The 275,000-nt window shown below is 45.7% G+C and overlaps 2 protein-coding genes across 2 annotated transcripts in view; one reads left to right on the top strand and one right to left on the bottom strand.

The window, feature by feature from the left end:
* The window catches only part of GPA33 (glycoprotein A33), a 78,825-nt gene extending 21,563 nt beyond the window's left edge, over positions 1-57,262 (top strand). The window contains exons 2-7 of the mRNA XM_082244604.1: positions 19,823-19,974; positions 32,718-32,934; positions 35,907-36,071; positions 41,133-41,249; positions 53,202-53,328; positions 57,079-57,262. Coding sequence (XP_082100730.1) covers positions 19,823-19,974; positions 32,718-32,934; positions 35,907-36,071; positions 41,133-41,249; positions 53,202-53,328; positions 57,079-57,256 — 956 coding nt within the window. The 3' untranslated portion in view covers positions 57,257-57,262. The remainder of the gene's footprint in view (positions 1-19,822; positions 19,975-32,717; positions 32,935-35,906; positions 36,072-41,132; positions 41,250-53,201; positions 53,329-57,078) is intronic.
* A 38,961-nt stretch (positions 57,263-96,223) lies between these two features.
* On the bottom strand, positions 96,224-208,504 carry MAEL (maelstrom spermatogenic transposon silencer; the record flags this gene model as incomplete). The annotated part of the gene is made up of 13 exons (XM_082248410.1): positions 96,224-96,360; positions 102,526-102,583; positions 102,794-102,926; positions 127,811-127,873; positions 128,085-128,226; positions 132,848-132,902; positions 150,273-150,400; positions 150,503-150,544; positions 151,156-151,311; positions 174,381-174,456; positions 178,520-178,555; positions 201,116-201,244; positions 208,373-208,504. The coding sequence occupies 13 exons, from the start codon at positions 208,502-208,504 to the stop codon at positions 96,245-96,247; spliced, it is 1,266 nt and encodes a 421-aa protein (XP_082104536.1). The 3' UTR covers positions 96,224-96,244.
* Between the last annotated feature and the right edge of the window lie 66,496 nt (positions 208,505-275,000).

Here is a 275,000-nt window from a genome sequence, read left to right as displayed (position 1 = left end):
AGGGGGTATGCTCCGGAGCCTCTCACCTCGTTCGCTCAGGGGAGCTGAAACCCATCGGAGGATCCGGTCCGGGCGTCAGAGGTCCGCGCTTCGGCCGGTCGGCGGGCGGGGAGCCGCTTTTGGCATTCGAATCTCCCGCACTTTCGGACTCTGATCCCGGGGACGCGCGGCGTCACTTCCGGTGGACGGGACTTCCGGTGGGGGCGTGGCGGCGTTTGCTCCAACCGCAATACACGCAGGGGTCAGAGGCAGGTCACGAGGTCGGCGCTTCCGCTTCCGGTCCACAGAGGAGGACGCGGGAAGCGGTATTTAAATGGAGAGATCTGCCAGCAAGCTGCGCTTTTCTACAACATGGAGGAAAAGTCTGCAGCGACGGTGGAAGCAGGCACCGCCAGCGCCGGCCAAGCTCAGGTAGGAGAGGTGCAGTGGTGCCTCTTTTTTCTTTACTGTGTGAGCTTTTATTGTGGGGTTTCTTCCTTCCTCCTTTGGAGCCTGCCCTGTAGACTGAGTAACTGTTCCCAGTCTAACAGGATATATATGCATCTGGGAGTCTTTTCTTCTGATCCTTTTTGGTGTGGGTCACGATTTTCTCCCTTGCAAGAAATCACTAGGTGGTGGTTTTCTTTTATAGTGGTTATTGGGCTTTCATGATGGCTTTTTCTTTACTAGGTTAAAGCCACAGTGAAGACAAGAGCCCCAGCATCAAGGAAATGCCCTTCATGCAAGAATCCACTCAGAGATTCCTGGGTGAAGCCACTTTGTAAAGCATGTATTGCTGACCTTGTGAAGGAAGAGTCTAGTCAGCAGAATAATGAATTCATATCTTCATTTAAAAAACTCACGGACACCTTGTCCTCAGTTCGTTCCCTGTTATCCAGGACGCCACAAGTTCTATCAGATTCCCAACAAACGGGTGGTACATCTTCCCAGCCGTCTACTTCTAAGTCTGCAGTGTCAAGCGATTCAGAAGATGAGGGGGAGAGTGCTCTCTGTTCCATCAGGGATTCAGAGGAGGAAGAGAAGGAAGAGGTGGCTAGTTCTTCCAGATACAAATTATCCTTGGAAGAGGTTGATGAGTTGCTGAAAGTGATTTACACCACGTTGGAAATCGCAGAAGAAAAGGTGCAAGTTTCACTTCATGACAGAATGTACCAGGGCCTTGAACAGACAAAGCGCAGGGTTTTTCCTGTTCATAAAGTCCTTACGGAATCTATTGAAAAAGAGTGGAAGGACCCAGAGAGGGCCCCTTTTTTCTCTAAATCCCTAAGAAGGAGATTTCCGTTTGAAGAGGATACGGCGCACCTATGGAACAAGAAGCCCAGAGTGGATGCTGCTTTTTCTCAGGTGTCTCGCCGCACGGATTTGGCGTTCGAGGACATGGGTGTTCTGAAAGACGCCATGGATAAAAGGGCAGATTCTCTCCTTAAAAAGGCTTGGGATTCCTCTACGTCCAGCCTTAAGCCGGCCATGGCCTCCACGGTGGTAGCCAGAAATCTTGAGTGCTGGCTCGAACAACTTAAAGGGCATGTGGAGGCTGGAACAGCAAGGAAAGATCTCCTGGATTCATTTCCGCTGCTCCTAAAGGCAGTAAAATATATGGCCGATGCTTCTGCTGAGTCTATCAAAATGTCTGCCAGGTCAGCAGCCCTCGTCAACTCTGCCAGGAGGGCGGTCTGGTTGAAAACCTGGACAGGTGATTCAGCTTCTAAGGTGAAACTCTGTGGTTTACCTTTTGCCGGTGACTTGCTTTTCGGGCCTGAATTGGAAGCAATTCTTGACAGAACGGCGGATAAGAAGAAGGCCTTTCCGTCAAAAAAGAAATCGCCTCCTAAGAAGAGATTTCGTTCTGTTCAACAAACCAACAGAGGTTGTGAACAAGATCAGAGATCAAGATGGACCTCCCATAAAGGCAAAGGGAAAGGTGGAGTCCTCTTTAGACCACCTGACCAGGCCAATAAAAGCAAGTGACAACAGTCTTCCAGTGGGAGGAAGGCTGTTATGGTTCCTCCCACGTTGGGAAGAGGTATCCGCAAGCCCCTTTGTAAAGAATATAGTGGCTCAAGGATACAAACTGGAGTTTTCGGAGACACCTCCAAGCAGATTCCATGTTACTCCCCTTCCAAGGGATCCGGAAGAGGCTTCCTCAATGATGTCTCTTTTACAAGAGCTGATTCAACAGGAAGTGATTATCCAAGTCCCCGAGGGGCAACAAGGCCGTGGGTTTTATTCTCAGATCTTTCTAGTGAAAAAACCCTCAGGCAAGTACCGAATGATCCTAAATTTGAAAATCCTAAACAGATCAATTCGGTACAAGCACTTCAGGATGGACACCATTTATTCAGTGACCAAACTGTTGTCCCCAAACTGTTTCATGGCATCCTTGGATCTGAGGGACGCTTACCTGCACATCCCAATAAATCAGGAGTGCCAGAAATTCCTAAGGCTGGCGGTCAATCTCGGGGAATCGGTCTGGCATCTGCAGTTCAGGGCCCTCCCCTTTTGGCCTCTCATCTTCTCCAAGGGTGTTTACCAAGGTAATGGCGGATGCCCTAGAGCCATTAAGGCTGAGGGGTATTTCAATTGTCCCTTACCTGGACGATCTGCTAATTTTTGCAGAGTCCAAGAGCCAGACGTTGGTACACCTTCAGGAGACTCAGGACCACCTAGAGAGTCTGGGGTGGCTCATGAATTTGGAGAAATCCAGCTTGATTCCATCTCAGCAGATAAAATTTCTGGGATACAGAATAGATTCGGTCCTCCAGAAGGTGTTTCTACCTCAAGAAAAGATCGAGAAGACTCAGAACGCAGTTGCTCGATTACAAACCAATCATCAGGTTACTGTCAGGTCGGCCATGGCAGCTTTGGGCTTGCTCACAGCCGCTATCCCTGCAGTGCAGTGGGCAAGACTGCATTCCCGTCTTCTCCAGAGAGACATTCTGCAGAGTTGGTCATACCCGGAACATCTGGAGAAATCCATCAGAATCTCCACGAAAGCAAAGAGATCTCTGTGGTGGTGGAGGAATTCCAGAAATCTGGAAGAAGGTCTGCAATGGACTTTCCAGACGAACAAACGTCTGACGACGGATGCCAGTTCGTGGGGTTGGGGAGCCCACCTGGAAGGCCGGACGATGCAAGGGACATGGTCCAAAGCAGAGTCCAGGAAATCATCCAACTGGCGGGAGTTGAAAGCCATCCTTTTGGGTCTTTGGTCCTTTCAACAGACAGTCAGGGGCCATCATGTGCAAGTTCTGTCGGACAACATGACAGCAGTGGCCTACTTGTCAAAGCAAGGAGGCACAAGAAGCAGACAGCTATCAGATCTGGCAATACAGCTACTCTCCTGGGCGGAGAAAAATCTAGCCTCTCTGACAGCGGTGCATCTGAAGGGGTCACAAAACCTTCTAGCAGATCTGCTGAGCAGGAAAAAGGTGTTGGAATCAGAATGGAGTCTGAATCAAGAAGTATTCATGCAGATCGTGGAAGTCTGGGGTCTTCCCCAAATAGATTTGTTCGCTTGTCAACAGAACAACAAAGTCCAAAGATTCTTTTCCCTACACAGGGAGGATCAGGACTGGGGCTTGGATGCTCTAGCCCATCCATGGGATTTCCGTTTGTCTTACGCGTTCCCTCCATTCCAACTGATTCCGTTGGTTCTCAAAAAGTTCAGGGAAGAAAAGACCAACTTGATTCTGATTACACCTTACTGGCCAAAGAGACCTTGGTTCGCCCTCCTGCCTCAGAACCTCCCTGGAAACTTCCGTACAGGAGAGATCTTTTGACACAGGGGAACCTAGTGTACCCAGAACTGGACCGCTTACAACTGACAGCGTGGTTACTGAAGAAGACATCTTGAGAGCCAGAGGCCTGTCAGAAAAAGTTATCTCCACCCTTCTCTCCAGCAGGAAGAAGGTGACTAGGGATATTTACTTGAAAGTCTGGAGAAAATACAACTTTTGGTGTTCCAGCAAAAATTTTGAATTAAAAAATTTAATTTCAGTGCTTGAGTTCCTCCATGAGGGAATGGAGAAAGGACTAGCAGCAAGTACTTTAAAGACGCAAGTAGCGGCTCTTTCAGTTTTTTTCGAAAAGACTTTGTCCCAAGAGACTCTAATCATTCGTTTTTTCAAGGCATTAGCCCGCAACAGGCCAATAGCCCTTAAAGTATTTCCCAAATGGGATTTGACCATTGTGTTACAAGGTTTGACTAAGTTTCCTTTTGAACCTTTAAAAGAGGCTTCCCTGAAGAATTTAATTTTGAAGACTATCTTTTTGATAGCAATAACCTCGGCCAGGAGGATCAGTGAGATCCAGGCCCTCTCAATTTCAGACCCTTTTTTGACAATTTTTGCAGATCGAGTAGTCCTAAGAACGGACCCAGCCTTTCTTCCAAAGATTGCTTCATCTTTTCATAGATCACAAGAAATTGTCTTACCAACTTTCTCCTCAACTCCTAGTAATACTCGGGAAGAATCCTTTCATACCTTGGATGTGAGGAGATGCTTACTTCAGTTCCTCCTGGTAACTAAGGAATTTAGAAAGACAAATGCATTGTCATCTTCTCAGGGTCCCGTATAGGAGAAAAAGCATCAAAGAGCACTTTAGGCAAATGGCTCAGATGGGCAATTGAACAGGCTTATGCAGCTCAAGGAGAAGAACCTCCAGAAGGCATCTTGGCGCATTCTACAAGGTCTGTGGCAACCTCATGGGCTGAAAGGGCCGGTGCTTCGCCTGATCAAATCTGCAAGGCAGCTACCTGGTCCAGCTATTCAACCTTTATTAGACATTACAGGTTGGACTTGTTGTCAGCTCAGGATCAAGCCTTTGGCAGAAAAGTTCTGCAGGCAGTGGTCCCACCCTAAGTGTAAGTTACTCGCTTATCCTCTCCAGGTGCTGTCCTGAAAGGCGATCTGAGAAAACCTTAGTGACTTACCGGTGACGGTATTTCTAAGAGCCTTTCAGGACAGCAGCAGCTACCCCCCCTTGGTTTTGTTTATAATATAATTTGTAAATGTTTAACCTGTGGTAGTTTATGTTTTCCAGCATGTCGGAGGCTACTATATGACTGAGGCATGGTGGAAGAGGAGGAGTTTTTATTTGCAGTGTTTCCTGTGGATTGGGTGGAGCTGCGCTCTCTCCAGGTGCTGTCCTGAAAGGCTCTTAGAAATACCGTCACCGGTAAGTAACTAAGGTTTTTTTTTCTTCTTTTTTAGAACTTGGATAGGAAAGGGGGATTTAGTGGGATGCTCCAAGAAACAGAACTATTCACAAGTGAGGAGGAGTAGTAGTAGTAGTAGTCCTCAGCATCCAGGACATCCCGCTGATGTCGCAATGGGGGGTGGTGCCGGTGCGTGCATCAGTCACTCACCGTCACCGCCCGGTCACCTTCCCGCCGCCGCAGAGAGGAGTCTCTAGGAGAGGAGAAGCCGGCGCCGCTCACCTTCCCGCCTGTTCCCGCCGCCTGCCGCAGAGAAGAGGAGAGGCCGAGAGGGAGAAGCCGCTCACCTTCCCGCCGCCGCAGAAGAGGACGAAGTATCGAGGAGGGGAGAAGCCGCCGCCGGGAGCCAAACCGCCGCCAGGTAAGTGCATTGGATTGAAGGGAGCACGCACGCTGGTCTCTGCATTGATTGGGGGACAATGCTGTGGCACTCTGCAATCATTGGGGACAATGCTGTGGCACTGTGCAATCATTGGGGGACAATGCTGTGGCACTGTGCAATCATTGGGGGATAATGCTGTGGCACTGTGCAATCATTGGGGGACAATGCTGTGGCACTCTGCAGTGATTGGGGACAATGCTGTGGTGCTCTGCAGTGATTGGGGACAATGCTGTGGTGCTCTGCAGTGATTGGGGACAATGCTGTGGCGCTCTGCAGTGATTGGGGACAATGCTGTGGCGCTCTGCATTGAAAGGGGCTTGCACGCTGAACTCTACATTGATGGGGGCACGGAACAGTGTTCATTGCATTGAAGGGGGCACAGCACAGTGTTTATTGCATTGAAGGGGGCACAGCACAGTGTTTATTGCATTGAAGGGGGCACAGCACAGTGTTTATTGCATTGAAGGGGGCACAGCACAGTGTTTATTGCATTGAAGGGGGCACAGCACAGTGTTTATTGCATTGAAGGGGGCACAGCACAGTGTGTATTGCATTGAAGGGGGCACAGCACAGTGTGTATTGCATTGAAGGGGGCACAGCACAGTGTTTATTGCATTGAAGGGGGCACAGCACAGTGTTCATTGCATTGAAGGGGGCATGCACGCTGAACTCTGCATTGTGGGGGCACAGTGTTTTTTGCTTTGAAGGGGGCACAGCGTTTTTTGCATTGAAAGGGGCCATGTACGCTGGTCTCTGCATTGAAAGGGGCCATGTACCATCTCCTGTACCATGACCTGTGCCATGCCTATACCATATCTGTGCCATGCCTATACCATCTCTTGTACCATCACCTGTACCATCACCTGTGCCATGCCTGTACCATGACTTCAAAGTCACGCAATTTTTTACTGCGTTTTTTGACGCGAAGCAATACCTATTACATTTTTCTTTTTGCGCCCCCCCCCCCCCCCCAAAAAAAATTTGAGCAACAGCCGCTAATGCTTCCTGTATTGAGTATTAGTAGGTAATGGGTTATCTTGACAATTCATCTCCTTTTTAGGTAGTTGGTTTCCATTGGAGACTTTACTGGTTTGGCGTCTTCCATTCCAAATGTTTCAATTTATTTCTTGTATTTTGTGTCTTTGGTTCAGAAGAAAGCTGCCATCTTCCTCTCTCTCGATCTGGATGCCGAGGTAATTCTTTATGTTGCCAAGATCTTTGGCGTTGAAGTTCTGATTAAGTTTTTCTAGGATTTCTGCTTCATCCACTTCTTGCTCAAAGCAAATCAGGACATCATCCACATAAATAAGCATATAGACCCATCTGTCTGCCAATTTCTTTGTGTATAAGCAGGGGTCTGCTTTACTCCTCAGAGTTTTGATGTGTAAGCACTTCATTTATTTTTATATTCCACGCTCTGGCTGCTTGCTTTAGACCATATATACTCCTGCGAAGTTTGAAAACTAGGTCTGGCCTTTGTTCATCTTTGAACCCTGGCGGCTGATCCATGTAAATCTCTTCTGTTAGCTCGCCATGTAGAAAAGCGGTTTTCACATCAAAATGTTTCACTTGCATTTTCCTTGTGATGGCTATAGTCAGTAAAGTCCGTATTGTAGTGTGCTTGACTACTGGTGCAAATGTTTCATCATAGTCCTCTCCGTATTTTTGAGAATAGCCCTTGGCTACTAGCCTTGCTTTGTATCGCTCAATTGTGCCATCTGCATTGTATTTCACTTTAAAAGTCCATTTACAGCCTATGGCTTTCCTTCCGGGTGGTAGTTTGTAAGTGTCCATGTTTTAGTGTCATGCATGGATTTCATCTCTTCATCAGCAGCCTTTTATCCATTTATTTGCTTCTTGTTCTGAAAGCTGAGATATTTCTTCCCAGGTTGCAGGTTCGTTGATGCTGGAAGTACTTGCTTTGTATGAGAGACGTACAGGTGGTTTACCTTTTTTGTTTTCTCTTGTTGAACGTCTCGGTTTTGTGTCTGAGCCTTCTTGTCTGCTCTTCAGTACTGGTGGAGTCTGCACTCACTTCAACTGTTTGTTCAGAAGTTACAGAGATGGCCTGGTCAATGTCAGTTTTCTCTTCTATTTTTGCTTCTACTGTTGTCATTACATGGTCTCTGAAATCTTCAACAAAAGTTATGCTGTTGCTAATGGTAACCTTGTCTGTTTTGGGATTAAGGATTCTGTAACCTTTGACATTGTCACTGTATCCAACAAAGATACCTTCAAATGCTCTGTTTTGGAGTTTGGTGCGTTTTTCTTCAGGTATGTAGATGAATGCTTTGCATCCAAATACTCTTAGGTGTTTTACATTTGACTTCTCATTGTGCCAAAGTTCATATGGAGTTTTCTCTATTGTTCTGGAAATATGTAGCTGTCATAGCTGCTTCACCCCAGTATTTTTGTGGTAGTCCAGAGTCTGTCAGCATACATCTGATCATTTCAGTCAGAGGTCTGTTCTTTCTTTCAGCTACTCCATTTTGTTCTGGTGTATATGGGACTGTCTTTTGATGTTCTATTCCATTCTGTTTTAAGTACTCTTGTATCTTATATCCTGTGAATTCACCTCCATTATCGCTCCGAAGTATGAGAGGCTTCCTCTGAAACTTGTTACTGGTCTTTTATTATGTAGTCTTGTAATTTGTCAAAAGCTTCACTCTTGTGTTGCATTAGGTAGGTGACTGTGTATCTTGAATAGTCGTCTATGAAAGTCACTATGTACATTTTTGCCTCCAGGTGTAGGTGGGTTTAGGGGACCACACACGTCACTGTGAACTAAGTCAAGTGGTCTTGAAGCTCTCTTCTGACTGACTTTGGGAAGTGTTGCTCTTGTAGCTTTGGATTTAATGCAACATTCACACTTAGCAATAACTGGACAAGGGGATATTGTTAGATCCCTTATCAGATTCCTCCTCCGTAGTTCCTGTATGCATTCTGGGTGTCTGTGCTATATATATATATATATATATATATATATATATATATATATATATATATATATATATATATATATATATATATAATATATATATATAATAATGTCATTGTGCTTGTGTGTACATAGTCTCACCTTTTTTCCTTCACTGTGTCGAGGTGATATAGATGATCATCCAGCTTGGCACTTGCTATTACCTGGTTGCCGTTTAGGATTGTACACTTGTCACCTTGGAATTTTACAGTGAGTCCTCTGGCTGTTAGACGCTTCACAGATAGAGTCCTCCTTCTAGATTAGGAACATAGCACATCTTTCACTGGTATGGCTAGATTGTGTCCCGCATATTCATGCCCATATCCTTCTGCATGTATTTTGCTTCCATCTGCAATATAAATAGTTTCTTTGTTGTTCAGATCAAGTTCTGTGAAAAAACTTCTATCACTTGTCATGTGACTGGTTGCCCCTGAATCGATGCACCAGCCTTGACATTTATTGTTGCCTGTCGCTTTAAATGTGGCAGGCCAGTTTCCTTCCCATGGATCATTGATTATAGCTTTGACCTTTTGTTTAGCATAAGAGGGACGCTGTCTTCTTTGCTCTGCTTTCCATATAGTACAGTCTTTCTTTGTGTCCCTGTTTATGGCATCTGAAACACACTCTGGTCTGTTTCCTGTGTAACCTTGCTTCTGTAGCTTTAAGAGCGGTTCTGGTGTCGGTTTCTGTGGAGTCATGCACCAATTCCTTTCTTCTCTGATACTCATCTATGAGCCTGGTGTTTACAAATGCTAGTGTCAGATTTGTCTCAGGTCGTGTCTCCAGTGCATTGATCAGTGCAGTATATGTATCGGGCAAAGTGCATAACAACATGGCTGCTGCGTGGCTGTCTGTTATATTCTCCCCGATTGCTCTGAGTTGCGCAATCACTTCCAGCATTTATATGCGCGTGCATGTCCTGTTCTCCAAGTCTCATTTTGTAGTTTCCGCAGCAGAAACAGCTTGCTGTTTAAACTTGATCTTTCATGCAGTCTTTTCAGAACATTCCACATGCCTTTCGCTGTGTCCTCATGGCGTATATGTATGAGCTGATCATCCTCCACTAGTAAGCTTATGGTGGCCCGTGCCTGTCTGTTTTTCTTGTCCCAGTCCTGATTATTGTCCTGTGGCCTCTCTGTAGTGGTAACCTCCCACAAGTCATCTCTAGATAATAGCATTTCCACTTTAAACTTCCATAGCTGATAATTGTCATTGTTCCACTTGACCACCTGAGAGTTTAAGTTCTGAGTTTCCAGACATTTTTCCCTCCTTTTATATATAAACAGTCTTACTTGTCCATTGGAGATGTCACTGGAAACCTTCCTTATGTCGATCTTTATCCAGATCCTGGGCCCAAAACCTGTTGCAGAGTGCGATCACTAGGTGCAGCGGAGTCTATTCAGATCAGACATTGTGGAGTAACAGGAACTGGCTTCTTTATTGGAACATAACACAGAAAGCAAAGATGTCACCTCATTGTAATAAGAACAGACAGGAAGAGATAACCAACAAGTTCAATACAGTGTACAGGATATTTCAACACATCATAGAAATGCATAGCATATCACTGAACATTAGCGACATCTAGTGTCCTATTTGTGAACTGCAGTTAATCTGCTAATAGGCTAAGCTTTAAAGTTGTATCTCCAACAATATTGCACAGAATGGTTCCTTCCCTCCTCTCTGGCAGTCTCTTTCCTCCCCGGGGGGCCTCCTGAGCAAGCCGGGTGCTACGGGGGCATCCATGCATGCGTGCCCCCAAGCCAGTCTGTGTGTCCATAGATATACACCATGCTGGTAAGCCACACCCTCGGAGGAGGAGTTTGACTGACAGAAGTAGGAGCCTGTGGCTCCTACTGCTACGGGAGTCAGGTAAGTGTTGAGGGGGAGAGGGTATTACAAGTAGCAAAGGATGCATAAAGGTAAAAACACTGACTTTTAAGAACCACTTTAATTTCAGAATTCTGATTTTGAATCTTTTTTTTTTATAATATTTTTTTTTATTATGAATTACTTTTTTTTTTTTTTTTTTTTGTTCAGAATTGCCCTGGGGCTCTTCTGTGCTTCTATGCTATTTCTCCCTATACCCAGGCTGGCTAACATCCCAGTCACAACTAATTACAGTCAGCATATTTCATTGAATACTGCACTACAGGCAGATTAAAGAGAATGCAGTTTGGTATTAAAAAATCATTACAGGTGTGTGTGTTTTTTTTTTTAAGTAACTAAATAGTGTTTATAACAAGATTATGCCTAGCTGATATTCCAGATACAATCCATAGCCTGCAGCTTTCATTTAAAACTGCACTCCTCCGGGCATATTAAAAAAGCAAAAAAAAAAAAACAATGGATGCAATTAAGTACTAATTAAAAAAAAAAAAAAAATACATGACCAAGGCATCCAGTGTTAGAACTAGATGATATCTTGGTATCGGCCTCTTGCAAACCACTGTACAACAGAACTCAGACTGGCAAGGGGAGCAGCAGCACTAGGAGCCAATCAGGCATGCTGCATGCACATGTGCCAGAGAGGAACATGCTGACAAGTAACAGAATGGAGGGATGCCCTTGCTGGTATTCCGATGCTCCTTCACTATCCAATAACGGGCTGCAGGTCTCAAATGTATGGACAGTAGAGCTGCACAATTAATCATTTAAAAAAAAATTGTGATCTCAATTCAACCCCCTTATGATCTTAATCTGGCATTTCCATGGTTCAGTGCAGAGGAGTTCTCTGCTCACAGCTGATGGCTGTATAACTTTGCAGCTGCCTTTTTTTTTTTTTTTTTTCCCCTGCTATAAACAAAAAAAGTGTCAATTCGGGGAAAAAAATCAATATTTTTTTTCGCATTCTGCTATATAACATTCCCAATCGCATTCTGCTACGTATTTTTTATAAAAAATTCCCGATGAGCGTATTTTGATTAGTTTGCGCAAAAGTTATTGCGTCTATAAACTAGGGGAAAGATTTGTCATTTTGTGTGTGTGTGTGTGTATGTATGTGTGTATATATATATATATATATATATATATATATATATATATATATATATATATATATATATATATATATATATATATATATATATATAATATATATAATTTTTTTTTTTTTTTTTTTGTGCTGGACTGCCACATTGCAGCGGACAGATCGGACCCCTAACTGATATTTTGAGACACTTTAGGGGGGACCAGTGACATTACTACAGTAATCGGTGCTAAAAAATATGCACTGTTACTGTAATAATGACACTGGCAGGGAAGAGGTTAACTCTGGGGCAATCAAAGGGTTAAGTGTAAGCCTAGGGGGTGTTTACTAACTGTGAGGGAGGTGGTCTTGTGAAATAAACAGAGACCTGTGATCCTAAATATGAGGATCAAAGGCGCTCTGTGGTCATTCCAGAGAACAATGGTCTGCTGTGTTACAACAGCAGACCGTCTTTCTCCCTCCATGGGGAGCGATCACAATTACCCAGTGGATTGGCTTACCTGCTGCGCCCCCCCCCCAAGCATTTTTCTGACACATATTGCTTAAAAGTTAAAATCAGCATTTCTTGCTAGAAAATGACTTGAACCCCCAAATGTGTGTGTATGTATGTATGTATGTATATGTGTGTGTATATATATATATATATATATATATATATATATATATATATATATATATATAATCTCTTTTTAGCAGAGACCCTAGAGAATAAAATGGCGGTCAATATTTTATGTAACCCTGTATTTGCCCAGCGGTCTTTCAAAAGCAATTTTTTTTGGGGGAAAAAAAAAATGAAACCTTCCTGTCAGTCCAATTTTTTCTTTGTATAATGTGAAAGATGTTACCCCCCCCACCGAGAATCATGGTGAAATTGTTACTCTAACATTGGCGGCGACAGGGGAGGGCTGGCAGCCTTTGGCCTGGGGGGCAAGTCCAGTCAAGTGGCCCATTGAACCACCAAATCAGCTCACCATCCATGCCCACCTGGTTTTAAAATGGATATTGATGTTATATAGCAAGACAAAAATGATACAATGTGGTAACATCATTTAATTTTAATAGTAACAAAGGTGGTTTAACAAAAATAAAATCTACATCATTCTATATTGATTGGTTTGCGCAAAATGTATCACGTCTACAAACTTTGGGATACAATTATTTATATATTTTTTTAATTGTTTTTACTAGTAATGGTGGTGATCAGTGATTTTTAGCGGACTGCGACATTGCGGCAGACAAATCTGATACTATGTGGCACTTTTTAGGGACCAGTGACACCAATACAGTGATCAGTGCTAAAACAAATGCAGTTACTGTATAAATGGCACTGGCAGAGAAGGGGTTAACACCAGGGGTGATCAAGGGGTTAAGTGTGCTCCTAGGGAATGCTTTCTAACTGTATGGGGAGTGGATGTACTAGAAGAAAAGAGAGATCTATGTTTCAGCTTAGCTGAAACACAAGATCTCCATCTTCTTCTGTGACAGAACAGCCGTCTGCCTTGTTTACAAAGGTAGACCGCCGTTCTGTTATTCTCCTGCATGATCGCGGGTGGCTGGCGGACCTCTGATTGGACCTGCTGATTGGCTCCCGCAGTGTCTAATCATAAGGGGAGCGGCGCCCCAGCGGCACCCGTGTGCCCCCAAGAACCCGTGCACAAAATCACCTAACAGTACGTGATTTTGCGCAGCTGGGCCCCCTGCTACAGTATATATGCGGTGGGTGGTCTGAAAGTGGTTAAGTTGGGAGAGTGGGACCTGTAGTCCTTCACTAGTTGGGAGATCAGGCGTGTGTCACACATGCTGTGCTCTGAGGGGCTCATGCTGGGACCTGTAGTCCTTCACTTTTGGGGGGGGGGGGGGTTACATCCCCAAAAGCAAAGGACTACAAGTCCTAGCTTGAACCCTGGCTGAGATTTAATCATGTGATCTCCTCCTCTGCTGCCAGCTCATGATCCCATGACACAAGGGGGAGCCCTATGGGACCTCAGGGACCCAATAACTTTAACTGGACTGTATACAGTCTGTATGTTGATGTCTAGTTGCTCCTGGCACTATATACCTGTCTCATACCTGTAACAGGTATGGGACAGGTATATAGCGCCAGGAGCAGCTAGACATCAACATACAGGTATGGGACAGGTATATAGTGCCAAGGGGTAGCAGGGAAATATTGCAATGCTCCACATGACACATTTGTTGTCACTCACTGTTCTGCTCCCGACCACCTCACCTCAGGCAGCAGGTTGACTCTGGAGAGCAGTGCTAGTACAAGGTCATCCAATGCCCAGGGCAAAAATGGGAAACTGCACCCCCTGTCTATCACCCTCCACCAGCCCCTGCTCCCTGTTGGATGGAGAAGGGGGTGGGGCTGATATGTTGCCATGCGCCAAAATGTTTGTATTGTTTGTGACATGCAACTAAATAGTACCAATATTTAAGGCACACTACTGCAAACCAAAATGTTTAAAATTGGTGCACCTGTATGGGACTAATATTGACAAATTGTCCCTGGGTTGGTGGGTCACTAAAAGGGAAAAAAAAATTGTCTGCATTAGCGGTGTCACTGAAATTAAAAAAATGTACCCCAGTCGATGGTGTCACCGAAATGAAAAAATGTCAGTGGTGAACACCACCACAAAGCTCTACCCCCGTATCCCCCAGTATAAAGCTTTTCACTCAACCCCTCAAACCCCCCTCCCCATACTATAAAGCTCTTTCTTAAAACCCCCACATACATAGCCCTTCCGCCCTCTCCACCCCCAGATACTTACCCAGTCCTCTGTATAGGAGGCACACTGTCACTTGCAAACACAGAAACCGGCAGAGGAAATCTGATTATTTTTTTAGAATAAATGACTGCAGTCAGAACAGTGGCAGTGCTGGAGGTGGTGGTATTGTGTACCACCCCGCTGCAGACAAAAAAAACAAAACCCTGTAGATAGGAGTGATAATGCAGTCACTCTTATAAAATGTTATGTATACAGAGATTCTGTATATAGATCACCTCACTAATATAAGGGATCTGTGAGGTATCAGTGTGGGAACTAAGTGTATGTTCCCACAGAAACAAAATCCTGAATTCATGTATAAACAGGTTGCTTTTGGTGGGCAGTGCTGCCACTGAATGCAAATAATGTAGTTTAATGTGGCCAACCTGCAACCGCCCTGCATGTGACTATTACATGGTAGTATGTAACTATCGGGTTAAACAGCTCTGAAAAGCAATTGAAGCATGGTTCACTTTTCAGAGGAGTAACTTCCACACATGTGAATGAGCACTTTAAAGAAAAATATCCCATTTGGTCTTTATGATTGAAAAATGCCATGATGTCTAGGTGAGGACTGGAATGTTTAGGAGAGGACCTTCTCTCTTTTCATTGAAAGTCTTCATAATGGACTACTTCAGTCCATCAGTCAAGTCCACATAAGAAGGCCAATCAAAAGATCACCAAACAGACAAAGGTACCTAAGTAAAAGCCAAATTATTAAATGGTAGGTGCTTATTATGAACAAAAGCATGAAGCACCAGCCCTGGTTTTAGGAGGTGATCCTTCTCCTCCAGCTTGCATTAACAGAAGCCAACCAAACAAATGCAGGGAAGTAAAGGGTTAACCTCCTCACCTGATAACAGAACCTTTGCTGCACACTCAGGCTCAGCTTTATTTATTGCCAGTGGACAGACTGACAGTATAACTCAGAAACTGGAGATAAGTTAAAGAAGTAGTGCAGGGATAGCTGAAGATAGCAGAGCTCCTCCGTCTCCCTGTAACATCGGAGATCGAGATATGTGTGTCAGCAGGGGCGGACTGGGCCGGGGGGAAGGAGGGCAATTTCCCCCCGGGCCGCTCTGATCCCCCCAGAAAAGGCCACTGCAGCATCAGCTCAGTTTCTTCAGTAAGTTTCACTTACATGGTGAATGGCCGGCGCGGCCCCGAGACCCATTTCTTCCTCCACCCGGCCCTATAATCTGATCTAGACTGGTTGCTAGAATAGCCAGCCGCTTGGCGTCTAGCAACCAGTGACGTCACGGTCCCGAGGAGGAAGAGAGGCTGAGAAGGGACCCAGCATGCAGAGCGGAGAAGGATCTTCTTAGTCCTCCTCCGTGCCTATTACTGGCTCCACCCACTTCCTCCCTCCATCTCCCACTGTGCAGGCCACTGCAGAAGAGAAGAGGAACTGGCGAAATTTTTGCCTGCAGGAATCCAGGACTGAAACTGCAACAAACATCAGAAGCACTTCTCCAGTCCAGCATGGCCGGTACAAGGTAAGGGCAGAAGGGTCACTGTTCTGGGGGGGGGGGGGGGGGTCGGGGGTCGGGGGATTCTGTGTTGATGCAGGGGCACACTTGGAGCTGGAGCAGCTCTTCTACACTAGGCTAGCCACAAACAAATGCAGGGAAGTAAAGGAATAAATTGCCTCACATGATTATGGAGCTCACTGCACATTAGGCTCAGCCTTCCTTACTGCCAGACTGACACACATATCTCGATCTCCGATGTTACAGGGAGACGGAGGAGCTCTGCTATCTTCAGCTATCCCTGCACTACTTCTTTAACTTATCTCCAGTTTCTGAGTTATACTGTCAGTCTGTCCACTGGCAATAAATAAAGCTGAGCCTGAGTGTGCAGCAAAGGTTCTGTTATCAGGTGAGGAGGTTAACCCTTTACTTCCCTGCATTTGTTTGGTTGGCTTCTGTTAATGCAAGCTGGAGGAGAAGGATCACCTCCTAAAACCAGGGCTGGTGCTTCATGCTTTTGTTCATAATAAGCACCTACCATTTAATAATTTGGCTTTTACTTAGGTACCTTTGTCTGTTTGGTGATCTTTTGATTGGCCTTCTTATGTGGACTTGACTGATGGACTGAAGTAGTCCATTATGAAGACTTTCAATGAAAAGAGAGAAGGTCCTCTCCTAAACATTCCAGTCCTCACCTAGACATCATGGCATTTTTCAATCATAAAGACCAAATGGGATATTTTTCTTTAAAGTGCTCATTCACATGTGTGGAAGTTACTCCTCTGAAAAGTGAACCATGCTTCAATTGCTTTTCAGAGCTGTTTAACCCGATAGTTACATACTACCATGTAATAGTCACATGCAGGGCGGTTGCAGGTTGGCCACATTAAACTACATTATTTGCATTCAGTGGCAGCACTGCCCACCAAAAGCAACCTGTTTATACATGAATTCAGGATTTTGTTTCTGTGGGAACATACACTTAGTTCCCACACTGATACCTCACAGATCCCTTATATTAGTGAGGTGATCTATATACAGAATCTCTGTATACATAACATTTTATAAGAGTGACTGCATTATCACTCCTATCTACAGGGTTTTGTTTTTTTTGTCTGCAGCGGGGTGGTACACAATACCACCACCTCCAGCACTGCCACTGTTCTGACTGCAGTCATTTATTCTAAAAAAATAATCAGATTTCCTCTGCCGGTTTCTGTGTTTGCAAGTGACAGTGTGCCTCCTATACAGAGGACTGGGTAAGTATCTGGGGGTGGAGAGGGCGGAAGGGCTATGTATGTGGGGGTTTTAAGAAAGAGCTTTATAGTATGGGGAGGGGGGTTTGAGGGGTTGAGTGAAAAGCTTTATACTGGGGGATACGGGGGTAGAGCTTTGTGGTGGTGTTCACCACTGACATTTTTTCATTTCGGTGACACCATCGACTGGGGTACATTTTTTTAATTTCAGTGACACCGCTAATGCAGACAATTTTTTTTTCCCTTTTAGTGACCCACCAACCCAGGGACAATTTGTCAATATTAGTCCCATACAGGTGCACCAATTTTAAACATTTTGGTTTGCAGTAGTGTGCCTTAAATATTGGTACTATTTAGTTGCATGTCACAAACAATACAAACATTTTGGCGCATGGCAACATATCAGCCCCACCCCCTTCTCCATCCAACAGGGAGCAGGGGCTGGTGGAGGGTGATAGACAGGGGGTGCAGTTTCCCATTTTTGCCCTGGGCATTGGATGACCTTGTACTAGCACTGCTCTCCAGAGTCAACCTGCTGCCTGAGGTGAGGTGGTCGGGAGCAGAACAGTGAGTGACAACAAATGTGTCATGTGGAGCATTGCAATATTTCCCTGCTACCCCTTGGCACTATATACCTGTCCCATACCTGTATGTTGATGTCTAGCTGCTCCTGGCGCTATATACCTGTCCCATACCTGTTACAGGTATGAGACAGGTATATAGTGCCAGGAGCAACTAGACATCAACATACAGACTGTATACAGTCCAGTTAAAGTTATTGGGTCCCTGAGGTCCCATAGGGCTCCCCCTTGTGTCATGGGATCATGAGCTGGCAGCAGAGGAGGAGATCACATGATTAAATCTCAGCCAGGGTTCAAGCTAGGACTTGTAGTCCTTTGCTTTTGGGGATGTAACCCCCCCCCCCCCAAAAGTGAAGGACTACAGGTCCCAGCATGAGCCCCTCAGAGCACAGCATGTGTGACACACGCCTGATCTCCCAACTAGTGAAGGACTACAGGTCCCACTCTCCCAACTTAACCACTTTCAGACCACCCACCGCATATATACTGTAGCAGGGGGCCCAGCTGCGCAAAATCACGTACTGTTAGGTGATTTTGTGCACGGGTTCTTGGGGGCACACGGGTGCCGCTGGGGCGCCGCTCCCCTTATGATTAGACACTGCGGGAGCCAATCAGCAGGTCCAATCAGAGGTCCGCCAGCCACCCGCGATCATGCAGGAGAATAACAGAACGGCGGTCTACCTTTGTAAACAAGGCAGACGGCTGTTCTGTCACAGAAGAAGATGGAGATCTTGTGTTTCAGCTAAGCTGAAACATAGATCTCTCTTTTCTTCTAGTACATCCACTCCCCATACAGTTAGAAAGCATTCCCTAGGAGCACACTTAACCCCTTGATCACCCCTGGTGTTAACCCCTTCTCTGCCAGTGCCATTTATACAGTAACTGCATTTGTTTTAGCACTGATCACTGTATTGGTGTCACTGGTCCCTAAAAAGTGCCACATAGTATCAGATTTGTCTGCCGCAATGTCGCAGTCCGCTAAAAATCACTGATCACCACCATTACTAGTAAAAACAATTAAAAAAATATATAAATAATTGTATCCCAAAGTTTGTAGACGTGATACATTTTGCGCAAACCAATCAATATAGAATGATGTAGATTTTATTTTTGTTAAACCACCTTTGTTACTATTAAAATTAAATGATGTTACCACATTGTATCATTTTTGTCTTGCTATATAACATCAATATCCATTTTAAAACCAGGTGGGCATGGATGGTGAGCTGATTTGGTGGTTCAATGGGCCACTTGACTGGACTTGCCCCCCAGGCCAAAGGCTGCCAGCCCTCCCCTGGAGATATGTGTGTCAGTCTGGCAGTAAGGAAGGCTGAGCCTAATGTGCAGTGAGCTCCATAATCATGTGAGGCAATTTATTCCTTTACTTCCCTGCATTTGTTTGTGGCTAGCCTAGTGTAGAAGAGCTGCTCCAGCTCCAAGTGTGCCCCTGCATCAACACAGAATCCCCCGACCCCCGACCCCCCCCCCCCCCCCCCCCAGAACAGTGACCCTTCTGCCCTTACCTTGTACCGGCCATGCTGGACTGGAGAAGTGCTTCTGATGTTTGTTGCAGTTTCAGTCCTGGATTCCTGCAGGCAAAAATTTCGCCAGTTCCTCTTCTCTTCTGCAGTGGCCTGCACAGTGGGAGATGGAGGGAGGAAGTGGGTGGAGCCAGTAATAGGCACGGAGGAGGACTAAGAAGATCCTTCTCCGCTCTGCATGCTGGGTCCCTTCTCAGCCTCTCTTCCTCCTCGGGACCGTGACGTCACTGGTTGCTAGACGCCAAGCGGCTGGCTATTCTAGCAACCAGTCTAGATCAGATTATAGGGCCGGGTGGAGGAAGAAATGGGTCTCGGGGCCGCGCCGGCCATTCACCATGTAAGTGAAACTTACTGAAGAAACTGAGCTGATGCTGCAGTGGCCTTTTCTGGGGGGATCAGAGCGGCCCGGGGGGAAATTGCCCTCCTTCCCCCCGGCCCAGTCCGCCCCTGTATATATTGAGTACAGACGCGCACAACCATTCATGCATGTGGGCTTCCAAGTTCCCAGACGGGAGAAATTAACTGGAACTTACATTGCAGAGGCTTAGAGTCCTTGCGTGCAAGAGCCCTTGGAGATTCAGCCTAAAAAGTACACAACACCTTCCTTTTTAACTGACTTAGGAATTTGTGGTTTTGTTTTTCAGTTTTGGCTGCAGTTTGTGCTATCAACGTACAGACGCCGAAAAAACTGGTTGAAGCCCCCAGGGGGCAAAGCGCCACATTGCCATGTACCTACCAGACCACAGCAACCAATACCAACGGAGGCAGCGCCATATGGAACAAAGAACCAGATCAGGTAAGTTTCGTGCCTTTCCCTACTGATTGTTGCAATGCATCTTATAACAGACCCTCTATCTCTCTATCTATATTCACCTCTGTTTCCAGTTGAGAGATAGAGAGATGTGTGTGTGTGTGTATATATATATATATATATATTTATTGTGGAAAAGCAAATGCAGCAGGTCAAGCCGTGTAAAAATGCAATTAATCAACACAGTACAGAATATGCAGAGATAACTTGAAAGAGACTAGGCCAGTGAGCAAAACTGACAACTTGATATCATCCGCTTTGCATTTAGTACTACTCAACAGGATAAAGTGAAGTGACCAGACGTTTCCAGGGACAGTGCCCGGACTGAGGACATTGTCCCTGGACCAAATCTGTCCCCGGTTTTGTCCCTGGATTCAGGGTCGGATTATTGTAGACAGGGCATCCCTTGCTGGCTGAGAAACAGCTGGTGGCTTGGATCCCGACTCCCCCCGCTGAACGATCTCAATGCCACTCCTGCTGCTGGTCAGTGGAGGGCTGAGACTGGGAGGTGAGCAGATGCTAAGCTGGCCATAGATGGGCAGAATTTTGTAAGAAAACTGAGGAAAATGTTTCAAGAAAGTTTGATTCTTCTAATCATTAGTGGGGTCAAATCAACGTTTGTTTTCAACTGCATTGACAAGAAAATTTGAAGGGGCAGGATGGAGCTCCACTGTGCCAGGCAGTGAGAATATAGCCCACTAGAGGATCTCAGGACACCCTCATGGAGTCTGTTTCTGATTGTTTGCTCAGACATTCACACCAGTGGCCTGCTGGAGGTCATTTTGTAGGGCTCTGGCAGTGCTCATCCTGTTCCTCCTTGCACAAAGGAGCAGATACCGGTCCTGCTGATGGGTTAAGGACCTTCTATGGTCCTGTCTCCTGGAATCTACTCCATGCTCTTGAGACTGTGCTGAGAGACACAGCAAACCTTCTGGCAGTGGCATATATTGATGTGCACTTCTGGAGGAGTTTTACTGTCTGTGCAACCACTATAGGGTCCAGGTATCGCCTCATGTTACCAGTAGTGACACTGACCCTAGCGAAATGCAAAACTAGTGAAAACAGTCAGAAAAGATGAGTAGGGGGGAAAAAAATCAGTTGCCTCAACCTGTAAAAACCAATTCTGTTTTTGGAGGTTGTCTCATTGTTGCCCATCTAGTGCACCTGTTAATTGAAATAACGGCAAAGCAGCTGAAACAGATAACAACCCCCTCTGCTACTTAACGGGACTAGATCAATATTCCAGGAGTGTAATTGACTTAATATTATACAGTAAAATCTTGGATTGCGAGCATAATTAGTTCTGGAAACATGCTTGTAATCCAAAGCACTCGTATGTCAAAGCAAATTTTCCCATAAGAAATAATAGAAACTCAGATGATTCGTTTTACAGCCATTTATTTAGAAGTCCTTCAGTTTATAGTCCATATAAAAAGATTATAGCAATATGATAAGTTGTGTACCCATAAAATGTCCATCCACAAATGGCGCCTCCACACAGGGATTAGAAGCAAAATCCAGCAGGAGCTACAGAGGATAAGAGAGGCGCCTCTAAGTGTAGCAATATGCAGGGCCGTTTGAAGGAATTTGGGGGCCCCAAGCAAAATGGACATGGAGGACCCCCCGCACACACGCAAAGCCTACAGGAACCACATATATCTATCTATCTAGATTATATATATATATATATATATTTATGATCTAGATAGATAGATATAGATCTAAGAAAGAAAGGAGAGAGAGAGGAGGGGGACAGATAAACAAAAAGAGACATAGGAAGACTAAGATTAGAAGGGAGAAAAAAAAAAAAAAGTTTTCAGACCTGTCGGCACTCAGCAGATGTAGAAGCAGAGGGTCCTAGCAGCTACTCACCCTAATGCTATCTGCTCCTCACTCATCCACAACGGCTGCAGAAATTTTAATTGCATTTAGAGCCCTGCTATCTGTATACAGTAGGAGCTGTCAGTCTGCACTGTCCATGGGATGGTCCATACTCTGTATAAAGTCTAGCTGGTAGGCCAGGGATCTCTCTTGTGTCTGCAGATCTTATCAGACTTTTTACAAATCTGTTGAGGCAGAGAGGGGCCCCCTTGAGGGAAATCCCGATAACAGTGTCATTGCACTTTACTGCATTGACGATCAAAGGGGCGCTTACAGCCTCACACAGTGTCCTTGCATTTATTCTTAACCAGTTGTTGTCTTGGGGCCCCAGGCCAGCTCGGGGCCCCAAGCAATTGCTTGGTTTGCCTGCCTTGTAGCAACTGGCCTGGCAATATGGTTACATTTACTGAAAATAATACAAAGTGCAGTGCTGCACTTCTTTGTATTTGTATTTTTTTATGCTAGTATTCCTGCATATTTGTGCTGGCAGCTAATTCGTATGATTGGCTTGTAACTTAGCACAGCTATTTTTATACATTTAATGAAGGTTCAACATTTAACAACTCACATGGTTGATGATTTAAAGCGGAGTTCCACCCTAAATTTATACTTACCTCCATCTTCATGCCCGGGGTCACCTGAAAAACAAATGGATAATCGCAATTTTTTTTTTTTTTTTTTTTTTAACTTACCTGGTTTAGAAGAAAGTATACTCACCTTACTTCCTCTTCCTCCCCCTCGGCGGCCACGGCGATTCGTCACTTCCTGGCTTGCAATGATTCCTGGGAGCTGAACGTCATCGCTCCCAGGAATCAATGCGCCTGCACCGGCCACGACATCAGTTCCGGTGCAGGCGCCGTCATACCTTGCTAAACAGCTTCTGGGCATGCCCAGAAGCTGTGCAGGGATGACGCTGCGACAACGGAAGTGACGGTGGGGCTGGTGCAGTGCATCGTGGGACTGAAGAGGGCACAGAAGAGGATCGCGCTGGCTTCAAGCTGCCCACACCTGAGATGGCAGCGCTGGACAATACTTTTTCAAGGTAAGTATTTCTTCTAAAAGGTAAGTGCAACCCGGGACAGATCAGAGGCTAGCCATTGTGGAATGCACTAGCCCTGACTGTCCCGGGGGGATTTTTATTAAAAAAAGCTTTTCCAGGGTGGAACTCTGCTTTTAAAGGGGCATATCTAAGTATGCAGGCATCCGGCTAGGACTGGGTCAGGGGGCAGGGGAGCAATTGCCCCCTGGGCCTCTCTGATGCCCTGTAAAAAGGCTGCACTGCTTCTGCCACAGACATGCCTAAAGGATTCCTGGTGAAGAGAATTAAAAAGTCCCCACCGCTGACTTTTTGAGTGCGGGATGAAGACAAGGACAGAGCACAGGCCTCCCCCCAGCATGGATGGTGTAATGTGTCTGAGCAGAGGCCCATTTTATGCCCCACTTGAGACTCGCCAGCCCTGACCGAGCTATCCCAGCTCCCCCCAACCGCCCCCTGCTGGCCAGGTTGGGAACCCGGATTAAGTCGGTGAGTAGAGAGTACCTGGAGTGGAGCTTCAGCCTGGAATGGGGGTCAGGAGGAGAACGGGAAGAGAGAGAGTGGGAGGGGGGCTGAGTCGCTGCACCATGGGCCTCTGGTTTGTACTTGCCCCCTGGGGTGAAAGTTGCCAGACTGCTCCTGGCAGGCATCCAGGTAACGCTGTCCACATAGACCATTCTCCTCACCACTGACTCAGCCTGCAGTCGTGACCAAAGACTACGCAATGTAGCAGGCCTGACCTTGATGGCGGTGCGGAGGACGGTCTATGTGGACAGCTTTACCCTGGATGAATAAAAGATAGGGTGTTGGCGCTGCCTATTTTAAAATACAATAAAAACGTACAAACTGTAAATACTATAAAGTGACGGTTGCTAATAATTAAATATCCTAGCATAAATATTGCATGCTAAAACATAAATAAATGCAAATGAAGTGCTAATCAAATAAAGTGCTTAGCAGATAAAGTGCTTATCAAATACAGTGTTATAGTGTACGTGCAAAAAATTCCCAAATTCCCAACTGTATCATACACAGACTTGTATAAAGTACTCGAAATTTCTACTTGAGTTAAAGTACAAGTGCTCGATCAAAAAGTGACTTGAGTAGAAGTGGAAGTGCTCGCAGAAAAAGTTACTTAAGTAGAAGTACTAAAGTATTCAACATTTTTTTTACTTAAGTATTGCAAGTAGTTTTTTCAAAAAATTTGCTACTTAAGTACTAAAAGTAAAAAGTACCAGTAGTTTGGAAAAAAAAAATTCTACTCAAGTACTGAAAGTAGAAGTACAAGTACTGTGTTATGTAGTTATTAAAGAAAGAAGTCAAAAGTTTGAACATCATATTGTTTTTTATTTCAAATGATTTATTCAAATGATTAACCTGTGTTTGTTAGTAGTTTCTTGATGCACTTTAAGCGCTGTAGCACCATTTATTTGTTTGTTTCATATTTTCTTTTTATTGGAAAGATTTGGTATAGCAGCTTTTATTATACACAGCCTTTATTTTCGTATGCGCTGATTTACAAATGACATTATACACATTTTTTTGAGCTTTATGCAACCTGCCATCTACTGTTCTGGCAGTGGTAATTTTTTTAAAAGTAACGAGTAACTATGCAGCACAAAAAAAAAATACTTGAGTAGAAGTATCGAAATCATTGAAAAAATGTAGTGAAGTAAAAGTAGAAGTAGGAGAAAAAAATTCTACTCTAGGAAAGTACAGATACCGCATTTCGGTACTTAAGTACAGTACTTAAGTAGTTCTACTTCGTTACTATACATCTCTGATCATACAGTATATGGAAAGTGCTGTAAAGAGCTGGAGAAAAAACTAATATGCAAAGGATAAAATTATAAAAATACAAGTAAAATATAATAAGATGAAAACACAGTCCAAATGGTGCTGGTGTACAAATAAAATATACTAAAAAGAAAACACAGTCCAAATGGTGCTGGTGTACAACAAATCTGTGAATAGTCCAAATGGTGGAATTTCTATAATCCAGTGGCTGAGTATATTGTGCAAGATATTCTAAAAATATATATAGAAGTGGGTGAGTGGTAAGTGGCAATCACTGCATTCAAAAGGGTGACCCCGTGCCGTGTGGTAGGGTGCTGCCTGGTCCTTTCTGGTAAAAAGACTCACTTACCAGAAGCACCCACCCCACACAGGGGTATAAGGGGTATAAAATCTCCAAAAACGAAACATTCTGGATATACAGACTTAATACACTACAGCCCAAAGGCCTTAACTTAGACATCGATCTTAATTGTTTTATCCCTAATTTTTAACCTCCATAATCCTCTGAGTCTTATTAGTCGGTTCTATTAGTCGGTTTTTACCCCTCTTTTTTAATATACGTATTAATGTACGTTTTTATTGTATTTTAAATAGGCAGCGCCAACACCCTATCTTTTATTCATTTTATATTTAGTCCCCGGACTAATATTCAGGGAGGCTGCAGCCTACACCTACACTCACTATCTATATACTATATTTTATTTATTCCACACATTTGTCACTGGAATATATTTTCTTTGCACATCTTTTTTGGGCATATCCTATTAGAGTCCTTTTGCGCAGAGTTTACACATCTCAGCTTTACCCTGGATGCCTGCATACTTAGATGTGCCTGTTTTATGTATCAACCATGTGAGGAACTAAATGTTATACCTTCATTAACCGCTTAACGACCGCCCGCTGCAGTTATACTGTGGCAGGCAGTCGCTCCTGCGCGAACCGACATAGGTATACGTCGGTTGTGCGCCTGCAGCTAGGAGACTCCACGATCATTTCCTGCTGAGAGAGGACGGGCAGGTGTTGTAAACACAGCCGACCGTCCTTCTCCCTGGAATGATCACAGAGCGCCTGTGATCCTTCTATATAGGATCACAGGTCTCTGTGATCATTTCACAAGTCACGCCCCCCCACAGTTAGAAACACGCCCCTAGGTACACATTTAACCCCTTGATCACCCAGTGTTAACCCCTTTCCTGCCAGTGTCATTATTACAGTAACAGTGCATATTTTTAGCACTGATTACTGTAGTAATGTCACTGGTCCCCCCAAAAGTGTCAAAAATGTCAGGGGTCCGATCTGTCCACCCCAATGTCGCAGTCCCGCTAAAAATCGCAGATCACCACCATTACTAGTAAAAAATAAATAATCTTTCCTGTAGTTAGTAGACGTGATAACTTTTGCGCAAACCAATCAAAATACGCTTTTCTCTATCGCTCATTGACAGACGTAGTCTTCTTGATTCTCAAGAGCTGGGTTATGTTGTCTCCGCAGGAGTAGGACTAGGCAGAAAGACAAAACGTTCTGGCTCCACCTTGGGGGCAGTCCCTGAGGGTATATCCTCCCTCTCTCTGCTACAGGGAATCAGTTTTTTTCTGTCTAGTCAGGAGTAAGGACCTAAGTTCCTTGCTGGGATCTTTTGGTCCTGGCAAGACTTTTTTCTTTAGAAAAAGACATTTTTTAGGTAGTTTTCTCCAGTGTTTTTTTCCTGTGAGATCTTCAAGCAAAAATGCCGGACTGGGCGACACTTGTGGTCACCCCAGCCGGCCTACGAGCGCGCGCAGACCATGGCATTGCGCTTGGTCGGCCGCGACACATTCAAGTAAGTATGCGGGGCCGGGCGACGGGCTGGATGTTGAGATCCAGTGGTCACCCCGGTTTCTGCCTACGAGTGCGTGCAGACCAGAGCTCCGCGCTGGGTCGGCCGCGACGGAGTCCCAGTGGAGGGACTGACCTTGCGAGTTAAAAGTCTCGCTTGGACGCCAGGAACCAGAGAGTCGAGTGGTCCACAACCCCCCACCCCGGTGGAGAGGGTATTGTGAAGAGAGGGTGCCTGTCGGTTCGGTATGGTGAGTAAACGTTCCCTTTTTTTCTTTCCTCGTTATGAGGCAGTATGAATTATGGGCCCCTCCATATATGGTCAGTATATATCTGATACTAATAAGTCCCCCTTGTAATACAGCATGTGTTTGTGGGAAGTGGACTTGGTTTGAGAGCTAACACTCTACCCAGCAGACTGTAACATTACAGCAGACATAGGAGGTATAATCCTACCTTATTTGTAGTGTATCTCCTGTAGATCCATATATCGCCTCTTAGCAGAGATGCAGGTGGATGTGCTGGGAAAACGATTTCGGCGGTCCGCCGCCATTTTGCCGTAGACCAAGTGCATGTATGTCCTCAGGTCACGCCGGCCGCCATGTTTTTGGAGTCTTATGTCTCTTCCATGTTTCGTGAGCCCAGCTACCTCGTGGAGAGCTGGGAACGCCGGAAGGCGTACACAGGGGGCGGAGCCACGTCCTTCTACCCGGGAAAAAGCTACAGCTCCTTCCAGTCTGTAAAAGACAGAAGCTGACTGCAGTTGGTTGGAAACTTCACTGCATCGGTTGGTGAGCCTTGGGGGTCCCTCTCTCTCTCTCTGTGGGATCGAGAAGCAGGTACTCTGAGGGGCGCTATTGCGCTAGGGGGAGACACACAAAAAAAAAAAAAAAAAGAAAAAGTTTTTTTGTTTTTGCTGGCAAAGGTGTCCTGAATTAACATGGACCCTGCCACTCATGTATCTCCTCCGGATCCCCTCGAGGGGTCTGCAGGATCCTCCAGCACCCCACTGACAATTGAATCATTGTCAGCTATTATGGAAACTTTTGTGTCCCGGGTGGAAGTGGCTTGTCAGGGACAGGGCGCAAGAAACCGACCCCCGCCTAACCCCTTATCTGAAACCTCGGATTCAGACTCTGAGCCTATTTCTGCAGTTGCAGGTACTTCATCTGGTATTGGTGTCTCGGGTCCTGTCTCTTCAGACAGCGAGGAGGATGTTTTGGCATCAGCCATAGCCCGAGAGGAAGCGTTGGTAAACGCACTCATTGTATCTGTTCAAGAAACTTTAAGATTACAGGGTATTCCATCGGAAATAGCTGAAACTGAAATCCCTTTTGGGACTAAAAAACGCATCAAAGTGGCGAAGGTTTTTCCATTGCCCAAATGTTTTGGCAATCCAATCGAAGAAGAATGGCGTCTGCCAAAACGCACTTTTACTATTTCTAAACGCATTAACAGGCGTTATCCGTTTGAGGAAACCCTCATTAAGAAATGGACAGAACCACCTGTGGTGGATTCACCAATTGCTAGATTGAATATAAGCCACGGTTATTCCTCTAGAAGACGCTCCGTCTTTTAAAGATCCAGTGGATCGCAAGATAGAAGCTATGTCTCGCACCATGTTTTCCTTGATTGGATCAGCTTTCAGACCTATAATAGCTATTGGTCTGGTTTCGCAGGCTGTAACTGAATGGACCAAGTGGTTACGCCGGGACTTAGAAGAGGTCCCTCAGGCGGTATCAGATTTGTTGGAACAAATGATACAGGGGTTACAGTTTGTGTGTGATGCGGCGTTAGACGCCACTCCATTATTGGCGCCAGCATCAGTCTCAGCAGTGGTTCTCAGGCGTACACTGTGGCTAAAAGGTTGGTTAGCCGACCAAGGTTCCAAAAAAGCATTGGCTAATATCCCCTTTTTAGGAGAGCGTCTATTTGGAGCCAACTTAGATGAGATCATTAAGGATCTCACGGGTGGAAAGAGCACCTTTTTACCGCAAAATTTTAAAGGTAAAGGAACTCGTCAAAGACGAGGGCCTTCTTTTTCTGCTCACAAGAGGTTTTTTCGTCCCGCGGGTGAAAAAATTAAGTCCTCCAAAGCTCCTGCAGGAGGCGTCAGGGGTCGTTGGTCGGGCAAGCAAAAGCCCGCCCCCTCCAGACCTGAAGATAAACCGTCCAAAGCCTGAAGGTGCGCCCCCACCCATAACTGGGGTGGGGGGACGTCTTCGCCGGTTCCCGGATCCATGGCTTTCCAGAATCCCGGACAAATGGGTTTGCGAAGTCATAAGGTCAGGGTACAAGATCGAGTTTCGATCTCTCCCACCGGCGCGATTCTTCCCTTCCAATATCCGACTATCCCCGGATCGTTTAGAAGATCTGCGGAGAGCAGTCACAGATTTACTACAACAAGGAGTGGTAGTCCACGTTCCTTGGACAGAACGGTTTCAAGGGTTTTATTCAAACCTATTTACAATACCCAGGAAAGGGGGCAAAGTGCGTCCAATTCTGGACTTAAGGGCACTCAATTCTTTTGTCAACATAAGAAGATTCAGAATGGAGTCCATTCGCACAGTAGCAGCCTTCCTGCATCCAGGGGATGTCCTAGCGTCCATAGACATCAAGGATGCATATCTTCACATTCCCATTTTCGCAGGACATCAGCGGTTTCGACGCTTTTCCGTAGAAGAGAACCACTATCAGTTTGTGGCGTTACCTTTCGGTCTCGCCACGGCTCCGCGGGTCTTCACGAAGGTGTTGGCCCCAATGTTGGCACTTCTGCGCCAAAGAGGCATATCGATCCTTGGTTACCTAGACGATCTTCTGCTTCATGCAGAGTCTCCTCAGACCTTGCTACAAAACATAGAAATTACTATGATTTCTTTACAGGAATTCGGGTGGCTGGTGAACCAGCAAAAGTCATTTCTGGTTCCCACCCAGAGGCTCGAATATCTGGGTCTAATTCTAGACACAGTCAGGACAAGAGTTTTTCTTCCGGTAGGGAAACTCCGAAAGATTCAATCAGCAGTCCAGTTGTTACTGTCCAACAGCTGGTCTTCCCTTCGGACTTGCATGAGGGTTCTGGGGTTGATGGTGGCTTCGTTCGAAGCAGTCCCATTTGCCCAGTCCCATACCCGAATTCTTCAGCAAGAGATTCTTCTCAGATGGAATCGGAATCCGGAATCCCTGGACAATCAGATCCGATTGAGCAAACAGACCAGAGAGTCTCTGGTCTGGTGGCTTCGGTCTCCGATGCTCAGCCAGGGAAAGTCATTTCTGCCAATATATTGGACGATAGTGACCACGGATGCCAGTCTATCCGGATGGGGAGGAATTCTCGGTCAGTTATCTGTCCAGGGACTTTGGTCCCCGGAAGTATCCAGGTTACCGATAAATGTATTGGAACTGAGAGCGATCAGACTTTGTCTGATTCACTGGACCGAGCAGCTCCAGGGCAGCCCGGTTCGGATCCAGTCGGACAATGCCACGGCCGTGGCTTATGTCAATCACCAGGGGGGCACCAAGAGTGTCCGAGCGGCCAAAGAAGTGGCTTGCATTCTTCGCTGGGCGGAACGATTTGTTCCAGCAATCTCTGCGGTGTTCATTCCGGGGGTGGAGAATTGGCAGGCAGATTATCTCAGCCGTCAGACCCTGGATCAGGGGGAATGGTCCCTCCATCCAGACGTTTTCCACCAGTTGTGCCTACGGTGGGGCACCCCGGATGTGGATCTGTTGGCATCACGATTCAACAGGAAAGTTCAGAGATTCGTGGCTCGCTCCCGCGATCCTCTAGCAGAAACCGCAGACGCACTGATCGCCCCGTGGGGGCAATACCAGCTAATGTATGCCTTCCCTCCTCTCGCGTTACTGCCAAGACTTCTTCGCAGGATAGAGGAGGAAGGACTGGTGGCGGACGTCCCGTGGAGACTTCCTCTCAGGGAGGACCTACTGTCTCAGGGACCGATCTTCCATCCTGCTTTACGATCGCTGGCTTTAACGGCCTGGCTATTGAGACCCAGGTGCTGAAGGACAAAGGTTTGTCAGCTTCAGTTATTCCTACTCTAGTTGAAGCAAGGAAAGCGACTTCCAGAAAGATTTATCATCGCACATGGAAGTCCTACATTGCATGGTGTGAACCTTTGGGGTTCCGTCCTCGGTCTTATTCGATTAGTCGAATATTAGCTTTTCTGCAACAAGGGGTTGAGCAGAAACTGGCCTTGAGTACTATCAAGGGTCAGGTCTCTGCATTAGCTATCTTCTTTCAGAAGCCTTTGGCTACTCATTCCTTGGTGCGGAATTTCATCCAGGGGGTGCGACATCTGGCTCCGCCAGTGCACGCGCCGTTACCCCCCTGGGATCTTAATTTAGTGTTGTCGGTTCTTCAGAAACCTCCCTTTGAAGATATTAGGGAGATTCCTCTACCTACGTTGTCCCAGAAGGTGGCCTTCTTGGTGGCTATTACTTCTGCACGCAGGGTGTCAGAACTGGCCGCATTATCTTGTCGTTCACCATATCTGGTGGTTCATAGAGATAAGGTGGTTCTTCGTCCGAATCCATCCTTCCTACCAAAAGTGGTTTCAGAATTTCATCTGAATGAAGAAATTGTGTTACCTTCCCTGTGTCCTAAGCCCAGTCATCCTCGGGAGTTTGCTTTACACTCCTTGGATGTGGTCCGGGCGATTAGGGTATACTTGAAAACGACAGACTCGTTTCGCAAGACGGATTCACTTTTTGTGATCCCGGATGGACCCAAAAAGGGGTTGCCTGCATCTGCCGCGACCATTTCCAGATGGATCAGACAGACGGTAGTGCAGGCTTATTCTATTAAGGGTCGGGAGCCCCCGTTCCCTGTTAAGGCGCACTCCACTCGGGCGCTTAGTGCGTCATGGGCCTTTCGCCATCAGGCGTCAGTGGTCCAGGTGTGCAAGGCGGCTACCTGGTCGTCGGTGCATACCTTTACTAAACATTATAAAGTTGATGTAATGGCATCGTCTGATGCCTCGTTTGGCCGCAAGGTTTTGCAGGCCGCAATTTGAGGAGACCAGTGGTCTACCTCGAGGGTTTTTTCCGTTGGAAATTTTTCTTTTAGTCTCATTCTTTGTTTATAATGAGCCTTTAAAACTTCTAGTTTGGCACCGGTTGGGCCTTCTAGATTGGATTTGATTTTGTCAATCCCACCCCTCATTTGTGGCACTGCTTCTGGCTGTCCCAGCTCTTGAGAATCAAGAAGACTACGTCTGTCAATGAGCGATAGAGAAAAATGGATTTTTGTAAGATCTTACCGTAAAATCCTTTTCTCTTAAGCTCATTGACAGACGTAGTACCCGCCCCTCTATCATTGAGTTGGGTTGGGTTAAATTCTCTGTTACTGCTTTAGAACAGAACTGATTCCCTGTAGCAGAGAGAGGGAGGATATACCCTCAGGGACTGCCCCTAAGGTGGAGCCAGAACGTTTTGTCTTTCTGCCTAGTCCTACTTCTGCGGAGACAACATAACCCAGCTCTTGAGAATCAAGAAGACTACGTCTGTCAATGAGCTTAAGAGAAAAGGATTTTACGGTAAGATCTTACAAAAATCCATTTATTGCAATATTTTTTTTTTTTTATCAAAAATATGGAGCTGAAAACAAATTGGCCTAAAATGTTAAATTTTAGATTTTTAAATTTTGTTTTTTGGGAATGTTCTATTGCAGAATGGGAAAAATAGTTTTTTTTTTTTTTTGTTCAGAATTGTGTTTTTGTTTTGTTTTGTTTTTACAGCGCAAAAAAAAAAAAAAAAATCGCACAGGTGATCAAATGCCACCAAAAGAAAGCTCTATTTGTGGGGAAAAAAAGGACATTAATTTTATTTGGGTACAGCATCGCACGACCGCGCAATTGTCCGTTAAAGTGAAGCAGTGCAGAATCGCAAAATATGGCCTGGTCATTAAGGGGGCAAATCCTTCCGGTCGAGAAGTGGTTAAATGTAACTTTCTTGCTACACTTAGAGGCGCCTCTCTTCTCTTTAAATCTCTCTGTTGTGACATGACACTACTTATTTATCAAGTCAAAATTTAGGGAAAAATGTTGCTTGTCTTGCAAAACGCTCTCACTCCCAAGGTTTTACAATACTCTGTTTTAAAAAGTGTTCCTTTTTAATTTTTTTTCAGCAGTGTATTTCATCCTTATGTCATAATTTTTTTTTTTTTTCTTCTTGTGTATTTTAGACTGAAGTCATAGCCACATTTTTTGGAGCTGGTGTCAATCACAGCGATCCCGCCTACGAAGGCCGAGTGGCATTCACTGGAAATGTCTACCAGAACGATGCCACTATCCTCATCAAACAACTTACCATGGAAGACAACGGCACCTACCACTGTGAGATAACTTTTCCCACAGATCGCACCGGGACCCGTCTGGCCAAAATGGATCTCATAGTCTTAGGCAAGTTTAATAATGTTCTCTAATCATCGCGTTCACTGGATAGGGAAAAGTAAAAGGAACAGATCCTATCCTTCTATAGTGTGTACTTTCCGTGATCCAAAGCACCAAGTGTGATTTCTGTCTGCTCCCTCATTCCTCTATCTGCATGAATCACTCCTCAGTCTATGCCGACACCAAACAATCTCAGGAGCTGGCCCTGCCCCCTCAATGTCCCCAGCACACAGCAGGTGATTGACAGCCTCAGTTGTTCATTTTTCCCTATTGAGACTGTGTAGGGAGGAGTGTCCATTCTCTCCACCAGGGCTTTTTTTCTCAGAGAAAAGGTGCAGGAACTCGCCCTCCCTCCCCCCCCAGGTCATGCCTGTCTCTGCACCTTGTCTCCACCCCTACACACCTCCTAGCCCCCCCCTTTTTTTTTTCTTTTCTTTTAGTACAGGTAACCAAGTATAATTTAGGGGCTATACAAGTAATTTTGTATGAAATTTTGTCAAAAAGCAATGTAGTAAAATGCACAAAACCATTACATATCCAACACTTACCAAAGTATGCTCAGAGGAGCTTCTAGACAATTTAACAGAGCGAAGAAACCGATCTCCAATCTAAGTGTAGCAGTATAAATTCTTTAATGGCAAATTAAAACACTGTTACTCACAAAGGTGTGGTAAAAACAGGCATCACAAGTAAGATGGGGGTTCTGGGCATTTGTCATCCAGGGGGTCCCTCTCGATGTCCTGGCGGAGCTGGCGCTGTGGAGGCTGAGCCGGTGATCACCTGTGGGATGGCAGGAGATGTGCTGATCCCTCGGCGGCAGCGGGTGGCATGGATCTGCGGGTAATAGGAGCCGTGACGTCACTTCCTGGAGACAAGGTGCAGAACAAACGGCGACGCGTTGCGGAGCATGCGCTCCTTCTTCAGGCTCCGCAACGCGTCGCCGTTTGTTCTGCACCTGTCTCCAGGAAGTGACGCCACGGCCCTTCTACCCGCGGATCCACGCCACCCACTGCTGCCGAGGGATCAGCACATCTCCTGCCATCCCACAGGTGATCACCGGCTCACCCTCCACAGCGCCAGCTCCGCCAGGAAATCGAGAGGGACCCCCTGGATGACAGGTCATTCCAGTTGGTAAATGAGATAGATGGATACATTTTTTTGGAGTTGCACTTAAACAGAGAGAGAGTTTTCTTATCAAGGCATTTAGTGGAAGAAGTGAGGGGTCACAGATGACCGCAGCTGCACTGTGTGTAGCAATTGGAAGCAAGACATTAAGGCTCCTTTCACACAGCAGTCCGTCAAACGGACTCCGCTTTTCTCAGCGGGGGATCGAGCCGCCGATCCCCCGCTGAGCAGGAGGATGACAGCTGTGTCTCCGCGCTGTGTGCGGAGACACAGCTGACAGTTCCCCATGCATCTCTATGGGGGAAATCGGATGTGAACGGACCTTAAGTCCGTTCTCACCCGATCCCATCCGATCCGCTGGACGGATGGAAAATAGGGTTTCCATCCATCCAGATTTGACGGATCGGGTGTCAGTGGACATGTCTCCGCTGACATCCGATCCCCCATAAAGATGCATGGGGTGACCGTTCAGATCCACCAAAAAAACGGACAGGCGGATCTGAACGGTCCGCCTATGTGAAAGGGGCCTTAGGCCCCTTTCACACATACGGACCGTTTGTCCATTTTTCATCCATCTGTTGACGGATGACAAACGGACATCAATGCATCTTTATGTAAAAACGGATGATCATCCGTTAACATCCGTTTTCATCAGCTTCCGTCAATGTCCGTTTTTTGGAATGAATGAATGCCCTATTTTTCATTCGTCAAAAAAACGGATCGGACAAAAAACGGATATAAACGGACAAACGGTCCTTTTTTTTTTTTTTTTTTTTTTTTTTTTCATCCGTTTTTTGCATTGGTAGTGTATGTAAAAAAAATAAATGCAAAACTGATACATTTTTGACGTGACTGAACTGATGAACTGAGCGGACTGTATGTGTGAAAGGGGCCTTACTTAAACATTCAACTTTCATTGGTGCATCTTAAAAAAAAAAAAAAATTAGGATTCCGAAGACAACTTTTATTGCAGCTTATGAGAACTTTAAGATGAGTGTTCTTCTTCCTCCTTCCTTCCTCCTTCTTTCCTTCTTCTTTCTTTCTTCTTTCTTTCTTTTCTTTCCTTCTTTTCTTTCCTTCTTTTCTTTCCTTCTTTTCTTTCCTTCTTTTCTTTCCTTCTTTCTTCTCCTTCTTTCTTTGCACCAGGTAGAACACTTTCTATCTTGGGTTGACCAGTCTCTGTATAATGCAACAGAACAGAGAGAAGACCCTCACCAAATCCTGATAACCTAAAAGGGTGTGGCATTGTAGTTGATTAAAAAATGGTAATACAGGCAGAGAGCACATCAACAGGCTGACTAGATTTCTGGCAGGACCCACAGGTATAGTTTTGCACTTATACAATATATATATTTAAAATACTTTCAAAAGTATATTTAACCGACCTAAAGGGGCCATATAAGAAATGTCCATTGTTGGGTTCTCAAACATTTATACAGCGGTCATATACAAGTCTGGTAATATGTCAAATATGGACATTTCCTATGATCGCCAGCTCCATCTAGTGGCCTTAATGCTGTATTTTCCGGATTCCAGCATTTCAAGGAAATATTGCATTATGAACATTGGATGGAGCTGACGATCAAAAGAAATACATCAGGCACAGCAAACTTTTTATGAGTACATATATAGTAAGTGTGAGTAATATAAATAATTGTATGTGTGTGTGTGTATGTATGTATGTATGTATGTATGTATATATGTGTATGTGTGTGTGTGTGTGTGTGTATGTATATATATATATATATATATATATATATATATATATATATATATATAATATCTCTACTTCTAATTTCCTGCTGATTTTCAGTTTACAAATCCAACTTTTTTTTTTTTTTCTCTCATCTTGACAGTGACTCCATCAAAACCAGATTGTGCCATTGTTGGGACTGCAGAATATGGGCAGGCCATCCAGCTGACCTGTGCTTCCAAGGAGGGGTCTCCTTCACCCACTTATAGCTGGCAAAGCTTCTCTCCGCAGAATGCCCCCCGACCCTTACCAGCAACTGCAACTTCAGGTAACTATCAAGGCGTCCTATATTGCCACAGAGGGAAAAAAACAAATGTACTTAGGAGGTTCACCTACACACACACACACTACTTAGAATTGCAAATGCAGCCCATGCCGTCAGGAGGGATCAACTCAAATTTTCAGTCCACTACTGTAACCTCATTTGCCTCCTAAATGGCTCTTTCCCATGTGCAAAGATCTCTGAAAGGCAATCCATGTTCGGGTCGCTCTTCAGAGTATTTGACAGGTGGTGTGAGGGTGTTGTATCGCTGCCTCACATCTTGTTTTAACCGTTTGCGACCCTTTTCACTTGAATAGGTCAAGTTTGGCGGGTGCCACACCTTCCTAAAGCAATGGGGGGGCATAATTCCTAATGTGAAGCAAAGCCTTGCGGATGCAGCATGTGTACACCCCTGGCCACTGCATCCACAGCTCAAGAAGGGGGGGTAATAAAACCATGGCTCAGCTGCAATATTTGGCTGGGAATAATGCCAACTGGTAACAGTCAGCACAGGCCAAGGGCAAAGGAAGTTATCAGCTCACAAGATTTCCAGCAGGATCAATGGGTTTACCTTTTTACTTATTGAACAGATCTAATGAAATGCTTTAAATGGTATATTTTATTTATTAGACCAAATAGGAGCAAATAAGTTAATTGTTCGGGTTGATAGACCCTTTCAGCTGGCCATACACAAGGAAATGTGATGGTGATCCAAATGATGGTGTGTGTATGGTGTGTGTTTTTTTTTTTTTTGCAAAATAAAAAACAAAGACCTAAAATGGTTGTTTTGATGGACTACAAGTAGATGAGTTTGGAATTGCTGCAATCCAACCCTGCAGAGAAATGTGATCACTTTTAGGCCCCTTTCACACTCGTGCGACTTGTCCTGTGATTTGGGACTGCAAAGTCGCATGACAAGACATACCCCATGATTTCCAATGAGTACCCTTCATATCTGTGTGACTTCAAGGTAGTCCCTGCCAGTGCTGTATCTTGGCCTAGGCCAACAAGGCCCAGGCCTAGGGCGGCACTTTGCAGGGGGGCAGCAAAAAAGCTGCACCCTGCACAAAAAAAAAATAGCCTCCTCCAGGGTGCGGCAGGAAAAGGGTCCCGCCGGGCTTATGGGAAAAATTGGGCCAGAGGGCAGAGTCCAGGTGGCAAATCAGTCTGGCACCCCCATAAAGCGGTCACACTGCTACCTGGCAGTATCATACTGGCAGGTGAGGACATTCAGACAGACCACAGATCGCTGACCACACTTAATACAACTGGCCCGATGGCCGCCAATGCTAATAAGAGTGCCACTGCAGCCTAATGCTCCGCCTACCCTCCTCCGCCCCCAGGTATGGCAGGCATCATGTCAATTATATAATTTCATCTCTTTAAACATCCTTGTCCTTGAGCGAGCATATTGAATTGCATCATATACAATTAAGACTTTTAATTATATATGATGGCAATAATATTTTGGACCTGCTCACCCCATATGTGCGATCGCAATATGTCACTGGGTTTGTAAGATCACTCCTATCTTATAAGATATTTGGACTTGTGTTTGCTGCCACTTATTATTCCACGTATTTGTATAATGACTCTGGACTTCCTATTTATTATACAAATATGTGAAATAATCCGATGATTACAATCACTGGCAGCAAACACAAGTCCAAATATCTTAAAAGAAATGAGTAATCTTACTTATCCAGTGATATAAGGCGGTACTAATGAGCACTGATTAGCTGGCACTGATAAGCTGCACTGATGGGCACTAATATGCTGCTCTGGTAGCCACTGATGAGGCAGCAATATGCGGTACTGATAAACTGCACTGATGGGCACTATTGAGACTTCACTAATAAGGCAGCACTGATATGCTGCACTAATGGGCACTAATGAGGCTGCACTGATGGGCACAAGGTGCACTGATAAGCTTCACTGATGGGACTGCACTGATATGCTGCCCTGATGAGCACGTATATGTTGCACTGATGGCCACTGATTAGGCTGCGCTGATGGCCACTGATTAGGCTGCGCTGATGGCCACTGATTAGGCTGCGCTGATGGCCACTGATTAGGCTGCGCTGATGGCCACTGATTAGGCTGCGCTGATGGCCACTGATTGGGCTGCGCTGATGGCCACTGATTAGGCTGCGCTGATGGCCACTGATTAGGCTGCGCTGATGGCCACTGATTAGGCTGCGCTGATGGCCACTGATTAGGCTGCGCTGATGGCCACTGATTAGGCTGCGCTGATGGCCACTGATTAGGCTGCGCTGATGGCCACTGATGAGGCTGTGCTGATGGCCACTGATGAGGTGGCACTGATACACTGCACTGATAGGCACTGATATAATGCACTGATAGGCTACAATTATGGGCACTAATGAGGCTGCACTGATTGGCATGATGCACACTGATAGGGCTGCACTGATGGGGCTGCACTGATATGCTGCCCTGATGGGCACAGATATGTTGCACTGATGTCCACTGATGAGGCTTCACTGATGGCCACTGATGAGGCTGCGCTGATGGCCACTGATGAGGCGCTAATAAGCTGCACTGATGGGGCTGCACTGATAAGGCAGCACTGATGGGCACTGCTATGATGCACTGATAGGCTGCACTGGTGGCCATGGATGGGGCTGTACTGATAGCCACTGATGAGGCTGCACTGATGGGCAGTAATGAGGTGGCACTGATAAGGCTGCACAGATGGGCACTGATGAGGGTGAACGTATGGGAACTGATGAGGCTATGCTGATGGGCACTGATAGACTTGTGGTCTGTGGTTCACAGATGACAGGGCAGGTCATAAACAGTAAGGGGTGTGGCCTTTTACAGGAAGGGGTGGGTCATATGTAAATTAGGGGGTGCCCACGTTTAGTCAGGCCTAGGGCAGCACAAAACCTAAATACACCACTGGTCCCTGCACTACTTTGGTCCGACTTTGATGCGTTTTGAGATCCATAGCCCTCAAGATTACACAGGCATTGCTTCAAGTCCAGGCAAAATGGCGTGACTTTTTAGGTCACAAGTGTGAAAGGGGCCTTTAAACACATTGCAGCAGCTTGTTTTTTCTATTTTTGATTCAAGCCTGCAATAAACTATACTGAAGCTGTCATTTTTTTTTTTGTCCAGTTTTCACTTCACAATGGACCGGATTCTGGTCAGTCAAATTTGTGGATGGTCAATGCTTGGCTTCTGGTGGTTACTGGAAAGGAAAAGGGAGAGCGCTTCTGAGTGCAATAGAAATTTTAATACAGAGATTACAAAGTAGTAACTCGCATAGAGGTAACTTGTGTTGCATATGTCCGGGATGTCAGTTTCTCCGTTGGTGGTGGAGCAGTGATCCGCAGAGCCCAGGGTGTGATGAGGGGACAAACAAGCGAGCCGGCTTGCTTTGTTGCTTCCGGCGGGCGGGAGGTGGAAACCGCAAGGCGGAGATGGATTGCATCTGCCGTCAGATCCGGGACGACAAGGCACAAGCAGAAGGGTGGAAGAGCATCACGACGCGTTTCAGAGCATGCGAGAGTACCCAACGGGGCATGCGCACTCCTTTGTCAAGTGTTACCGCTCCACCAACAACGGAGAAACTGACATCCCGGACATATGCAACACAAGTTACCTCTATGTGAGTTACTACTTTGTAATCTCTGTATATTAAAATTTCTTTTGCACTCAGAGGCGCTCTCCCTTTATACACATTATACAGAGTTGACTTCACTCTCATGAGAGCCGGCCCTGAGCAGCACCCTTCCATCCCTGGAACTGTCTTGGACCCTACAGATGGACTCCTGCACAGTTCTTTAATGACCCCATCCCCTTGAGACACGCACATGGACTATTATTCCCCCCTGTGCGCTCCATCCCCAATTTTTTTTTATCTTTTTATTTTTAGATTTGTTCCTATTTTATTACTTCCTGTTGGAATATTTATTGTCCTTATATCCTTAAGCGCTAACACCCCACCGCCTTTATTCTGGTGGTTAATGGAGATCCTTTTTGGGATTCCAAATTTAACTATAGAAGCACTCTTTAGTTGCATTACAAATTAGGAGTATGACTAATGTTGAAGTGCTGTCTGCTCCCACATCAAAGGGTCAAGTCTCTTGCCAAGGATGGATTCCTAGTGGAGATCCCTTTTTTTTTTTTTTTTTTTTTTATGATAATTGGTTAGAGAAAATTCCAGATCCTATGAATTCATAGGATTAAGTCCCGGGTTCGCATTGCAATTCAGTGCTGGTTCCTGCATCGCACCTGAGATGTGCAAACCACTGGGGGTGGCGATGTACAGTTAATGACACCCCCAGATCGGTTCGCAGATCACAGTGCGATCTGATTCCAGTGCGGACCAAAAAAAAAGGGCCACGCACCATTCTGGTGCGAATGCAATGCGATTTCAGCCATACAATTTGTATGGCTGAAATTGCATCGGACAGACATCGCATGTGATCTGCACAGTAATGCGGTGCAAATCACATGTAATGTCTGGCATCGCATTAATGTGAACCACCCATTAAGGCTCTTAATTTATGCCATTTATACAGGTAATTTTTATTGGTTGAATTATTTATTTATTTTTTTCCCCCATTATGGGCGTGAGTGGGGTCTCATTTCGCCTTAAGGCCTCACAAAGCCTAGAGCTGCTGCTGGGATCTGAGGGCCACACCATATATACCAAAGGGGCACATGTGGCCCTCAGGCTGCAGGTTGGGCACCAGAGGATTAGCTTGCAACATTGTAACTTTGTAGAAAGTCACAAGGTGAGAGGATGCAGCAGGGGCTGGTCTGTGTAAGACATTTGTGGAATTGTCATCTTTTACCTGGTATGACACCTTGATGATGCCTGAACGTTGTTCTATGATCCATGTAGGAGTAAATTATACCTGGATGTATAACCGATGAACATTACTAAGCATGCATGTCCTTTTTACATATTAAAGGATTTCTTTTCATGCTACATCTAACATTTTGATAAGTACACATTGACACACTTATACTGCATGGTCTGTGAATTGCAGAATGGTTTGAATTAATTTTGGTATATAAATGTTTTTGTCTCTACAGAAGGAGGCGTTTTGAGCCTCAAGAACATCTCTATGGAGACCTCGGGATTCTTTATTTGCACGTCCCAAAACCGAATCGGACAGGATTCCTGCAACATGACGCTAGCAGTAATGCCACGTAAGGGACCCAACCTTCAACCTCTTAGGACCCACTAACCCTTCTGTGCTTTATAATCTATGCTATTAATAACGGTTTAAAATGTTAAGCGCTAAATACCAAAAACCTACGCAGTGCATCTCTCCAATAAGAGTCTTTTCCTATCTTTTGACTATTTAAAATGATGCAAGTGCAAAAACGTACCTGTTGACCTGCTGTATATCTAATGGGCTCCTAAAGCGTAAACCAACTGGATCTGAGCACCGCAAAATGTAAAGGCTTTTGATTCATTCTCAAAATCCAAGCAAACTTCACCATCATCCACCCTTGTCTCCATTCCTCCACCCTTGTCTCCATTCCTCCACCCTTGTCTCCATTCCTCCACCCTTGTCTCCATTACGGATCGACCGATATAGTTTTTTCATTGCCGATACCGATATTTTGGTCATCGCGTATCTGTATCGCCCGATTTTTTTTATTTTCATACATTTTAAAACATTTTTTTCACTTTACAGGTACTCTTCTGGAGGGATCTGGGTCCTCAACCCCCTCCTCTGCACTTAAAGCATTCAAACGCCAAGTTTGGCTGTTTTGAATGCTGTCATTTTTTTTTAATCTGGCGCCGAGTACCCGGAAGTGATGTCATGACATCACTTCTGGGTTTTTGCATGGAGACCCGATCAGAGCCAAATGCGGCTTTGATCGGGTCTTCGGCGGCTGTGCAGGCTGGTTGCCTGGGTCTCCCGGTGGGACAGGAGACCCGAGCGAGCTTCGGGAGGTGGGGAGGGGGGGACATCCCCTCTCGCTCCTTGTAATGACAGCCGAGTGGCTTCTCAGCCGCATCAGTTGTCATTACAAGACAGCCAACTGTCTGCTATGGCCACCGGTACCGGGTGATGGCGCTAGCTGCAAGCATCATTCAGGTACAGCACTTTACCGAAATATCGGCAATATTCGTAACCTTAGGGGCCGATTCCGATATATCAGGGAAAGTGCATATCGGTTTGCCGATAATCGGTCGATCTCAATGTTCCATGCTTTAGTGTATTGAGAAATCAATTTAAACACCCCCGCCCTCCCTAGCATTTCTAGCTGTAGCCATCTTGAGTAAGGGGAGATGATTCATGTAGCATTTACTTCCTGGAATCCATCTGCCCTTAGCTCACCTATCAGATTCTGCAACCGGAAGGGACGTTTGGACTAGAACAACTTACTGCGCATGCATTCTAACATGGCCGCTATGCGTTCCAATAGGTTTCCTAATGTAACCGAACACGAAGGCAGCAGCAGACATCTTACACCCACACAAGTCTTGAATTTTACATTTATTTTAGCAGTAAACTCACCTTGTATACTAAATAACAGTATTACATTTTATATTATTATTGTAATATAGTAAATGTAGCAAGAATCCTGCAGGCAGAAGGTGGCGACGGCCATCTTGGTACACCCCGCACTGCTCAGCGACAAACTGATTATATAGTGAAATGGACTATTTCACTCGGTCGCAGTGAAATTGTCTATTTCAGTATAGAAGGTGAGTCTGCTAAAATAAATGTAAAATTCAGGACTTGCGTGGGTGTAAGAAGATGTCCGCCGCTGCTTCGTGTTCGGTTACATTAGGAAACCTATTGGCTGTGTTCCATGTTGGAATGCATGCGCAGTAAGTTGTTGTAGTCCATAAGTCACTTCCGGTTGCAGAATCTGATAGGTAGCAATATTCTGATGGAGCACGGGCAGGAGGGTGTGCACAACTGAGAGAGTCCCTCTTCTCTTTCAGATGAAGAGAAAAAAAAAATGCCCATGAAGACTCCTGGGATGTATGACCTCATTTTGAATTGGGAAGCTAAAAAAAAAAAAAAAAAGTAAGAAAAGTAAAAATACATTTTAAAACCAGTAAATAGACCTACCGATCTATGTACTAATCCTAGTAATAGCTAAAGGCAACACGTCGCTATCTGTGTCCCATTGGCATGATTTGCCCTTTACTTCCTTTCCCATAGCCAAAACAGGAAGTGAGAGAAGAAATAACCTTCAAAGTGGGCGTCACCAAGACTAGTGTCTCCATTTTAGAAGATTTCCTCTTGTCGGGTGTCAACCCAAAATTTGGAATTTCTTTTTCTTTTAGTGTAGATTTATACATGCGTCAAAATCTCCCTTTCCTCTGAAGCCCGCTCCTTGTTTGGATCGCACTTCAGAGGCTGACAGGTGGTGAGAGAGCCATATCTCACCACCTGTTTTAACTTCCCTTTTTTTTTTTTTTTGCCGACCATTGCACAGGGAGTTTGCTTCACTTCCCCATTTGCTTGACTGTGTAGCATTCAGCAGCTTGCTGATCGCTACATGTTGGGTGAACTTTGTCGTGGATGTGAAGCATTGAAGCCTCAGCATGTAAACATCCCCATCCACTGCCTATTGCAGCTTAAGAGAGGGGGGGGGGGCAGTTGGCGAGTGGCAAAAACATGGCTCAACTGTGCATTTTTGCCCCCCCCCATCCCGAGTCTAAAGGAGGCCTTACTTTCCTTTTATTGATAATGGTAAACAGGACAAATAGACAGTATAAGTCTCCTTTTAACGGGAGCATAAATGGCAATAAAACCTGAGATGTTTTACTCCCGGTTCACACTAAGGCGACCTGTGAGGCGACCTGGTCGCCTCACAGGTCGCCTCCCATAGGGAAGCTGCGGACCCGTTCTAATAGGAGCGACACAAGTCGCTCCGATTTAGAAAAAGGGTCCGGAGCTTCTTTGGGGCGACCAGGAGGCGACCGCCATAGACTTCAATGTTATGAAGTCCGTGGCGGCCGCTCCGAGGTCGCGGCGCGCTGCTCGAACCGCGACCTCGGAGGTCGTGGTGCGAAGTAGCATCGCCCCTATGTGAACGGGGCCTTAATCCTTCTCCACTCAATAAAACTAAACGTTTTTCAAACAACTGAATGACCCAAGCGCTCACTCCAACGGGAATTTTAGGTGTGCCGCTCTCCTCAGATGGGGAAACTCCCAAGACTGAAAAATGAAAGAAAGGAGGCACAAGCACCTAGTGCATTATCCTTGGACACGTTTTAAAATGTATTTTGAATGTCAAATGCATACTCCCAAACGTGAAGAGTAAAAATCGCATAGAATAAGTCCACATTGATGTGGAAATGGCATATCCCTATGTAGGACTGCTCACGGGTTTCGGGGGACACGCTCCCTTTCTTAAGAGGTGGACTTATTCTATGCGATTTTTACTCTTTATGTTTGTGAGTATGTATTTGACATTCTAAATACATTTTAAAGGTGTCCAAGGGTAATGCACTAGGTGCTTGCGCCTCCTTTCTTTCATGTAAAAGTTTTGGCTTTTAAGCTCCATTCACACTTGTGCAACTTGTCGTGCGACTTTGGACATGACAAGTCACAGCCCATTGTACTCATTCAGAGCGACTTATAAAAGGTGCCTGCACTAATTTGGTGTGATTTTTGATGCGACTTATGTCCAGAGTGTAAATTCCGATAAAAGTCGCATCAAAGTTGCGCTCCAAAGTCGTACTGGAAATCATGCGACTTTTGGAGTCATGCTAGTGTGAATGGAGACTTAGTTGTATTTTAATGATGGTAAAAATGTAATCTCCGCGCTCGGTGTAAATAAGGAAAAAAAGGAACTAGGCAAACCGTGATACCAGTTAGTAAATTATAAAGGGGGGGGGAAGTAGCACTCCAAATAGTGCAACAATATATAACATTCAGTTGTACATAAAGTGTCCAAATGTATAACTCAAATCTTAATAATGCAACACAAAAAATCAAAAACAGTCCATAAGTGCAAAAAAAAACCAATGAAGGAATGATTGGTGCAGAGTGAAAGTAAAGGGATCCATCACCAGCAGCACCCTCACACTCAAGCCCCATACACACTATCAGATTATCGAAAGATCTGTTGTCCGTTTTTTGTGGCATGCTAGTCTGATGTGGAAAGTGAAGAGGTTATTTTCATACGAATTTTCCCGTACGACAGAATTCTACTTCAGAAGTGATGTCATGTGTTGGATTGCTTTGTATGTGTTCTTTCGTCTCTGAGCATGCCTAGTCTTGCTCTTAAGATTTTTTTTTCCGTCTAAATCTGTACTAATGAGACGAAAATCAGACATTGTATTACGGACAACAACAATTTTATAGCCTGCACATCAGGATTTTGTCAGCCGAAAAGTCGGAGTCGGCTGTCGAAAGCACCATACTAACAATCCGAAAATCGGCAGATCGAAATTTCCCTTCAGATTTTCTTATCGTGTGTACGGGCCTTTAGACTTCTCACCAGATGTCCAGGATCATAAATTATAATGGCCAAACAAGCAGCAGAAATGTAATCCAGGAGGGTAACCGTCATATGGATCACAGATCGTATAGGGGAGACTCGCAATGATAAAAAAAGGAAAACTCCCAAAGTGAAGCCCATCATGCTATAAAAAGGATACATTTTTAAAGATGGCTACAATTCTCTTCATACAAAACATAAAAGGCATTTGTTTTGTATAACAGAAGAGCATCAGACAGTTGGCTTTAAACACTACCGCTGGTAAGGGATCGGGTGTATGAGATGTCGTCACTGGTAGGCCACTCCCCGATGCATTTCGTCATTAACAAGACCTTTTTCGGAGGATGGGCCGATGGGCATTTGTACTTTAATGATTGAGAGGCATTAGTTCCACCTTTTCTAAGAAAATGCTCACCCCTCCCAAAAAAAAAAAAAAAAAAAACACCCAACAAAAGGCCCCCACATCCATTATTGTATATAAATATAAAATTTAGAAAATATTATATAGACTGTTATCTCCCCACTGGACCGGTCCACTAAAAACCCACCGTCTGTCCTCAGTCCTCTTGTTACTCGTTTGTCTGCCACACCCACCGCCCTAGAATATCCAGCCGGCCGTGCGTGAGATGTGAGTGGGCTGATGTCTGATGTCATTGCGCACACCACGATCACTTGAGGGCCTGGAGGAAATCCTCATATTCATTCGTTTACACTACGGGCGGCAGTATGGTATGGGGAAATGCCGCACGTAATATGCCGCAAACTGATGACCCACATCGGGGGGGGGGGGGGGGACTCAAGACAAGGAGCAGCCAGTGCAGTGGAGCAGGAAGCTTTGCTGTCCACCCCCTCGATAAAACTTTAATAGCCAGATGTTCTACTCAAGGTAGTCTTTTCACTTGTATTTAAAAAAAACAAAATTTCTGGCCTCATTGATTTTCATCCTTCACATTTTTCACAGTAAATTAATGTATAAAAAGGTTTTATAGTCTTCCACCCCTGGGTTAAATGTATCTCTAATGGGAAATACCGGTCTTTTATGTAAATTTCTATCGATCTACCTGCTTTCCCGATCTATTTTCCTACATAAAAGGCTCAGTCAACTAAGGTAGGGGTGAAAAATGTGCAAAAATTCAAAAAAATATACAGGTTGACTAACAAAAGAACACCAAACTTTCCCTTTTTTAAGAATTTGAAAACGCAGGAGCAGCAATGATCCCCAAACTTTCCTTTTTTTAAGAGTTCACGAATACCACATTTTTCTTTTCAAGAGCTCAGAAGCTTGTGAAAGTCCTCCATGTCTGGTGATTACATAGCAGCTGTAGCACGGCTTACCCATCTACTACCTGAACTCTACACTATTCTATACCTAAACGGAACGGTCTCAAATTGTAGGCCCATCTTGTACCCTGGTCTCCTCCCACACTTTAAAAATATTCTGGCAGGCTAACTAGCTCATATCTATGGTGGCCCCAGTATGTGCATACAAGTTATCCATGGCTATGTCACCTTACTCGACATGCCACTCCCAAACCCAACCAATCGGATTCGCAGTTTTTTGCCCAATCCTCCCTATCTCATAATGGTTAACCAAGAACACGAGCAGCGGCTCTCGGGTCTCTTCTTTTTCATTAGAGATGTGCTCGGGGAAGTTCTCGCGTGCCCCACCAGGAAGCCGACCCTGCACACCGCTAATCAGGCAGTGAGACCTTTCCTGATCTGTGTAGCTGCGGAAATGTCTCCCTGCCTGTGAATAAGGGTGTGCAGTGTCGGCTTCCTGGCTGGATTGGGCACGTGGGATCTCAAACACGCCCGAGCCCATCTCTACTCCTCATTGGCCGAGCCGGCAACTGGAGACATTGGCACCTGCTACTCAATCACAGCAAGTGAGCCAATGAGGAGAGAGCAGGGGTGGAGCCGAGCCACGTTCCAAGTATAAATGAGCATACAGAGCAGTGGCTTGGGAGCGAGCCTGCTTGGGTGCCCCTATAGCAGTGATGACGAACCTTGGCACCCCAGATGTTTTGGAACTACATTTCCCATGATGCTCATGCATTCTGCAGTGTAGTTGAGCATATGTAGTTCCAAAACATCTGGGGTGTCAAGGTTTGCCATCACTGATCTATAGCAAGTTGCTCACTATGGGGGCACTCGGCAGGGAGGAGGGACCAGGAGCACCAGCCGGGTGACCCGAGAAGAGGAGGATTGGGTCCTGTGAATTTGGTTTTTAAAACCTTTGCACGCTCCACCAGTTATTCTGCACTCAAAATCAAACACTCCTTATTTTCTCTCTATTGTTTTCAGATTCTTAAACGTAATCAGGGAATAACTCTTAAAAATACATCATACGGCATCAGCATTATTAGCTGCTCTGTTTTACAATTAGTTCTAACAGAAAATTTCATTACATTCACATATTGCATAAAAATATCAATAAAACACAAATTATGCATGGAGGCTGGAATCTTTGTCTTTATTGATCTCCACCTTGTTCATTCTTAACCACCTAAGTCCCGGAAAATGTTACCCCCTTCCTGACCAGGGGGTTTTTTGCGATCTTTTTTTTTTTTTTTTCTTTTTTTACTGCGTGACTTTGACGGACAATTGCGCGGTCGTGCGACGCTGTACCTAAACGAATTTCACGTCCTTTTTTTCCCACAAACAGAGCTTTCTTTTGGTGGTATTTGATCACCTGTGCGATTTTTTTTTTTTTGATCACGCGCTATAAACAAAAAAAGAGCGTAATTTTTGCAAAAATAACAATATTTTTCACTTTTTTATATGAAATTTCCCCCCAAAAAAATGTAAAAATCTAAATTTTTTAACATTTTCGGCCAAATTGTTTTACGCTACATATGTTTGGTAAAAAAAATCGAAAAAAGCGTATTTTGATTGGTTTGCGCAAAAGTTATCGCGTTTACTAACAAAGGGAAAGATTTTTGGTGTTTTTTTTTTTTTTTTCACGAGTAATGGCGGCGATCTTGCGATTTTTTTTTTTTTTTTTTTTTTTTTTTTGCGGGACTGCGGCGGACAGATCGGACCCTTGACTGACATTTTTGACACTTTTGGGGGTAGCAGTGACATTACTGCAGTAATCAGTGCTATACATATGCACTGTTACTGCAAAAATGACACTGGCAGGGAAGGGGTTAACTGTATTGGACAGGGAGGGGTTAAGTGTGTCCTAGGGGCGTGATTCTAACTGTAGGGGGACAGGTCTCCTAGTGTAAAAACAAAGATCACCGGTTCTACATAGTAGAACCGTCTGATCTTCATTTTTACACAGGGGAGAATGACAGGCGGCTTGTTTACATAAGCCGCTCTGTCTTTCTCCCGCTGTACCGGCGATCGTAGTGTGACCGGCGGACATCAGGTCCGCCGGTCACACGCCCGCACTCCTCTGTGAACGAGGCGGGTGCGTGCCTCAGCGGGCGCGCGCTCGCCCACTATTGGCTCTAAAAGGAGTGATAGGCGAGCGACGTAGACCGACGTCACTCTTCCTGGCCGGGGCTGACTGCCGCAGTAAATATACTGTGCGCAGTCGGCAACCGGTTAACTATACAGAACTTGGAAACTACTTTAACTTTTAGGAACAGATCTGGTTCCTCCTGTATTCACAAGAAAACTTATTTTTCTCTTTAGCTACATTAGAAGCTTAGTTCTAATTTAATCCTAGAATATTACACTTCGTTACCATCACCAATAAGCCCTCATTCACATTGAAGACGGCTTTGCAATCGTGTGACGTCATCTGAAATCGCACAATTTCAAAGCTGCGTTTTAGTGCGGCTTGAAAGACATCTGTGCGGCTTCATGCACCGATGTCTATTGAAGTCGCACCCGAAGTCGCCAAAAGTAGTGCAGGAACTACTTTTGCAAATCGGTGCGGCGTCACACCGATTGGAATGTCGGCAATAGGTTGTGACTTTTCAAATTGCGTGACAAATCACTTCAATGTGAACGAAGGCTAAAGGACACTACAGAGTAGACCTGCAGGTTTTGCTTAATATGTTATATTTGTGACCAAGCTAAGAGAATTTTAACTTAATCACATAAGATGGGACAATGGTGCATGATCACTGTGCTTTGTGCACTGGTGTGCAGTCATGTTGGAACAGGAAGAGGCCATCCCCAAACTGTTCCCACAAAGTTGAGAGCAACCATGGACAACTTGAGCAAGGGGCACAAAATGGGTGCAGGGGCGGTACACCCATTCTACAGCATGTAGTAAGAGAAGAGGGAACGCATTCCTCATCCTTGCCCTCGGCACTGATGGAACCTATCCCAGTACTGTGTACCAGTGACTGCGCTGACCACCGATGCGAGGGGTGCCGATACAAGCACCATGGCCGAAAAGTCTTTTCTGTAACCTGCTACTGAAAAAATGCTGACCTCCACTGCAAGAGAAGAAAAAAAGTCAAACTTGGGTGTCTCCATACTGTAATGGAAAGGCCTTTATAATCACACGTTCATTCAATTCACCTACTGCCCTTGTGGGCGCTTATACTGCCAAACTTTTTATGATTGTGTGGGCGTAGTCCATGTTCTACGACGGTAAAGTGCCACCTCCTTCACCAATCAGAACAAAACCAGTCACTAAATTTTAGTGTCAATATTTTGTTTGCATCTACTGGAAAAATGCCAATTCCCTTCACCAATCCAAGAGAAGAGTGACAAGTCAATTAACTTTTTATGTCAACATACTGTATTGTACGACCTTTATAATTGCATGTTCGGTACTGCCCTAATCAGCATTTTTTTACTACCAGTGTTTTTATGATTGCGTGGGAGTGGATGACACGATTTACTGCCACAGGAATATACCGAAAGATGATAAATCTTTAGACTTTAGATTTTTAGACTTTTAAAGTCTCCTCATAACCCTAAGTAGATCCAAGTGAAAGGTCCTCAGACGTGGCCTGCAAGTACTCCAAATGCAACGCTGACCTCTGTCCCCATTGGTTGGACATCCTATTTCACTAAGAACAACAGAGTCTTTTTCTGGGGTTGGACCTGGTCACTTACTATTAAGCTTTGCCCCTTGACCTCATTGCATCATGGTTGGCACAGGAAAGTGCATCACCACTACACATTAGGGATCGACTGATATTGGTTTTTCGTTGCCGATACCGATATTTTGGCCATCGCATATCGGTATCAGCCCGATATTGGCTAATAGTTTGTACATCCTAGGTCAGGGTCCAAGACTAGTCTTCTCCTCCTCCAACCATTAGGTGGTGATGCTCATGTAAGGGTAAAATGATGTCACATAGCATAATTCCGTTTACAAATGTTAGTGAATATGCCACTCATGTATGTACAAATTAAAGCTATAAGCAATTCCACATTAGCTGCTGGCAGATCGGTATCTCTCACCCACTTGCCGTAAGTGATACCCGGGTGATACCGCTCCGTTCAGCATCCACTCAATACTGCTCTGTCTCTCACCCGCTCCATCTCCCACCCACCCAATACCGATCTGCCTCTCACCCACTTGCCGATTGTGACACCCGGGTGATAGCGCTCCGTCCGGCATACGATCTTGGAGGTCACGCCCGGTGTGACCTCCGAGATCGTCGTCGTATGACGGATGGAGCGGTATCACCCGGGTGTCCCTTACGGCAAGTGGGTGAGAGACTGATCGTCGATCCCTACTACACATACAGGGAAATAGTCAATGGCCTGTAAGTCCCAGCCACAGAGGGATGGAAAGGCAGTTTCTGCAAGAACCAGACTCGGACCTTTTGGGCACTGGAAGGATTTTTCTTCCTAGAAGAGGTCTGGCCAACCCCTCAAGCCTGTAGAACAAGAAATATATTGGACTTATTGGTGGTGCAGAGTGAGAGAAGATAACAGACATTTCGTGCAAAAGTGTCACAAAAATTTAGCAAATTGTAACAAATCTATTATGTCACAATGACAATAGTTTACAAGGAGTTCTGCACCAACTTCTACTTGGCACTGTATGTTATTCTATGAAGCCAAAAAAATATTGAATGTTTTCTAATTATATGTTACACAATTTGCAACATTTATGTGAAATGTCGGAAATGGGTATTTCCTAGTTTTGATGAATATGCATTGTGAATCATTGTTTTTCTCACTAGAAAGAAAAAAAAAAAAAGGTGCAATCTGCATTAGGCTAGGTTCACGTTTTGAGCTACTTAAAGCATTTTTAGAGTAGTTTTTTTTTTTTTCCTTAAAGGCTTAAGCATTTTTGTTTTTTTTTAGCCAGTGGAAAACTAGTTGTTAGGACTCGGAGGAGTAATGAGGAATCATGGGATTTTTCAATTGCTCCCATTGAGGTCTATAGGAAACCAACTTATGACTGCCACAAAAAAAGCTCATGTATTTTCTCGAGCTTCAGGCACCCCAAGTCTAAGGTTGGGAGCAGACACTATTGGATACAATGGGAATCCTCCATGTAGAGTTCTGAAGTGCTTCTTTAGAAAAGCCCTTAATGTGTGAACCAGGGCTGTTGGATCATTTATTGGGCCCATGGGTTCTACCATGATTCTTTTAAAGAGTGAATTTAAGGCTGCATATATTAAAAAAATAAGATATCCAGTATTTTTTTTAATTTATTGAAATTAAGATAATGGAATTGTATCGATAGATCTATTCTACCCACCAGTACAGAGTTTTTTTTTTTTTTTATCTATTTCTGACTTGGTTTCCTCCTGCCTTGGATTTCCAGGAGAGATGGAAAATCTCCTGCTTTATATAGAAAGTGCACCAACCTGCCACATGAAGCTCACTGTAGAATGCATTTGAAGCACCAATGATGACCTATGGACAGTTCAGTTCAGGAACATCAGCAACAATGTAAAAAACACTCTGGATGGGGAATTGGCCTTTATGGGTTCTCTAAAGCAGTGTTTTTCAACTCCGGTCCACAGGGCACACTAACAGGCCAGGTTTGCAAGAAAACTGAAATGCATCACAGGTGATATCATTTGCTGCTCAGTGATTGCGGTATTCTAGTCTGCATCTCCCCAAGGTAATACTTAAAATCTGGCCTGTTAGTGTGCCCTGAGGACCGGAGTTGAAAAACACTGCTCTAAAGAGCTTGAATGGTATGAAATCCTAAACCAGGCCCATTTTTGGCTTTCATTTGCCCTTTGGTTTAAATGTTAGACAAAATTAGCCACCAGCCAGTCATCTTTACTCTGTTTTGCTTTTCTTGATGACTTCACTTTGTGGCATCTTTCTGACCACACTCACATTGAAACTCCTAGTTATGCTTTTTAAGTTAATATTCTATATGAATTCCAGTGACCACTCCATGCCAAAAAGATACTTATGGAGTTCGCACTTTTTCCGTTTTACAGATGGTCCCTCCCCCATCCATCACGAATATCTCTATTGGTCCTTTATTGTCAAGAACAGTCGCACTAACGAATAGGGAGGCTTGAGGGGGCAGGGACAAAGCCTGACTTTTTTTACATCAGTCAAGATTTAATAAAACATCAGAAGCCTACATCTGTTAATCTGCTGATTGTTCGAACGTGCAATTTTTACTGAACATAACCTCTACTTTTATGTAATTTTTTTTTTAGCATATGTTCAGGTTTGTAATTGGTTTAATATTGGGTATAATAAAAATATAGATGCTGGAAATGGGAAAAGGTTGGTCAGTTTAATTTTTTTATCGTTTGTTAATGTTTTGTGCCTGAACAGCGTCCATGAACATCGCCCTTTACGCTGGTGTGATTGGAGGAAGTCTGGCTGGGATCATAGTGATCGGTATCATCGCTTACTGCTGTTGCTGTCGTGATAAAGAAGATAAGGAAGATTATGAGATGGCGTAAGTTTAATATGATGACTTAACTGATAGACGTGTGTGTGTGTCTTGCAGGTTAACCACTGTCTCGAAATATTTTTAGCTCAGACTCGGTTTTATTTAAGCTGTACAGGGATCATGCTGTGCCATAGGGTTTGCAGTCTTTCTTAACTCAAATGCAACAAACCACATCCAAAATCAACTTCTTGGTACTTTTCTGGCAGTTCTGACCCCCTACAAAATGGGCAAATAACTGGCCCAATTCTCATATCTACAGTTGGGATGGGTAAACATTTTTTAAAGTGTTTGTCACCCCAACATTTTTACATTCCTTATATGTGTTGTACCATGTAATTGTGTTTAAAAAGTGTGCTGTTCTCCGTGTTGCTTGCTTTGTGTGAAATACCTGTTGATCCTGCCAGTCCTCCTGCTGTTCTAATTAAAACTGACCATGCTATGCACAAGAGCACAGCTTCCCCAGCATGGTCAGTTTTCTGGCTGTGTTGGGAGCACAGCCTGCCTGTCCTCCAATGGTCAGAGTTGAGCTGATAACCCCCTGCACAGCCATTCAGTGGGATGATCAGTGTGCTGCTCTTTCTCTGCCTCTTGATGACACACTACCCCCCCCCCCCCCCCGCCCCCTGTTATCCACACCCTTCTACAAGCCCTTTATGAGAAAATAGATTATAGAAGAAGGCGAGGAAAAAAAGGAAATTTAGTTTTTTCCTAAAATATTTTCACAAAGTTTTTGCCTTGCATTTATATGTTAAACTGAATGGATTGTTTTACAAGGTAAGGGTTCATAAAAAACTTTAAGTCCCAAGGTGACCCAAAGGTGTTAAGGCCCGTACACACGTACCGATCGTCGGCATACAAACGTCGGTGGACGAAGGATCTGCCGATTGTACGCGTGTTAGTATGGTGCCTCCGACAGATGTCTGCGCACAATCCGCGGACAAAAGTCTTTCGTGCAAACATGAAAATATTTGTATGCCGACACCAGAACGGACGATTGTTCGCCTGTCAGTACACAATTCGGCCGACAGACCGCAGATTTGCAAGACTGGGCATGCTCAGAAAATAGAAAACACAGGGAAAGTTAACCATTACATGACATCACTTCTGCAGTCGGCGGACAAAATTCTTGTGCTGTCCTTGTGCTGTCTTTGCACTTTTCAGCAGACACCGACATCCCGGGGAGAAAAGAGGAACATTTGTAAGCCGACCATCGGTACGTGTGTACGGGGCTTAAGAGTATTATTGCTCCTTTTCCATCACCAGCAGCAGTCCTGATTGTCCAGATACTGTCCAGATACTTTCAAGTCCAACTAAACTCAGGGGAACCAAGAAATTGGCCCTAGCCACTACTACTCCACCAGAACCCTGGAAATAAACCCCTCTAAAATGGTCCTCATTCACAGAATTCCACTTAGATTGTAGCACCCTCCTAGGTAGGTGTTAGAGTATAGTTTTGGGTCTTTCTGCTTACCAGGGAGATTGCCAGGTAAATTTAGAGTGCTCTCTGCCTACCAGGGAACAGGATCTAGTGCTCAGGTTCAGCTTGTCTGAATGTTTCACACTGGTCCAATAGGGAGGCATATTGGACAGTGGGAGGAAACCTGACAAGTAAGGGCACAGGCGTTTTTTACAGCCCTGGCTATTGGCAGAGGAAAGCGCCTTGTTGCATGCTGGGTGACAGTATAAATGCCAGGGGCACATGTGCTCAGGGTCTTCGGCTGGAGAGCTGGGTCCTGAAGGGAGGGGGCGCTGCCCCTCTGTAGAAGCTGCCATGTGGCCTTGAGTAGCCGACCTAAAGGGCCTAAAAGTCAGAGAAGCTGAACCCAGGGGTCCTGTAGAGCTGACTGGGAGACACTAGGAAGGATCGGATTCTGCCTACTGTGGGTACAGATCTGTGTCATGGGGCCTGTTTTGTGAGGGTCATCCCTTCAACTAGAAGATTAAGTGGATGGGTGTCAGTCCAGGGGATTCTAGAGTGTCCTGAAGAGTAGTTGCATCACGTCTGCTGCTAGAGGAAGCAAGAAGACCTAATTCTGCCATACAAGTGGCAGTATAGTAAAAGCAGTGTGTCTGCTTCCACAAGAGAGGCCAAGTGAGGGTTGTCCTTATCTACTGTGAATAGTACAGTTGGAGTATCCCACTATTCCCTTCTTCCATCCAAGTTCCAACAATAAATACAAAACCAAATACCCTGGACTGTTTGAGTAAGAAACAAATGGGAGTAAGGATGGATGTGTAAAAAATCTCCTAGTGACTGTCTGCAAGGTAACCAGAGGGAGGCCCAAGCAGTTATCACACAGTGCTACACCTAGATGGTGTGATGCATAGAGGGAAACCTTTTGATGCAGGTAGACAAAGTGTCTAAAACCGATATCCAGTTTTGGAAAGCCTAGCAAGAGCAATGAGAGGCACTGCAAGTCAAGACGTTCAGTTTAACTTAATCACTAAGCCTTGATAGGCCTTCGACAAATGGCCACCAAGATCTGCAATCTCAAATGTCTACATGGGTCAAAAGTTTTCCCTCTATGCATTATGCCATCTAAATATGTGGGGTGGTAGGCAAAGATATGTAATAAGAGCTATTGCTGGGAACCACTCCGTTTTTGAGGTTCTGGACCTGCCAAAATCCAGGCAAGTGGGACCGCTCCTGGTTACCAAGAACGATCATCTTCTTACACCTTTGGGCAAACATGGGACTTGTTTACACATCCTCAATCACATCAGTATCCTCAATATCACATAAGTCGATATGAGCATTTTGTGAAAACAATACAGGAAGTCCTATTTATGGAATGCTTACTTTTATTCAGAAGGACTGTTTAGACGTCAGACCACCATTTTCCATCTATGAGCAACTTTGGCCCATGCAAACTACTTGTATCTGTACCATTGAACTAAAGTCTAGGAAAAATTGACAGGTCTGTTGCTCTAGAAGGAATTTGCTGTATATATTTTGTACCGTATATATTTTATATATATATATATATATATATATATAATTTCTAATATTAGAATATTTTTTTTTTTTTCTTTAATACTCTTTTTTTTTTTAATTTTTTTTCCCTTGGAAAAACTCCAGTAGCATGGTCATTGCTCATAGTTCCACAATCCACAAGGAAAAGCTGGCACGTCACTATAAATCAGCAAATCGGTTAGCCTGTATTCTACACAGTGGAGCACAACCATAAAAAAAAATGCCAATGCGTTTTTACTGTCCAGGCCTTAATGGCTCATGATTGGGGCCTGAATGGTTGAATCTCGTTGAAATTTTTATGGCTGTGTTCCACTCCGTACAATAAAGGACCACCGCTTTTCTGATTTATACCAACAGTGCTGGCTTTACTTTGCGGACTGTAAATTGATGGGGTCCTGAGACCCTCCAGCCAGAGCACCGGGTTTCAGAGCTGCTTACAAATCGCAGTAGACATTGTAGCGCTGTCCCATATATTTTAAACTCCACCCATGCGGTAATAAATTTGAAGCTTTGAAACCAAGCTTCACCCCTTCTGCTAGTAAGTATTCTCTCTTCATGACTGGTGGAAAGTGATCAAAGCTATAAAATCCGGTTCAGATTTAACAATCTTGAGTACCAGAAGCTAAGTTTGGCCCACCCACCAAAAGGTAAACTGATTTTTGATGAACCGGCCCTTTCAGCAACAGTCTTTGTTTTCAAAATGAAGGTAGCAGCTTAACACACCACCCACACTCCGACCATAAGATTGTTTGATAACACCAGTTTATTGGTTTCTTCTTTAGCGACCGAGAAGAGGAGGAGGAGTCTGATCAGCCCCCAAAGAAGGTTCAAGTAAACCTGCAGCAGGAACAACCATACCACGGGGAGGATGATGATGATGAAGATGACCTAGAGGAACACGACCAGCGAAGACCACCCATGCCACCAGCTAATAAACCCAGATTGGTAGTCGATGCCTGAATAGCGTGTAAAATGAGCACTTAGAGCCCCTGTTTGGTGGCAGTGGAAGAAGGCTAGAAGAATGAGTGCAATTGAATGATAAATGTTGGTTGCTTTAGGCAATATATGACTTGGCCATACTTTTTAAAAGAAGTCTGGTTATTAAAAAAAAAACAAGTTTTTCCTAAAATGTATGATGGGGCAAAATTCTAAGAATTCATACATGGTTCCAGCTTACAATTCCATTTGTATTTTTAAAATCATTTTTATTAACTTGCAATATGCTTCTAATGCATTTTGTTAAAGCCCATTAAGCCTTTAGTAAAAACAAAAGGAGTGCAAAGTCTTGTTTTCTTTCTAAAGCTGCTACAGCCTTAGTAGAAAAGTCTGTCCCCTGCCAGCATGCTGGAGAGAAAGACCTTGATCTCTGCGGGGAAGCAGTGGTCTCTATGCAGAGGCTTGGCATGCCCCTTATTTAGCAGGAGGTGAATTGGTCCTCAGCGGCGACATACTGCTTTCCCACAGAGCAAGGGTCTGTCTTGCTCTGCAACATTTTAGCAGAGGAAGCTTTTTTTTTTTTTTGATTTGGGCTGTGGCATGTTTTTGACGAAAACAAACTAAGCATTTGCACACCTTTTTTTTTGTTTTGATAAACCTGGAATTTTATGTAGCCGATTTTTACCCGAAAGTTCGGTTTTGCCTAAAGTGAAGTAGATCTGGTAGTACTGATTGCAGTGGGTTTTCAGTGTCTTCAGTCATTTTGGATCATAACCAATTTGCTAGAAGATGGCAATGCTGGGGCTAATTAGTGAATTGACGGGCATCCCAAAGCTTTTGGAATGGCTCAATGGCTTTTGTACTGGTGACGAGGGCAGTTTACACCAATATTTTACAAATATATTGCACCAATATGCGTTATGTATGAAATGTTATATTTTTTATTTCGTTTTGGGATAATCTTCTTTAACCCCCCCCCCCCCCTCTCTGTTTCCATATCTGCACACAGCTATAATGACCAAATCGATCTATAAGCTTGCACAGGGCTTTTTTCTCAGAAAATAGGTGCAGGAACTCAATCCCGAACCCAAAACCAACCTCCCCCCAGACGCACACCCTCCAAACCTCATCAAATTGTGGATTTGGTCAAATTTCATTCATTCATTCATTAGTGCATTACATACAGTGTAGAGTGCAGAGTTCAGGGGTGCGCTGCATACAGAGTGCAGAAATTTGGGATGTACTACAGAGTGCAGCCTTCTTCCGCAGCTGCTTATCTCTGTATCCCCCATCTAAATCTAACTTTCACCCCTCTTCAACTCTGACCTCTGCATGCAACCCCCCTTCCACTGCCCCCATCTTCTCTCTTCCTTCTTAAAAGCTCCACCATCTTCCACAACTTACTTGTGTTGCTGTAATAAACTGAAGCATCCAGCCAGTTCTAGTACCACCCCGTACACTGTAGGTGGCTCTGCCTCTCTCAGTTGCGGGGGGGGCGGCGAGTCAGGATCTGCTCTGCACTTGCATCTCCCTTGTCCACTCAGGCGATCAGGTCTGTGAGAGCCATTAGGAGACAGGTCGGAGAACGCCATTGGGAGAAAAGCTGTCACTTGTAAACACAGATGCCAGACTTCTGTGTTTACCATTATAACGGTGAGCAAGGAGCAGAGAACCTGATCCAGAGGTGGAGGAGCTGAGTTCCACCAAGTTCCAGCTGAAAAAAGCCCTGAGCTTGCAATAGCCAAGATTCAAACATTTTTAGAATTGGTTTTCCTTAAAGTGTATCTTCATACAATGTCTGCTTTTAACGGCTACAAAATATGGCACCTCTCCTCCCGAGTGATGGCATATAGGATTTCTTCCACAATCACAGGTGTTTTAGGTCACGCAACCGGAAGTATTATGTAGCTTATGACTTAATGTTATCGAACGCCCTATCTAAACCCAAGAATAAAAATGTAATTTATTGGAGCTCAGTGTGATGGCTGCGTGAGTTTTTTTTTTTTTCCATTTTCACCTGGAATTCTTGCAAATAAGACACTTCTTGTCCCTTTTTGAAGCTATATTTACTTTTCCACTTTATCTTAGGAGGGAGCCATGGTTGTCACACAGGCTGGCATGTCTGCCATTACATGGGGATGGTGGAATATAATTTTTTAGAGTGGTGGTGGTTAAAGCTTTAAAAGAACCCACTATTTTTTATTTTTTATTTTTTTGGTGGGTGGGGTTACACTGCAATCAACCCGTTTTAAATGGAACAAGCTTTTTTTTTTTTTTTTTTTTGTCTTAATGGGGGACAACACGAGGGTAAATGCAAACCAACTTTCTCTTGTTTGGCAGTTGTTTTCTTGATACTGAGCCATTTATAGTATAAATCTTTTTAAAGGTTCAATTCATGAAAGGTTCATAATGCCTTTTAGTCCATATATGTTAGTAGTCCAAAAAGAAATTGAATCCATGTACTGTGGGCTGCAGCAACTTTTTTCTTAATATTATTATTATTTTTTTTATATATATACTGAATAATTTGCCGGAGTGCAATGAAGACACCCAAAGATTTTACAGTGGAGCCTTTGGTGAGCCACTCGCCTTTTTAGGCTTCATGCACGTTTTTCGCACTACAATGTTGAGCAGCCTATTCACTTGAATGGGTTGACCTACGTGTGACAAATGTGCCGAGTAGCTTCTGTACCATTTTGAGGAGCAAAGCTTGGTGCATTTGCCGCACAACAAAATGCGCAACTCCTAACCTCCTTTGAGTTGTCATTTAGAAATAATGGTACCTGGAGTGTGATGCGTGGTAAGGCATTCCAGAACGCCAACGTGTGAATAGGGCCTTACTGATATGGTGTTTGTGTATATATATTCTCTCAAGCTATTAGAACACCATCCGTGTTTTATTAAATGCATATTTTGCAACTTTTAGAGGCAGTTAGGGCACATAAGAGTATCTCTTGTTAGACCACCCCCCTCCCCCAGGGTGGTCTCTCATCCCTGCTCTCTCGTCTCTCAACTGTAGGAGTTCACCCGAAGTACGTTGGATGCTGTCCCTGCCCCCCAAAAGCTAGTATTTGGTCTGGCACTTGGCTGCTCAGGCCTGAACATGCACACAGGGAAGGTCACATGCGCCCCCCCCCCCCCACCATACCCAGAAGTACTGTTTTGCAAGAACAATGCATCCAGGGTTCCAACTGGGCAGAGGAGAAACCCATGCTGGTTGGGAGGCACTGTGATTTTTATCTATTAGTGGCTTTTCTGCTTGAGATGGGGATTCCTTTAAATGGGTACCTGATCTTATTTTTTTTTTTCTATTTATTCATTTACAATTGGACTTTTTACTAGTTAACCTGAAAAAAGAAAATGTTATAACCAGTACAAAGGAATGCTCAGAGCTGTAAGTGTACGTGAGGTTTGTGAAACATGAAACGTATAGTGAGACCAAACGCTATAAATTGGGTTTTAAAATGTAAATTGTATCAGATCTATGTAACTTTTTGAATGTAAGCATTTTTTTTTCATTTTCTAAACTTGTCATTGACCTTTTCAATAAGCTGTATATGTAAATATACTTGTTTTTACAGAATGTTTTTTTTTTTGTTATTTTATGTAGAGGAAAAAATAAAAGTTTTATTCTGATATTTTGTTGTTCTGCTGGCTATTGTATTAATCAGGGGTGTCCAACCCGTGGGCCACAGGCTGCACTCGGCCCCAGAGAGTTTAGCTTGTGGCCTGGGTCCATCTGGAGGGACGCTAAAAATGATGTGCAAACCTAGCAGCTGCTGCAACCTACGTGGACAAGCCAGGCAAATGCACGCAAATTGCACTAACAGCAGAGAATGCGGGGGCACCAGGCAAGTAAATGCTGCATGGTCAGATCTAGAGGGGTGCTGGGGTGGGCTGCGCCCCCCCTCGGATTACAATTGCACCCCTTGCCCACAACCCACACAGCATATACATAGGCTACATTCACACTGGTGATTAGGGTGAATTGTAACAGCAATTCTTCCAGCGGCTCTCAGCAGGTAGCTGTGACTGTCAATGCCATTCACTTTGAGGGTTCACCAGCAGCCTCACCTATTCTCGGCTCTCTACACAGCCAAAGATTACCTGCGGTGATACTACAAGATGCACTTTGTCTGCGTCTACCAGTGATCACTACAGGTAATCGCTGGCTGTGTAGAGTGTGGCTGCTGGTGATCTCTTATAGTGAACAGGCCCAGTGGCCGCACCTACCGTCGAGAGCCGCAGGAGGAACTGCTCATTAATGATCCTTGATGTTAGTGTATTTTATGTGTGGTCCAAGTTCATTCTTCTTCCAATGTGGCCCAGGAAGGTCAAAAGGTTGGACACCCCTCGAATGAATGATCAAGTTATGGGACTTACTCTGAAGGTCTCTCCTTACCATTTTATCAGAACAGCTGTGCAATCTAATAAATTAAATAATGGGCCGAATATAATACATATTCCTCCAAAATGTCTAAGTATATACAGTAGGTACCCTCAATTGCCAAGTTTGGGGACACTTGACCATCACACCTATTTGAGCTTTTCGCACATCCAATTCCAAAACCATAGGAATTATTCGGAGCAATCCCACCTCAGTTGTGCCTATAAAAGCCTCCACTCGAATGGAAATGTTTAATACATTTTGTATTTGTCTTATTTGGCAAAAACAATATTTCTGAGGTCAGACCAGTACAGATGTTAGTTAGATGAGAAGACCTGCCTTACAAATAATACATACATAATTGCAAAGGTGTTCAGTAGGGCTGAAGACAGGACTTTGATGTGGAGGAACTTGAGTGCCCATGTCTTCATGGTTGATCAGTAGGGCTGCGGTCACGGCTCTGTTCAGGCGACTGCAGTTCCTTTACAGAAATCTGCTCAAACCACATCTTCATAGAGGCTAGCTTTGTGCACAGCAAAGGGCCATATGTGCTTCTATCATCCTAAGTGCGTGGTGAGGCCACAGCATTGGGACTCCATGAATGACTGACTGATCAGTAGGGCATTGGAGAAAGACACATATACATTATTTGAGTGTTTTTTTTTTTTTGTTGTTTTTTTTTTTTTTTTTGGGGGGGGGGGGGGGGGGGTCGCACTGAAGTATAACTGCTCTGGGGGGGGGGGGGGGGCAGGAGTTGCATTAAAGAGCAGAATTGCTCTGTACGGTTTTCTCATGCAACAGTTGGGTGGATTGTCGAAGCACACTCTTTTAGGATGTTTGAATAGTAAAGGATAGCTCCACTTTTGCTCCAGCCCCAGGTTTCACCTTTAAAGCATCCCAAAATGGAATTACATCAAATCCAAGAAAACTTCCACCATTTTTACTCGTATATAAAGATGACCCGCCACCACCCCCACACTTTTTTTTTTTTAACTTCTCTTTTATTGAGGTGGTTGAGAGTGTAGTACAAAAGAGATATTCTTGGGGAATACCCCTTGCTTACAGTTCTACAAACACTTATAAAATAACAGCGTACAACCTGACAAACATAACCACTAACAATTGTTGTTCAAGGACTAATCGTAAAGGAACAAACCACAGGACTAATCAGACTTCGCAGCTTTGTGCTCCTCCTGATGTGCCAGAACAATTAACAATAGTATTAATAATTCCCAGCCACTCTCATATCTACTAATGCAAATTAAAGTGTTTAGTGAATATCAACTATAAACCAGGGGTCCGTTTATGATGGGGATAGACCGATTATCAAGGCTGATATGCACTTTCCCCGATATATTGGTATCGGCCCTGGAACTGGCCGATATTTTTGACGTCGTTCTGCCTTCTTAGGCTGCCCCCCTCGCCTTGGACAGCCTCATCTGGAGTCGGGATTAGTCTCGCGGGAGTGTATCACAGCCATACACCCACCCACAGCAGCCCGCCACCCACATCCACAGGCCCTGTACCAGCCAGCCAACCACCACAGAGTGCCAGCCAGCCACCCACAGGCCCTGTACCAGCCAGCCATCTACCACAGGGTGCCAGCCAGCCACCCACCACAGGGTGCCAGCAAGCCAGCCATTAAGCATTAAAGAAAAATTAACATGTTCAGTACCAGATTTGTGTCAACCATTGTCTTTATTTTTCAAAACTTTTGTGACCAAAATATCGGTATCGGCCCTGAAAAAAAAAACCATATCGGTCTATCCCTAATATAACCACTAACAATTGTTGCTCATGGATCAATCGTAAAGGAACAAACCACAGGACTAATGAGACTAGCAGCTTTGCGCTCCTCCTGATGTGCCAGAACAATCAACAATAGTATTATAATTCCCAGCCACTCTCATATCTATTAATGCAAATTATAGTGTTCAGTGAATCCTCTCTAAACCAGGGATCCGTTTATGATCACTGTAAATTAGGGGATTTCAGCCATATGTTTGATCAACAGTAGATTCTGAATTTATCTAGAAGTCCCAAACCACCTCAAATTTTTGGGGGCAGCCCCAGGAAAAGTAGGCTGCCTTATGAAGAGCAACTGAGTTAACTAGATGTTTACAAAAAGATAAGGTAGGGGGCCTGTCTGACTTCCATTTGATCACAATAGCCTTTCTGACATAATATAACAGGATAACCAGTGAGGTGCGGGTGGCCCTGGCATTAGCCAAAGAGTCAACTAACCCTAATAGACATACCCCGACTTTTGATGGGGCTGGGATTCGTTGTCAAAGTGTTTACAAATTGGGTCACCTCTTGCCAGTAGGATTGAAATCTGTGGGCATTCCCAGAACACATGGAGAAAGTCCGCAGGGTCACTGGGGCATCTCCAACAGCAAGAGGGGGTAGTAGAGTAAATGGGATGCAGCCTTTGTGGTGAAAAATAACTTCTATGTACTGTAGAATTTTGAATTTAACTAATCTGTCTCCGGATGCTATGAGATATTGAAACGGGTTACTCCCACATTTCCTCCCAATCTTCGGTGTCTAGTTTCTGATCCTCTGCCCACCATAGGGTTTCAAGGCCTGTATAAATAGAGGGTTGCAACGCTTTGTAAATTGTGGATAACTGTTTACAAAGAGTGTCGTCACTAAGGAGAGATTCTAGAACATCCTGTCCCGAACAGAATATAGGAGATTGAAATTGTATTTGTGATCCATAGGCATGACAGTGCTGCAGGAACCGAAAGAAAAGAGTTTTGGCAATTTAAACCTATTCTTCAGCTTATCAAATGTGAACAGTGCATCCCCATCACTGACCTCTGCCAGATACCTGACATCCCTGGCAGCCCATGAGCAAGAATCGGGTAATGTTTGGGTTTAACCCAAACTTAACAGAATTTCAAAGTGGTGTATGAGGGGACCAGCGACCACTTGTGAGATTGGGTTTATGTATGGTAAAATATCAAGCCTTGATAACCGCTTTCGTTCACAACAAATCCTCCTAAAGCAAAGCCAGACTTTTTTTTGTTTTTTTTACCCTAACAAAGATTGACCAAGCGCAAAATAAGTAACTTCTGGGTTAACAACTTCAATACATGGCGTTTTTTACCCCCTTCCTGCCCAGGCCAATTTTCAGCTTTCAGCGCGGTCAAACTTTCAATGACAATTGTGCGGTCATACAACGCTGTACTCAAATGACATTTTTATCATTTGTTTGAGACAGAGCTTTCTTTTGGTGGTATTCAAGCGCCACTGGGTTTATTTCTTGCAAAAATTAAAAAAGACAAATTTCGAAGAAAAAAAAAATCAATTTTTAATTTTTTTTTTTAGGTTTGTTAGGAAATTCAGAAAAAAATAGATTTTTGTCTAACCGTAAAATCCTATCTCTGATGTTCATTGACGGACACAGCATCATATCTTCTTTGACAGATGGGTTATGCTGCTCTTCCTAGGAGTAGGACACTAGGCGGAAAAGGGTAACAAAGCTCAACTACGCCTATAGGGCAGTTCCAGGGGGGAATACTCCCACTTCCTGCTCTAGGATCTCAGTTTTGTAACAAGACGCGTCAGAAGACTATATAACCCAACTCCACAGAGGGGTGGGTGCTGTGTCCGTCAACATCAGAGAAAAGGATTTTACGATAAGACAAAAATCCAGTTTTCTCTTTCGTTCATTGACTGACACCGCTTCATACCTTCTTTAACAGATGGGGCGTCCCAAAGAAGTGTCAGCATGAGGGGTGGGATAAGCACAGCAAGAAACAAAATTCCCAAAAAGGGTTAAACTTAGCCAAGCAGGTAAACCAGGAGCTCAACCAGGAACAACTGGAGCTCACCTACAAGAAAAAAACACCCTTCAGGAGGCAGAAGTCTCTGCCACAATGGCCTGCAAAACTTTGGGGCCAAATGCAGCATTAGCAGATGCAAAAAATATCTACCTTGTAGTACTTGATGAAAGTGTGTACAGATGACCAGGTGGCCACTTTGCAAACCTGGACCACCGACGCCTGATGCCAGAAGGCTTAGGAGGCACTAAGCACCCTAACAAGGAAAGGAGGAACCTGACCCTTAAATAGGTCTGCACCAACCTCTGCCTGATCCATCTGGAAATGGTCGCAGTAGACGCAGCCTGCCCCTTAAATAAGGACCATCCGTAAGAATAATCATATTTGCAAATCAACTTAGTCACTGTCAAGTACACCCTGATGGCCCGGACCAAATCCAAAAAATGCAAGGCAACTTCTTTTTGATGTTTTGGCTTAGGACACAACAAAGGCAACACAATGTCCTCGTTTAAGTGGAACCCCAAAACGAGCTTGGGAAGGGACGACTGACAGGGACGGAGAACCACTTTGTTCCTGTGAACCAACTAGTAAGGCAATCGACAGGACAATGCAGCCAACTCAGAGATGCTGCGTGCAGAAGTAATAGCTATCAAGAAAGCCACTTTCTGCGACAAGGTATGCAGAGGAATTTCCTGGATACTCTCAAAGGGCGGTTTTGGAAGAACCGACCGCACCAAATTAAGATCCCTCGGAGGGACCGTACTGGAGGAGCTAGTTGGCGAACTCCCTGCACGAAGGTGAGAACCAAGGAATTTGTGGCCAACGGCCTTTGGAAGAAAATTGCCAAGGCTGAAATCTGGCCCCTAATGGTGCCCAGGGCCAAACGCTAATCTACACCTCTTTGTAGAAACTCCAGCAGACGTGATCCCGAAAAAGAATGGAGGAAAAGACCCTCGAGACTCACACCAAGTAATATACGACTTCCAAACTCGATGGTAAATCTTCAGAGAAGTCGATTTCCTAGCTTTTTAACCTGTAAGTTCTCCCCCTCTCTCGCCAACCTTTACATGGGTTGGTGGGAGAGACCCCACATCTTTGGAGGTGGAAATCCCTTCAGAGATCAGATCGCTCTGTTTCTTAGATACATTGACGATCTGATCTTTGTCTGCCATCGGGACGTCAATATAGAGGCATTTCTGAAATACCTTAACAACAACTCTCTGAACCTTAAATTTACGGGACATAGTAGTCCAGATAGAATTGAGTTCCTGGATGTTGCCCTGAGCCACTCTAATGACAAGGTCATTACAAATTTGTACAGAAAACCACTTTCAGGGAACAGTCTTTTACATGCCAAATCCAGCCATCCTATACACACAGTCAAAGGAATACCTGTGGGACAGTTCCTACGATTACGCAGGATATGCAGTAACATCTTAGATTTCAAACTGGAGGCTGTTTCTCTACAAGCTAGGTTTCTTGCCCGGGGATACCCGAGATGGATGATCGATAGAGCTTATATCATAGCCCTTAACAGTGACCGCAATGACCTCTTGGATAATAATAGATCCCCTAATCCCAGAGACTATCGAGTTAATACCCGTAATCCCATGTTCCACAAACATGCCAACTATAAAGCAAATAAAAAATCCAATATATATTCCAAATTTACCAGACCAGTTCCTTCCATCACACTATCCCTTCCCTATAGTTTGGAGTTTCAGAAAGTTAAAGCTATTATTCACAAACATTTACCACTCCTGAGCACTGATGACATCTGTGCCAATATTCTAAACGGAGGGGTTAATATAGTGGCAAAAAGGGCAACAACTCTAGGTAACTCATTATCCCCTAGCCTATATCAATCCAACAAAAAAAATAATAACCAGTCCTTAACTTGGCTACACTGTAGGGGTAATTACAAATGCGGCATGACTGACTGTGTCACCTGTCCCCACATTATCCAAAAGAGTGTTTTCACCTCTTCTGCTAACAAAAAAATCTTCCATATGGATAAGTTTTTTAACTGCAATACACAGTATGTTGTATATCTCATAACCTGTAAAGCCTGTTTAATACAATATGTGGGTAGGACCACCCGCAGATTGAAGGACAGGTTCAGAGAGCATTTAAGTGACATCCGACTATTAAAGTCCACTAATGTGGCACGTCACTTTAATAATCATCATGGAGGGGATTCTTCCTTGATACAGGTCCAAGTTATAGAGCGCATTACCAAACCAACTAGGGGCGGAGACATATTTCATCTGTTGTGTAAGAAAGAAGTCTCTTGGATTTTTAGATTACAAACTCGTATACCGCAGGGACTTAACTTCGAATGGGATGTCACTCATTTTTACGAGTGAGTTTCCCCTTCCTTTCCCTGCTTGTGAAATACTACCTAATTCTAGTTAATATGCATATATATGGTTGATTGTTTCCATTTGCACATTTAATTATATTTATTGAACTTCACTTCAATATTCGGATTATATGCTTGCAGTGTTTGCAATACAACACGATCTTTGGGTGTCTTTGATCCTCCAATAGACCGTCTTGTTTGCCTCCAAATTTGCTGTTCTCTATATATATCTCCTTTTTGCAGGGTTCTCGTAAGTTCATTGATTTTGAACTTTCTTCCTTTTTTATCTTTTGTTTTTTGCTTTTTGTTTTTCCTCTGGTCATAGCTCCATCTTATACTGATACACATTTGACCATTTTGCTGTGTTCCAGTTGATATTTTTGTGGTCGTCGTTGTCTCTAAGGCAATTGGCTATCAATGGGCCATATATATGCATATTCTTATACTTTGGCTGCATATTGTTGTCATTTTTCATTGAGTGTCTGAGTGTCACACTATTGAACTATTGAATTTTTAGGTTTTAATACTCCATGGTTGGGGTTGTTTTCCTACTTTCTTGACACCGATCTCATGTTTTATTTATTTATATATATTTTTCTGCTCTACAGGACTTTACCATGGATGCACTTATATCATGTTTAATCTTGTTCATTTTTATATTTATTTTCATTTTTGATTATTCATCTGTTGTTTCTTGATATGTGCATCAGCTCCTGTATGCTATGAGCACAGTGCAACTATGGGACGCTTCAATTACAATAAACAACATTTTTTATATATGTTTTTTGGTTCCCATGTCCGCGCCTCCTTTTTGCATTATTTATGTGGATGCTAATCAACCACATTATATTACTTTATATCACTTTATATATTAGAGATCGGTGTCAATGTAGACATTATACAATTTATATACGGGCTGTTCTTTGTAGGTGTCTGTCCTCTGGTGTCATTTTTTCCTACATAATAATGTTTATATTATATTTTCAGCTAATCATTATTTGTTTTAATTTTTACATTACTCATTTTTCCTCTTTCGTCATTTTTCATACACACGTATATTTTTTTATATAAATTATATACATTTTCATACTTTTAATTTAATCCTTTTTATCTTTTATCTTCACATTCACTTTGTATGCTAGGTTCCATTTACTATTATTATTATTAATTTTAATTAATATTTCACAAGTGATACTGGGTTCACATTTTTGTTCACAATTTATATTTTATCAACACATCATGTTTTTCATAATGTCATCACATCTTCACGTTATTTTTGCCCACATTATCATATATCGCTCACAATTTTATACATGTGTATCATTGGGTAATTTCATGCTCATACTTCTATACTTATGTTATATTTTTTCTTCATCCATTGATACGCTCAATTATTTATATTTATGTACAATATAAATTTCCTTTTTCACTGCTTCGGCAATGTTTTTCCCTATTTTTCAGTTTCTTACAGGTAACATTTATGGACAGGAGACCCTTTATTTTATATGGATATCTGTGTCTCTTCATTCATATTTTTTATTGCACCGACTCTACATCGCTGCCGATGGATTACTTGGAGAAACTCTTTTTCAAAAATTACTTTTGGATAAAGATAACTTTTATGTAGCTTTTATTGACTACCAGAGGACGGGCCCTATTAGTATACATGTCATGTGTTACTTGTTATATTTCTTTGATTTTTTCAGCCCGCTATATATATATATATATATACACATGTATTTATATGTATTTTTTCTATTAAACTTGTGTTTTTATATTATTTGTATGTACCCTTCTCCCTCCCCCTGCAGGGAGTGAGACATGTTTTGTAATTAAATGTCTTCAGCTTGAGACTGTGGATTGCTAAGTGAACAGCTGTGTGCCTTCTCGTATCAATTAACTCAGGGTGTAAGCAATTACATTCCTATCCACCTTTTACTTGGTTTATCTACAAAAGGTTGCTGGCATCCACAGTCTCAAGGTGTGTGGTTATGAATAAGCGATTTTTATCGTGAAACGCGTCAACCCGACACGTCTGTCCGTGTATTGCACTGTCTGTCTGCTGTCTATTGGATTTATGGAGAATAAAGGAGTCCTAAGGATTTTTATCTAACATCTTTGAGTGCGGTCTCTCTCTTTTGGATGTCTACATGCCTGGATGGCGGATCTGACCTGCACCGAGTGCTGAACTTGCACCTGAGCGGCTTTCTTCTTTGTTTTTGCTTGCATCTCCGCGATATACAGCCAGCCCGGTGAGTTCCTTTGAATATCTCCTAAGTATATATTCTCCGGTTATACAGAGACTGTATATGCAAGACAGACAGGCTGCACCTTTAACAGACATGGAACAACCCCCTCCTAGTCGGACACTCAGACAGCTAAATAATAACCCCCTCAGACACGATGCACAAGCCACTTTAAAAAACACAAAGGATGACATTTCTTGTTCGGTCAAGACTACCTTTCATAAACTGGAAAAATTGATGGTGAAAGAGGTGAAGGCATATTGGGAGAAAACCACCCTAAATGAATATATTGACGTTGCACGAATCCCTAGAGGCCTCCGCATCAAAAAATTTCCAACATTCGAATTATATAATGAAGATCTAAAACAAGAATGGACTGACACTCTTTCAAAATGTTCGTTTGATTTGATGAAACTTATTGTCAGTTCAAAGTCCCTTGAATTGGATAAATTACATGAAGATATCTCTAAATTACAAGCGGATTTGTTACCATTCAAGGATACGACTTCATTCGTTGAGTTTGACCAACATCTAAATGATAAAATAGATAGATTGGAGACCGACACTATAAAAGGCAAACAGGAGAAGCTACTCAGGGATGAAATAGATTACGAGACAAAGAACGTTTACACATGGAAGAAAACCAACACTTGGCATCGCCATTACCCCAAAAAAAGAGTTAGCTTCTCCGATCCGGAGACTGGTGTTACTGACACCTCCATACCTCTTACATCCGATACATCTATGGAGTATCCACAGTCATCACGATCAGGAAATAACACCAATCCCCAATCGGCTCCAAAAAACGAGATTCCCAAGAGAAACAGGAAATTTACCCGAAAAAGAGGCAAAAGGCAACCAGACGGGGAGGAAGGAGACACCACAGGTCATATAGATGGCCAATACCGCCTCAGACCCCATCGGAAATAGATACACGCTCAATTGCATCTGTTAACAATGTTATTAACTTATCCAAGAGACCGCTCACTACAGAAGATATTAGCCTCTTATCTAAGGGTTTAAATTTCTGCCCTCACGCTCACTTTGACCCCTTTGAAACTGTACTTAATATAAATAGGTTTGTTCGCAACCTGACATTGAAGAGACACTTTTTTGACCAGGATGAAATTTCCTCCACTAGTGAAAACCAGACATATGCCCATGACGATATCCCCTCTACTGACCATAACCAGATGCCTGCCAATCATCCCAATACTTCAAATGATTGTTCACCCACATTTCGGGAAATATGTGCCATAATTGAATTGGAGGATCTGGCGGCTGAAAACAACGAACTTATACATGGTGTAGATACAGAAGAATCTAAGAAAATCGTTACATCTACCTCCTCCAATTTCTATCCAATACAATCTAGATCGCCCGTCATGGATTTATTCCAGAAATTGGTAGAGAAAGATCTTTTTGCACTAGCGGCGACCACTCCACCCGCCATCTCTAAATCTGTAGACAATCTTACCATAAAGGAAAGGGAATCCTTGAAATCCCTTAAAGGGGATAAGTCTATTGTCATTAGAAACGCTGACAAAGGGGGAGCAGTGGTCGTATTGGATAGCGAGATATATAAACAAGAAGCTCTTAGACAGCTTGGAGATGTGTCTACATATCTCCTCTTAAAAGGTGATCCCACTAATAGCTTTAAAAAAGAGCTCACAGCTTTGATAGAGGAAGGTGTCTTTTTAGGCATTTTTTCCACCAAGGATGTTGACAAACTTGTTCCAGAGTTCCCCATCACGCCCATTTTCCACCATCTCCCAAAGGTCCACAAGGGTTTAGATCCGGTCCTGGGACGACCCATTGTCTCAGGTATCGGGTCCCTTTGTGAGAAACTTGGGGAATGGTTGGATGGGCAATTACAGTATCTAGCTCAAAATCTTCCAGGTTTTTTGAAAGATACCAAACATTTATTAAATGTCATGGATGATTTTACATGGAAGGAACACTATGTGTGGATTACATGCGATGTAACGAGCCTGTACTCGTCTATACCTCATAGTCTGGCACTACAGGCTATCAAAACCACTTTATCGCAGAATACTAATCTCACCATTGATGTCCAAGCCTATATCCTTGAAGTGCTAAATTTTCTTCTGACACATAATTATTTTTCATTTGATGGGGATTTCTACCTCCAAAGGTGTGGGGCAGCGATGGGAGCTAAGTTCTCCCCCTCTCTCGCCAACCTTTACATGGGTTGGTGGGAGAGACCCCACATCTTTGGAGGTGGAAATCCCTTCAGAGATCAGATCGCTCTGTTTCTTAGATACATTGACGATCTGATCTTTGTCTGCCATCGGGACGTCAATATAGAGGCATTTCTGAAATACCTTAACAACAACTCTCTGAACCTTAAATTTACGGGACATAGTAGTCCAGATAGAATTGAGTTCCTGGATGTTGCCCTGAGCCACTCTAATGACAAGGTCATTACAAATTTGTACAGAAAACCACTTTCAGGGAACAGTCTTTTACATGCCAAATCCAGCCATCCTATACACACAGTCAAAGGAATACCTGTGGGACAGTTCCTACGATTACGCAGGATATGCAGTAACATCTTAGATTTCAAACTGGAGGCTGTTTCTCTACAAGCTAGGTTTCTTGCCCGGGGATACCCGAGATGGATGATCGATAGAGCTTATATCATAGCCCTTAACAGTGACCGCAATGACCTCTTGGATAATAATAGATCCCCTAATCCCAGAGACTATCGAGTTAATACCCGTAATCCCATGTTCCACAAACATGCCAACTATAAAGCAAATAAAAAATCCAATATATATTCCAAATTTACCAGACCAGTTCCTTCCATCACACTATCCCTTCCCTATAGTTTGGAGTTTCAGAAAGTTAAAGCTATTATTCACAAACATTTACCACTCCTGAGCACTGATGACATCTGTGCCAATATTCTAAACGGAGGGGTTAATATAGTGGCAAAAAGGGCAACAACTCTAGGTAACTCATTATCCCCTAGCCTATATCAATCCAACAAAAAAAATAATAACCAGTCCTTAACTTGGCTACACTGTAGGGGTAATTACAAATGCGGCATGACTGACTGTGTCACCTGTCCCCACATTATCCAAAAGAGTGTTTTCACCTCTTCTGCTAACAAAAAAATCTTCCATATGGATAAGTTTTTTAACTGCAATACACAGTATGTTGTATATCTCATAACCTGTAAAGCCTGTTTAATACAATATGTGGGTAGGACCACCCGCAGATTGAAGGACAGGTTCAGAGAGCATTTAAGTGACATCCGACTATTAAAGTCCACTAATGTGGCACGTCACTTTAATAATCATCATGGAGGGGATTCTTCCTTGATACAGGTCCAAGTTATAGAGCGCATTACCAAACCAACTAGGGGCGGAGACATATTTCATCTGTTGTGTAAGAAAGAAGTCTCTTGGATTTTTAGATTACAAACTCGTATACCGCAGGGACTTAACTTCGAATGGGATGTCACTCATTTTTACGAGTGAGTTTCCCCTTCCTTTCCCTGCTTGTGAAATACTACCTAATTCTAGTTAATATGCATATATATGGTTGATTGTTTCCATTTGCACATTTAATTATATTTATTGAACTTCACTTCAATATTCGGATTATATGCTTGCAGTGTTTGCAATACAACACGATCTTTGGGTGTCTTTGATCCTCCAATAGACCGTCTTGTTTGCCTCCAAATTTGCTGTTCTCTATATATATCTCCTTTTTGCAGGGTTCTCGTAAGTTCATTGATTTTGAACTTTCTTCCTTTTTTATCTTTTGTTTTTTGCTTTTTGTTTTTCCTCTGGTCATAGCTCCATCTTATACTGATACACATTTGACCATTTTGCTGTGTTCCAGTTGATATTTTTGTGGTCGTCGTTGTCTCTAAGGCAATTGGCTATCAATGGGCCATATATATGCATATTCTTATACTTTGGCTGCATATTGTTGTCATTTTTCATTGAGTGTCTGAGTGTCACACTATTGAACTATTGAATTTTTAGGTTTTAATACTCCATGGTTGGGGTTGTTTTCCTACTTTCTTGACACCGATCTCATGTTTTATTTATTTATATATATTTTTCTGCTCTACAGGACTTTACCATGGATGCACTTATATCATGTTTAATCTTGTTCATTTTTATATTTATTTTCATTTTTGATTATTCATCTGTTGTTTCTTGATATGTGCATCAGCTCCTGTATGCTATGAGCACAGTGCAACTATGGGACGCTTCAATTACAATAAACAACATTTTTTATATATGTTTTTTGGTTCCCATGTCCGCGCCTCCTTTTTGCATTATTTATGTGGATGCTAATCAACCACATTATATTACTTTATATCACTTTATATATTAGAGATCGGTGTCAATGTAGACATTATACAATTTATATACGGGCTGTTCTTTGTAGGTGTCTGTCCTCTGGTGTCATTTTTTCCTACATAATAATGTTTATATTATATTTTCAGCTAATCATTATTTGTTTTAATTTTTACATTACTCATTTTTCCTCTTTCGTCATTTTTCATACACACGTATATTTTTTTATATAAATTATATACATTTTCATACTTTTAATTTAATCCTTTTTATCTTTTATCTTCACATTCACTTTGTATGCTAGGTTCCATTTACTATTATTATTATTAATTTTAATTAATATTTCACAAGTGATACTGGGTTCACATTTTTGTTCACAATTTATATTTTATCAACACATCATGTTTTTCATAATGTCATCACATCTTCACGTTATTTTTGCCCACATTATCATATATCGCTCACAATTTTATACATGTGTATCATTGGGTAATTTCATGCTCATACTTCTATACTTATGTTATATTTTTTCTTCATCCATTGATACGCTCAATTATTTATATTTATGTACAATATAAATTTCCTTTTTCACTGCTTCGGCAATGTTTTTCCCTATTTTTCAGTTTCTTACAGGTAACATTTATGGACAGGAGACCCTTTATTTTATATGGATATCTGTGTCTCTTCATTCATATTTTTTATTGCACCGACTCTACATCGCTGCCGATGGATTACTTGGAGAAACTCTTTTTCAAAAATTACTTTTGGATAAAGATAACTTTTATGTAGCTTTTATTGACTACCAGAGGACGGGCCCTATTAGTATACATGTCATGTGTTACTTGTTATATTTCTTTGATTTTTTCAGCCCGCTATATATATATATATATATACACACATGTATTTATATGTATTTTTTCTATTAAACTTGTGTTTTTATATTATTTGTATGTACCCTTCTCCCTCCCCCTGCAGGGAGTGAGACATGTTTTGTAATTAAATGTCTTCAGCTTGAGACTGTGGATTGCTAAGTGAACAGCTGTGTGCCTTCTCGTATCAATTAACTCAGGGTGTAAGCAATTACATTCCTATCCACCTTTTACTTGGTTTATCTACAAAAGGTTGCTGGCATCCACAGTCTCAAGGTGTGTGGTTATGAATAAGCGATTTTTATCGTGAAACGCATCAACCCGACACGTCTGTCCGTGTATTGCACTGTCTGTCTGCTGTCTATTGGATTTATGGAGAATAAAGGAGTCCTAAGGATTTTTATCTAACATCTTTGAGTGCGGTCTCTCTCTTTTGGATGTCTACATGCCTGGATGGCGGATCTGACCTGCACCGAGTGCTGAACTTGCACCTGAGCGGCTTTCTTCTTTGTTTTTGTTTGGAAGAAAATTGCCAAGGCTGAAATCTGGCCCCTAATGGTGCCCAGGGCCAAACGCTAATCTACACCTCTTTGTAGAAACTCCAGCAGACGTGATCCCGAAAAAGAATGGAGGAAAAGACCCTCGAGACTCACACCAAGTAATATACGACTTCCAAACTCGATGGTAAATCTTCAGAGAAGTCGATTTCCTAGCTTTTAACAGAGTAGGAATCACCCAACCAGACAACCCCCTATCCTTCAATACCTGGCTTTCAATAGCAGGATGGAAAATCGGTCCAAAAGATATTCTCTGAGAGGAAGCCACTAAGGGGCATTGGATACCAGGCTCGACAGGGCCAGTCTGGGGCCACCAGAATCACTGGAATCCCTTCTGCCTCAATTCTGCACAAACATTTTGGTGTAGTGTAGTGGGGGAAAGGCATAAATCAGACGATACCGGCCCCAAGGGGCCGCCAAGCGTCTGCCAGAGGGTCCAGAGACCTTGCTACAAACCCCAGAACCTTCTGGTTGAGACGAGAGGACAACAGGTCCACATCGGGGGTCCTCCACCTGGGAGACAGTTGTTGAAACACCTACGGCGGAAGGGACCATTCATCTGGCATCATGTGGTTTGATTTGTCTAGATCTGTGAAAGGTTTATATTGAAGCCCAACTTCAACATTTTGTTTATATTTTTGATGGTCCTGGGCCACAAAATTTAAGGCAACTCTGGTTGCAAAAGTCGCCTTCTCTTTCTCACTGTGCTCTGCAGGCTCACCACTCCTAGACCTTGCTCCTCTTTTTATGCTTGAAGTACGTCTGTTTATAGAATAGAGTCTAAAGCCCCGTACACACAATAAGAAATTTGGCCCGGAAATTTGGTCAGACGACCGATCTGCCGATTTTCGGCTTGTTAGTATGGTGTTTTCGGCTGACAAAATCCTGGTGTGCAGGCATTAAAATGTTTGTCCTCCGTCAAAACACGTCTGATTTTCGTCTCATTAGTAGAGATTTCAATGGGGAAAAATCTTATGAGCAAGACTAGGCATGCTCAGAGATGAAAGAACACATAGAAAGCAATCCAACACATGACATCACTTCTGAAGTAGAATTCTGTCGTACGGGAAAATTCGTGTGCAGTCTAGAGCACATTCCAACCAACAGACACCATTCTGGACAAAAGACGGACGACCGGTCGGCGGAAATTCGTTGCGTGTGTACGAGGCTTTAGGTAGGCCAAGGTTTCACATCCCTTATACATGCAGTTTACAAAGTAAGGAAAAAAAGAAGAGGAATTGGGATTTTTAAGGAGCCAACAAAATAAACAGCCTTATAAAAAATATTTATTGAAAATCTAAGCATAAAACCATGATAAAAACACGGTTGATATAAAGCTGGTTGTAAGAAGCGACCACTAATCAATACACTGCATATAATTTACAATTAGATCTTGACCAATTGATATACACTGCTTAAAAAAAAAAATATATTAAAGGAACACTTTTTAATCAGAGTATATCATCAAGTCAAGTAAACTCCTAAGATATTGATCTGGTCAGTTGAGTAAAACAGAGTATAGTATTAAGTCAATTACACTCCTGGAATATTTATCTAGTCCGTTAAGTAGCAGTGGTGGGTTGTTAATCTGTTTTAGCTGCTATGATTATTATTGAAATGAACAGGTGCACTAGATGGGCAACAATGAGACAACCTCCAAAAACAGAATTGGTTTTTACAGGTTGAGGCCACTGATTTTCTTTCACCTACTCATCTTTTCTGACTGTTTTTCACTAGTTTTGCATTTGGCTAGGTCAAGTGTCACTACTGGTAGCATGAGGCCATACCTGGACCCCATAATGGCACATCAATACATGCCATTGCCAGAAGGTTTGCGGTGTCAAAAAAAACAAGGCTGAGGGGTCATTAGCAGCATTCAAGCATTACAAAGAGTGCAATGAGAAATGTAAAGGCAAAATCAAGGCAGCTAAAATAGAACACAAGAGACATATAGCGGAAGAGAGTAAAAAAAAAACCCCAAGAAATTCTTTAAGTATGTAAATAGTAAGAAAGTGAGGCCAGAACACATTTGCCCCATAAAAGATGATGAAGGGAATTTGGCCACAGAGGACAGAGAGAAGGTGAAAGTGTTAAATAATTTCTTCTGTTCAGTCTTCACAAAAGAATTGGGGGGGCCACACTAACTCAGCTTGTAATGTTAAATTAAATAATACACCTCAGGAAGTACCCCCATGGCTAACAGAGGATAGACTTAGAACTAAACTAGAGAAACTTAACATAAATAAATCACCGGGACCGGATGGCTTGCACCGAGGGTTCTTAAATAACTCAGCCAGGTGACAATTATTCTTTAAGGATAGTCTACACACTGGTATGGTGCCAGCTGATTGGAAAAAAGCCAACGTGGTACCAATATTTAGAAAAGGGCCTAGATATATCCCGGGTAACTATAGGCTGGTCAGTCTAAGATCTGCAAGATTTTGCAGATCTTAGGCTGATTTGCAAAATTTTGGAGGGGATGTTAAGAGACTACATACAAGACTTTAGAAATGAAAACGGTATTATTAGTAGTATTCAGCATGGATTCATGAAAAATCGTTCTTGCCAGACCAATCTATTAATGGGTTGCCATCTAGATAAAGGAAGGCCTATGGATGTGGTGTATCTGGACTTTGCAAAGGCATTTGACACAGTTCCCCACAAACGCTTACTGTACAAACTAAGGTACATAGATATGGACCATAGGGTGGTGATAAATGGGGAGTACTCTGATTGGGCGGGTGTGGAAAGTGGGGTCCCCCAAGGTTCTGTCCTGGGACCAATCCTGTTTAATTTATTCATAAATGATCTAGAGGAGGGGATATCCAGCACAATCTCCGTATTTGCGGATGATACTAAACCAAGCAGGCCAATATCTTCTATGCAGGATGTGGAAACCTTACAAGCAGACCTGAACAAAATAATGGGGTGGGCCACTACATGGCAGATGAGGTTTAATGTTGAAAAATGTAAAGTAATCCACGGGCATCAGAAACACAAAAGCAAGCTACTCACTGGGGGGGGGGGGGGGGGGGGTGGAAAGGACCTGGGGGTCCTAGTGCCAAGCCGCTGCAAGCAAAGCCAACAAAATACTGGCATTTATAAAAAGGGGATTCACTCCAGAAATAAAGAGATTATTCTCCCACTCTGGTCCGGCACATCTGGAGTATTCCGTCCAGTTCTGGGTACCGGTCTTCAGAAAGGATGTGCTGGAACTGGAGAGAGTCCAGAGAAGGGCAACAAAAATAATTAGGGGAATGGAGAAATTGAGCTATGAGCTCAAAGAATGGAGCTATGAGAAAAGACTACAAGCATTGAACTTATTCTCTCTGGAGAAGAGACACTTGAGAGGGGATATGATATCAATGTACAAATATTGTACTGGTGATGACCCTAGCATAAGGAACAAACTTTTCAGAGAAAGGGAATACAATAAGACACGTGGCCACTCACTAAAACTAGAGGAAAAATGGTTTAACCTTAAAACACATAAGGGGTTCTTTACTCTCAGAGCAGTAAGGATGTGGAATTCTCTTTCACAAGCAGTAGTATCAGCAGGGAGCGTCGATAGTTTCAAAAAGCTATTAGATGGGCACCTTAAAGACCACAACATAAAGGGGTATACAATGTACAGTTAACAGCAATCACACACTCAGGTTGAACTGGATGGACTGATGTCTTTTTTCAACCTCACAACTTATGTAACTATGTGTCTCCCAGCACAGTATCAAGAGCATTAGGGAGATTCCTGGAGACAGGCCGTTAACTCTAGGAGAGTTGAACAGAGCCTTAGAAGGTCCTTAACCCATCAGCGGGACTGGTATCTGCTCCTTTGGGCAAGGAGGAACAGGAGGAGCACTGCCAGAGCCCTACAAAATTACCTCCAGCAAGTCACTGGTGTGAATGTCTGACCAAACAATCAGAAACAGACTTCATGAGGGTGGCCTGACATCCTCTAGTGGGCCATCTGTTCACTGCCCAGCACTGTGGAGCTTGATTGACATTTGCCATTGAACACCAGAATTGCAGGTCCACCACTGGCATCCTGTGCTTTTCACAGATGAGAGCAGGTTCACCCTGAGCACATGTGACAGACGTGAAAGGGTCTGGAGAAGCTGTGGAGAATGTTATTCTGCCTGTAACATCGTTCAACATGACCAGTTTGGTGGTGGGTTGGTGATGGTCTGGGGAGGCATAGCCATGGAGGGACACACAGACCTCTACAGGCTAGACAATGGCACCCTGACTGCAATTAGGTATTAGGATGAAATCTTTGGACCCATTGTCAGACCCTACACTGGTGAAGTGGGTTCTGGGTTCCTCCTGGTGCTCGACAATGACCAGCCTCATGTGGCGAGAGTATGCAGCCAGTTCCTGGAGGATGAAGAAATTGATACTATTAAATGGCCCCTATGCTTGCCTGACCTAAATCCATAAGAACACCTCTGTGACATTATGTTTCGGTCCATCCGTCGCCGCCAGGTTGCACCTCAGTCTGTTCAGGAGCTCAGTGATGTCCTGGTCCAGATCTGGAAGGAAATACCTCAGGACAAGTGAAGATTGGACGGGAAGAACCGGTCCCCAGGACATCGATTTTTGTATCCAAAACGGATCAATCAGGCGAGGATGCCCCATCATGCAGACGGAGGCTTATCTGCGGGTCCAGATTTACCGCCCTTGGACCTACCAAACCATGGATTCTTGGGCCCTCCGGAAGATCTAAACGGCTTACCTTTTTCTTGAGACGCGGAGGTACGAAAAACTGAATTTTTGTAAAATCTTACCTGTAAAATTCCTTTCTCTGAGTCCTCCGACAGTCGCCGCCCACTTCATATTCATCACCAATGGGGGTTATGTCCTTTATTCCGTAGGAGTAGCTAGGCAATAGAATATGTTAGTACAAAGACTTTTAACATATCCCACCCCCAGGGGGTGGTCCCCTCAGTACATAACCCTCCACTTCCTGTATCCAACTCAGTTTCAGTGGAATAGCAGTAGAGAGTACATCAAAACCCCAAAAGAGGGGCGGGGGCGGCGACTGTCGGAGGACTCAGAGAAAGGAATTTTACAGGTAAGATTTTACAAAAATTCCGTTTTCTCTTACGTCCTCCGACAGTCGCCGCCCACTTCATATTCATCACCAATGGGGATGTCCCAAAGCAGTGTAAATATGAGGGGTGGGAAGAACTCAGCCGCGCCCAAGGCAACGCCGTCTCCCCATCAGAGAAAGGAACCTTACCAAAGGAAGGAAACCAGTTGGGCATAAGAACAAAACACTCGCTCAACAGGAGAAAGAAAACCCAGGGAAAAAACAAAAATCCCAAAAAGCCAAAGAACCCGTAACAAGGGCTCTAGGAAACTGCCGCACTAAGAACCTTGCGGCCAAAGGAAGCATCAGCCGATGCCTGAACATCTACTCTGTAGAATATCGTGAAAGTGTGTACAGTCGACAAGTCGCCGCCTCACACACCTGGGCCACAGAGGCCCCATGACGACAGGCCCAAGACGTACTCAGAGATCTGGTAGAGTGCGCCTTCACAGGTACAGGGGGAACTTTCCCCCTCAAAGCATAGGCCTGATCAATGGTCCGTCAGATCCATTTGGCGATTGTAGAAGCCGACGCCGCCATGCCCTTCCGAGGACCTCCCGGAAGGACAAACAAGGCATCCGACTTGCGAGAAGACTCAGTCGATTTGAGATAGACTCTAATCGCCTGGACAACATCCAAGGAGTGAAGCAACACCTCCGTCGGAAGCTTTGGCTTCGCGCAAAGCGAAGGTTTGACAATGTCCACATTGAGATGAAAGTCCGAAACCCTTTTTGGAAGAAAAGAAGGGTTAGGTCGCAAGACCACCTTGTCCAAATGCACCACCAGACACGGAGACTTGCAGGACAAGGCTGCCAGCCCCGACACTCGACGAGTCGAGGTGATAGCCACCAAAAAGGCGACCTTCTTGGATAACAAAGACAGCGAGATCTCCCTGAACCTTTCAAAAGGAGCACGCTGCAATACTGATAGAACTAGATTCAAGTCCCAAGGGGGAAGAGGGTCCCTCCTAGGAGGGATCAGATGACGTATCCCCCGCACAAAAGTGCCAACCAAAGAATCAGATGCCACAGGCCGTTGAAAAAGAACGGCCAAAGCAGACACCTGACCCTTGATCGTGGCCAGCGCCAGACGCTGGTCAACACCCGTCTGAAGGAAGGGCAACACCCTAGACACCGAATAAGTGTCAGGAGAGAAACCCCTGGATTCGCACCAGGCAAAATACGCCTTCCAAGTACGGTAAGAAACCTTCCCCGAGGAAGACTTCCTCGCATTTATTAAGGTGTGAATGAACTCAGGGGAAAGACCCCTGTTCTTCAGGACCTCGGATTTAACAGCCAGGCCGTCAAGACCAGCGACTGTAAAGCAGGATGGAAGATCGGTCCTTGCGACAGAAGATCTTCTCGAAGAGGCAGACGCCACGGGGCGTCGATTGCCAGATATACGAGGTCTGCGTACCAGGACCGGCGAGGCCAGTCCGGTGCCACAAGAATCACCGTGGTCGGTTCCGCGAAGGAACCTGGACAGCAATTGAATCGGTGGGAACGCATACATCAGTTGGTGCTGATGCCACGGGGCAACCAACGCGTCCGACGCGTCTGCCCGAGGATCGCGTGTCCTTGCCATGAACCGTGGTACTTTGTTGTTCAGACGAGACGCGAACAGGTCTACCTCCGGAAGACCCCACCTCGCGCACAACATCTGGAAGACAGCCGGGTGAAGGGACCATTCCCCCTGGTCCAGGGTCTGGCGGCTCAGATAATCCGCCTGCCAAACTTCCTCCCCCGGAATGTGAACTGCCGATATTGCCGGGACATGCGTCTCGGCCCAAAACAGAATCGCGGCCACGTCTCGAGCCGCCCGGGCACTCCTGGTGCCCCCTTGGTGATTGATGTAAGCCACCGCCGTGGCATTGTCCGTCTGCACCCGAACCGGGTAGCCGTGAAGATTGTCCGTCCAACGACGAAGACAGAGGAGTATCGCTCGCAGTTCCAGAACGTTGATCGGAAGGGAGGATTCCTCCGTCGACCAAACACCCTGGGCGGACAGAACGCCCAGAACACCACCCCAGCCCGACAGGCTGGCGTCCGTGGTGATCACCGTCCACGAAAGGGGACGAAAAGACTCGCCCCCCCGATACAGAGGGGGATTGAAGCCACCACAGAAGAGCCCTTCTGGTCCGAGAACTCAATGACATCTGGAGATCCAGAGACTGCGGACGCCCATCCCACTTGGACAATATCTCCGCTTGGAGATCCCGTGTGTGAAACTGGGCGAAGGGAATCGCCTCGAAAGCCGAGACCATCAATCCCAGACACCGCATGCACGTCCTAATGGACGAAGATGGAACGTCCCTGAGGGACCTGACTGCCTCCTGAAGAGCTGCGAGTTTTTCTTCCGGCAGGAAGACCTTCGCCTGGACAGAGTCCAGAATCATACCCAGGTAAGAAAACCGAACCGATGGGCACAATGTCGACTTTGGAAAATTGATCGTCCAACCAAACTCCTGCAGAGTCTGCAACGTGACGGACAGATCCTTCTCCAGACTCTGGCTGGTCGCAGACCGAACCCGAATATCGTCCAGATACCCCAGAACCGAAATGCCCTGGGCCCTCAACAAAGCCAGAACCGGTGCCAGCACTTTGGTGAACACCCTCGGAGCCGAGGCGAGACCAAAAGGCAACGCCACAAATTGGTAATGATCTTCCGCTATGGTGAATCAAAGGTACCTCTGGTGACCCTCGAAAATCGGGATGTGAAGATACGCATCCTTCAAGTCGATGGAAGCCATGAACTCCCCCGGAACCAGGGCAGCCACCACCGACCGCAGGGATGCCATGCAGAACTTGCGCACCCGCACAAAGCGGTTCAGCGCCTTCAAGTCCAGAATCGGACGCACCTAGCCCTCCTTCCTGGGCACGGTGAGCAGATTGGAATAGAACCCTCGAAATCTGTCCCGATGAGGCACCGGGACCACCACTCCCTGAGCCCTCAGGTCCTGCACCGCTAGATGCAGGTCCCGCAAACGCTCCGGGGATAAGAGAAGACTTGAGGGAAAAAATCTGCTCTCCGGCCGAGAGAGAAACTCGATCTAGTAGCCAGATCGAACGATTTCCTGTGAATTGGGTGAGGGCGCCCCATCAGGCCGCACTGTTGTGGGCCGCAGAACCGGATTGGCCGGACTTTTGCTTACCTGCCCACGGCTTCTTGCGGGAGCCTTGACCCTTGGACGGCTTGCCCCAAAGTGTGACCGAAAGGCACGAAAGGACCCCTGAGGGGGCCGAAAGAAAGCATTCTTTTTTCCCGGAGCCGTCTCAGTCTTGTGGGATTGAGGTAAGAGCGTGCTCTTACCCCCCGTGACCCCTTTAATTAGGGCATCCAGGGATTCGCCAAAAAGGCGAGATCCATCAAAAGGCAGATTGGCCAAGGTCTTACGTGAAGATTGATCCACAGACCAACACTTCAACCAAACCAGGCGGCGAGATAACACCGCCACACTGTGTACACATGCAGCCAACGGAACCATATCCAGGTCCGCATCACACAAATACATGACACCCTGGTGGATTTGATCCACCATATCCAAAGTCGCCTGGGGGGCAGAATCAGCCACCAGGACACGCCTAAGCACCTGCGTCCAGCTCGCGACCGCCTGGGCCGCCATAAGTGAAGCAATTAAAGCTTTTAACATAGAACCCATAATAGAATAGGTACGACGGGCAAGGGACTCCATCCTCTTGTCCGTGGCATCCCGGAACACCGGGGAGTCTTCAGCAGGAATCGCAGTGGACTTGTTCAAAACTGCTAACGCATGGTCCACCGGAGGTGGGACACACCAACGCCCATCAGTAGCGGGCGTAAAAGGATAGCGCAGCTTAAACCTACTTGGTACAGCAAAAGGTTTGCGTATATTACGCCATCGTTCTTTCACAGCGCGCTGAAAATCATCAGTGCATGGAAACATCTGCGATGATTTGCGCCTTTTCTGCGTCCCATAAGCCGCCAAGGCAGCTGGAGGACATGTTTCCTCCTCCAAACGCAGAGTTTGCTTGATAGAAGCAACCAATTCATCCATGAGTGCAAGCTCTTCAGACGAGCCAGGGGGAGAATTATCAACCCCCTCTACCTCAGCCTCCATTTCTGACCCTATAAGGTCCAGGGAGGAACGAGACCCCGATAAGGAGATCTCTGCCACAGCAGCCCCAGTACCATCACCCTCTGAAACAGAGGAAATTGAAAACTCTGGGCCTTTTAGAGGATTGAGCAACCACCAGCATTTGCACCTGAGTCGCAAGGCTAGCCACAATCGCAGCCAAATCACCCCCCGGGGGGGGGAAACCGCAGTCCCCTGGCTTCCCACTAAATTGGCAGGAAACTAGTATTCCTGAGAATCCATGCCCTTGTAGCAGCAAAAATAAAAGGGTGACCGCCCCTTTAAGAGAGCGCTGCGATCGTAGCCCACTCACACTAGGCATCCCACACAAGGGACCCCCACAGGGACAAGTATACCAAGGCAGGATACAGGGAATAAAAAGAAATGAACCTGGAGAGATCGGTGCTGCTGCTGCTGCCTGCGGTGCTCCTGAAGGAAAGGAAATGCTGGCATACAGGGCGCTCTATGAAAGCCTATGGAGGCTACAAGAAAATGGCCGCCATGCATGTAAAACATGCGGCCGGAGCGATCGCAGCCAAAATGGCGCCGTTTGGCGCCGAAAACGCCGCTCCCACACCCCATGAGGGAGAAGTAAAACACACCATCTGCCCAAAAAAGGAACATGGTAAACCGCCGCAGCGGTGCTGTAATGTGCCCCAAGCATGAGAACTCAAGCCCCACAGCACACAGCCGTTCACACAGACAGAAAACTGACACAGAGTGCAGCCAGCCCCCCCTCCTGCAGCCCACAGCATGCAATGTGAGAGATAGGGAAAACGTAATAGTGTGAACACAGGGCAAGGTACACAGTCCCAGACTGACACCCCCCAGACAGACAGGTCCCCACATAAATGCACTTACCTCTTAAATGGCGTGGGGGACCCGCACAGGCGAACAAACCGCTGCACATGAGGCAGGGAGAGTCGCATCCAGGACGCAGCAGAAGGTGGGTTGAGAAACCGCACAGCGACCAGTGAGGTAGCCACCTCACCTAGCATCCCTGCACGGAACAGGGATGGGTCGTTCAGATAACTCAGGAGCGATACCTGACTGAACGCTCGATGGCGGGCTGAGAAGCCACTGACCCACAGCCTGCTACCAGGGGGGTCAGCCCGAGACGCAGCCCGCATGATCCTCTTCTTCCGAAGAACTAACTAACGCTGGTAAAATAACAGCTAACAAGAAAGAGAGAAAAAACTGAAATAAAATCCAAAGAAAGGAAAGAGAGCTGAGACAAGGTGCCCCAGCACAGAAACTTCCAGCTACTCCTGACAGCTAGACAAATGAAACTGAGTTGGATACAGGAAGTGGAGGGTTATGTACTGAGGGGACCACCCCCTGGGGGTGGGATATGTTAAAAGTCTTTGTACTAACATATTCTATTGCCTAGCTACTCCTACGGAATAAAGGACATAACCCCCATTGGTGATGAATATGAAGTGGGCGGCGACTGTCGGAGGACGTAAGAGAAAAGACGTTTATGAGAAGTAAAGGTCGGCCCTTGCTTGGAGCGCGGCATCTTGCCGTTAGACGATTGGGGCAGATTAGTGCTCTTACCCCCATGATACCCTTGATTAACTTGTCCAGAGAGGCTCCAAATAGCTTCGCCCCTGTAAAAGGAAGATCAGTAACAGCTTTCTTAGAAGCATGGTCAGCATTTTAGCCAGATCATGCGCCTAATGGCAACTCCCACTGCTGACATCCTGGCCACCAATAAGGCCAAGTCCAGGGACATATCACATGAATACCAGGGCCTGGACCAACTGATCCTACAACTCCAGAACTTCAGGGGGAAGCTGTGCCATTTCCAAATTACTCTTCAGTAACTTCCCCCATTAAGCAGCAGTCAGTAAGTTAACATGTGACCCGTTAACACATGGACATAACAAGATAAGGATTCCGCCCTTCTATCCAAGGGATCTGAAAAGGTTGGAGACTTTCACCGGCACCAGTCGCTTTATTCAACCTGGCCACCAGGGAATCCACTTTCGGCAGGACAGCCCACCTGTTGGCCGCCTCCACAAAGGGATAGCAGCGTGTAAAACGATTAGATACCACTGTGTGCTGGATGAGTTGCCATTGTTCATCCACAATAGAGTAAAACAATTTAGAACAAGGAAATACTTTCCCGATTTGCGATATTTGCGGGAGCCATAAGACACCTGCGTACATGACGCCGTGGGTTCAACCATTTTTAGAGTTTCCCTTACAGGAACTATCAAATTTTCCACCAAAGCGTGTTCCCACGAGACAGCGGAGGACAGGTCCTCTTCACCGTCAGAAAGCGAAGACACCTGACCCCCTCAGGGTGGTCTGCGTCTGCGGCAACCAGGTCTGTGTCAGAATCCAAAGATCCTGCAGATGGAGGTGAGGATGGGGGCGTTTGCGTCTAGCAGCACCATAACAGACTCCACTTTTGACATCAGGCTTTGCAGAAAAACTGTAATCTCCAGCTGCAGCCATTCCCAGGGGGGTCTGCAGGAGAGATATTTTATCCTGGGATTCCATTTGCAAAAAGAAAAACATTGTTTTTTTGTAATGTCCGAAAAACGCGGTCCCCCGATATCGCTGGGGACTCCCAAACCCTGATCAATAAACAGATTTAGCAGAGCAGGAGAGAAGCCTACAGGGAGGACCCCCTGGAACATTACCAGATCCAGGGAAGATGTGCAGTCTCGATCAAAGCCAAAAAACGAAAGTGACACAGAAAGTGCAGGAAGAGGAAGAAGCTCTGACTCATACACAGAAAAAAAATGTGCCAAATGCTAGGCCCGCCCTCGGACCACAAGAAAATGGCCGCTATTCAGGTCGCAATGGGGAATCCAAGAAAAATAAGATTACCTGCCGACCCAGGTAATCCGCTTGCCAATTCTCCACCCCCAGAATGTGGACTGCGGAAAGCGCCGGGGCATGTTCTGCCCAAAACAGAATCTCGGCCACTTCCTTGGCCGCCAGGACACTTTGTGCCCCCTTGATGATTGATGTAAGCCACGGCCGTGGCATTGTCCCCTTGATGATTGATGTAAGCCACGGCCGTGGCATTGTCCAACTGTATCCGAACCGGAGAGCCGTGTACCCGACCAGTCCCAGTGAAGCAGGCAGAGCTTGATTGCTCTCAGCTCCAGAATATTGATGCGAGGACAGCGACCCCTCAAGAAGGGGAGCATCCAGGGCAACCACATAATCCTCTGAATCAAAGGACACCTCCATAGATGGAGAAGGCAGCGGCTGTTTTTCAGCAATCAACCTTTTTCATGACTAAATCAACTTTTGTTGCCAGGCTTTCTAGAGCTGCTGAAATCGCAGCCAGCGACTGTGATCCAGACTGTCCGGCATTCGCACAGAGTGTGTCTGAGGGTAAATTCACAGTTTGGGACTCCATATTGCAAGTAGCGAAAAATGGAGTACTGTCGCTTTAAGAAGCGCTGATCGCAATTCCCACCACCGATCGCAGCGGTCTGCAGAGATCCCCTTTAAACGAAACAGCAGAGCATGCAGGGATATGTCCACAGGGACCCCAGTACTGTACCACTTCAGAGAAAAGTCCGCCTAATCATTCCAGCAGCATGCAGAAAGACAGGAAATTACCACGGCCAGCAGCAGAAAACAGAGCACAGGAAGTGATCTTGCCCTGAATGAAAGGTCACGCTGCTCAGTGCAGCACAAAGGCTACACAAACATGGTTGCCCATACAGTTGCAATAGGAAGCTCAGAGAAAATGGCTGCCCCATACAAGTCTATGGGGAAAAATCTACATTGCCCACACTTAAGATGGCAGTGCCCACGGCGAGCCATGCAGCCAGGGACAGACGCTTTGAAGGCCTCTGGATCTACAAGAGGAACCAGAAAACCCAAGGTACCGTGCCACCCTCCCCCCCACAGGGCGCCAGGCGCCCCAGACACATAGTCCCCCGCAGGAACAGGGAAGGGGGGGGTAAGACACACAGACCGGCCAGGCCAAGGGGGATCTTTCAGGAGGTACAAATCCCATTATCCCCAGGAGATGACCCACATCCCCCCCCCCCCCCCAAGGCAAGGGGGGCACATTTACTCACCATTTACTCATAGTGCGGGACTATAACCTGCTCACGCGTGTAGGCCAGGCTGGGGGGACCATAAGGATCTAGATTATCCAGTGCGAAGCCCCAGCCTGCATCGTTGCTTGTAGATCACCAGAAAATTCTTCCCTGAACACTAGCTAGCGAGTAAAGAGAAAGAAAAGAAAATATTCTGAAAAAGAATACAAAAACTGAGACCAGAGCCCCAGCAGGAAACCTAGGTCCTACTCCTTCTCTAGGCAGAAACAAACTGATGTGCTGGGCTGTGTCTGTGGGGGGTTATATCTGGAGGGACAGCCCCGTGGGCGTGTATATGTAAAAACTTTGTACTAACGTACTGCCTAGACTACTCCTGCAGATGGCAGCATAACCCACACAGCTCATGAAGATGAGGCTGCTTCGGTCGATGGACGATAGAGAAATGGCTGCCCATACAAACCTAATGGGAACACAGATGTGCGAACCACGGCAAAATGGCAGCCCCCATAGCGCGCCATGCAGTCTCCAGGACCCCCAAAAAGGGGTCATAGAACAAAAGGCAACTAAGGGTCCCCATTTAGGGACCCACCCAGGACAATTCTTACCCCTCAAAAATGAAAATCAAATAGTGTCAGCGCTGCTATAAAGGTGTCCACATAAATAAACTATAATAAAGTGCTACTGTGCCAATAGTATGCAAATGAGTTGACTCAGTGCAATGCTGCTAAAATTAATATCATATGCAGATACAATAATTCAATGAAAAATCAGAATAATATAGTCCATAAAGTGCTGGCAAGAGTTGGTTTATTGCTGTACAAAATAAAAGAGGGTACTCCATGGTGATAGTACGTATGAAAAATGTATTAATAGATAAAATATCCACTTACATAAAGGTAAAAAAGGTTCTTCCTACATGTGTGGCTTGGTGGTTAGCCGGCGTGCGTTCCACCGACCGGAAGCGACGTCTCACGTCGCTTCCGGCCGGTGGAACGCACGCCGGCTAACCAACGGATCCACCGAGCCGCACACATAGGAAGAACCTTTTTTACCTTTATGGAAGTGGATATTTATTAATACATTTTTCATACGTACCATCACCATGGAGTACCCTCTCTTATTTTGTACATGGGGAGCAATAAACCAACTCTTGCCAGGACGATACACCGCACTTTTCCCTGCAAGACCAGACGTAACCAGGAGCCATTTTTATACACAGGCTTAATTCCTAAGTCTTTCCGGTGAGTGGGGACACAAAGGGGAGCACAATCAGCACGTGTGGAGCACTTTATGGACCATAAGCAACACTAAGAGCACTTTTTAGGACTATATTCTAATTTTTCATTGCATTATTGTATCTGCATATGATATTAATTTTAGCAGCATTGCACTGAGTCACCTCATTTGCATACTATTGGCACAGAAGCACTTTATTATAGTTTATTTATATGTGGACACCTTTATAGCAGCGCGGACACCATTTGGTTTTCATGATTTAAAGGCACAGTCACCTTTTTGTTAGCAGCAGCACACTAATATACCTTGATTTTTACACATATTAACACTGATCCATAAGCGCGAGGCCTTTTGTTTAATTCCCCTCAAAAAAGCGCAGAAATGGCTACATTTTTACCACCCCCTCCTCCACGGTGAAAACCTATTAGGGGAGGGAGAAGTAAGGGGTACTGAGACTGTCCACTACGGTGCCAGGGAACCCCTAAGGTCCGACTATTCCAGGGATGGCCCCACGACCTCCAAGGGTGTTGGGGGGGGGGGGGGGGGGGGGACAGCTTACTCACCATACCATGGTACCAGGTAGGCGCCACTCCGAAAACACAGATCACCTCCCACCTGGAATGGGGGTGCTGTTAGCCAAAGGGAAGCTGAGACTCAGGGCGTTTCAGGTCATTTGGGGAGCTAGGTCCTATCTCTGAACACTAGGCAGAACAAACTTAGTATAGCAGAGCCTGAGGGGTAATGCCTTCTGGGACAGCCCCTATAGGCGTGGACACGTTTTTTTCCCACCTAGTGACTATCCCTAGGAGGAGCATAACCCGTATAGTCTATGATTAAGGAGAGCTGCGTCTGTCGATAAACGAAAGAGAAATACCATTTTTTTTTTTTAATATAAACTTTTGAGTTTTAGAGTGAGTCGGTCTGAATACAATTTTTTTCCCCATTATATGTGCTGCAAGAGCAATAAGGAACTGGCTGGAAGAATTTGCTGCAGTGGCTGTGGTTTTCTTTCATGGACATGAGAATGTACGGTGGTTGGAGATGGATTGGATTAAAAGGATAACCATACAAAAAAATAAAAAATACACACACCTTTTCCTTTTTTAAACTTTATTTCAACTTCAAACTTAAAAACGTCTAGCCTTAAACAGTATTGCTCTGTTTATATCTTCTTTATATATTCTTTTGGAATTAGTTCAAATAAGGAACAAACATTTTACAATTTTGTTTTTAACATTATATGCAGTAGATGGACTGCTGTGAGGAGTATGTTGTACACATAACAGCTATCTGGACTTGAAATCCAAAATGGACCATTAAGTGTTCATAGTTCCAACAAAAAAAAATTCAGAGCGTAATCACTCATGGATACGGTGGTTGCTCATCGCAACAACCTGCAGGCCTTGGAAGTTTTGTGTGAAGGCAGATGGAGAATAGTATAGTTATTGTGCATTGGTTTTACAATAAGGGGTATGTTGCTACCTTCTTTTTACCATGAATCACATGGGACCATGTTTCAGCCATATTTAGGGTGTGACCCAAAACATGGTGTTTACACCCCCCCCCCCCTTCCCCCAGGCTTCTGTTTAATTTGGAATATAGATTTAGCCAGGGCTCTTTTTCTCAGAAAATAAGTGAAGGAACTCAACCACACCTACAATTTTCTCAGTGGGGGTGTCGGCAACCACACGGCACCTGCCGCGATTATCCAGTGGGGGAGTCGGCAACCACACGACACCTGCATCCCCCTTGTCCCCATCCTGCACTCAGTAAGAGCTGCTCAGGAGATCGTATCTGTGGAAACCATTGGGAGACAAGCTGTCACTTGTAAACCCAGAAGCTGGACTTCTATGGTTTAAAAGTGATAGTGGTGAGCAGGGAGCAGAGGGTCTGAGCCAAAAGGTGGTGGAGTTCCACCAAGTTCCAGCTGAAAAAAAGCCCTGGAATCAGCACTTCCACCCCCACCCCCACAATTGGATATATTTTTCCCCTCAGGGAGCAGGTACCTGATTTTTGATAGGTACCTGCTCCCACTCCGATATCGGTGATCTAGATCCAAGCAGTTCATCCCACCCTTCTGGCATGTCAAAGGTCCCAGAAGGCTGAAGACCATTCACAAATCACAGTACTGCTTGTGCATGTGCAGTGTGAAGCCACATGGATCACAGCCGAGGTCCCTTAGTAAACATGCCAGGGACCCAAAGACCAGTGAGAATGGCTCTGGATCCTTGGACCGGTAAATGTCCTTTTATTAAAAGTCAGCAGCTACTAACTGTAGCTGCTGACTTAAATTTAGTTTATTTTTTGAATACAGCCTGAAGATGATCCGCGTTAAAAGTGATATTAAAGCTTTGTGTTTTTTTTTGTTTTTTTTAAATGAAATAACACAAACATGTTATACCTAACTGCTCTATGCAATGGTTTTGCACTGACCAACCCCGATTCTCCTTTTCTGGGGTCCCCCACCAGTGCTTCTGGCTCCTCCTCTTTGGCAAGTTCCCCCACAGAAAGATGCGTTCTATGGGGGCACTCATGCAGGCTGGATGCAGACTCTGTCTGCATCTATTGACACACACACACACACACACACACACACACACACGGTGGCTCAGCCCAACCCCCTCCTCACAGGATTTGATTGACATCAGCGTGAGCCAATCGCTCCCACTGCTATCAATTTGCTGAGTGAGGAGGGAGAGCAGCCGAGAAGCTCTGCAGTCATGCATAGCACTGAGGCTGGGTTTACACTGGATTGCAAAGCTGCTTGCAGCAGGAGATCCGAAGGCATCCTGTTCACTGTTTCAGGTAAGACTTCGGTCTGAATTTTTGGCTCAATTCAGACCTGAAATGGACTAAAAGACACACATGAATTTCCTGCAAACCACTCCACAGCTGTCCCCGAGATGTGTGAAGTAGCTCCATTGAGAGCCGGTCACACTCTGACATGCGAATTGGATGTGGGGAATCACGCATCCAATTCACACCAGTGTGAATCCAGCCTAAATCGAGAAAAGGCTTAGGTAACTATAAGCAGGGGGAGAGATCCTGTAACACAAGGTTTTTTTTTTTTTTTACGGTAAAGTAGAACTATAGGTAACATTTTCTTCATTTTGGATAGAGGAAGGATTATAACCCGTCTGATTTTCTTTAGCCATCCATTCCATTGGCTATGGGACAAGAAGTGAAGGGAAATCTCTGCAAACAGGAAGTGAGAGGAAATCCCTGCAAATTAAGGGAATTCCTTGTGGACCCTCAGGTGACCATTGGAACACTTCCCCCTCTATTACTTTTTTGTGGAGAACCCCAAATTTGGGATTTTTTATTTTTAATGATTCTGGTAAACAGGACAAATCGTGTAAAAACTGACAGGTGTTCTAATCTCTCTCCACTCTATGGAAGAAGAAGAAGAAGAAGAAGAAGAAGAAGAAGAAGAAGAAGAAGAAGAAGAAGAAGAAGAAGAAGAAGAAGAAGAAGAGGAAAAAAAAAAAAAAGAAGGTTTTGCCTTTGGTTATACTTTAATGCATAACGGTAAAAAACCTTTAAGGTTTAGAACCTCTATTTCCCAGTATGAACCTGGAGCTGGCCGCAGAGGCTGCGAGAGCCTGTGCATTGCACCTGCAATCCACTGGAATGCTCTGCAGTCTCCAATGCAAAATTGTTAGAAATGCTAATTTTTTTTCTTCATTATTTAGGTGCATGGATTACATTTTTGCAAAAGGTGGAATGTCCCTTTAACATAAATTTAGAATTCAACCCTTGAGAGTTTTACGCCTATGTTAGGCCGATCGGGTCCAACTGTCAGTTTTTTAGGCGAACCCGATCAGGCCATCCATTGCCCTCTATGGAGCAGCAGGTGTCAACAGATATGTGTCCGTTGATACCTGCCGACATCCGATCCAATCAGCTAAAAACAGATGGATGGGGGATCCGTTCCCCATCTATCTGGCAAATCAGATGACAGGCAGTCTGTTTCCATCCGACCACCTACAGAGGAAAGCAGACTGTGTCCTTGTCCGCTTTGCATTAGCGGAGTTGACACAAACCTTTCAGCTCAGCAGACAGATTCTCGCTCCCCCCCCCCCGAGCAGACGGATCTGCTGGTGGAGTCTGCTCATCTGACGGGGGGTTAAGGGCAGAGTGTGTACAAATCTAGTATCTGGGCACAGACAGTGTAATTATAGCAAATATAACTACCCAGTTCTTTCATTACCGTTACATAAAAAGGAGACGCTACAGTAATATTTTTCTGCAAGGAAAAAGGGGTAAGCAGCGATTTGAGGCATGTTATTTAAATGGGAACATATAAAGTAGATATTTTTGCAGTCTGGCTGCCAATGTAGAAATACACTTTAAAAACTCAGTTTTTCCTGCACACTTCTACAGTGAAGACTATACAATTCTTTCAGAGTATAAAGACTTGTTACTATAATTCATTTATGATCACCCACATCAATTTGTCATGAATAATAGGATTATAGAATTTAGCAATGTCTGATTCCTTATAGTGGAAGGCTCAAAGTTTTAAGTTGCAAAAAGGGTTAAAAAGGAAAAAAAAAAAATACGTCTTAGTGGCCATAGTAACAAGGTGGATTCCAAACTGGGAATGTACAGTAAGATGGATGTTGATGATTAGGAAACACTTCCCTAATACTTGTTCCCCCCCCCCCCCACCAAGTTCCTTTTATTGGCCCAACTGATAAAAACGCAATCCTAAAATAATTGCACTGTGCATTAAACAGCTGCTGCACACTACAAACGTAGGGTGGAGATCTAACACATAGCGTATATCACACAATTAAAGATCCTGTCCTCAATGAAAAAAAAAATTGAAGGGAAAAAAAGCACAGAAAAACAAGTATTATAATGCTTACTTTCAGCATTTTCTCTCTATAAAAGTGCTTTTTTTTTTTTTTTAACCGGCAATGTCCTGCTTAAGCTAGGAAATGTGACCACCCCCCCCCCCCCCAAAATCTCCCACCATGTTATAGACCTTTCTTCTGAGTGCCAAATTACTGTCTGCACTAGCACAGCTCCTCCCTTCATAACCTTTTATCTAGCTGCCAGTGAAGGAGTATTATGGAGTGACAGCTGCCATTACATCCTGGATGGCAGCAACCCACAGGGGATCGGGGGTCTCAGGTCTTCTGCAAATCTATACAAAGTGAGATGTACATAGGTGGTAAATGTGCCTAAAATATGTTAAATGCACATAGGATTTCTTTTTGGTAACATTGATGTGGAAATGAATAGTCTGGTACCAGGCTTAAAAAATAAAAAAGTTTGGCAGAGCAAACATTACCGATCTGTATTGAGTGGGAAAGGATTACAACCTTTCAGGTTTTTGGTTAGCAGGTGCTCTGGTAGGATTTTCCCATTACAGGATTTACCAGACAGAAGGCAAAGGAAAATCTGCAACAGCAGAAACCCAACAAGGGCTCCAAACCTTTCTTGTTCCAGCCAAAACACACCAAAATAAAGTCATGAGATGTGAACGGCATTCAAAAGCAAAAATTTACAAGTTGGTTAAAGTGACTGGTAACAGAGCATCAACTTAAGGCACAATGGTAACAAAAAAAAAAAAAAAAAAAGTAGAAGTCGTCCATAGTAACTTGTGCATTCCCGGTAACACGAGAGAAGCTACAGGCCAGGGAAATCAACCAACCAACGACATCCTAAAAGTCATCAGTAACCTGAACATTGCAGCAAATAACAGAACTGTACACATATTGTGTAACCTGGCATAGAAAATCAGTTCAGTTTTACGTGAAGACGCAAACGATACAAGTAGGGTTTTTCTACAATTCCTGACAACTACAGAACATTGGTCAGAACCTTTGGTCAGCTGACCAAAACACAAACATAACTAAACTGATAAAGCAAAGGATGTTTTCAGCTTTGGGAATGGCAAGATTTTGAAAACAAACCCAAATTTTCACTGCAGGGGTACAAGAAACTGGAATTAACCATTTAACATTAAATCACAAAAATGTTTATGCTTCAGTAGGGTTAAAATCTGGCATTTCCTCCAATAGTCTCAGTATGCCTCTGCCTCGCCCTCTCCTAGGCATAAAGGAAGCTGCTCCATTCATCCCCGAAGTACTGGCTCCTGTATGGACAGAAAGTAAAACAAAAAATCAACACCACGTTCCTGTGGAATTTTTGGCTAATTAACGGACTCAATATGGGTGTCAGGTGAAAGTGTAAAAACCAAATTTTTTTTTTGGGATGGGGCAAGAAATCTCAAAATATTAGAATATCAAATAGTTAATTTCAGTAATTCTATTCAAAAAGTGAAACTCAAAATTCTATAGTGACAACCCAAAATTCAGTATCATAGAAAAATTTGATTATAGGACCGATTAAAAAATGATTTTTAATACAGAAATGTTGGCTTACTGAAAAGTATGTCCATGTACAGTATAGTATGCACTCAGTACTTGGTTGGGGCCAAGATAGCTGCCATAAACAGCGGGCGGCCCACTTTAATATAAGGGTGGTCCCAGCCGCGGGAGAACCTTAATGGGCGGCGGGAGAGGTGTCCCTTCTTCACGGTCGTTTTCCCTGCTTACCAGACCCAGAAGTAGCAGTTTAAACTATTCGGACTGCTGTCCCCTCAGGCAGGAAGCTGAATGAGGGCAAGATGGCCCCCACTCCACGGCCTTGGAGGACCAGAGCAATGTCTTATGTCGCTTCCTAGCAAGAGTTTTAAAAAGAGCCCATTTTTTTTCCATCATGGAAAAAAAAAAAAAAAAGACTTTAGTGTAGATGTGAGATCTGAGGTCTTTTAGACCCCAAATCTCACATTAAAGAGGTCCTGTCATGCTTTTTTCTATGAAAGAAGAAAAATGGTCGCACACCACCACGGAATCCATCGAAGAAAAGTTCCTTTAGTCACATAAGTGGTACAGTGTACAGCAGGGTAGGACAGTAGATGTGTTTCACACGACTGCTATGGCTTGTTCACTACAGTAGTGAACATGCACGTAGCAGTCATGTGAAACACGTCTGTCCTACCCTGCTGTACCCTGTACCACTTGTGACTAAAGGAACTTTTCTTCATTGGATTCCGTGATGGTGTGTGATCATTTTCTTCTTTCATGCTTCTCCTGGTGGCGAGCCGAGCACCCACCTTGAATCGTGGACTTTGACTAGCCTGAGCGGTGTTCTCTCTTCATTGTTCATGCTTATTTCTATTACAAGGGATCAAGGTTTTTTTTTTTTTTTTTTTAAAAAGGACAGTGTAAAAAAAAAAAAATGAAAGTGCTCCGTCCCAGTTAGCTCACGCACAGAAGTGAACGCACACCTAAGTTGCTCCCACATATGTAAACAGTGTTCCAACCACACATGTGAGGTATCGCCACGATCGTTAGAGCAAGAGCAATAATTTGAGCCCTAGACCTACTCTAACTCTAAACTGGCAACCTGTAGAAATTTTTAAAATGTCGCCTATAGGGATTTTTAAGTACCAATCTTTGTCGCCATTCTACGAGCGTAAAAAAGGCCCGGTCCAGAAGTGGTTAAAGTGATATTAAAAGTTTGTTGTTTAAAAATAACAAACCTATTCTACTTGCCTGCTCTGTGCAGTAGTGGTTTTGGACAGAGCAGCCCAGGACCTCCCCTTTGGGTCCCTGGGCCGGCGCTCCAGGCCCCTCCCTTCTACAGCCATAGCAAGCAGCTTGCTGTAGGGGCACCCAAGCCATGAGTGTGTTCACAGAGCCATAGCTTGGCCCCGGGCCCCTCTCCACTCATTGGCTCACTGGCTGTGATTGACAGCAGCAGGAGCCATTAAGGAGTAGTAGAGTCTGTCGTGCACATCGCTGGACCGCAATCGGGTTCAAGTATTCGGGGAGGAGGGGCTGCTGTAAAGAGGGTTTTTTTTTTTTACCTCTATGCATGAAGGTAAAAAACCTTGAGCCTTTAGAACCACTTTAAAGCTTGATATCAGCCAGTTTGTAAAAAGTGCAGGCATGCTATAAGTTAAAAGACCAACAGGGTGCATGTAATGAGGTTTGAGTCACATGCAGCTACAGTACCCACCCCTACCATGTAAAAATCACAGAGCACTTTGTATTATATGATCCCCATTCACTGAATTTTAAATGGGTAGTAGAGCTGCTTTGTGTGAGCGAGCACTATCTGTGTGTAGTGCGAGCTAGCATCCTGGAGCCAAGATGTAAACAAATGTAATAAATGGGCCCCCCAGAAGCTTTTAGCTATAATGCGCTAGTATGCACAGTAGGAAGCAATTCCCTCTGGTGTCAGCTCTCCAGTCGGTGGTGGTTCTCCTCCAGGGCCTCCTTCTGGGTTTCAACTCTGGCCACAATCACAATTAAATCACAGAGCCAAGCTGTAAATGTGCGCATGTATAGCTCAGTTCGCTCAATCACCAACAGGCAGCGAGAAGCAGTTATGACAGATTGACCTGTCTGTCCGCTGTTTATTTTTTAAAGTTTAATTTCACTTTAAGGCCTCTTGTTACGACCATGGATTTGGCTCTGATGAAGGGTAAGAGTCCCCAAAAGCACATTCAATTTTTCCATTGTTTTCAGTTGACAGTGCTGGAAGGCGTCACATTTTTTAACCCTTTTTTGCCAGGCTTGCTTTCATATTTTATAAGCAATACATGCACTACTGTGGGTAGTATTTTACATTTTATTTCAATAAATTTGACATTCCTTACATGGCCAGGGTGCTCAGTCTGTTAAAGTGGTTGTACAGTCTGGCATTTTTTTTTTACCCTAATGCATTCCCTGCATTAACGTAAAAAATGTCTCTGTATCTGTAGTAGAGGGCTGCATTGGGTGCGGGATCCCGTGGGACTCGCCGCAAATGTCGGGGGTGCGGGCGGTTTTCCCATTGCTGCGGGCAGTCAGGAACTTCTGCGGGAGACTCGCGGGGAACTCTATGATGTAAGGACTCACTGTACTTGTGCATGCTCTCCCCACAGCTATGGTTCCTTCCTTGCCTAGCGCAACCAATAACCAATGCTGATACAGTGCCAGAACGAACCATTACACAGGAAAAGGAGGGGGGCAAGGAAGAAAAAAGTCTTCCCTGACCTCGCTCCGCCAGCTCTCATTACTCTTCTCGGGTTATGGTACACTGGCAGTCAAGTACCATATCCGAGAAGAGTAACTAGAGCTGGCGGAGCGAGGTCTGGGAAGACTTTTCTTCTTTGCCCCCCTCTTTTTTCTGTGTAATGGTTTGGTATCAGGCGTTGTACGAAGTTATTGGCTGGGGAAGGAAGGAACCATAGCTGCGGGGAGAGCATGTGTGTAATGGTTTGGTCTGGCACTGTATCAGGCAACGTTGTATGATGTGGTTGTTGGCTGGGGAAGGAGAAGGAGGAACCATAGCTGAAGGGAGAGCATGATGAGCCTCTATCCTGAAGACCTCTTTTAAGCATCATTATACAGCATTATAAGATAAGGGCTTTGACTGCAAATAAGGGCCAGCACTGAGATAAAGTTTGCGGGAGTGGACACAAACATTGCGGGTGGGATTGGACAAACATTGCGGGTGCGGAACACATAGGTTGTGGGTGCGGGTTTAAGAAAAACAGGCCCCGGGCAGGGCTCTAATCTGTAGCACCCCCTCATACTTACTGGAGCCTGATCTTAATCCAGGGTTGTGCCCATCTGCAGCAGCTCTTTCTACAATCTCTGTTCACAGAGGCAAAAGAGGGAGCCACTGGCCCCTGCTACTGTCAATCAAATTCTGGGAGCAGGACTGAGCCACACTGGTTCTATGGACACTAGTAGGGGGGCTCAGGATCAAGCCTGAAGATGAGCTACCATAGGCAGCGGCTTCCTATTGGGGGCACTGAGAAGTGGACAGTGCCAGCAGGGGACCAAAAGCTCAGGGCCGCTCTGTGCAAACCAAGTATAACATGTTTGTGTAGCTGATCACGTTCAAAATAAACTTTGGAATACAGAGTAAAATAAAATATCAGCAAACTGTTTTAAATGAGCAAATCTATATTTGAAATCAAACCTTTATTATTTTGTGGCAATAACAGAGTGGGCGGATTTTTGACAGTTACAGGCTGTATCACACCCCTTCGTCGAAGAGGGAGGTAAAGCCACCATTAAGCTACAAGTAAAATCCTGCCCCTATTGTGTTTAGCTGGTTAGTAGGTATGAAGGAGGACTGTCATTTACCACTGTGTATACACCTACATGTGTGACTATAGTCACATGGGCTGCTCAGATGTGATAGGGAGGAAATGATCAGCATAGAAACTCACTGAAAACTGAGCATGTGCAGAGTCGCCAACACTGCTTTGCAAAATCCCTAGCTGAATTGGGGACATGGACAGAGGGTGAAGATAGAGAGCAGCAGGGTCAACCAAGTTTTTTGCAGAATACAGAAAACAAATAGTGACCAAGTATGAAAACCATGTAATACAGCATTTATAATGTTGGTTTAGTATCACTAAGTGTTCATCTGCCCAAGAACAAAGGTTTTATCCAGAGGTCTGTTGTGTCGTGCGAGCCCTCAGAAAATGTAAAGCCCGACATTGGGGTAATTTGTAAATCTTTCCTCAGCAAATCGGAATGCACAGCTAAGGCTAGGGGAGAGGAGCAGAACTTTAAAGTTACCTGATGCCCCGAGCAGATGGTGCTCCCTATTTTCCGCATTAGACTGTCTCTTGGTATCATCACGCTTAATGCAGGGCTTTAGACTCTGCAATGGTCTTGACATCAGAATCTTAGCGCGTCAGAGCATGGGAGAAAAGATGCTGCAGGGACTGGACTGTTTTAGCAGCAACGAGGACCGGGTAAGTAGATCAGCTTTTCTATGTCCCCAGGATGCAAGCAATTGCAGTGTGGGCACAGCCTCACTGCTAGGGATAATTTTTATGCTCCCGAAGTTGGACTTTAAACTAAAGCCATCTTGGTGCAAGGATGAACTGTGATTACTCTTGTGGTAGTTCTATAAAATGTAGCATTGCACTGGTTTCTTGAATAAGCAAAGCGGCATTTCCTGTCAAACCACTTAAAGACCAGACCCATTTCTGAAATTTGTTGCTCACAAATTAAAATCAGTATTTTTTGCTAGAAAATTACTTAGAAACCCCCCCCCAAACATATATATTTTTTTAGCACAGACTTTGGAGAATTGCGGCCGTTGCAATATTTTACATCACACGGTATTTGCACAGTGATCTTCGAAACGCACTTTTGGAAAAAACAACTTCACTAAATTAAAAAAACCCTAAACCGTAAAGTTAGCCCAATTTTTTTGGTATATTGTCAAACATGAGGTTATGCCAAGTAAATTGATACCAAATATGTTACGCTTTAAAATTGCATGCACTCGTGGTATGGCGACAAACTACGGTACTAAAAATCTCCATAGGAGATGATTAAAAATGTTTTAACAGTTACCAGTTTAGAGTTACAGAGGAAGTCTTTTGCTAGAATTATTGCTCGCACTCTAATGATTGCGGCGATACCTCACATGTGTAATTTGAACACGGTATACATTTCCGTAAGCCTTTTCTTTGGCATGCAGGGACGGGGGCACTTTAAAATTTTTAAACCCCTCCTCTGCACTTTAAAGTATTCAAAAATGCCAAAATCTGCTTTTTTGAACACTTTACATTTTTTAAAACTGCCACTGTTGGCTACGGAGGAAAGCAGAAGTGACGTCGCTTCCGGGTCACTTCATCGGAGACCCAAATCAAAGCCAACTCCTGCTTTGTTTGGGTCTTGGGCCAGCCGGCAGACAGGCCTACTGGTCGCTCAGGTCTCCCGCTGCTTGTGATAATATCCGCTAGGCTAATTAGCATTACCATGAAAGTGGACCGTCCGCTAAAAAAAGGCTTGTGAGCCTTTCCATGAGAGTGGATAGGTGTCACAGTCTGGTGAGTTGCCATCTTCTCTGGATTGAGACACTAATTGGTGGAGGAGTGTGAGGTATTCCTTCAAGCTGCACACCTGGGATCTTGATTCTTCTTTCCTGGATTACTTTTACATCTATTTAGCGACCATCAAGGATTATATGGGATTTTGATGGGATTGCAATATTATTTTGCTGGTGGCTGTCTGTTGTGGATGAGCATCCTTTTCGGACCTTGCTGGGTTTGCGCTACTAATGCCTTCTTTTAGCTGTTAAATTGGTATTTGATTGAAGTGGGACAGTTTATTTGCGGATTGATTTTAGGATTAGTTGTGGTACTAGAGTTATTTGCACATTTTAAAAGAATATTTTTAAATCATCTTCTAAAGCAACAACTTAAATAAGTAATTTGAGGAAGAAAACTTACCACAAGCAGCGCCTGCAGAATCCAAATTGTCAGTGAAACGCAGACGATCGCTTGTTGTCTGTAGAAAGTGTGTACAATAATGTGATACGGTTAATCATTTAAAAAAACGACTTTGTAGGCAGAATAAGCCCATCATGAAGAAGCTTTGTGGTAAAACTTGCATGTGCTTTTTAGGTTTTTCCCCACATTTTGTTGCGCTTACTCCAAATCTCTCCTTAGCTCCCCCTAAAACACACAATGCTAACCAACCTTAGCCAAGCTGGCTTACCTGGAATCTTTTAGCATCGAGGATGATGGTTTTATTATCAGATGACCGCTTTGTTTGTAAGTTTAGGCTGGGCAAGTGAGATGATGTAAGCGTCACGTTATAAATGGAGGCCAAAGCTTTGCTGATACAGTAGCTGAAGCAAAATGAACAAGTTAAGTTAATGTAGAAAAAAAAAAAAAGAAAAAAAGGAAGTTTACACAGTTTAGTGATCTCCAGGTACAGGTCCATTTTAACCTCCTGCTGCCTGCGCTATAGCCGAAAGGCGGCTAACAGCACAGGCCTGAAGTGCAGGGAGGGCGTCCATGTGCGTCCTCCGGTGCATGCGATGCCTCCGGCCCCATGTGGGCCATGCAGCTTGCTCTGATCAGCGAGTCCATGAGACTTACCACGTGATCAGCTGACAGCTGATCACGTGATGTAAACAGGGCCGGTAATTGGCTTTCCCCTCACGCTGACAGTGTGAGGAGAAAAAAAAAAAGCCAATTATCGTCTGAAGTAAACAAGATATTGGTCCCGCACACTCCAGACCTACTGCTGCTAAGCAGTGCCCACGAGTGCCACCTACCAGTGCATATCAGCACTGCTAAGCAGTGCACCCTCATCAGCGCACATCAATAAAGGAGAAAAAAAATTGATTTTTGTCTTACCGTAAAATCCTTCTCAGGTTCACTGACAAACACAGCTCCATGTCTTCTTAGACCCTTGAGCTTTTGCTGCTCTCTTCAAGAGTAGGACTGGGCGGAAACCATTTTGGCTACTCCCCCGAGACTGTCCCAGGGGGTAAATCATTACTTCCGGCTATAGGAATTCAGTTTGTAACAAGCAGTGTCAGAAGAATGCATATGTACTAGAAAGGAGGGTGGCGCACAGAGGCGATATAGATGTAAATCACCCCAAAATTTGTACAGTCAGCAGGGGGTAGATCAAAAATAGTTTATTCACATTACCAGAAAAGGATAAAAATGGAGTGTAACTGTCAGGTCCTGTATACCAGTGAGGACATGGGCAAGATCCCGGATGAACCAACAGGGCTGGAAGGCGCTGTTAGAGATACCTCTGGGACCCCTGGGATAGATGGATAAATCCCTGGTCAAGAGAGGAGCTGAGCGGAGCCAGATGGATAATTGGTGTGTCGGCCGTTGCACACAACCGCCGGAGCCCGCACCGCTTCTGGGATGGACGTCACTCAATCACTGGGCAGACACGCCCAGAGCAGGAACCAGTGTGGAACACAAGCTTCTCCTTGTTGCCGTGACTACGTTTCATGCGCCTGCGCTTTGACGGAGGATAAGCGCCAGGACTATTTATCAGAAGGATATATAACCCAACAGAGGGGCAAGGTGCTGTGTCAGTCAGTGAACCTCAGAGAAAAAGGATTTTTACAGTAAGGCAAAAAAACGGAATTTTTGTAAAATCTTACCTGTAAAATTCCTTTCTCTGAGTCCTCCGACAGTCGCCGCCTCTTCATATTCGTCACATATGGGGTATTAGACTTTGCTCCGAAGGAGTAGCTAGGCAACAGAATATGTTAACAATAAAGCTTTTAACATATCCCACCCTCAAGGGGTGGTCCCCTCAGTCAATACCCTCCTACTTCCTGCAACCATATCTCAGTTTTAGTGGAATAGCAGTAGAGTATACAACCAAACCCCAAAAGAGGGGCGGGGGCGGCGACTGTCGGAGGACTCAGAGAAAGGAATTTTACAGGTAAGATTTTACAAAAATTCTGTTTTCTCTTACGTCCTCCGACAGTCGCCGCCTCTTCATATTCGTCACATATGGGGACGTCCCAAAGCAGTGCAAACATGAGGAGTGGGAAACGCATCCGCGCCGAAAGGCAACGCAGTCTCCGCATCAAAGAAAGGAACCTTACCAAAGGAAGGAAACCAGCTGGGCAACAGCAAAAAACAAGTGCTCAACAGGAGCAACAACCCAGGAAAAGACAAAAAACCAGGGGATACAAAACTTATCCCAACAGCCAGGAGTCCCCAACAAGGGACCCTAGGGAACAGCCGCACTAAGAACCTTGCGGCCAAAGGAAGCATCCGCCGATGCCTGAACATCTACTTTGTAGAATTTTGTGAAAGTGTGCACGGTCGACCAAGTCGCCGCCTTACACACCTGGGCTACAGAAGCCCCATGACGACAGGCCCAAGACGTACTCAGAGATCTAGTAGAGTGCGCCTTCACAGGTACAGGGGGAACCTTCCCCTGCAAAGCATAGGCCTGTTCAATGGTCTGCCTGATCCATTTGGCGATGGTAGAGGCCGAAGCCGCCATGCCCTTCCGAGGACCCTCTGGAAGAACAAACAAGGAGTCCGTCTTTCGAAAAGACTCAGTCGAGTTAAGGTAAACCCTTATCGCCCGAACAACATCCAGAGAATGCAATCTCACCTCCTTTGGATGTTTAGGCTTCGCGCACAACGAAGGCAAGACAATATCCTCATTAAGATGGAATTCCGAAACTCGTTTCGGAAGAAACGAAGGATTAGGTCGCAAGACCACCTTATCCAAATGAATAACCAGGTACGGAGACTTGCAGGACAAAGCCGCCAGCTCCGACACTCTGCGAGCCGAAGTGATCGCCACCAAAAAGGCGACCTTTTTGGACAACATAGACAACGAGATCTCCCTGATCTGTTCAAAAGGAGCACGTTGTAACACAGATAGAACGAGATTCAAGTCCCAAGGGGGCAGAGGATCCCGCCTAGGGGGGACCAGATGCCGCACACCCTGAACAAAAGTGCCAACCAAGGAGTTGGAAGCCACGGGACGTTGAAACAGAACGGCCAGTGCAGACACCTGACCCTTTATCGTAGCCAGCGCCAAACGCTGATCAACACCCGTTTGAAGGAAAGACAGCACACGGGAAACCGAGTACGTGCGGGGTGAAAACCCCCTGGACTCACACCAGGCAAAATAGGCCTTCCAAGTACGGTAATAAACCTTCCCTGAGGAAGACTTCCTCGCGTTGATTAAAGTATGAACGACCTCTGGAGAGAGACCCCTCTCCTTCAGGACCTCGGTCTCAACAGCCAGGCCGTCAAAGTCAGCGACTGTAAAGCAGGATGGTATATCGGTCCTTGAGACAGTAGATCGTCTCGAAGAGGCAGACGCCACGGGGCGTCGACCGCCAGATTCACGAGGTCTGCGTACCAGGACCGGCGAGGCCAGTCCGGTGCCACAAGAATCACCGTGCTGCGTACCGAGTGTAACCTGCGAAGGAACCTGGACAGCAACTGAATCGGTGGAAACGCGTACATCAGCCTGTACTGATGCCACGGGGCCACTAACGCGTCCGACGCGTCTGCCCGAGGGTCGCGCGTCCTTGCCACGAACCTCTTCACCTTGTTGTTGAGACGAGACGCGAACAGGTCCACATCTGGAAGACCCCACTTCGCGCACAACATCTGGAAGACAGCCGGGTGGAGAGACCATTCCCCCTGAACCAGGGTCTGGCGACTCAGATAGTCCGCCTGCCAGTTCTCCACCCCCGGAATGTGAACCGCCGTTATCGCCGGGACATGAGTCTCGGCCCAAGACAGAATGTCGGCCACTTCTCGAGCCGCACGGGCACTCCTGGTGCCCCCTTGGTGGTTGATGTAGGCCACCGCCGTGGCATTGTCCGTCTGCACCCGAACCGGGCAGCCCTGCAGCCGGTCCGTCCAGCGATGAAGACAGAGACTTATCGCACGCAATTCCAGAATGTTGATCGGAAGGGAAGACTCCCCCTCCGACCAAGTCCCCTGGGCGGACAGAACGCCCAGAACTCCACCCCAGCCCGACAGGCTGGCATCCGTGGTGATTACCGTCCACGAGATCGGACGAAACGACTTGCCCCCGGACACCAACGGGGACTGGAGCCACCACAGAAGGTTTCCTCTGGTGCGATGACTCAACGAGATTTGAAGATCCAGAGATTGAGTTCGCCCGTCCCACCTGGACAGGATCTCCGCTTGGAGACCCCGCGTGTGAAACTGGGCGAATGGAATCGCCTCGAAGGCCGAGACCATCAATCCCAGACATCTCATACACGTCCGCAGAGACGAGTGCGGAACGTCCCTGAGGGACCCGACTTCCTCCTGGAGAGTCCTGAGTTTGTCTTCCGGCAGGAAGACCTTCGCCTGCACTGAGTCCAGAATCATTCCCAGATAGGGAAGACGAACCGACGGACTCAGTGTCGACTTTGGAAAATTTATCGTCCAACCAAACTCCTGCAGAGTTTGCATCGTGACAGACAGGTCCTTCTCCAGACCCTGGCTGGTCGCAGACCGAACCAGAATGTCGTCCAGATACCCCAGGACAGAAACGCCCTGGGCCCTCAATAATGCCAGAACCGGTGCAAGCACCTTGGTGAAGACCCGCGGAGCCGAGGCGAGACCAAAGGGCAACGCCACGAACTGGTAGTGATCCTCCGCAATGGCAAATCGAAGGTATCTCTGGTGACCCTCGAAAATGGGGATGTGAAGATACGCATCCTTCAAATCGATGGAGGCCATGAATTCCCCCGGAACCAGGGCAGCCACCACCGACCGCAGGGATTCCATGCGGAACTTGCGAACCCGCACAGAGCGGTTCAGAGCCTTCAAGTCCAGAATTGGACGAACCTTGCCCTCCTTTCTGGGCACGGTGAACAGATTGGAATAAAACCCCCGAAACCTGTCCCGATGAGGCACCGGAACCACCACTCCCTGAGCCCTCAGGTCCCGCACCGCCAGGTGCAGGTCCCGCAAGCGCTCTGGAGACAGTTGAAGATTTGAGGGAAAAAATCTGCTCTCCGGCCGAGAGAGAAACTCGATCTTGTAACCAGATCGAACGATTTCCTGAACCCATCTGTCCCGCACACGGGCCAACCAGGGCTGAAGAAAACCGAGCAAGCGTCCCCCCACCCCAAAACTGGGTGAGGGCGCCCCTTCAGGCCCAACTGTTATGGGCTGCAGATCCGGATTGGCCGGACTTCTGTTTACCAGACCAGGGCTTCTTCTGAGAGCCTTGACCTTTGAACGGTTTGCCCTTGTAGTGCGGCCGAAAGGCACGAAAGGACCCCTGAGGGGGCCGAAAATTAGCATGCTTCTTCCCAGAAGCCCCCTTAGCCTTGGGGAAATGGGGCAAGAGAGTGCTCTTACCCCCGGTGATCCCCTTAATCAACACATCCAGGGACTCCCCAAAAAGGCGAGACCCATCATAAGGTAGATTGGCTAAGGTCTTACGTGAAGATTGGTCCACCGACCAACATTTCAACCAAACCAGGCGGCGAGACAACACCGCCACGCTGTGCACACGTGCAGCCAACGGAACCAGGTCCAGGTCCGCATCACACAGATACATGACACCCTGGTGGATTTGATCCACCATATCCAGGGTCGCCGGCGAGGCCGAGTTGGCCACTAGGACGCGCCTAAGCATCTGCGTTCAACTTGCGATCGCCTGGGCCGCCATGAGAGAAGCAAACAGAGCCTTAAGCATAGAACCCGTAACAGAATAAGTATGACGGGCAAGAGACTCCAGTCTCCTATCCGTGGCATCACGGAACACAGGGGAATCCTCTGCAGGAATCGCAGTGGCTTTGTTCAAAACCGCAATTGCGTGATCCACTGGGGGAGGCACACACCACCTTTCATCAGTGGAAGGCGAAAAAGGATAACGCAGCTTGAATCTACTTGGTACCGCAAAAGGTTTGCGCAGATTGCGCCATTGATCCTTAACAGCGCGCTGAAAATCATCATTGCAGGGAAAAACCTGCGGCGTCCTGCGTTTTCTCTGCGTCCCATAAGCCGCCAAGGCAGCGGGGGGACACACTTCGTCCTGCAAACGCAGCGTTTGCTTAATGGAAGCAAGCAACTCATCCATGATTGCAAGCTCTTCAGGCGAGCCAGGGGGAGAATTATCAACCCCCTCAACTTCAGCCTCCACCTCAGACCCCACTAGATCAAGAGAGGAGCGGGACCCCGATAAGGAGGCCCCCGCCATAACAGCCCCATCACCTTCACCCTCAGAATCAGAGGAAAGAGCAACTCTGGGCCTTTTAGTAGATTGAGCAGCCACCAGCATCTGCACCTGAGCAGCAAGGCCAGCCACAATAGTGGCTAAATCCCCCCCTGGGGGGGAAACAGCGGTCCCCTGGCTTTCCACCAATGCTGTAGGAAATTTGCCCTCCTGAGAATCCATTGCCCCTGTAATGCCAGACAACAAAGGGTTAACTGCCCCTTTTAAGCAAGCGCGGCAAGCGCAGCCCACCGCACCACACTCAAGCACAATAAGACCCCCACAGGGAATATGCAAACTGAACACAGGCAATGGATAGCAAGAACAGAAGGATAAAAACCTGAGGAGACCCTCGCCGCTGCCTCGATCGGTGTTCCTGGAAAGAGGAAGTGATGCTGCCAGGGCGCTCTATGTAAGCCTATGGAGGCTACAAGAAAATGGCCGCCATGCATGTAAAACATGCGGCCGGAGCGAGTGTAGGCAAAATGGCGTCGTTTGGCGCCGAAACCGCCGCTCCACAGTGCATTAAAAAACACACATTACATTCCAAAATCAGAATACATGTCAGATCGCCGCAGCGATCGCTGTATATGCCCAAACATGCCAAAAAACATGCCCCACAGCACACAGCTTCTCACACTGACCAGCCTGACACACACAGTGTCATACAGCTCCCCCCCCCCCCCCTTGCAGCCCACAGCATGCAGCCGAGAGATAGGGAGACAAGCAGTGTGAATAGAGGCAGGTTACACAGTCCCAGACTGACACCCCCCCAGACAGACAGGTCCCCACATAAATACACTTACCTCACATGGCGTGGGGGACCCGCACAGGCGAACAAGCCGCTGCACATGAGGCAGGGAGAGTCGCATTCAAGACGCACACAATGGAGGTTAAGAAACCGCACAGCGTCCAGTGAGGTAGCCACCTCACCAATCATCCCTGCACCGAACAGGGATGGGTCGTTCACTGTGCCAGGAGCGTTACCTGGCTGAACGCTCGATGGCAGACTGGGAAGCCACTGACCCACGACCTGCGACCAGGGGGATCAGCCCGAGACCCAGTCCGCATGATCCTCTTCATCCGAAGAACTAACTAACGCTGACAAAATAACAGCTAAGTAAAGGTAGAGAGAAAACTCAAACAAAATTTTAAAAAGAAGAAAGAGCCTGGGGCAGAAAGTCCCAGCACAGAGAGAGCCAGCCACTCCTGACAAGCTAGACATTAAAACTGAGATATGGTTGCAGGAAGTAGGAGGGTATTGACTGAGGGGACCACCCCTTGAGGGTGGGATATGTTAAAAGCTTTATTGTTAACATATTCTGTTGCCTAGCTACTCCTTCGGAGCAAAGTCTAATACCCCATATGTGACGAATATGAAGAGGCGGCGACTGTCGGAGGACGTAAGAGAAAAATGGATTTTTGTAAAATCTTACCGTAAAATCCTTTTCTCTTAGCTCATTGACAGACGTAGTCCTCGGTGATACAGCACCTTCGGGTTATGTTGCCTCCACTGGAGTAGGACTAGACAGGAAATAAAATGCTCTGGCCACACCCTAGGGGCAGTCCCCGAGGGTATATCCTCTCTCTCTCTGCCACAGCAAATCAGTTATGTCACAAAAGCAGTGTCTAGAGAAATTAACCCAACCCAATTCAAAAACAGAGGGGCGGGTACTACGTCTGTCAATGAGCTAAGAGAAAAGGATTTTACGGTAAGATTTTACAAAAATCCATTTTTCTCTATCGCTCATTGACAGACGTAGTCCTCGGTGATACAGCACCTTCGGGAAGTCCCAGAGCAGTATCACAAATGAGGGGTGGGAAAATGGAAATCAAATCCAAATCTAAAAGGCCCAACCGGTGCCAACTAGAAGTTTACAATGCTCATCCTTAATGATGAGACTCAACAAAAAAATTTTCAAACAGAAAAAAACCCTCGAGGTAGACCACCGGTCTCCTCAAATTGCGGCCTGCAAAACCTTGCGGCCAAATGAGGCATCCGCCGATGCCATGACATCAATTTTATAAAATTTTGTAAAGGTATGTACCGACGACCAGGTGGCCGCCTTACATACCTGGACCACTGACGCCTGATGGCGAAAGGCCCAGGAAGTACTGAGCGCTCGAGTGGAGTGCGCCCTAACAGGGAACGGAGGACTCTGACCCTTAATAGAATAAGCCTGTACCACCGTCTGTCTAATCCATTTGGCAATAGTCGCGGCAGATGCAGGCAACCCCTTTCTGGGGCCATCCGTGATCACAAAAAGTGAATCCGTCTTACGGAACGATTCCGTAGCCTTCATGTATACCCTGATTGCCCGAACCACATCCAAGGAATGCAACGCATGTTCCCGATGATGATTGGGCTGAGGACACAAGGAAGGTAGTACAATATCTTCATTCAGATGAAAATCTGAAACCACCTTAGGAAGAAAGGATGGCTTAGGGTGAAGTACTACCTTATCCCTATGAATCACTAAGTATGGGGACTGGCATGATAAAGCAGCCAGTTCTGACACCCTGCGTGCAGAAGTGATAGCCACCAAGAAGGCCACCTTCTGGGATAAAGTAAGCAAGGGAATCTCCCTGATGTTTTCAAAGGGAGGTTTCTGTAGAACCGACAAAACCAAATTAAGATCCCAGGGCGGTAAGGGCGCGCGGACTGGTGGAGCCAGGTGCCGCACCCCCTGGATGAAATTCCGCACCAAGGACTTGGTAGCTAAAGGTTTCTGAAAGAAGATTGCTATTGCTGAAACTTGACCCTTGATGGTGCTCAAGGCTAGTTTCTGCTCAACCCCTTTTTGCAAAAAGGCCAATATTCGAGTCACCGAATAGGTACGTGGAGGAAATCCTAAAGATTCGCACCACGCGATATAAGTCTTCCATGTGTGATAATAGACCTTGCTGGAAGTCGCTTTCCTTGCTTTAATAAGGGTAGGAATGACTGAAGCTGACAACCCTCTGTCCTTCAGTACTTGGGTCTCAATGGCCAGGCCATTAAAACCAGCGACTGTAAAGCACGATGGTAGATTGGTCTTCGAGACCGCAGACACTCCCTGAGACGAAGTTCCCACGGAACGTCTGCGACTAGCATGTCCAAGTCGGCCAGGCCGGCTTGACGAGGCCATCCTAGAATTTCTAGGACCACTGGCGCTGACTGGATCTGAACCAGCCGTCCCTAGAGCTATCTGGCCCCGACCATCCGAGAAAGTCTGGTCGTCTTCTGTTCCCACACATTTATCAGACACCTGATTCCTATCAGGAACGGTGATCTTTCCTGGTTGAACCTCAGGCACCGAAGTCACCCGGCTAGAGGCTTCTTGGTCTGTCTGGTCAACCAGATCCGATTCCTGTGGGGAATTGAGACTAATCTTAGGAAAAGGTAAAGGAAAAGATCTATTCAGGGAACGGTGACTACCGCTCCCTGTAGTACTTAAATGTTGGAAGGGAAGAATTGCACCGGTAGTAGTAGTCGATGCTCGATCTAATGTCCTGAATACCGGTGAAAATGTCCCCCCACCCTCAACCTGGGTGGGGGCGCACCTTCAGGCTGTGTAATCCTTTGCTTCGGGTTTGGCTGAGTTGGTCCTCTGTTTGTCCGACCAGCCTTTCTTGAACCCTCCTGGAGGAGTCTTGCCTTTCCCGCTTGTTCCAGCCGGGCGTGCGAACCCTTTATGGGCGGTAAAGGAAGGTCCTCGCTTGTTGCGAGGTCCCTTAGCTTTAGCAGCCTGTGGCAAGAAAGTGCTCTTGCCCCCAGTGGCATCCTTAATAATTTCATCTAGGGTGGCCCCAAATAGGCGATTCCCCTGAAAAGGGAGATTCGTCAAGGTCTTTTTGGAACCTAGGTCAGCTGACCAGCAATTTAACCACAGCACACGTCTGAGGATTACCGCTGACATAGATGCATGCCCTAATAGGGGGGTAGCATCCAAGGCTGCGTCACAGACAAACTGTAGCCCTTGTATAATCTGTTCCATCAAATCAGATGTTCCCTGGGGGATATCTTTTCCCCTTAGGTCTTGGCGTACCAATCTCGCCCATTCCGTTAGTGTCTGGGAAACTAGACCAATAACAATTACTGGTCTAAATGCTGACCCTATCAGGGAGAAGATAGTGCGGGACTCCGCTTCCATCTTTCGATCCACCGGATCCTTAAAGGACGAAGTGTCCTCCACTGGGATAACCGTGGCTTTATTCAGCCTGGAAATAGGTGGATCCACCACTGGTGGTACCGTCCATTTCTTAATGAGGGATTCCTCAAACGGATAGCGTCTAGCAATACGCTTGGAAATAGTAAAGGTACGCTTAGAATGCTCCCATTCTCCTTTAATTTTATTACCAAAACACTTGGGTACAGGAAAAACCTTCACCGTTTTGATGGGCTTGTTAGTACCAAAGAGAATCTCTGTTTCAGTTGCCTCTGCCGGTAAAACCTCAAGTCTTAAGGTTTCCCGCACCGCCACAACTAGTGCGTCCACCAATGCTTCTTCCTGAATTATGGCGGAAGAATGAACGTCCTCCTCACTGTCTGAGGGAGCTTTACCTGAGATAACAGCCCTTGCAGAGGGACCTGCAGCTGCAGTGACCGTCTCTGAATCTGAGTCAGAGGTGTCAGATAATATAGGGGTAGGCGGGGGTCGCTTTCTTGACCCCCGTCCCTGACAGGCCGCCTCCACCCGAGCCACCATAGACTCCAAAACTGCTGTAAATGCATCCATACTCTGTGCACCGGCGGGTCCCGTGGTCCCCTCGAGGGAAACAGGTGGGGGTATTTGTGTGGCAGGGTCCATGATTATTCCAGTAACTACCCGGAAAATACAATCCAAACTTAAATAAAAAACTTTTTTTTTTTTTTTCAGACCCCCAGCGCCACAAAAGCCCCTCAGTGTTACCTGCTAGGGATCCCTATCGAGAGAGAGAGAGAGAGAGAGAGAGAGAGAGAGAGAGAGAGAGAGAGAGAGAGAGAGAGAGAGAGAGAGAGAGAGAGAGAGAGAGAGAGAGAGAGATAGACCCCCAGGCTCACCACTTGATGCTCAGAGTTCACTGCAACAGGTTACAGCTCTGTCTTCACAAACAGGAAGTCTTTTGGCTGGCTGCCCAGGAAGAAAGGAGGCGGCTCCGCCCCTCTGCACGCCTTCTGGCGCCTCCCCTAGTTCCACGAGGTGTTTGGATCACCTCAAACATGGCCGCCCCCATGCTGGAGACACGAGGCTACGCCAAAATGGCGGCCTCGTGCGATCTAGCAAACAATGGCGCCGGTTTGTACCGAATAGCGGCGTGACTGCAGAGCATCACAACACCTTCTCTACATGGGGATTTAGCTTGGTCGGCGGTACCGGACCCTGGCGGACCGCATGGCCGTTGGAAGGCCTGCTATTGCTGGAGACGACTTGGAAAGCAGTCTACATGTCCGTGGCTTCTGACTGGTAGGATACTTATATTATCACAGTAAGATTCCCATACTGCCACTGATTACAATCTTTTAACATGTTTACAATTAGATTGTCAGCTCCCAAACCAAGCCTCCTGGCTTTTTGCACATAAAAATCACACTCAAAGTAGGGGGATCTGTGCCATGTTAAAGGATAGAGGGGAACTCATCCTTACCATACAGAGAGGGGCCCGCGTTCACCACAAGACCCGTCAGAGGAAAGGGGGAACATACTACTCACCATACCGGAACCAGGCGGGCACCAAATCCTGACAGTACCCCTCTCCACCGGGGCGGGAGGGCTGTCGACCAATACGGACGCCGTGACTCATGGTCCTTGGCGTTTCAGCGAGACGTTTAACTCGCGGGGTCAGTCCCTCCAGTGGGACTATGTCGCGGCCGACCCAGCGCGGAGCTATGGCCTGCACGCGCTCGTAGGCTGAACTGGGGTGACCACCGGATCTCAACATCCAGCCCGTCGCCCAGTTCAGCTTTCTTGCTTGAAGATCTCACAGGAACACTGGAGAAAAAAGCTGTCTAAAAAATCTTAAGAAAAAAATCCTGCCAGGACCGAAGATCCCAGCAAGGTATCTAGGTCCTTACTCCTGACTAGACAGAAAAAAAATGGATTTTTGTAAGAACTTACCGTAAAATCCTTTTCTCTTAAGCTCATTGACAGACGTAGTCTTCTTGATTCTCAAGAGCTGGGTTATGTTGTCTCCGCAGGAGTAGGACTAGGCAGAATGACAAAACGTTCTGGCTCCACCTTAGGGGCAGTCCCTGAGGGTATATCCTCCCTCTCTCTGCTACAGGGAATCAGTTCTGTTTAAAGCAGTACAGAGAATTTAACCCAACCCAACTCAATGATAGAGGGGCGGGTACTACGTCTGTCAATGAGCTTAAGAGAAAAGGATTTTACGGTAAGTTCTTACAAAAATCCATTTTTCTCTATCGCTCATTGACAGACGTAGTCTTCTTGATTCTCAAGAGCTGGGACATCCAGAAGCAGTGCCCCAAATGAGGGGTGGGATTGACAAAATCAAATCCAATCTAGAAGGCCCAACCGGTGCCAAACTAGAAGTTTTAAAGGCTCATTATAAACAAAGAATGAGACTAAAGAAAAATTTTCCAACGGAAAAAACCCTCGAGGTAGACCACTGGTCTCCTCAAATTGCGGCCTGCAAAACCTTGCAGCCAAACGAGGCATCAGATGATGCCATTACATCAACTTGATAATGTTTAGTAAAGGTATGCACCGACGACCAGGTAGCCGCCTTGCACACCTGGACCACTGACGCCTGATGGCGAAAGGCCCATGACGCACTAAGTGCCCGAGTGGAGTGCGCCTTAACAGGGAACGGGGGCTCCCGACCCTTAATAGAATAAGCCTGTACTACCGTCTGTCTGATCCATCTGGAAATGGTCGCGGCAGATGCAGGCAACCCCTTTTTGGGTCCATCTGGGATCACAAAAAGTGAATCCGTCTTGCGAAACGAGTCTGTCGTTTTCAAGTATACCCTGATCGCCCGGACCACATCCAAGGAGTGTAAAGCAAACTCCCGAGGATGACTGGGCTTAGGACACAGGGAAGGTAATACAATTTCTTCATTCAAATGAAATTCTGAAACCACTTTTGGTAGGAAGGATGGATTCGGACGAAGAACCACCTTATCTCTATGAACCACCAGATATGGTGAACGACAAGATAATGCGGCCAGTTCCGACACCCTGCGTGCAGAAGTAATAGCCACCAAGAAGGCCACCTTCTGGGACAACGTGGGTAGAGGAATCTCCCTAATATCTTCAAAGGGAGGTTTCTGAAGAACCGACAACACTAAATTAAGATCCCAGGGGGGTAACGGCGCGTGCACTGGCGGAGCCAGATGTCGCACCCCCTGGATGAAATTCCGCACCAAGGAATGAGTAGCCAAAGGCTTCTGAAAGAAGATGGCTAATGCTGAGACCTGACCCTTGATAGTACTCAAGGCCAGTTTCTGCTCAACCCCTTGTTGCAGAAAAGCCAATATTCGACTAATCGAATAAGACCGAGGACGGAACCCCAAAGGTTCACACCATGCAATGTAGGACTTCCATGTGCGATGATAAATCTTTCTGGAAGTCGCTTTCCTTGCTTCAAATAGAGTAGGAATAACTGAAGCTGACAAACCTTTGTCCTTCAGCACCTGGGTCTCAATAGCCAGGCCGTTAAAGCCAGCGATCGTAAAGCAGGATGGAAGATCGGTCCCTGAGACAGTAGATCCTCCCTGAGAGGAAGTCTCCACGGGACGTCCGCCACCAGTCTGACCATGTCGGCGTACCAAGCTCGACGAGGCCAGTCCGGAGCTACCAGGATTACTGGGATTCCTTCCTCCTCTATTCTGCGAAGAAGTCTTGGCAGTAACGCGAGAGGAGGGAAGGCATATATTAGCTGGTATTGCCCCCACGGGGCGATCAGTGCGTCTGCGGTTTCTGCTAGAGGATCGCGGGAGCGAGCCACGAATCTCTGAACTTTCCTGTTGAATCGTGATGCCAACAGATCCACATCCGGGGTGCCCCACCGTAGGCACAACTGGTGGAAAACGTCTGGATGGAGGGACCATTCCCCCTGATCCAGGGTCTGACGGCTGAGATAATCTGCCTGCCAATTCTCCACCCCCGGAATGAACACCGCAGAGATTGCTGGAACAAATCGTTCCGCCCAGTGAAGAATGCAAGCCACTTCTTTGGCCGCTCGGACACTCTTGGTGCCCCCCTGGTGATTGACATAAGCCACGGCCGTGGCATTGTCCGACTGGATCCGAACCGAGCTGCCCTGGAGCTGCTCGGTCCAGTGAATCAGACAAAGTCTGATCGCTCTCAGTTCCAATACATTTATCGGTAACCTGGATTCTTCCGGGGACCAAAGTCCCTGGACAGATAACTGACCGAGAATTCCTCCCCATCCGGATAGACTGGCATCCGTGGTCACTGTCGTCCAATATATTGGCAGAAATGACTTTCCCTGGCTGAGCATCGGAGACCGAAGCCACCATACCAGAGACTCTCTGGTCTGTTTGCTCAAACGGATCTGATTGTCCAGGGATTCCGGATTCCGATTCCATCTGAGAAGAATCTCTTGCTGAAGAATTCGGGTATGGGACTGGGCAAATGGGACTGCTTCGAACGAAGCCACCATCAACCCCAGAACCCTCATGCAAGTCCGAAGGGAAGACCAGCTGTTGGACAGTAACAACTGGACTGCAGATTGAATCTTTCGGAGTTTCCCTACCGGAAGAAAAACTCTTGTCCTGACTGTGTCTAGAATTAGACCCAGATATTCGAGCCTCTGGGTGGGAACCAGAAAAGACTTTTGCTGGTTCACCAGCCACCCGAATTCCTGTAAAGAAATCATAGTAATTTCTATATTTTATAGCAGGGTCTGAGGAGACTCTGCATGAAGCAGAAGATCGTCTAGGTAACCTAGAATCGATATACCTCCTTGGCGCAGAAGTGCCAACATTGGGGCCAACACCTTTGTGAAGACCCGCGGAGCCGTGGCGAGACCGAAAGGTAACGCCACAAACTGATAGTGGTTCTCCTCTACGGAAAAGCGTAGAAAACGCTGATGTCCTGCGAAAATGGGAATGTGAAGATAGGCGTCCTTGATGTCTATGGACGCTAGAACATCCCCTGGATGCAGGAAGGCTGCTACCGTGCGAATGGACTCCATTCTGAATCTTCTTATGTTGACGAAAGAATTGAGTGCTCTTAAGTCCAGAATTGGACGCACTTTGCCCTCTTTCCTGGGTATTGTAAACAGGTTTGAATAAAACCCTTGAAACCGTTCTGTCCAAGGAACGTGGACTACCACTCCTTGTTGTAGTAAATCTGTAACTGCTCTCCGCAGATCTTCTAAACGATCTGCGGATAGTCGGATATTGGAAGGGAAGAATCGCGCCGGTGGGAGAGATCGAAACTCGATCTTGTACCCTGACCTTATGACTTCGCAAACCCATTTGTCCGGGATTCTGGAAAGCCATGGATCCGGGAACCGGCGAAGACGTCCCCCCACCCCAGTTATGGGTGGGGGCGCACCTTCAGGCTTTGGATGGTTTATCTTCAGGTCTGGAGGGGGCGGGCTTTTGCTTGCCCGACCAACGACCCCTGACGCCTCCTGCAGGAGCTTTGGAGGACTTAGTTTTTTCACCCGCTGGACGAAAAAACCTCTTGTGAGCAGAAAAAGAAGGCCCTCGTCTTTGACGAGTTCCTCTACCTTTAAAATTTTGCGGTAAAAAGGTGCTTTTTCCACCGGTGAGATCCTTAATGATCTCATCTAAGTTGGCTCCAAATAGACGCTCTCCTGAAAAGGGGATATTAGCCAATGCTTTTTTGGAACCTTGGTCGGCTAACCAACCTTTTAGCCACAGTGTACGCCTGAGAACCACTGCTGAGACTGATGCTCGCGCCATTAATGGAGTGGCGTCTAACGCCGCATCACATACAAACTGTAACCCCTGTATCATTTGTTCCAACAAATCTGATACCGCCTGAGGGACTTCTTCTAAGTCCCGGCGTAACCACTTGGTCCATTCAGTTACAGCCTGCGAAACCAGACCAATAGCAATTATTGGTCTGAAAGCTGATCCAATCAAGGAAAACATGGTGCGAGACATAGCTTCTATCTTGCGATCCACTGGATCTTTAAAAGACGGAGCGTCTTCTAAAGGAATAACCGTGGCTTTATTCAATCTAGCAATAGGTGAATCCACCACAGGTGGTTCTGTCCATTTCTTAATAAGGGTTTCCTCAAACGGATAACGCCTGTCAATGCGTTTAGAAATATTAAAAGTGCGTTTTGGCAGACGCCATTCTTCTTCGATTGGATTGCCAAAACATTTGGGCAATGGAAAAACCTTCGCCACTTTGATGCGCTTTTTAGTCCCAAAAGGGATCTCAGTTTCAGCTATTTCTGATGGAATACCCTGTAACCTTAAAGTCTCTTGAACAGATACAATGAGTGCGTTTACCAACGCTTCCTCTCGGGCTATGGCGGATGCCGAAACATCCTCCTCACTGTCTGAAGAGACAGGACCCGAGACACCAATACCAGATGAAGTACCTGCAACTGCAGAAATAGGCTCAGAGTCTGAATCCGAGGTTTCAGATAATAAGGGGTTAGGCGGGGGTCGCTTTCTTGCGCCCTGTCCCTGACAAGCCACTTCCACCCGGGACACAAAAGTTTCCATAATAGCTGACAAATATTCAATTGTCAATGGGGTGCTGGAGGATCCCGCAGACCCCTCGAGGGGATCCGGAGGAGATACATGAGTGGCAGGGTCCATGTTAATACAGGACACCTTTGCCAGCAAAACAAAAAAACTTTTTTTTTTTTTTTTTTGTGTGTCTCCCCCTAGCGCAATAGCGCCCCTCAGAGTATCTGCTTCTCGATCCCAGAGAGAGAGAGAGAGGGACCCCCAAGGCTCACCAACCGATGCAGTGCAGTTTCCAACAAACTGCAGTCAGTGTCTGTCTTACACAGACAGGAAGGAGCTGTTTGCTTTTTCCCGGGCAGAAGGCGTGGCTCCGCCCCCTGTGTACGCCTTCCGGCGTTCCCAGCCCTCCACGAGGTAGCTGGGCTCACAAAACATGGCCGCCCCCATAGAAGAGACATAAGACTCCAAAAACATGGCGGCCGGCGTGACCTGAGGACATACATGCATTCGGTCTACGGCAAAATGGCGGCGGACCGCCGATATCGTCTTCCCAGCACATCCACCTGCACTCTGCTAAGAGGTGACATATGGATCTACAGAGATACACTGCACATAAGGTAGGATTATACCTCCTATGTCTGCTGTAATGTTACAGTCTGCTGGGTAGAGTGTTAGCTCTTGAACCAAGTCCACTTCCCACAAACACATGCTGTATTACAAGGGGGACTTGTAAGTATCAGATATATACTGACCATATATGGAGGGGCCCATAATATATACTGCCTCATAATGAGGAAAAAAGGGAACGTTTACTCACCATACCGAACCGACAGGCACCCTCTCTTCACAATACCCTCTCCACCGGGGTGGGGGTTTGTGGACGCCTCGACTCTCTGGTACCTGGCGTCCAAGCGAGACTTTTAACTCGCAAAGTCAGTCCCTTTACTGGGACTCCGTCGCGGCCGACCCAGCGCACTGGTCTGCACGCGCTCGTAGGCAGAAACCGGGGTGACCACTGGATCTCAACATCCAGCCCGTCGCCCGGCCCCGCATACTTACTTGAATATGTCGCGGCCGACCAAGCGCAATGCCTGGTCTGCGCGCGCTCGTAGGCCGGCTGGGGTGACCACAAGTGTCGCCCAGTCCGGCATTTTTGCTTGAAGATCTCACAGGAAAAAAACACTGGAGAAAACTACCTAAAAAATGTCTTTTTCTTAAAGAAAAAAAGTCTTGCCAGGACCAAAAGATCCCAGCAAGGAACTTAGGTCCTTACTCCTGACTAGACAGAAAAAAACTGATTCCCTGTAGCAGAGAGAGGGAGGATATACCCTCAGGGACTGCCCCTAAGGTGGAGCCAGAACGTTTTGTCATTCTGCCTAGTCCTACTCCTGCGGAGACAACATAACCCAGCTCTTGAGAATCAAGAAGACTACGTCTGTCAATGAGCGATAGAGAAAACTGATTTGCTGTGGCAGAGAGAGAGAGGATATACCCTTGGGGACTGCCCCTAGGGTGTGGCCAGAGCATTTTATTTCCTGTCTAGTCCTACTCCTGTGGAGGCAACATAACCCGAAGGTGCTGTATCACAGAGGACTACGTCTGTCAATGAGCGATAGAGAAAACAGTTCTCTTTCGTTCACTGACAGACACAGCTCCAAGTCTTCTTAGACCCTTGGGATGTCCCAAAGCAGCTTCAACATGAGTGGTGGGAACAACACAGTAATACATAGAATTCCCAACAAGGCGAAAACACAGCCAACCAGGTAAAACAGGAGCTCAACCAGGAACAACTGGAGCTCACCACCAGGAAAAAGAATACACCCTCAAGCAGCCTGCAAAACTTTTGCGGCAAAAAAGTAGCATCTGAAGATGCAAGTACATCCACCTTATAAAAAAAACGTTGTGAATGTGTCTACAGACGACCACATAACCGCCTTGCACACCTCAACCACTGACGCCTGATGACAGAATGCCCAGGAGGCACTAAGCCCGCTTGCAGAATGCGCCTCGACATGGAAAGTAGGAACCTGACCCTTAATAGAATAGGCCTGCACCACCGTCTGCCTGATCCATCTGGAAATGGTCGCAGCAGATGTGTCCTGCCCCTTACGAGGTCCATCCATAAGAACAAAGAACCAGATTTCCAAATCGAATAGTCACCGCCGGGTACACCCGAATTGCCCTGACTACATCCAAAGAATGGAAAGAAATTTCTTTAGGATGTTTCGGCTTAGGACATAAGGACAGCAGCACATTATCTTCATTCAAATGAAACCCCGAGACAACCTTAGGAAGGAACACCTGACAAGGTCGTAACACCAATTTTTCCCTGTGAACCACCAGGTGAGGTGACAGACAGGACAACGCAGCCAACTACCACACCCTACGCGCAGAAGTAATAGCAACCAAAAAGGCCACCTTCTGCGACAGTGAGCAAAGGAAGTTCACAAATTGTTAAAAAAAAGGGGGGGGGGGGGGAAGAACCAGAACTGTAAGACTCCTGTCACAAGGGTACACAGGGTAGAAAGGATTTATTGAAAAAATTAAATAACACCAATAATATAAGAAAATACGACCACCACCTCACAGCTTAAAAACAAACAATGTTGCTATAAATAAAAAGACCAGGATTGGAAAACCACACGTGTTGCCCTCTTCATTCACACGATCATTTAAATTGCATAAAGATGTCTGTTCAGTCTCAGATATAACCACTGAATAAAATATGCTGAAGGTCGTGTATCTTGTAAGGAAAAATCGCAGATTAAAGGCAGCAGCTGTTGTGGCACTGACGGTTTATCCTAGTGCTGATGCAGGTATAGCAAGACAAAATTCCACACTGACAGGTAACCCAATAACAAATGGGCAGGTTCCAAGCGAAGAGCGGCTGTTCCAAAGGATAAACATATAGGAAGTGGGGGAGGTGCACTGTAGTTCAATCCCAAAGCATTGGCTATAAGTGATGTCCACAAAACAGCAAGCAGCTCAACCCCGTTGTCATGAGATATATCTGCAGACTATCCTCACTTTAATCTGGCCAAACAATGAACTGTGAAGTTAAATTGAAAGTCCCGTCGTGTGGTGTAGGACACTGACGGTTCGCCCTACTACTGGTAAAAGTAGAGCAAAGATTTTCCACATTAACAGGTAACCTGGCATAGATGGAAAGTTCCAAGTAGAGAGCAATGATGCAAGAGAGTAGCAAGAAGTAAATGGGGGAGGTGGACTGTAGTTCAGTCCCAAAACATTGGATGTATTTAGTATCCACTGTGTAATAGGCAGCTCAACCCCGTTGCTGGTAAAGTATATTAAAACAACAGCCCTGTATGGGAGGGGGGAGGTGTACAATAGACAGTTTCAGGTGAGCAAAAGCAGAGGTCACCGCAGCTAATGCATGGCTCAATCCCGTCAACCACTGTTCCCTTGGCTCTGGTCAAAGACAGATAAACGGCTCAGTTCAGTTGAAAGTCCCACCGAGTCGGCTTGGTAAACTCCATAGTCAGCTAGATAGGTGTGCAGCCGTCATCCAATCCTATTGGTCAGCATAAGGAATGACGTCACGCCAACATGTTTCGCTGGCCAATCGCCAGCTGTCCAACAATGTGGTTTTGATCCGGTGGAAAATCCCCTCCTGTTTCTTACATTACAAGTTCACAAATTTCACAAGTTTTCAAAAGGAGGCTTTTGAGGTACCGACAGTAGCAAATTGAGATCCTATGGAGGTGCCTGTGATCTCACCGGAGGAGCCAGATGGCGAACTCCCTGCACAAAAGTGTGAACCAAGGACTTGGCCGCCGATGGCCTTGGCAAAATATGGCCAAAGCAGAAATCTGGACCTTGATGGTGCCCAGAGCCAAACTTTGATCTACACCTAGTTGTAGAAACTCCAACAGGTGAGACACAGAAAATGGAATGGGGAGAAACCCCCCTAAGACTTACGCCAAGTAATGTACGCCTTCCAAACTCGATGATAAACCTTCCTAGAAAGAGATTTCCTAGCTTTCGACAGTGTAGGAATCTCAACTTCCTAAGAATGTCTGCTACCAGCCCTACCAGGCCTGGGTACAAAGACCGCCGAGGGCCAGCCTGGCACCACCAGAATGACTGGAAATCCCTTCCACCTCGATTCTGTGTAGCAGTCTCGACAGAAGTCGTATTGAAGGAAAAAAGTGAAAAACCGATGATACTGACCCCAGGGGGCCACCAGGGCAGAGCGTCTGCATCGGCCAGAGGATCCCGAGAACTTGACATGAAACCTCTGCACTTTGATGTTGAGACGGGAGGCCAACAGGTCCACACCAGGAGACAGGAGACCCGACAGGAGACACAGTTGATGAAACACCTGTAGATGGAGCCTGATCGCCCGAATCGCCAGAATGTTAATTGGCACACCAGACTCCTCAAGTCCAAACACCTTGAGCCGAGTATACTCTCAAGACACTCCCCACCCGGACAGACTGGCATCCATGGAAAGCACTGTCAAATACAAGGGAAGAAAGGACTTCCCCCAGGCGAAGCGCTGGAGAGCGGAGCCACCATATCTGAGACCCTCTCGTACCCCAGGTCAACCAGATCAGATTGTCCAGCGACTGCAGATCCTTGTTCCATTTGGCAAGTATCTCTTTGCAGAGGTCTGGTATGGAACTGAGCAAACGGAACTGCCTCGAAGGTGGAGACCATCAGACCCAGCACTTGCATGCAAGTCCTGAGCGACGACCAACTAATGGACAACAGGAGCCGAATAGCATCCTGCAACCTCAATAGTTTCACCTGTAAATTAACACCCGGGCTGATGCTGAATACCATGCAAATGGACTCCATCCAAAATACGGGTGAGGGCGCCCCTTGAGGCTGAGGAAGACTTGTCTGCGGAACCAACAGGGCCCACTTTTGACTTGCCATTCCAGGGTCTGTTGGAACCGCCTGCGAAAGTACGGGTAGATCTCTAACCCTTTTCCTGCGATCCAGACGGACGAAAGGGCTGCTTGTGAGCCGAGAAAAAGGACCACGTTTGCAACGAGGTTCCTTGCCCCTAGAAACCTGCAGAAGTAATGTACGCTTACCTCCTGTAAGGCCCTTAATGATCGCCTCCATAGAGGCACCGAACAAACGGTCACCTACAAAGGTAGATCAGTCAGCACCTTTTTAGAAGCCTGGTCGGCTGATCGGTGCTTCAACTAAATTATGGGGCGAAGAATTACCGCCATCACAGATACCCTGCCAGCCAAGGGGGCCGCATCCATAGATGCATCACAAATGTACTGTAGCCCCTGGATCAACTGATCTGCCAGCTCAGGAGGTGTTGACCACCTTTCCAGATCCTGGCGTAAAATTTTTGCCCATTCTGTTAAAGTCTGGGATACCAATGTGATAGCAAACACCGGCCTCAACATTGAACCTGCCACGGTGAAAAGGTAACGGCCCAGAGCCTTAGCTCTCTTGTCCACAGGATCCTTGCATATCGGGGAACCCCACTGACTAATGAAAATGTTGTCAAAATAGGCAGGAAAGGGGAACACCTTAGTCACCTTGGAAGATCTGCGGGTGCCAAACTGCACCAGCACCGTGGGTGTGCCGAGACTTGTGGTGCTCCAAACTGTTTATGGCCTTAAAAAAGCGTTTTTTCCTTTGTGCACAGTGCGGCTCCGATTTAACCATGGAGCCCCTGAAACGTGTAGCTGCGGGACCCTCTGGGTCTCAGTCTGCCCTGGCAGGCCATGACAACTGCCTTGCAGTCACTTGTGTCAAAGGTTGATATGGCCCTGCAAAGGTGGCCTAGCAAGAAGTGCCCCCCGCCTTTACCTGTATCCTCTGCTTTCTCAGAGTTTGAGGTAGATTTGGCCGCCGCAGAAGTGAGTCAGCCCACTGGGCCACATCAGCCGAGTCCTCCAACTTTAAAGTTTCCCACATTGACACAATTAAAGCCTCCACCAGCGCTCTTTCACGCACGGCTGCAGCGAAGGAGGATTCATCCTCACTGTTAATGCACTCAGGGTGCGTGGACGCAAATCCACCGCAGACTGAGGATACAGGTAAAGGAGGGGGCACTTCATGCTAGGCCACCTTTGCAGGGCCATATCAACCTTTGACACAAGTGACTGCAAGGCCGTCGTCATGGCCGCCAGGGCAGACAGACCCAGAGGTCAGGTGGTGATACACGTTTCAGGGGCTCCATGGTTAAATCGGAGCCGCACTGTGCACAAAAGGAAAAAATGCTTTAAGGCCATGAACGGTTTGGAAAGCCACAAGTCTCAGCACACCCACGGAGCTGTATATAGCAGAGGAAGGATCGTATACCCACAGAGACTCACCACCCCAGATCTGGAGAGTGCAAAACAGCCTGCCACACTGCGATCACACACACACACACACACACACACACACACTGGACCACAAGAAAATGGCAGTCGCTATAGATTACAAAGGGAAACCCAAAACATGGACGCCAGACTGCACAAACATGGCCGCTGAGGCTGATGAAAACCATCCACGGCATAATGGCTGCGCCACGTGGAACCCAGGACCCCAGGGACCCCCACCTCGCAGTGCAAAAAGTGAAGGCACCCCTAAAAGGGGGCTGCCATTGGCACACTCCCACTGCCCTCTAGCCCAGCACCAACTTAGCCCCCCACCCCAAAAAAACACCTGTGCACCCCAAAAGGGGGACTAAGGGAGTGGACAGGGGCAGGTGAGGACATCCAATGCATGGGAAACCCAGCTAGGTAGAGGGGGGGAAACGGCTGCGACCACCCCAGGAATTCCCAGAGAAAAGAGCAGGGACACTACTCACCACACCTTGGCATTAGGCAGGCACCACCCCCGGCGGTCCACCGTAACATTTTGGATATAATGGGGGTGCTGCGGCCTGAGATATGCTGCGACTCTGATCGGGACCAGGGCTATGCGACCTTGCGAGGTGTTCCACTCGCCGGCCAGCCCCTGTCCAGTGGGGCTATGTCACGGCCAACCTAGCAGGGAGCAAATCGTTGGGTCGCGCTCGCAGGCCAGATTAGGAAGACCATAAGGAGCTAGGATATCCAGTGCGTTGCCCAGTCTAGCTGTTGATTGTAGTTCACATAGGAACAGGTTGATTGTAGTACACACAAGAACAGAAAAAAAAAAAAAAAAAAAAAAAAAAAAAAAAAAAAAAAAAAAAAAGAAAATTCCATTTAAAAGGAAAAAATGCCAGGACCGCAAATCCCATCAGGGAGCCAGGTCCTTGCTCCTGACTAGGCAGAAAAAACTGAAGTCTTACAGCAGGAAGTGATGGTATACCCCCTGGGGCTGCCTCAGGGGCATAGCCAAAATGGTTTCCATCTATTCCTACTCCTGAAGAGAGCAGCATAAGCCCAATGGTCTAAGAAGACATGGAGCTGTGTCCGTTAGTGAACAAAAGATAAATTACCCGTTTGCAAAAACTACGAAAAAATTTTTTTTTTCCCAAAATATTTCAGGTTTTTTTTTTTTGTTTGTTTAGCAAAAAATAAAAACCCCAGTAGTAAATAAATACCACCAAAAGAAAGCTCTATTTGTGTGAAAAAGAAATGATAAACGTCATATGGGTACAGTGTAGCCTGACCATTGTCATTCAAAGAGTGACAGCGCTGAAAGCTGGAAATTGGCCTGGGCAGGAAGGGGGTTTAAGTGATCAGTAAGCAAGTGGTTAATAAAACCCTGCTATTAAGAGCCAATGAAAATTGAAAAAAAAATATATAGTCACAAAAATTTAATTTTTACTACTTTAATTGTATCTGACAATTACAACAAGAAATGCACATTGTCAATTTCAGGCTGCAGTGCCATCTGCAGGCTTATTTTGTGAATGAAGCCTCCAGTTTCCATGCGATTACATGATCTGGAACCATTTTAAAAGGTTCTCCAATTGTTAGTGGTCACCTGAATAGTTAGTGATGGCTCGGTGTGACAGATGACAGCAGCAAAGTGTGTCAAATGACACATGTAAATTAAAGTGGTTGTAAACCCTTACAAATACCCAGTGAGGTGAGCAGCCTCAGGTGATACACAGATGAAACTAATCCTCCTACACAAGTTGTACCTGTTTACCTGTCTGGAATTTATAAAGCTTATCTGAACTGTCAGAAAGCGGGTGGAAAGCAGAAAAAGTGTAGAGTTGGCGGTCCCTCCACTGTCACCTTTTTTCTCTTGGTGTCCGGAAAGTATCAGAAGTGACTCATGCTGATAGGAGCAGAACAAGGCAACAAACAGAAATTACACTTTGTGCCCTGGATGGAGACAAGTACACACTATAGAAGGATATGCTTGATTCATAATTAATGTCTGGAGGTTTACAACTACTTGGTTCTCTCAGCACAAGGCATAGTGATGGAAAATGCTAATCTACAGACTTTGGGTGGGAAGGAATAGTTACAGCAATGTTTATACACTTACGTAACTTTTTTGCAGGTAGCAAGAGCACAGTACCACAGGTCATTCTCCTCATGCCATTTGCACCTGTCAAGACACAAAATTGTTGCGCATGGTTTTAGCAAACAGTCAAATGTCTATAGAAAGAATTTTAGGTTATGCTGCCATAGATGAAGCAATACCAATGCAATAAAAAACCTAAATGTCTGGGAGCCAAGGAAGAGTGAAGAAAGTTTGCAAAATATCACAATATTTCCCGTGCATACCTCCAGCTGCTAACTGGGCTTGGACTTTTTACCTGGTGTTGCTGGCATAATCCCAATAAACGACATCCAGTAGCCGATTCACAGTGAATTTTGAAGGCTCTTCGTCAAGTTTGTCTCTAAAGTATTTCAAGAATAAACTTTCTATTTCCAACAATTCAAAACGGTTATCCATTCCTGCAATAGGGAGGATGAAGGATTACATTGGGATTGACAGTGATCCATTAAACTCTAGAAAAGTCAATGTGAACCAGTGATGTTTTAACTAGTGGCCACGTGTCAAAGGCTCTATCAAAAGTCATAAAATAATTTCATTTTCTGTAAGGCAATAGAGAATTAGATTGGAACCTGAACAGGGTTGCACTTTGCACGGATGTTAAAGGGTCAGTGATCACTCTGGAAATTCACTGGCTTACAGGAAATATTTCAGTTGGTGGTGGTTTATGGTTACTGAAAAGATCCCAAAAAGATTGCGTATGAAAAAAAACCCAGACTGCTTGTAGTAGGGGAGGGTCTGATGGCCGAAGGTAACCAAAGACAAGAACTGGAGATTCATGAGGCTTTTTTTCCAAGCAAAAGTAGCAGTGGGGAGATGCCTCCTTGATGATGTATGGCGGGAAATAGCAAAGAGAGCAATAATCTGCGGCAAAACTGGCAGGAGCAGAGAATAAGGTGCCAGGGGACAGGCTGCACATGCTCAGTTTGGTGTTTATTGCTAGTGTTTTGTTTTTTGCTTGGGAGAGTGCATGTGATCAGCACAGGCCCAATCAGCAGTCTCCAGACGGGGGATCAGGGGAGAATGAAAACTCCTCCTGCATCTTAACTAGGAACAGATAGAAGTCACAATACTGCTATATACTGCCGATTAGAGAAACTGTCTTACCGTAAAATCCTTTTCTCCGATGTTCATTGACGGACACAGCTTTAGATCTTCATTGACAGTTGGGTTATGCTGCGCTTCATAGGACACTAGGCAGAAAAGAGTTAAAGCTCGGCTACGCCCCTAGTGAGTCCCAGGGGGTATACCCCCACTTCCTGCTATAGGATCTCAGTTTAGTAACACGCAGTGTCCAGAATACATAACCCAACTCCACAGAAAGGTGGGTGCTGTGTCCGTCAATGAACATCAGAGAAAAGGATTTTACGGTAGGACAAAAATCCAATTCTTTCATTTGACAGACACAGCTTAATATCTTCGTTGACGTCCCAAGGCAGTGTCATCATGAGGGGTGGGGAAACCGTAAAAAAAACAAAAACCCAAAAGGGCTAAACATAGCCAACCAGGTAACCAAAGAGCCCAACCAGGAACAACTGGGACTCGCCTACCAGGAAAAAACAAAAAACACCCTCAAGATGCCGTAGTCTCTGGAACAGCTTCCTGCAAATCTTTGCGGTCAAAAGCAGCACCTGCAGATGCCAGGACATTCACCTTGTAAAACTTGGTGAATGCATGGACAGGCGACCAGGTGGCCGCCTTGCAAACCTGGACCACTGACGCCTGATGACGGAAGGCCCAGGAAGCACTCAGTGCCCTCGTAGAATGCGCCTTAACAGGATAAGGAGGAACCTGACCTCTAATGGAATAGGCCTGCACCACTGTCTGCCTGATCCAACTGGAAATGGTCGCAGCAAATTAAGCCTGCCCCTTACGAGAACCATCCATAAGGAATCCGATTTGCGAATCGACTCAGTCCCCACCGGATACACCCTGATGGCTCGAACCACATCCAGGAATGTAAAGGCAATCTCTTTTGGATGTTTTGGCTTAGGACACAACAAAGGAAAACACAATGTCCTCATTCAAATGGAAGCCAAAGATGACCTTAGGAAGAACGACTGACAGGGATGGAGAACCACCAGGTAAGGCGACTTACCAGCCAACACAGCCAGTTCTGAAATCCTGGGTGCCAAACAGCCACTAAGAAGACCACCTTCTATGAGTCAGTAGAGAAATCTCACAAATATTTTCAAATGGCGGTTTTTGAAGAACCGACAGCACCAGATTAAGATACCACAAAGGCACCGGGGACCTTACTGAAGGAATCAAATGGCGAACCCCCCCTCCATGAAGGTGTGCACCAAAGAATTTGTGGCTAACGGGCGTTGAAAAAAAATTGCCAAGGCTGAAATCTGGCCCTCGATGGTGCCTAGGGTCAAATGCTGATCTACACCACCTTGTAGAAACTCCAGCAGACGTGATACAAGAAAAGGAATGGGGAAAAATCCTCAGACTCACACCAAGTAATGTACGCCTTCCAAACCCGAAGATAAAATCTTCCGGGAAGCAGATTTTCTATCTCTTAACAGAGTAGGAATCACTGAATCTGACAACCCTCTATCTTTTCAGTACCTGGCTATCAATAACCAGACTGTTAAAGCCAGCAACTGTAAAGCAGAAAGAAAGATCTTCTCTGAGAGGGAGCCGCCAAGGAGCATTGGAGACCAGTCTTGCCAACCCGCATACCAGAACAGACGAGGCCAGTCCGGGGCCACCAGAATGACTAAAATCCCTTCTGCCTGGATTCTGTGCAGATGTCTCGGCAGAAGCTGTAACAGAGGAAAGGCATACATTAGACAATACTGGCCCCAAGGGGAAACCAGAGCATCTGATTTGGCCGCAAGGGCACTTTTTGTGCCCCCTTGATGAAGGGACCACTCCCCTTGGTCCAACGTCTGCCGTCAGATAATCTGCCTGCCAGTTTTCCACCTCAGGAATGTGTACGGCTGACAGGGCTGGAACAAACAGTTCTGCCCACCTTAGAATGCCAGCTACCTCCAGAGCTGCCTGGACACTTCTTGTGCCCCCCTGGTGATTGACCTAAGCCACGGCCATGGCATTGTCCTATTGAATGCGCACTGGACATTCCTGAAGACGATCTGTCCAATGGTCCAGGCACAGTCTCATTGCTCAGAGTTCCAAGACATTGATCAGTAGTCTGGACTCTTCCAGCGTCCAGAGTCTCTGAGCAGAATTTTTGCAGAGAACAGGCTGGCATCCGAGGTGACCACTGTCCAATATAAGGGGAGGAAGGACTTGCCCCCAGCCTAAGCACCAGAGAACGAAACCACCATATCAGGGACTTTGATACCGGGCTCAGCCGGATCTGAATGTCCAGGAGACTGCGGAGTATTGTTCTTATTTGGCCAGAATCTCCCTTTGCAGGGACTTCGTATGGAACTGTGCAAACAGGACCGCCTCGAAGGTAGACACCATCAGGCCCAGCACCCGCATGCAAGTCCGGAGGGATGACTATCTGCTGGACAGCAGGAGACCAACTGAAGCCTGAAATTTCTGGAGCTTGTCAAGAGGAAGGAGCACTCTGGCTAAGGCCGAGTCCAGAGTCAGACCCAAATAATCCAGATTTGTGGCAGAACCAGAGCAGACTTCTGAAAATTCTGACTACAGCTAAACTCCCTCAGAGTTCATATGGTGATCTCCAGGTTTTCCCACCAGAGCAGTGGGAGACTCAGCTCGCAGATTGTGGTCATCCAAGTACCGCTATCCCACCACCACCATAGGGATGCCATCACCAGGCGAATGGACTCCATCCTGAACTTCTGCACCCACACAAAGCAGTTCAGCGCCTTGAGGTCCAGGATTGGACGCACATTGCCTTCCTTCCTTGGAACTGTAAACCTGGAGTAAAAACCCTGAAAAAATGTTCCAAAGTCAGAACCGGGACAATCACCTCTTGAAGTAACAGGACTTGTACCGCCCCAAACAGACCCTGTAAGAGGTCCAGGGACAAGTGCAAGTTGGAAGGAAAGAACCTTACCGGGGGACAAGAGCGAAACTCGATCTTGTAGCCAGACTAAATGACTTCAGGGACCCACTTGTCTTGTACCAGGGAAGTCTGCTTGTTTCTGGACCCGTAAATCGTCCTCGCCATCTGTGGATTCCAGTCACGTGGTCGTAGATCCCGCAGGGAGAACCACGTCCTCGGCGGCCGAATCAGATTAAGGATCTGATGAGACAGATGAGGCAGGAGAAGGCATGGGGGGAGCCAGTGCTGATGTCATCACGTCCCTGGACTGAACTGTGGTTTGTGTATCATGCAGTCTTTGGCATATAGAAAATGTGAGCACCTTTTTCAACACTAAACATAACAGCCAGTTTTACACTATGGAGTCTCTTATTTGGGCTTTGCCGGAATCCATTTACATACTGAATGGTGATGCAGACTATTACCAATCCTTGCTGGTGTTCTGTGGTTCCCTATTCTTGTCCCTTCTGGTGGATTGCTGCAGATGGTCCGATCGTATCAACGTGCACTATTAGACCTCCTATGCTTTTTGTAAAAGGCTGGGGGACAGCAATGGTGATAGAACTCACTAAAGGGATTCATGGAAGAAATCATAATTTATGATAGACTTTATAGTTTATGATTTAGCACTATTTGCAATGACTGTATATGATTTATGCATATTTCTATATTTCTTAGTATTTGATTAATAAAAAAAAAAAAAAAAAAAAAGAAGGAGTACAGCGCAACAGTTTTATTAGGTATGGAAGAGTGCCCCAACGTGGAAACCAATCATCAAAAAAGGTCACTTTAAGGCTATTCCACAGGTTCAGCCCTGCAGGAATTGGATGCACTCTCCCTAAAAGCCAGCCTGAGGATAACCATGTCTAAAAGTTGCAACCAAGATGAAGCTTTAGAAGCGGTGTGGAGAAGGGTTTTCATTGAAGAAAGAAAAAAACACATTAAAAAGTTTGTAAAAAAACAGTGCCCCCTGCCCCCCCCCCCCCCCCATTTTTTTTTTAAAAGCCCCTTTAAATAACAGATCAGCGACTTACCAGCTTTACAAGCAAGCCACTGAAGACACCATTTCACTCTGTACATGTCATTACTCTGAAAAACACAAATTAGGTACATTTAAGTATAAATGCAGTATAATTATAGGCAGTAGAACTACAGTCAAAACCTTTTTCTTCATTTTGGATAGCGTAAGGGAGGGTTATAACACGTCAGATTTATTTCCCACCATCTGCCTCATTGCAGAGATTTCCCTTCACCAAACCAGCGGTCCCCATCCAATAGTCTGTGGACCACAGATGGGTCGATGAGAACATTTTGTAATGCAGCAATGTGATGCAGAGTGCCCAATGCGATGCTGTACCTAAATAAAATTAATGTCCTTTTTCCCCCACAAATAGAGCTTTCTTTTGGTGGTATTTAATCACCTCTGCGATTTTAATTTTTTGCGCTATAAAACAAAAAAAGCGACAATTCTGAAAAAAAAAAAAATCTCACTTTCTGCTATATAAAACATTCCTAATTAAAAAAATGTAAAATCTAATTTTTTTTTCATAAATTTTAGGCCAATTTGTATTCCGCTACATATTTTTGGTAAAAAAAAAATCCCAATAAAGGAGTATATTGATTGGGTTGCGCAAAAGTTATCGCGTCTACAAACTAGGGGAAAGATTTATCATTTTATTTTTTTACAAGTACTGGCGGCGATCACTGATTTTTAGTGGGACTGCGACATTGCGGAGGACAGATGTGTGTCCCTAGAGGATGCCTTATAACTGTGTGTGGGGGGGGGGATGGACTCCTGGAATGAACACAGGGCACTGTGTTCCTAAATGTGTGTTAAATGCATCACCCCCTCCTCCCCGGGTAGGTGGTTTAGCAGGAATCTGCCGCAGTATAGGAACGGCGGCTGGTCAGCAAGTGGTTAAGATATGTATTGGGTAGAGAAGAGTCAAATTGCTGCTCAAAGCTTGTTTGAAGCTTTAGACTAGCATTTAGGAGCTTGAGGTGGGTTTTCTTGGTATGCAGATCCACATGTATACCTAGGTATACCTTACTGAAGAAAAAAGGGGGTGGCGGGAGCAGGCATCAGCATTATGGTTCCCCTAAAATGGTTGGGTGCATCTGTAAGACTAAAAATTTAACCAGGGTTTTTTTTTTTTTTTAAAGACTAAGTTTAGGAACCAAAAACCGCAGCAAATGGTGGGTGTGGCCAAATTGCACCTACAGTGGGAGAATCTTAAAGGGGCAATAAATACCAGGAGTTGTGTAGTTACATAGTAAAGGCCCGTACACACAATACGAAAATCAGAAGGAAAATTTCATCTGACGAACGATCTGCCGATTTTCGGATTATTAGTATGGTGCTTTCGACAGCCCATTACGAATTTTGGGAGAATAAAAACTGGATGTGCAGGCTTTAAAATCTTTATCGTACGTCAACACAACGTCCAATTTTCGTTTAATTAGTACAGTTTTTGTCTGAAAAAAATTGTAAGAGCCAGACTAGGCATGCTCAGAAATGAAAGAATACATACAAAACAATTTAACACGACATCACTTCTGAAGTTGAATTCTGTCATATGAGAATTTTCGTATGAAAGTAATCTCTTCACTTTCGACATGAGAATAGCACGCAACAGAAACCGGAAAAACAGATCGTTCGATAATCTGATTGTGTGTAAGAGGCTTTAGTCAGGTTGAAAAAAGACCCAGTCCTTCTGGCTCAACCAATAAAAAAAAAAAAAAAACAGTAATGAAAACCCGACCATACAATCCCATATACACAATCCTATACCTGCAGTTGATCCAGGGGAAGGCAAAAAACCCCAACAAAGCATGATCCAATTTGCTACAGCAGGGGGAAAAAAAATTCCTTCCTGATCCCCCGAGAGGCAATCTGATATTCTCTGGATCAACTTTACCTATAAATATTAGTACCCACTAATATTAGGTACACACAGGAAAGAATACAGGCCTATTTTTTAAAAGCAATCTAGTGAGCTGGCCAGAACCACCTCTGGAGGGAGTCTATTCCACATTTTCACAGCTCTTACTTACATTGAAGAAACCTTTCTGTATTTGGAGACAAAATCGGTTTTCCTCTAGACGTAAAGAGTGCCCCCTTGCTTGTCCTCTGTGTTGACCTTAAAGTGAACAACTCAACACACCAAGTTCACTATATGGGCCCCTTATTTATACATGTTGATCAAATCCCCCCTTAATCTCCTCTTAAGAGAGAATAAATTCAGTTCCTCCAATCTTTTCTCATAGCTGAGCTCCTCCATGCCTCTTATCAGTGCAGAGAAAGGCAACCAAACTTTCTCCAGTTCCCCAATATCCTTTTTAAGGACTGGTGCCCAAAACTGAACTGCATATTCCAGATGAGGTCTTACTAATGATTTGTACAGGGGCAAAATGATCTCTCTGGAGTCCATGCTTCTGTTAATACAAGAAAGAACTTTGCTTGCTTTGGAAACCGCAGCTTGGCATTGCATGATATTATTAAGCTTATGATCTACCAGAACACCCAGATCCTTCTCCGCTATGGATTCCCCCAGTTCTACTCCACCTAGTATGTATGATGCATGCATATTCTTAGCCCCCAAGTGCATAACTTTACATTTATCAACATTAAACCTCATTTGCCACATAGTTGCCCAATGAAACAATGCATTGAGGTCAGCTTGTAAGTTGTAGACATCCTGTAAGGAAGTTATTCCACTGCAAAGCTTGGCATCATCTGCAAAGACTGAAATTGTACTTTTAATCCCAGACCCGATATCATTTATAAAGATATAATAGGTCTATAGTTACCATGGCAAAGAGTTTGACCCCTTTTAAATATAGGCACCACATTGGCCCTACACCAATCCAGTGGTACTATTACAGTCCTTAACGAATCCCTAAAAATTAGAAACAAAGGCTTTGAAATGACAGCGCTCAATTATTTTAGGATGCGTGGGTGGATGCCATCTGGTCCAGGCACTTTATCCACCCTTATCCGGTCTAAATATTTCTGCACCATATCACTTTTGAGCCATTGTGGATCATTTAGGGCTGTGTTAATACCGTCCCGATTATGGTCATGAGCTCCCCCCATGCTCCTTTGTATATACAGAGCTGAAGAAAGTTTTTAATAAAATGTGCCTTCTCTTTGTCCCCAGCCACCCACTCCTGATAATTTTGTAAAGGGCCTACATGCTCAGACCCAACCTTTTTACTATGGATATATTTAAATACATTTTTGGGGTTTGTCCTATCTTTTGCAATCTGTCGTTCATTTTGAATTTTTACGTCCTTGATATCCTTTTTACATATTTGGTTATATTCTTTGTAATAATTAAACAGTGATAGTGTTCCTTCATTTTTATATTTTTTAAAAGCTCTTTTCTTTTTAGTCATAGCTTTTTTTTTTAAACTTTGGCCGTGAGCCACATAGGTTTTAATTTTTAGCCTTTTACACTTATTACCCATGAGAATATATTTTGCCGTGAGTTTGCATAAAGTCTCCCAAAATTTCCCTTTTCTGTTCTGTGCTCATCGATTCAAATATTACCTCCCAGTCTAAATCCTGGAGAGCAGCCCTCATCCTTGGAAAAATTGCTCTTAAAGTTGTGTTTTTGCATTTCCTGTGTTTTTTTGCTTATAGCGAACATTAAATGAAATTATGGTCACTGCTACCCAGATGTTCTTTTATATGAACATTGATAATAAGCTCTGCATGGTTTGAGATTACCAGGTCCAACAGAGCATCATTTCTAGTGTGGGCCTCAAACTGCACCATAAAAGTGTTTTGGAATAGGTTTATACATTTTTGCCCTTTAACTGTTCCAGCAATGCCATTACTCCAGTCAATGTCTGGGTAGTTAAAATCCCCCATTATTAACACTTTCCCAGCCCTTGCAGCCCTTTCTATCTGCGCCAGGAGCTGAGTCTCCACCTCCTCATTAATACTGGGAGTCTATAACAAACTCCAATGATAATCTTTGTATTACGCACACCCATGTACATTTCAACCCATACTGCTTCAGACTCATCACACTCTCCATCAACTAGGTCCTCTTTCACACTCACTTTGAGATCACCTCTCACATAGACACCACCACCCCTCCGTTTTACCCTGTCTTTCCGAAAGAGCATAGCCAGGAATATTAATAGCCCAGTCATGTGAAGAATGAAGCAAAAATTCAGCAATACCAAATAAATCAGTTCTCCTTGTGCACCAGAGCTTCCAACTCACCTATTTTGCTTGGCAGACTGCTAGCATTGGTGAACAAACACTTTAATTCATTGTCACATTTTGCACACTTATTTTGTATATTTTTAATTTTGGTACAAATAGTACCATTTCCAATGGTTGTTGGTTCCTGTTAACATGGGAACCTTCTTATCCTCTGCCATAACTCTCCCATGGGAATATACTTGTGTAGTGTTCAGGGATGCCCTATGTACAGAGTGCAGAGTTCAGGGGTGCGCTAGGCACAGTTCAGCTCTCTCACAGGCTGTCCACACACATCCACCCCTTCTCAGCTCTGACCTCTGCACTACTCTCCTACACCTCTGCACACATCTCCCTCCACAGTCATCTCTCCCCCACCCAAAAGCTTCCTTGCATCTCACCTACTCAGCCCAGTTGAAGTGCCTTCCAGCACTGTAGGCAGCTCAATCTCTCGCTCTCATTCGCAGGGAGATCATGCACCCGGGCACAAATGGTGATCACAATGCAGCTTACCACGTGATGCCCAATTCCACACTGAACCTGCATCTCTTGTCCCCGCAGTGAGTGCAGGTCAGGTAGGCAGGGAATGTGCAAGGATTTTTGACACCCTAGGCGAAACCTAATTTTGCTGCCCTTGGCTCCTCCCCCTTGAAACCGCCCCCCTTGGCTCCACCACCTTTGCTCTGCACATGTATACCCCACCTTTTTAATAACAGCTACCATTTTGAATACAACGCTTTGCTAGACCAGCCAATTTTAAAAATAGTTTAATTTTAATTGTAAACATTTTCTCATATGCAAAACATAACATAGCAGTATTGCACATGTATCAACTGGCAACAAGACTCACAAAAATAAAATAAAGTTATAGAAACATAACATTTATAAAAAACACCATAGGACACGAGAAGACTTTACATTTCAATATTTCTAACGTCTCTCAATAAATTTGGTACAAAGAAAAAAAAAAAAAAATGAGTACAAAATAGCAAATTATAAATTAAATTATAGTGCAAAAGAACTAACAGGGCAAAACTAAAAACCAACAACAATGAAAGTGCCAATCTTTGAACTCTGACTGTTCAAGCATTTTTTCACTAAGGCTATTGGTCTACAAAAAATTGACCTTTCTTGCTTTAGAATTAGCAAACTCCTTCAGCAATATTTCAAAGTCAATCTCTTGCGCAATGGCATTTTCAATAGATAAAGTGGCAAGACCCACCAGCCGTTCTTGCGACATCGAAGAACGCAGGTAATTTTTAATAATTCTCAATTTTGAGAAGCTTCTTTCACCTGAAGCCACTGTGATGGGGAGTGTCAAAAGTATGCGAAGTGCTATAGCTACATTTGGAGCAAAATCATTCCTGACTGCATAGCCCAGAACATCAATTGGTTTCATGCTTGCTGATATGACAGGAGCCAAGACGATTAGCTCTTCAAACAGCTGCATTCCATCAATATCTTCATCCTTGGTCTTCACATCAGTTAACACATGTTGTAGCTCCATACAGCTCTTTAGGAGTTGCTCCCTACTCATATCTTTAAGTTTCCTGATGTCATACAAAAACTCAAAATAGTTGCTATGATCTTTAAGCTGTTCAAATCTGTTGAGGAGAGATTTGATTAGGACATCCAAGATAGTGTAGAAACACAACTTTAAACCATTCTTGGGGATCTTGGATCGGATCATCTTGTCCCTCGTAGGAAAAAAACCTTCTTTTTTCTCTGCACTGTAGAAGGGAACACAGGATCAATTTCCATTTCCAGTGCCATGGTTCGTGCTTCTGCAAGTAACTCCTCAAATCCATTATCAGACCGATAAGTTTCTAAATAGGTCTTGCTGGTTCCTAAAAGCTCCACAACATCTGGCAAGTAAATTGTTTGACTTTGAAGAAGTTTGCTTATTTCATTAATGCTACTTAATATGTTATACCACATTACTGTCAAACACAAAAATGTAAAGCTGTTCAGCTCTTTTGCCAATGAAGCAGCATCATTTCTTGCAATAAGAGTAAATACCGGATCTTCTTCAATTGCCATCAGTGTGTCAAATATTTCAGCTATTTGAAATCTGAAAGGACGAATGGCATCAATTCTACTAGACCGAAGTAGACTTCCTGGCTTTCAACAGTGTAGGAATCACTGAATCAGAAAGACCCCTATCCTTCAACACCTGGCTTTCAACAGCCACCTGGCTTTAAAGCCAGCAACTGTATAGCAGGATGGAAGATCAGTCCTTGAGACAGCAGATCTTCCCTGAGAGAAAGTCTCCAAGGAGCATCAGTGACCAATTACCAGATCTGCATACCAAGACCAGAGAGGCCAGTCTGGAGCCACCAGAATCCCCTCCGCCGGCAGAGAAGTCTTGGCAGGAGTTTCAGCAGTGGAAACGCATAGATCAGCCAATAATGACCCCAAGGAGCCACCAATGCATCTATGGCATTGGCTAGGGGAACCCGTGACCTGGCTTCAAACCTTTGAACCTTCTTGTTCAGCCAAAAGGCTAACAGGTTGACATTGGGTGTCCCCCGAGCACACAGGAGATGAAACACCTCCGGGTGTAGAGACCATTACCTCTGATCCAACACCTGACGGCTCAGGTAGTCCGCCTGCACGTTTTTTCCACACCTGGAATATGTACCGCAGAGCAAGGTGGAACAAAATTAGATCTCGGCCACCTCCCGGGCCGCTAGGACACTCTTGGTGCCCCCTTGATTGATGTAAGCCACAGCCGTGGCGTTGTACGATTGAACCCAGACTGGTAGACGATTTATCCAGTGAAAAAGAAAGCTTTATTGCCCCGAGTTCCAGAACATGGATCGGTAGTCTGGACGCTTCCACTGTCCAAGACCCCTGGGCACACAGTTTCTCCAGCACTACTTCCCAGCCGGACAGGCTGGCGTCCATGGTGACCACGGTCCAATACAAAGGAAGGAAAAAAAACTTGCCCTGGCGCAAAGCCAACGAGCGAAGCCACCATAGAAAAGCAGTCTGTGTTTTGACTCAAACGAATCAGAGTCCAAAGACTTTGGATCTTTATTCCATTTGACCAGAATTTCCCTCTGTAAGGGTCTGGTGTGGAACTGAGCAAATGGGACAGCCTCAAAGGTCAGCACCAATAGGCCTAGGACTCTCATGCAAGTCCGCAGGGGACAGATTGTTGGACAGCAACAAATTAATCACCCCCACAGCACCAAGAGTCAGACCCAGGTAGACCAGATTTGAGGATGGTACCAGGGCTGCTGATTTTGCAAAATTGATAGTCGAACCAAACTCTTGCAGAGTCCTTACGGTGATTGCCAAATTCTCCAACAGAGCCGAATAAGAATCTGCTCTTAACAGAAGATCGTCCAGGTATCCCAGCCCCAGGACCGCAATCCCCCTCTGATGTAGGAGGTGCCAATATCGAAGCCAACACCTTTGTGAAGACCCTGGGAGCAATACCAAAGGGTAACGCCACAAATTGAAAGTGCTCATCTCCCACAGCGAAGCAAAGAAAATGCTGGTGTCCAGCGTAGATAGGGATGTGTAGATATGCGTCCTTGATATCGATAGAAGCCAACAGGTCTCCCTGATGTAAGGATGCCACCACCATGTAAATAGATTCCATTTGAAACTACTGAACCCGCAAAAAGCGGTTCAGCGCTTTGAGATCCAGGATTGGACGCACTTTGCCGCCCTTCCTGGGCACAGTGAACAGGTTTGGATAAAACCCTTGAAAACGTTCCCAAGAGGGAACCAGCACAATCACTCCCTGCGACCGTCTCTCGTGGGTCCGTTAACCAATCTGGAGATAGGCGGAGGATGGACGGAAAGAATCTGTCTGACGGTCGGGACCTGAATTGGGGAGAAAGATGGCCACCAAGTTGGAGGGGCTTTTAAACTAGGAGACGGGGGGGGGGGCTCAGAAGTAGAGTCAGTCAGGAGGGAGCAAAGGACTGAAGGCAGTTGTAGGGTCAGCAGCGACAGTAGGTCCACAACGTCAATTGGCAGGTCTGTGCGGGGAAAACCTCAGACCAAACAGGAATAAACATAACCGCCAATCACGTTTAACTTCCGTAAAACTAAGAGGGGTATATGCTAATGCCAGGAGCCTAGGTAATAAAATGGATGAATTGGAAATGTTAGTACATGAGGAGGACATAGACCTTGGGGGAATAACAGAGACTTGGTTCGACCCCTCACATGACTGGCTGGCCAATATCCAAGGGTATTCGGTGTACCGGAAGGACAGGGTAGGAAAAAGAGGGGGAGGGGTATGTCTCTATGTCAAGAACAATATAAAGGTGATAGAGAGGAGTGACATTACGGATGGAATGAGCATGGATTTAGAATCTGTGTGTGTAGAACTCCATAGGGAAGGAGAAAAGGGAAAAGTAATTGTGGGGGTTTGCTATAGGCCACCTAACCAAGGGGAGGAGGTAGAGCTGGAATTTTTAGCACTAATGGGTAAAGTGGCAAAATTGGGATCAATCATCATATTGGGGGACTTCAATTATCCCGACATTGACTGGGATGAGGGGACTGCATATTCACAGAAGGCCCGTCTATTCACGGAAACCTTACTGGATAATTACATGTCACAGTTGGTGGATTCCCCTACCAGAGAAAACGCAGTTCTGGATCTATTGATCACTAATGACCCAGACATAATCTCAGAGGTGGGAGTCCAGGACTACCTGGGCTCTAGCGATCACAGGATGATCACATTTAGTATAAATAACAATATAACAAGGCAAGTAGGGAACACAAGAACCCTAAACTTCAGAAGGGCAAACTTTCCAAAATTATACTCCTTGATGGAAAGGGTAAACTGGGACCGAACCTTGGGATCACTGACCACAGAGGAAAAATGGGAATGCTTTAGGAACATATTAAGCAAATGCATCTTGCAGTGCATTCCTATGGGAAACAAATTTAGAAGAGAAAGCCAAACCTGGCTGGTTAAACCGTAGTGTTTAAAAAACTTTGTCAGGGGAAAATAATTGGCCTTCAAGAAATATAAATCAGAGGGCACAGTATCGGCTTTCGAGCAATACAAGGAGGCAAATAAGAAAAGTAAAGAAATCAGGATGGCTAAAATCAACTTTGAGAGACAAATAGCGGAGGATAGTAAAAAAAGCCCAAAGAAATTCTTTAAATATATCAACAGCAAATAAACTAGGGCAGAGCATATTACACACATAATTAACAATGATGGGAGGATGGTTACAGAGGACACTGAAAAAGCAACCGTGCTGAATGCTTTTTTCTCGTCAGTCTTTACACAGGAAAATGAGGGGTACACTGACCATGACTGTATGGTTAGTAGTAATACACAGGACTTGCCGCTATGGCTAACAGAGGGTGAAATCAGGGAAAGGCTGGATAAACTTAACACAAACAAATCACCAGGCTCGGATGGCGTACATCCGAGAGTACTCAAGGAACTCAGTAAGGTTATATCTAGACCACTGTTTCTGATCTTTGCTGATAGTATTAGGACAGGAGATGTACCAGGGGATTGGAGGAAGGCCAACGTGATGCCGATATTCAAAAAGGGCCAGAGGCATATCCCGGGAAATTATAGGCCTGTCAGTTTGACATCAATAGTATGTAAACTTCTGGAGGGGATGATAAGGGACTATATCGTAGAGTATGCTAAAGACAACAACATCATCAGCAATAATCAGCGCGGGTTTACAAATGGGCGTTCTTGTCAAACCAATCTCTTAACATTCTACGAGGAGGTGAGCTGTGAGCTAGATAGGGGCAGACCAGTGGATGTGGTGTACTTGGATTTCGCTAAGGCGTTTGATACAGTTCCCCACAAGCGCTTAATTTATAAAATAAGGTCTGCAGGTATCGACAGCAGGGTTTGCTCTTGGATACGGAACTGGCTAAAAGGGCGTGTCCAAAGGGTGGTAATAAACAGCGCATACTCAGACTGGTCTGAGGTAGTAAGCGGGGTGCCCCAGGGCTCAGTCCTGGGACCAACCTTGTTCAATTTATTCCTAAACAGCATTGAGGACGGGATCAGTAGTTCGTTATCAGTTTTTGCAGATGACACAAAATTGGCCAGGGCAATAACTGCACAGCATGAAGCAGATATCCTACAGAATGACCTGGACAAAATAACGGAGTGGGCAACGACATGGCAAATGAGGTTTAACGTGGAGAAGTGTAAGGTTTTACACTTGGGGACTAAAAACATAAAAGCACAATACACGTTAGGCGGGGAACCCTTGGGGGAATCAAAAATGGAGAAGGATCTGGGAGTCTTGGTTGATGATAGATTAGGCAACAGCATGCAATGTCAAGCGGCAGCTGCCAAAGCTAGCAGAATATTAGCATGCATAAAGAAAGGGATGTATTCCAGAGATAAGACTATAATCCTTCCACTTTATAAAACTCTGGTCCGACCGCATCTGGAGTATTCTGTCCAGTTATGGACGCCAGTCCTCAGGAGGGATGTGTTGGAGCTAAAGAGAGCGCAGAGAAGGGCAACTAAACTGATTAGGGGATTGGAGGACCTTAACTATGAAGAGCAGCTGCAATCGCTCAATTTATTCTCCCTGGAGAAGAGACGCCTGAGGGGGGACATGATAGCAATTTATAAATTGTTCAATGGGGATCTCAGCTTAGAAAAAAAGCTGTTCATTCGAAGGGATTGCATGAGGACAAGAGGGCATACCATGCGATTAGAGGAGAAGCGTTTTAACCTCAGGCAACCAGGGGGGTTCTTTACTGTTAGGGCTACAAGATTGTGGAATTCTCTACCACAAGAGGTGGTTTCTGCGGGTAGTATGGTGGCTTTCAAAAGACTCTTAGACTTACATTTAAAGGATCAGGACATTAAGGGCTATGTGAGATGATTACAGCCACACACACCCACTCAGGTTGAACTGGATGGACTATTGTCTTTATTCAACCTCACCTACCATGCAACTATGAATTTGATCTTGTAACCCGATCATATCAGTTCATGAACCCATTTGTCCTGAATCAAGGAAGTCCAAGGTTCCAGAAAGAAGTGAAGACGTCCCACCCACCCCCCAGAAACTGGCGAAGGCGTCCCTTCATGCAGATCCGGATTGGCCTGTTCTCGGCTTCCCCGACCATGTCTTCTTGGAACCCCCAGAAGACATGAATGGCTTAGCTCCTTTCTCCTGCACCCTGGAGGCACCAAAGGTCTGCCTATGAGGAGCAAATGAAGGCCCCCGTCTATTACACGGTGCCTTGCTCTTGGTGGAATGTAAGGCCTTTGATCAGCTCATCCAAGGAGGAACCAAACAGTTTGTCCCCCGTGAAGGGAAGGTCAGAAAGAGCCTTTTTTGGAAGCCAGGTCCGTAAACCAGCTTTTTAGCCACACCATGCATCTAATCACAACCCCCACCGCAGACACTCTGGCCACCAGTGGAGCCACATCACATATACAGAAGGGCTTGGATCATTTGATCTGTTAGCTCTGTCAGTCCTGACGGGAGCTGCTCCGTTTCTAAGTCACCTTTCTGTAACTTTGCCCATTCCGCTATGGTCTGACAGAGTAATCCCAAAAACCGGTTTCAGTATTGAGCCTGGCGATCACATGCATAAGGCGGGACAGAGACTCAGACTATCCACGGGGTCTGTAAATAACAAGGACTCCCCCACCGCAACTACCGTAGACTTGCTTAGTCTGGCAACCGCATAATTCACTTTTGGTGGTATGGTCAATCTAGCGGATAAGGCGTCCGCAAAGGGGTAGCGCCTTTTAAAGCGCTTAGGCACCACTAACGTTTGATGCACCCCCACTGTTATTGTCAAAAAGTTCCAGAGAGAAAAACCTTGCCCGACTTCTGGGATTTGCGGGGGCCAAAAAAAAAAAACACCTGCGTCCCTGACGCTGTAGAATCATCCGCCATTTTTAACGTTTCCCGCACTGACACTAAGTGCCCCCCACCAGCGTGCTTTTCTGCGCGGCTGCTGACGAAGAAACACCTTCCTCGCCATCAGAATGTGAAGACACCGAACCACCAGAGTGGCATGCATCCACGGCGGCCATATCTACCTCAATCTGAGGATAGTAGAGAGGCAGATTAAGGCATAGTGCTCCTTCTACTAGTGGCATTTTTTTAAAACTAAATCTACTTTTGACACCAGGTTTTCCAAAACTGCTGTAAATGCAGACAGAGGCAGCAACCCGGAGGGTCCCGCAACCTTATTGAGGGGGGGGGGGGTCTGTGGGTGAAATTTGGTCCTGGGACTCAATTTACTTAGAAAAAAGGCAGTGTCACTTTAAGAGAAACTGCAAAAAAAAAAAAAAAAAAAGTGATCTGCACCACAAGTCCCAGCCTAGCACAGCCTGCAGCAGGGTGATTGAGAAATACCTACAGGGACCCCAGTAACATACCACCAAAATGATCTGGAGGGATGTAGGAACGTTCTGTGCAGAGAGAAAAAAAAAAAACCGATATGACACAGGGACAGGAAATACCTGGATCATGTGCTAGAGTCACATGAGCTTCTCCCCGTTGTCCAGCAAATGCGGACTCCAGAAAAATGGCCGCCCCATGCATTCCTATGGGGGGGGGCGTTGGAACTACCAAAACATGGCCACTCATGATGCATTTTAATGGGAAAATTTGTTGTTTGCAGAATTAAAACGAACCACTAAACTACAGCAAAATGGCGACCCCCACGGCGCAATACATCTGCCCTGGGGTAGGAATCTGCTTTGGGGGGGGGGGGGGGGGAGCCTGGTATCACCGGCGATAATAAAGATATAATACTGCGCTAAATAAACAAACCCTATATGAACAGAAAAAAGCAACTTGCACCAATCCTGAAATGTGGATATAACTAAGCTTAAAATAACATGAATAGCATAATTTTGATATTAAAATCCACAATTGGGGAGTAAAAGTTCATAAGAAGTCCACACACATGAATGAATGGGGAATCCCAGGAACAGAGTAAAAGTAGTAAGTTGTGAATCCAGAAGCCATGTGTCCAAGCCTCTTACCGGATCTGACAGACCCCCATTATCTGATCTCTGTAATGGGGGTCTGTCAGATCCGGTAAGAGGCTTGGTATCACTGAGCGGCCAGGGGAACGGAGGGATAATCGAGGGTTCAACACTCCCAGGGAGGGGCCCACGTCCACCCCCGAGACCGCCACAGAAATTGGGGGGGTTGAAACGACACACTCACCATACCAACGGCTTTAGGCGGGCACCACTCTGCACAGACTACCTCTCGACCCAGGGTGGGGGTGCTGACGGCCAGGGGGTACGCTGCGACCCAGGTCGTATGCATCCCAGCAAGGTTTTTCATTCACGGGCCAGCCCCCGTCCATTGGGGGTCTATTGTGGCGAGGCCTAGTGCTGGACTATATACCCTGCGCACGCTCGCTGGCAGGGCGGGGGGACCTTAAGGATCTAGCATATCCAGTCCAAAACCCAGCCAGCTGTTGCTTGTAGTTCTCTCAGGAACAAAACTTAAAAAAAAAAAAAAAAAAGGTTCCCAAAAAAATAAAACAAACAACAGCTTAGACCGAAGTCCCAGCAGGGAACTAGGTCCTACTCCTGAACTAGGCAGAAACAAACTGAGGCCTATAGCAGCAGTGTATGGGTGTATGCCTGCTGGGGCGGCCCCATAGGCGCGCTATAGCTTTTTCCTTTCTAGTGTTCTACTCCTGTAGGGGGCAGCATAACCCAATGGTCAAGAAGAATATGGAGCTGCGTCTGTCAATGAACCATAGGGAAACTTATGAGCCGGGAAGGAAGGACTAAGTCTACGATGAGGTTCCTCACCCTTAGTAGCCTGCGGAAGAAAAGTACTCCCCCCCCCCCCCCCCTTTGAGAATCCAGAATAGCTATAGCTCCAAACAGGCGATCTCCTTGAAAAGGATCAGTCAAAACCTTTTTTAAAGTCTGGTACGCAGACTAGCACTTGAGCCAAAGGACCACTGCCAAAACAGATCTGAGCCACTAGGGAAGCCGCATCCAAAGAGGCATCACAGATAAACTGAAGCCCCTGGACCAGCTGGTCTGCCAGCGCGGCAAAGGCAGGGGGGAGCGGTTCTCCCTCTAGGTCACGGTGTAAGAGCTTAGCCCACTTGGTCAGAGCTTGCGACACCAGGGCAATGGGAATACTAGCCTCATTGCAGAACCAGCCAGAGTGTACTTATTGCAAGCCACAGCCTCCACCTACCGGTCAGCTGGATCCTTAAAGGCTGGGGACTTCAACCGGAATCATGGTTGCCTTTTTTAATCTGCAAACTGGAGGGTCCACCACCGGTGGAACAGTCCACTTAAGAAGGGACTCCTCATAGGGGTAACGCCTAGTATAGTGTTTAGGGACCCCACAGGGAATTCTGTCAAAATAAGCAGGCAAAGGAAACCCCTTTGCCGCTCTGGCTGGCTTGTGAGTGCCAAAGGGAACCTGCGCCTCTGTTGCAGCTGGGTCCTCCATCTTCAGTGTCTCATGCAGATACAGTCAGTCCTTTTCATGCACGGTTGCAGACGTGGAGGAATCATCCTGCCTATCAGAGGATTTCAGGAGCGAGGTTGCAGACCCAGCAGGGTGACCCATGTCCGCAGCGGCCAAATCAGATTCAGGATCTGATGAGACCGATGAGGCAGGGGAAGCCAGAGGCACTTTTTGCCAGCCCGTCGCCCTAAAGCCACCTCCAGCCGGGACACTAAGGACTGCAGGACTGCCGTCAGTGCATTGATGGATGGTCGGGGCCCTGCAGCCTCAGAGAGGGGATCGGGTGGGAAGATGTGCTCCAATGACTCATCAGTCACCAGGGGGACCGTACAAAAAGTGTAAAAAAAAAAAAAAGGGACAACCTCCAGCGGGCTGGCAGCAGCACCTGGTTGCCAGGCACAAGCACCAAGTGATCCTCAGCAGATAGGGAGAGGACCCCACCAAAACCAAACTTACCACCCAGCACAAACCGGCACCTGCAGCCACTAGGATAATCTGCACAACACTTGCAGCGATCGGGAAAATGAACGGATCCATGAGTCAACACCAGGGGATGAGGGGCTCCCAAATGGCTCTGCCATTTTCAATGAAAAACCACAGCAAAATGGGTGCCGGACTACACAAACATGGCCTCCGTGGAGCCTGCACCAGGTACAACCCCTCCTCCCCCACATTCGATCAGGGAGGTGGACCAGACCACCCAAACAGCCCCAGCATATGTGAGGGGAGGTAGGATGGGGGACACTGGAAGGGGGTGTGGCTGGACGGGCCGGACGGGAACCCAGGGGCCCGACTGTCCCAAGGAGGGGAACCCAGGGGCCCGACTGTCCCAAGGAGGGGCCCACGTCCACCCCAAAACCCTTCAGGGAGAGAGGGGGGGACAGCTACTCACCATACCAGGAACCAAGCAGGCACTGCTCCAGGCAGAACCCCCCTCCATTGAAATGGGGGGGGGGGGGCTGTAGGTCAGGATGAATGCTGCGACTCGGGCTGAGACCCGGTTGTATGCGACCGCGCGAGATGTTTAACTCGCAGGCCAGCCCGTCAACCGGGGCTATGTTGCGGCCCACCTAACGCGGAGCTGAGGTCTGTGCACGCTCGCTGGCTAGACTGGGGTGACCACTGGTTCTGGATTATCAAGCCCGTCGCCCAGTCTGGCAGTTGATTGTAGATCTCACAGAAAAATTTATCTACAGAAAAAAAAATTAATAAATTTGCTAGGACCAAAGATCCCAGTAGGGATCTAGGTCCTTACTCCTGACAAGGCAGAAAAAAAGCTGAGTGCCTATAGCAGAGAGAGGGCGTATACCCCTTGGGACTGCTCATGGGCATAGCCAGACTTTCTGCCTTGTGTCCTACTCCTGTAGGGGGCAGAATAACCCAATGGTTATGAATTTCAGGAGCTGTGTCCGTCAATTAACAAAAGAGAAATACAGATTTTTATATGTAAACAAAAAGTGTCAGAATAGGCCTGGTCCTCAAGTGGTTAAATAAGGCCAGTGAAAGCTTTTTGTGGGTCTCCAACCGTCACAGGTAACCTGTATGGATAATTCCCAGTGAATATAGTAGCTCATTCATTCGGGCTTTGTAAGGGAGCACAAGAAAAAAAAAAAAAAAAATCGTTTAACCAAATTGGCTTTGGGGGAAACTATCATGGAGAATATACAGAATTTTGGTATAATGCACTATCCAGTGTGTGCGCAACCGGAATCGTGTGTTAATTTTTACGTCAAATTTTGATTTAGTTTTAGCTAGTCTGGACTAAAATGCCATTTGAAGTTTGTCGTATTTTAGTCTACTAAAATCACCAGCAAGTTTTAGTTGACTAAAATCTAATGGGTTTAGGTAAATTGTAATGCATAATTTAAGCTTTTCTCTAGAATTGCAACCGATGACGTCAGCTGAAGACGAAACGCGTAAGTAGGAGCAAACAACGCGTGACGTGTGCACCAGCGGCGGCCACCTTGTTGGTTATCCAACCTATTGCCATTTACTGTCACGGTTTAAAAACGCCTGCTATCTTACCTATGCAAGTTGCCTACTTAAGATTAAATGCAAATCCAAAAACATACTGCACTATGAGGAGTGTCTTTTTGTGCATGTATTCGAGGCTACCATCATCCAGTATACAGAGAAGCGGTCGCAGGTCAGCTGTGGAGGATCTCATGCATAGGTCATCTGTCTATGGGATTTCGTGCATGTATTGATCCTTGTGATGGGGTTCAATTGGGTCTGGTAAGAGGCTTTGCTCGTTTTGGTGCTGGTCCCTTCATCCTCTGAAGTGAACATAAATAACTGGGCACTCTCTGCTTGAATATAGTCTTTCCTTGTTGAACATGGACATTAGTTGCAACTCTATATACATCTAGCGCTACACCTATTCCTACTGCTTTATTTGATACGATATTCAAAGTTCAAAGATTTTGTGTCGGCTGCTTGTGTATCATTTAACTGTGTTGAGGTTGGCGCAGTATATTATAATAATTTCTCTAGAATTGTAAAACTCATTATAAACTCCCGGAGTAAAAATCCAACAAATTTTAGATTTTTAGTCATAGTCTTGACTAAAACGCCATTTTTATTTTAGGCGACTAAAATAGTGTTATTTTCGTTGATGAAATTAACACTGTTGGATTACATAAAATATTTACTCATGGCTTTCACAACTGTAATGTGCCACACACCCAATCTTCGGCTTGTCATGGCTATGTTGGAAGCTTGGGGAAATCTGACAGAAGCGATGAAAAATATTGATGGTCTACAAAAGAAAGGGAGGAACAATAACAAACATACCCTGCAATAAATTTGTACTTTTAGAGAAGGCATTGGACAAACAAAGTCACAGAGCGAGCGGTACAGGTTGTGATGGTTACTGTTTGCAAGCTCAAATCCAGACACCGGAATCTGATGTGTAGTGGCACCTGGAGGAGCAAAAGATCACAAGTCAGCTAAAACAAACTCCACAGTATCCGTTAATTCAATGGCCTGAGGATCGAACACAGAAAAAACAAAAAACATCTTACTTCCAGCCTGACAGTGGTAACGGAAACCAAAGGGCAGCTCTCCTGGAGAAAAGAAAAAAAAAGGAGGTTCAATCCTGTTAATGAGACATTCCAGCGCATGATTATACAGGACATCACTAACCGAACTCTCAGCCAAGTAAAGATGAACTGCAGGCAAACAGTTAAAAAAAATAAAAAAATATTATATATATATATATATATATATATATATATATATATATATATATATATATATATATATATATATATATATATATATATATATATATATATATATATATCACAATCGATTATCTGTAAAAAATTATCTGTATTTCTGTCCATCCAGTTATGAGCTTTGCAAGGCACAGCCGTGGCTGTCAAGGCAGGAGACGTGATTTTTCTCTGCTGGCAGTTAACACTTACAGGTCTTGTTCTTTCCCAAGCCTGAGACTGGACAGTGAAAAGAGAAGCAGCAGATGAATGAGCTCATCTCTCTGCTCTCCACTTACTCTCAGCAAGTTTTTGTGCTACGGTTTTGAAGTCGCACAGATATGAATGGTACTCACTGGAAATCATGGAGTACGACTTAAGACTGCAGAGTCGCACAAGAGTGAAAGGGGCCTTACACAAAAAAAATGTAAAAAAATAATGGAAGAATGCAGTTTTTTTACCTGGGTCTATAAAATCATGGAAAGAATCCATAATTCCTTCTTGCAGTGAGTAGCGCACGCAGCCAATTTCACAGGGAACAAACCTCTGTTCACATATAGCGGGCATGTCTCCATGGCTGAAAATATTTATGATGTAAATCACTTTTCTCTCCAAATCTGGAAATTAAGTTGAAATTGTCATTAAAAACCATGGATAAGTATTGCATATTGCTTTCTGGTACTGATAGAGTTGACAAAACATGCTAACTTGTACAAGAGAATGCAGAGGGAAGGTACAATTTACAGTGCTGTGAGAAACTAATTTGCCCCCTTCCTGATTTCATTTTTTTGCATAGTATTCACACTTAAATAATTCAGATCATTAAATGGTAATATTACACAAAGATAACCTGAATAAATACAAAATGCAGTTTTTAACCGATAATTTCATTTAAGGGAAAACTGGATTTTTGAATTACCGTAAAGTCCTTTTCTCTTAAGTTCATTGACGGAAGCAGTCTCTGATCCATATCAGTAGCGTTATGCTGCCCCTTAAAGGAGTAGGACTAGGCAGAAAAAAAAGTTCAGGCTACGCCTATGGGCAGTCCCAGGGGGTATACCCTCTCTTCCTGCATAGGATGTAAGTTTTGTATCAAATCAGTGTCAGAAATGATACCAACCCAACTCAAAATAGAGGGGTGGGTACTACGTCCGTCAAAAACGAGAAAAGGATTTTACGGCAAGTCAAAAATCCAGTTCTCTATCATTCATTGATGGACGCAGTCTCTGATCAATATCAGTAGGGACGTCCCAAAGCAGTGCCATAAAACGAGGGGTGGGAAAAAGCAGAAAAAATAAGTCCCCAAGGCTAAACATAACCAACCAGGCAACATGGGACTCATCGGAACAGATGAAATCCACCGAAAAAAAAAAAAAAAAAAAAAAAAAAAAAAAAAAACACATTAAAAACACCCTCAAGGGAGACTAAGAACCCCCTAAACGGCAGCCTGCAAAACTTGTGGCCAAAAGAGGCATCTACAGATGCCAGCACATCCAACTTATAACATTTTGTGAAGGTGTGAACAGACGACCAGGTAGCCGCCTTGCAAACCTGAAGCACAGATGCCTGATGGGGAAAAGCCCAGGAAGCACCAAACACCCGGAGTAGAATGCGCCTTAACAGGGAAAGGAGGAACCGGACCCTTAATTGAATAAGCCTGCACCACTGTGTCTGATCCATCTGGAAATTGGAAATAGCCGCAGCAGACTTAGGCAGCCCTTTCTTTGGACCATCAGTGAGTACAAAGAGCAAACCAGGCTTCCGAAAAGACTCAAGTCTCCAAGTACACCCTGACTGCCCGAACTACATCCAGAGTATGCAGTGCAAATTCCTTAGGATGTTTTGGCTTAGGGATACAGAGGGTAACACGATGTCCTCATTCAAGTGAAAACTGGAAGCCGCCTGCGGAAAGAAGGACGAATCCGGACGAAGTACAACTTTATCCCTGTGAACCACCTGATAGGGAGGACAGGACAACGCCGCCAGTTCCGACACCCTGAGCGCAAAGTAAAAGCCACCAAAAAGGCGACCTTCTGGGATAAGGTAAGCAGAGGAATTTCACGAATACTTTCAAAAAAGTTTCTGTGGAACCGACCGCACCAAATTAAGGTCCCCAGGTGGCAACGGAGGGCGCACCGGAGGTACCAAGTGTCGCACCCCCTAGATGAAGTTACACACCAGGGAATGGGTAGCTAATGGCCTTTGGAAAAAAAATTGCCAAGGCCGAGACCTGACCCTTGATGGTACTCAAGGCCAACTTTTGATCAACTCCCGAGTAAAAGCAAGGGGGGAGCCCCAAGAGATTCACACCACGCAATATACGACTTCCACGTACGATGATCCATCTTCCTAGAAGTCGCTTTTCTCGCTTTAAGCAGACAATCCCCTGTCCTTCAGCACCTGGCTTTCAAACAGCCAAGCCCTCAAAACCAGCGACTAAAGCAGGATGGAAGATTGACACTTGAGACAGTAAATCCTCCCTGAGGGGAAGTCTCCAAGGAGCGTCTGCGACTAGCCTGACCAGGTCGGCGTACCAAGCTCAGCGAGGCCAGTCCGGAGCCACAAGAATGACCGGAATGCCTTCCGCCTCGATCCTGAGAAGAATTCTTGGCAGCAACTTGAGGAGGAAAGGCATACATCAGCTGATACTGTCCCCACGGGGCCACCAGAGCGTCTGCCAGAGGGCCCCAGGAGCGAGCCACAAACCTCTGCACTTTTCTGTTGATCCGAGATGCCAACAGAGCTACAACTGGAGTGCCCCAACAAAGGCACAACTGCTGGAATACCTCTGGATGGAGGGACCATTCCCCCGCATCCAAGGCCTGACGACTGAGGTAATCCACCTGCCAATTTTCCACTCCTGGAATGTGAACAGCGGAGAGAGCTGGAACAAAGCGTTCCGCCCAACGAAGGATTCTTGCCACTTCCAGGGCCGCAAGGACACTTTTTGTGCCCCCTTGGTGATTGACCAGCCACGGCACTGGACAACCCTGCAGGCATTCGGTCCAGTGGACTAGGCAAAGCCGGATTGCTCTCAGCTCCAGAACATTGATCAGTAACCTGGATTTCTCCAGGGACCAGACTTCTTGAGCAGACAGAATCTGCCGAGAACCCCTTCCCACCCAGACAGACTTGCATCTGTGGTGACAATTGTCCAATATACAGGGAAGTAGTATTTTCCTTGATTGAGCATCGGGGACCGAAGCCACCAGATCAGGGATTCCCTGCTCACCTGGCTCAGCCGGATCAGATTGTCCAGGGAATTCGGATTCTTGTTCCATTTGAGAAGGATTTCCTTCTGGAGGATTCTTGTGTGGAATTGAGCGAAGGGGACTGCCTCAAGGGACGACACCATCAGTCCCAGAACTCGCATACAAGTCCACAGAGACGACCATTTGCTGGACAGCAACAGCTGAATCGCAGTCTGGAGTTTGAGGGGTTTTTTTTTTTCTAGGAGGAAGAAACCCCCTGGCGGAGGACAAGCCCAGATAGTCCAGTCTCATGGAAGGGACCAGGGACAACTTCTGAAGGTTCAGAATCCACCCGAACTCCTCCAGAGTTCACAGTACAAGGGGAGAAAGGATTTTCCTTGTCAAAGTGCCAGGGAACTAAGCCACCTCTAGAGACCGTGGATTCTAGTCCCATTTCACCAGAATCTTTTTCCAGAGGTCTCATGTCTCGAAGGTAGACACCATCAGGTTTAGCAGTCGCATGCAAGCCCGGAGGGATGACTGTCTGCTGGACAACAGAAGCTGAATTGCCTGCAATGTCTGGAATTTTTCCAGAGGAAGAAAAACTCCAGCTGAGGCAGAGTCCAGAGTCAGACAGTCCAGTTTTGTGGACGGAGCCAGAGCAGACCTTCTGAAGGTTCAGAATCCAACCTAGCTCCATCAGAGTTTGCAGAGTAATCTCAAAGTTGTCCATCAGAACAGTCAGAGGCTCCGCTTGCAGAATGTCTAGGTACCCCAGTACCGCAATCCCTCGCTGATGCAACAAAGCTAGCACCGGGGCCAACACTTTTGTTAAGACCCGAGGAACGGAGGCGAGACCAAAAGGGTAACACCACAAACTGAGAATTCTCCTTGCCCACGGCAAAGCAGAAGAAGTGCTGGTGACTGGCACATATTGGAATGTGAAGGTAGACGTCGATGTCGATAGAAGCGAGAAAATCCCCCTGATGTAGGGACGCCACTACCCTGTGAATGGACTCCATTCGGAACTTCTGTACGCGCAAAAAGCAGTTTAGCGCCTTGAGGTCCAGAATTGGACGTACCTTGCCTTCCTTCCTGGGAACTGTAAACAGATTTGAGTAAAACACCTGAAAACGTTCCAAAGTCAGAACCAGAACAATCACCCCTTGAAGAACCAAGTCTTGCACCGCCCCAAAGAAACCCCATAAGCGATCTGGGGGACAAGAACCTTTCCAGAGGGTAAAAGCGAAACTCGATCTTGTAGCCGGACCGAATGACTCGTGGATCCACTTGTCCTTAGGGAGGTCCACGAATCCGGAAACCAGCAAGGGTAAGGGCGCCTTTTCATGCAGGGGAAGAATTGTTCGCAGGTCTGGAAGAGCCCGCTCATGACTTGCCAGCCCAGGTCCTCCTGGAACCTTCAGTGGAGGCTCTGAAGGACTTAGATCCCGGTCTTGAGACCCTGAGGGACGAAAAGGCCTCTTTAGGAGCCAAGAATGGTCCCAGTCTACGATGGGGCTCCTTGCCCTTGGAAGCCTGCAGAAGAAGAGTACCCCCCCCTGATGCCCTTAATGTCATTCAAGGAAGCTCTAAACAGGCGATCCCCCACAAATGGTAGATCAGCTAAGGCCGTCTTAGAAGTCTGATCCGCAGACCAGCATTTCAGCCAGATAATACGCAGAAGGATTACTGTTTAGACAGTGTCTGGAAATCAAGGGAGCCGCAGCCAAAGGAGGCAGCATACACAAAACTGTAGCCCCTGGACCAATTGATTCACCAGCTTCTCAAGGCAGGGGGAAGCGGTTCCCCCTCCAGGTCCCGGCGTAAAAGTTTAGCCCACTCGGGCAGAGTTTGCGACACTGGGGCAATAGTAAATAGCGGCCTAAGTGCTGAACAAGCCACAATAAACATATGGCGGGCGAGAGCCTCCAACCTCCTATCAGCGGGATCTTTAAAGGTCGGGTACTCTTCACTCGGAATTAAAAGGTTGCTTTATTTAACCCGGAAACCGGCGAGTCCTCTACAAGTGGGGGACCGTCCACTTTCTAAGCAATTAATCTTCCCACGAATACTACATCACAAAAAACAGCAAAAGGTGCGTTTTGGACAACCGGACTGTTCAGATACCATATAATCAAAGTATGTTTTGGAAAAATCCCCTATGGGGTGGGACTTTTAAGGTCACTCAAGATAAATGATGTAAATATAAAGAAAATACTTAATGATGATTTTATTAATATATGCAAAAAAGAAATAGAAAATTGGACACTAACCCACAACCATCACAACATCCCTCAAACTTATCAGTTAACACCTCTTTACCAATCCAACCCCCATCCACCATCTCCAGCACTATTAATTTACAAGATGCTTCTTTTTTAGACATCCTTCACCAACAAGCACGCCAGCTTTCCTCACTTCCCCCCACTCCATCCCAACCCCTATAGACACTCCTTATTCACTTTCCACAGAACCTACTATCATTAATTTGTCACATCACATTCTAACGGAGGATGAATCTATTGCCCTACAGAAGGGACTAAGTTTTTGCCCAAATGCAGGCCTTGACAAATTCGATTTTGTCAAGGACCTGCATTTATTTGCTCGAAAGCTGAATCTCAAAGTTTTATACAATAAAGAGTCCAAAGAAACATCTCTTGATACTCCTCACAACCGTGCCCTTGAAACTTTAATATCACTTTTAGAAGAAAATGAGGACCTCATTGACCGTGTCGATCTTCCATCGCTTTTAGCGAGTGTCGATTCGACACCTAATGAACCTCCATGTCTTCATCTCACTGTAAAGAAAAAAATCAGATAAATGTCCTCCCATACAGAACTCCAACATAAACGCCTTTCTTAAAATGGTTTCCAATGATGTAGACAAATTGAAAACTAAGTCTCCGCCTGTACCTAACATCACACCCCAGCAGAGACAGGCTGTGAATTCCCTTGCCAATAACCAATCATTGATTATTAAACCAGCAGACAAGGGGGGCAATATCGTCCTAATGGACGATACACAGTATATCCATATGTGTCACAAAATCCTTCAAAATCGTGAATGGTATAGACCCATCACAAAGGAGATCATTAATAAATATAACAAGGATTTTTATGAGTTGGTAGATGCAGCCTATCTACACAACATCATTCCCAAAGACACCTGGGAATATATTCGCCCAGCCTTTCCGGTAGTTCCAACTCTATATGCTCTCCCAAAGGTCCACAAAGACCCCAGGGACCCCCCAGGTAGACCCATCATTTCTGGGTGTGGATCAATCACGGATAGTGCAAGTAAAGTCCTTGACAAATTTTTGAAGCCTTTTGTTGCAAGACTTCCATCTTACATACGCGACACCATAGATTTTTTACAAAAAAATCAGCAATTTCACCCTACCTCCTGGGTGTCTTCTGGTGGCGATCGATGTTGAGGCACTATACAGCTCGATCCCTCATTCTAGGGGGGTCGCAGCTGTACGCCACACGATCGCCACCAGTTCCGGCCTGGACGCATATGGTGAATTTATGTTGTCCCTATTGGAATTTATTTTGACACATAATGTGTTTTGTTTTCAAGAATCCCATTTCCTCCAGGTACAAGGCGTAGCGATGGGGACATGCTGTGCCCCATCCTACGCCAATCTGTACCTGGGGGAATGGGAAAAAACCTTTTTGACAGATGAAGATCTCATGATGTATACAGACTGCATACGCACCTGGATGAGATATATCGACGACATATTTGTAATTTGGGACGGCCCCAGAGAACTTCTGGACAAATGTATCGAAAGATTAAATCGAAACGATTTCAATTTGAAATTTACAATGCAAGCCGATGCCACCAGGATAACCTTTTTGGATGTTGAGGTGTTCTGCGATGGGGATGGTGTTCTCCACAGTGGGCTCTATCGTAAGCCCACTGCGGGGAACACCATCCTCCATGCCACAAGTTTTCATCCCCAACCTTTGATTCGTTCAATTCCAACAGGCCAGTACCTGCGTCTGCGTCGGAACTGTTCCAACGTAGACATTTTTAAAACAGCAGCTACCGGCCTAAGAGATAGACTAATGGCAAGAGGATATTCCCATAAATTGCTAAAATCTGCATATAAGAAAGCATTGGCTAGTGACAGAGATGTACTCTTAGTTCCCAAGGTCCGAAAAAACGACAATGCACTGAGAATTATCACCAGTTATTCTCATCAACACCAAGATTTAAGAAACATAATTGCCAAATATTGGCATATCTTAGCGTTGGATCCAACTCTAAGTCGACATCTACCTCAGAGACCATTAATCACATATAGGAGAGCACCAGCCCTTAGGGACAAATTAGTTCGTAGTGAACTTAAAAGCCAGTCCAATGTCGATCCATGTAAGTACAAAGGCACTTTTTCATGTGGGGCATGCCACTATTGTGATTTTATGCATACCACACGTGATCCTATCCTCCCCAATGGCCAAAAGTTTAAGGCCAAACATTTTGCAAATTGTAGAACTATCGGAATTGTATATCTCTTAATCTGCGAATGTAAATGCTTTTACGTTGGCAAAACGAAGCTAGAACTATGGAAACGTATGTATAAACACATCAGGAGTATGCGAAAACGCGATCCCGACTTACCCTTGGGCCGCCATGTATCCATTATGCATGGTGGAAAGTTTCCCAAAATAAAATTTCTGGCTTTGGATCGGGTCCATCCCAGTTCCAGAGGGGGCGACTGGAACAAGCGCCTCCTCCAATTGGAGCTGAGATGGATCCACACTTTGAAGGCAACGGAACCCCCGGGCCTCAATGATATGGTATCTTTCAGGCCCTTTTTGGAAGGTTTTGTATCTGGGGGCATTGAGAAATGACTGTACCATTTATCTCTCACCATTCCATGCGGCGTATAGCATGTCTATGCATCTCTCTTCTTTTCCATTCCTCCATATTGGAACCTATATTTGTCCATTTTACATCATCATATTCCATTTTTTGGTGGATGTCTGTGCATATCTAAGTTTAAATTGTTAAAAAGGCATGGTATTGGTTCCACCCACATTTGCTGATGGCTGTGGATATCCATATAGAATTGACAATATATGGGTACTCATTGGTGACTTCTATAGTTATCATCATTCTCGTTCCTTTTATTGCAGGCCAATATATACAATATGTGTACTCACATTTAAATTACAATGTCTACCTAAATTTTTCAAAAATATAAAATTTTGCCATACATCTCTTTTTAATATATATTCTTTGCTTTATTATAAGAATATATGTACATATTTCCCAGGTCCCATGGTTCTGTGGACCCGTGTGTATATTTGTGCACCTATTTGAGCCCTCTGCCCAACCCAGCACGGGGTCCGGGACCGTTCTCTAGGTCCCGTGGTTTTTTCCGGCAGCTGGGCACCTCCACTGCTGACATCTTCTGATGTCCACCCAGCTTCCGGGATACGCTGCTACCTGCGTAACCACGCGGTGGCGACGTCCCATCCCGTGCTGGTGGGAGACGCTCTGCCGACTGCGCTCCCGCCTCCCTGGTGACGCACTTCCTGTGCGCGTCGGGGCCGGCTCCGAGGGCGGGCCTGGCGAGCACCTCCTGGGGAGCCCATGGCTCCCAACAGGTTGAGAGGCAATCAGAATGATTGCCTCCACCTGACAGTATCCCTTTATAGGCACCACTCCCGGCGTGGATCACTCTGCGCATCCATTGCTGGGAGGAGGTTTGCCACGAGATATCTGTCTAAGGTCAGTGTTCACCTTCACTATTGCTGTGTAATCTCAAATGCCTTATATATATATCTTTTTTATAATCTGGACTTATTTTTTGTCATTTGGGCAACATTTAGTACCTTTGTCTTACCTACACTATATACTTATCATTGACCATGATTCTGATCTCCACCGATCATTTGATTAGTTGGAGTAAACAGGATTACATTCGTGGTCCTATATATGTGGAAAAAATATGTTTGGATTACATAAACCAACTAACAAACATGGTTACTTTTTCTAATGGAAATTGCTATTAAAAAACCCTTTCCCCCTTTGATAAATTTTTAGTAATTATATGTATTTATTATTCACAGCATTTGTTGATTGGCCTTTGCTTGTTGGCTTGAGCCATCACTGGACTCCAGTTGTGGCATTGGGCCCTTTTGGTGCACACCTCACTTCTGAGATAAGTCCACTAATACTACTCTGACTGCCTGCTTGCAATGAATCTCCTTGTCACAGAATAAACTACCATCAGTTTCTGTGGGTGCGATCAAAAATCCATGCTTTTATTTAAAGGACAAAACAATATTGGTGTTCATATCTCTTTCAACCATGTAAGTTCAATTTCAATCTTTATATTTATATATATTATATCTATCTCTAAAATGATTTTGAGCATAACAAACATGTATATATGTTCAAATATTATCTAAATGTAACAAATATGTATATATATTCAAGACGCATTTACTTATATTTTGTTTCTGCTGTCTTTTGTATCAACAAACCATTTGTTACAATATCCCTTTAATACTTACAGATAAATACTATTTCTAATACAGTCCTTGAAGAAGAGGTCTTCACCTCGAAACGTCGGACCACATTGAAATAGTCGGTTGAATCCATATGTTCATCTTTTTTATACACACCAGTTCTGTCCATTTTTAATGATATAATGTTGTATGTCAATTTTCTATTTCTTTTTTGCATATATTAATAAAATCATCATTAAGTATTTTCTTTATATTTACATCATTTATCTTGAGTGACCTTAAAAGTCCCCCCCATAGGGGATTTTTCCAAAACATATTCTTCATACTGGGATGTGGCACTCTCATTTAGGAACACAGCGGGAACACACCCACAATTTGTTCAGTTGGTAGAAAATACCGTTATCCCCGCTCGCTCCCACTGTGTTCCTTCCTTGAAGTTTTTTGTGGACACAGGATATTTTATGTCCTCTGCCCTCCAATACTTCAATATATCTATTTTTGGACAGTCTTTTTCTAGTCCGTTTTTCTATATTATATTTCTGTATTGTATTATTTTGTTTATATTCTTGTACTGCACAGACCTCAACCGAGAGGGTGTTCGTGATGGCAGGTTTTGTAGGAGATGACTGGGAGACCCTTATGTCTCAGTATTCAGATGAGTATAATCAAAAAGAATATATCGATATTGAGATTTTTTCATGTTTTTTCCAACTTACCAAATTATTAGAAAAGAAATCTTCATTTTTCTGGCATGTCAAATCGTTTGGTGATTACCTGAGAGAGAGTATCAATCCATTCGGACTCAGAGTCCAAATTTTTCCTATATTGGATGATATTAGTCCAGCCTTTAAACTTAATTGGGAACAGTCACTCCGTGACTGCTCCGCTTCCTTAATGAGGCACCTGATCGACGAATATACTCTAAGATCAAAAAAATTGGATGTGGAAATTTCTTCACTTTGTGATAAAATCAAAAATTTCAAAACTCATAAAACATTCAAGGATCGTGAATCCAAACTAAAACAACATCTCGATGTATTTAATAAAAACATCATGAGTAAGAAACAGAAAAAACTCAACCGAGATAGAAACATATTTAAATTAGGGAAAGCATATGACTGGACAACACGTAAATTTAACCCCAATATTAATAGGAAAACAGATCCACCTATACCATCAAGTTCCCAACACCCCTATCCCAATCAAAAAGCGACTAACAATGATCGCCCGAAAAGACCCCTTTCGGGCGACCTATCCAACAACCAATCATCCTCAAAAAAACCTAATACTAAGGCCACATCAAAAAATCTTTACCCTCTGTTTAAACCATCAGCCACAAATCAATCACTGGACACTAACCCACAACCATCACAACATCCCTCAAACTTATCAGTTAACACCTCTTTACCAATCCAACCCCCATCCACCATCTCCAGCACTATTAATTTACAAGATGCTTCTTTTTTAGACATCCTTCACCAACAAGCACGCCAGCTTTCCTCACTTCCCCCCACTCCATCCCAACCCCTATAGACACTCCTTATTCACTTTCCACAGAACCTACTATCATTAATTTGTCACATCACATTCTAACGGAGGATGAATCTATTGCCCTACAGAAGGGACTAAGTTTTTGCCCAAATGCAGGCCTTGACAAATTCGATTTTGTCAAGGACCTGCATTTATTTGCTCGAAAGCTGAATCTCAAAGTTTTATACAATAAAGCGGGCATCACTAAATGGCGGCCCGCGGGCCGTCTCCGGCCCGCGCTGCTGCTCCATCAGGACCGCCGCCATCAGCTGCTGGATTTCTTCCCTGTCTCTGCTGCTGTCATTAGCAGAGCAGGGCGGATGGCCGGAGGCGGGACTGAGACTGGGGGCGGGACACCGGCATTGAATGGAGGGAGGCAGCTGCCTGAATTAGCATTTCAGGCTGGAGGTGATTGGCTGCTGGGAGGCGGAAGGTGATTGGCTGCTGGGAGGCGGGAGGTGATTGGCTGCTGGGAAGCGGAAGGTGATTGGCTGCTGGGAGGCGGGAGGTGATTGGCTGGGAGGCACACAGTCGGCTGCCTCTATGCATGCAGCGCTGCTGTTCCTCTGTCTTCCTCGAGATTGTCCCGCCTCCTGCTCTCCGCTCTGTGTAAGGTAGGAGAGTGAAGGGAGGACAGGGCTGTGAAGTTTGATTGGGGAGCAGGGGTCATGTGCAGGGGGGGGGGGTAGTGTGGTGTTTCATGTAAAGGGGAGCAATGCTGTGGGGGTGATATGTTAAGAGGGTAGTGGTCTGTGTTGATGTAAAGGGGGGCAGTGCTATGGGGGTGTGTGTTAACAGGGCAGTGCTGTGTATGTGTGTGAGGGTGATGCAAAGGGGCAGGTCTGTGGGGGTGATATAAGGGGGCAGTGGTGTGTGTGTGTGTGTGGGGGGGGGGTGATGTAAAGAGAGACAGTGCTGTTGGGGGGATATGCAAGAGGGACAGTGCTGATGGGGGGATATATGAAGGGGACAGTTCTGATGGGGGGATATATGAAGGGGACAGTGCTGATGGGGGGATATATGAAGGGGACAGTGCTGATGGGGGGGATATATGAAGGGGACAGTGCTGATGGGGGGGATATATGAAGGGGACAGTGCTGATGGGGGGATATATGAAGGGGACAGTGCTGATGGGGGGATATATGAAGGGGACAGTGCTGATGGGGGGATATATGAAGGGGACAGTGCTGATGGGGGGATATATGAAGGGGACAGTGCTGATGGGGGGGATATATGAAGGGGACAGTGCTGATGGGGGGATATATGAAGGGGACAGTGCTGATGGGGGGATATATGAAGGGGACAGTGCTGATGGGGGGATATATGAAGGGGACAGTGCTGATGGGGGGATATATGAAGGGGACAGTGCTGATGGGGGGATATATGAAGGGGACAGTGCTGATGGGGGGGATATATGAAGGGGACAGTGCTGATGGGGGGATATATGAAGGGGACAGTGCTGATGGGGGGATATATGAAGGGGACAGTGCTGATGGGGGGATATATGAAGGGGACAGTGCTGATGGGGGGATATATGAAGGGGACAGTGCTGATGGGGGGATATATGAAGGGGACAGTGCTGATGGGGGGGATATATGAAGGGGACAGTGCTGATGGGGGGATATATGAAGGGGACAGTGCTGATGGGGGGATATATGAAGGGGACAGTGCTGATGGGGGGGATATATGAAGGGGACAGTGCTGATGGGGGGATATATGAAGGGGACAGTGCTGATGGGGGGATATATGAAGGGGACAGTGCTGATGGGGGGATATATGAAGGGGACAGTGCTGATGGGGGGATATATGAAGGGGACAGTGCTGATGGGGGGGATATATGAAGGGGACAGTGCTGATGGGGGGATATATGAAGGGGACAGTGCTGATGGGGGGATATATGAAGGGGACAGTGCTGATGGGGGAATATATGAAGGGGGCAGTGCTTTGTGTGTGTGTGGGGGGTGGTGATGTGAAGGGGGACAGTGCTGTGTGTGTGTGTGGGGGGGGGGGGACAGTGGTGATGTGAAGGGGGACAGTGCTGTGTGTGTGGGGGGCGGGGGGACAGTGGTGATGTGAAGGGGGACAGTGCTGTGAGTGGTGATGTAAAGGGGGATAAGCAGCTGCACAGAAAACGTGCAGGGTACAATTGACTCTTAAATGCAATGAAATACAAGGTGCGGTTTCCCACACATGGAAATTGCATGGTACATACGCGCCATGCAGTTTCAATGCGACAGCGTTTTTAAAAAGGTGCCAGGGCCTTTTCCCAGCAGAAAACACAGACACAACAGCCCATTCAAATGAATGGGCTGTCGTGCCTGCACACCTGGGCTGTGATGTAAAGAATCCGAGTCATCACGCAAAAATGCAATCTGGACCTCTGCTGGAAGAAAATTTTGCTAATCGGACCTCCATGAATTTTAATTCAATACCCCTGCAATAAAGAGTCCAAAGAAACATCTCTTGATACTCCTCACAACCGTGCCCTTGAAACTTTAATATCACTTTTAGAAGAAAATGAGGACCTCATTGACCGTGTCGATCTTCCATCGCTTTTAGCGAGTGTCGATTCGACACCTAATGAACCTCCATGTCTTCATCTCACTGTAAAGAAAAAATCAGATAAATGTCCTCCCATACAGAACTCCAACATAAACGCCTTTCTTAAAATGGTTTCCAATGATGTAGACAAATTGAAAACTAAGTCTCCGCCTGTACCTAACATCACACCCCAGCAGAGACAGGCTGTGAATTCCCTTGCCAATAACCAATCATTGATTATTAAACCAGCAGACAAGGGGGGCAATATCGTCCTAATGGACGATACACAGTATATCCATATGTGTCACAAAATCCTTCAAAATCGTGAATGGTATAGACCCATCACAAAGGAGATCATTAATAAATATAACAAGGATTTTTATGAGTTGGTAGATGCAGCCTATCTACACAACATCATTCCCAAAGACACCTGGGAATATATTCGCCCAGCCTTTCCGGTAGTTCCAACTCTATATGCTCTCCCAAAGGTCCACAAAGACCCCAGGGACCCCCCAGGTAGACCCATCATTTCTGGGTGTGGATCAATCACGGATAGTGCAAGTAAAGTCCTTGACAAATTTTTGAAGCCTTTTGTTGCAAGACTTCCATCTTACATACGCGACACCATAGATTTTTTACAAAAAAATCAGCAATTTCACCCTACCTCCTGGGTGTCTTCTGGTGGCGATCGATGTTGAGGCACTATACAGCTCGATCCCTCATTCTAGGGGGGGGGTCGCAGCTGTACGCCACACGATCGCCACCAGTTCCGGCCTGGACGCATATGGTGAATTTATGTTGTCCCTATTGGAATTTATTTTGACACATAATGTGTTTTGTTTTCAAGAATCCCATTTCCTCCAGGTACAAGGCGTAGCGATGGGGACATGCTGTGCCCCATCCTACGCCAATCTGTACCTGGGGGAATGGGAAAAAACCTTTTTGACAGATGAAGATCTCATGATGTATACAGACTGCATACGCACCTGGATGAGATATATTGACGACATATTTGTAATTTGGGACGGCCCCAGAGAACTTCTGGACAAATGTATCGAAAGATTAAATCGAAACGATTTCAATTTGAAATTTACAATGCAAGCCGATGCCACCAGGATAACCTTTTTGGATGTTGAGGTGTTCTGCGATGGGGATGGTGTTCTCCACAGTGGGCTCTATCGTAAGCCCACTGCGGGGAACACCATCCTCCATGCCACAAGTTTTCATCCCCAACCTTTGATTCGTTCAATTCCAACAGGCCAGTACCTGCGTCTGCGTCGGAACTGTTCCAACGTAGACATTTTTAAAACAGCAGCTACCGGCCTAAGAGATAGACTAATGGCAAGAGGATATTCCCATAAATTGCTAAAATCTGCATATAAGAAAGCATTGGCTAGTGACAGAGATGTACTCTTAGTTCCCAAGGTCCGAAAAAACGACAATGCACTGAGAATTATCACCAGTTATTCTCATCAACACCAAGATTTAAGAAACATAATTGCCAAATATTGGCATATCTTAGCGTTGGATCCAACTCTAAGTCGACATCTACCTCAGAGACCATTAATCACATATAGGAGAGCACCAGCCCTTAGGGACAAATTAGTTCGTAGTGAACTTAAAAGCCAGTCCAATGTCGATCCATGTAAGTACAAAGGCACTTTTTCATGTGGGGCATGCCACTATTGTGATTTTATGCATACCACACGTGATCCTATCCTCCCCAATGGCCAAAAGTTTAAGGCCAAACATTTTGCAAATTGTAGAACTATCGGAATTGTATATCTCTTAATCTGCGAATGTAAATGCTTTTACGTTGGCAAAACGAAGCTAGAACTATGGAAACGTATGTATAAACACATCAGGAGTATGCGAAAACGCGATCCCGACTTACCCTTGGGCCGCCATGTATCCATTATGCATGGTGGAAAGTTTCCCAAAATAAAATTTCTGGCTTTGGATCGGGTCCATCCCAGTTCCAGAGGGGGCGACTGGAACAAGCGCCTCCTCCAATTGGAGCTGAGATGGATCCACACTTTGAAGGCAACGGAACCCCCGGGCCTCAATGATATGGTATCTTTCAGGCCCTTTTTGGAAGGTTTTGTATCTGGGGGCATTGAGAAATGACTGTACCATTTATCTCTCACCATTCCATGCGGCGTATAGCATGTCTATGCATCTCTCTTCTTTTCCATTCCTCCATATTGGAACCTATATTTGTCCATTTTACATCATCATATTCCATTTTTTGGTGGATGTCTGTGCATATCTAAGTTTAAATTGTTAAAAAGGCATGGTATTGGTTCCACCCACATTTGCTGATGGCTGTGGATATCCATATAGAATTGACAATATATGGGTACTCATTGGTGACTTCTATAGTTATCATTCTCGTTCCTTTTATTGCAGGCCAATATATACAATATGTGTACTCACATTTAAATTTATTACAATGTCTACCTAAATTTTTCAAAAATATAAAATTTTGCCATACATCTCTTTTTAATATATATTCTTTGCTTTATTATAAGAATATATGTACATATTTCCCAGGTCCCATGGTTCTGTGGACCCGTGTGTATATTTGTGCACCTATTTGAGCCCTCTGCCCAACCCAGCACGGGGTCCGGGACCGTTCTCTAGGTCCCGTGGTTTTTTCCGGCAGCTGGGCACCTCCACTGCTGACATCTTCTGATGTCCACCCAGCTTCCGGGATACGCTGCTACCTGCGTAACCACGCGGTGGCGACGTCACATCCCGTGCTGGTGGGAGACGCTCTGCCGACTGCGCTCCCGCCCCCCTGGTGACGCACTTCCTGTGCGCGTCGGGGCCGGCTCCGAGGGCGGGCCTGGCGAGCACCTCCCGGGGAGCCCATGGCTCCCAACAGGTTGAGAGGCAATCAGAATGATTGCCTCCACCTGACAGTATCCCTTTATAGGCACCACTCCCGGCGTGGATCACTCTGCGCATCCATTGCTGGGAGGAGGTTTGCCACGAGATATCTGTCTAAGGTCAGTGTTCACCTTCACTATTGCTGTGTAATCTCAAATGCCTTATATATATATCTTTTTTATAATCTGGACTTATTTTTTGTCATTTGGGCAACATTTAGTACCTTTGTCTTACCTACACTATATACTTATCATTGACCATGATTCTGATCTCCACCGATCATTTGATTAGTTGGAGTAAACAGGATTACATTCGTGGTCCTATATATGTGGAAAAAATATGTTTGGATTACATAAACCAACTAACAAACATGGTTACTTTTTCTAATGGAAATTGCTATTAAAAAACCCTTTCCCCCTTTGATACATTTTTAGTAATTATATGTATTTATTATTCACAGCATTTGTTGATTGGCCTTTGCTTGTTGGCTTGAGCCATCACTGGACTCCAGTTGTGGCATTGGGCCCTTTTGGTGCACACCTCACTTCTGAGATAAGTCCACTAATACTACTCTGACTGCCTGCTTGCAATGAATCTCCTTGTCACAGAATAAACTACCATCAGTTTCTGTGGGTGCGATCAAAAATCCATGCTTTTATTTAAAGGACAAAACAATATTGGTGTTCATATCTCTTTCAACCATGTAAGTTCAATTTCAATCTTTATATTTATATATATTATATCTATCTCTAAAATGATTTTGAGCATAACAAACATGTATATATGTTCAAATATTATCTAAATGTAACAAATATGTATATATATTCAAGACGCATTTACTTATATTTTGTTTCTGCTGTCTTTTGTATCAACAAACCATTTGTTACAATATCCCTTTAATACTTACAGATAAATACTATTTCTAATACAGTCCTTGAAGAAGAGGTCTTCACCTCGAAACGTCGGACCACATTTAAATAGTCGGTTGAATCCATATGTTCATCTTTTTTATACACACCAGTTCTGTCCATTTTTAATGATATAATGTTGTATGTCAATTTTCTATTTCTTTTTTGCATATATTAATAAAATCATCATTAAGTATTTTCTTTATATTTACATCATTTATCTTGAGTGACCTTAAAAGTCCCACCCCATAGGGGATTTTTCCAAAACATATTCTTCATACTGGGATGTGGCACTCTCATTTAGGAACACAGCGGGAACACACCCACAATATAATCAAAGTAGGTGGGAAAGGGAAACCCCCTCGCTGCCTTGGAGGTGGCAAAAATGGATCTGCGCCTTCAACGCAGCATTAGTCGCATCCTCCATCTTTAAAGTTTCATGCAATTACACAAAGGCTTGAAGGCGAAGACCATCAGGCCCACCACTTCCATGCAAGTCCTGAGAGATGACCGCCGGTAGAACAGGAGCAGAATCGCATCCTGCAACTTCTGGAGTTTCACCTCTGGAAGAAACACCTGAGCTGAGGCCGAGTCCATGGTCAGGCACAGGTAGTCCAGTTTGGTGGACAGGACCAGAGCAGATTTTTTTGGAAATTCAGTTTCCATCCGGACTCTTGCAAGGTTCGCACAGAAAGGTCCAGATTGACTTCTAAAGGCATTCAGAGAATTTGCTCGCAGAAGGTCGTCCAGGTACCCCAGTACTGCAATCCCCTTCGGTCGTAGCAATGCTAACACCAGGGCCAAAATGTTCGTAAACACCCGAGGAGCCAAGGCGAGACCAAAGGGTAAAGCCCCGAATTGATAGTGCTCCTCGCCCACGGCAAAGCAAAGGAAATGCTGATGCCCGACATATATTGGGATATGAAGGTAAGCGTCCTTGATATCGATGGAGGCCAGAGAATCCCCTCGATGAAGGGACACCACTACCGTGCGGACTCCCATCCGAGATCTCTGAACCCGCACAAAGCGGTTCAAGGCCTTGAGGTCCAGGATTTGACAGACCTTGCCTCCCTTCCTGGAAACCATAGATGGGTGTGAATAAAACCCCTGAAAGCGTTTAGATTCTGAAACCGGTACAATGACCCCTTGCGAAAGCAGACCTTGTACCGCCCCAAGACGAGGTCTGGGGACAACACGCAGGTAGGAAGGGAAGTACCTTGCCGGAGGACCGAAACGCGATCTAGTAACTGGACCGAATCAACTCGTGGACCCATTTTTTTTGAATCAAGGAGGTCCACAGATCCGGAAAGAAGCGAAAACATCCCCCAACCCCAGATACAGGTGAGGGCGCCCCTTCAGGCAGAAGTGGGCTTGTCTGCGGGTCCGGAGGAACCTGCTCTCACCTTACCAGGCCAAGCCTCTTGAAACCTCCTGCAGGGTTTCGGGCAGATTTCGATCCCTTGTCCTGAGATCCCAAAGGGTTGCTTATGGGCTGAGAAAAAAGGGCCACATTTGTAACAAGACTTTGCTCTTGGTAGCCTGCACAAGCAGTGCTCTTACCTCCTTTAAAAGACCCTTCATGATCTCCTCCATGGAAGCTCCGAACAGGCGATCTCCTACAAAAAGAGGAGATCAGTCAATACCTTCTTGGAAGCCTGGTCCGCAGAACAATATTTCAGCCATATCATGCGGCTAAGGGTCACAGCTGTCTAGAACACCCTGCCAGCTAAGGGGGCCGCATCCAGAGACGCATTACAGATATACTGCAACCCCTGGACCAACTGGTCCGCCAGGTCAGGAGAAGGCTTTCCCCCCTACCAAATCCTGGTGCAGAAGCTGTGCCCAATCCATTAAGGTCTGGGAAACCAAGGTTATGGCAAACACCAGCCTCAGAATGGAACCGGCTATGGTTAAACAAAAAAAAGGCATTGGACCAGAGATTCAGCTGTCTTGTCAAAAGGGTCCTTAAAAAGGACGGAGAGTACTCCACCGGGAGAAGGGTGGCTTCATTTAACCTAGAAATCTGAGAGTCCACCAATGGTGGTACTGTCAGTTTCTTTAACATGGACTCTTCAAAAGGATACCTTCTAGCGAAACGCTTTAGGTACCCCGACAGTACGTTTTGGGGAACCCCACTGACTTGCGACAATATTATTGAAATAGGCAGGAAAGGGGAAAACCTGTGTCGCCTTTAATGCTCTGCGGGTACCAAAATGTACCAGTGTAGCCGACAGCAGTAGCTGTGTCCTCCAATTTCAAAAAGTTTCCCGCACTGATACAATCAGTGCATCCACTAGCGCCTTTTCATGCGCACCTGTAGTTGAAGAGGAATCATCCTCGCCATCAGAGCACAGCACTCAAGGTGAGTGGATGCAGACCCAGTAGGGTGACTCGTGTTTGTGGTGGCCAAATCAACCTCAAAATTTGAGGAGACCGGATGCAGGTGAAGGTGGGGGACGCTTTTTGACTGCAGGACTGCCTTCATCCCAGACAAAGCGGACTGGGACCCATGGGTTAACCTGGGTACCGCCAACAAGAAATATGAAAATTGCTGTTATAGTTCCCCCCCCCCCCCCACTGCTGCACCACAGGTCCCAGTTCACCAAGCTGCCGCTATAGCAAAAAGAGGGAGCAGTTATACACCCACAGGGACTCACCACCAACTACTCAGGTACAGAGTGCCAAGCTGCACGCCGTGCGGCAATCAGAGAGAAGCAGAAAGTTCAGGAACTGACACTAGAGGTCCACCGCCGATTCACTGCTTCATAGGCTTCAAAAACTTGGCCTGCTACTTGATATCAATGGGAAAACTACAAGAAAATGCCCGCTGGACTACACAAACATGGCCGTCAAGATATACAGCAGCCATCGATGGCAAAATGGCGGCACCACGTGGCTCCCGGGACCCCCAGGTACACTTGGGCAGCAAGGAGGGGCCCTGGCAGAAGCCCCCCCATCAGGACCATTCCCCCCATAAAACGTGTTTTGAGCAGCTGGGGGCACGCCCCCCTCCCGGCCCCACCCCCCCGGCACAAAAAAAAGGGACGCTGGCCTTTTAAAATCGGCGATTGCGGTCCGCACCGCGATCCCGCGCTGCTACTGGAGTCCCCCTTAATATAACCAGATAACTGATAAAGCAATGTGTCTAAGGAAAAATGCCCAAAAGACCATAAAACCCCTTACAGTGCCTGAGAGAGAAGACAAACCGCTCTCCATGCTTCTTCTGCAGCAAGTGAAAGATGGCTGGAGGAGGAGACCAAAATCACTAGAGGCCGAAAAGCACCCTGAGCTACACAAACATGGTGCCAAAAGAAATTATAGGGGAAAACAGGGAAAATGGCTGCCGCCCTCACAATGTGGCTTGCCCACATCCAAGATGGTGCCGAAAACGGTGCAAAAAGTACACAGCAATGCAAAAAATGGCTGCTACCCTAACACTGATGCAGCCAGGCTTGCCCTCACCCAAAATGGCGGCCAAAAACAGCGACAACAGGAGGCCACCACGGGAATCCAGGAGAGGAAGCAACCAGGACAAGGTAGGAGCCCATACACCCCCTCCCCCATGCAGTGAATGCCACTAGAGCGCCCCCATAAAAAGCAGGGAGGCAGGATCTGTCCAGACCGGCCAGGGGCAACCTCACCTCTGCCAACCCCAGGAGTGGGCCAAAATCAACAACCCCCCCTCCCAGAGGACTGGGGAAGGGTAGCATTTACCACACCATTGACCGTGGGCACCGCTCCAATACAGCTCGCCTCCCACCCTGAGTGGTGGTGCCGTCAGCCAAGAGGGGACGCTGCAACACAGGGCATTCCAGGTTGATGCATCCCGCTGAAGGAGTTACTCCGCAGGCTCGTCCCCATCTGTTGGGGCACCATCCTGGCGAGACCTGGGCAGACCACAACCTGCGCACGCTCATAGGCCAGGCTGGGGTACCATAAGGATCTAGATTTTCCAGTGTGAAGCCCATCCCAGCTGTCGCTTGTTCTCCAGGAGGATCCCCCTGACTAGCTAGTGATAGTGAGCAAAGAAAATAAAAACAAACATTTTTCAAAGAAAAAACAAAATAAAATGACACCGGAGTCCCAACAGGGTATCCTATGTCCTACTCTGGAGCTAGGCAGCAAGAAACTGATTAGTAAGCTCTACTGAGGGTAATGTCTAGAGGGACAGCCCCTAAAAGGTGTGCCTAGTTAAAGTTTTTTAATGAAGTTTCACTAGCTAGCCTACTCCTGCAGAGGGCACCATTACCCAATAGTGATGAAACTTGGAAGAGGACATAGGAGAAATTTGGTGTATGCTTATCATTGCAACAGCCCCTTACAAGTACTCTTTTGGGATCCGCCGCCAGCGCAGTCTGCTCAATCCCTCCTACCCTGTGCTTGCCACTTGCTATGGGGGTACATATGCAGGCGAACTCCCGAGCCGGCCTATGTGCATCCATAGACATACACAGCATGGCTCAGACACGCACCCCCCCCCCCCCTTCACTCCACAGGGCTTGACAACAGCAGGAGCCAAACGGTCCCACTGCTCTGTCTGCCGTGTGAGAGCAGGAAGAGGCAAACCGCTATTGACACAGCACTGGATTGAGAGAGGGTTAGAAAATCTATGAAAAGAGTCATCCGTTTCCCTATTATGGCGCCATCCCTTAATAGTAGACCACCGCATTAACAATTCTCCCGAGTCCCACTGAATATAGGGGGAAATTGAGAAATGAAAATATTTAGTGGAGCTTTAAAAATGTACCTTAAAGTCATACTAAAGTCTTTTTTGTTTTAAAAATAACAAACATGCTATACTTGCCTGCTCTGTGCAGTTGGTTTTGCACAGAGCAGCCCAGATCCTTTTCTCAGTTCCCTCTTCGGCGCTCCTGGCCCCCTCCTTCCTGCCGATTTCCCCCACAGCAAGCATCTTGCTATGGGGGCACCTAAGCCGATTCACAGCTGTGTGTGTCCATTCAGACATGGAGCCGCCACTCAGCCCCGCCCCCCTCATTTACTCACTGATTGACATCATCTGGAGCCAACGGCACCCGCTGCTGTGTCTCAGCCTATCAGGAGGAAGAGTCCCGGACAGCAGAGTTTCTCGTGCAACATCGCTGATCGAGATGGGGCTCAGGTAAGTATTAGGCATATTAATGCATCGAATACATTTTTTTTCCCCCCCCTAAAAACCTTCTGCCTTTAGTACCACTTTAACAGGGATCACACAACACGAATAAAATATAGAAAAAAAAATTAAATAAAACAGGTCATTAAAATCTTACAAGGAAGAAATGTTATAGACGCCAGATCACTTGGATATAATATACATGTTTCTTCAACTCTAAGAAGGCAAAGTGAATCAACGTTTCAAGATTTCTTGCTTCTTCAGGATCCATAACCTTCTAAAATGGATATTGCTATACAAAATACACAGCATTACAATAATATAACCTAGCACAAACAAAATAAAGGATATCCTTTCTTTTTAATTGTTCACGCTACAAATGACTTTTGCTCAAATTGTTCAAATATATGTATCCATTTTTCCCCATTTCTATTAAAGGGTCTCTAGAAGCTTTCTGATACAAACACAGTAACATATCTATACCCTCCTAAAGTGGAACTGAAGGCATCATGCAAAATATTTGCATTTATGGTAAACAATGCAAACTCCGCTTTCCAAAATAAATGGTTAACAGTTTGTTCATGGTTTAGCAATTGGTGAAGCGATTACTTTACATAGGGTAAGGCAGGTTTGGACAGCTTTTTTCCTTTTCCAGAGCTTTGGAGGCACTCTACATATGCTCAGTTTGGTGTGTATTGTTTTCTTGGGAAGGTGCATGTCTTCAGCACAGGGCAAATCAGCACTCGCTGTCCAGACAGAAAGTCAGGGGTCATGCAGGAAGACTGTCTGTAGAATCAAAACTCCTCCTACAGTGCTCTGCTAGACACTGATAGAAGGCACAAGACTTCTATATATTGCCGATGGGAAAAGGTATTTAGCAGTTTATATTTACTAAAACTATTGCATTTTTGTTTACTGTGGAAGACCAGATACAGTGAATGCAGGCTCCTGGGGTTTAGTAACACTTTAATATATATGCCAACAAATGACACTCTACCTGTCCATTAACGCATAAGCCAAGTACATACCTTCTGATTTCCTATACAGTCTCTCTTGATATCTTGCTTGATCTTGATGTCTAGATTCCTCTTCCTTATGTCGCGCCTTTAAAAAAAACAAATCAAGGACAAAAACACACTTGTTGGCTTTCATAAGAAAAGAAAGAGACCAACAGTCCTAAGACTGTGTACCAATAACACATTGTTGTAACATTTTATGCTTCGACTTCCTTCATCCAATAATGGCAACTCTCAGCAGGACTTGTTTGCTTCGAACAATGTTAATTCATTCAGTAGTAGAAAAAAAAATGTAACCTATAAAAACGCAAGCCAAACTCTGGGCTCTGCAATATGTTATGCTTGTTTTTATACTTGCCCTTTCCAGATGTCTTCAGGCCAGTCAAACAACAAAGGGTCCTTTTAAGCCATGCCATACACTTTCATTCAGCCAGTAAGGTAGATGAAGAAATCTCCTCCCACCCTGCTGGGGGGGGGGGGGGTGCAGAGGTGCCGGAGCATGTTACACTGTACAATTGGGAGTAACATGCTCCAAAAGCACGTTTAACCACTTCCCGCCCGCCCTATTACAAATTGACGGCGGGAATGTGGTTGTGTTATCCTGACCGGACGTCATATGACGGCGGCAGGATAACACTGCTCTGGGCGCGCAGAGCGGCGATCGGTGATGCGGGGTGTCAGTCTGACACCCTGCATCTCCGATCTCGGTAAAGAGCCTCTGACGGAGGCTCTTTACCATGTGATCAGCCGTGTCCAATCACGGCTGGTCACATAGTAAAACAGGAACAGCCGTTGATCGGCTTTCCTTAGTTCGTGCCTGACAGGCACGAGTAAAGGAGCGCCGATCGGCGGCTCCCCTGACAGGGGGGGGGGTCGGCACTGGTAATCAGATCATTGATTACCAGTGCAGACCCTCGGGGGGGGGGGGGGGGGATGCCACTAGATCCACCAGGGATGCCCACCATGACCCCAGGGATGCCCACTATGACCACCAGGGATGGCGATCAGGGCTCAGGGAGCCCCCCATTGCCCTCCCCATCAGTGATGCCCACTAGTGTCCTCCCTATCAGTGCTGCCCACAAGTGCCCATCATTGCCATCCTTTAGTGTCGCCCACCAGTGCCCATTATTGCCCACCAGTGCCGCCTATCAGTGCCCATCAGTGCCGCCCGTCAGTGCCGATCAGTGCCGCCCATCAGTGCCACCTATCAGTGCCCATCAATGCCGCCTATCAGTGCCCAGCAGTGTCGCCTATCAGTGCCCACCAATGCTGCATATCAGTGCTACCTATCAGTGCCACATATCAGTGCCTATCAGTGTCGCCTATCAGTGCCGCCTATCAATGCCACCCCATCAGTGCCACCCCATCATTGCCTCCTCATCAGTGCCTGTCAGTGCAGTCTCATCAGTGCTCATCAGTGCAGGAAAAAAACTTATTTACAAAATTGTATAACAAACAAAAAAAACTTTTTTTTTTTTTTCAAACTTTTCTGTCTTTTTTTTATTTGTTTAGCAAAAAGTAAAAATCGCACAGGTGATCAAATACCACCAAAAGAAATCTCTATTTGTGGGGGGAAAATGATATAAATTTGGTGTAAGTACAGTGTTGCATGACCGCGCAATTGTCATTCAAAATGCAACAGCGCTAAAAGGGGAAAATTGGCCTGGGCGGGAAGGGAGGGAAGTGCCCTGTATTAAAGTGGTTAAGGGCATGGAAAACTCCCACTGTAGCCTGCAGAGCCACTCAAAAAAGAAGGATCTCCTTGAACAGGGCCTCCAAATTTTTATCTATGGCGTCTTCAAAGATCAAGAACTTATCAGATTTCCGAAACTTAACACAAATCCATCCTTACATCCAATGACCGCCTAATTCAGGTAAGAATATTCCATCACAGCCACTTTACCCCCTTTAGAATGCATAAATTGGGTCTACGCCCCACTCCTGACTGCTTTTGGGGTTGTGGGGAACCTGCCGACTTTTTTCACTGTTTTTGGTCCTGTCCACAAGTTTATTTTTTGGTCTGAGATTGACTAATTTCTGTCCTCTGCCCTTGGTATCCCTAATAGTTTACACCCCAAGAATTGCTTGCTGGGTGCGTTTGGGGACCTGATGGTCTCTAGACATACGAAGCAACTGCTTCGCATTCTTTATTTCTATGCCAGAAAGACTATCTTACTCAGTTGGAAGGGGCCAGCGATGCCCGCTGTGGCCACTTGGCTCCAGTTGATTAACAGCTGCCTTCCTCTGTATAAACTAACATTTGAACTGAGGAGTCGTCCTCTCTTGTTTGAAAAGCTATGGGGCGGCTGGATATCTAGTCCCCTTTCTCTGACTCCCTCGGGAGTGAGGGACTGATCCTTCTTCTTAACCTTATTGGTTGAGTGTACTGCCCTCCTCAGCCTAGTTGTGACTGTTCTTGTGTGCATTGCCCTCCATCTTCAGCACCTGTATGCCTATAAATCTTTTTTACTGTATCCACTACTGCTGATCATATTATTGCTCTGTAATGGGGGGGGACCTGGGAGCGCCAGCACCAATTGTTGTATACACTCGATCCAGGGTGATTGAGGGTTTTTTCTTGTCATTTGGTTCTGTTGATTTTTTTTTTTTTAATTGTCCTGTGTGTTTGAAAATTAACAAACATATCGTTAAAAAAAAAAAATCATCAGATCAGGGCATTCATTTAAAAAGGAAGACAGTCCAGGGGTCAACAGTAGTAGAACCCAATATCTTGTAGAATTTCTCCTCCATGGGGTACTGTTGAGCAAACCACTTTAAAAAAGGTAAAAGCATCTTCTCCAGGTCCAAATGGGTAAACCCAAATGACATACATCACTTCCTGCCAGTGAGTGTGCATTAGAAAAGACTTGGGACGTTTTGGTGACTGCCAGAATCCAAACCCAATGATTTTTGGGGAACAGGATTCCAGCAGTGGTAACTTCAGCTTAGTTTGCACCAAATCAGCCAGGAAGCCCATCATCAGTCTCCGACAGCCCAGGACCCGGAGATTCCTCCTGAGAGGACTAGTTTTTGTAGGATTCCCAAACCTTGACATTTTTTCCTCATCTTGAGGATGTTCCCCCCAACGCATCATCCTCCTGAAAAAAGGAGGAGAGAAAGAAAGAAGTACACCCCATGCTTGCGTCTAAGGACTTCTGAGACATTAAGAACTGATATTAAATACCCCTCCCCACCTGAAGGCCATGGGTGGCCAAGGATCTGCAGGCCTTTTATACCCCAAGGGGGAACGGCCACCCAGCTGTCAAGGGTGCAGGCACAAACCAAAACACTTGAGAAGCATCCAGTCCCTCTAGACGCCATGACGAATCGCATAGGGCGGGGCTTGTCTGACGTGTTCATGCAAGTATGAAGATTCGCTTGCAGCCCACATACGGCACTGGAGCAGAGACCTCTTAAGGTTAAAATGCTTTATTTTTGGAATTTCGGGTGCAATACTTTGTTTATGTGGAATGCACATATGTTTTTGTGGGGTTTTATACAATGAGGACTTTTTTTTCATGTTTCCACCCAGATTTTTCTACAACAGAGTCATATTGAGAACGTTTCTTGGAGGGTATACCATTGTCGGGAATTGACTGAGCGAGAGTTTGACCCACTGAATAATTCTAGCAAGTCATTCTGTGCCACTGGTGATAGTTTCACATGGGATGTTTGCACTTCCAGAATGAGATCCTACTGAACAGAGACATTTCTGATATTGAAGATTTAGAACACAGGACACTGTTAGAATAACACTTTTTATTGTGACACAATATTGCACAAGACACTTTTGAAGCACGGGGCACATTGCATTTTTATTGCACAAGCTGTGGATAAAATTGATTAACAGCATTTGGTGTTTTTATTGATAGATACTGCACACACACACACATATATTTTGCACTTTTGATTTTATTGAATTCATTCTTGTACTCGATTCACAAATACATACACACTCACACAGGAGCAGGGAGAAGAAATTTCTAGTAGTTAGCACGGGTATATATTATGGTTTTATAACTGGGAGGCATCAATTGATGCTCCATTAAACAACAGCAGCTACTGTAAAAGGGTTTGGTAATCCATGACTCACACAATTTTTTTATTCTTTGAAAGCTGAAAAAAAAAAATATTAAGCAATAACTACTTACCAATACTTCAGTAACTTGTGCTGCCAAAGAAGCACCCTGGAAATTGGAAATATAAAAAAAAAAAAAAAAAAAGTGTCATTACCCAAATATTTAAATGGTGAAAGAATCAAAGTATGGTAAACTAGAAGCCGACGTGCAACTCTTCTTTACTTGCATGTCCCCACTGCAGAATCGACTCACTTCCAAGGATCTTCCGAGCTTCACAATTTAAAAAGGTAATACCATGGGCAAAACTCCCCCCCCCCCCCCCCCCCCCATTTAGAGCAGAGTAAGGGAGGCCTTTATTTTTTGCCATTTGTGTCCCATTGTTGAGATTTCCCTTCACTTCCAGTCCCGTAGCCAAAACAGGAAGGGAGAGGAAATTCCTTGGGGACCCCCAGGTCACCAGACCTAGTGTCCCCATTGGTAGATTTCCCCTCTTACATTTTTGGGGACAAACCAAAATTTGGGATTTTTTTCCGTTTACTTTCAATGATAATGGTCAACATGACAAAGAGTTTATTCTCTCCAACAGGAACACAGACAGCAATAAAAACTGACAGGTGTTCCAATCCCTCTCACCAAAAAAAAAAAAAAAAAAAAAAAAAAAAGAGGAGATTTTGCCCACAACAAAAAAACGGAATTTTTGTAAAATCTTACCTGTAAAATTCCTTTTTCTGAGTCCTCCGACAGTCGCCGCCTCTTCATATTCGTCACATATGGGGTATTAGACTTTGCTCCGAAGGAGTAGCTAGGCAACAGAATATGTTAACAATAAAGCTTTTAACATATATCCCACCCTCAAGGGGTGGTCCCCTCAGTCAATACCCTCCTACTTCCTGCAACCATATCTCAGTTTTAGTGGAATAGCAGTAGAGTATACAACCAAACCCCAAAAGAGGGGCGGGGGCGGCGACTGTTGGAGGACTCAGAGAAAGGAATTTTACAGGTAAGATTTTACAAAAATTCCGTTTTCTCTTACGTCCTCCGACAGTCGCTGCCTCTTCATATTCGTCACATATGGGGACGTCCCAAAGCAGTGCAAACATGAGTGGTGGGAAACGCATCCGCGCCGAAAAGGCAACGCAGTCTCCGCATCAAAGAAAGGAACCTTACCAAAGGAAGGAAACCAGCTGGGCAACAGTAAAAAACAAGTGCTCAACAGGAGCAACAACCCAGGAAAAGACAAAAAACCAGGGGATACAAAAAACTATCCCAACAGCCAGGAGTCCCCAACAAGGGACCCTATGGAACAGCCGCACTAAGAACCTTGCGGCCAAAGGAAGCATCCGCCGATGCCTGAACATCTACTTTGTGTATTTTGTATTTTGTGAAAGTGTGCACGGTCGACCAGGTCGCCGCCTTACACACCTGGGCTACAGAAGCCCCATGACGACAGGCCCAAGACGTACTCAAAGATCTAGTAGAGTGCGCCTTCACAGGGACAGGAGAAGCCTTACCCTGCAAAGCATAGGCCTGTTCAATGGTCTGCCTGATCCATTTGGCGATGGTAGAGGCCGAAGCCGCCATGCCCTTCCGAGGACCCTCTGGAAGAACAAACAAGGAGTCCGCCTTACGAAAAGACTCAGTCGATTTAAGGTAAACCCTTATCGCCCGAACAACATCCAGAGAATGCAATCTCACCTCCTTTGGATGTTTAGGCTTCGCGCACAGCGAAGGCAAGACAATATACTCATTAAGATGGAATTCCGAAACTCGTTTCGGAAGAAAAGAAGGATTAGGTCGCAAGACCACCTTATCCAAATGAATAACCAGGTACGGAGACTTGCAGGACAAAGCCGCCAGCTCCGACACTCTGCGAGCCGAAGTGATCGCCACCAAAAAGGCGACCTTTTTGGACAACATAGACAACGAGATCTCCCTGATCTGTTCAAAAGGAGCACGTTGTAACACAGATAGAACGAGATTCAAGTCCCAAGGGGGCAAAGGATCCCTCCTAGGAGGAACCAGATGCCGCACACCCTGAATAAAAGTGCCAACCAAGGAGTTGGAAGCCACGGGACGTTGAAACAGAACGGCCAGCGCAGACACCTGACCCTTTATCGTAGCCAGCGCCAAACGCTGATCAACACCCGTCTGAAGAAAAGACAGCACACGGGAAACCGAGTACGTGCGGGGTGAAAACCCCCTGGACTCACACCAGGCAAAATAGGCCTTCCAAGTACGGTAATAAACCTTCCCCGAGGAAGACTTCCTCGCGTTGATCAAAGTATGAACGACCTCTGGAGAGAGACCCTTCTCCTTCAGGACCTCTGTCTCAACAGCCAGGCCGTCAAAGCCAGCGACTGTAAAGCAGGATGGTAAATCGGTCCCTGAGACAGTAGATCGTCTCGAAGAGGTAGACGCCAAGGGGCGTCGACCGCCAGATTCACGAGGTCTGCGTACCAGGACCGGCGAGGCCAGTCCGGTGCCACAAGAATCACCGTGCTGCGTTCCGAGAGTAACCTGCGAAGGAACCTGGACAGCAACTGAATCGGTGGGAACGCGTACATCAGCCTGTACTGATGCCACGGGGCCACTAACGCGTCCGACGCGTCTGCCCGAGGGTCGCGCGTCCTTGCCACGAACCTTGTTGTTGAGACGAGACGCGAACAGGTCCACATCTGGAAGACCCCACTTCGCGCACAACATCTGGAAGACAGCCGGGTGAAGAGACCATTCCCCCTGATCCAGGGTCTGGCGACTCAGATAGTCCGCCTGCCAGTTCTCCACCCCCGGAATGTGAACTGCCGTTATCGCCGGGACATGAGTCTCGGCCCAAGACAGAATGTCGGCCACTTCTCGAGCCGCCCGGGCACTCCTGGTGCCCCCTTGGTGGTTGATGTAGGCCACCGCCGTGGCATTGTCCGTCTGCACCCGAACCGGGCAGCCCTGCAGCCGGTCCGTCCAGCGATGAAGACAGAGATTTATCGCACGTAATTCCAGAATGTTGATCGGAAGGGAAGACTCTCCCTCCGACCAAGTCCCCTGGGCAGACAGAACGCCCAGAACACCACCCCAGCCCGACAGGCTGGCATCCGTGGTGATCACCGTCCACGAGATAGGACGAAACGACTTGCCCCCGGACACCATCGGGGACTGGAGCCACCACAGGAGGTCTCTTCTGGTGCGATGACTCAACGAGATCTGAAGATCCAGAGATTGAGGTCGCCCGTCCCACTTGGACAGGATCTCCGCTTGGAGACCCCGCGTGTGAAACTGGGCGAAGGGAATCGCCTCGAAGGCCGAGACCATCAATCCCAGACATCTCATGCACGTCCTTAAAGACGAGTGCGGAACGTCCCTGAGGGACCTGACTTCCTCCTGAAGAGTTCTGAGTTTGTCTTCCGGCAGGAAGACCTTCGCTTGTACCGAGTCCAGAATCATTCCCAGGTAGGGAAGACGAACCGACGGACTCAGCGTCGACTTTGGAAAATTTATCGTCCAACCAAACTCCTGTAGAGTTTGCATCGTGACAGACAGGTCCTCCACCAGACCCTGGCTGGTCGCAGACCGAACCAGGATGTCGTCTAGATACCCCAGGACAGAAAATGCCCTGGGCCCTCAACAATGCCAGAACCGGTGCAAGCACCTTGGTGAAGACCCGCGGAGCCGAGGCGAGACCAAAAGGCAACGCCACGAACTGGTAGTGATCCTCCGCAATGGCGAATCGAAGGTACCTCTGGTGACCTTCGAAAATGGGGATGTGAAGGTACGCATCCTTCAAATCGATGGAGGCCATGAATTCCCCCGGAACCAGGGCAGCCACCACCGACCGCAGGGATTCCATGCGGAACTTGCGAACCCGCACGAGCGGTTCAGAGCCTTCAAGTCCAGAATTGGACGAACCTTGCCCTCCTTCCTGGGCACGGTGAACAGATTGGAATAAAACCCCCGAAATCTGTCCCGATGAGGCACCAGAACCACCACTCCCTGAGCCCTCAGGTCCCGCACCGCCAGGTGCAGGTCCCGCAAACGCTCTGGAGACAGTTGAAGATTTGAGGGAAAAAAATCTGCTCTCCGGCCGAGAGAGAAACTCGATCTTGTAACCAGATCGAACGATTTCCTGAACCCATCTGTCCCGCACACGGGCCAACCAGGGCTGAAGAAAACCGAGCAAGCGTCCCCCCACCCCAAAACTGGGTGAGGGCGCCCCTTCAGGCCGCACTGTTATGGGCTGCAGATCCGGATTGGCCAGACTTCTGTTTACCAGACCAGGGCTTCTTCTGAGAGCCTTGACCTTTGAACGGCTTGCCCTTGTAGTGCGGCCGAAAGGCACGAAAGGACCCCTGAGGAGGCCGAAAATTAGCATGCTTCTTCCCAGAAGCCCCCTTAGCTTTGGGGAAATGGGGCAAGAGAGTGCTTACCCCCGGTGATCCCCTTAATCAACACATCCAGGGACTCCCCAAAAAGGCGAGACCCATCATAAGGTAGATTGGCTAAGGTCTTACGTGAAGACTGGTCCACCGACCAACATTTTAACCAAATCAGGCGGCGAGACAACACCGCCACACTGTGCACACGTGCAGCCAACGGAACCAGGTCCAGGTCCGCATCACACAGATACATGACACCCTGGTGGATTTGATCCACCATATCCAGGGTCGCCGGTGAGGCCGAATCGGCCACTAGGACGCGCCTAAGCATCTGCGTCCAACTTGCGATCGCCTGGGCCGCCATGAGAGAAGCAAACAGAGCCTTAAGCATAGAACCCGTAACAGAATAAGTATGACGGGTAAGAGACTCCAGTCTCCTATCCGTGGCGTCACGGAACACAGGGGAATCCTCTGCAGGAATCGCAGTGGCTTTGTTTAAAACCGCAATTGCGTGATCCACTGGGGGTGGCACACACCACCTTTCATCAGTGGAAGGTGAAAAAGGATAACGCAGCTTGAATCTACTTGGTACAGCAAAAGGTTTGCGTAGATTGCGCCATTGTTCCTTAACAGCGCGCTGAAAATCATCATTGCAGGGAAAAACCTGCGGCGTCCTGCGTTTTCTCTGCGTCCCATAAGCCGCCAAGGCGGCGGGGGGACACACCTCATCCTGCAAACGCAGCGTTTGCTTTATGGAAGCAATCAACTCATCCATGATTGCAAGCTCTTCAGGCGAGCCAGGGGGAGAATTATCAACCCCCTCAACTTCAGCCTCCACCTCAGACCCTATTAGATCAAGAGAGGAGCGGGACCCCGATAAGGAGGCCCCCGCCATAACAGCCCTATCACCTTCACCCTCAGAATCAGAGGAAAGAGCAACTCTGGGCCTTTTAGTAGATTGAGCAGCCACCAGCATCTGCACCTGAGCAGCAAGGCCAGCCACAATAGTGGCCAAATCCCCCCCTGGGGGGGAGACAGCGGTCCCCTGGCTTTCCACCAAGGCTGTAGGAAATTTTCCCTCCTGAGAATCCATTGCCCCTGTAATGCCAGACAACAAAGGGTTAACTGCCCCTTTTAAGCAAGCGCGGCAAGCGCAGCCCACCGCACCACACTCAAGCACAATAAGACCCCCACAGGGAATATGCAAACTGAACACAGGCAATGGATAGCAAGAACAGAAGGGTAAAACCTGAGGAGACCCTCGCCGCTGCTGCTGCCTCGATCGGTGTTCCTGGAAAGAGGAAGTGATGCTGCCAGGGCGCTCTATGTAAGCCTATGGAGGCTACAAGAAAATGGCCGCCATGCATGTAAAACATGCGGCCGGAGCGGGTGTAGGCAAAATGGCGCCGTTTGGCGCCGAAACCGCCGCTCCACAGTGCAGTAAAAAACACACATTACATTCCAGTATCAGAATACATGTCAGATCGCCGCAGCGATCGCTGTATAGTGCCCAAACATGCCAAAAAACATGCCCCACAGCACACAGCTTCACACACTGATCAGCCTGACACAGACAGTGTCACACATCTCCCCCCCCCCCCCTTGCAGCCCACAGCATGCAGCCGAGAGATAGGGAGACAAGCAGTGTGATTAAAGGCAGGTTACACAGTCCCAGACTGACACCCCCCCAGACAGACAGGTCCCCACATAAATACACTTACCTCACATGGCGTGGGGGACCCGCACAGGCGAACAAGCCGCTGCACATGAGGCAGGGAGAGTCGCATTCAAGACGCACAAAATGGGGGTTAAGAAACCGCACAGCGTCCAGTGAGGTAGCCACCTCACCAATCATCCCTGCACCGAACAGGGATGGGTCGTTCACTGTGCCAGGAGCGTTACCTGGCTGAACGCTCGATGGCAGACTGGGAAGCCACTGACCCACGACCTGCGATCAGGGGGATCAGCCCGAGACTCAGTCTGCATGATCCTCTTCATCCGAAGAACTAACTAATGCTGACAAAAATAACAGCTAAGTAAAGGTAGAGAGAAAACTCAAACAAAATTTTAAAAAGAAGAAAGAGTCTGGGGCAGGAAGCCCCAGCACAGAAAAAGCCAGCCACTCCTGACAAGCTAGACATTAAAACTGAGATATGGTTGCAGGAAGTAGGAGGGTATTGACTGAGGGGACCACCCCTTGAGGGTGGGATATGTTAAAAGCTTTATTGTTAACATATTCTGTTGCCTAGCTACTCCTTCGGAGCAAAGTCTAATACCCCATATGTGACGAATATGAAGAGGCGGCGACTGTCGGAGGACGTAAGAGAAAAGGAGATTTTGCCTTTACTTGTACTTTAAGCAAACCAAACAAAACTCCATAAAGCTCCATAAATATTATAATCTGATTCCACCTCTAGATTTAGCAAAAAACTATGTCATATGAGGACCTATTTTTTTTCTTTTCAATTAGAAAGACCCTTGTACTATAGTCGATGGTGGATCTAAAAGGAGATCATACAGTCCCAATGTGTTGTGCGCTTTATACCAGCAACTCAAAAAAAAAAAAAAATTGTAAAAAGACCTGTCCTCGGCGAATTACAGGCAATGCCTTAGTTTACCACATTTACCCAATAGCTTTACTTTCAGTCAATAACCCTGGCCAGGTATTCAGATCAGAAGACCGAAGTGCTTAACAGGCATACATGTTTGTTTAGGTCACTGACAAAGTATAGCACCAGGGGTCAGCAAAACAGTCAGGACTACCTTTAACCACTTACCGCCCGCCCGCCGTCATATGACGGCGGGACGGTGCGGCTATTATCCTGGGCGGACGTCATATGACGTGACCCAGGAAATGCACGGCAGGCGCGCGATCGCGCCGCCGTGCACTGCCGGTGTGTCCCCGGGACACCCCCCGTCACCGGCAGGGGCGTGGCTGTTTCCCACGTGATCGGCTGTGTTCCAACGACACAGCCGATCACAATGGAGGCGGCCGGGAGATGACCGCGCATGCGCGATCGGGAGCGCGCAGCGCGGTCATGTCGGTGGCACTGTGTTCCGTAGGAACACAACTGTCACCGGCAGTAGTAAACAGTCACTGACAGTGACTGTTTACTATGCGATTGGCTGTGAATCCATTCACAGCCGATCACAAAATGTAAACAAAGAGCAGTAACTCACTGTTACTAGCTCTTCTCCCCTCACACAGCTTCCAGTGTGAGGAGAGCAGAGCTAGAAATAGTGAGTTACTGCTCTGTGTACCTGCAAAAGTAAAATCACACTAATAAAGGTCCCCCCAGACAGTCCCCAGCCCCCCCAATGTCACCTGTCACCCAACAGTCACCTCATCAGTGCCCAGAAATTGACACCCATAACGTTCACATGTGAGCGCAGCGATCGCGGGCAGAATCACTGCGATTCTGCCCGCGATCCGTAAATCATTGCAAATTGCGGGACGCCTGTGCGTTGCCCGTTTTTTGCAATAGCACCCCAAACGCTGTGCGATGTTGCTGCGATTTCCGCCCTGCCGAATCGCGGTAACATCGCGCAAACAACGCATGACGCCTAAAAAAGGTACAAGAGTTTCTTTGGGGCGTCATGCGTTGTTTGCGCGATGTTACCGCGATTCGGCAGGGCGGAAATCGCAGCAACATCGCACAGCGTTTGGGGTGCTATTGCAAATCACGGGCAACGCACAGGCGTCCCGCAATTTGCAATGATTTCTGGATCACGGGCAGAATCGCAGTGATTCTGCCCGCGATCGCTACGCTCACATGTGGACATAGCCTAAAGTTCACCGGTCACCAGAGACTGCCATCAGTACCGCCGTGCACCAACGCCCGTCACCTGTCACCCCGTCAGTCATCGTCACCCCGTCAGTCATCGTCACCCCGTCAGTCATCGTCACCCCGTCAGTCATCGTCACCCCGTCAGTCATCGTCACCCCGTCAGTCATCGTCACCTGTCACCTGTCACCCCATCAGTCATCGTCACCTGTCACCCCATACATGCAATTACTTACTGACCGCCTAACGACTATACGCGTCGGCCATTAAAAGCTAAATACTGGGGTTATGGCAGCAGATGGCCCCCATAACCCCGGTATTTTTTGAAAATGCGGGCGGTCGGCTTTCAGATAAGGGTGGTCCCAGTGGCGGATTCGCCGCGGAATTACCCTTACGGTGCAGGGGAAGAGGTGCCCCCCCCCCTCCTGCCGCATCCCAGACGTTTTCCCAGCTTACCGGACCTGCCGGCAGCGGGGAAAACTATCCGGTCCCGGATCCTCAGAGACAGGAAGTCGAGTGAGGGAAGATGGCCCTCACTCAACTCTATGGTCTTGGAGGACCGGAGCTACGTCAAAAGACGTTGCCTAGCAACCGGTTTAAAGGGCCGCTTTTTTTTTTCTTTTTTTTTTTCCCCCTTTCAACAATTTTTTTTTTCTTTTCTTTTTTAGTGTAGTTGTGAGGTCTTTTTGACCCCAGATCTCACAATAAAGAGGACCTGTCATGCCTATTTCTATTACAAGGGATGTTTACATTCCTTGTAATAGGAATAAAAATGATCAAAACATTTTTTATTTTTTTTTAAACTGTGTAAAAATAAAAAAATAATAAATAAAATAAATAGGAAAAAAAAAAAAAAAAAAATGAAAGCGCCCTGTCCCCGTTAGCTCGCGCGCAGAAGCAAACGCATACGCAAGTCCCTCCCACATATGTAAACGGTGTTCAAACCATACATGTGAGGTATCGCCGCGATCGTTAGAGCGAGAGCAATAATTTGAGCCCTAGACCTCCTCTGTAACTCTAAGCTAGTAACCTGCAGAAATTTTTAAAATGTTGCCTATGGGGATTTTTAAGTACCAATGTTTGGCGCCATTCTGTGAGCATGCGCAATTTTGAAGCATGACACGTTGGGTATCTAATTACTCGGCGTAACATTATCTTTCACATTATGGAAAAAAAAAAAAAAAAAAATCGCATCTGGAAGACTGCTGCGCAAATATGGTGTGATAAAAAATATTGCAACGATCTCCATTTTATTCTCTAGGGTCTCTGCTAAAAAAAAAAAAAATATATGTTTGGGGGTTCCAAGTAATTTTCTAGCAAAAAAAAATGATTTTAGCTTGTAAACACCAAGTGTCAAAAATAGGCCCAGTCTTAAAGTGGATAAATGGACAACTGTGTAAAGCGCTACTTGGATGTTAGGCCTATGTATGTGTGTGGCCAGGCTGTGAAAAAGCGTTACACATGTGGTATCGCCATACTCAGGAGGAATAGCAGAATGTATTTTGGGGTGCAATTTTTGCTATGTACATGCTATGTGTTAGAAATATTGCATAAATGGACAGCTTTGTGTAATAAAAATGTGTTTTCATTTTCTTTCCACATTTTCCAAAAACTTGTGGAAAAAAATGACATATTCAAAAGACTCATTATGCCTCAAAAATTATACGTTGGGCTGTTTGCTTTCCAAAATTGGGTCATTTTATGGGGGTTTCCATTGTCCTGGTGCTCCAGGGCCTTCAAAAGTGCGATAGGTTGTCAGGAAATTATATGTGTAATTTGTGCTCCTAGAATGCCGGACGCTGCTACTTGGATGTTAGGCCTCTGTATGTGGCCAGGCTGTGAAAAAGTCTCACACATGTGGTATCGCCATACTCCGGAGGAGTAGTAAAATGTGTTTTGGGGTGTAGTTGCAAGTATACATGTGCTGTGTGAGAGAAATAACCTGTTAATAAGTCAATTTGTAAAAAAAAAAAAAAAAAAAAAAAAAAAAAAATATTCATTTTGCAAAGAGTTGTGGGAAAAAATGACAACTTCAAAAAACTCACCATGCCCCTTATTAAATACATTGGAATAATGTCTACTCCAAAAAGGGGTCATTTGGGGGGTATTTGTACTTTCCTGACTTTTTAGGGTCTCAAGAAATGAGATAGGCCTTCAGTACATCAGGTGTGAGCAAGTGTGATCAATTTTCAATGATTCGCACCATAGCTTGTGGACTCTATAACTTTCACAAAGACCAAATAATATACACTTACTTAGGTTATTTTTACCAAAGATAAGTAGCAGTATAAATTTTGCCCAAAATTTGTGAAGAAAAATGACTAATTTGCAAAATTTTATGACAGAAACAAAGAAAAATGCGTTTTTTCACGATATTTTCAGTCTTTTTTTATTTATAGCACAAAAAATAAAAAACCCAGTATTGATCAAATACCATCAAAAGAAAGCTCTATTTGTGTGAAAAAATCTGGTGTGCAGACTATAACGTTTTTGTTGGCCGTCAACATAACGGCCGATTTTCGTGCAGTCAGTACAGATTTCGACAGGGAAAAATCTGATGAGCAAGTCTGGGCATGCTCAGTGAAGAAAGAACACACAGAAAGCAAACTAACACATGACATCACTTCTGAAGTAGATTTTTGTTGGGCGAGAAAATTCGTGTGCAGTCTAGGCACATTCCAACCAACAAAACACAACTCTGGACAAAAGACGGACGATCGGTCAGCCGATAATCGTTGCGTGTGTACCGGGCTTTAGTCACTTTAAGGTCATCACAGAGGACAAGGGGCACTCTTTACATCTAGAGGAAGAGAGCTGTGAAAATGTGGAATAGACTTAATGCCAGACTTACAATCCTACTATTTAACGCAGGTGCATGCTTGGTTTTTCCCGGATCTGCAGATCGCAAAGGTCAGGACCCAGGCAGCATTAATGGGGTCATATGAGGCCTTAAATCAATTCACTTTACAGGATTGGCCCGTGTCCACCTGAAGGGGCAGCATTCCTTAAGCCATCATACAAAATACTGCATATGTGCAATAAAAGGCTACAAGGAACATCTCTAAATAACTCCCCTAATGCCCCTTTCGAAAGAACTGTATAAAATGTCAATCACCAACGTTGGATGAAGTTTGACCTCAAATATGCCCATCAGTTAGTCTCCTAACAAGGAGTTTAAAACTTTCTGTTTTCAGAGCTGAACTTGGGGTCCCGTCCTTTTATTTGTTCCATTATATGCAAATTAGACATGCCATGGCAACACAGGTTGGGTTAAGAGCAGTTCATTTATATCCCTCCAGATTAGAGAAGTAGCTAATAAACGGAGACAATACACAACTCCTCGCTAGATACGATTCCCTCCTTCGGTCTAGCTCCTCCCCATGGATGGATAAAATACAGTGGAGGTCCAGCCTGCAGAATTTAGATGACGAGGCCTGGGAAGAGGTGGTTGGGTTCCCGGGTTATAGTGGCAGGAGACAAATTAATCCAATTAAAATATTTACGAAGAATCTATTACACACCTGATAGATTGTATAAAATGGGAAAATCCCAATCTCCAGATTGTCAGCAATGTCAGCCAGCAGTCGTGGATTTCTTTCATATGGTCTGGGGCTACCCTAAAGCCCCGTACACACGTACCGATCGTCGTCATACAAACGTTCGTCTTTTCTCCCCGGGATGTCGATGTCTGTTGAAAAGTGCAAAGACAGCACAAGAATTTGTCCGCCGACTTCAGCTGACTGCAGAAGTGATGTCATGTAATGGTTAACTTTCCCTGTGTTTTTTCTTTTCTGAGCATGCCCAGTCTTGCAAATCTGCGGTCTGTCGGCTGATTTCTGTACTGACAGGCGAACAATCGTCCGTTCTGGTGTCGGCATACAAAAATTTTTATGTTTGCAAGAAAGACTCTTGTCCGCAGAATGTGCGCAGACAGCTGTCGGAGGCACCATACTAACAAGCGTACAATCGGCAGATCTTTCGTCCGCCGACGTTTGTATGACGACGATCGGTACGTGTGTACGGGCCTTAAGGTGCGCAACTTTTGGAGTGAATTGTGTACATTAAAGAGAAGCTGGCTCTTACCAACATTTGCACTCCCGATAGATGTTTATTGGGTAATGTGGATGAGGAGGAGCTTGGAGAGTCCCAAAAGTCTACGCAGAATCCTTTTTTTCGTACGCTAAAAAAAGCCATTGTACTACAGTGGAAAAAGACAGATTGGGGGCTTGGATTGAGTTGATCAATAAAGCCTTACCGATGTACAAATTAATATATCTTGCTAGAGTTTGCCCTCAGAAATTCAACAAATTATGGTGGGGCTGAGTAAATACTTTGTCCGGTGATATCTACATCTGGAGTAGCAGTACTCTCATAAGGGCCTTAGCTCCAATTAGGGACTCTAGTTGGTACCCATTCAAATGGATTTGGTTTATTATATAGGTAAAGTTTGTTCATTTTGCCTAGAACAATTTAATATCTACATTCTACTACAATAGGAGAATCAAATCACCAGCTGGTTATTGGTTAGCCTTTGCTTTGTTCATCTATGAGGAAAAAAACCCGATATGCCTAATACAGTGCATCCGGAAAGTATTCACAGTAGGGATGCACCGAAATGAAAATTCTGGACCGAAACCGAAAATGCAGGAAGCCCTTGGCCGAAAACCGAAACCGAAACCGAAAATGACTTTTTCCCCCCAAATTATTTTAAAATAGATAGAACAGGGGCATACGACAGAAACAGGCAGCGATGTACACCTGTAGCTAGTATGCAGTATATGTACTGTGATGGGTTGGCAAGTGGTTAATTTAATTACCAATGATATTTGTATTATGCCGCATGAGGGGGTTAATGTATTGCCACTGCTGATCACTGATGCATTAGTGACCGACCAGTGGCAGTTAATTAACCCCTTTGTGCTGCATTAGTACAACCAGTATCAGTGTTAATTAACACTGGTTGCAATGATACTGGTTGCACTAATGCAGCACAAAGGGGTTAATTAAGTGCCACTGGTCGGTCACTAATGCATCAGTGACCAGCAGTGACAATACATTAGCCCCCTCATGCTTCATAATACAAATACCATTGGTAACCTCACCTCAGCCCCCCCACCTCAATGATGCAATGTCCTTACTTGTCAGCACCTCTCTGCTCCTCCCGTCCCCTTCCTTTCAAAAATGCCGCCTCCCGGTGATGTCACTACTACGGCTCTGTGTATGTCACCAGGACAGAAAGTCAGGGAAATTTCCCCAACAGTAATAAGGTTTTAAAACAAGGTGTGAATATAGCTCTGAGGTGCATCCTAATCACACTAGCAGCGCTCCAATGAATTCTTAAGGAGAATCGTATACAACCACTACAATACATATATAAAATACATTCAGTATTTTATATATGTATTGTAGTGGTCGTATACGATTCTCCTTAAGAATTCATTGGAGCGCTGTTAGTGTGATTAGGATGCACCTCAGAGCTATATTCACACCTTGTTTTAAATTTATTCTATTTATAGCAGCTGCTATCTTATTTGTCAGCTTTAAGCTAGCGCTGGGTGAGTGGGCAGTTTTTTAATTACTTTTTTTTGTACAAGTAATAAGGTTTTGTTGGAGTAAGGCTTTAACATACAGTGCCTTTTTCACAGATTTGATGTATGTTACAAAGTGTATACAATGTGTATCTGCAGTCAAATCTTAACAAGAGAGAGAGACTGTTACAAAGTGTTTCTGAGAGAGAGAGAGAATGTTACGTTTTGACTGCAGAAACACTTTGTAACATTCCATTTCAGAGAGAGAGAGAGAGAGAGACTGACTCTAGGCTGTGATTTATAATCCGTTCTAACTAGACGCTACAGCAGCAGACATCCACATTACCTTCTTCTACAGCGAACGGCACATGGAAGGGAGGAGGTGGGTGCAACAATTCAGCATTAGGCGCGGAGGAGGATAAGATCCTTTGCATTATAAGTCCCTCTCCCCCGAGCCGTCTAGCGACCACTGTAGCTCACAATGAAGCCCCAGTGTAACCAGCATAGGATCGCAGCAGTCAGCAGCACACATACCCGCAAATGACAGGGAAGTGAAGGACTCGCTTTTAACTGATAGCATACATTTTCGGCATCCTTAACCCCCTATCGGCCGAAATTGGATACTCACATTTTCGGCCGAAATTATCGGTGGCCGAAATTTCGGTGCACCTCTAATTCACAGCGCTTCACTTTCCACATTTAGGAATGATAGAGCTTTATTCCAAAATGGATTACATTCATTATTTTCCTAAAAATTCTACAAAAAACACTACCCTATAATGACAATGTAAAGGAAATGTTTGAAATCTTTGTAAAATTTACTAAAAAAAAAAAAAAACCTTAGTTACTTACCGGTGACGGTATTTCTAAGAGCCTTTCAGGACAGCACCTGGAGAGAGCGCAGCTCCACCCAATCCACAGGAAACACTGCAAATAAAAACTCCTCCTCTTCCACCATGCCTCAGTCATAGAGTAGCCTCTGACATGCTGGAAAACATAAACTACCACAGGTTAAACATTTACAAATTATATTATAAACAAAACCAAGGGGGGGTAGCTGCTGCTGTCCTGAAAGGCTCTTAGAAATACCGTCACCGGTAAGTAACTAAGGTTTTCTCAGATCGCCTTTCAGGACAGCACCTGGAGAGGATAAGCGAGTAACTTACACTTAGGGTGGGACCACTGCCTGCAGAACTTTTCTGCCAAAGGCTTGATCCTGAGCTGACAACAAGTCCAACCTGTAATGTCTAATAAAGGTTGAATAGCTGGACCAGGTAGCTGCCTTGCAGATTTGATCAGGCGAAGCACCGGCCCTTTCAGCCCATGAGGTTGCCACAGACCTTGTAGAATGCGCCAAGATGCCTTCTGGAGGTTCTTCTCCTTGAGCTACATAAGCCTGTTCAATTGCCCATCTGAGCCATTTGCCTAAAGTGCTCTTTGATGCTTTTTCTCCTATACGGGACCCTGAGAAGATGACAAATAATGCATTTGTCTTTCTAAATTCCTTAGTTACCAGGAGGAACTGAAGTAAGCATCTCCTCACATCCAAGGTATGAAAGGATTCTTCCCGAGTATTACTAGGAGTTGAGGAGAAAGTTGGTAAGACAATTTCTTGTGATCTATGAAAAGATGAAACAATCTTTGGGAGAAAGGCTGGGTCCGTTCTTGGGACTACTCGATCTGCAAAAATTGTCAAAAAAGGGTCTGAAATTGAGAGGGCCTGGATCTCACTGATCCTCCTGGCCGAGGTTATTGCTATCAAAAAGATAGTCTTCAAAATTAAATTCTTCAGGGAAGCCTCTTTTAAAGGTTCAAAAGGAAACTTAGTCAAACCTTGTAACACAATGGTCAAATCCCATTTGGGAAATACTTTAAGGGCTATTGGCCTGTTGCGGGCTAATGCCTTGAAAAAACGAATGATTAGAGTCTCTTGGGACAAAGTCTTTTCGAAAAAAACTGAAAGTGCCGCTACTTGCGTCTTTAAAGTACTTGCTGCTAGTCCTTTCTCCATTCCCTCATGGAGGAACTCAAGCACTGAAATTAAATTTTTCAATTCAAAATTTTTGCTGGAACACCAAAAGTTGTATTTTCTCCAGACTTTCAAGTAAATATCCCTAGTCACCTTCTTCCTGCTGGAGAGAAGGGTGGAGATGACTTTTTCTGACAGGCCTCTGGCTCTCAAGATGTCTTCTTCAGTAACCACGCTGTCAGTTGTAAGCGGTCCAGTTCTGGGTACACTAGGTTCCCCTGTGTCAAAAGATCTCTCCTGTACGGAAGTTTCCAGGGAGGTTCTGAGGCAAGATTCAGCAGGAGGGCGAACCAAGGTCTCTTTGGCCAGTAAGGTGTAATCAGAATCAAGTTGGTCTTTTCTTCCCTGAACTTTTTGAGAACCAACGGAATCAGTTGGAATGGAGGGAACGCGTAAGACAAACGGAAGTCCCATGGATGGGCTAGAGCATCCAAGCCCCAGTCCTGATCCTCCCTGTGTAGGGAAAATAATTTTTGGACTTTGTTGTTCTGTTGACAAGCGAACAAATCTATTTGGGGAAGACCCCAGACTTCCACGATCTGCATGAATACTTCTTGATTCAGACTCCATTCTGATTCCAACACCTTTTTCCTGCTCAGCAGATCTGCTAGAAGGTTTTGTGACCCCTTCAGATGCACCGCTGTCAGAGAGGCTAGATTTTTCTCCGCCCAGGAGAGTAGCTGTATTGCCAGATCTGATAGCTGTCTGCTTCTTGTGCCTCCTTGCTTTGACACGTAGGCCACTGCTGTCATGTTGTCCGACAGAACTTGCACATGATGGCCCCTGACTGTCTGTTGAAAGGACCAAAGACCCAAAAGGATGGCTTTCAAATCCCGCCAGTTGGATGATTTCCTGGACTCTGCTTTGGACCATGTCCCTTGCATCGTCCGGCCTTCCAGGTGGGCTCCCCAACCCCACGAACTGGCATCCGTCGTCAGACGTTTGTTCGTCTGGAAAGTCCATTGCAGACCTTCTTCCAGATTTCTGGAATTCCTCCACCACCACAGAGATCTCTTTGCTTTCGTGGAGATTCTGATGGATTTCTCCAGATGTTCCGGGTATGACCAACTCTGCAGAATGTCTCTCTGGAGAAGACGGGAATGCAGTCTTGCCCACTGTACTGCAGGGATAGCGGCTGTGAGCAAGCCCAAAGCTGCCATGGCCGACCTGACAGTAACCTGATGATTGGTTTGTAATCGAGCAACTGCGTTCTGAGTCTTCTCGATCTTTTCTTGAGGTAGAAACACCTTCTGGAGGACCGAATCTATTCTGTATCCCAGAAATTTTATCTGCTGAGATGGAATCAAGTTGGATTTCTCCAAATTCATGAGCCACCCCAGACTCTCTAGGTCGTCCTGAGTCTCCTGAAGGTGTACCAACGCCTGGCTCTTGGACTCTGCAAAAATTAGCAGATCGTCCAGGTAAGGGACAATTGAAATACCCCTCAGCCTTAATGGCTCTAGGGCATCCGCCATTACCTTGGTAAACACCCTTGGAGAAGATGAGAGGCCAAAGGGGAGGGCCCTGAACTGCAGATGCCAGACCGATTCCCCGAGATTGACCGCCAGCCTTAGGAATTTCTGGCACTCCTGATTTATTGGGATGTGCAGGTAGGCGTCCCTCAGATCCAAGGATGCCATGAAACAGTTTGGGGACAACAGTTTGGTCACTGAATAAATGGTGTCCATCCTGAAGTGCTTGTACCGAATTGATCTGTTTAGGATTTTCAAATTTAGGATCATTCAGTACTTGCCTGAGGGTTTTTTCACTAGAAAGATCTGAGAATAAAACCCACGGCCTTGTTGCCCCTCGGGGACTTGGATAATCACTTCCTGTTGAATCAGCTCTTGTAAAAGAGACATCATTGAGGAAGCCTCTTCCGGATCCCTTGGAAGGGGAGTAACATGGAATCTGCTTGGAGGTGTCTCCGAAAACTCCAGTTTGTATCCTTGAGCCACTATATTCTTTACAAAGGGGCTTGCGGATACCTCTTCCCAACGTGGGAGGAACCATAACAGCCTTCCTCCCACTGGAAGACTGTTGTCACTTGCTTTTATTGGCCTGGTCAGGTGGTCTAAAGAGGACTCCACCTTTCCCTTTGCCTTTATGGGAGGTCCATCTTGATCTCTGATCTTGTTCACGACCTCTGTTGGTTTGTTGAACAGAACGAAATCTCTTCTTAGGAGGCGATTTCTTTTTTGACGGAAAGGCCTTCTACTTATCCGCCGTTCTGTCAAGAATTGCTTCCAATTCAGGCCCGAAAAGCAAGTCACCGGCAAAAGGTAAACCACAGAGTTTCACCTTAGAAGCTGAATCACCTGTCCAGGTTTTCAACCAGACCGCCCTCCTGGCAGAGTTGACGAGGGCTGCTGACCTGGCAGACATTTTGATAGACTCAGCAGAAGCATCGGCCATATATTTTACTGCCTTTAGGAGCAGCGGAAATGAATCCAGGAGATCTTTCCTTGCTGTTCCAGCCTCCACATGCCCTTTAAGTTGTTCGAGCCAGCACTCAAGATTTCTGGCTACCACCATGGAGGCCATGGCCGGCTTAAGGCTGGACGTAGAGGAGTCCCAAGCCTTTTTAAGGAGAGAATCTGCCCTTTTATCCATGGCGTCTTTCAGAACACCCATGTCTTCGAACGCCAAATCCGTGCGGTGAGACACCTGAGAAAAAGCAGCATCCACTCTGGGCTTCTTGTTCCATAGGTGCGCCGTATCCTCTTCAAACGGAAATCTCCTTAGGGATTTAGAGAAAAAAGGGGCCCTCTCTGGGTCCTTCCACTCTTTTTCAATAGATTCCGTAAGGACTTTATGAACAGGAAAAACCCTGCGCTTTGTCTGTTCAAGGCCCTGGTACATTCTGTCATGAAGTGAAACTTGCACCTTTTCTTCTGCGATTTCCAACGTGGTGTAAATCGCTTTCAGCAACTCATCAACCTCTTCCAAGGATAATTTGTATCTGGAAGAACTAGCCACCTCTTCCTCCTCTGAATCCCTGATGGAACAGAGAGCACTCTCCCCCTCATCTTCTGAATCGCTTGACACTGCAGACTTAGAAGTAGACGGCTGGGAAGATGTACCACCCGTTTGTTGGGAATCTGATAGAACTTGTGGCGTCCTGGATAACAGGGAACGAACTGAGGACAGGGTGTCTGTGAGTTCTTTAAATGAAGATATGAATTCATTATTCTGCTGACTAGACTGTTCCTTCACAAGGTCAGCAATACATGCTTTACAAAGTGGCTTCACCCAGGAATCTCTGAGTGGATTCTTGCATGAAGGGCATTTCCTTGATGCTGGGGCTCTTGTCTTCACTGTGGCTTTAACCTAGTAAAGAAAAAGCCACCATGAAAGCCCAATAACCACTAATAAAAGAAAACCACCACCTAGTGATTTCTTGCAAGGGAGAAAATCGTGACCCACACCAAAAAGGATCAGAAGAAAAGACTCCCAGATGCATATATATCCTGTTAGACTGGAACAGTTACTCAGTCTACAGGGCAGGCTCCAAAGGAGGAAGGAAGAAACCCCACAATAAAAGCTCACACAGTAAAGAAAAAAGAGGCACCACTGCACCTTTCCTACCTGAGCTTGGCCGGCGCTGGCGGTGCCTGCTTCCACCGTCGCTGCAGACTTTTCCTCCATGTTGTTGAAAAGCGCAGCTTGCTGGCAGATCTCTCCATTTAAATACCGCTTCCCGCGTCCTCCTCTGTGGACCGGAAGCGGAAGCGCCGACCTCGTGACCTGCCTCTGACCCCTGCGTGTATTGCGGTTGGAGCAAACGCCGCCACGCCCCCACCGGAAGTCCCGTCCACCGGAAGTGACGCCGCGCGTCCCCGGGATCAGAGTCCGAAAGTGCGGGAGATTCGAATGCCAAAAGCGGCTCCCCGCCCGCCGACCAGCCGAAGCGCGGACCTCTGACGCCCGGACCGGATCCTCCGATGGGTTTCAGCTCCCCTGAGCGAACGAGGTGAGAGGCTCCGGAGCATACCCCCTTTGACACTCCAGGGAGGGGAGCTGGGATGGTCTCCATGCTGAAACAGCAAACAAAAACTGGGCAACAAATCCTTCTCTCCCCCTGGAGAGAGTGCAGCCCTTCCACATAGCTCCTGCAATGCTTCCACCATGGCGGAGGAAACACAAATGACTGAGGCATGGTGGAAGAGGAGGAGTTTTTATTTGCAGTGTTTCCTGTGGATTGGGTGGAGCTGCGCTCTCTCCAGGTGCTGTCCTGAAAGGCGATCTGAGAAAAACCCCATGTACATAAGTATTCACAGCCTTTGCCATGACACTCAAAATTGAGCTCCGGTGCATCTTGTTTCCACTGATCATCCATGAGATGATTTTACATAGGGTAATGAAGGGTGAATATGGGAGACTCCAAAGGCCAACTGTCTCTGGAACAAGATAGAAAGGGCAGAAAACTTACCCTTGATCATGCTGAGAGACAGAAGATGGTCCAGACAGACCTGCAGCAAGGATTGAATTTGATCCATGGAGAAACTCCTCGGGTGCAAAGGTAAGCGAGCCTTCAATGAATGAAGGAAAGAAAAAAAAAAAAAAATCTGCAGCTCCACCCCCCCCTTCCCGCCAATACCTACCTGAGCCCCATCTCAATCCAGCGATGTGCATGAGAGCCTCAGCTCTCCGGGGACGCTCGGTCCTTATTGGCTTATAATTGGCTGCTGTCAGTCACAGAAAGTGAGCAAATAAAGGAGAGAGGGGGGCAGGGCCAAGCCACTGTAATGTGTGAATGGACATTCAGACCCACAGCTCAGGAGCGAGCCTGCTTAGGTGCCCCAGAGCAAGCCGCTTGCTCTGGAGACAATTGGCAGGAGGGAGGGGCCAGGAGTGCTGACGGGGGACCAAAGAAAAAGAAAGACCCGAGCTGGGCTGCTCTAGGAAAAACCATAACACAGAGTAGGCAAGTCATGACATGTTTGGTTTTTTTTAAACCAAGACTTTATTATCACTTCTTTCAATACTTTCTACCCGAGTTTACCACCGCTTTAATTCCTCCTTTGAACAATGCACATGCTGTGCATACAACCTTATAGCTATACATCTGCAGTGCAAGATCACCCAAGGCTGTCAATAATAATAATAATAATATTCTATCACAGGATTTATATAGCGCCAACAGTTGCTCGTTAGAGCTTGCAATCAAAAAGGGAGGGTCAAGTGATTTTTTTTTTTTGTAATAACTGTGGGAGATGGGCTGATGGATAAAGTAAAAATCATGTATTAGAAGCAGAATAGGCTTCTTATAAAAGAAGGGTTTCAGATATCGTCAAAAGATGGATAGATTAGGAGATAATTGGACAGATTGGGGGTAAGGAGTTGGAAAGGATTTGAGAAGCTCAGGAGAAGTCCTGCAGGCGAGCATGGGAGGAGGTGACAGGAGCTAGAGAACAGGTGGCCTTGGGACGACCAAAGAGAGCGGTATGGTTGATACATTGAGAGCAGGTTAGTGATGTAGCTGGGGGCAGAGTTATGGATGGCTTTGTAAGTTATGTTCGTACTTTGAATTTTATTAGTTGGGTCAGCGGAAGCCAGTTGGAGGGATTGGAAGAGAGGGGTAGCAGACCGTGAGCAGTTGGTAAGCAACATTCACGATGGACTGAAGGGGGGGGGGGGGGGGGACAGCCTATGTAAAGGTTATTCAATGAGGAGGGAGTTGCAGCAGTCAAGGTGAGAGATAACCAGTGAGTGAATCAGAAGCTTTGTGGTGACGTTAGTTAAAAATAGGCGTATTCTGGAGATGTTGAATCAGCATGATTTGGACAGGGATTGGATGCCGGCCTGAAGAGACAGTTTAGAGTCCAGGGTTACCCCTAGCACCCTGCCATGTGGTGACGGACTGATAGTTGATCTTGACAGACAAAATCAGATGAAGAGGCATGGGGTGGAGGAAATATTAGGAGCTCGGTTTTGGATAGATTGGAGTTTGAGAAAGTGGGGTGACATCCAGTAGGATGTCAGTTAGCAAATCAGTGATACGTGAGGAAACTGAAGTGGTGAGCTGAGGGGTAGAAAGATAGATTTGGGTGTCATCCGCGTAGAGATGATATTGAAAGCCATGGGAAGCCATCAGCAGACCCAGGGAGGAGGCGTAAATCAAGAATAGGAGAGGTCCAAGGACAGAACCTTGGGGGACCCCCAAGAGGACTAGGATAGGAGAAAGTAGGAGTTGTGACACTGAAGGTGCAGTGAGATAGGGAGATGGGCAAGATTAGAACCGAGAGCACAGTCAGAGACCAAGGAAACAGAGCTTCTGGATGAGGAGGGGGTGGTCAAACTGTATCAAAGGCAGCAGATGTTGGACAAGAAGTTGCACCAGCTTTAGAAATACATGTTCAGGGTTTGCTCCCCCAATTTTTTGCTTGTTGGACAAGAAGGCCTAGCTCACGGTCTCTGCTCCAATTCATCCCAATGGTGTTCTATTAGGTTGAGGTCAGGACTTTGTGCAGGCCAGTCAAGTTCCTCTACCCCAAACTTGCTCATCCATGTCTTTATGGACCTTGCTTTGCGTGCACTGGTCCAAATCATTGGGGTGGAGGAACTTAACTGGCCTACAGAGCTCTGACCGCAGCCTGACAGAAAACCTTTGGGATAAATTTGCGCGGAGACTGCGAGCCAGGCCTTCCCATCCAACATCAGTGCCTCACCTCACAAATGTGCTTCCGGAAGAACGGTCAAACATTCCCATAGACACACTCCTAAACCTTGTGGAAAGCCTTCCCAGAAGAGTTGAAGCTGCAAAGGGCGGGCCAACTCAATATTGAACCCTACAGACTAAGACTGGGATGCCATTAAAATTCATATGGGTGTAAAGGCAGGCGTCCCAATACTTTTGACAATAAAGCCTATATATGTCTCGCTCTCTCTCACTATAGAACTTTACAGAATAGAACGCTAATATCTGCCTGAAGTTCCCCTTCAAATGACATCCTTACTTTTAATCTGCCGACATCTGTGGAAGACCTTGGAGGACCAGGCATGGAAGACCTTGGAGGACCTGGCTCCTGATTCTTCCACTCCTTCGCTTTTTCAGCATACTTCTCTTTTTCTTCCACCGACAACAACTACAATTTAGAATTAGAGAATAAAAACACCATTATATAGGAATGCAAATGGATCAACTTTTGATCATCGGAGAACATTGGAATTTACAGTGTAAAGGTAACATTCCATAACCAAAACTTTCAAAACCAACCCCCTTCCAGGCTGCAAACAGCCTCCCCCCATCATACACAGCTGCAGCTACAATGGTGTACCCCCTCTTTCTAACTGCCACCATGCACAACCCCCTTCCCCCCTCTCCCTCTCCCCAGGACACCTCTAGATACTCCTCTGGCTGCACAGAGCCCATCTGGCTTTTGCTTCACCTGTTCCGCTTGCCAGGCTCCCTCATTCCCCGATTCGACAGCCGCAGCAGCCCCAGTGAGCTCACACCCGCTGCTTCAGTGAGAGGTAACTCAATGCCAGAGCAAGTCTCCTCCACCCCTCTGCCCGCCCAGCTCTTTCCTTCCCAGATTCGCCAAACCAGCCCCTTCCCTTCCCCAGACTTCTGACCCAGGTCTGCCCAGTACACCACTGGGGAGGAGCAGTTTGGCCTGGGGGGGTCGGCAATGCCTTTTAGAAGAAATACTTACCTTTGTTCTCCAGCGCTGCCATCTCAGGTGTGGGCAGCTGAAGCCAGAGCGTCCTCTTCAGTCCCAGAATGCCCTGCACCGGCCCCGCTCGTGGGCATGCCCGGAAGCTGCTTAGCAGGGAATGCCGTGCCTGCACCGGAAGTGACGAGCGGGGCCGGTGCAGGCGCAGTGATTCCTGGGAGCGATGCCGTTCAGCTCCCAGGAGTCATCGCAAACCGGAAGAGACGGCGCGGGCCGCAGAGGGAGGAAGTGGAAGGAAGGCGAGTATATTTTCTTCTATAACAAGTATAAAAACGGGAACATCCATTTGTTTTTCAGGTGACACTCAGCAAGCGGATAGCCCAAAATCAATTTAGTCGATTTTGAGGCCGGAACTCCGCTTTAAGAGAGAAGCTTTCAGTGGGAGATACTACAAGGGCTGTAACCGAGATCCATTTGTTCTGGTAAGGCCCCATTTAGGAGCACCCTCGCCTCACTGGAGCACCCGTGGAGTGATTTTTTGGCGTGCAGCACTGGGCACCTTGTGAAATTAGCACCTCATCCACGGACTTTATATTCATATGTGGATTTAAATAATTGCACTATCAGCACATTTATGTTTGCATGCAACATTATGTTATCTGCCAATAACAGGTGTATACAATACATTTGATTTAACCGCTTACAGCCCGCCGCAGATTTACTGCGGCAGGCTGGCTCGGCTGTGAGGTCGGCTCACAAGAGCGGTCCTGGGGGCAAGCGTGCGCACCGCCCCCCACTAGGCAGTGGGGATGCCGATGCATGGGACCAGTGAAGCCTGACACCCGCGATCACTCCCAGCTGAGAGAGAAGGATGGTCAGCTGCTGTAAACAAGGCCAACCAATCTCTCTGAAATGATCACAGAGCGCCTGTGATCCTTCTATACAAGAACACAGGTCTCTATGGTCATTTCACAAGTCCCTCCCCCATACAGTTAGAAAAAAACGCTCCCCTAAGCTCACATTTAACCCTTTGATCACCAATAAGTTAACCCCTTCCCTGCCAGTGTCATTATCACAGTAACAGTGCGTATTATTTAGCACTGATTACTGCAGTAATGTCACTGGTCCCCCCAAAAGTGTCAAAATGACAGTTAGGGGTCCGATCTGTCCGTCGCAATGTCTCAGTCCCGGTAAAAATTAGGGATGCACCGAAATGAAATTCTTGGCCGAAGCCGAAGAATAATGAAATGCTTGGCCGAAGGCCGAATACCGAACGCGGTGTTTCGCATTTTTTCCATTTATTTTGCCAATTTTTAGGGGGCACGCTGATGGGCACATTTTATGTTAGAGGGCACGCTGATGGGCAAAACAAAACATTTAAATCAGCGTTGCTCTTAACATAAAATATGCCCATTAGCGTGCCCCTTAACATAAAATATGCTCATCAGCATGTCCCTTAGCATAAAATAAGGGGCACGCTGATGGCCACATTTTATGTCAAGGAAGCACTCTGTTGGGCACATTTTTTTTCTTTTTTTTTTTTTTTTTTAAGGGGCACTTTATAGGGCACTCTAATGTAATGAGTATGGCAAGTGGCAACAACATATGGCAGTCTGCACACTAATGCTTGTGCAGCTACCGTATTCTCCCCCAAATGTGCTCAGCTCCACATACCTGAACTGCAGCCAGGTCGGAGCCAAAAGCGGCGAACAGGGGGGCGGGGCGTGCACATAGTGTCACGCTCGCTGGACCTAGTGTGAAGGAGCCGCAGTCAGGAGCAGGGGGCGGGACGCGCGCATGACGTCACACCCCCCTACTCGCGGCCGGACAGGACACCGGCGGCGTGTGAGAAGGGAGCCGGGAGCCGCAATGAGGAAGGGGAGCGGTCAGGGCGGAAGCTGACATTGTTCGGCACAAAATTATTCGGCCTTTTGACTTATTCGGCCGAACACCGAAAGTGCTATGTTCTCTATTTTCGGCCGCCGAATATTCGGTGCATCCCTAGTAAAAAAAAAAAAAAAAAACAAATCTTTCCCCGTTTGCAGACGTGATACGCAAACCAGTCAAAATGCGCTTATTGGATTTTTTTTACCAAAAATTTGTAGCAGAATACAAATTGGCCTAAAAGGATGAAAAAAAAAAAAAAAAAAAAGAGACTTTAAATTTTTTTTTTTGGGAATGCTATATAGCAGAAAGAAAAAAAAAAAATTATATTATATTATATTATATATATATTTTTTTTATTAAACCCCCTTCCATCGTGGGGGTTACGTTCCGGACCCACCCACAAAGTGAAAATCCGCGAAATAAAGAAACCCTATTAAAATGCATTGTAGGCATGTTTATTTTACTGTCCCTGTACATGTAGAAGCATTTTACGGTCTTTAAACACACTTTTAAAACAATAGAAACTCATTTAAACACATAAAAGATACTTAGAGACAGAGCAAGAGCTATGGAAACACAAAAATATTTCATTTTTAATGATTTATATAGTAAAATAACATTACAGAAAAAAACGCAATATACCGGGACCGCAAAAACTGAACCGCGATGGAGCGGGGGTTTACTGTATATGTATAATATATATATATATATTTTTTTCCAGAATTGCCGCTATTTTTGTTCATAGCGCAAAAAGTAAAAGCTGCAGAAGTGATCAAATACCAGCGAAAGAAAGCTCTATTTGTGGGGAAAAAAAAAAAGACATCAATTTTATTTGGGTACAGCGTCGCACGACTATCTGTGCAATTGTCCATTAACCACTTGCCGACCGCCGCACGACTATCTACGTCGGCGGTCAGCCCCTCACAGGCAAACTAACGTAGGGCTACGTTGCTTGCTTGTGAGGGTCTAGGGAGCGAGCGCGCGCCCCCGGAGGCGCGCTCCCGCGTGGTCACGGACCCCCCCCTGCGCGCGTGACCAGCGGACCCGATGTCCGCCGGCCACTCGGCGATCGGCGGGGGAGAGGGAGAATGTCAGGCAGCTTGTGTAAACAAGCCACCTGTCATTCTCCTCGCTGTAAAGACACTGATCACACGGATCTAGTATGTAGATCCGTTGATCAGTGTCCTTACAGCTGAAGCCACAGCCAATCACAGTAGAAAGCACGCCCCTAGGGACACACACACAGCCCCTCCCTCCCAAATAAAGTTAACCCCTTCACTACCAGTGTATTTTTACAGTAACAGTGCATATATATAGCACTGATTACTGTAGTAATGTCACTGGTAACCCCAAAAGTGTCAAAAAAAAAAAAAAAAAAAAAAAAAAAAAATCGCAGATCGCCGCCATTACGCGTTAAAAAAAAAAAAACAACAAAAAAGACAAAAATCTTTCCCTTTGTTAGTAAACGCGATAACTTTTGCGCAAACCAATCAAAATACACTTTTTGCGATTTTTTTTACCAAACATAGGTAGCATAAAACAAATTGGCTGAAAATGTTAAAAAATTTTGATTTTTACATTTTTTTGGGGGGGAATTTCATATAAAAAAAAATGTGAAAAATATTGTTATTTTTGCAAAATTGACGCTCTTTTTTTGTTTATAGCGCGTGATCAAAAAAATCGCACAGGTGATCAAATACCACCAAAAGAAAGCTCTGTTTGTGGGAAAAAAAGGATGTGAAATTCGTTTAGGTACAGCGTCGCACGACCGCGCAATTGTCCGTTAAAGTCACGCAGTGCCGAATCACAAAATACCCCCTGGTCGGAATGGGGGGTAAAATCTTCCGGGGCTTAAGTGGTTAAAGTAACGCAGTGCTGCATCTCAAAAAATGGCATGTTCGGTGGGGGGGGGGGGGGGGGGGGGGGAGAAGAGAAATCTTCTGGTCCAGAAAGTGTTAAAGCACTTTACTGTTCTATGCACGATTTCATGGGCTTTCCTGGATCTATTACAGGAGTATGATGATAATTGGTTTCCTTTTTTTGTTTGCACGAGCATTCTACCACTTTTCATATGACGGTTGCTCTTTATGACATTTAATTATTTTTGTAATTATTTGTAGGAACAGCGCACCTTTTTGCCCCATTTCTACCCAATCCACATTTCCAGGATTTATAGGCTACAGCAGTTCACGTTTCATAGCTGGCCAGCGCAAAATACAATTTTTTTTATTTTTCAGATGCTCCCCTGGCTGCACAGAAAGAGCCGCCACCCCCCCCAATGCATCTGCACCCAACTTACTAGTGCCTCCCCCCCCCCCAGTGGAAAAATAGAACTCACTCAGGTTGCATGTGCCAATACTCTCAGTACAACCCCCCCTCACTGCACAGCATAGGGCCCCTCCCCCACCCAGGTACTTCTTCAGATACCACCCTAGCTGTACAGCAATACAGCACCCCCTCAGCTGCAAAGCCATAGATCCACCTCACATCTATGGACACCTTGAGATACCACCCTGGCTGTACAATAGAATGCCCTCATCGGCTGAAAAGCCATAGATCCACCCCACAGCTAGGGAAACCTTGAGATATCACCCTGGCTGTACCAACAATAGAATGCCCCCATCGGCTGCAAAGCCATAGATCCACCCCTACAGCTAGGGAAACCTTGAGATACCACCCTGGCTGTACAATAGAATGACCCCATCGGCTGCAAAGCCATAGATCCACCCCACAGCTAGGGAAACCTTGAGATACCATCCTGGCTGTACAATAGAGTGCCCTCATCGGCTGCAAAGCCATAGATCCACCCCTACAGCTAGGGACACCTTGAGATATCACCCTGGCTGTACAATAGAATGCCCTCATCGGCTGCAAAGCCATAGATCCACCCCACAGCTAAGGAAACCTTGAGATACCACCCTGGCTGTACAATAATAGAGTGCCCCCATCGGCTGCAAAGCCATAGATCCACCTCACATCTATGGACACCTTGAGATATCACCCTGGCTGTACCAACAATAGAATGCCCCCATCGGCTGCAAAGCCATAGATCCACCCCACAGCTAGGGACACCTGGAGATACCACCCTGACTGTACAACAATAGAATGACCCCATCGGCTGCAAAGCCATAGATCCACCCCACAGCTATAGGACACCTTGAGATATCACCCTGGCTGTACCAACAATAGAATGCCCCCATCGGCTGCAAAGCCATAGATCCACCCCACATCTATGGACACCTTGAGATACCACCCTGGCTGTACAATAGAGTGCCCTCATCGGCTGCAAAGCCATAGATCCACCCCACAGCTAGGGACACCTGGAGATACCACCCTGACTGTACAACAATAGAATGACCCCATCGGCTGCAAAGCCATAGATCCACCCCACAGCTATAGGACACCTTGAGATATCACCCTGGCTGTACCAACAATAGAATGCCCCCATCGGCTGCAAAGCCATAGATCCACCCCACATCTATGGACACCTTGAGATACCACCCTGGCTGTACAATAGAGTGCCCTCATCGGCTGCAAAGCCATAGATCCACCCCACAGCTAGGGACACCTTGAGATACCACCCTGACTGTACAATAGAGTGCCCCCATCGGCTGCAAAGCCATAGATCCACCCCTACAGCTAGGGACAACTTGAGATACCACCCTGGCTGTTCAACAATAGAATGACCCCATCAGCTGCAAAGCCATAGATCCACCCCACAGCTAGGGACAACTTGAGATACCACCTTGGCTGTACCAACAATAGAATGCCCTCATCGGCTGCAAAGCCATAGATCCACCCGACAGCTAGGGAAACCTTGAGATACCATCCTGGCTGTACAATAGAGTGCCCTCATCGGCTGAAAAGCCATAGATCCACCCTACAGCTAGGGACACCTTGAGATACCACCCTGGCTGTACCAACAATAGAATGCCCCCATCAGCTGCAAAGCCATAGATCCACCCTACAGCTAGGGACACCTTGAGATACCATCCTGGCTGTACCAACAATAGAATGACCCCATCGGCTGCAAAGCCATAGGGCCCCACACAGGTACACTTTCAAATACCCCCAGTGCCCCCTCAACTGTAATGATACTGCCCCTCCCCCACCAGCACCTCCTGGCTGCACAGCAAGAGCACCACCCCCAGTGGCAAAATAGAGTTCACTCACTCAGGTGCCGATACCCCCAGTACACCCCCCCCTTGCTGCACAGCCATAGGGCCCCTCCCCAGGTACACCTTCAGATAGCGCCCCCCTTCCCCTACAGAGCCATAGGGCCCCTCCTCCACCCCGGTACACCTTCAGATAGCGCCCTGGCTGTACAATAGAGGCTTTCAAATAACCTTCTGCCCCCCCCCCCCCAATATAACCTTCTGAGTTCTGACTGCAGCACAGCAATGGGGCACCCCCTGCCCCCCAAGATGCATCTGCACATATCTCACCAATAACCCCCCCCAAGCTACGGCCATGCATGGGATGTGCCCCCCCCCCCCTGTTGTTGCACAGCCATTGGGTAGGCCCCATACCCCCCCCCCCCCATCAATTCCCCAACTAAAGGGTCATTGCACCCCTCCCCCCACCAGTACACTTCCAGATACCCCAACTGCACTGACACAGCCCCCCAATACCCCTAGCTTACTTACAGGCCACCCCCCCAGCCGGCAGACAAGGCCAATGTGCCCCTCCCCCATCTCCCTGCAGACTCACCGCCCAATCCCCGGAGCAGAGCGGGATGGCGTCCTTCACCCCGGACACCGTCATCCCCCGCCGCCTCAGCTCCGGGATCATGTCCAGGGCGAAGAAGAAGTAAGCGTTCCGTCCGGCTTTCTTGTTGGGCATGGCGGAGCCGTCCCTCCTTCTTCTTCTTCTTCTTCTGCTAGGATAATGATGGCGGACACCGAGCTCCGCGCAGGAGTACACCGCTCCGCCCCACGTGACCCCAACTTCTCCCGCCAACGCACGTCAAATCCGTGTCACGTGACCGGCTGCGTCCTGGCCTGCTCGGTGTGAGTGACCCCCAGGGCCTCATTGTGGCCAATGATTGGTGGGGTCATATTATCACACAGCAGACCTCTGTGCTTGTTGATTACAGAAATGTGAATCTTCCATACTGGGCCTATCCCTGCCCTGCCCTCCTCAGAACCCCCAAACACTATATATGATTTATAACAGAGACCCTCGGGCTGGGATCTTCAACCAAGTCATTTTAGGCCAATTTGTTTTCTGCTACATATTTTATGGTAGAAAAAAATACCAGTAAGCGTATTTTGATTGGTTTGCGCAAAAGTTATTGCGTTTACAAACTAGGGGAAAGATTTGCGGTCATTTTTATTTATTTTTTACTAGTAATGGCGGCGATCTGCGATTTCTAGCGGGACTGTGACATTATGGCAGACAGATCGGACCCCTAACTGACATTTTTGGGGGGACCAGTGACATTTCTACAGTAATCAGTGCTAAAAATATTCACTGTTACTGTAATAATCACACTGGCAGGGAAGGGGTTACCCCAGGGGCGATCAAAGGGTTAACCACTTGCTGACCGCTGCAAGTACATATACTGCGGCGGTCAGCCCCTCCTGCGCAAAGTGACGTATCGGTACGTCGCTAGCCTGTGAGCCAATAGGGGGCGAGCGCTCGCCGGAAGGCACATTCCCGCCCCCGCTCGTTCCCCTGCATCCCCGCGCGTGTCACCAGCGGACCCGATGTCCGCCGGTCACTCGCGATCTCCTGCTGGAGAGGGAGAAAGGCAGACGGCTGATGTAGACAAAGCCGCCTGTCATTCTCCCTGGTGTAACTGCAGAGACTATACGATCCTGCTATGTAGGATCGTAGGTCTCTGTGGTTACATCACAAGCCACGCCCCTTTACAGTTAGAAACACGCCCCTAGGGACACACTTAACCCCTTGATCACTAATAAAATTAACCCCTTCCCTGTCAGCAGAGATGTATAGTAACTAAGTAGAACTATTTCACTACTGTACTTAAGTACCGAAAGGCGGTATCTGTACTTTCCTAGAGTAGAATTTTTTTCTCCTACTTCCACTTTTATTTCACTACATTTTTTCAATGATTGCAATACTTCTACTCCAATATTTTTTTTTTGTGCTGCATAGTTACTTGTTACAATTATAAAAATTACCACTGCCAGAACAGTAGATGGCAGGTTTCATAAAGCTCAAAACATGTGTATTATCAGCGCATACAAAAATAAATGATACTGTATGTATAAATAAAAGCTGCATTTGAAATAATAAAAAACAATATGATGTTCAAACTTTTGACTTCTTTCTTTAATAACTACATAACACAGTACTTGTACTTTTACTTTCAGTACTTGAGTAGCAAAATTTTTTAAAAAAACTACTTGCAATACTTAAGTACAAAAAAATGTTGAATACTTTAGTACTTCTACTCAAGTCACTTTTTGATCGAGCACTTGTACTTCTACTCAATTATGGGTTTCGAGTACTTTATACAACTCTGCCTGCCAGTGTCATTTTTACAGTAACAGTGCATATTTTTAGCACTGATTACTGTAGTAATGTCACTGGTACCCCCAAAAGTGCCAAAAATGTCAGTCAGGGGTCCGATCTGTCCGCCGCAATGTCAGAGTCCCGCAAAAATAATTTTAGATCGCCGCCATTACTCGTTAAAAAAATTAAACAATAAAAATGACAAAAATCTTTCCCTTAGTTAGTAAACGCAATAACTTTTGCGCAAACCAATCAAAATGCGCTCATTGCGATTTTTTTTTTTTACCGAAAATATGTAGCAGAAAACAAATTGGCCTAAAATGTTAAAAAATTTTGATTTTTAAATTTTTTTGGGGGAATTTCATATAAAAAATGTGAAAAATATTGTTATTTTTTGAAAATTGTTGCTCTTTTTTTGTTTATAGCGCAAAAAATAAAAATCGCACAGGTGATCAAATACCACCAAAAGAAAGCTCTGTTTGTGGGAAAAAAAGGACGTCAATATTATTTGGGTACAGCGTGGCACGTCCGCGCAATTGTGCGTTAAAGTCACGCAGTGCCGAATAGTACCTAAACGAATTTGGCGCCCTATTTTTCCCACAAACAGAGCTTTCTTTTGGTGGTATTTGATCACCTGTGCTATTTTTTTTTTTTTTTTTTATCATGCGCTATAAACAAAAAGAGCGTCAATTTTGCAAAAATAACAATATTTTTCACATTTTTTTATATGAAATTCCCCCCAAAAAAATGTAAAAATCAAAATTTTTTTAACATTTTCGGCCAATTTTGTTTTATGCTACCTATGTTTGGTAAAAAAAAAATCGCAAAAAGCGTATTTTGATTGGTTTGCGCAAAAGTTATCGCGTTTACTAACAAAGGGAAAGATTTTTGTCATTTTTGTTGTTTTTTTTTTTAACGCGTAATGGCGGCGAGCTGCGATTTTTTTTGCGGTACTGCGACATTGCGGCGGACAGATCGGACTCTTGACTGACATTTTTGACACTTTTGGGGTTACCAGTGACATTTCTACAGTAATCAGTGCTATATATATGCACTGTTACTGTAAAAATACACTGGTAGTGAAGGGGTTAACTTTATTTGGGAGGGAGGGGCTGTGTGTGTCCCTAGGGGCGTGCTTTCTACTGTGATTGGCTGTGGCTTGAGCTGTAAGGACACTGATCAACGGATCTACATACTAGATCCGTGTGATCAGTGTCTTTACAGCGAGGAGAATGACAGGTGGCTTGTTTACACAAGCTGCCTGACATTCTCCCTCTCCCCCGCCAATCGCCGAGTGGCCGGCGGACATCGGGTCCGCTGGTCACACGCGCGGGGGGGGGGTCCGTGACCACGCGGGAGCGGGAGCGCGCCTCCGGGGGCGCGCGCTCGCTCCCTAGACCCTCACAAGCAAGCAACGTAGCCCTACGTTAGTTTGCCTGTGAGGGGCTGACCGCCGACGTAGATAGTCGTGCGGCGGTCGGCAAGTGGTTAAAATCAGCATTTTTTGCTAGAAAATTACTTAGAATCCCTAAACATTATATATATATTGTTAGCAGAAACCCTAGAGAATAAAATGGAGATCGTTGCAATACTTTATGTCACACCGTATTTGCGCAGCGGTCTTACAAATGCAATTTTTTGTTCAAAAATACACTTTTTTTTTTAAATTAAAAAATAAGAAAACAGTAACTTAGCCCAACTTTTTTTCTATAATGTGAAATATAATGTTACGCCGAGTAAATAGATACCCAACATGTCACGCTTTATAATTGCTCACGCTCGTGGAATGGCGACAAACCTTGGTATTTAAAAATCTCCATAGACGATGCTTTAAAAACTTCCACAGGTTACCAGTTTAGAGTTACAGGAGGTGTAGAATTATTGCTCTCGCTCTAACAAATTGCGGCGATACCTCACATGTGTGATTTGAACACCGTTTACATATGTGGGCGCGACTTTCGTATGCGTTCATTTCTGTGCGTGAGCTCGGAGGGACGGGGCAGTTTAAATTTTATTTATTTACTTACTTTTTTCTTATTTATTTTACCTTTTATTTTTTACTTTTACACTGTACCTTTAAAAAAAAAAAATTGATCACTTTTATTCCTATTACAAGGAATGTAAGAGCCCATTCAGACTAGTGCGACACGACTTTGGGGGGCGACCTGTGAAGTTGCGTGCACCGTGACTTTGGCGCGACTTGCAGAGACTTCACATAATGGAAGTCTATGCAGGTCGCTCCGAGGTCGCCCCGAAGTAGTACAGGACCCTTTTTCTAAGTCGGAGCGACTTGTGTCGCTCCTATTAGAACGGCTCCTGTGCTAATCAATGGACCGCAACCGACCGCGACTTGTCAGGCTGACAAGTCGCGCTAATGTGAATGGGCTCTTAACATTCCTTGTTATAGAAATAAGCATGACAGGTCCTCTTTAACCACTTCTGGACCAGCAGGATTTGTCCCCTTAATGACCAGGCCATATTTTGCTATTCGGCACTACGTTACTTTGTTAAGAACGTTACTTTAACAGACAATTGTGCGGTCGTGCGACGCTGTACTTAAATTAAAATTGATGTTCTTTTTTTCCCACAAACAGAGCTTTTTTTTGATGGTATTCGATCACCTGTGCGATTTTAATTTTTTGCGCTATAAACAAAAAAAGAGCGACAATTTTGAAAAAATAACAATATTTTTCACATTTTTTTATATGAAATTCTCAAAAAAAAAAATGTAAAAATCAAAATTTTTTAACATTTTAGGCCAATTTGTTTTCTGCTACATATTTTTGGTAAAAAAAAAATTGCAATAAGCGTATTTTGATTGGTTTGCGCAAAAGTTATTGCGTCTACTAACTATAGGAAAGATTTATGTAATTTTTATTGTTTTTTTTTTTTTTACTAGTAATGGCGGTGATCTGCGATTTTTAGCGGGACTGCGACATTGCGGCAGACAGATCGGACCCCTGACTGACATTTTTGACACTTTTGGGGGTACCAGTGACATTACTACAGTAATCAGTGCTAAAAATATGCACTGTTACTGTAAAAATGACACTGGCAGGGAAGGGGTTTACACAGTAAGTAATCAAGGGATTAAATGTGAGCCTAGGGGAGTGTTTCTAACTGTATGGAGCGTGGCTTGTGAAATGATCATAGAGATATGTGATCCTATATAGAAGGTTCACAGGCGCTCTGTGATCATTCCAGGGAGAACGGTCAGCTGTGTTTACAACAGCCGACTGTTCTTCTCTCTCAGCGGGGAGCGATTGCGGGTGTCAGACGGCAATCGGAGCCGCCTGCCTGCTGTATCGGAGTCCCTGCTGACGAGTGGGGGCGGGAGCGCACCGCCGGCGGCACGCGCTCGCTGCCTAGCTGTAGGCGCATGACCGACGGTCACTCGCCGATCGTCGGTGCAGAGGGAGAAAGTCAGGCGGCTAATGTAAACAAGCCGCCTGTCATTCTCCCCTGTGTAGAAACAGTGATCAGATGGTTCTACTATGTAGGACCGTTGATCATTGTTCCTACACTAGTAGCCACAGCCAATCACAGTAGAAAGCACGCCCCTAGGGACACACACAGCCCCTCCCTCTCAAATAAAGTTAACCCCTTCACTGCCAGTGTATTTTTACAGTAACAGTGCATATGTATAGCACTGATTACTGTAAAAAATGTCACTGGTAACCCCAAAAGTGTCAAAAATGTCAGTCAAGGGTCCGATCTGTCCGCCCCAATGTCGCAGTACCGCAAAAAAAATCGCAGATCGCCGCCATTACGCGTTAAAAAAAAAAACAACAAAAATTACAAAAATCTTTCCCTTAGTTAGTAAACGCGATAACTTTTGCACAAACCAATCAAAATACGCTTTTTGCGATTTTTTTTACCAAACATATGTAGCATAAAACAAATTGGCCGAAAATGTTAAAAAATTTTGATTTTTACATTTTTTTGGGGGGGAATTTCATATAAAAAAAAATGTGAAAAATATTGTTATTTTTGCAAAATTGACGCTCTTTTTTTGTTTATAGCGCATGATCAAAAAATCGCACAGGTGATTAAATACCACCAAAAGAAAGCTCTGTTTGTGGGAAAAAAAGGACGTCAAATTCGTTTAGGTACAGCGTCGCACGACTGCGCAATTGTCCGTTAAAATCACGCAGTGCCGAATCGCAAAATACCCCCTGGTCTTTTAGCAACCAAATCCTCCGGGGCTTAAGTGGTTAATTAACAGTTTAAGGCAAACCATAAGACCCAATATACCACTCAATATTCAGTGATAAAGTAACAGGTGCAAAAGAATATTCCCAGGGCTATCTTTAATGCATGGCAAAAGGGGCAGCTTCCCCGGGCCCAGTCAATGTTAGGGGGCCCAAATCAGCAGCCCCTTCAGCCCATGCTGCCTGCATGATAAGTGTCTGCCTAGTTGATAAGTGTTTCTGTGGGGGCCCCAAGAAAATGTTCGCCCAGGGTCCAATCAATATTAAAGATGGCTCTGAATATTCCTAATACAATATCATTAGTGACTCAGTATAAAAAGTGACTCAGTGCAAAAAAAGTGACCTTCTTGCACCCTGTATAACGACAGTCCTCAAATATGACATGCAGAAGAATCGAGGAATCAAAAAAAATCAAAAACCAAAAAATCAAAAATGTGCTTCCATGAAATATTTGTGTCTGTGTCTTCACTTGTGCTCCCCCTTATGTGCCGCACTCACCGGAAAACTTTCCCCACCAAGGGGGTATTCAGCATTCACAGCACCATAAGCTGTATGTAATCTCCTTTGGCAGTGGATAGCTGACACTCAGTCTCAGGCATATATGGGAAATAAAACATCCATAGCATAATTCTCCATTGGAAAGAAACTGGATCCTTCCCGCCCTCTCCTGCAAGTTTGCTGTGGTTTCTGTCAGTCTCCCTCCTAGTCTCATCTTCCTCCTCCGACCAATGTTCCAGCAGGAGCTCCGCTTCTTCATACACTCAGGGTGGAGAGAAAGCAGAAGAATTTATAGCACATACACACGCGGCACAAGGCCGTGTTCACGCTATGAGACGTTTCTTAAACTGAAGTTCCTCTGGGGGCGTGGCCTGGCGCAGCATGTGAGAGGACGTGTGTGAGAGGAGCTCCGCCGGACCGATATCCTTTACCGCTAATCCTGCAGCCCTCCGGGCACGATAATCCTCCCTTCACCTCCCACACACCCGCGGCACCGACCTCCGCATGTCTCCGCCGAAGAAAGGCTCTGAAGCTGCGGCAAAACTAGCTGCATTCCGGAGGCTGGAGAAGGAGGCCCCGATCCAAGATGGCGCCGGCCCGTCGCTCGTGGTGGAGGAGCCTGAGAGCCCTGCTACATCCAAGGTATTGGAAGCGATTGCCACTTGCCAGACCATGCTGACAACTAAAATCGAGGAGGTGAAGGTAGATATATCATTGATGCGTCAGGATATGCAGAAGCTAAGGGACAGAGTTGGTGAGGCTGAACACAGAATTAGCGAGGTGGAAGACTCCCTCCCCCCATTGCAAAGCTCCTCAGGCTGCAGCAACAAGTACACCTTATCCTTCAAAAACAAGATGACATGGAGAATAGGCTGCGCCGCTGTAACCTGCGGTTCATTGGCCTCCCGGAGGGCTCTGAAGGTGCCGACCCCTCATCCTATTTGGAACAATTGCTCACTCAGACATATGGCAGAGAATCCTTCTCACCCACTTTTGTTGTGGAACGTGCACATCGCCTCTCAGGGCGTCCCCCCCCTCAGGGTGCACCCCCCCCGCACATTCATCGCTAAATTCCTGAACTATCGGGACAGGGATGCCATATTACGCCTGGCCAGAGTTAAGGGGAACATTCCATTTGGAAATCACAAAATAGCGATTTTCCCCGACTTCTCTGCTGAGGTCCAGAGGCGCCGCAAGAGCTTTTTGGAGGTCAAACGCAGGCTGCGTATCAAGAATATCAAATACTCTATGTTGTACCCGGCCCGTCTTAGAGTGGAGGGTGAGGACCGAGCCCACTTCTTTGAGGATCCGGAAGCCGCCATCTCCTGGTTAGAAGGACTGGAAGCTAGGGCCTGACCACCTTGCCCTGGCGACTTCATGATACTTTCTCCCTGATTGCCTATGCCTTTCACTGCTGCAGAGGTGGAGGGGGGTTTTGTAGATCCTGCGGAACTCAAGACTTTGCATCCCCCTTCCCCCCCCTCCCCCTCATTTCCCTGAACTGCTGCTCATGTGTTTGACCGGCGGAGCGTCCTAGCTCCACAGATGGAACTGACTTTTCTGTTCTCTTCCTATGGATTTCCACCTGCCCATAGGCTTTGCTGCCCAGCGATACACCTGTTGGTTTTCGCCCCCTACACCCGCTCAGGCGTGTGTTTGTGCCCAACTCCCCTGTTGCCCCTTGCGACTTCTGTTGGACCTGGGCCCCCGGGCCCCCTTGCTTATCCTAGTTGTATTTTGCTGTATTTTTGCTGACTATCCTGGGGGTCCCTGGCCTCCTGATTTTGCTCTTTACCAGTCGCATGTGGGCCTGTTCTGGTTGAGGCGCTTGTTTGGGAACATGCCCGCACAAGTTGGGGTTGGTGCAGGGCAGGGAGGGGGGATTGGGGTATTACCATTGTTTACAGTTTATATTTGGTACAATCTCTATACTGTTTCTGTTCTATGCACATTGACCTCAAGTAATAACTGCCTGCTCTTTTACTGCCGTTTATTAATGCTAGTGTATGACCGTGGAATTGTTAGTTCTGTGGCCTTATTGCCTGAGATCCTGGGAGCCTCCGCTCCACGCTCTGTATTACCCCTGCCATGGCCGCATTGAAATTGTTGACGTGGAATGTCAGGGGTATGCGCGATAAGATTAAACAGACGGCTGTCTTTAATGTTTTACGCCGTGTCCGGGCTGACATTATAGTACTGGTGGAGACACATTTGGAGGGCCGCGTACAGCAGTCTCTCAAACGGCCCTGGGTTGGCTGGGTGCAGCACTCAGCATATAGCTCGCACTCCAGGGGTGTGGCGCTTCTGGTGGCCAAATCGGTACATTTCCAGCTCCTAGGATCTCAGGTTGACCCAATGGGTAGATATGTCTTTCTCAAAACGTCAGTCTATGGGGAATTGATGCTGCTGATGGCTTTCTATGTGCCCCCCCCTTACTCTACTGTGGTAATAATGGAGGGATTGGCGTTTATGGCACAATGCCCGGGGGCCCTGGTGATCTGGCTGGGCGACTTTAACAATGTGATGGACTCGGGTCTGGATAGATCCGGTGGCGCCTCCCAGGCGCCGCCGGGGTCGTCCCCGACCAGGTTCTCCCGATTGTTGGAGAGCTTTGGTTTGGCCGACTCCTGGCGCAACACAATACCCCGCTCAGCGTGCGTACTCCTGCTTCTCGGCTGCACACCATTCTATGTCACGCATTGATCTGATATTGTTGTCTCGAACCCTGCTCCCCAGGTTACTGGCGGCGGGCTTCGCCCCACGGACTCTGTCTGATCACTGCCCTTTTTGGATACTGTTGTCCTTGCCCTGCAATAGACCTCCCCCGGCCTGGCGCCTGAATCCCGCCTGGCTCCCCTTGGTGTCTGATGGGAACGACATTGAGGGGACCTGGACACAATTCTTCTCTGATAATGAGGGCACTGCCTCCCCGGCTGCGGTGTGGGAGGCATTTAAACTGTTCGCCAGATCCACTATGATTTCCAAAATCAAAGCTGTTAGAGCGCGGGCTGCCGAGGAGATCTCCAGGGCAACGACAAATCTAATTGAAGCTGAACAGGCCTTTATGGCGGACCCGACTCCGACACATGAATCCCAGTATAAATTGACCTCTAAAGTCCTTTCCCAACTTGAATATGAGAAGGCGAAATCTAAGATGTTTTTTCAGAAGCAGAATCTGTTTGCACATGGAGAGCGGGCGGGGAAACTCCTCGCATATTTAGTCCATTGTGAGGATAGGCCCCCGGTAGTTATTACTTTAAAGGATGACCTGGGTAATGAGATCACTGATCCTGCTGCGGTGACACAGTGTTTCCGATCATTTTTTAGTACACTTTACACCTCTAAGGCCCCTGCTGACTGCACTGACATGCATGACTTTCTGGACTCTATTGACTTTCCCACTTTGACATCCGACCAGTTGGCGACCCTCGAGGCACCCATTTCTGTGGAGGAGATTGCAGCAGCCGTGTCCAAGTTCCCTAGATCTAAGGCCCCCGGCCTAGACGGCCTCCCGATTGAGTTCTTCTCCCAATATTCGGAACTCCTTTCTCCTAAATTATTGGCTTTGTTTCAATCCCTGTTCAGAGATGCAGCCCTGCCCCCTTCTATGCGGGAGGCGTTAATTGTGCTCATCCCCAAGCCGGGCAAAGACTTACACGCCCCAGAGTCTTACCGTCCCATCTCTTTGCTCCCAGTAGACACTAAAATCCTTGCGAAAATTTTATCCCTCCGTCTTAACAAGGTGATCCTTTCGCTCATACACTCGGACCAGGCCGGGTTCATGCCTGGGAGGAACACCTCATTTAACCTTCGCCGGTTATTCATGAATCTCCAGGCACAACACGACGGAATGGGTGGCAGGGTGGTGGTCTCCTTGGACACGGCTAAAGCATTCGACTCGGTAGAGTGGCCATTCCTATGGACCTGCCTGGACCGATACGGCTTTGGACCTAATTTTATTAAGTGGGTCAAACTTCTATATAGCGCCCCGGTAGCTAGGGTCCTGGCCAACGGCTGGCAGTCGACCGCCTTCCCTTTATCCCGTGGCACTCGACAGGGGTGCCCCCTCTCCCCCCTGCTGTATGCCCTGGCTACGGAACCCCTGGCGATGGCCATTAGAGCACATCCCGGGATTCGTGGCCTACGTAGGGGACCGCTAGAGGAGAAAATCAGCATGTATGCTGATGACACTTTGTTGTATTTGGAGGACTCTCGAGAATCCCTGCTCACAGCCCTTTCTTTAATTGAACAGTACGGACGATTCTCCGGTTTTCAGATAAACTGGGATAAGTCACAAATTCTTCCACTTGACGAGAGCCCGCAGGCGATCGCCCCCGCAAACCCGGCCCTACAATGTGTATCCCGCATTAAATACTTAGGGATTCAAGTGACAGCTAGCTCAGCAGATTATGTCCCGGATAACGTTCAACCCTTGTTCCCTCTGCTTAAGGCTAAAATTCAAGTATGGTCCAAATTACCTCTGGGAGTGATGGGTAGAGTCAATTTAATTAAAATGATTCTCCTTCCCAAAATTCTCTATGCTGTATGGCACTCTCCTATTTATCTGCCACTCAGGCTGTTTAAGCAGATGGAATCACTCCTCAAGACCTTTGTTTGGGGTGCTAACCGGCACAAGATCTCCTGGTGCAAGTTCAAGAATCCTACAAATCTAGGGGGGTTGGCCCTGCCGGATTTTAATCTGTACTATCTGGCAGCTCAGTTGTCCCAGTTCTTTCACATAGATAAAACGGATAGAGAGCGCTTCTTGACCCTGCTCTGCCCTGGGTGGGCTCATCCCCTCGGGGACCCCCTTCTAGTTATCCTTAGGGGCGTCAGGGGCTCGCCGGAGCCCCTGTGCCCCAGATCTCTTCTATATCACTATTGTCGGATCTGGGAGGTGGTGGCGTCCAGGCTTCGGTGCCCTCCATTCCACACATTTACCCCTCTGTGGCATAATAGTACATTGCGTGAGTTCCTATCCATCCCTGACCTGTCGGTATGGAGTGGGAGGGGTATTCTTCTCCTTAGCCATATCTCCACGACCACTGGTCTACGGTCTTACGAGACCCTGCGATACCAGTTTGCGCTCCAGGGCCCCATGCACTACAGATACTTACAGCTCTCCCATGCCTATAGATCTCAATTCCCTGACGGCCCTCCTGAGATGGAATCGATTACCACCCTTGAGATTGTTAAAAGTACAGAACCCAGTCACCTAATTTCCATGTTCTACTCTGAGCTCCACACACCTTCTTCGACCACTATGGCTCTTGCACTTAAGACCCGCTGGGAGCGCAGTGTGGGGGCCATGGAGGATGAGGAATGGGAGAATGCCCTGGAGACGTGCCGCAGAGTGTCGCCAAAACTGTCGGATCGCCTAACCCAGACCTTTATATTACACCAGGCTTATCTCACCCCACTTAGACTGTCCAAATATCACCCTGACTTGGTCCCCTCTTGCCCTATGTGCGGAGACCCTGATGCTTCCTTCTTTCATCTACTGTGGAGCTGTCCCCAATTACAGACTCTATGGCAACAGGTAGTCACATTTCTGCATGACAAAATGGGGTCGCCTCTACAACTCTCTCCTAAGGAGTGTCTCCTGGGGGTCTATCCGGATGGAGAGATGCCCAAATCCACTGTCATATTTCTCCAGGAAACCTTGTTTATAGCACGTAAATTGATAGCCAGACGGTGGATGAGACCTACTCCTCCTACTTTAGGATTGTGGATTAAGGAAATTAATAGTGTCATCCCATTTCATAAACTTTTATATAAACATAGGGGGTGCCCTCAGAAGTTCAACAAGATTTGGGACAAATGGGTGCAGTGCCCTGATACGGCTCAGTAGTGAAGTAGGTAACTGCTTTATGCTGACCGTCCCTGTTAAACCAATATTGTTTGCTCGAGTGTTGGGCCGAAAGAAAGTAACTGACTACTGCCTTATTTTTTTTACTATGTCTGTTATGTTTCTAAGTGTTAATCACTGTGAATATTTGTATTCTTGTACCCCTGTGTATTATGAATATGATCGAAGTTTCAATGCACGGTTTATTTTTGTATTGTACCAAAAATTTCAATAAACCTCACTGTTTTGAAAAAAAAAAAAAACTGAAGTTCCTCTGAGCTCCACAAGGTGGATCAATGGTTGTTATGGTACAAGAGGCAGCAGCGGCCTAGGAACCAATGATGCTGTGCGACTACGTTACTGGTTGCTAGGACACAGGCAGCCATTGGCTGCTAGGACCCAGGTGGCTGGGCTGCACATCATCATTGGTTGTTATGGTGCAGGAGGCAGCAGAAACTTAGGAATCAATAATGCTGTTCGACTGTCACTGGTTTCTAGTACACAGGCAGCTGTACATTATCGGTTGCTAGGACACACGCAGCTCTACATCATTAATTGCTAGGGCACAGGCAGCTGTGCGTCATTGGTTTTTAGGACATAGGCAGCTGTACAGTATTGGGTGCACCCTGTTAGAGGATGGCTGCATTCATTCTCCATAGTGCACTGTCAATAGGGACACAGCCACTCTCTCTTGCTCTCTCCCGAGATGGACTATGGGATTCGTAGTGTGCATAGAGCAGTGCACATGACATACCTGCCAACTGTCACGTTTTTCCCGGGACAATCCCGGCAAATCGGAGCCTGTCCCAGGTAATTTACACTGTCCCTGTTAATCGGGGACAATGTAAATCATTTAAAAAAAAAAAGAAAAAATTTTTTTTTTTTTTTAATTTTGTTCCACACAGTGTCGCTCTGACCCCAGCTATGTGTTGTTGTTCTGGCAGCAGGTTGTTTCACTCTCTTGGTGCCCGCTCACTCTTCCCGTCTGTCGCAAATTTAACATGTCACCGGAGCCAGGGTGTCAGCATGGTGCACTTTCTGAAATCCGCCAGTAGGGGGAGGCAGAGCACCTTCCGACAAGCTGACACTTTAGAATTGCAGGGAATTGTGATGAGAATTTTAAACTTTAGGCAGAAGTAGTGCAGCTGAATGGGAGAATTATTCCAACTCTGCTACTTTGGCCTCAAGTTTTCAATTCCCTTTTCAATTTCCTGTAATTCTCTCTTCATGAAGTAGACCCTATAATCTGATAAGTAGGTGGAGATTAATTATGCAGAGTGGGCGGAGCTTCAGGGAAGTGGGTGTGGTAAGTAATTGATAGCTGTGCTGCAAAGTGTCCCTGGAAATTTTTTCAAATGTTGGCAACTATGACATGACCACAACTAACATGCACTGCTCCTTCCAAACAGAAGTGAGGGGGGGAAAAAGAGAAGTTCAGGAGTTCACAGAGGATGTTACAAGGATGCAAAAACATGAAATGATTTAATGAAAAATAAATGATAGGGCCTTTAAGTAGTGGATGTGTATAGATTATACTTAACAATACGGATACTGTTTAGTGCCACTTTAACCACTTGCCGACCGGTCATGTTGACTGTACTTCGGCAAAGTGGCTCGATTCCGTCCAGCGACGTAGACCTACGTCGCTGGACCCCTCCCCTTGTGGGCGGCGCTCGCGCGCCGCCGGAGGCTCACTCCCGCTGTTTTCAGTCACAGCGGGAGTCGGGCCAGGGGAGGAGCGGCGGTGATCACCGCCACTCTTCCCTGATCGTCGGGGAATCGAGTGTGGAGATCCGCCCGCTTGTGTAAACAGAGCGGGCGGATCTCCTAAGTGACAAACAGTGACAGATTGCAGGGTTCAGCATAGCTGAACCTACAATCTGTTCCTGTGTCACTCAGTCACCTCCCCCCCCACACGTCAGTAAGCACCAGGCATACATTAACCCCTCCCTCTCCAATAAAATTAACCCCTTCCCTGCCAGTGTCATTTTTACAGTAACAGTGCGTATGTATAGCACTGATTACTGTAGAAATTTCACTGGTACCCCCAAAAGTGTCAAAAATGTCAGTCAAGGGGCCGATCTGTCCGCAGTCCCGCAAAAAAAATCGCAGATCGCCACCATTACGCGTTAAAAAAAAAAATGACAAAAATCTTTCCCTTAGTTAGTAAACGCAATAACTTTTGCGCAAACCAATCAAAATACGCTTATTGCGATTTTTTTTTTACCAAACATAGGTAGCAGAAAACAAATTGGCCAAAAATTTAAAACAATTTTGATTTTTACATTTTTTTGGGGGGGAATTTCATATAAAAAAATGTGAAAAATATTGTTATTTTTTCAAAATTGTCACTCTTTTTTTGTTTATAGCGCAAAAAGTAAAAATCGCACAGGTGATCAAATACCACCAAAAGAAAGCTCTGTTTGTGGGGAAAAAAGGACGTAAATTTAGTTTGGATACGGTGTTGCAAGACCGCGCAATTTTCAGTTAAAGTCGCACAGTGCTGAATCGCAAAAAGTGGCCTGGACGTAAGACAGCAAAATCCTCCGGTGGTAAAGTGGTTAATAAGTCAGCTCTCTGTCTCCCCTCTGATTTCTTATAACTTTTTGTCTATTTGATGTCTGTCAGAACAGGAAGACAGAAGAGGAAACCTGACGGAGATTCCAACTTTTTCCCACTCAATCCAAAACTAGAAAAAAAAAACTTGATTGGAATTGTGCTTTAGTGTGGGATTTATTGCTCAAGATTTATATTTTGGCCTTTGTTAAAGCAGTTTAAGCAATATCACATTTCACCACTGGATGGCAGTGCAGGAATATACATTTTGTGCTTGGGAAGTTTTTTAGGTGTATCTTTGTAGGTACATTTTTAAATGTTGCAGGCATTGATATAGCACAGGCAATTAACTCAGCATATTATGTGGTGTAATTTCACATCACCCCCTGTCCTCAGAGCTTACAATGTACTGTAAGGTACCTATATCACATGCTACAACCCACATACTGAGGCCAATTTAGAGAGGAGCCAATTAAGATACTACCATGTCTTTGGAGTGTGAAAGCAAACCAGAATACCTAGAGAAGGAAAACTTTGCAAGCACAGGAAGAACATGCAAATTCCTTGCAGATATTGTAGTCCTGGGCAGGATTTGAACGAAGGGCCCCAGCGCTGCAAGGCATAAGTGAGAAAATGATGAAGTCTGGATGGCTGCACCCCATCCAAACATTTTCTCACGCTATGCATGCTGAGCCAGCACTCTTTCTCTCTGCAAGATAAGGTGCGTCAGGGGATAGTTTACCTTGAGCGGTATTTCTTTATTTGTAAACTTCAAAAGAACCGGTCAGCCCTCCTAGTCTGATCGATCTCTTGACAAACCGCACTTATTGGTACATATTAAAGTGAATTCCGTGTGTAGGTGCCAATAAATATACAAAAATTCATAAAAATTACAGTGCATTCAGTGTAAATGTACCAAAAAGTTATTTGTAATATAAACCAATTACAATAAGTGCATATGGTGCTATAAATATTGTGGCATAATGTCCTTAGGCCCCTTTCACACAGTCCGCTGCATCGGCGGACTCCGTTTATCTCAGCGGGGGATCGATCCGCTGATCCCCTTGCTGAGTAGGAGGATGACAGCTGTTCTCTGCGCTGTGTGCGGAGACACAGCTGTCAGGTCCCCATGCATCTTTATGGGGGAATCGGATGGGAACGGACTGTCTGTCCTTTCTCATCCGATCCAATCCGATCCGCTGGACGGATGGAAAATAGGGTTTCCATCCGTCCAGATTTGACGGATCGGATGTCAGTGGACATGTCTCCGCTGACAACCGCTGCCCCATAGGAATGCATGGGGGGACCGTTCAGATCCGCCAAAAAAACGAACAGGCGGATCTGAACGGTCCACCTGTGTGAAAGGGGCCTTAATCACCAGTGTGATTCACACGTGCAATATATTTTGGATCGCTCTTCAAAATCCTCCACCGGATGTGTTAAGATATTGTGCTTAAATCCACCACCGATAAGGATTGCCTACTCACCAGAGGTAAGTATGTGTCTCACATAATAAGATAGGGAGACCCTAAAACTGGGCACATATTCTCCAACGGGACCACAACGACAAGCCCACATCAGAGGTAGGTGTGTGTCTGACACAGAAGGGGGACCCTCAAATTAAGCACATTAAAATACTTTATTTAAAATACAAATGGTTAAAAAACATACAATCTTGCAAGTAGATAAAAGCTCTGTACAACAAGCAGAAACGCTGATTACGACTTCTTTTTTGCTTTCCATTATCCTAGTCACCTCTATTGGATCATCCCCTGCAGGTATTACCTTTTGCACCACCTCCTCCTCCCTTTAGATTGTAAGCTCCATGAGCAGGGCCTTTCTATTCATTCTGTATTGAACTGTATTGTAATCGTATTGTCCCCCTTTATATTTTAAAACACTGTGTAAACTGTTGGTGCTATATAAATTCTGTATAATAAGGCCCCATGCACACGGGGCGTTAGAAAAAACGTATGTCAAAGTTAGTTCTGCCCCCGGAAAAAGCAGCTGTAAAAACGTGCTTTCAGCAGATTTTTTCATTGGCGTTATTGCACGTTTTGCCACGTTGCTTTTAGCAGCGTTTTTTTTCTGCCTCCATTCAAAATCAATGGTTCCCTATGGGAGCCTATTGATTTGAATGGAGGTCGCACCGCAACACCGCAAGTCGGATCCGACTTGCGGGGCGAGTTGCGCTGTGAGAATCTTGAGGGGGAACTCCACGACAAAATGCTCTTTTGCTGTCCACTCTTCTTGTCCGCTCTTCTTGTGTTCTTCTCTCCGGGGTCTTCTGATGACGTCTTCTGTGACACGAGGGGGCGGGGCCTCCCGATGATGTCATCGGGGCCACGCCCCTAATGGCTATATAATAAGCTGCAGAGACCGGAGACCGGCATAATCACCGGAGACATCGTCGGAGGAGGACCGGAGGAAGAAGAGCCGACAGCCGACAGCAAAAGAGCAGAAGACCGGAGAGGAGAAGAAAAGAAGAGAGGACAGCAGAAGAGCAGAAGACCCCGGAGAGAAGAACACAAGAAGAGCGGACAGCAAAAGAGCAGAAGACCCCGGAGAGGAGAAGACAAGAAGAGCGGACAGCAAAAGAGCAGAAGACCCCGGAGAGCAGAAGACCCCGGAGAGAAGAAGACAAAAAGAGCCGGATGAAGATTTTTAATAAACTTTCCAAAACGTCTCCTGTCGTTATTTCCATACACTGCCTTTTATGTGGTGAATGAGTAGGGGTACAGTGTACCCCATACCCATTCACATAGGGAGGGGGTCCGGGATCTGGGGGGCCCCCTTGTTAAAGGGGGCTTCCAGGTTCCGATGAGCCCCCTGCCCGCAGACCCCCACAACCACCGGCCAGGGTTGTGAGGATGAGGCCCTTGTCCTCATCAACATGGGGGCAAGGTGCTTTGAGGTGGGGGGTGCAGAGCTCCCCCTGCCCCAAAGCACCAACACCCCCCCATGTTGAGGGCATGTGGCCTGGTGTGGTCCAGGGGGGGTGGGGCCGCTGGCTCGTCCCCTCCCCTTTCCTGGCCTGCCGGGCTGCATGCTCGGATAAGGGTCTGGTATGGATTTTGGGGGGAACCCCACGCCATTTTTTCGGCATGGGGCTACCCCCAAATTCCATACCAGACTCGAAGGGCCTGGTTTGGAACCTTGGGGGGACCCCCACGCCGTTTTTTTCCCATTTTGGCGTGGAGTTCCCCCTCAAGATTCTCACATTTTTTTGGATTCAGTGTCTGGGGGGTCCAAAAAGTGTACCTGTGAAGTTTCATCTCTGTAGTATGTCCAGAACCAGAAAAAAAAGAGCATTTTTCTTATAATTATTAATACAGCAGTGTGGGTTCAGTGTGGGTTCTGGACATGCTACAGAGATGAAACTTCACAGTTACACTTTTTTGACACCCCAGACACTAAATCCAAAAAAGTCATGCCTGCCACCAGAGGCGCCAAAAAAATGCCTGATAAATGCCTGCAAGAAAAAATGCCAGGTGGAGAGGAGCCGTATTCCTGTTCTAATAAAAATTATAAGAAAAATGCTTTTTTTTTTCTGGTTCTGGACATGCTACAGTGATGAAAATTCACAGGGACACTTTTTGGACCCCCCAGACACTGAATCCAAAAAAAGTCATGCCTGCCTCCAAAAATGCCCGATAAATGCCTGAAAAAAAAACGGCCAGGTGGAGAGGAGCCATATTCATGTTCTTATAAAAATTATAAGAAAAATGCTTTTTTTTTTTTCTTGTTCAGGACCATTTTTATGGAAAGTCGAAACACAAGTCGCTTCAATTAAGACAAGGAGGCGACTCCCATTGAAGTATATGGGACAAGTCGGATCACAGGTCGCCTCAAAGTAGTACAGGACCCTTTTCTGAAGTCGGAGCGACTTCAGTAGTGCCAATTAAGACGGCACTCATTCATTAACATTGCTTTTGTTATGTCAAGCGACCTGGGGCGACACAAGTCGCCTCATAAGTCGCGCTAGTGTGAATGGGCTCTGAGAGAGAAGGACGGTCAGCTGTTGTAAACACCGCTGACCGTTCTTCTCCCTGGGATGATCATAGAGCGCCTGTGATCCTTCTATATAGGAACACAGGTCTCTATGGTCATTTCACAAGCCATGCCCCCCCCCCCCCCACAGTTAGAATCACTCCCCTAGGCTCACATTTAACCCCTTGATCACCCACAGTGTTAACCCTTTCCCTGCCAGTGTCATTATTACAGTAACAGTGCATATTTTTAGCACTAATTACTGTAGTAATGTCACTGGTCCCCCCAAAAGTGTCAAAAATGTCAGTCAGGGGTCCGATCTGTCTGCCGCAATGTTGCAGTCCCGCAAAAAAATCGCAGATCATTGCCATTACTAGTAAAAAAAAAAAAACACAATAAAAATGACAAATCTGTCCTGTAGTTAGTAGACGCAATAACTTTTGCGCAAACCAATTTAAAATACGCTTATTGCGTTTTTTTTTACTAAAAATATGTAGCAGAAAACAAATTGGCCTAAAATGTTAAAAAATTTTGATTTTTTAATTTTTTTTTTGAAATGTTATATAGCAGAATGTGAAAAATATTTTTTTTTTTTTTCAGAATTATCGCTCTTTTTTGTTTATAGCGCAAAAAATAAAAATCGCACAGGTGATCAAATACCACCAAAAGAAATCTCTATTTGTGGACATCAATTTTATTTGTGTACAGCGTCGCACGACTGTGCAATTGTCTGTTAAAGTAACGCAGTGCCGAATCGCAAAAAGAGAGCCTGGTCAGGAAGGGGGCAAATCCTTCCGGTCTTAAAGTGGTTAAACCATTTGTATTTGCAGACCTTTGTGTAGATTTGGCAAGGGTATATTGCAGAGTGACTTGTGCCTCCAAGCTGGAATTTCAGGGCTTTTCTCCTCCATGCTTCATGTTTTAAAATATTTCTATAAATCAGTAAAAGGAAATTGCCCTTTTAGACATCCTCAATCTTTTACTATCTCAAGAAGTGATCATTATGGTTCCGGGGAGATGAAAGATTCAGCGACTGAACCTCTTCACAGTCCCAAAGCCAAATGACGATATTCACCCCATTTGGGATCTTAAAGCGGAGTTCAACCCTGGGAAAGTTTTTTTTAATAAAAATCCCCCCGGGACAGTCAGGGCTAGTACATTCCACAATGGATAGCCTCTGTACTGTCCCGGGTCGCACTTACCTTTTAGAAGAAATACTTACCTTGAAAATGTATTGTCCAGCACTGCCATCTCAGGTGTGGGCAGCTGAAGCCAGCGCGATCCTCTTCTGCGTCCTCTTCTTCGGTCCCACGATGCACTGCACCGGCCCCGCCATCACTTCCGGTGCCGCAGCGTCATCCCTGCACAGCTTCTGGGCATGCCCAGAAGCTGTTTAGCAAGGTATGACGGCGCCTGCACCGGAAATGACGTCGGGGCCGGTGCAGGCGTATTGATTCCTGGGAGCGATGACGTTCAGCTCCCAGGAATCATTGCAAGCCAGGAAGTGACGAATCGCCGTTGCCGCCGAGGGGGGGAAGAGGAAGTAAGGTGAGTATATTTTCTTCTAAACAAGGTAAGTAAAAAAAATCAGTGGGGGGGGGGGGATATGGTGTGGTCTGTCTGCTGCCCCCCCCCCCCCCCCCTCAACTTTCTTTTCTTTTTCTTTTTTATTATACAGTCGCTTTCAAGTTGATCTTAACATAGATCGTTCTTCCCATCCTGTGTAATTGTGTAATAATGCCTTGATATCTGCAAGTGGGAAAATGACACATTTCACAGAAACCTAACTGCCCCCTCATCACCTCTTATATAAGTTGTTTCAATAACACTGCAAGCCTTGAGCGCAGAGAAACTGACATCCTGACTCTCTCTGTGTGTCTCCTCTGCTGTGCCAATGATTAAAAAGTCATCAAATGTTAAACGCTTGTTTATATAAAATGCGGAACTTTACTCATCACAGTTTGATAACAATTTATGTTCTTTAACAAAGGACCATACACTATATTATCAGAAGTATTGGGACGCCTGCCTTTACACGCACATGAACTTTAACCTCCCTGGCGGTCTGATTATGTCCAGATTTCTGTGCTAAAAGCGGTGCATTCTTTTGCATGGAAATCTGTTGTTTTACATTTTAAAACTCACCTTCCCCTGCGATCCCTCGCCGTCCTCCCGCTCTGTGCTCGGCCGATGCCGCCACCTGTCTTCCAGTTCCCTTCCTGCAAGCGTTGCGACGCAGGGGGGTGGAACCGGCGGCAATTTAACCGCTTGCCGACCGCCGCAAGTAAATTTACTGCGGCGGTCAGCCCCTCACAGGCAGAGTGACGTTAATTAACGTCACTAGCCTGGGAGGGTCTGGGGAGCGAGCGCGCGCCGCCGGAGGCGCGCTCCCGCGCGGTCACGGACCCCCCCCCCGCGCGTGTGACCGGCGGACCCGATGCCCGCCGGTCACTCGGCGATCGTCGGGGGAGAGGGAGAAAGTCAGGCAGCTTGTGTAAACAAGCTGCCTGTCATTCTCCTTGGTGTAAAAACACTGATCAGACAGATCTACTATGTAGAACCGTTGATCAGTGTCCTTACACCTCAAGCCACAGCCAATCACAGTAGGAAGCACGCCCCTAGGGACACACACAGCCCCTCCCTCTCAAATAAAGTTAACCCCTTCACTACCAGTGTATTTTTACAGTAACAGTGCATATGTATAGCACTGATTACTGTAGAAATGTCACTGGTAACCCCAAAAGTGTCAAAAATGTCAGTCAAGGGTCCGATCTGTCCGCCCCAATGTCGCAGTACCGCAAAAAAAATCGCAGATCGCCGCCATTAGGCGTTAAAAAAAAAACAACAAAAATGACAAAAATCTTTCCCTTTGTTAGTAAACGCGATAACTTTTGCGCAAACCAATAAAAATACGCTTTTTGCGATTTTTTTTTACCAAACATATGTAGCATAAAACAAATTGGCCGAAAATGTTAAAAAATTTTGATTTTTACATTTTTTGGGGGGAATTTCATATAAAAAAATGTGAAAAATATTGTTATTTTTGCAAAATTTGCGCTCTTTTTTTGTTTATAGCCCAAAAAGTAAAAATCACACAGGTGATCAAATACCACCAAAAGAAAGCTCTGTTTGTGGGAAAAAAAGGACGTCAAATTCATTTAGGTACAGCGTTGCACGACCGCGCAATTGTCCGTTAAAGTCACGCAGTGCCGAATCGCAAAATAACCCCTGGTCGTTTAGCAGCCAAATCCTCCGGGGCTTAAGTGGTTAAAAAACGTAAATACACCAAATGACACAATACAAAGCTGTGATCCTAACGGATTTAACTGTATCAAGCCAATTCACCACAGGATTTCACCTGGTGACTTTTCCAGTGCCCTGCCTGTGCTTTCCCTGTTCTTTGTGCCTGGAAAATAGAGAACGACCAAAGCGTCCAAAAAGCGTTATATTTGCGCAAAAGCGCTTTTAGACGAACTGGAAAACAGCATCAGCAAAACGGAGTTACTTGAAGAACTGAGCGATAGCACCGGCCGGAGACCTGAAAAGAAGAGGATTGGGGCTGCTCTGTGCAAAATCATTACACAGAGCAGGTTAGTGTAACATGTTTGTTATTTAACCACTTTACCACCGGAGGATTTTGCTGTCTTACGTCCAGGACACTTTTTGCGATTCGGCACTGTGCGAATTTAACTGACAATTGCCCGGTCATGCAACGCCGTACCCAAACGAAATTTGTGTCCTTTTTTCCCACAAACAGAGCTTTCTTTTGGTGGTATTTGATCACCTGTGTGATTTTTAGTTTTTGCGCTAAAAACAAAAAAAGAGCGTAAATTTTGAAAATGTAACAATATTTTTCACATTTTTTTTATATGAAATTCCCCCCCAAAAAAATGTAAAAATCAAGATTTTTTTAAATTTTTGACCAATTGGTTTTCTGCTACCTATGTTTGGTAAAAAAATCACAATAAGCGTATTTTGATTGGTTTGTGCAAAAGTTATTGCGTTTACTTACTAAGGGAAAGATTTCTGTCATTTTGGTGTTATGTAATGGCGGCGATCTGCGATTTTTTTTTTGCGGGCCTGCGACATTGCGGCGGACAGATCGGACCCTTGACTGATATTTTTGACACTTTTGGGGGTACCAGTGACATTACTACAGTAATCAGTGCTATAAATATGCACTGTTACTGTAAAAATGACACTGACAGGGAAGGGGTTAATTTTATTGGAGATGGAGGGGTTAATGTATGCCTGGTGCTTACTGACGTGTGGGGGGGGAGGTGACTGAGTGACACAGGGACAGATCGCAGGTTCAACTATGCTGAACCCTGCAACCTGTCACTTAGGAGATCTGCCCACTTTGTTTACACAGGCGGGCGGATCTCCAAACTCGATTCCCCGATGATCGGGGAAGAGCAGCGCCAATCGCCACCGCTCCTCCCCTGGCCCGACTCCCGCTGTGACTGAATACAGTGGGAGCGAGCCTCCGGCGGCGCGCGTGCGCCGCCCACAAGTGGAGGAGTCCAGCGACGTATGTCTACGTCGCTGGACGGGAACTAACCACTTTGCCGCAGTAGAGCTCGAGTGAGCGGTCGGCAAGTGGTTAAAAAAAAACAAACAAAAAAACCCTCCGAACCTTTAGAATCACTTTAAGGTTGGGTTCACATTGGTGCGATAGAAGACATTGCATGTGATTCGCACAGCACTGCTATGCAAATCACATGCGATGTCTGTGCGATGCGAATTCAGAGAAAGAGATGTACACTGCTCAGGCAGTTGGAACTTCACAGCCAGCCATGGGTGCAGGACCACCGCATACCGGATACAAGAGAAATGGCCGCACACCAAGCGATAGCTTGTGTCATCCGGGCCATATGTCCGCATATCAAACCATCAATTTGCGGATGATATACGGACATAATGTAAGTCTATGGGGATTGCGGATGTCAGCGGATGACACCGCTGACATCCGATTTTGCGTCCTTTCCGTTTTTTAAACGGAAGTAAATAGGGTTCTTTTCCTTTCCAAAAAACGGAACAGAACTGAAAGGACGAAAATCGGATGTCAGCGACATGCATTATGTCCGTATATCACCCGCAAACGTATGGGGTGATATACGGACATACGGAACGCCCGTGTGAAAGAGGCCTACGTCTTTTCCCTAACAGAGCCCCCTACCTCCTAATGCATCATAGCCCTCTCATTTTCTTGTCTAATTACTCTCTATACTCTCTATCCGAATTGACAGTATGCACTGCGATATGCAAACCGATCCTGGGGTGTCATTAACATTATATTGACACCCCCAGCGGTTCGCATATGGCAGGGTGAACTGCCTGCGAGTCAGGTGCAATGCGGGAACCCACAGTGGATTTGCAGGGTTTCCCGCATTGCACCAATGTGAACCAAGCCTAAATGCAAATATTTTATTGGAAGATTGTTATTGAAATGAATGGTCTATCAACAGGGTCTCTAGAGTGACTGGGGGTTGGTGACACCAGAATTTGGCTTTATATAGACTTCATTACACTGGGGACCTTGGTGGAGAGATTTTACCTAAGGAGTCCTTGAAAAAGATAAGTTGCTACTATAAGGAGTTCCTAGATTAGCAGATTACACACCAAAGCAATACCTGGAAGAAAAATGAAAGCCTTGAGGTGGTAGATTGGGTTCTCTAGATGCATGGCATACCTTCATTTTCAGTTCTGACTGTAGTGTACTTTAATAGAAATACTTTCATGAAGAGAACGTGTTCATAGATGATCATCATCTCCATATGGAAGCAACCATTCCCCCAATTCCCCCTATGTAAGCAACCATTCCCCCAACTATGGAAGCAACCATTCCCCCAATTAACCACTTAAGCCCCGGAAGATTTTACCCCCATTCCGACCAGGGGGTATTTTGCGATTCGGCACTGCGTGATTTTAACGGACAATTGCGCGGTCGTGCGACGCTGTACCTAAACGAATTTGACGTCCTTTTTTTCCCACAAACTTTCTTTTGGTGGTATTTGATCACCTGTGCGATTTTTTGATCACGCGCTATAAACAAAAAAAGTGTCAATTTTGCAAAAATAGCAATATTTTTCACATTTTTTTATATGAAATTCCCCCCCAAAAAAATGTAAAAATCAAAATTTTTTAACATTTTCGGCCAATTTGTTTTATGCTACCTATGTTTGGTAAAAAAAATCGCAAAAAGCGTATTTTGATTGGTTTGCGCAAAAGTTATCGCGTTTACTAACAAAGGGAAAGATTTTTGTCATTTTTGTTGTTTTTTTTTAACACGTAATGGCGGCGATCTGCGTTTTTTTTTGCGGTACTGCGACATTGCGGCGGACAGATCGGACCTTTGACTGACATTTTTGACACTTTTGGGGTTACCAGTGACATTTCTACAGTAATCAGTGCTATACATATGCACTGTTACTGTAAAAATACACTGGTAGTGAAGGGGTTAACTTTATTTGGGAGGGAGGGGCTGTGTGTGTCCCTAGGGGCGTGCTTTCTACTGTGATTGGCTGTGGGGATTGAGCTGTAAGGACACTGATCAACGGATCTACATAGTAGATCCATGTGATCAGTGTCTTTATAGCGAGGAGAATGACAGGCAGCTTGTTTACACAAGCTGCCTGACATTCTCCCTCTCCCCCGCCGATTGCCGAGTGGCCGGCGGACATCGAGTCCGCTGGTCACACGCGCGGGGGGGTCCGTGACCACGCGGGAGCGCGCCTCCGGGGGCGCGCGCTCGCTCCCTAGACCCTCACAAGCAAGCAACGTAGCCCTACGTTAGTTTGCCTGTGAGGGGCTGACCGCCGACGTAGATAGTCGTGCGGCGGTCGGCAAGTGGCTATGGAAGCAACCATTCCCCCAAATCAGGGGCTGTACTGTATGTTAGTTCTTAGTTTCCTGAAAATTATTGGCTGTTTTTAGAATGGGCCTTCCATTCACCAGACATTTTGGATAAGTGTCTCATTTATTCCTAAAGTTTGTCCAGACTTTAGGAAGGGAGTTTTGGACAGAGTGGGAGAATTATTTGCTTTTGGTTTCCCCAGCTGTGGTTATTCGCCTTCCGCTATTTGTCTTAATTGACTTACTAGAACTGAAAGTGAGTAAGGGTGAGCTTGGTCTTGTTTAGAACAGGGGTCTCCAAACTATGGCCCTCCAGTTGTTCAGGAACTACAATTCCCATCATGCCTAGTTGTGTTTGTGAATGTCAGAGTTTTACAATGCCTCATGGGATGTGTACTGTAGTTTTGCAACAGCTGGAGGGCCGTAGTTTGAAGATCCCTGGTTTAAAACCTGGAAGAAAGCCATATTAGGTCATTGATGTCAAGGCACATGCAGGGGGGGGGGGGGTGTCAGAGGGCGCTTGAGCACCTGCCCCTTTGCTTCTTGATACCCAAGGTGCCCTTTTTTCAGGGCAGACATTCCAAATCTCCTGCAAGGTGCGGGAATCTCCCGCATTTGGGCTGCGGCTCCCTGACACCTGCAAGTGCCGCATGATGTCCTGGCTGCCCGGCTGTCAGTTGTCAGCGTATCCCTAAGTCAGAACGGAGCCAATGCTTCCTGCATAGTTCCAGCTCCGTCCTGTCACAGGTGGAGTGATATCAAATGCACCCCGTCTGTGAGAGGAGAGATACAGGAACATGTGAAGTGAAAGGTACTGCGCTACCCTATGTGTAAACAATATAACACAATAATCTCATTGACAAATAGTAAAGTGCTATTTTAAATAGCGTATATCAGATTAAAAAAAATCAAAAGTGCACGTGCATAGGTGCATAAACAAATGTGACAATATAAAGTGCTTGAATGTCGTAATAACTGGTATAAATAAATATATAAATAGATATAGGACAATATAATAAAGAGTTGGTGACAGTTCGTGGTACTAAGACGAAAAAGTGCAAAAAGTGCTGGAATAGTCTCTTGAGTGAAATTGACAGTAGGTGATATACTTCAGTGACCCTCCGTTTCACCACTCAGTGCCAAAGGTAAGGTAGCTCACTTACCAGAAGTTGTGGATTCTTTTGGCGTACGCAAACAAGAATCTATATGCGCTTATTTTGCTGCTCCGCTGTATGAATGGACGAGCTCCGTAGGATGCTGGTATGCACTCAGAATAGAAGAAAAGAGAGGCTCCTCATGGTGTAAAAAGGTAACGACCTTTATTTGTGCATTTCACACGAACAAATATGTTAAAACGGCAATCTTCATATAAAAGCATCCATTAACCACTTGCCGACTGCCTAACGCCGATCTACGTTGGCAGTCAGCCCCTCACAGGCAAAGTGACGTAGGTCTACGTCACTAGCCTGTGAGGGTCTAGGGAGCGAGCGCGCGCCGCCGGAGGCGCGCTCCCGCTCCCGCGCGGTCACGCACCCCCCCCCCCCCCGCGCGTGTGACCGGCGGACCCGATGTCCACCGGTCACTCTGCGATCGTCGGGGGAGAGGGAGAAAGTCAGGCGGCTTGTGTAAACAAGCTGCCTGTCATTCTCCCCTGTGTATGAAGGATGATCATACGGTTCTACTATGTACTATGTAGAACCGTTGATCACTGTTCATACATCTGAAGCCAAAGCCAATCACAGTAGAAAGCACGCCCCTAGGGACACACATAGCCCCTCCCTTTCAAAAAAAAATTAACCCCTTCACTGCCAGTGTATTTTTACAGTAACAGTGCATATGTATAGCACTGATTACTGTAGTAATGTCACCGGTAACCCCAAAAGTGTCAAAAATGTCAGTCAAGGGTCCGATCTGTCCGCCGCAATGTCGCAGTACCGCAAAAAAATCGCAGATCGCCGCCATTACGCGTTAAAAAAAAACAACAAAAATGACAAAAATCTTTCCCTTTGTTAGTAAATGTGATAACTTTTGCGCAAACCAATCAAAATACGCTTTTTGCGATTTTTTTTTAACCAAACATAGGTAGCATAAAACAAATTGGCCAAAAATGTAAAAAAATTTTGATTTTTACATTTTTTTGGGGGGGAATTTCATATAAATAAATGTGAAAAATATTGCTATTTTTGCAAAATTGACGCATTTTTTTGTTTATAGCGCATGATCAAAAAATCACACAGGTGATCAAATACCACCAAAAGAAAGCTCTGTTTGTGGGAAAAAAAGGACGCCAAATTCGTTTAGATACAGCGTCGTACGACCGCGCAATTGTCCGTTAAAGTCACGCAGTGCCGAATCGCAAAATACCCCCTGGTCAGGAAGGGGGTAAAATCTTCCGGGGCTTAAGTGGTTAAAAAGTCCATAAAAAATCACTGCAGCGTTAAAACTTTCATCACTCCAAATAGAATAAAACGTGGGTATCACAGCAAAAACAAACCGTATTAAGGTCAAAAAGGTATTCCAACCGCTATTGAGCTCCTGTATAGCCTCGCGGTTGATGTAACAGGACGCTGCTGGCTCTCTCCGCAAGCTGCGCCGCACCCGGAAGTGGGAACTCGGCGTGCGGTCCAGCTGTCTGCTCAAAGCGAGGCAACGTGCGTACCAACTTGACGCGGAACTTGACGCCTCCCGTTAGCACGCCGGAGGATCCTCAGACAGCAACAGTGCAGCTCACCCTGCGGTCCAAGCCTCGGTCTTACTCCACACACACCATCTCATTTCCTGCTGGACAGGAACTGGAACGACAGAGAGGACAATTGACCATCAGCGGTGGCCCCATGCCCCATTTACTTACCCAGATGTAAGTTTTTAATGTACCTCGGTCAATAAATGCTGCAGTCTTTATTCAGAGGCGCCTGTCTTTTCTCTTTGTTTCTTAAGAATTCACAAGTTGTTGCTATGGGTAACCCAGGGGAATCCGTTTTCAGCAGCTCCCAAGCTACATGAGCACATTACATGTATATAAGGGAAGATAAGTTTTACATTTGGTAAGGATGAATTGACATCATAAGTGTCATACTAAATAGTAGAAATGTACATCTGCCTGTAGTTCCCCTTTAACTGCACCGCACCTAATTAAAATTATGAATAAATTCAGGCCATCGCTATGAAATGCCTGCCGGGGGACACTAGACAATTGTTAATTAAAGCCAAACTTGTTTTTGCTGCATAATTTGTCCTAAAATGGAGATCCATCAAATGAAGCGAACTTCGCAGGTTACCATTTGAGAGTAAATTGCTTATTATGCAGGATCTCCACAGATAATCATTATGAATAAAAAGATACGTGTGTTTAGCGATTTAAATTGCTGCTTTCCTCTGAATAAAAATAAAAGCTGTTTATTGTGCCTCACATACACATTTTGCTAGGACTATAAAAAGTGTATTCAGCAGGGGATGCTCCACTTACAACATCACATCCTATGATAGCTAGGTATCGCTACAAAATCATTTACAATTCTAGTGCTAAAAAATTAACACATTAGGACCTCATTTATTTGTGTTTGCATATAATTGTAATATATACAGTATCTCACTGAAGAAATGACACTTTGCTACAATGTAAAGTATTGAGTGTACAGCTTGTATAACAGTGTAAATTTGCTGTCCCCTCAAAATAACTCAACACACAGCCATTAATGTCTAAACCGCCGGCAACAAAAGTGAGTACACCTCTAAGTGAAAATGTCCAAATTGGGCCCAGTTAGCCATTTTCCCTCCCCGGTGTCATGTGACTCATTAGTGTTACAAGGTCTCAGGTGTGAATGGGGAGCAGGTGTGTTAAATTTGGTGTTATCGCTCTCACTCTCTCATACTGGTCACTGGAAGTTCAACATGGCACCTCATGGCAAAGAACTCTCTGAGGATCTGAATAAAAGAATGGTTGCTCTACATAAAGATGGCCTAGGCCAGTGATGGCGAACCTTGGCACCCCAGATGTTTTGGAACTACATTTCCCATGATGCTCATGCATTCGGCAGTGTAGTTGAGCATCATGGGAAATGTAGTTCCAAAACATCTGGGGTGCCAAGGTTCGCCATCACTGGCCTAGGCTATAAGAGGATTGCCAAGACCCTGAAACTGGGCTGCAGCATGGTGGCCAAGACCATACAGCGGTTTAACAGGACAGGTTCCAGTGAGAACAGGCCTCGCCATCGTCGACCAAAGAAGTTGAGTGCACATGCTCAGCGTCATTTCCAGAGGTTGTCTTTGGGAAATAGGCGTAAGAGTACTGCCAGCATTGCTTCAGAGGTTGCCTAAGGACATGGATTACTGGAACCATGTCCTGTGGTCTGATGAGACCAAGATAGACTTTTTTGGTTCAGATGGTGTCAAGTGTGTGTGGTGGCAAATAGGTGAGGAGTACAAAGACAAGTGTGTCTTGCCTACAGTCAAGCATGGTGGTGGGAGTGTCATGGTTTGGAGCAGCATGAGTGCTCCCGACACTGGGGAGCTACAGTTCATTGAGGGAACCATGAATGCCAACATGTACTGTGACATACTGAAGCAGAGAATGATCCCCTCCCTTTAGAGACTGAGACGCAGGGCAGGATTCCAACATGATAACGACCCCAAACACACCTCCAAGACGACCACTGCCTTGCTAAAAAAGCTGAGGGTACTTTTAGCAGCGTTTTTCTGCCTCCATTCAAAATCAATGGTTGCCTATGAGCTGTCTTTGATACTGCTTTCAGCCCATTGATTTGAATGGAAGTCGCATCACAAGTCGGATCAGAATGATCCGACTGGTGGTGTGACTTGCAATCTGAGGATCTTCGGGTCTGGTATGAATTTTGAGGGGAGCCCCATGCCCAAAAAATGGCGTGGGGTCCCCCCCAAAATCCATACCAGACCCAGCCGGTGTCCGCTGGCTGGATGGAATCCCGATCAAAGCTGGAAGCCGCTTCGATCGGGTCTCTGATGACGTAACCCGGAGGCGGCGTCCATGACCTCACGTCCGGGTTACTCTGCTGCAAAAGGCGGCAGATTTTAAAAAAACGACTGTATTCAAAAATGCAGTTTTCGGTGTTTTGAATACATGGAAGTGTAGTGGAGGGGTCTAGGGTCTTTTAGACCCTCGATCCCCCCATAAAGAGTACCTGTCACTGCATATTGGTGTCACAAGGTGTGTTTACATTGCTTGTGACAGCAATAAAAGTGATCAGATTTTTATTTTTTTTAAAAACCTGTAATAAAGTTAAAAAAAAAAAAATAAATAAATAGGAAAAAAAAAATGTTTTAGCCGCCCCCGTCACCGTTAGCTCGCGCACGAAAGAAAACTTATACGGAGGTCGAGCCGCAAATGAAATCACTGTTCAAACCACACATGTGAGGTATCGCCACGATCGCCAGAGAGTGAGCAATAATTAAAAAAAAAGAGCTACATTCTAACTCTAAACTGGTAACCGTTAAAAAAATGTAAAACGTCGCCTATTGAGATTTCTATTGACCGTAGTTTCCCGCCATTGTTGGGTATCTATTTACTCGGCGTGACATCATCTTTCACAATATACAAAAAAATGGGCTAACTTTACTGTTTAGTTTTTTTAAATGCAGTGAAATGTGATTTTTCGTAATTTTTCCAAAAAATGGCGTTTTAAAGACCGCTGCGCAAATACCGCATGACAAAAAATATTGCAATGACCGCCATTTTATTCTCCAGAGTCTTTGCTAAAAAAAAAAAATCTATGTAATGATTGGGGGTTCTAAGTAGTTTTCTAGGAAAAAATACTGATTTTAACTTGTAAACAAAAACTGTCCGAAATAGGCCTGGGGCTTAAGTGGTTAAGGGGGTGTGGTAGGGGGTGTGTCCTATGACTACATACTTTTGCTAAAAGGTGTCCCTCGTTCCCATCTCATAAAGTTGGGAGGTATGGTTATGTTCATTACTGCTTGGTTATTATCCCCTGCACTGCCCGATGATCATGGGAGGACTGGGCCAGGGGGCAGGGGGGCAATTGCCCCCTGGGCTTCTCTGATTTCCTGTAAAAAGGCTGCACTGCTTCTGCCACAGACGTGCCTAAAGGATTCCTGGTGGAGAGAAATAAAAAGTCCCCATCACTGACCTACTGAGTGCGGGTTGAAAACATGGATAGAGCGCAGGCCTCCCTCCTCAGCATGGATGGTGTAAACTGTGTCTGAGCAGAGGCCAGTTCCATGCCCCACTGGAGACTCTCCTCTCCTGGCCAGCCCCAACCACCCCCTGCTGGCCAGGTTGGGAACCCGGATTCAGCCGGTGAGTAGAGAGTACCTGGAGCAGGCTGGAATGGGGGTCAGGAGGACAACGGGAAGAGGGAGAGTGGGAGGAGGGCCGATTCACTGCATCATGGGCCTCTGGTTGCCCCCTGGGCCGAAAGTTGCCAGTCTGCCTCTGCCGATGAGCAAGTGCTTCATCATTCAGAGCACTGGGCAGCAAAGGTGATTCTAATGCTACGGGGTGTATTTACTAAAGGAAAATAGACTGTGCACTTTGCAAGTGCAGTTGCACTCATTTTCCCAGAGCCTAGTGAATTCGGTGAAGCTTAATTTTGTAAAGAATACCCAATCAGGTGCTAGAAAAAAAAAAAAAAAAAGCATTTTTGCTTGCACATGATTGCATGATGGAGAACAGGAGAGCTTCACCGCATTATCTATGCTCTGGGGAAAGTAAGTGCAACTGCACTTGCAAAGTGCACAAACTATTTGCCTTTAGTAAATCAACCCCTGTGCCTGTGGCTCTGAAATGCAATAGGTAAAACACAAACATATATTCCTTTTTAAAGGTTAACTAAACCCAAGACTGTTATTTCTATTTCCTGGCGTGTTGAATCACGTGTTGGCTTTTTATATTTTTAGAGGACTCCAGTGGCCAGTTCCTGATTCCTTCCATTTCCATTGCAGGGCCAAATGATTGTGTAACTCCATAATATAGAATAAAGAAATAGCTAGGTTATAATGTCTTTGGCAGTGAAAATGTTGACGATGAAATGGACAGATATAAAAAAAAGTGTTGTGCATCAAATTAATAATTAAATGTATTTTAAATTAAACTGGTATAAGTAGTTGAATCTGACTTGATAATATCCACTGGTAATCCCCTGTAGAACTGACGGTGAGAGGCTAGGTCAATACTCCGAGACAGCCTCTGCTACATGTACTGACAAGTGTATCCAATACAAGGGACATCTATTTAGAATTTTAAAATAGCTCTTTTTTTCCCTTACAACTTAAGTTCCTCAAATGTTACAAAAGCTCAGTTCATCCAAATATTTGAGAATTATGGGAACATTACCCCAAACGATTGCGTTTTGGTGTTTTCAGTGAAGGTTACTTCTAATATTATGTTATGTAAAGACATTTTAGAAAAATATGCTTTTCCAACCCTGTGGTGACAGTTTGGGGAAGACCCAGGGCTGTCTTACCGCATGGGCACGCTGGGCAATCCCGACCCAGCCCCAGCCAAGCATTAGTCCCGACCCCATGTGCATCCCGCTGCCAAATTTAGCAGGTGGCAAGTGCCTGTCGGCCCTGAGCTGCTGTCAGGCTACTTGGGCCGTGGAGAGAGAGCCCACAAGTGCAGGAATGCCTGTCCACCTCCACGGGAACAGGCACATACAGGACAGTGGAGTCTGACTCCTGTCCGTGTGTGTCTTCACAGGACCCAGCTGCCCAACTTGGAAGCTATCATTAGCCTGGCACTGCTATCAGGCTAATCGGCCCATGGAGAGGTGCCCACAGCAGCAGCAGTGCCTGGCCACTTCCAAGGTCCGCTGGGAGACAGGCACCCATCAGGAAGCTGAAGCACAAGCCACAAGGGCGGGGACACTGGTGTAGAAGACAAAGTGGAAGCCAGCATGGCAGAAAGGAAAGAAAGACAGAAAGGGTAAGTCCTAACTTTTTATTATGTGCAGAAATTATTATTGTTTTTGTATGTTCAGAAAGCCAAAACATCTGCATGTTACTTTTATTTTGTGTACAATTGATGCCCAAATAAAAAAGGATATCAGTGCATTTTATTTTTTTGCTTTTTTAAAAATTATTTATTATTTTATTTATTTTTTTAACCTGTTTTTAAGTGATTTATTATTTAATAATTTAATGTTTAAACGCTGATTTTGTTGGAGGTACCAATAAATATAGCCTTATCGATAATTTGCATTTTTATTCTCGTGGGTGATTGTGTAGGCAGGGCCCCAGTGCACTGCATTGCCCGGGGGCCTATAATGCTCTTAAGAGGGCACCGGGAAGACCATTTTACTCTTCCAGCATCACTGAGCCCCCGGTGTACACAGCCAGCTCCATAAAGGCATGGTTTGATGGGTTTCAAATAGAGGAGCTTGAGTGGCCTGTACAGAGCCCTGACCTCAACCCCACTGAACAACGTCCAAACAGACATGGTTTGTTGAGGAGGAACCTGAGTGGCCTTTCCTAAACTCAACTCTACTGAACACCCTCAATAAATGCTTGTTGAGTTTGGCGAGGAGAAACGTGAATGACCTTCCCTGACCTTAACTCTACTGAGCACCCTCTATAAAGACATGGTTTGTTGAGTTTGGTGAGGAAGAACTTGAGTGACCTTCCCTTACCCCAACTCTATGAACATCTTTGGAATAAATTTGAACACCAATTCTCATCAAACATTAATCACTTAATAAGTCTCTAATTATGTGAGATCTAACGTTAAAACCATTTGATCTAACAAAAGCTTCCAAAATAGCTAACTGTTTGGTCATTTTTTTGATAAGGGGGGCTGATGACGGGTTAGCCCCCCCCCCAGCAAATAACTGTTATTATTGCTTCTTCTGTGTGAGATCTAACGCAAACAAAAATTGATCTATCCTAATCTAACAAAGATCTAATGAACTGCATACGTTTTATTCACAAATTTTGATTTGGGGGGATAACCCGGCTGAGGTGATTTTGGTAAGACAAAGAAAACAGAGCGCCTCTAAGTGCAGCAATTTATTAAAAGGTAAAAAACAGTGGTGATAACAACTCACTAGATAGGAGTGGGATGACGGCTGGTATGCTCCAGTGGCATGTCACAAGATGGTTCGAGTTCCAGGGGTCCTGAAGAGTGGAGAGCTCCATGCCGGACGGGTGGACGCTGCTCTTGGAATCCTCCGTCTTCCGAGTTCCAGATTCCGGGTACGGCTAGGGCGCCAAGGACCACGCTGGAACGCAGCGCATGCTGCGTGACGTCACCAGAGATAGGAATGACACGGCGCGTTTCAGAGCTCGCGCACGGCTCCCAATGGGCATGCGCGCTCTTTTTTCAAGTGTGAGATTTGGTGGCTCTAAGAGACTTTGGGTGGGAAAGTGCCTCCAAACTCTGATTACAGGGACCTTGGCCCCAAAATGGTGAACCCACCTAAAGGTAGGTGGAGTGTGGAGTAGTCAACAGCCGGGAGAAAGTGTGGGCTGCCTGGCGATTTTGCTGTGCTCCTGGGGCTTGTCTTTTAGCCCAAAACAGAGGAAAATCCGAAACCCAAGTGTAGGGATGAGATACTGGTGGTGAGCCATATTGTGGTCGTAATTATACCGGGACTAAAGATTGTTTGCCTTTATTTTTGTTGAACAAAGCTTTTTGTGTTTGAGAGACCAATAAAGACTATTTACTCTTTATATTACTAATACTCAGGGCTTTTTTTCAGCAGGAACGCGGGGGAACGCAGTTCCGGCACCTCCAACACTGAATGTATGTAATAGCAAGGGGTGAGGGGTGTTTTTGTAGGTTCTCCTGATGCTGGCTGCTTGGGGATCTATTGTCACTGGTAGGGATCTGTTATTGTGTGAGGGTCTGTTGTTGCTGCTGGGGGGTCTATTGTTGCGGGGGGGGTCTTATGTTGTTGGTAGGGATCTCCTGTTGAGGTAGAGGTCTATTGTTTGCTGATCTATTGATACTGGTTGCTGGGAGAGCTGTTTTTGCTACTGGAGGGGGTCTAATGTTGCTGGGGTGGATTTTTTGTTGCTGGGTGAGGCATTTTGTTGTGCGTGGGAGTTGGGTAGGGGGCGGAACCAAGGGACAGTGCTCAGAGGTGGGTAGTGAGTGGAAACAATGGGTGACTCAGAAGGGGGGGAGTTCCTGCATCTATTCTCCGAGAAAAAAAGCCCTGCTAATACTGTATATACACGCACAGTATACTGCATATATTCTGTATATTTATATACAGCAGATTGCTTGAAGTTCAACTTTAATACAAAAAAAGGTCTTTAGAGCAATGGGAGCTTGAAAGGAAGGCCCTTTTCAGCCTGGCTGCTCCAGGTGCTCATACGTGCTCAAGTCCATTGCTAAACCTTCACTTCTAGTAGGCCTGGAGGCATTTAAATTGGTCCCACCTGAATTCATTGCTGAACCACCAGCACTAATCTAAGTTTTTAAAGCAAAGTTCAAATTCAGTCCATTTTTCTACATTCTACTATCACACGTCTGTGCAGTAGGTATGATAACAAGGTAGAACTTATTCCCCACTTATCAATAAAATATATTCCCGGTCTCTTCACAGCCATGTCCTGGCTCTGTGCAGCATAATCACCTATTCTGTCCCCGTGGAGTGAGATGTGTGTGTGATGTTTAGGGGGCATTCAGAGGACACCGAGGTAAGTGGATTCAGCTACCATCAATGGTTTTTATATCTCTGAAATGTTATGTTATTCTTCTGGCAGGTTTGATGTATTTATCAAATATTTCTGTAGCAGGCTAATAGTTACCTTGAGTGCCTATCTCAGTCTGTGCAGTGCATCCGTAAAGTCAGTTGTGCAGTCTCTGCAGACACGGTTCCTGGTCTTTGTGCATGAAGAAGTGGTGCTGTATGGTCACCGGACATGAAATGCATGCAAATTCCTTATGAAAAAATATATTGTAACTTTTACTATATTTGGAACAACGTTCTTTAACACATTGAGGTTGATTTACTAAAGGCATTGAGCGGCTGGCATGCTTGGAGGCTGCTATAGCGCTTGTATTTGGGATCTGTTTCTTCCTTTTCCCTTCCATATGATATGTTATGGTCTGTGTAAACATTTGGGCATCTGGACATCCGTCTTTTGAAATCTCTATTGAAGGGTGGCTGCCTAGGATAGTTTACACTTACGTCAGTGTATTGGGAATCACTCCTCAGTTATTTTTGTTTTCCTGAGGGATGGTGGCTGCTCACTGGTCCATCTTCATTGGTTGCTCCACCAACCTCGCTCCTGCTAACCCCGGCTTGCTTCAAGGACTCCTCTCCATTTACCTGTCAGTTCTCCTGTGCATGACCCCGCCTCACACTACAGATTTCGCTACCTTCTCCTGCCTAAAGACCTTGGCCAGTTCCTGTTTCTCCTACCAACCATACCCTTGGATTGACTTTCTGTGTTTGACCCTCTGCCTGGACTAACCACTGCACAAGGTTGCCTAGCTCCTCTGGAGCTCTCTAGAGACCTTCACCTTGCTGTGCCTCCAGCTCTTCCAGCACTCTCCTGGTGTCCACCGGCTCTACTCTTCGACATCCTGTTGGCAACCTGTGCTACTTTGGGCGCTACACCTCCTGTACCACCTTCAGGGGTGTGTCGCACTTAGTAGCAAGGGGAGCCCTCTCAGCACCTTGGCCTCAGATCAGGTACCTGACACGTGCTGTGTTGAAGCAGATAGTCGATTGTATTTTTAATGCTGTATGAGTGTATTTATCATCATGTACATGGATTCTGAAGAAGCCCCTAAATCGGACGAAACGTGTTGATGCAGATCATTTTGCACTTGTATATGCACTTGTTTATCCCGTTAATTTGGATCGATTGTATATATTACTGACTATGTCACTGGTATATTGATAATTTGTATGATTTTTAATACTTGATGGATTAATAAATTGATTATGTTTTTATGTATTTGAGAAACATTGTATGATTAATGATTACTATACAACTTATTGGGCACTTTAAAATCCCCCTTTTTTCCTGCCATCTCCTCCAATTGGGGAAAAGGTGGGGGGCTCTCTTTTTTAACTTGGCTCTATTTGGGGATAGTGTCACACTGTATTTTTCAATACAGGGTCTCCCCCCTACCTATTTACTCCAAAGATTTACTAAAGGCAAATCAACTTTGCACTTTGCAAATGCACTTGGTGCAGAGCTTAGTAAATGAGGGGAAGCTCTGCTGACTTCCTTCTTCCAATCATGTGTAAGCAAAAATGTGTTCCTTGCATGTGATTGGGTATTCTTTGCAAAGTGAAGCTTAATCTCATTTACTAAGCTCTGGAGCAACGCCACTCGCAAAGTGCACAGTCTATTTGCCTTTAGTAAATCAACCACTTCAGCTCCGGAAGATTTACCCCCCTTCATGAACATGCCTATTTTTTGCTTTACAGCACTGCGTTATTTTAACTGACAGTTGCGCAGTCTTGCGACGCTGTACCCAAATAAAATGTATGACCTTTTTTTCCTACAAATAGAGCTTTCTTTTGGTGGTATTTGATCACCTCTTCAGTTTTTATTTTTTGCCCTATATACAAAAAAAATAATGACAATTTTCAAAAAAACAAAATTTTTTACTTTCTGCTTTTAAAAGATTCCCAATAAAAAAAATGTAAAAAAAATCTAATTTCTTCATCAATTTAGGCCAAAATGTATTCTGCTACATGATTTTTTGGTAAAAAAAATATCCCAAAAGGCTTATATTGATTGGTTTGCGCAAAAGTTATAGGATCTACAAACTAGGGGCTATTTTTATGTAATATTATTATTATTATTATTATTATACAGGATTTATATAGCGCCAACAGTTTGCGCAGCGCTTTACAATTTGGGGGAAGACAATACAGTTACAATACAGTTCAAAACAGGAGGAACTAGAGGGAATACTTATTTATTCATTTATTTTTTCTAGTAATGGCAGCTATCAGCGACTCATAGCGGGACTGTGACAATACGGTATACAAATCGGAACATTAAGGCTGCATTCACATGTCAGCGTTTGGATCGCGGGCAGAACCGCCGCGGTTCCGTTTGCGATCCGGAGATTATTGCAAATCGCGGGACGCCTAGCGTTGCCCGTTGATTTGCAATAGCCCCCCAAACGCTGAGCGATGTTGCCGCGATTTCCGCCTGCCGAATCGCGGTAACATCGCGCAAACAAAATCGCGGGACGCAATACGCTCCAAAAAAGTACAAGAGCTTCATATATCCCTAATTGCCCACACATAGTTATAACAGATAATATAGACACTGACTTTAAAATTATGGCCAAGTCCATTACTCCTAACACACTTCACTGACTAATATAGCTATAAGGACTCGGATAATATCAACATCTAGGGGTTGATTTACTAAAGGAGTAAAGCATGTTAGCTTTGAAAGGTTTGTTCACTTTGCAAGGTGAATTTTCACTTAATTTCACCCCATTCACTAAGCCAAGTGAAAATTCACTTTTCAAAGAATATTTAACCACTTCCCGACCAGCCACTGTAGTTATACTGCGGCAGCTCGGCTCTGTTACGCGAAATGACGTACCTGTACATCGTTTCGTGTAGCAGTTGCTGGGGGCGCGCGCTGCCAGAGGCGCACGCACGCACCGATTGGCTAGAGGGGGAGCCAATCAGTGAGGCGTTGTCCACCGGGCACCCACGATCGCTCCCCATGGAGACAGAATGGAAGTATGCCAAAGTAAACACAGTAGACCGCTGTTCTGTTAGTAATGAACACAGTGATCCTGTGTTCCTCCTATTTAGGAACACAGGTCTCTGTGTTTATCCAGTAAGTAAATCCCCCCACAGTTAGAAAGCACCCCCTAGGCACACATTTAACCCTTTGATCACCCCTGGTGTTAACCCCTTCCCTGCCAGTTTCATTAGTACAGTATAAGTGCATATATTTAGCACTGATTACTGTAGTAATGTCACTGGTCCCCCCAAAGGTGTCAGTTAGGTGTCCGATCTGTCTGCCGGAATGTCACAGTCCCGCTAAAAATTGCTGATCACCGCCATTACTAGTAAAAAGGAAATTAATAAATAAAAATGACATAAATATTTCCCCTAGTTTGTAGACGCGCAAACCAATCAATATACGCTTGTTGGGATTTTTTTTTTTTTTACCAAAAATATGTAGCAGAATACGTATTGGCCTAAAACGATACAAAAATGTGATTTCCTCCTTCCTACCCAAATCCCCCCCAGCACTAATCCCCCAAACCCTCCTAGCTCAAACATCCCCTCTCATGGCTCAACCCCCCCCCCCAAACCCTCCTCCTAGCACATGTCACCCCCCTCCGCAATTTTTCCTTCTACCACATCTCTCCCCCAATCCCCATTACATTTCCCAACACAGATAGCCCCCCATCCCCCTCACCCAACTTATGGCACTTTTCCACTGCAAGTACCGGCTCGGCTCTACTCGGCCCTGCTTGGCCCTTCTTGGCCCGGTTTGCTTTTCCACTGCTGGTACCGCATGGTATGGTGTTGGAACGGTTCGGTACGGTACGGTATAGGTTTGCTTTTCCACTAAAGTAGTACTAAAGTTAAGTGGGTGGGATAACAACGGGGTGGGTGGGATTCTCTGACCAATCAATGGCTAGACGTGACTGCATGCAAAGGATTGTGGGATATGGTACCAGTTATGGTACCTGTTGGAACCACAATCGAGTAGGTACTGTTTTTTCAGAGCCGTACCGTACCGTTCGGTTCTATGCAGTGGAAAAGCGCCGCCGTACCGTACCGAACCGTTCCGACACTATACCATGCGGTACCAGCAGTGGAAAAGCACAAAAGCGTGCCGAACCGTTCGGTTCCATGCAGTGGAAAAGCGCCATTACAGGGGGAAGCCACTGAAAGCTGGGAGGAGGTGCGCTGTGTTTTGCTCTCCCTCCTGTCAGAAGAGCGTTCTTCTATACAAAACATGGGACAGGATCGCTCTTACTGTAGATCGCACTGTTCACACACACCGCCCCCTATCTCCTTCAAGGGCTGCTCAACTCCCGGCAGCAAGAAATGTGGATAGGGGGCAGCAATAAAACTGTGTGTGTGTGCAGTTGAATGCTATCTACAGTAATCTACAAGATTAGGCAGAAAGAGGCCAAGCAAGTTATAAGAACTTCTAAAGCGCAGGCAGAAGAAAAACTAGCTCAGTCTATGAAAAAGGGGGATAAGACATTCTTCAGATATATAAATGAAAAAAGGAAATTAAAACAAGGAATAACTAAATTAAAAACAAAGGACGGAAGGTATGTAGAAGAGAATAAAGGGCTAGCCGACTGCCTTAATGAATACTTCTGTTCAGTTTTTACAGAAGAAAGAGAAGGAGAAGGACCTCCACTTGAAAGGATGACTAATGAATCATTTGATGCATGTGTCTTTACAGAGGAAGACGTTCTAAGATTGCTGTCTAAAGTGAAGACAAATAAGTCACAGGGTCCTGATGAGATACACCCAAGATTATTAAAAGAACTTAGTGGTGAGCTGGCAAAACCATTAACAGATCTATTTAACCAATCATTAGTAACAGGAGTCGTCCCGGAAGATTGGAAATTGGCAAATGTTGTGCCCATTCACAAGAAAGGTAGTAGGGAGGAATCGAGCAACTATAGACCAGTGAGTCTGACATCAATAGTAGGCAAATTAATGGAAACCCTATTAAAGGATAGGATTGTGGAACATCTTAAATCCCATGGATTGCAAGATGAAAAACAACATGGGTTTACTTCAGGAAGATCATGTCAAACAAATCTTATAGATTTTTTTGACTGGGTGACTAAAATAATAGACGGTGGAGGTGCAGTAGACATTGCATATCTAGATTTTAGTAAGGCTTTTGACACTGTCCCACATAGAAGACTTATCAATAAACTGTAGTCATTGAGCATGGACTCCCATATTGTTGAGTGGATTAGGCAGTGGCTGAGTGACAGACAACAGAGGGTTGTAGTCAATGGAGAACATTCAGAACAATGTTACCAGTGGGGTACCTCAGGGATCTGTACTGGGACCAATTTTGTTTAATATCTTCATAAGTGATATTGCAAAAGGCCTCGATGGTAAGGTTTGTCTTTTTGCTGATGACACAAAGATATGTAACAGGGTTGATGTTCCTGGAGGGAAACGCCAAATGGAAAAGGATTTAGGAAAACTAGAAGAATGGTCAGAACTCTGGCAACTAAAATTTAATGTGGATAAGTGCAAGATAATGCACCTGGGGCGTAAAAACCCAAGGGCAGAATATAGAATATTTGACACAGTCCTGACCTCAGTATCTGAGGAAAGGGATTTAGGAGTAATTATTTCAGAAGACTTAAAGGTGGGAAGACAATGTAATAGAGCAGCACGAAATGCCAGCAGAATGCTTGGATGTATAGGGAGAGGTATAAGCAGTAGAAAGAGAGAAGTGCTTATGCCGCTGTACAGAACACTGGTGAGACCTCACTTGGAGTATTGTGCGCAGTACTGGAGGCCATATCTCCAGAAGGATATAGATACTCTAGAGAGAGTTCAGAGAAGAGCTACTAAACTAGTACATGGATTGCAGGAAAAAACTTACCAGGAAAGGTTAAAGGACCTTAACATGTATAGCTTGGAAGAAAGAAGAGACAGAGGGGATATGATAGAAACTTTTAAATACATAAAGGGAATCAACTCGGTAAAGGAGGAGAGCATATTTAAAAGAAGAAAAACTACCACAAGAGGACACAGTTTTAAATTAGAGGGGCAAAGGTTTAAAAGTAATATGAGGAAGTATTACTTTACTGAGAGAGTAGTGGATGCATGGAATAACCTTCCTGCAGAAGTGGTAGCTGCAAACACAGTGAAGGAGTTTAAGCATGCATGGGATAGGCATAAGGCTATCCTTCATATAAGATAGGGCCAGGGACTATTCATAGGATTCAGATATATTGGGCAGACTAGATGGGCCAAATGGTTCTTATCTGCCGACACATTCTAGGTTTTCTATGTAAGAGCGATCCGGTCTCATGTGTTGTATAGATGAACGCTCTTCTGACAGGAGGGAAAGCACAACACAGCGCACCTCCTCCCAGCTCTTTCCTCTATGCTCCAGCCTCCCGTCTCCTTGTCCCGGCTGTGTGTGCGGGCAGGAGCAGGGGCGGGGGAAGGAGCTCACCGGTGGCCCCCTCAATCTGGCCCGCTGTGTCTCTCACCCAGCAACTAAAGCCAGTGGGGGCAGAGTGGGAGAAACTGGCTTTCAGTTGCTGGGTGAGTGACACAGAGGGCATTGTTCACTTTCTGCTCCATCGATCCTCCTGCTGTCCGGGCCCCTGTGTGCCCCGGGTCCCCTACAGGAGGACCGATAGTCCCCCCCTATCAGCGGCCCTAGGCTCCTCACTCCACTATCACATTTTAGATGCTCGACCTGCTGGTCTTTACCAAAGCATTTATTTGTATCGGCAACAGGGATATCACACACCCAGATGCGAAATATTCTTCCTTTATTAAAACAGCCAGCAGGAACAAATTCTATTCTGACATATTTCGAGCTAGGCACAGTGCTTTTGAGAAAGCGTTGTGCCTAGCACGAAACATGTCAGAATAAATTTATTCCTGCTGGCTATTTTAATAAAGGAAGATAATTTTGCATCTCGGTGTGCACCGTTCCTGTTGCTGAAACAACTGATTTCCCACTGTGTGCTGTGGTTCCAACCATTGCCAGACAGCCAGCCACCCACCACAATGTACCAGACAGCCAGCCATCCACCACAGGATGCCAGCCAGCCACCCACCACAGGGTGCCAGCCAGCCATCCAATACAGGGTGCCAGCAAGCCAGCCACCCACCACAGGGAGCCAGCCAGCCACCCACCACGGTGCCAGCCAGCCAGCCATCCACCACAGGGTGCCAGCAAGCCAGCCACCCACCACAGGGAGCCAGCCACCCACCACAGGGTGCCAGCCAGCCAGCCACCCACCACAGGGTGCCAGCAAGCCAGCCATTAAGCATTAAACAAAAATTAACATGTTCAGTACCAGATTTGTGCCAAAAATTGTCTTTATTTTTCAAAATTTTAAATGCACAAAATATCGGCCCATATCGGCCGATACTGATACATTGTGACCAAAATATCTGTATCGGCCCTGAAAAAACCATATCGGTCTATCTTTACTTTATACTCTCTTTATTGCTTTCACCAAGCACGTAATGAGCACATTTTATTAATGGTTCACACCACCAGGCAATTGGATCTGCAGATTTGCTATTTTTATTGCCTAATGTCAGGTTCCATGTAGTATGATGTCACTGGGGATGACCTCATGCTGGGATACACAATGAAATTAATCATTAGAGTCAATAATAGCTTGCTAAATCCTTGGCGAGTACCATAAAAGAACAGCGCAGTTTCTTGCAAGATCACAAATCTGAACATATAGAACCAGTGAGCCTACTATTACTACGATACACCATTGTGCAGCTACAATACTTTTGGATCGAAGTATTAGGAGCACCTAAAAATTGCCACTTCCCTCAATATGTTGAGTCATTGATTGCTAATAGCACGTGTAATGTCTACATTTATAGAACACACTGTAGTTTGATAGTTCACCAATCACATTTAAAGTTGCAACACAACTTTGAATCTAATTGGTGTCTGTAAGAAAGATCTCAGAATTGCCACTTCAGGCGTTCTGCCTGTGACTGACAGCTAGGAGCTTGTTTAGGAATAACATTAAGCAAATTTTAGTTTTAAACCAGATGACTTCAAATCTATATTAAAATATTCTAGTGATGGGTCACTAATTCTTCTTATTCAATGATCATCATTTAGGAATTCCTCTCCTGCATCACAATAGGGGTTATCAGATCACCTAATTGCTGGGAAAAAGGAAGTGAGATGGCCTGGTACATTGCCTGCATGAAAAACTGATGTCTTTAGCAAGTGCGTTGTGTTGCCTGTGTGTATTTCAAGGCAAGGCATCATTCTTATTTTTCCCTGAAGCTTACATTTAGGGTGATTGCATAACATCATTAAATTGTAAACCTAACCCTCACTGTAACCCCAACCTTAACACTAACCCTCACTGTAACCCCAACCCAAACACTAACCCTCACTGTAACCCCAACCCTAATCCTTACTGTAACCCCAACCCTAAAACTAACCCTCACTGTAACCCCAACCCTAAAACTAACCCTCACTGTAACCCCAACCCTAAAACTAACCCTCACTGTAACCCCAACACTAATCCTTACTGTAACCTCAACCCTAAAACTAACCCTCACTGTAACCCCAACCCTAACACTAACCCTCACTGTAACCCCAACCCTAATCCTTACTGTAACCCCAACCCTAAAACTAACCCTTACTGTAACCCCAACCCTAACACTAACCCTCACTGTAACCCCAACCCTAACACTAACCCTCACTGTAACCCCAACCTTAACACTAACCCTCACTGTAACCCCAACACTAATCCTTACTGTAACCCCAACCCTAAAACTAACCCTCACTGTAACCCCAACCCTAAAACTAACCCTCACTGTAACCCCAACCCTAACACTAACCCTCACTGTAACCCCAACCCTAACACTAACCCTCACTGTAACCCTAACCCTAACACTAACCCTCACTGTAACCCCAACCCTAACACTAACCCTCACTGTAACCCCCAACCCTAACACTAACCCTCACTGTAACCCCAACCCTCACTGTAACCCCAACACTAACCCTAACTGTAACCCCCAACCCTAACACTAACCCTCACTGTAACCCCAACCCTCACTGTAAGCCCAAAACTAACACTAACCCTCACTGTAACTCCCAACCCTAACACTAACCCTCGCTGTAACCTCCAACCCTAACACTAACTCTCACTGTAACCCCAGCCCTAATCCTTACTGTAACCCCAACCCTAAAACTAACCCTCACTGTAACCCCATCCCTAACACTAACCCTCAATGTAACCCCCAACCCTAACACTAACCCTCAATGTAACCCCCAACCCTAACACTAACCCTCAATGTAACCCCCAAGCCTAACACTAACCCTCACTGTAACCCCAACACTAACACTAACCCTCACTGTAACCCCCAACCCTAACACTAACCCTCACTGTAACCCCAACCTCACTGTAACCCAAACCCTAACACTATCCCTCACTGTAACCCCTACCCCAACCCTCACTGTAACCCAAACCCTAACCCTCACTGTAACCTCAACCCTAACACTAACCCTCCCTTTAACCTCAATTCTAACACTAACCTTTGCTGCAAATTCAACTATAATCCTACCCCTAAAACAGCCATAAACCTATTCTTCCTTGTAACCCCAGCCCTAACATTAACCCTCCCTGTAAGCTCAACCTAACACTAATCCTTTCTTTACCCTCAACTCTGTTAGCCTTTCCTGTACCATTAGCACTTTCCTGTAACCCTCACACTAATTCTCTGTATTGCTAACACCAACGCTCTCTGTATGTCATTGTCAGGGGTCAGGCTCAGAGACCAGTAGCTATAGCAGAAGAGAGGCTCCCAGTAACCTGCAGGATGAGTATATAAGCAGGTCACCCTGGCAGATGGTGTGGGCTCACCCAAGGTCTAAGTTCTAAGTTCCAAAGTCTAAGGTCTAAGTACTAATCGGTGTTCACCAGAGCTCTAGATGGCGGAGATGGGTTTTGCGTGTGTTAAACCCGGTTTGTGTGTTTTGTGTGTTAGTAGTACCAGGTCACAGCCCTCAGAAACGCCCCGCGAGGAGGTGAGCAAACTGGAGTCTAATAGCAGGTATGGATCAAGCAGAAGCAGGGCTTTTTTTCCAGCAAGAACATGGGGGAACGCAGTTTCAGCACCTCCAGCACCAAATGTATGTATTGGCAACAGGGGATATGGTGTACTAGAGGGTCTATTGATGCTGACTGCTGGGAATCTCCTGTAGCTGGGGATTGTAGTGTTGATGGGGGCTTTGTTGCTGGAGTGATCTACCTTTGCAGAGGGATCTATTGTTAGTGGTGGGGGATGTTTTGCTCTGAGGGTCTATTGATTATGGCTACTGGGAGTTCTGTTTTGCCAGCAGGGGTCTTTTGTTGCTGTTGGGGACCTATTGTTGCTGGGGGTGTATTTTGTTACTGTGGCAAAGTCTATTGTTGCTGGTATGGATCTGTTGTTGATGTGGAGGTGGGGTCTATTATCATTAACCAATTCCATGAAAAAAACTTTACTCCACAAAATTATACTTGGCTTTGTATTCTCTAAAAGGAGCAGTACTAGGAGGTGGATAGGAGAGGAAGATAAGAGATGGTGCCCAGAGGTAGGTAAGGGTGGAGAGAGTACCTGCACCTATTCTTTGAGAAAAAAAGCATAGTAAAAAGTAGATAAAAAGTATAGTCGAGGAATGAGCTCAAGGCCGGTAATGAGTGGTAGCGAAGATACGGACATCAGCAGGAGTGACAAGGGGGAGATATTGACTGGAGAGGGCACAATAGTCTGGTCAACAGTTACAAAACATGGCTTAAATAGGAAGTTCATGGGAGGAGCGCAGGGTTCAAGGTTCACCAGGAACAAGGTAGAAGGCAAGATTGTCCACAAAATTGTCAAGGGAGCTGTCCAGCATTTCAGGTAGCTCAGCAAGAAAAGATACTGCCAGACACAGCAGAGGTTGCAGGTTCAGATCCAGGTCCTGACACTATAACCCTGTCCCTCCATGTAACCCTAATACTAACCCTCCATATAACCCTAGCACCAGCCCTCACACTTAAGGTGGCATTACATGTAAAAATGTAAAAATGTGTCTTGTTCAGACTAAATGAGACAATTCGATAGATTGCCTCATCCATGCTAAACAGTGTGGATGGATGTACCTCCCAAAACTTTGACTGAGAAATCAAGGGAGCTTGGCATAAAAAAAAGTTGGGCCGAACAGAGACTGCCACCATTAGTGCCAGCTATCCGATTACGATATCTGGCAGTGGGAGGTACATCCATCCACACTGTTTAGCGTGGATGAGGCAATCTATGGAATTGTCTCATTTAGTCTGAACAAGACACATTTTTACGTGTAATGCCACCTTAGGTGTGAGGGCTGGTGCTAGGGTTATATGGAGGGTTAGTTCAGACAAAATGAGACAATTTCATAGATTGCCTCAATAATCAGTGGCAGCAAACACAAGTCCAAATATCTTATAAGATTGGAGTAATCTTACTAATCCAGTGACATGATGCGATAGCACATATGAGGTGAACAGGTCCAAAATATTATTGCCATCATATACAATTAAAAGTCTTAATTGTATATGAAGCAATTCAATATTCTCGCTCAAGGACAAGGGTGTTTAAAGAAATGTAATTATATTTTTGGCATGATGCCCGCCATACCTAAGGGCAGAGGAGGGTAGGCGGAGCATTAGGCTGCAGTGCTACACTTATTAGCATTGGCGGCCGCCAGGCCACTTGTATTAAGTGTGGTCGGCGGCCTGCTGTCTGTCCACATGTCCTCACCCGCCGGTATTTTCATACCGGCTGGTAGCAGTGTGACTGCTTTATGGGGGTGCCAGACTGATTTGCCTCCTGGACTCTGGCCCAATTCACCCCAAAAAACTGGCACTATACTAAACGTGTAGCGCAAGTCGGTGGGGACCCTTTTAGTGCGGGAGCCAGGAGGAGGCTGCTTTTTTCTCATGCTGGGAGCAGCTTTTTTGCTGCCCCCTAAAAAGTGCCGCCCTAGGCCTGTACCTTGTTGGCCTAGGCAAGGATACACCACTGGCATTTTGATGTAATTATTATTGGTATTTATATAGCACCAACAATTTATGCAGTCCTTATTAAATGTCAGGTAATCAATTTGCAGGTGTTTCATTGGTGTTTTGCCATTATCATTTATTACTTTTATTTAAATACTTGCAGCAGAATTTGTTGACATTCAGCAATGCCTGGCTTTTCCCATTCTTCCGTGGTTGCCACAACACCTGTTATATTTATAACCGAGCTGATGTTACGTTCTCCATCCATGACCGTTCACCATTTTTAAAGGTGAAATATTAATTCCTTGTGGAGACCTGCTGTGCATGATCGAGCAGGTCCAGGTTCACTGCACATTCTTTGAGCTTGATTTATAAATAACGGTTGCTCCCAGACACAGCACTGCGCCAAAATAAAACAGGCCTCTGACCTCTGCTTGTTCTGTGAGAAGATGTCGTTTTATAAAAGAAAATGCTTGGCTGAGACGGGCAGCAGACACTGTATGTAGACAATGTGTACCTGTAATGAGAAGATGTCATTTTTGTGGCAGTCTGGCCTTGGCTGGAAAGTGCAGTGGTAAAGGCAACATACAGTGGTTTTGTATATATTTTCTGTATGCTCAGGACAGAGCATAAACTCAGCATAACTAGAACCTTCAGGGCCCCGGTGCAAGAAACCATGAAGGGCCCCCCAGACCCCTTCCCTTCAACCCTGGGGCTCTTCCCACTGATCCTGGGGTGTTGCGGGGGCCCTTTATTATGGTCCCGCAGGGGGACCCTTTCACAAGTTCTGCAGTGGGCCCCCTTCCTGCCATCATGGGGCCTCCCCACTGTGGTGGAATGCCAAGGCCCGGTCGCAAGTTTGACCTTTGCGATCCTGGAAGTTCACCCACTGGTGTCAGTAGTTTTTATTTTTTGATTTGTATTATTTTTTATCAGTTTATTTTATTTTTTTTACAATGTCACTGACTACGACTCTGTCCATTCAGAAAAGGAAGGAGCTGGTAAATTACATATTTACCGACCCTTCCTGGTTTTCTATTGTGATACATCCCCTGCAGCAGCTGGCAGGAGAGGGGAGGGAGGGAGCACAGTAGGGGGCAGGGGCGTAACTACAGGGGTTGCAGGGGTTGCAATCGCTACCGGGCCCCATGCTCCAGGGGGCCCGGTAGCAAACCAGTGGGTGAACTTCCAGGATCGCAAGGGTCACACCTGACCCTGGCATTGCACCACTGTGGGGAGGCCCCAAGATTGCAGGAAGGGGGCCCACTGCAGAACTTGTGAAAGAATCCTGCTGCGGGACCATAATAAAAGGCCATGCAACTAGTGCAAAGAGCCCCAGGATTAGTGGGAAGAGCCCTGGGCTTGAAGGTAAGGGCCCTGGCCAGGGGTCTGAGGGGCCCTTCATGGTTTCTTGCATCAGGGCCCTGAAAGTTCTAGTTACGCCTCTGGTAGGGGGGGGGGTAGCAGGGGAGCACACAGGGGCCCAGAGACAGCAGAACACAAGTGAACTGGATAGGAGGAGTGGCGGGGGCAGCATACAGAGGAACCAATCTCCTCCATTTTCCTCCTGCAGCTACAGGAGGAAAAAGGAGGACAGTGATTTCTCTACATGCTGCCCCCGCCCCCCCCCCTTCTATCCAGGTGTACAGGGGAGCAGTGGCGTATTTAGGTTTTGTGCTGCCCTAGGCCTGACTAAACGTGTGCACCCCAATTTAAATATGACCCACCCCTTCCTGTAAAGACCACACCCCTTCCTGTTTATGACCCGCCCTGTTGTTGTATTAAGTGTGGTTGTCAGCCTGCGGTCTGTCCGAATTTCCTGACCGGCTGGTATTATCATACTGGTAGGTAGCAGTGTGACCACTTTATGGGGGTACCAGACTGATTTGCCTCCTGGACCCTGCCCTCCGGCCCAATTCACCACATAAGACTGGCACTATACAAAAAGTGTAGCGCAAGCCGGCGGGGACCCTTTTCGTGCCGGGAGGAGGCTGTTTTTTTTTTTCGCGCAGGGTGCAGCTTTTTGCTGCCCCCCCCTGCAAAGTGCCGCCCTAGGCCTGGGCCTTGTTGGCCTAGGCCAAGATACAGCACTGCAGGGGAGCCACGTAGGCCCCCTGGAGCACAGGGCCCGGTTGCAATTGTAACCCCTGTAGTTACACCCCTGAGTCTGGCCTTGGCTGGAGAGTGCAGTGGTAAAGGCAACATAGAGTGGTTTTGTATATATTTTCTTTATGCTCAGGATAAGTAATGTTTTTAAAAATATTTATATGTTTTTCTGGTTCAGTAGGAAACATTGTATATTTATAGCCCGTACACACGATCCGAAAATCGGATGAAAAATACAGCTTTCAAAGCGATCGTACGATAATCTGATGGTTAGTACACAGCTTTCGAGAGCCGATGATGACAATTCATTCGATATTATCGGATCAGACAAGAACGAAAATGTATCTTGTATGACACTAGATCGTGATTGTGTATGACACTAGATTTTAATTTATTCAGTACATAGTAGTTTGGGACTTTATGTGTACCCCCTTGGGTATAGTACATAATCAATCAATTAAAAAATTAAACATTTTTATTTATAAAATCACACAATTTTAAAAGAGGGCTTGTTTAAACAGCTTATGTGCTTTCCTTGTAAGTGTGATATTTTTTATGGTCTAATAAAATTTTAAACGGAGAGCATTAGATCTCACAGTCATTTCTCCTATATCCATGCCGAGGATGTCTGAGAGACTCAGATGAGAGATCCACCTTTGGCTGCCTCCGGTTCTCAGGATATTGGATTGCTGCCATCCCCCTTGGGGAATATGCTGGTTCTGACCCGCTGGTAAAACAGGGGTCAGAACAGGAGGTGAGTGGCCATTTTTTTTCGGTGGAGGATTAGCACAAGCACTTTTGGTCCAGCACTGATCAGCACCTTATGTTTACACTTTTTGCACCATTTGTATAATGCTGCACTTTATGGACCTTTTTTGGACTATTCTTGTATTAACTTGCATATTTAATTTTGTTTACTGCAGAGATCTCCAAACTACGGCCCTCCAGCTGTTGCGGAACTACACGTCCCATGAGGCATTGTAAAACTCTGACATTCACAGACATGACTAGGCATGATGGGAATTGTAGTTCCTGAGCAACTGGAGGGCCGTAGTTTGGAGACCTCTGGTTTACTGGTTTACTCACTTCATATTTTGCTGAATTTGCATTTATGGACTTTTGAATATTGCACCGTTCATTATATGAATGTTATTATTGTTACATTGGGCTATGAACTGTACATTGCACCTTTGTACAAGTGCTGTACTTGCACTTTTCACTATGCATTAATCAGTATATGCATTCTTTGGTTTGAGTTTTATCATTTATAGCATACTTATCAGTTTTATTTCACTGTTCAATGCATTTTTGATATATTCTTGTACCTTGTTTTGCCCCTTAGTGTCAAAGCACAATACACTTTATATACTGTAGCATCCCAGCAGTCTATTCATTGTTTACTATGCTATTTGGTGCAGCACTGTTGTTGTTTTGTTTAAAAAGATATTCTCAAACTGGTTGTCCAGGGTGGTGTTCTCCTGGGCTTGAGATCCAATTTTCAAAGCCAACGTATTTCGTGGGCTGACCCGCTTCATCACGGCCTCTGATCCTGTTAGGTACAGCAATAGTATACAAAAAAACCACATATGAAACAATCAATGTTTAACAACATATCAAATTACATATTCTATGATATCAGGTCTCAAGAACATTCTACAAGTAATGTCTAGGAGAACCCTATCCATTGCAAATATTCACAAAGAGGGGTGAATTCATTTGCGTGATGTAAAAAAAGGAGAAAGGAATATGAAAAATTATAAATATATATAGACATAATATATCATTTTTCCTATTCCTTTCTCCTTTTTTTTTCTTTCTTTTTTTAATATACAACAATTATAGTTTATTACGTCACCCAATGAATTCTCCCTTTTTTGGAAATATTTGCAATGGAAAGGATTCTCCTAGACATTACTTGTAGAATGTTCTTGAGACCTGATATCATAGAATATGTAAGGTGATATGTTGTTAATCACCTATTGTTTCATATGTGTTTTTTTTTTTATACTGTTACAATACCTAAAAGGATCTGAGGCCCTGATAAAGAGGGTCAGCCCGTGAAACGTGTTGGCTTTAAAAATCGGATCTTAACCACTTTACCACCGGAGAATTTTGCTGTCTTACGTCCAGGCCACTTTTTGCGATTCGGCACTGTGCGACTTTAACTGACAATTGCGCGGTCATTTGGTCACCTGTGCGATTTTTAATTTTTGCGCTATAAACAAAAAAATAGCGTAAATTTTGAAAAAATAACAATATTTTTCACATTTTTTTATATGAAATTCCCCCCCCAAAAAAATTTAAAAATCAAAATTTTTTAACATTTTTGGCCAATTTGTTTTCTGCTACATGTTTGGTAAAAAAAATCACAATAAGCGTATTTTGATTGGTTTGCGCAAAAGTTATTGCGTCTACTAACTAAGGGAAAGATTTCTGTCATTTTTGGTGTTTTTTTTTTTAACGAGTAATGGCGGCGATCTGCGATTTTTTTTTGCGGTACTGCGACATTGCGGCGGACAGATCGGACCCTTGACTGACATCTTTGACACTTTTGGGGGTACCAGTGACATTACTACAGTAATCAGTGCTATATATATGCACTGTTACTGTAAAAATGACACTGGCTGGGAAGGGGTTCATTTTATTGGAGAGGGAGGGGTTAATGTATGCCTGGTGTTAACTGACGTGTGTGGGGGGAGGGGACTATGTGACACAGGGACAGATCGCAGGTTCAGCTATGCTGAACCCTGCAATCTGACCCTGCCTGTCACTTAGGAGATCCGCCCGCTTGTGTTTACACAAGCGGGTGGATCTCCACACTCGATTCCCCGACGATCGGGGAAGAGCAGCGGCGATCACCACTGCTCCTCCCCTGGCCCAACTCCCGCTGTGACTGAATACAGTGGGAGCGAGCCTCCGGCGGCGCGCGCGCGCCGCAGAGAAATGGGAGTGTCTGGCGATGTAGGTCTACGTCATCAGACGATAACGAACCACTTTGCCGCAGTAGAGCTCTAGTGAGCAGACGGCAAGTGGTTAAGTCAAGGACAACATCACCCAGGACATGAGAATGTGTTTTTTAAACAAACCCTCTTTTAAAAATGTGTAATTTTTTGAATAAAAACTTTTAACTTTTATAACTGATTGATTGATGTTCCTTTATATTTGCTTCTCAAGGGACTATCTGTCGTCCAATTTTCGAAATGTGTGTATGGGCCATACAGCTGCTTTCACACTGACCTGTTTTTCTTCTGTTATTGCACTTAAAAAAAAAAGCGGAAGAAAAATGCATGACCAATAAATCCTATTAAACTCTTCACATTGCTCAGGTGCGGGCCAATTGCGTTTTCACAGTCCTGCCTGCTGCATTTTTGGTGCGGTAAAAAAAAAAAAAAAACCATCAAAAATGCACCTCCCCATTGAAATGAATAGAAAATGCGCTTTTGAGTCGCATGTCCTTTCACAGGTACAAAACCGTGAAAACGTGGCAAAAATGTGGCAAAAACGCCTCAAAATTGCATATGTGTTTTACCATGTTTTTGCAAGGAGCAGTGTGAAAGTAGCTTAATAGATACAATGTATATAAATATATATCTTTAGGATTACTGCCAAAAAATGGAACTGTGGGCCACTTTGCTAATGTCCTTAAGTGCCAGTTCACACTTATGCGATGCGGGAAGGCTGCGAATTCGCAGCCTGTTCCCGCATCGCACACGCACCCCAGGCAGTTCACACTGCCATATGCGATACGCAGGGGGTGTCAATGTAATCTTAACGACACCCCCAGTTTGATCGCATATCGCAGTGCGATCGTGCAGTTCGCACAGGATCGGATCGCACAAGTGTGAACCGCTGTGCGATCCGATCCTGATGCGGCTGCAAAAATGCCTCCTGTGCGTGTTTGCTGCGGGTGCGATGCGAATTTAGCCATACAAACTGTATGGCTAAACTCGCATCGCACAGCCGATCGCATGTAGCCCCGGTTCACACTTCTGCGTGTGCAGGGTTCGCATGTAATGTCGGAGCGCACTGCTCCGACATTACATGCGATCGGCTGTGCGGTGCGAGTTTAGCCATACAGTTTGTATGGCTAAATTCGCATCGCACCCGCAGCAAACACGCACAGGAGGCATTTTTGCAGCCGCATCAGGATCGGATCGCACAGCGGTTCACACTTGTGCAATCCGATCCTGTGCGAACTGCACGATCGCACTGCGATATGCGATCAAACTGGGGGTGTCGTTAAGATTACATTGACACCCCCAGCGTATCGCATATGGCAGTGTGAACTGCCTGGGGTGCGTGTGCGATGCGGGAACAGGCTGCGAATTCGCAGCCTTCCCGCATCGCATAAGTGTGAACCGGCACGTAATGTCGGAGCAGTGCGCTCCGACATTACATGCGAACCCCGCACACGCAGAAGTGTGAACCGGGGCTCAGTCTATTTTTAGATGCTGTGCTGAAGAAAATCCTGTTGTTTACAGAGCTTAACCACTTAAGCCCCGGAGGATTTGGCTGCTCAAAGACCAGGGCCTATTTTGCGATTCGGCACTGCATGATTTTAACAGACAATTGCGCGGTCGTGCGACACTGTACCCAAATGAAATTGACGTCCTTTTTTTCCCACAAACAGAGCTTTCTTTTGGTGGTATTTGATATATATATATATATATATGCACTGTATAGAATTTGAGGCTGCAATTTGCACCATATGCATAGGGCAGCCCATTGATTTCTATAGACTGCCCTACATAGGGCAAACGTTGCTAAGTAGCTCATTTACTCTTTTGAGCATGGAGCTTTGTGCATTTTTATACTGTGCGTTTTCTTGTATTTAAGGCATGTTTTTTACGCAACAAATGTTCTTTGTTTCTTTTTGTTGTGTTTGGGGTGCCATTAACAGTGAATGGCAATACAATTGTGACAGGCATTTTTTGTGTGTTTTGAAAATGTGCGCTTATCAAATGCTATATTTTTAATGCAACCTCAACTTCTGGAAAAGAAAGCTTCTGACCCTCTCTAGCTAATCGCCCATTCATGAAAAAAAAGAAAGGCTAAATTCTCACACATGTTTTATCAGCCAGGTCCTCGCAGAGCCCACATGTTCAATCAGCGGGGTCCTCCCAGGGCCCCACATATTCCAACAGCGGGGTCTTGCCAGGGCCCACACGTTCAATCAGCAGGGTCCTCCCAGGGCCCACATGTTCCATCAGCAGGGTCCTCCCAGGGCCCACATGTTCCATCAGCGGGGGTTCTCACAGGGCCCACATGTTCCATCAGTGGGGTTCTCACAGGGCCCACATGTTCCATCAGCGGGGTTCTCACAGGGCCCACATATTCCATCAGCGGGGTTCTCACAGGGCCCACATGTTCCATCAGCGGGGTTCTCACAGGGCCCACATGTTCCATCAGCAGGGTTCTCACAGGGCCCACATGTTCCATCAGCGGGGTTCTCACAGGGCCCACATGTTCCATCAGCGGGGTTCTCACAGGGCCCACATGTTCCATCAGCGGGGTTCTCACAGGGCCCACATGTTTCATCAGCGGGGTTCTCACAGGGCCCTATGTTCCATCAGTGGGGTTCTCACAGGGCCCCATGTTCCATCAGCGGGGTCCTCCCAAGGCCCACATGTTCCATCAGCAAGGTCCTCCCAGGGCCAACATGTTCCATCAGCGGGGTTCTCACAGGGCCCACATGTTCCATCAGCGGGGTTCTCACAGGGCCCACATGTTCCATCAGCGGGGTTCTCACAGGGCCCACACGTTCCATTAGCAGAAGAAAGCTTCTGACCCTCTCTAGCTAATCGCCCATTCATGAAAAAAAAAAGAAAGGCTAAATTCCCACACATGTTTTATCAGCCAGGTCCTCGCAGAGCCCACATGTTCCATCAGCAGGGTCCTCCCAGGGCCCACATATTCCATCAGCTGGGTCCTCCCAGGGCCCACATATTCCATCAGCTGGGTCCTCCCAGGGCCCACATATTCCATCAGCTGGGTCCTCCCAGGGCCCATATGTTCCATCAGCAGGGTCTTCCCAGGGCCCACACGTTCCATCAGCAGGGTCTTCCCAGGGCCCACATATTGCATCAGCTGGGTCCTCCCAGGGCCCATACGTTCCATCAGCAGGGTCCTACCAGGGCCCATACGTTCCATCAACAAGGTCCTACCAGGGCCCTGAAGACTCCAAACATCTGGCCAGCTGTGGGGTCGCATTACAGTGGTGGATTACAGGATTTCTCTTCAGGAAGAGCCCCTGCAAAGTGTCATGTGATGACCCATTCATTAAGTAAGGGAGCTTAGGAATGTAAGTAAATGGGTGGTAGCTCTGGTCGGGGTTTAAAGGTTTGTAGATTTTGTTTTCTAAACAGTATTAATAATAAATAAAAAGTAAAGAAAATGTAATTAATTTCCTTGTTAACCTGTCAAAAAGTGTGTAGCCTGTATCAGGTTGGCCAATACTCATTGTGAGCCAGGCTAGCCTTGTTCCTGTCGCTGTCCCCCCTTTGCAGTAAAGGCTCTGTACAGGCCCGGCAGTGGTAAGAATAGTTTGCACACGTTTTATATGTATAATTTGTCAGCTTGTCTGCTACTTATTGGAGCCAAGAACATTTACAAATAAAATACATTTATCTCTTAAGAAAAAGAACAATTATTGCAAGTGCAATGATATAGCTAGTGCAGATGGTCGCAGAACTGTCAGAGCTTGGTCGCCTGGAATTGCAGGAACAGCGATCGTAAACACAGACAAAACCACTGCAATTACTTTGATAAATGAAAGGTGGTTGGATCTGTATTAGATAAGCTTGTAATTCTGTAGAGCACTTTGGTGGTGTGTATCAGATGTGTAATATATTAAGCTATGAATGGGAGCTCATGAAAATGTATGCCTGTGTGGCTGATATCTTGTCTTCAAGGTTGTGAAAAAAGAGACTGAATATTTACACAGTGCCAACCAATGCTCCTTCTAGTGGCAAATCTACAAAATTCAGTATTTAGTACAAAAATATGAAAAAAAAATGTGGAAGTCATATAAAAAAACAAATCAGCCATAGCATTGATACTGTGATTTTGTGCTGTTTTTCTGCTTGGATCCCAACTGCTGGGCTGCTGCATCCAACAGTAAAAGTGACCACAGACAAAGACATATCATTGAAAATGATTAGAGGTGAGGTATCTACCTATTGGCAAACGGGAAAATCTTCTTACTGATTCGGTTGGTAGATGGCTGTAGTGCATACACAAAAAGAGCCTCATTCTCTTTTCTCCATAGAAAAAGGAGCCAATGGCTATATTGCTTACAAACAGATTTTTTTAACATTTTGGAAAATGATTTTGGGATTCAATGAGTGTATGTAACCCAGCGGTCCCCAACCTTTTTTCGCACCTGGGACACTTTTGTGGTGTAGCCAATTTCTCCAGGGACCAGGGGTGGGGTGATGTTGGAATTATTTTACAGAGTTGGTCCTCAGCCCCCTTCACATCACAACCCACCTTTATATCAGTGTCCACAGTCTTTCTTTACATCACATTTCCTCCTTTAAAGCAGTCCCACGGTGTCACCCTTTACATCACAGTGCCCCTATACAGTGCAGTCCCCTTTACATTACAGTGCAGTCCCCTTTACAGTGCTGTCCCAATTACATCACAGTGCTCCTTTACATTACAGTGCAGTCCCCTTTACAGTGCTGTCCCAATTACATCACAGTGCTCCTTTACATTACAGTGCAGTCCCATTTACATCACATTGCCCCTTTACATCACAGTGCCCCTTTACATCACAGTGCAGTCCCCGTTACAGTACTGTCCCCTTTACAGTGCAGTCCTCTTTACATCACAGTGCCCCTTTACACTGCAGTCCCCTTTACATTACAGTGCAGTCCCCTTTACATTACATTGCCCCTTTACATCACAGTGCCCCTTTACATCACAGTGCAGTCCCCGTTACAGTACAGTCCCCTTTACATTACAGTGCAGTCCCCTTTACATTACAGTGCAGTCCCCGTTACAGTACTGTCCCCTTTACAATGCAGTCCCCTTTACATCACAGTGCCCCTTTACAGTGCAGTCCCCTTTACAGTGCTGTCCCTTTTACATCACAGTGCCCCTTTACACTGCAGTCCCCTTTACATTACAGTGCAGTCCCCTTTACATCACATTGCCACTTTACATCACAGTGCCCCTTTACATTACAGTGCAGCCCCCGCTACAGTGCTGTCCCCTTTACAGTGCAGTCCCCTTTACATCACAGTGCCCCTTTACAGTGCAGTTCCCCTTTACCTTACAGTGCCCCTAGCAATCAGAGTCCCCCCACCCCATAACAGTGCCTCCTGCAGTTATGGCCCCCTCATTACAGTGCCCCCTGCAGTTATGGCCTCCCATCACAGTGCCCCTTTGCAGTTATGACCCCCCATCACAGTGCCCCTTGCAGTTATGGCCCATTGCCCCTTGCAGTTATGGCACCCTATCACAGTTCCCCTTTGCAGTCATGACCCCCCTTTCCTCTTTTACATCACAGTGCCCCTTTCAATCTCAGCCTCCCCTGTACAGTCCTACCTTTGGCAGGGCAGAGGCCGTTATCAGCCTGTGTGTCCTCTCCCTGGTCTCCCTCTTGGCCGACAATGTCATCCCATCAGCAGGGCAGGGGGTGGGAAGAGCTGCAGATCTGGACAGAGGGCGGGAGCTTCCCAACTTATCATGTTAACAAGAGGGTGATTACATGCTTGTTAATATGAAAAGGCTCCCGCTCTCTGTCCTGATCTGCAGCACCTCCCACCCCCCTGCCCTGCCGATAGGATGATATTGGCGGCTGGGCAGGAGACCTGGGAGAGTAGACACAGGCTGCTATATGGCAAGGCCATGGTCCATGACAGGACTGTCACAGGCCGCGGTCACCACCTCTTGCTTTGCGGCGGTAGCCCGCTTATTAACAGGCCACAGACTGGTACCGGGCCACAGCCCAGAGGTTAGGGACCCCTGGCGTAACCCATTTCTACACTACCCAGTTGTAGCATGTTATTGGCTAGCCTGAAAATGTGTTTTCTTTCTCATTCATTGAGATACATAAGAAGTTTTAAACCATGGAGTTATACTGCCACCTATAGGAGGACTGGATACTGGAAAAAAAAGCTGAAGGCCCGCCCACTGTATAACCCCTCCTACTACCAGCATGCCTAATTTTTTTGCTCAGAGGCTCTGTCATACAAAGGGGCACTGTGATGTGAGGGGAGTGGGACTGTGATGTAAAGGGGGGACTATGATGTAAGGGGCTATGATGTGAAGAGTAGGCTGAAGAGGATGTAGAGGGGGGACTGTGATGTAAAGGGGGGGCTATGATGTAAGGGGCTATGATGTGATGGGTAGGCTGAAGACACTGATGTACAGGGGGGGCTGTGATGTAAAGGGGGGACTATGATGTAAGGGGCTATGATGTGAAGAGTAGGCTGAAGAGGATGTAGAGGGGGGACTGTGATGTAAAGGGGGGGCTATGATGTGAAGGGTAGGCTGAAGACACTGATGTACAGGGGGGACTGTAATGTAAAGGGGGGACTATGATGTAAGGGGCTATGATGTGAAGAGTAGGCTGAAGAGGATGTAGAGGGGGGACTGTGATGTAAAGGGGGGGCTATGATGTGATGGGTAGGCTGAAGACACTGATGTACAGGGGGGACTGTGATGTAAAGGGGGGACTATGATGTAAGGGGCTATGATGTGAAGGGTAGGCTGAAGACACTAATGTAAAGGGGGGATTGTGATGTAAAGGGGGGGACTATGATGTAAGGGTCTATGATGTGAATGGTAGGCTGAAGACACTGATGTACAGGGGGGACTGTGATGTAAAGGGGGGACTATGATGTAAGGGGCTATGATGTGATGGGTAGGCTGAAGACACTGATTTACAGGGGGGACTGTGATGTAAAGGGGGGGACTATGATGTAAGGGGCTATGATCTGAAGGGTAGGTTGAATACACTGATGCACAGGGGGGACTGTGATGTAAAGGGGGGGACTATGATGTAAGGGGCTATGATCTGAAGGGTAGGCTGAAGACACTGATGTACAGGGGGGGCTGTGATGTGAAGGGGGGACTATGATGTAAGGGGCTATGATCTGAAGGGTAGGCTGAAGACACTGATGTAAAGGGGGGACTATGATGTAAAGGGCTATGATGTGAAGGGTAGGCTGAGGACACTAATGTACAGGGGGGACTGTGGTGTAAGGGGCTATGATGTGATGGGTAGGCTGAATACACTGATGTACAGGGGGGACTGTGATGTAAAGGGGGGACTATGATGTAAGGGGCTATGATGTGATGGGTAGGCTGAAGACACTGATGTACAGGGGGGACTGTGATGTAAAGGGGGAACTATGATGTAAGGGGCTATGGTGTGAAGGGTAGGCTGAAGACACTGATGTACAGGGGGGACTGTGATATATGCAAGCATCAGATTCTGGCCTATACTGAAAGAACTTTTTACTGACTGAACTTCCATAAACTTTGATTCAAGAAGACCCCTGATGTAGACCATTAAGGATTATGAAGTGATGCATAGTGCCCAGCTGTACTGCATACCATGAAGTTATGGATTTTGTTCTACAGTTAGTAAAGTTGTTAAAGCTTAGGCATCCTCTTCAAGAAATTAGGTAATAAAGATATATTGTTCTGCTTACCCAGCTTCTTAATTTAACAAGAAGAGGAAACAGCTTATTCTTCACAGTCTCGTTCTGCAGAACTCTCAGATACAACTGTCAGCAGTGCACATTAAGCTCTTAATTGTGTCTGGATAGAGCCAATGATGTGTGTAAGTGTGGATTATTGCAAGGCTGGTGCTGAGCTCTCAGTAAAAAAAGTTGGATGGCTTTTTCAGCAGGTCTAATAAAAGTATGAGGGCCTCATTAGTCCTTAGAAAATTGGGCCACTGTCCTGCTGAACTGCTGCAACATTATCTTCTGTTAGAATTTCTTAGAAGTTAGAAAGTGTCTGATTATGATACTGTCATAGATGAAACTTTCTTAACCACTTCTGGACCGGAAGGATTTGCCCCCTTAATGACCAGGCCATATTTTGCAATTCGGCACTGCTTTACTTTAATGGACAATTGCGCGGTCGTGCGACGCTGTACCCAAATAAAATTGATGTCCTTTTTTCCCCACAAATAGAGCTTTCTTTTGGTGGTATTTGATCACCTGTGCGATTTTTATTTTTTGCGCTACAACCAAAAAAAAAAACAATTCTGAAAAAAAAAAACAATATTTTTCACATTCTGCTATATGACATTCCCAAAAAAAATTTAAAAATCAAAATTTTTTTAACATTTTAGGCCAATTTGTGTTCTGTTACATATTTTTGGTAAAAAAAATTGCAATAAGCGTATTTTGATTGGTTTGCGCAAAAGTTATTGCGTCAACTAACTACGGGAAAGATTTATGTCATTTTTATAGTTTTTTTAACTAGTAATGGCGGCGATCTGTGATTTTTGGCGGGACTGCGACATTGAGGCGGACAGAACGGACCCCTGACTGACATTTTTGACACGTTTGGGGGGACCAGTGACATTCCTACAGTAATCAGTGCTAAAAATATGCACTGATAAATGAGGAGGGAGGTTTGGGACTTTAAATGAAGCACACAGCTATAAAGTGATGAAAAATCAATTTATAATAGATTTATTTGTACATAATTATTATATATAATATATATTATTATACCTATTGTAGCTGTGTGCTTCATTTAAAGTCCCAAACCTCCCTTCTCATTTATCTGTATCAGGGATGGAGGCATATGACCCTACCCAGTCAGTGCCTCATCTAATGTCCCACATAGCCCCCCTTTTTTTAACCAAAATATGCACTGTTAGGCCCCATTCACACTAGTGCGACTTGTTCCGCGATTTTGGACCGCAAAATCGCATGACAAGTAGTTTTCCATTATTTTCAATGAGCCCCATTCATATCAGTGCGTTTTGAAGTCGCACTGACTTCAAAGTAATGATTATAGATATTTACTCGCGCCTAGGTGCTGTAATCTGGGTAGGGAAGCAGAAAGTAGTCAAGTGCACCATATGAATATAGTAGATTAATAAATGGTAAGATAAGAGAAAATATTGCGCTACCCTATTTAAAACTATAAACGTGCTGGTATACTCATTAAATATATAAAGTGCTGGTGGTATATATCATAACATCATAAATTCAAAAAGTGCAAGTGCATGTGCAATATACCACAATATATAATATATCAAATATACCATATAAAACCAATATATCAATATAAAACTCCTTAGTGACTAGTGTGAAATAAAAGTTGATTCATCCACACAGCGTGGCCTCATGCCACACCTTCAGTTTGAGTGTATCCTCATTGCATCCCAGACGGTACGTCGGGTCGATCCCATATATGTATTGCATTTGTTACATGTTATTTGTATGTTATATACAGCAGTATTGAATCACAATGTGCCTTGTTTTATCTAGACGTGTACCTTCTATTTTCAATGCATATTGCTGTACCATGTTTCCTTTGCCTTCAATAAAACCGTTTAAAAGAAAAAAAGTTGATTGGTCCACAATATATAATATTAATAGTGAGGAATGGTACAAAATATATAAAACAAATATACCATATAAACCAATATCTCAATATAAAACTCCGTAGTGACTGGTGTGAAATAAAAATGATTAGTCCATAAAGCTGGAAAATAGTGCAAAAAGTATTTAATGTGATGAAAAAGTGCAAAATAGTGCTGAAATAGTCTCTTATGTGCAAATAACGGTGATAGTAGCTTCAGTGACCCTCCACTTCACCTCCCGGTGCCAAAGGTAAGGTAGCTCACTTACCAACTGGTGTGGATCCTTGTGGCGTATGCCAACAAGAATCTGTATGCGCTTAATCACTGCTCCTCTTTATGGGTGGATGACGTCCATAGGATGCTGGTATACACTCAAAACGACAGAAAAGAGAGGCTCCTCATAGTGTAGTAAGGTAACGACATTTATTGGTGCACTTCACACGAACATGCAGATATACAGGCAATTTCCATGAAAATCATCCGTAAAAATCACTGCAGCAGTAAAATCACTCCGTAAAACTGAAACCGTGGGGTGTCACAGCAAAACAAAAATGTGGTTAATAGTCAAGAGAGTTTCCAACCGCTATCGAGCTCCTGTGTAGCCTCGCGGCTAGTATTGAACAGGACGCTGCTGACTCCAACCGCGAGGTGAGCCGTACCCGGAAAGTGGGAACTCGGCGTGTGGTTCAGCAGTGTGCTCAAAGCGAGGCAACGTGCGTACCAACTTGACGCGTTTCGTCAGAGACGTGACGTCTTCGGAAGTGGTCTGCACTACTTTGCCACGATTTTAATGCGTTTTGAGGCATATAGCCTTGCCATTGCTTTCAAAATCGCGTCAAAATCGCGCCACGAAATCGCAGCGAAATCGCGGTAAAATTGCGTCACATAAGTGTGAAAGGGGCCTTACTGTAATAATGACACTGGCGTGTTTCTAACTGTGGAGGGTGGCTTGTGAAATGAACACAGAGCCCCTGTGATCCTTCTATATAGGATCACAGGGGCTCTGTGATCATTCCAGGGAGAAGAACGGTCAGCTGTGTTTACAACAGATGACAGATTTTCTCTTTCAGCAGGGAGCAATCGCGGGTGTCAGGCGGCATTTGGAGCTGCCTGCCCCGTGCATCGGCTTCCCCGCTGACGAGCAGGGGTGGGGGCGCACTCTAGCCTTCTGCGCGTGCGCGCGACCGACATATAGCTACGGCGGTTTGCCAGGGAGCAGCTGCCTGCCGCAGTATAACTGCGGTGGGCGGTCGTAAAGTGGGTAAAGGACCAGTCCAACCCAAGTAATAGTTTAATTATAGTCCCTGGACTGGAATTGGGTACTCAAACGGTGAGATCTGCCTGCCATAAATCCCGAACCTGTTAGTGTCCACCTAAGAGTTGATATGAAAATGCAATATAAGGGAAGGGTTTGAGGTGAGAAGGTGATAGGTGGTGTGATGTGGTGGCAGAGATCTGAAGAATGACAGGTAATGCCTCGTACACACGCAACGATTATCGGCCGACCGATCGGCCGTCTTTTGTCCAGTGTTGTTGTGTTGGTTGAAATGTGCTCTAGACTGCTCACGAATTTTCTCAGCCAACAAAAACCAACTTCAGAAGTGATGTCATGTGCTGGTTTACTTTCCGTGTGTTTTTTCATCTCTGAGCATGCCCAGTCTTGCTCATCAGATTTTTGTCTGCTGAAATCTGTACTGACTGAGGAACAATCGGCCGTTCTGTCGATTTTGTTCGGCCGAAAAGTCGGAGTCGGTTGTCGAAAGCATCATACTAACAAGCCGAAAATCGGCCGATCGGACGTTGGCCGAAAATTCACGGCCAACTATCGATGCGTGTGTACGAGGCATAAGAAGTAAATGAGGTATTATGTGACAGAAGTGAGGCGTGAGGCCTATATTCAAATATGCTCCAATCTATTAAAGGATAAGGTTCTTAGGCTGGGTTCACATATATGTGAATTGGATGCATTACCAGCATCCAATTCACATGTCAAGAGAGTGTGACAGGTTCTCAATGAAGCCGGTTCACACAGCTCCGGGGCCGCGGCTGTGGAGCTCACTGGTTACATAGTTACATAGTTACATTGTTAGTCAGATTGAAAAAAGACACAAGTCCATCTGGCTCAACCAATAAAAGACAAAAAAAAAAAAAACAGTAATGAAAACCCAACCATACAATCCCATATACACAATCCTATACCTGCAGTTGATCCAGAGGAAGGCGAAAAAACCCCAGCAAAGCATGATCCAATTTGCTACAGCAGGAAATATATCTGCAGTGGGCAGTGGTTTAAGCTCTACATTTGATGCGAGTCCCTACAATATATATATATATATATATATATATATATATATATATATATATATATATATATATACACAGTATATACAACTGGCTCATCCAGGTTTGGGTTCGCTTTTTGTAAATGACTGCATGTCCCATCTGCCACCATGGCAAAAGGACCATGCAGAGCAGAGGCGTAACTAGAACCTTCAGGGCCCCGGTGCAAGAAACCATGAAGGGCCCCCCGGACTCCTGGCCGGGGGCCCTTTCCTTCAAGCCTGGGGCTCTTCCCACTGATCCTGGGGCCCTTTACTCTTGTTGCGGGGCCCTTTATTACTGTTCCGCAGCGGGACCCTTTCACAAGTTCTGCAGTGGGCCCCCTTCCTGCCATCTTGGGGCCTCCCCACAGTGGTGGAATGCCAGGGCCCGGTCGCGAGTGTGACCTTTGTGATCCTGGAAGTTCACCCACTGGTGTCAGTAGTTTTTATTTTTTGGTATTATAATTGTATTTTTTATCATTTTATTTTATTTTTTTACAATGTCACTGACTATGACTCTGTCCATTCAGAAAAGGAAGGAGCTGGTAAATTACATATTTACCGACCCCTTCCTGGTTCTCTATTGTGACACATCCCCTGCAGCAGCCGGCAGGAGAGGGGAGGGAGCACAGTAGGGGGGGGGGAACAGGGGAGCACACAGGGGCCCAGAGACAGCAGAACACAGAAGTGAACTGGATAGGAGGAGTGGCGGGGGTAGCATACAGAGTAACCGATCTCCTCCATTTTCCTCCTGCAGCTACAGGAGGAAAAAGGAGGACAGTGATTTCTCTACATGCTGCCCCCCCACCCCTCCTATCCAGGTGTACAGGGGAGCCGCACAGGCCCCCTGCAGCATGGGACCTGGTTGCAATTGCAACCCCTGCAACCCCTGTAGTTACGCCCCTAATGCAGAGCACACTTGTGATCTCTCCTCCCTCTCCCTGCTCTGTAGCTCAGGCTGTTCTTCCTCCAGAAGGTCCGTACCTCCATACTTACCTGAGGCTCGGGAAGACTATGTAAAAGCCTGTGCAATGCTCCCATGTCGCACTGATCGCTGGTGCAATTTCCTGCAGGCTTCATTGTAAAAAATTACTAAAAATTCACATTGATCATGAAATCAGTGTTGCTGCATTTTTCTATTCTTTTGCAAAATATTGACTACCACCATACAGCCCTTGTAACAGCATGACAGCCAGGCAGCCAGCATTTTCAATAGAAAAGGGTCAGCAACTGCAA

This window comes from Pelophylax lessonae, assembly GCF_965119305.1.
Source record: "Pelophylax lessonae genome assembly, chromosome: 2".
NCBI classification, from domain to species: Eukaryota; Metazoa; Chordata; class Amphibia; order Anura; family Ranidae; genus Pelophylax; species Pelophylax lessonae.
Note: the sequence above shows the minus strand (reverse complement) of the source record. Positions and strands in the feature narration are given on the sequence as shown.